At 41.4% G+C, this 288,358-nt stretch overlaps 1 protein-coding gene, 1 non-coding gene and 3 pseudogenes across 3 annotated transcripts; 3 read left to right on the forward strand and 2 right to left on the reverse strand.

Annotated features, from left to right (window-relative positions):
- Positions 1-487: 487 nt before the first annotated feature.
- Positions 488-127,563, reverse strand: TRIM24 (tripartite motif containing 24). 2 transcript variants are annotated; one of them, XM_033195006.1, is made up of 19 exons: positions 126,865-127,563; positions 83,189-83,307; positions 71,532-71,679; positions 67,551-67,683; positions 61,144-61,260; positions 56,979-57,093; positions 54,518-54,664; positions 41,322-41,439; positions 37,641-37,807; positions 21,852-22,025; positions 18,529-18,702; positions 15,678-15,813; positions 12,831-12,903; positions 11,720-11,888; positions 9,871-10,196; positions 8,756-8,888; positions 7,633-7,707; positions 5,803-5,952; positions 488-5,070 (listed from the first exon to the last, which is right to left on the reverse strand). In XM_033195006.1, the coding sequence occupies exons 1-19, from the start codon at positions 127,220-127,222 to the stop codon at positions 4,861-4,863; spliced, it is 3,042 nt and encodes a 1,013-aa protein (XP_033050897.1). In that variant the 5' UTR covers positions 127,223-127,563; the 3' UTR covers positions 488-4,860. The 2 variants fall into 2 exon arrangements, with proteins under 2 accessions (XP_033050897.1, XP_033050896.1); XM_033195005.1 differs by having other exon boundaries at positions 37,539-37,807.
- LOC117073342 lies at positions 93,897-97,399 on the forward strand (annotated as a pseudogene).
- Positions 105,234-105,337, forward strand: LOC117073897. The gene has a single exon (XR_004433444.1). It is a non-coding gene; the product is annotated as a small nucleolar RNA U13 (small nucleolar RNA).
- A 19,846-nt stretch (positions 127,564-147,409) lies between the features above and the next one.
- LOC117072885 lies at positions 147,410-149,249 on the reverse strand (annotated as a pseudogene).
- A 37,989-nt stretch (positions 149,250-187,238) lies between these two features.
- Positions 187,239-188,075, forward strand: LOC117072115 (annotated as a pseudogene).
- The last annotated feature ends 100,283 nt before the right edge of the window (positions 188,076-288,358 follow it).

Here is a 288,358-nt window from a genome sequence, read left to right on the forward strand (position 1 = left end):
TAAATATCCAATAGTAAATTTAAAACATAGTAACTCTCAGAAATTATGAGAATCAAAACCTTTCAAACTTTACAAGTGGAATTAACATGGCTAAATTTTTTAAATGACTTCCAAAAGTCCCCACTCTGTGTCTTTCCCTCCTTCCCCAAATAACTTCCAGACAAGTAGAAGTTTTCATGGCATCTTTCGTTCTAGTTTGGGAGTGGCTGGTATGAGGCAGAATAATCCAAGATATTTACCACCCGCTTTCCTTCCTGTCAATTTTTAAAAAATCTTTTAAGGCCGGTGAAATACACGTGTTAGAATTTTAAAAAACCGTTTTCCTATTACAGCTATTTATGGACTAGTAGCTTGCCCCATGTGTCCGTGTTACAGCTAGGGGAACAACAGGAGTAGTAACGGAGACTCAAAGTTAGAACTCTGCTGAAGTAATATTCAGTAATTTTCCCATTAAAAGATCCTTGTGGTCAAGTATTGACAGTAAAAATCCATCAAAGTTAATTTTTATTAAAACCAAAGCACCAATCTGCCCCCAAAAATTAAAAATGAAGACTACTACCTTAGATGTCCGTCTCAATAAGTAAAACCTTCATGGAGAAAAATCTGTGATCTGATTGGCAAGCATTATTCTCACTCAGAAACATAACACCAGCATGTGAATTACAACAGTAAATTCACATTCAAGATAAATATGCAATAAACATTTATAAAAAGACATCAACTATTAATTTACATAGGGCTATACAATACTTTTAAAAATATATAAATGGTTATTTAAAAGGAGGAGCTCAATTTCAATAAGAAATCAGATGGTTGAACGCGTGGTCACCATAATTTTTTTCTTTTCTTTTTTTTGTTTGAGACAAGAGTTTTGCTTTTGTTGCCCAGGCTGGAGTGCAATGGTGTGATCTCGGCTTACGGCAACCTCCACCTCCTGGGTTCAAGTGATTCTCCTGCCTCCGCCTCCCAAAGTAGCTGAGATTACAGGCACCCACCACCACGCCCAGCTAATTTTCTTGTATATTCGTTGAGGTGGGGTTTCACCACGTTGGCCAGGGTGATCTTCAACTCCTGACTTCAGGTGATCCACCAGCCTCGGCCTCCCAAAGTGCTGGGATTACAGGCATGAGCCACCGCACGCGGCCTTTCCCCATAATTTTTTTTGTGACAGAGTCTTGCTCTGATGCCCATGCTGGAGTTCAATGGTGTGATCTCAGCTCACTGCAACCTCTGCCTCTTGGGTTCAAGCTGATTCTCCTGCCTCAGCCTCCTGAGCAGCTAGGATTACAGGCATGTGCCACCACACCTGGGTGATTTTTGTATTTTTAGTAGAGATGGGGATTCACCATATTGGTAAGGCTGGTCTTGAACTCCTGACCTCTGGTGATCTACCCACCTCGGTCTCCCAAACTGCTGGGATTACAGGCATGAGCCACCGCGCCTGGCCTGTTTACCGTAATTTTAATGGCCAGTCAGATCACTCAATTTCTCTCATTCACAACCAATACATATAAACCTTAAAATGAATATATCTTCAATTTAAACCTAAAACCTTTTATTCATTTGCAGCAATTTACTTTTGGGATTCACATTAATTTGGACCATAGCTCAGCAAGAGGAGGAGTTCCTCTTCTCACTCTCTCTCCTTGGAACTCAAATGTAACCAAGTGTCTAAGCACAGTAACAGCATAGGATATTGAAATGCAGTTTCATAAATGGAACAATCAGCTGTATGCTCACCCTTTTGACTATGGAGATAACCTTTGGGAAAGCATTCCTAACCAAGTTATACTACATCTATACTACTGTGTGGTAGTAAAATATAGTAGTAGTAAAGCCAGTTCTTTAGCTTAGAAAAGAAACTAAAACTACATTTCATTTTTAGTACCTTCTTTTTTTTTTTTTTTTTTTTTTTACTTTCCTACCCTTCCATTCAGAAAAGACAAGCAGGGCATGTTAATTCAAAAGGCAAAATGATTGCAATGCCAGATACTGATCTAAAATGTATTCTGCATTCAATATGGTCTATGTCCATCCAGTTATACTTTTGCCATGGCCATATATGTCACTGGTCAAGTAATTGGGCTTCCTTACGCAGAAAAGTCAGTTGCTTGGCCCCTAGAAAAGCTGTCAGTGAGGTGGAACTGAGTAAATCCTAGCTTCCACGTAGTCTGCTCATCCATAAGCCCTAGCCAAAGGTGTGGTAAACATTCAGCAATGGGGGCCCACTGGGCTCCTGATCCCAAATCCAGAGGGAAATCTTCCAGAGTTTATCAAAGATGTACACTGGACTGTACAAGTTTAGGTCAAGGGTACCTGAATCGCACTGAACTTTTGGGGGAATGCTTGATAAATGAGTGGGTTATAGTTAGGCTCATTTTATAGTTTATTTCTATTTGAATAGAATTTAAGGATGACTTAGCTGAGATCCACCTGGGCACACAGGTACTTATTAATAAAGTCAAAGGATATTAATCTAAAGACTATTACACAAGAGCTATTTACAGAGAGAAACCCAAGACCTTTACTTTTTGTTTTTGAGACTGAGTCTCTGTCACTTAGGTTGGAGTGCAATGGTGAGATCTTGGCTCACTGCAACTTCTGCCTCTTGGGTTCAAATGATTCTCCTGTCTCAGCCTCCTGAGTAGTTTGGATTACAGGTGCATGCCACCATCCCCGGCTGATTTTTGTATTTTTTGTAGAGCGGGGGTTTCACCATGTTGGCCAGGCTGACCTTGAACTCTTTGACTTTGTGATCCGCCCACCTTGGCCTCCCAAAGTGCTGGTGGGATTACAAGCGTGAGCCACTGTGCCCGGCCCCAAGACCTTTACTTTAAATATAATTGTATTTTAATATATTACGTATGACGAAAAGATGGTTCTCAACTGCCTTTCATTCAGCCAAAGATGGTTAGGGTGAAACAAATACTGTTTTGAAAGATAAATATGGCACTGAATGTAATAGTGACAGTTGGCGGTTCATTAGTCACATTTAGGAAATTATAGTTTTACTCTGGTAAGTTCTAACTCCTTTTTGTAATGATTCTCAAAATAATTTAACTGTGTTGCTCTGTTTTAACTCGGGAGACAAGTATGGAAGAATAAACTGTCAGACGAACAGTATTCTAAGATACCAACAATAAAATAATTAGCAAAAGCTCCACAGCTGCTGTGCTAAAAATAAAATGCTGGAGCAAAAAAAGACAAAAGGTGTGTGCACTGTTATCAAAATCTGTTCAAACACTCTTTGGAGAACAAATGTCAAATGCAACTTTAAAACAACAATGACAAACATTACCATGTAACACATATTTGGAAAAGCGATTAGGACTTTTTAACAATACGTAATTGACATATTATGAACAAGACCTATATATATACAACGGGAAGCTATCGCTAACAAGTTATTTTCTCCCTAAATTTTATCTTTAGCAATACCTGAAAACCCAATGAATTAGCCACAGGGTATTTTCCATTTTAAGAAGTAAAGCCATGTAGATAAAACCAAGTCTTCTATGTTAAATTTATGGGAGGTGATATAATGCAAATAATAGCCTTCTTTAAAGTCAGCTCTTTTTATTCTATCATCCTAAGGAGAAAAATTTACTCCAGTTAATGTTTTATAAATAAAGATTAATTTCGGCAAACCATTTAGGTATTGTGTCAAATGCTGGATTAGTGTATGGCACAGCAATTTTCTTCTATCTAGATCAGTTGAACTGGGTAGGTCTGGCACATTAAGAATATGCTTGTCCTCAGAAGATAGGTCTTTTGTATCTCTATCAGGAGAATAAAATCAGAAGTCAGATCAAAGATTAAATGTGATGTTCTGACTCTCAAAAGAAAAACATTAGATGCTTCAGGAAAAAAAATCACTATTAATTCCCCCCAACTGCCTGCTCCCAAAATCCCACAACATATTTTCATTCCAAATTACAGACAGATGAAAACCACAAAAACGAGTCCCTTTCAGAGGAACTTATATTTAATGCCCAGTAGATGAAGAAACCTCACATCAAATACAGTGCACGCTGCTGTATTTATATTTTGGATAGTTCCACTAACAGCTATACTGCAAACAATGAGGCTTGTTGTAAAAGGATCACCTGTACAGTTAAACCTCACATAGACACACAGCAAAACCAAATGTATATACTTCCCTCAGTGGAAGAAGTTGAAAATCTAGATCTAGAAATGTATAAAAAGTGGCCTTGAAAACCTGCTATACCAAACACCTCTACAGACAAGATAAAAACAAAAAACAAAAATCAAACATTTGTTTTCCGGATTTTTCTTTAATACAGTTGCCATCTTACATCATGTACTATTAGGTGCCTTCTTAATAGCATCTAACCTACCCTTCTGTTGCACCGTTTGGCCTCCTGGGATGGAACTCTTGTTACCACCCATGTTTGTGGAGTACTGTTCTTTAGTACAGTACACCTAACTCATATTGTCAGGCCATATAATTCATGGGTAGTGGTATTCATTTCTAAAACTGAATTAACGCACACATCCAAACCACGTATACTTTTCAACTGAAGAGTTCATACAAAGTCTATTTCCTTTCTACAGCAGCTATCGCTCCAGATTGTGGTTTAAAAATCCAAGAAGGGGGAAGAATGTCTTTGTTTTCAATGCTTCTTTCTTCCATCCTTTTTCTTTCTTCCATTCATCTCCTTTCTTAGTGATAAGAGGTTAAGAGAAATGGGCTATTAAGGAAATCAAAGTCTAGTAAACGTCCAAAACAGAGATCAGAGTAGTCACAAACTCTTCTTTGTAGTGATGTTAAATTACTGACAAATGTTTTTTTGAAAACAAAAAAATCTAAAAACCAGCACAAGCTAGTGGTGCTGCATATTATTTAAGCAACTGGCGTTCTTCAATGCTTTTGAGGCGTTTCTTCCGGGGCTGTACAAAGTCATCATCTGAATCATCACTAAATTTATTATCTTCGGATTCATTCCTGAATTCTGGTTTGGGAAACCTTTTTTCTGGATAGAGGTTCTTTAGAAGTTCTTCAAAATAATTTTCAAGTTTTATACCAGCATTGGCTACTTCTGAATCAGGCTGTTGAGTAAAAATAAAAATATGAGTAAAGAAAGGACACACTTTTGACTTGTCAGATTATATATATTAATGAGCTGTTTTGAAAAATGTTCATGCATAGTCATGAAATAATAGTCTAGGACTAGACAAAGTTTCTGTACAGAAGGCCAGCTAAAATAAAAGATTCCTAAGTGTGGAAAAAAGTAAAAGACTGGATTATTCTAAAAGAAGGTGGTAATGGTAGGACTGTATTGCCAAAGATGTATCAGTTAGGATTCCATAACCACAGGATCATGAACCAGGTATTTTTAAAACAAATTAAATGTAGTACTCTTACAATGAGTAACAGAGAACAAACCACCTAGCAGCAAAAGGTCCTGTGTCTGACAGATGTTTAGATGAACTGACAGATGAGAAATTTTTAAATTAGAGCTATTTGGCCCACATCCTTAATATTTCAAGATCAACATAAAAATAAGAAATAAAGGTGGGAATGATAATAATTTTAGGTCAGAGAAAAATATTTTGTCTTTCTGTTACCGGCTGTAATTTACATTTCCATCACCATCTAATAAACCTTTGAATATAAATGTGGATAGAGTTATCTAAATTCTCTCCTGTATTCCCTGATCTGAAAAGCTGGAAATTTATTCTAACTCAGACATCTTGGTCTCCCATGTTGACAAGGTGTTTAGTATAAAATGATTTTCACACTGCTATTCCTTCCTGCCCCCTCCCCTCCCCTAGCCTCACCTCATTGAATTCAGCACAGTTTTGAAAGATCAATCTAAAATCAGCTACAAAATCTTCAGGTTTTGAGTACATGGAATAATCTTCTTGTAGTCTTTTCTTGATGGTTGACAAATCCATTGGATTTTTAATTATTTTGTAATAATCAGGCACCTTTAAAAAGAATGAGATGTTATAATACAAATAGCTAAATTCTACCTTGTCCTAAATATATTCTATGAGATGTGCTCTAAAATTCAGAATGTTCTCATTGCTTTCCTCTGTGCTATTTGTCATTAGTAAAGAAACCCATTTAACAGTGTTTACAAGTGCCCACTGCCTTCCACATACATACTGGTAAAGGTTTGGGTTACTTTTTCCAAGAAGTTTAACCAATTATTGTTTTCTAAGACAGGGTCTTGCTCTGTCACCCAGGGTGGAGTGCAGTGACACAATCTCGGCTCACTGCACTTTGCCTCCTGGGCTTATCTTCTCACCTCAACCTCTCGTGTAGCTGGGGCTACAGGCATGTGCTAACATAGCTGGCTAATTTTTGTATTTTTTATAGAGATGGGTTTTTGCCATGTTGCCCAGGCTTCTCTCAAACTCCTGGGTTCAAGCAATCTGCCTCCCAAAGTGCTGGGATTACAGGCATGAGCCACTGCACCCAGTCCCAATTATTTTTAATGAAAAAACTTGTCTTCACATATTCCCTCTTAAATCATCTAGATTTTCTTTCTTTATTATTAAACAAAAAGCAATTACTAGAAATAATATCATTCTAGTAGAATCTGACATGTTTTTGCTGCATGTATTATATAACAAGTGTTAAAGAGGAAGAAGGAGTTCAAATCTGGGTTTAATCCCCAGCTCTGCTGCTCAGTATCACGGTCCTGGGTAAGTTACTTAACCTCAGTTTCTTCATATTCCAGATAGGGATAATCCTGCCAAACTCACAGCATTTTGTACAGACGAAATGAGATGATATTTATTAAGAAAAAGGGGGCTACTTTGTCAGTGCTGTTGTAATAACGTAACTCTAAGCCAGGATAATAGAAAGCACAATTCAATACCCTGCTTCTTTTGGGTACAAAAGAGCCTTCTCCCTGGGAAGTATTTATTTCCTATATCAGGTTCTCCAAACCTGTTCTTAAGAAAGAAGCTGTTTATCAGCTGAATGTATTTACTAAGCTGATATTCTTCTAACTTTGTACTTATCTGAGATTTATCAAACTGTAGAACAAATTAAATTTTTTTGTTTTGGAGACAGAGTTTTGCTCTTGTTGCCCAAGGCTGGAGTGCAATGGCGTGATCTCAGCTCACTGCAACCTCCGCCTCCTGGGTTCAGACATTAGAATACTTTTTTGGGGTACCAGGCCCTTTCCAGCACCCTAAAATTATGCATTAAAGTCACATCAAACTTTCAATATGAACCTCAACTTTTTTGTATTGGTAAAGTCTACGTATTTACTTGAGGTCTGGACCTATAAATAAGTACGGGAAATTTAGCAGGGTGAGATGTCTTTATTTCAAACAAAGTTTTTTTCCAACAGCTTTGGAAACATGCCTAAAACTCCTGAGATACAGACAATTAACAGAAATCACCCCAAACATCCCAGTACTAAGTAAAATAGATGAGAAAAGAAGAAAGAATACCTGAGAAGTGAACACAAGTTTTGGGCCACTTATTAAAAATGTACCTATGTAGAATCAAAGCATTCAGTATGTATTATTAAGATTTAAGGTTTAGATATTAAAAAATACTAGAAAATGATATATAAGCTAGATTCTCATAAATAATTCCAGAAAAGCATTCCACTGTGTAAACATGCACAAAATGACATTAATACTTACAGTTAGAGGAACAGGGTCTTGAAAAGCCAGGCTCATTTCGTGGCAGTAAAGAAATAAAAGTAGGCGTTCACACTTCTAAGCCAAAATAAATAAAAACAGATAAAATATTATAAAACAATGAATTCACAGCTTATTTTAAATAACAATCTCAGAGGTTCCAAAGTATCAGACTAAAAACTTAAACTCAGATGAATACAAAAAAATTATGCTTGGAGTTTTGTTCTCCTTCCCAATCATTAACTGAACTGTACTACTTGACAATTTAGGGTATATATGGTATTTGGGAGCAGGCCCTGTAATTGAATGAACTAAGACAATCACTAGAACCCCATTTGAAGTTTTCTAACAATAAATTTGCAATTATTGCTCCAGTCTGTGTATTATAAATTAGTAATGCTCCATAAAGGAAGAACGTATGTCTCTCAGGAGAACTGGAGGTGGACCTTCTCAATGTGCATACAGACCTAAAGCACCTCTCTGCATGCAGAAGGTCCAACCATGTGCTCTGCTATTCATACGTCCCTGCTTATGGGCTTATCCCAGTAACCACTGAGTAGTACTGGCAGTGAATGGGCACGTCCCCTCTTGCATGACAACTTTCATATTGATTGATTGTTCTATTTAATAATTTAGCAAAGGTGTTTTTTTGGTAACAAAGTGTTGACTTGGTAGCTGTAAATGTTATTTACAGTTAAATGCATCAGTTGGCTTTGATGCATAAGTCTAGTCCCATTCGGTTAAAAAAAAAAGAATTATTTCCAGGAAGAGTAAAGAAAAAACCCAACTCCTTGGTGGCAATTCTGAGGAAAAAACTTATCTATGGTAGAAATAAAACAAAATAGAAATTTATTTAAGGTAGATTAAATTTAAAAGTCTAGGCTACATACTCCATCTTGTTCAGGTACAATAAGCTTCTATAAAACACACATAATTCCGTGATTTTTTTTTTTTTTAAAGAAAGTTATACCTTTGTAAAAAAAAAAAAAAAATACTCCTAAATAGAAAGGATCAGTATAAAATCTGGATGGATATACATCTCTCTGATGAAAGGCACCACAGTACAATAATGCATCTTACCAAAAAATTGTCTAACATGCTAGGTTGGAAATACTCAAACACTTACCCTTTTATCTATAGGTGTTAATTTAACAAGGCCTTCAGTTTTCTTTTTTTCTGAGTTGTGACTGGGAGCATCACAATCATATTCAACTTCTGGTTTAGATAAGTCTCGGCAGAAAGTACAAATCCACTCTCCACTGTAGGGGGACAATGTACTTTTGAATTTCTAATGCATCATTTCCTCTCTTCACTATTTCCCTTTCCCACCTCCTCCATGACATCTATGATACAGAATTGTTTATTTGGCATGATTTTTATCACTCAGCATTTACCACATACCACTAGGTATACTGCACCATGCTGAGAGGAAACAGCAGAAACATAATGCAAGGGCCTAACATCAAAATCTAGTTAAGAAGGTGTGAGATACATATATGAAAAAGAAAAAAACAAAACACATTAATCTAGGGCTCACATATCTAGGGCATAATTGAATCTTTTCCTCCAAAGGATTCAGAAATCAGAAAAGCTCTTTGTACTGTTCTTGTTACTCTAAGTTTATAAAATTAAAATTTCAAAAGTATAGCCTTCCAAGAACTGAGAGATCAACCCAATGGCTCTTAACCATCTTGGTCAGGATGATGATCATCATCCCCATAGGGTTTGAGAATTTACTTGAAATACTTGTAAATGATACAGTTCAATGCCTGGAAAAAAGACATAATAAACTGGTAGCTGTTATGCCTAAGGACATTGTTCCCTATGGTGACACGTTGTGATAATTTAAAGGGCCTGTTATTTTCTTTTTATAATGACTAGGGAAAAGGTCTTGCTCTGTTGCCCAGTCTGGAGTGCAGTGGTGCAATCACAGCTTACTGTAGCCTTGACCTCTCAGGCTCAACCAATCCTCCCACCTTAGCCACCTGAGTGGCTGGGACTATAGGCATGCACTAGCACACCTGGCTAATTTTTTAATTTGTAGAGACAGGGTCTCCCTGTGTTGCTCAGGCTGAATGATTAATTTCTTGAAAGAAGCACAAGGAATAAGCGGAAAGGTATGGGAAAACCTAGACTATCCACTGGGATTCTGGAGTATACATTTGTGCCAAGTGGAATTTCATTTAAGTAATCTTCAAAAGTTTACAGTAAAAGAATGTGGGAAGGGAAGTACTATCTTACCTTGGAAAATTTGTCAATGTGGGCACATGACAAGAAAGATGGAATACTTTGGGGCACTTTTCACAGCAGAGGAGTTCCCCTCCGTTTTGACAAACTGCACACCAGTCCTCATTGGGGTCATCCTCTTTCCTTGTCTCTCCAACATGAAGGGGTGACTTCTGGGAAGGATCCAGCCACTCAGACTTTCCATTTGAGGAATTCTGGTGAAGTCCAGGCTGATCTCCTGTACTATCAGGGGCATCTGATCTTAGCACAGTCTCCTCAGAAGTAGAGCTCTGACTGCTATTTAAGAGCAGGGAGGTGAGTATGCTTCTTGGATAATTGGCCTGTAGTAGAAAAAATATATATTTAACTGGTGTTTAAAAAATTTTATCACTAATGCAATTCTGAGCTGTAGGACCACTCTTTAGTGAGCACCTGGCTGCTTCAAAAGAATCTTCATGAGTATATGTTTACTGCTAACTGGTATAGAAGACATGGACCTCTACTGAAAAATATCAAAATAGAGAAAAAAAATCTGAGTCTGGGGATGGCTACAGAAATTAGAGAACGGGTTAGGTAGTGTGGAAGTCAGTCACATGACCTATATATATACCTCACTGGAGCTGTTCATTCAAATTATACCTAAGATACACAAATTGTAAGATGAATCTAAATTTTCTGTTGAAGCCCAGAATGGTAAAAATTTCAAATCTATAACAAGAACAGTCTCCTTCAAATGTTTTCAAAAACTTCAAAGTAATAAATGTAGATATAGTTAAAAGCACTCATTCCTTGGAAGTACTATTTTCAAACCTAGCTTTTTCTTCTGCCATCTACCTCCATATTTCTAAATAAAATGACTGTTAAAGATTGCAATACATCTATAATCCTTGCTAGTGAAGATCAGGAGATTAGGTTTTTACATCCTGACTCTCCAACCCTGTCCTTCCATTCAGACACACACAAAACCACCACCACCATTCACCTCATCCCTTTAACTTAGTTTTTATTAAGCATTGCTTTTTTTAGTTGGTAGGTACCGGTGTAACTATTTATTGCCAGTATCTATTCCAACTGATCAGTATTTGTACTGGTTAAGTATTCTGAAAATTACAATTTTTGGTTGAATGCATACATATTTAGGTTATATCCTGATTGCGTCACAGTTTTTCGTTACATTTGTACTCAGGTGTTTGTTTATATCATTATTATGTAAATATTGTTCACTGTAGACCCACAAAATGTACTATGACATTTCTTTTTGTACAACTTTTAGTTTTTACTAAGACTCTGTAATTACCTTATTTTTTCAGGTACCTATTTCTATGTGATTCTCACAATCTCCAGCAGGAGATTCTCAATACTGTTGAAGCATTTTTCTCCCTTTGGAGTCCTATGTCTTCCTGCTAGAGACTACTGCACAAGCTGCTGCTGCTGTACTATGGGTTGACTTTTTCTTCTGTGTCAGATTCCATTTTTGGAATCTTATATCTTCTTTCTTGTTTTACTATATTTTTGATGATACATATTATCAAATATCTTCCTGAGAATAAGTACTTAAGAATTATTTTGAGAACTTGCATAAAAATGTTTAATCTTCATGTCTGATAATTTGCCTGGGTATAAAACTCTGGTTAGAGAATATCTCTTTTTAGCTGCCCAGTCTCCATATTTGAGCCTCTGATTTTTTAAAACTTTCCTGTTTTTCCATCTTTGTCTTTTTGTTTAATTTACTGAGAGATTCCCTCAAATTGTCTTTAAATCCCTTTAAATATAACATTAAAAAAAAACTCCTAAGAGCTATTTAAGAGTTTCTCTCACCCTATCCACCATGCATAGGAATAGTATTGCAAGTATTCATAATTACATTTTGAGGCCTAGATTCTTCATCTGACTCTTGCTTCACTATAACAACAGGGAAATCATAATTTTCTGGTGGTCCACTGTTTTCTTGTTTTATTCGAATTGGCTCCAACATGACCACTGGGACTTTGTGTGTAGAGTCAGCTCCTGCTGGTTTGCTGGAAGAGCCAGAGCTGTAAGTATGAGAGAGAAGAAAAAGCAATCTAAGAATGTTAAGCTGAATACCTCATAAAAAGTATAACAACAACTTTCTAAAATAATACTGTATCTTCACAACAATAAGTATGTTACATCGGCAATTAATGATGCCTAACGAAACTGCTATATGCAAGTTTCATTTATGATAAAAATGTTTTACATATTAACCTATCTAAATATATATCTGGAAAGATGTTTCAATAAACCTAAACTTTTAAAAACCTGAGGCTTTACAATTAGGTAACCAGATTTAGTATCTTAGAACTGGCATCTGATTTTAGGCTTTCTCATTTCCTTCTCTAGTCAGTAGCAAAGTGAATACTTTGGTGAAGACAATGAAAGAATCATTTATTTAAACAATGCTATTTAAAGAAGGTAGTGGGACAAAAACCTTTTACAGATATTTACTATGTTCTCATGGGATTAAAGGCAAACTTTTCTCCCTCAGACAATTCTTCCATATGATTAAGAAAGTAAGAACTGGGTTCACTAGGAGGAATTTTCAGGCATAATGCAGGGAAGAGGAGGGCAGTTGCTTAAAATAGAATTTCAATAACTGTATATTCATTTATTTTAAAGTAGAATCAATATTTAGTCATTAGAGATCAAATTAGCATAAAATTTTATCTTTTCCCTAAGTTTGTGTTTCTATATAGTGTACTGTTATACCTATTCATTTTTATGTTTTCTTTGCTATTATATGAATATCAAACATTTCTTATTTTCAACATATAGACAAATATTCTTCTATCTTCAAAGGTAAATTTGTACTTTTGTTAATCCCTTAACTAATTTATTAAAATTAAAGATAAAGGAAATTGTTCAAAATATATTGAGTATCAAAACATGTTGAACACTGGCAAGAGAAATCTAATTAGAGATTTTATGTACTAGAAAATATGGTTTAGTCAGTTTACCTTCCTCGGCTTCCAACGCTGGAGGCACTAGGTGAACGTATTGGGGGGTGTACACTAGTCATAGTAACAGGTCCTGAGGAGGGGGAAATCATACATTCATAAAACGAATGAATAATTATGCATTGAAGTCCTATTGAATGTGTTCACTTAGCACTACATTGAAACTGGGAACCATGATTAAATTATATGAAACAGTAAGTAGTTGCTGAATTTTTCAGCAGTCTGTTACAGCCTGTTACACTGGCAGGGTTTTTCAACCTCTGCACTATTGACTTTTGGGCCAGATAATTCTCCTTGTTGTGGAGGAATGTCTCTGCATTTTAGGATGTTTAGCAACATCCTTGGTCTCCACCAATTATTAGATACCAGTAGCATCTCTCTATACTTCCCAGCTTGGGGTGTGACAATCGAAAACGTCTCCAAACATTGCCAAGTCTTTCTGTGTTACAGTAACAGGGGTAAGATCTCAGTGAGACCCTAGTGCCAGCGGAAGCTACAGAAGACAATGAAAGGTGGTATGGGCTGATAGAAAAGGAGTTCAAAAAAGAAAACCAAGTAAACAAAATGAGACCAACTAATGGAAGGCACAAAGTCAGATCAATGGGTTCAGACTTGAGGCAATAAGCAAAAGAGGGATTCTGGACTACTGCCCTAAAAAGATTAAGAAGTTATGCTCTGGTGGTAGTGTAGACAGGAACAAGGATGATCTAATTAAAAGCAGCCAAGAAAGAAGGAAAACTGCTGCAAATAATTTTGATTTGAACTGATGAAGGCCCAAACTAAACAGTAACAGTAGGAATACAATCCAAGTGGGAAGCAGAAAAAAATTTTGAAGTGACAAGTTCTAAAAGGTTTGATGAACAACAGGATATGGCTGATAAAGAGAAAAAAATCCATTTCATTGGTTTGTAAACTCTGGAGAATTTCATTTAAAAATAAAACAAAAGGCCTGGGCAAAAAAGACCCATCTCTAACAACAACAACAAAACAAAACAACAACAAAAAAATTAGCCAGACCTGGTGGCACCTACCTGTAGTCCCCACTACTGGGAAGGCTAAAGCAGGAGGATTGCTAGAGCCCAAGCTGAGGCTGCAGTGAGCCATGATTGCTACACCCTGAGCAACAGAGTAACACCCTGCCTCAAAATCAATCAAAACAATGGCTATTTATAATCTTCTGATAATATAAGAATACATGCTTCATTTCAGAATAGTTGAAAACTATAAAAAGATATAACATTTAAGTAGCCCATAACTTCTCCATCCATATATAAACACTGCTAAGGTTGATATATCTCTTTCCAGTTTTAAACATACTTTTACATCTTTTATATGATTCTGTATACTTGTTTTCACTAAACAGTATTCCATGAGCATGCCATTAAAAACTCTATATAAGCCATTGTTTGAATAGCTAAATAATATTCTGCTTACAAGTAAGCACATTCTAATTTATTTTTATTCTCTTATATTTGGGCACTGCTTCAAAATTTTAACTACTGCAAATAATGCTTTAATAAATAGTAATATAAATATTAATACATATGTTCTGCCTATCCAGTTCCTAATTATTTTCTTATAATTGGGGTATTAAAATGGAAATTACTGGGTTCAAGGATACATACATTTCCCAAGCCCCTTGAAGCAAATATCCTACTAGGTAATACATATAAAGGTACTTTGCCCACAGTCTGGCCCACAGTACAATATTAGAAAAATGTAAACTTTAGTAATATTGCTATGATGATTTCCAGGAATGTTTTGCCAATTCATACCCCTTCCACCTATGTATGAGAGTACCTCTCACATTCTCAATGACTATTTTTATTATTTAAATCTTAGCTAATTCAGTAACTTAGAAATTCTATCTTTGTTTTGATTTTTCTTATGACCACTAGTAAGAATGACATTTTTGTCTCCTCTGCATATTGGATAAATGTACTTCCTCTTTAGGGAATTATCTACTTCATCATGTCCTTTGGCAATACCACATATGTTCCTTATTTGTATAAACCTGTCATATGATAAAAGTTTCTCTGCCATATTTTGTCGTAAGTTTGTTTAAGATAGGCATCCCCATTTAAATTGTGTTCATGTGACTGGTGAGTGACTTAATTATCCTCTTTTCATATTTTGGTTTAAGGTACCTATGTCCTCAGAAGTAATATTAGAGTTTTTCTCTCAGAGGAAATGAGTAGGTATGTTAAGATTCACAAACACAATTAAACACCAAACAAATCACCAAAAGAGTGATATTTTTACTTATTGTCACTAATACATTTTGACCCTAGGCAAATTGCATCTTAAAGATCACATCACACGCAACTTATCAATAAGAGAGAAGATAACACCAATTTCCCCCTGGAAGTACTATAATGGTGGGAAGTTCTGTTGAAATTGAAAAGGTAAAGAAGGCCTGGTATGATGGCTCACGCCTGTAATCCCAAAGCTTTGGGAGGCTAAGGCAGAAGGATCGCTTAAGGCCAGAAGTTCAAGACTGCTTCTACCAAAAAACAAAAACCATTAGCCACGCTTGGTAGAGCAGCACACGTACAGTCCCAACTACTCAGGAGGCTGAAGTGGGAGATCGCTAGAGCTCAGGAGTAAGTCTGCAGTGAGCTATGATCGCAACACTGCACTCTAGCCTGGGCAACAGAGTGAGACTGACCCGAAAGAAAGGATAAAGAAATTTAACCTTTGTTTTCTTTGAAAGCATACTAATTTTACATAGTGAAAAACTCAGATTAAGCATTCAACAAAAAAGAAGGGGAAGAGGGGTAATTTTTTATTCCAAGTTAAGTGAAAACTAGAAAAACTTTCACAAAAATCAAAAGAAGCCCACTTTACCTGCAAGGCCTGGAGATGGCACTGATGAATTTGGTGACTGGACCGTTCTGTTTGAGGGTGGTCTTGGCTGGCCATGATCTATATTAGTATCTTTCCTCACAATATTGTCCAGCATAATAGTACTCGAACAGTCAATCTTACAAGAAAAGAAATTATTTCAGGGCATTCTGACTTTGCAAGTTAAAAGCTACTTTTAAATTTATAAGAAAGCTTCAATAACTTAATTATTATCAAATAACAAAACATAGATACCACATTTGAGAAGTTTTAACATATTTTCCCCATAAACAACCTTGAATAAAGGTTTTCACTATCTTAGTGTTTCACCTTAGTAAAATATTGAGGACAGTATTTCAGAAACAAGAGTCAAAAGGAGTATCATGTCATTCACACTCTTAAAAATTGAAAAAAAATTCTTAATGTATAAAGAAACGACAAAAGGTTGTCATATGAAAAACATAAACTTGGTGAGAAGACTACCACAATTTTACATTTCTTGCAAATCTCTTTACTGTCTCCCTAAACAGCATTCAATCTATTGTGGTGTACGGTTTTGCTTGAAAAATATGAAGAAAATCTAGCCTCACATAGATAGGACCTAGTGGACCCTCTGAAAGGGATACTTTAGCAACTGATACTCTGGGTATGTGCTAGATAGATGAAGTCCATGTATCTATAGCACTAACCTCACTGAATACATTACTCTTGTTTTGTAGGAGAAAAGATGAACCCCAAAGATTCTTGCTTTAATGTAACAGGAATACAAATAACCACTGTTTTCCTTATCCACTGCCAGGCAAAAATACTTATAAATCCCTAATGAGTAAGAGTTTACTGCTTTAGGCACAAAAATTCTTTCATGCCTACATATACCAAATTTCCCACCAATGTCTTTGGGCTTAAAATCCAGTTCAATTCTTTTTTTTTTTTGAGGCGGAGTCTCGCTCTGTCACCCGGGCTGGAGTGCAGTGACCGGATCTCAGCTCACTGCAAGCTCCGCCTCCCGGGTTTACGCCATTCTCCTGCCTCAGCCTCCCGAGTAGCTGGGACTACAGGAGCCCGCCACCTCGCCCGGCTAGTTTTTTGTATTTTTTAGTAGAGACGAGGTTTCACCGCCAGTTCAATTCTTTAACATAGTTCTACTCTTGTTCATCCAGGATTCTATAAGATAATTAAGTTCTACAGCCATAGGGCACAGTTTGTATATAATTAATCAATTTCTTGCTTATGCACCTAGAATGGTACTAGTTATGAAGCTCCTTTGGGAGAAATGAGAAAACAGTCACTCATTTTAGTTTATTCTGTAATTCATAAGAGGAATTTCAGGTAAGAAAGGCTGGTAGAAAAAGGTTCACCTGTATGAGATCTGCAGAGGAAAAAGCAGAATTTTACTTCCTGTGGGTTCGGGGGCAGGGGAAATCGGGCTGGGTGGTTAATACACAGGGTCATTTTTGTTTTAATATTCTTTTGGCAATACTTGGCCAATATTTTTCAGAGTACAAAAAGTACTAGAATGACTAAATTCGTGAGAACTTAATACAAAGAAAGTTGTTCATGTTGTGGGATAATCCTAAAAACCAAATAAAACTATGGGGATTAGATATAAGTTTTCCTATGAACCATCCATGCATGAAAAAATATATGTATCCTACTCATTTAAAGTATACAAAACTATTTTAAAAGTGGAATGACTCTGGTAAGATTAACAATGCAACTATTAGGAAATATTAATTGATCTCAACTTGAAAAACAAATTAAATAATGAAAATAAAAAAGTTCTTTTCACAATCTTACAGGTAATTCAATCCAAGTAAAGAGTACAAGATATTTCCTAAAAGCTTCTTAACGTTAGGTTGCATATGTGTATGTGCACGACAGTGGGTTATCTAACCTTAGATTAAAAAAAGGATCAAACACAGAATCAACTTATATATAGAGATACGTCTACAGAATGTAGAATTTCTCCCTTTGGAATAGTCAAACTGGCTGGGTGTGGTGGCTCATGCCTGTAATCCCAGCACTTTAGGAGGCCCAGGCGGGAGGATCCCTTCAGCCCAGGAGTTCAAGACTAGCCTGGGTAACATAGGGAGTCTCCCCCATCTCTATTAAAAATAAAAGTCATTTAAAAATATAATAAATAACAAAAAGTCATACTGACAAAGAGTTTGGAGAGTGAGTTAATTCACATGTAATATAAACCAGAGGTAATTTTGCACTTGTCAGTATGATCTAACAGGATTTCTCTTATTAAACTTGTCTTCATCTCTTCTGATGTCCAGCCATTCAACTTCCCAGCTTATCTTTCCATGTCCTCATTTTTCTCCTTTCCCAGCTTAGATTCCATGATCCATCACCATAATCACTCATTTACAAACACCTTTAACTTTGGTGGCTTGAAAAACATTAGGTTATGTGTTCAATGTTCATAATCTTTTTACTTTTACTACTGCTGTAATATTCTAAAGGATTAAAATTAACTTGTAAAAACGAACAACCTATAATCCAACAAATTCATGCCTTCTACCAGATCCAAATTCACTAACAATTTTCTTTCTTTCTTGAGACAGGGTCTTGCTCTGTTAGGCTGGAGTGCAGTGGCATGATCTCGGCTCACCACAGCCTCCACCTCCCAAGTAGCTGGGATTACAGGCGTGTGCTACCATGCCTGGTTAATTTCTGTATTTTTTGGTAGAGACAGGATTTCACCACGTTGGCCAGGCTGGTCTCGAACTCCTGACCTCAAGTGATCCATCTGCCTCAGCCTCCCAAAGTGCTGGGATTACAGGAGTGAGCCACTGTACCCGGCGGACAATTTTCAACAGACGCTAGTATAAATTTTGTGTCTACTTACATCTGGAAGAGAGGGAAGATTATAAGACCCTCCCACTGGTGAGCTCAAATCGATCATAGGTGAACCAAAAGCCTTTCCATCGTATCCTGCTGCACTAGTAATCGTGGGACTGGAAGGAGTAGAGGATGTGCTGTTGGTAGTTGATGGGGTTCCCTGTCCACTGCTGATCTGCCACTACAGTAACAAGAAGGGAAGAACAAAGGCTATCAACAAGCTTATAAAATACAAAGTCTATCTAATCACTCACACAAAATGAAGTAGAAGAGTTCAACTGTAATTTACATGGAAGGAGAATGGGACAGGGAAAGACTGTACAAGTATATATAATTTTCATTAATCTTGTCAAAAAAAAAAAAAAAAAACAGTAAAAAGCACTGATTTTTACTGGAAGACAACAGTTAATATATACCAGAAAATCACAGTACCCAATCTTGGCAGGTTTATACATACTGGAAAAAAAAAAAAAAAGTAAATATATACATAGCAACTTCAAGTTAAAGATGGAGGGTTGAAAACATACATTTCTTCTATCCCTATCTGAAACATCTGAAAACAATAAGCTACAGACTGGTGCTTTGGGGATTTTATATTCCTCTTTCTCATATATGAAGAGATTAATTAGGCCTCGATAAATATGCGAGGAAAGTACTATCATTCCAGCTGAGATAAACACATTAAGATGATGACAGGCTTGCTGAAGTATATAGAAGTGAAGAATGCTGCTGTCTGCAATTTACTCAAAACCTATTGAAAAATATGATAGGCTGGGCATGGCGGCTCACGCCTGTAATCCCAGCACTTTGGGAGCCCGAGGTGGGTGGATCACTTGAGGTCAGGAGTTCCAAGACCAGCCTGGCCAACATGGTGAAACTCTATCTCTACTAAAAACACAAAAATTAACTGGGCGTGGTGGTGGGCACCTGTAATCCCAGCGACTTGGGAGGCTGTAGCAGGAGAATCACTGGAACCCAGGAGGCAGAGGTTGCAGTAAGCCAAGACCCCACACCAGTGCGCTCCAGCCTGGGCTACAGAGAGCGAGATTCCGCCTCAAAAAAAAAAAAAAAAAAAAAGGATGACTTGATGAATGGACAAAGGAATAAATATGTAATAAAGCAAGCAGAACAAAATGTTCCCTATATAATTCTTTCAATTTGTATTATGTTTGAAAATTTTCATGCTGGGAGAAGAAAAATAACTAAGAATATTGCAAGACGCTGTATTTTCCAAACATGGTCATTCATAAATGAACAGCACTATATAGAGAGACAGTGTCTGAAACATTTTAATTGTGAAAAACCTAATTTATATATTCTATTGTAAAAACTACATACAGAAACATAGTTGGACATGAATGTCCTCTTTACCACCTACTCCTCCCTCATACTCCCTACCCCTATGCCCCCTTTCCTCCTCCTCTACCAAGAACAATCAGTTGGTGGATCGTTTCAGGTTTTTTTCTATGTACATGATGAGGCTGGAGGAAAACACACACACAAATGAGATAACACCTCACAAAAATTATTTAACATGCTTTTCCTCACATACTCAGAAAATCATATCTAGATTATTGCATTTTCTTAATATCTGAAAGTATTCCACTGTATGAGTACATGCTAATTTGTTAAACTCATCTACTACTTAAAACCAATTTCCCACTAGATTTTTTTCCTAGCTTGTTCACTTATTCATTCATGTTTACAATTTTGGTCAACAACCATTTAAAAAAAATATGTTTAGAGTGCCTACTCATTAAAATATAATAAATAGAGAAGAGGTAAACATGTGAGTACTGAGCATGTGCTAGGTGCTTGTGTATACTTTAAACTCTCAACATTAACTCTGCAAGATACTCATTTTATAGCTGAGGCAAGTGAGATGTGAAAAGACTAAGTGCCACAAAATTCTTAGGTAAATAAGCAGAATTTAAGGCCAAACTGAAGCTTTTTACTTTCCTTCAAATAATGAAATACTTGGTATGAATTTTATTTTAAATAATTAAAATATTGTTTAAGAGAATTTGGTGATGATATAGCAAAGCCAAATTGATTATACAAACATATGTGTAGACACAGAATGTGAATACTTTTAGAATGTTAAAATGATTTTATTAAAATGAATGTTACAGAATTATGAAAATTGCATCATCTTTTATCTTGGTCTTGGAGAAAAAAATTAAACCAAAATCAGTCTACAATCGGCTAGACAAGCTGTTGTCACAGGAGCTTTGAGAAGAAAAAACACTGTGATAACTTTCACTTTAGGATAACGTAAAACACAGAAAATATTTTTACCTGAAGACATTAAGAATATAAATAATACAGCCAGGTATGGGGGCCCACACCTGTAATCCCAGCACTTTGGGAGGCTGAGGTGGGCATATCACCTGAGGCCAGAAGTTCGAGATCAGCCTGGCCAACATGGTGAAACCCTGTCTCTACTAAAAATACAAAAATTAACCAAGCACTTGTAATCCCAGCTACTCTGGAGGCTGAGGCAAGAAAATCTCTTGAACCCGGGAAGCAGAGGCTGCAGTGAGCTGAGATCATGCCACTGTACTTCAGCCTGAGTAACAGAGCGAGACTCCATTTAAAAAAAAAAAAAAGGCCAGGCATGGTGGCTCACGAGTTTAGGAGATTGAGACCATCCTGGCTAACACGGTGAAACCCTGCCTCTATTAAAAATACAAAAAAAGTTAGCCGGGCGTGGTGGCAAGTACCTGTAGTCTCAGCTACTGGGGAGGCTGAAGCAGGAGAATGGCGTGAACCCAGGAGGCGGAGCTTGCAGTGAGCCAAGATTGTGCCACTGCACTCCAGCCTGGGCAACAGAGAGACTCTGTCTCAAAAAAAATAAAAAATGAAAATAAAAAAATAAGCTGTATCATATTAAATATGCATTAAATATTAAACTTCATTAGATATATATGTATTCCTTCTTGAAACTGTGCTATAATTTTGTTTCCAAGAAATCTTCTTGAGACACTTCGAATATTGATTTATTGTTCTATTTTGTGGAATGTAACTTGTATTTGTTAGAAAACTTTTATCTTAGGAAATTTAATATACTCACCTAAAAGTTATCCATACCATATTATAAAAATTAATACCTATGGTCATTGATTATATTGGGCCTTCACTTCTATATAAGTGGTTTAATTTCTCTTATTGATAAAAAGCATCAAACTTTGCAATTCACATTATTTACAAAATGAAAAAGAAAGCTTGCTCTTGGCTCTTTATTTGCTGTTGCTTAATCTATAAATTCATTGTGATTTCAAAGTAGAAAGCAGCAGAACAAGCAATTGAGAAAAGAAGGTAGATCTATACCTGTTTTATGGCTTGTTGAGCCAAGAAAGCCATCTGTAGGGGATTGGGCTTTATTGCTTGTCGTGGTATATTCTGGTTTGGTGGATACCTCAGTTGTTGAGGATGAGGAGGAAGAACTGGTCCATTGGGTTTGGGGCTGTGATTCTGAAAGTTTATCAAACGTGGAGGGGGTTGCTAGAAAAAAGAAATTAAATCAATTTAGTAACAATCTTCTTCTGAAAAACAAATTATAAATCTCTATCTTATAAAACTTTTACAGAAAAACAGAACTCTGCCACAGATCAATCAATCAAGATTTACATAAGGGAATGAGGGGTGGGGGATGGGCAGACTTTCAGAATTTGTGTAAACAACTTTTTTAAAAGAACCTTATTAGGAAAGAACCTTGGGAGAGGGCTTGCCACCTAGATTTTGTAAGTAGATTGTACCAGTACTGGACCTAGGCCATGTTGGGAAGTAGGTAAAATGTGTCTTTGGTATCCTTCTAAGTCCTTCCCAATTATCTTTCACAGAGAACTACCCTTTTGAGACCTCCTAAAAATAAAGTGATGGTAGAATAATAATTGCTAACACTTATTGAGCAGTTATTAAATGCCAGATACTGCTTTAAGTGCTTCACATGTATTCACTAATTTATTCTTAACAATATTATAAAGCACAGATTATTTCTATTTTATAGATAAGAAAACTAAAATAAAGCACAGAAAATTTAGTAACTTGCCCAAGATTAAGAAAGACAGTAAAGCATGGAGCTGGGATTTGAACAAGTAGTCTGGCTCAGTGGGTGTACTCAAAATAAACAAATTGTTAATAATGAAAATAGTTGATATTAATAACACTTAATAAGTTTTAGATCTTATTGAGCCCTGCCAGGCATTTTACATATTATTATGTCATTGAGCCTTATGCAGTAGGTATTATTACTTTTGTTTTGTAAATTAGGAAACTAAAAGTTTGAAAACATAGATAATTTGAAAAAAGTCACACAGCTAATATCAAGCGGCACACCAAGACTTTAATCCAAATCTAGTCTGCCATATCATTGCCAAAACATGTTCCGGTGCTTAGCTGGCTGTTAAGATACTGACTAATTACAACTTAGAGGATGAGTCTCCATAGAAGAAAACATATTTTCTGTTTTTTTTTTGAGATGGAGTCTCGTTCCGATCTTGGCTCACTGCAACCTCTGCCTCCTGGGTTCAAGTGATTCTCCTGCCTCAGCCTCCCAAGTAGCTGGAATTACAGGAATGCCCCCACTATACCTGGCTAATTTTTGTATTTTTAGTAGAGATGGGGTTTTGCCCTGTTGGTCAGGCTGGTTTTGAACTCCTGACCTCAAGTGATCAGCCCACCTCAGCCTCCCAAAGTCCTGGGATTAAAGGCTTGACCCACTGTGCCTGGCCAGAAAACATATCATCAAAGCCAAGTCTCCAAGAACAACCCTGGTTGATTATAGGAAGGCTGGGTGAAGGAATCACAAGCGAGGCTGAAGCAGAAATTAAAAAGAGAAAAACAAGTTTTCCTGTACTTAGCTGATTCACTCCAAGGCCAGCAATAGGCAGGGCCCTGGCAAAGCCTTGATAAAACTATCTGGAAAGCCAGAGCCCAAAGGAAAGAGCTCCAGAGACTCTCTCCCAACACCCCCTCAGAGCAAGGTTAAGAAAATCAAATTCCTTTACTATCTCCTCATCCGCCTTACCATTACTCAATTTCCAAGTTTTGTAAGTTCCTGTTTTTCCTTCAAAGCAGCTGCAAGGTCACAAACTATGCTAAGGATTACGTAACCTGTCACTGTTTGATTAACTGCCTTTGTTCTGCTTCTGTAAGCCTGCTTGCCTGTACCACGAGTTTCACGCCATTAGATTCCCACTGTGCCATTTAAACTAGCCAACCCCCTTTCAGAAGTGTGTATAAAAGTCAAGCCCTGTCTTTGTTCGGGGCCTACCCTTTGGATGTGAATCCGTTGGGCCAGTGGCCACTTAAAATCCTCCTGTTCCACCTATTGGTCTCTCCAGTCCTCTGATTCCCAAAACATTTTCTGGGGGCTCGCCCAGGATTGGAGATGACAGGTTTACTGTCTCTCTGCCTGTGGGACTGGAGCCCCGGGCTGGGGGAGACCCATGCCCCCAGGCACCATTGGGAGAACTTCAATCCGGAGGGGTGATCGGCTCTCCCACGACCCTACCTGACAGCACAATGGAACCTAAGGGGGTACAGGATGATTCCAGGAACAGTGCACTACAGGATCGCGGTAAGGTTTGGGCCCGAGGCAGGACCTGTCCCATAAGAACGGAAGGGGAGCTTGATCACCTCCCGGGGAGTAACTAGTGGTCTGACACAGGACATGAGAGTGGCTTGCAAAGACAGGGAAACTCACACCTCAACCGACCCAGGGCACAAAAGTGGCTCGCAGAGTCGGTTGAGAAAGGGGAACTGGGAGCGGGGAAGTGTGTGAGTGTGTGTGAAAGAGGCAGTTCCAGGAGGAACCAACGTGGGGAGTGACGTGTGGGGGCTGCAGGTCTCTTTGCATAGACCGTACACTCTGAGCGAACTGTGGGACCGACCGGGACTAGAGGTGATCCGCATATGGCTTAGGGAGGTGCCCCACAATTTAGTATTTGTCAGGGTCAAAATGGAGCCTTCAATGCTAAGTGGCGTCTGAAATACTCCTGCGAGGGGGACAGTCTAATCGGTCTGAAGCAAAAGAGTGTGTTGCGCTGTAACTGGGAGGAAATGGGAGGGAAGTCGTCAAAACCCACCCCATTACACTGTATGTGAAAAAATTGTAACAAAGGTTATGCAGGGGATTATGGGATGAAGTTGACCCCTCAGAGGCTGAGAACTCTCTGTGAAATAGAATGGCCCTCTTTCAGTGTCAGATGGCCAGCGGAAGGAACTATAGATAGGGAAACAATTGGCCATGTATTTAAGGTGGTGACTGGGGTCGAATGACAGCCAGGGCACCCAGACCAATTCCCTTATATTGACTCATGGCTAAATATAGTTCAAACTCGACCTGCATGGTTGCAGCCCTGCCTGGCAGCTTACTGCAAAATGCTTGTGGCTCAGACCGAGCCTAAAGTGAAAGTAAATTCTCAGCTTCGCTGGCAAATATGGAGACAAAGGAAAAGTCATGGGAAGGGCAAGAGAAACCAGTTTTGCAGGAACTGCCAGAGGAGATAGAAATTCCTCTTCCATATATTCGAATCTACCCCCATTTACAGAGGCCAACGGCCCCCAAAGAGTCAGATTCAGATTGTAACATGCTCCAAGACTCACCCCAGAAGGAAAGATCGGAACCCTAGGAGGTCAGGGAAGAAAGACAAGATGATCAAGCAGGCTGCCTCCGATCTGGTCACGCTTGGGCTATGCAGATGCCTCTCAGGGAGACACAGGGACCCATCTATTATGACGAACCAGGTCAAGTCCAAGGGGGGCAATGGACCTTCATCTACCAGCCTTTTACAACCACTGATCTCCTAAATGGGAAACACCATACCCCCTCCTACATGGAGAAGACTCAGGCCCTCATAGATCTAATGCAGTCCATCTTCCAGACACACAATCTAACTTGGCCAGACCGTAAGCAGCTCCTCTTGACGCTGTGTAACACTGAGGAGCGCTGGAGGGTAACCCAGGCAGTTCTCTGCTGGCTGGAAGCAAGTGCACCTGAAGGCACACTTAACATTCAGGCATGCACTCAGGACCAGTTCCCAGAAGCAGACCCCTACTGGGATTCAAATGATGCAGTCCAATTACAGTACCTACAGAAGTACTGAGAAGCACTCTTGCAAGGGCTAAAGGAAGGCAGGAAAAAGGCAATCAATATAGGAAATATCTCAGAAGTACTTCGAGGAGCTGATGAGAGCCCTAGCCAGTTTTATGAGAGACTCTGTGAGGCATTCCAGCTTTACACTCTGTTTGACCCTGAGGTCACTGAAAATCAGTGCATGGTGAACACGGTATTTGTAGGACAAGCCCAGGGTGACATCAAGTGCGAGATGCAAAAGGTAGAGAGTTTTGCAGGCATGAATGCCACCCAGCTTATAGGAGTGGCCACCAAGGTGGTACGTTAACCATGACCAAGAGGCAAAAAAGGAAGCAGATCAGACCCTTAGGAAAAAGGCCGATATGTTAGCAGTGGCCCTCATGGAAGCTAGCATTGCGAGGGGGCACGGACATGGACACGGGTGCAGATGCAGATGGGGCCAAACTGGACAGAGGCTCGAAAGCTCGCTGAGCTAGATAAGGACCAATGTGCATGATGCAAAAGGGGACACTGGAAAAATCAGTATCCAGATGGCAGTGAAGAAAATGGCCGAGGCTGCGAAACAAAAAATCCACTCGTCAAAGGCTGCTGCACCCTGAAGGAACCAGATACTGACCTGATTGGGCTGGCAGGGACTGAAGAATACAAGGACAAGGACAGACCGGGCTCCTTCTCCTTAGGCCCCCAGGAGCCCATGGTCACATTAGAAGTGGGGGGCCAGCTAAAGGACTTTATGGTGGACACTGGGGCTGAACACTTGGTAGTAACCCTACCCATAGGACCACTATCCAAAAACTATACAACTATTTTCGGGGCCACCAGGGAGGGTCTCAGAGAAGAGGCCATTTTGTCAGCCAAGGAGGTTTGTTATAGGAGGACCAGAGGTCCAACATGAATTCCTATACCTCCCAAATTGCCCAGTTCCCCTCCTGGGGAGAGACCTACTCCGAAAACTGCAAGCACAGATTGCTTTTGGGCCGCAAGAGGATATAACTCTAAACCTGACTCACCCAAAGGCCATGGTGTTAACCCTTACCGTCCAGCAAACCAAGGAATGGAGGCTATACACAAAGCCACCAAAACTGTCTCACGAACCAGGAATACTTGAATTACAGAGGCTACTGAATAAAATTACTGGAGTATGGGCTGAAGATAACCCACCCGGGCTGGCTAAAGATTAGGTGCCAGTGGTAGTAAAGCTAAAACCAGGGGCAACCACAGTTCGGTTTGCCGGTACCTGCTTTTCCCAGAAGCCTTATGAGGTGTTCACAAACAGAGTGAGCGACTCTACAAACACGGAATCATGTTTGTAGTCAAATGCCAGTCACCCTGGAACACTCCACTCCTGCCATTACGGAAGCTGTCTGGAGAATATAGGCTAGTGCAGGACTTGTATGCTGTGAACCAGGCTACAGTAAACATCCACCCAGTGGTACCAAACCCATATACTTTGACGGGACTTATTCCAGCAAGTGCTGCCTGGTTTATTTGCCTAGACCTGAAAGATGCATTCTTCTGTCTTCACCTGGCACCAATTAGCCCATTTTGCATTTCAATGGGGTGAGTTGCAGTTCACCTGGATGAGACTCCCACAAGGATTCAAAAATTCTCCCACGATCTTTGAACCCCAAGGCCTACACCCCGCCAAATGACAACTGCACCTTGCTGCAATATATAGATGACCTTCTTTTGGCAGCCCCAACCCAAGAAGACTGCCTCCAAGGAACCTAAGACCTCCTCCATCTCCTGTGGAAGGCTGGATACAAGGTGTCCAGGAAGAAGGCACAAATCTGCTCCAGGAGAGTCCAATATTTAGGCTTCAAAGTGAGTCAAGGGGAACAATAGCTCAGCAGTGATCAAAAGCAGGCTGTTTGTGCACTCCCCACTCCAACCACCCAGCAACAAATAAGAGAATTTCTAGGGGCAGCAGGGTTTTGCCATATCTGGATCCCAAATTTCTCACTTATGGCCAAGCCATTATATGAAGCCACAAAACGGGGAAGAAAAGGAGCCCCTCCTCTGGGAGGCTGACCAGGAGAAGACAAGCAGATCAAAGAAGCCTTAACTCAGGCCCCAGCCTTAGGACCGCCAGATCTAACTAAGCCTTTCTTTCTCCATGTCCATGAGTGAAAAGGAATGGCTATGGGGTCCTAACTCAGGTCATAGGATCATAGCATGGCCCGGTAGCATAATTATCCAAGCAATTGGATTCTGTGGCACTAGGACGGCCTCTGTGCCTCAAAAATCACTAGCTGTCACGGCTCTATTGGCACAGGAAGCTGACCGACTGACTCTAGGGCAGCAAGTGGCCATCCAGGTACTGTACTCGGTTATAACTTTAATGGATCAGAGAGGGCATCATTGGTTATCAAACCCAAGAATGACTCGATACCAAGGGCCCCTATGCAAAAATCCTCACATAACTTTAGAGACAGTAAATACCCTAAACCTGGCTACTTTGCTTCCAATTGGTTTGGAACCAGAAGGCCCCCTTCAATGCTGTGTAGATGTAGTAGGCAAAGTATTCTCAAGCTGGAAAGATCTTACAGACCAACCCCTCAAGGACCCAGATGTTGAATACTTTACAGATGGAGGCAATTTTGTACTGGAAGGGGTCTGGCAGGCCGGGTATGCAGTAGTAACACTGGACTCAGTGGAGGCTCAGTTTCTGCCCACTAGAACATCAGCCTAAAAAGCAGAGCTAAAAGCCCTGACAAGAGCCCTTTCACTAGCAAAAGACAAAAAAGTCAATGTTTATACTGACTCCAAATATGCCTTTGCCACACTGCATGTTCATGGAGCTATATATAAGGAAAGAGGACTCTTAACTTCTGGGGGCAAAGAAATAAAGTACAAAGAAGAACTCCTACAGTTCTTAGATGCTGTATAGGCCCCAAAGAAAGTGGCTGTTATGCACTGCAAAGGCACCATAAGGTAGGAACACTAGAGGCCAAAGGAAACAGAAAAGCAGACAGGGAGGCAAAACAGATAGGAATGACTACCCCGCATTGTAAAAGGAAGCCCTAGCTTTGCCTCTCCTTCCAGGAGTCCCAAATTACTCTCCAAATGAAAGGGCCTGGTTAGACCAAGAGACTGGAAATTACATTGAAGAAGGATGGTGGAAATTCTCCGATGGGAGGCTAGCCATCCCTGAAATAGTGGCCCCCAAATTTGTAAGACAATTCCATCAAGGAACTCATATAAGGAAAATGGCACTAGAAACACTACTTGGACGCCATTTCTATGTGCCACGGCTCACTGCCATCACCCGAGCCATTTGCAAACAATGTCTAATTTGTGCCCAGAACAACCCATGGCAAGGGCCCACTTGGCCCACAGGAATACAGGAAATAGGAGCCACACCCTGTGAAAACCTACTAATGGACTTCACTGAGCTCCCCAGAGCCAGGGGCTATCTGCACATGTTAGTGCTTGTCTGCACCTTTCAGGATGGGTCAAGACTTTCCCCACCAGAACAGAGAAAGCATGAGAAGTGACTAAAGCATTGTTAAGAGACATTATCACCAGATTTGGACTGCCCCTGACTCCAGGGTCAGACAATGGTCCGGCATTTGTAGCTGAAATAGTTCAAGATCTAACAAGGCTGTTAAAAATATAATGGAAGTTACACACAGCCTACCGGCCACAGAGCTCAGGAAAAGTAGAACACATGAGTTGGACACTTAAACAGCTGCTGAAGAAATAATGCCAAGAAACTTATCTGAGATGGGATCAACTCCTGTCCATGGTCCTCCTCCAAGTCAGGTGCACCCCCACCAAACAAACTGGCTATTTGCCCTATGAGATCTTGTTTGATTGGCCATCCCCAATCATAGGTCAAATTAAAGGTGACCTCCGTGAACTGGGGGAATTAACCTTAAGAAGGCAAATGCAGTCTTTAGGGATAGTTATGCAAAGAATCCATGGCTGGGTACAGGAAAGAATGGCCATAAGCCTAACAGACCCATCACACCCTTTTAGACCTGGGGACTCTGCTTAGGTTAAGAAATGGAACCCAACCACTTTAGGACCCATATAGGATGGGCCCCATAGTGTAATCTTGTCCACTCCCACTGCTGTTAAAGTTGTAGGAACTGTGCCTTGGATCCACCAGAGTCAGCTGAAACGGGCAGCCCAAGACAAGTGGACCAGCCAATAGGACCCAGACCATCTGACCCGGCTGATCCTACAGTGGGACCAGGTTGCCAGTGAAGTCAACAACAGCCCTGCTCTAGTCACCCTGGAAGTTGACCAGTCTATGCACGGCTGAAGCTTGAGGAGACAACAGCCCTGCTCTAGCCACCCTGGAAGCTGACTTCGCACGGCCGAAGCATGAGCATCATCAGGGAAGTAAACGTGGTTAGAAATCTTAGGTCCAATAGCTTTCCTTATAATACTAATTGTTTCACTATTATCCTGTAGCTTTGCCCAACCTCCTCCCTGGGGTAAAGACCTCTTTTGTCCCTGCTGGGTATAAACATGTTATTCTTTACTTTGCTCCTACTCATCCCCATCATGATACTCCCCATACCGGTGTCAGAAAATGGACTCATACAAGGGTGCCCCCACTGCACACATACTATGCGGTCGGGGAGCACCGTAACTAGGACTCTGCTGTACCATACTTATTAGGAGTGCGCAGGGACCCACCTAGGAACTTGTACTCACAACCAGGTAACCTACTCAATCTGTGACCCAGGAAATAGCCTACATATGTTATGACTGTAAGACCCCACCTATTAAGACTTGGTTTGAAGTTCATACTCAGGAAGGGGATCTTCTAAACCAAACCAAACCCTCTTCTCCTTACGGGGGGGGTCGTATCCTTATACTTCAATGTTTGCCAGGAGGCAGCAATACTGTGGTGGTCCATAATCATTGGCCCCACAAGGTACTATGGTACTTGTTCTAAGCAAAAATGTGTGTCCCGTTTGTTCCCCCGGGTCCCCGTTAATAGCCTGCTGGGGCTGCATGACTTGGTCCACTGATCGACAACCACCAAGGCAAGTCATACATATGAAACTACTGGAAAAACCAACTTATAAACCTAGCATTTGCTATCCTGCACATCTCACCATCTTAGAGCCAGGTCTGCCCATATGGACTACAGGCTATCCCATGACATTGGGGTTTAAAGTCAAAGGTCAAAAAGTAAACTCAAAAGTTAGTCTGTATATTATAAAGAAAACCTGGACCCGTTCAACCCAACAGTTCCAAGTTTTTGAGTCATTCTGTGAGCACATCCTCCAGGAGTTGCCTGAACTCTCTCCCTCAGTCAGAAACCTGTTTGTCCAACTGGCTGAAAACACAGTCAGTAGCCTACATGTCTCCTCATGCTACGTATGTGGAGGAACCATCATAGGGGATCAATGGCGGTAGGAAGCAAAGGAGCTAATGCTCCAAGATAACTTTATTCTGACTGTCCCCTCCCCTGAACCAATGCTCACAAGCTTCAGTGTCTGGCTTTTAAAAATCTCTATTATCAGGATATTCTGCATTGCTTATTGGGGAAAGGCCTTTACCAACTAGGTAGGAGAAATAATTCCAAATCACCCCACCCTAGTCCATTCTCCTGTTTTGCCTCTTTAAACCACTCTTGGTACCAGCTTGCAACTCCAAATGCCTGGCCGGCACCCTCTGGCCTCTACTGGATCTGTGGGTCATGGGCATATGGGCAGCTGCCAGCTAAATGGTCAGAAGCCTGTGTGCTAGGGACAATCAGACCATCCTTCTTCCTAATCCCTCAAGGAGAAGCCTTAGGATACCCTGTTTATGATGAAACAAAAAGGAGAAATAAAAGGGGCATAACCACAGGGAATTAGAAAGATGATGAATGGCCCCCTGAGAGAATTATCCAATATTCTGGGCCAGCCACCTGGGCGGAAGATGGAATGTATGGATACTGTACCCCTATTTACATGCGCAACCGCATGATAAAGTTATAGGCGGTACTCGAAATCATGACTAATGACGCTGCAAGGGCCTTAAATCTACTGGCCCAACAAGCTACAAAAATGAGAATTGCTATTTATCAAAATAGACTGGCCTTAGACTACCTCCTAGCCCAGGAAGGTGGGGTATGCGGAAAGTTCAATCTAACTAATTGCTGCCTAGAAATTGATGACAATGGAAACGTCATTGAAGATATAACTGCAAAAATCCCAAAATTAGCTCATGTTCCAGCCAGACTTAGAAAGGATGGTCTCCATATTCCCTCTTTGGGGGCTGGTTTTCATCCCTCGGAGGATTTAAAACCTTAATAGGAATAGTCCTGGCCATACTAGGAGGTTGCTTAACACTCCCTTGTCTCTTACCCCTCCTTGTTAAAAACATCCAATCGGCCATAAAGACTCTTGTAACCAGGCAAACTATCACTCAGTGAATGGCTCTAACTAAATATCAACCTTTGCCAAAGGAAGAAACCTGCCTTTTCATGAAGAATTAAGTAATTGTGATGCTTTCTATTAAACTTCATTTATAGGGAGCATCAAAGGGGGGAATGAGGCTGAAATTTTTTTTTTTTAAAAGAGGAAAACAACTTTTCCTGTACTTAGCTGACTCACTCCAAGGCCAGCAACAGGCAGGGCCCCGGGATAGCCTTGATAACACTATCTGGAAAGCCAGAGCCCAAAGGAAGAGTTCCAGAGACTCTCCCAACACTCCCTTGGAGCAAGGTTAAGAAAAACAAATTCCTTTACTATCTCCTCATCCCCCTTACCATTACTCAATTTCCAAGTTTTGTAAGTTCCTGTTTTTCTTTCAATGCAGCTGCAAAGTCACAAGCCAAGGATTACAAAACCTGTCACTGTTTGATTAACTGCCTTTGTTCTGACTCTGTAAGCCTCCTTGCCTGCACCACGAATTTTGTGCTATTTAAATTAGCCAATCCCCTTTCCGAAGTGTGTATAAAAGTCAAGCCCTGTCTTTGTTCGGGGCCTACCCTTTGGATGTGAATCCGTTGGGCCAGTGGCCACTTAAATAAAATCCTCCTGTTTCATCTGTTGGTCTCTCTGGTCCTCTAATTCCTGCAACAAGGCAAGGGCTAGAAAGTCAAGCCTGCTCTGTGGGCACATAAATACTAGACCTAGAAATTGAGACCAGTCCTAGAAGAAAAAGATAACCTTATATGCCAGTCTCCTCTTGACTGATTCTCTACAGTTGGGAATGTATTGCAAAATAAATATTCCTTTTAGTATATCTTAACTGTATGATCACAGCTTATCAAAGAGGAGCCTATTTCCCCCTACATTCACAGGGGGACAAAGAAATAATCTTTTAAGGTTGAAGCAGCAACACCTGAAACTTTGACACTGTGAAGGCAGACAGCTGTAAAGTAGTCCTATCCTCTTTATTATTTTTATTCTTCCTCCCATTTTTCGAATTTACTATCCTTGCCTGGGTCAACTGCTTCTCTCTTAAAAATTAGGTGGCACTGGGTTTACCTCTCATTAACTTTTAAGAGTGGCTAGCAATTACAGACCCAGTGAAAAATACATTTAGAAGCTGATTCTAAACAAGTGAAATTCGGTAGGTAAAGAGTAGAAAAATAATATTAGAGAAAAATAAGAAAATCTCCAAACTGTAGAAAAGTGTAAACCTAAAAGCTATAGTAATGTTTTTATTTTTCCATGAAAATTTTGTGAATTGAAGGGTTTTATATCATAGAAATACAAGCAGAACATACTTAGGAAATTACATGGAAAAACTTCTAAATGTATCTAAGGGATAATTTTTCATAGCCCAAAATGGTCCTTAAGGGAGAATAAAGGTAGTCATAGAGGTCTTTTGCCACCTTCATCCAGACTAATGTTTACATATTGACAACCAAAAAAATGACACTTAATGCCAGCGTAATGTGCTATGGTATGTAAGATGTCAACCATGCCATCAAGATGCTTATGGTCTGGTAAGATGTAAGGTGATTTTCCCCCCACTCTTCTAAACCATTATGGTTGATTGAGTTAGTGTCTAAGAATCCTGTGACAGAGGAAGCTACTTAAAAAATAAAATTAGGGGCCAGGCGCAGTGGGTCATGCCTGTAAATCCCAGCACTTTGGGAGGCTGAGGTAGGCGGATCACGAGTTCAGGAGATCGAGACCATCCTGGCTAACAAGGTGAAACTCCATCTCTACTAAAAATACAAAAAGTTAGCTTGCTGTGGTGTCGCATGCCTATAGTCCCAGCTACTCCGGAGGCTGAGGCAGGAGAATTGCTTGAACCCAGGAGGCAGAGGTTGCAGTGAGCCAAGATCACGCCACTGCATTCCAGCCTGGGTGTCAGAGCAAGACTCTGTCTCAAAAAATAAAATAAAATAAATAAATAAAATAAAATAAATAAAATTAGGAAACAGTTAAAATCCTAAAAGAATAGCAAAAATATTTAATATATGTGACAGTATTCTGTCCTAAATTTAGATCTATCCATTAGAGTTTAATAGAATATACTGTATAAAGCCAAATAAACAGAGATGTACAACATCTATTAAGTTTGCATCACTAAGTCATATCACTGTTCTACTTTTGTTATCACCAGCTCTTTTAACCATGCAGATGACATGGTTAATCTTCAGAGGAAGAACAGAGAACTGTCATGTAAGTAATTTTTAGAAACAGTTCTTTTCAATTTACCTGTAATATATGGACAGATGTAGAGTATAAATTGCACATACTCATAGCCACACAGACACTTGCTGTGAGGCTATGCCTAGATAGGCATTTTCCCACATGTACTTGCAAACAAGCTGGTAGAAAACTCAGACTGTACCCGGGCAGGACAATATACAAGTTTACAGAAGAGGGATACCAAGGAGTGAAGACACATGAATGGGCATTTAGCAGAGAACAGATAAAAATGAGTGATGAGAATGTGAAAGAAACTGCAGGAATTATTGAAAATTGACAGAAAAACAACAGTATGTGAAGTAAGAACTGCAATATGTGAAGAATACTTCATTTCTAAGTGTGAAAATTAGGTTATATAATAGAGACTATACAGATTACAGCACTACATTGTAGACACTGCAACTAAGATCAAAAGAAAATTTCTGAGAAAAGCAGGTTAACAGCTCAAGTCACTTCTGTTTTGTCACTGCTTATATAACTATTTTCACATAGTATCTACTAACTGCCTCAATTCTTTTTTTGAGACAGTCTCTTGCTCTGTCACCAAGCTGGAGTGCAGGGGAGAGATCATGGTTCATTGCAGCCTTGACGTCCCAGGCTCAAGCAATCCCTCCTACCTTAGCCCCCCAAGAATAGCTGGGACTACAAGCATGTGCCACCTCACCCAGATGACTTTTTATTTTTATTTTTTGTAGAGATTGGGCGGGAGGCGGGGGGGGGGGGGGGTCCTCCCTGTGTTGCCTAGGCTGGTCTTGAACTCTTGGAGTGAAGTGATCCTCCTACCTCAAGTCGCCCAAAGTTCTGGGATTATAGGCATTAGCCACTATGCCCAGCCAGTTCTTGACTTCTTAGTGAAAAGGCAATTAACTCAATTGATGAATTCATTCCTTTTGTTGTTAAACTACTAAATATTTAGAAGATAAATATTAATACATGCAAATGCTTAGCACTCAATATCTCTCGTTTCCATTATCCAGCTTCAGAAAAATTTTAGTAATCTTTGCAGTCTATCTGAAGCATGTCATTCTACCTTCAATTTTTTTTTTTTTTTTTTTTTTGAGGCAGAGTCTCGCTCTGTCGCCCAGGCTGGAGTGCAGTGGCCGGATCTCGGCTCACTGCAAACTCCGCCTCCCGGGTTCATGCCATTCTCCTGCCTCAGCCTCCTGAGTAGCTGGGACTACAGGCGCCCACCACCTCGTCCGGCTAGTTTTTTGTAATTTTTAGTAGAGACGGTGTTTCACTGTGTTAGCCAGGATGGTTTCGATCTCCTGACCTCGTGATCCGCCCGTCTCAGCCTCCCAAAGTGCTGGGATTACAGGCTTGAGCCACCGCGCCTGGCCTACCTTCAATTTTCTTAACAAAATTTCTACTCTGCTAGGTATACTCCTCCTGGTATATAAAGTGTAAAATTATCCTCCCATGGAACACTCAAAAACCTTTTACATTGCTTCCTACTTACTTTTTGTAAGAATCTGGCTTGAAACGAAGTTTTAAACAGCCATGCTAATATTCCCTTGGATTTTACATACCTTCTTAGTCAAATTACTAGAAAGCCATAAACCTCAAATACATTACCTCAGGCCTTCACATACACCACGTAACACATTCTGGATCTACAAATGCCCACAACTTTTATTGAGAATTAAAGTATGAGTTCCATATAAAAACCATTTTTGTTTTTTTAAAATTTCTACCAAAGAAATCGTATTAAGCCATTTAATTGCTTTTTCATAAAGAACCATGTTAAGTATTCCTCTTAGTACTAGTAAAATACTAGTAAAATTTTCTCTCCCTAATTAACCAGTATGTTTTCCTTTTTAGATAGCAATACCCGTATTATTCTGGTTTCCTTTTTTCTTTGGTTGGCAAGAAGTTCTGAGCTAAGTTTTATTCTTAAGTATGAGAATTCTTAGCCTATGTCTGCATACTTTAGCTTTTTATTAAACTCTGCTCAATTTCATTTGTATCCTGTATTGTAAATGACTTCAAATCTTTTGCAGAAAAAAGAGTACAAATAGCTGGGTACAATGGCTCACGCCTGTAATCCCAGCACTTTGGGAGGCTGAGGTGGGAGGATCACCTGAGGTCGGGAGTTCGAGACCAACCTGACCAACATGAAGAAACCCCGTCTCTAGTAAAAATACAAAATTAGCCGGCATGGTGGCACATGCCTGTAATCTCAGCTACTCGGGAGGCTGAGGCAGGAAAATCGCTTGAACCCAGGAGGCAGAGGTTGTGGTGAGCCGAGATGGCACCACTGCACTCCAACCTAGGCAACAAGAGTAAAACTCTGTCTATATATAAAAAAAAAAGTATAAGTAAATGTAACTGAAAACAACAGACAATTTATATAAATTAGACTTTATATTCCTTACTAAACTTTTATTAAATCTAAGTCTGCCCACATCTAACCTGAATAGCAGGGTTAAACTATTTAACAAAAGTATATATATATTTTATCTTCAGAAGTTGGACTGAGGCTGGGCACAGTGGCTCACGCCTGTAATCCCAGCACTTTGGGAGACTGAGGCAGGATCACCTGAGGTCAGGAGTTTGGGATCAACCTGGCCAACATGGTGAAACCCTGTCTCTACTAAAAATACAGAAATTAGCCGGGCGTGGTGGCGCACACCTGTAATCCCAGCTACTCGGGAGGCTGAGGCATGAGAATCGCTTCAACCTGGGAGGCAGAGGTTGCAGTGAGCTGAGATCGTGCCACTGCACTCCAGCCTGAGTTACAGAGTGAGACTCCATCTCTCAACAACAACAACAACAAAAAATTGGATTACAGTAAAAATAAGAATGGTAAACAGTATATTTGCTCAGAAATAAAGTTTGAAAAAGGTATATTACAATGAACCACAGTTCTGCCCTTTTGTATTTCACTCTGCCCTAGTTTCTAAGATGCAGTGTGGTTTACTAAATACCACATCCTCACAGAGGACCGATTCTTAATGTATTCATCATTCTGAAGCACCAGTATAGGAATTAACAGGTACACAACTTTTCCCATCAATCACAGGCCTGGGTTATTTAGGAATACAAACATTTATCCTCTGCTATAATTTAAAGACAATGAAGAGTAGATGAAAATAGATTTATCAGCTAAACAAACCATTAAATCCTTTTTAAGTAGGGATTAAAAACTAGGCATTAAATCAGGGATCCTTAATGTGATAAATTTTTATAAATGCAGTTATTTAGATTATGGAAAATGGATGTCTTTGTTATTTTGAGCTGCTCAACACAATTATACTATAATTATCTAAGTGAGGACAGGCCTGCTTCCAAATTTACCTGATGAGAGATGGAAGGTTGCTGGATGGGCCCCTGCATTCTAGGGTTTGGTAAACCCACAGGTGCTGGCCTCCGTTGCACCTGTTGCCTCTGAGCCATTACCTGTTGCTGCATATGCTGGAGCCGTAATTGAGCTAGGCTGATCTGTGTTGGGAACTTGGATAACTGGTTTGATGATAAACCACTTGGTGGCTGTGAATTCTGTTCCACGACAGGATTCTGCTTAGGCATTTGTGGCTGGCTCTCTTTATCCTCAATTACTAAAGAACCTAATTAAAAAGAAAAGGTTAAGGGAAAAAGTTTTTCAGATAGTTGGTGAAATATCACATTTTCTAAGACTATTTTTGCAGAACTTCAGAATTGCCAAGGAATTCTCTGGTCTCATGAGCCCTTTTACACTCTGAAAGACAGAGGACCCCCAAACAGCTTTTGTTCATCTAAGTTCTAGTCATCAAAATTTATAATATTAGAAATTTAAAATAATTTTTAAAACTTACTAATACATTTAATAATAATAAAACCATAACAACATGTTTTTATAAAACTACATTGTAAAAAACTTGGTAAACATTTTTTGATATTTTAAAATACTGTTTGATGTTTTAAAAAATCTCTTTGAATGTCTGGCTTAATAGCTGAAATCTCATTATCTGTTTCTGCACTATCATAATATATTATTGAGTTAAAATATATGAAAAAAATTTCAGTCTCACTGTATGGCAGACAGCACCTGACAGCAATAACTTAAGTCCACCCTGAGAGTGACCCTGTATAGCCTAAGAAGAATGTGTGTTTGGAGTTCCGCACTAAGGAACCCAGGAGTGGCCAACCCAGAGATCCATTCTTTATCAATGAAGAATATCTGAACTCCCAGGCCAGCCTGTGGAATCCAGGCAACATCGGGGATGGAGGACTTTTGCTTTGTGTTAAATGAAGGTTGCCACATGGAGGTTGCTGGCGGGAGGGTGCTAAGTGCTATATAAACTACTTGCTGGTGGTTCTCTTGTCCAGTCCACTGCCACTGGACTGTCCTGTATGTAAGTTCCCTCAAGCCCTGTGTCTCGTTCACTAGCTCCAGGTCTCTTCTTGGGCCTCTCAAACATGGTCCTATCCCTACTGAAGTCAATAGGGGTCTGGCACAACATTCATCCAGACGTGTAGCTGGAAAAGGGTGACCTTTGTGGTCCCCTGAAAGAGTACCAGACTATACTCTGAGAACCGCTGTCATATATCAAAACAAGCAAACCTGACATTGGCTCTAAAAACAATCCCAAAAAGGATTTCTGAATCTTTACTATTAACAAGTTGTGATCTCTCAAGTTTCCTATACCTTTACAATGCATATTATGTTAACTTTTTGATACAAAATACATTGACCAGCTTAAAAATAGTTTTAAGAGTTTAATGGTGCCTTTGAAAGGTCTGATTCAAGCTTGATTTCAACAGTAGAAACTCAAATGTTTATGATTTACTACTCATATGCATTCTAAAAATATATAGTTAAATGTTTACTGTGTGTAATTCACTATTACAGGTAGGTGTATGCGTATGTTTAAAAGAAATAATAACATTCTCTTTTACACATAAGGGATCTAAGGTTTAGAGAGGTTGTAAAACTTATCCAAAGTCACTCAAGACAGTAACAAATATTCATCTAGACCAATATTTTCCCCCAGTGCTCTTATACGTTTCTCAGAAGCCATGGGTAACAAGTTTAGGAAACTTGTCTCCTTCTTTAGAGATTTACAATGTAAATCTCACTGTATATGAATTTACAGTGCTGTAAGTGACAGCTCTGAGAAATTCTACAGTAAAATATATTGTTTAACTTCCTTATACAGGTTTCACAAACTATTAGACTAGGAGATCCTGTTTTTGTTTTGGCTAAAGTAGATTTATCTGAAATTATATCCATTTATGTGCGTACAGTTTTGAATATAATTCTTAAATGTACTTATGTCTATATGTGGGTGTATTTACCTATTGTGATATAAGTACATAACACATATGACCACTTGTTTGGATTTATATCTTGTGATGGGTTCTGAGTACAGATGAATGTGTAGTGGTAGAGTCAGGTGTGGTAATAAGAGTTACTTATACACATGTTTTGTATTCTAAAGATGCTTCTTTTTGGTAAAATTAGTGTGTATAATTCCAGTTTCCTGCTATGTATCAATATACATATGTTTGTATCTAAACTAGTCTGCAGGAGTCTCATCACCTTTGCTTCCAGGATAAATCCTTTTGTTCTTCCCTTACGGGTAAGATTGCCTATTTCCTCCTTTCCTGGTGAGTATGGGCTCTTTCTCCAGCCATTTTCTTTTCTCACCCAGAATCTAGTGTTGGGGATGAGAAACCATCTTTGATGATTCTGAAACAAACTCAGTGAGCACCCCTCGCCCCCCCACCACCAAAATCAAAAACGATAATACTGTTTGTTGATGAACAGACAATGGGTAGGGAATTCTTAAATTTGTATAGTTTCCCTGTGAGAAATTAAGAAAGAAGGCAAAAAGGTGTTTCTACTCAGCAAATAGTATAATAAAAAAGCTAAAGTAGTAACTTTCTGCTGAACTGCTTGCAAGGATACTTTCATTCCTAATGTTACCAAAATGATGGTCTCTTTTTGTGATAATTCAGTGAGCTCTAATATAGTCATGTGTTGCGAAAGGATGGGGATATGTTCTGAGAAATGTGTCATTTAGGTAATTTTATCTTTAGACAAACATCAGTTTATTTATGTAAACCTATACTGTATAGCCTACTACACACCTAGGTTATATGGCATAGCTTATTGCTAGGTAGAATCTAGGCTACAAACCTGTACAGCATGTAATTGTACTGAATTATCTGGACAATACTGTAGGAAATTGTAACACGATGGTAAGTATCTGTGTATCTAAACATACAAAAGATACAGTAAAAAAACTCACAGTATTTATAAGTCATAGATGCAGTTAGTTGATTGAGACATCATTATGCAGTACCTGACTGCTTAAGATTTGGGTACTTGTCAGTATGTATGTTGTACTTCAGTTAGTAAGATATCTATATAACTATTATCTGATCAGGCAAAATAAGAAAACTAAGTCTTCCCTAAGCAAGATGAAGGACTGAACCATTAGGTTCCTACTGAATAGTTCTAAAGATAAGGCGATAAAAATATAGTAGTTTCAAATAAAACTTTCAGGATATCAAAAATCCTTTATCAATGACAAGTCAAGTTAACACATTCTGATAAATTTAGAGCTAACAGAACAAACCAGATTTGGGGGGTTGAGGGAATAGACAGGACAGGACACCTAAATCCCTAAGTCTAGACACCCTGTCAGTCAATGTTACAGAATATTTTCTTATCATCCGTACATGTACGTGTGTTTATATTCATGTATATTTGTTACCATACACATACATTGAGAAATACTATTAGAAACAACATGTCTTTTTAAAACAAAATATTGAAAACGTTTTAAAAGTGAGAGAACATATTTTCTTCGATCCTCCAGCATCAGCCTTCCGAGTAGCTGGGACTACAAGCATGTGCCACTACCCCTGGCTAACTTAGAAATCTTATGTGGAAATGGGCTCTCCCTATGTTGCCTAGGCTGGTCTCGAACTCCTGGCTCAAGTGATCCTTGAGTGATCCCAAAGTGCTAGGATGACAGATGTGAGCCACCGTGCCCACCCTAAGTGAACATATTTTCAGTCACATGTCATAATCATTGAGAGTTCTACAAACAAATGTCACTTTGAGAAATGTATGTAATGGTAATGGCCTACCTAAGTTGATAATATTTTGAGCCCAGAAACTAGGATCACAGTGAAATTGGATGGTGTTATTGGTCACTGGGGATGCATCACACCTTGCACGAAGGAGGTGCCGTAACCGGTATGTAATCTAGAAGAAAAAGAAGAGACAACTAAATATTAGGCAAATAATTTATTAAATGCCCAGTAAATATACAAAAACAGTCTCTGGTATGTACATCAATACACAATAAACAATCATATATAGGTCACAAAATTGTGTTGTATGTTGGACATACAACACAATTTTCTTTCCAAAACAAGTTAAAAAGTTTTGAGGCATAATTCAGTTAGCTGTACTACTGAACCAATTTTGAAGTGACAGGTTAAAGTTAGTTTTTTGGATTACTAATAAAACTTTGCAGAATCACTAACTCAAATATTTGTAAAATAAAAATTACTAACGTATCTTAATGCTTTCATTTACTTTACTTACTCTCTTAGAAGGATTCAGAATTTAGATTAGGGGCTAATGAGTTACAGGGAATACAAATTTGTCTCTGTTCAGGAAAAGGAACTGGGCCTGTGAGTGAGATGGTTCTCCTTGTTCCTCATTACAGTTCTGTTCCCTCCATCGCCCTGAATACAACCAGCTTTGAATCTCGTATCATCACACCACACCATCCTCTTTCCTCCACGCTGCAATCAATGAGCATCTACTCATTCTCCCTCAGTCCTTGAAGATTTTAGTTCTTGGTTTACCTATCACCATCTCCAATATTAGTCCTGTGGCAATTTTTGATGATTTCAATATCCAACCAAATGATTCACTTCCTCTAGTGCCCAAATACCAACAATTCCCCCTAGGTCCTATAAGACTTTGCTTTTTCCATCCTTTCATTTCACTTTACCCTTGCCCTCTATCCCTCAATTCCTCATTATCTAGCTCCAATTCCAGGGTCAATAATCATCACAATTTCCTTACATATATGTCACATATGTAACACATGTCATATGACACATGTCACATAGCATTTATGTCACATGTCATGTAACATGCATGTCAGTCACATGTCATGTAACATGTCACATATAGTCATATATAACATCATAGATGTCACATATATATGTCAACTCCCCTTTCACTCAATTATATATGCTCACTTCACCCTCCTCAATGTTTCCCCTAGATAAAACAACCTACCCTGGTTAAATCCCACATGTTGCCTGAACATAACTGAACTGATCTCACTTCAAACACATGACCACTTACTTCAGGTAGGCCATTAAGGCTGACTATCATATGACATTTCTCTAATCCATTCACTTCTCTACTTTCCTAAATAACTATTTCCTACTTTCTTTTCTCTTTTTGAATCATCAGTATTTCCTCTCTCGTTCTTAATCTTAGCTAATGTACTTAGCATTTCACTGAAAATCAGCAACAATCAAAGATCTTCCACAAACTTCCACCACTTTTCAGTCAATATCCCCTCCTGTTGCAATGGATGATGAAATGTCCATGTTTCTAGTTAAAGCCAGCCTTCCACTTGTGCAGTGGAGCACACCCCATCTTGCCTGCCCAGTAATTTTCATCCCTCTTCTGTAACACCAATTTTCCCATTTTACTGGATCACACCCATCAACATATAAATATGCTTTTAAGTTTTTTCAGCTAAAAACAAAACTCTTTAACTCCTTTTCTCCTACCATCAACTACCCCATTTCTTTTACAGCAAAACTCTTCCAAAGACTCATCTAGGTTCACTGTCTCCTATTCTTCCCCATCCATTCTTTCCTGAAACCATTATGTTCAGGCTTGTAGCAGCTTTTCACACAGGTGGTCGGTCTGCCTTCATGGAAATGCTTTTTTTCATTTGGTTTCCAGCACACTATAATCCCACTGTTTTTGAACTCCCCAGTAAGGGCAGGGATTCCTCTGCTTCTTGTCAGTGCACAATCTCAGTCTCCATTGTTGGTGATTTCTTCTCTCCCACAACAGTATGTGCTGGAATGCTCAGGGCTGAGTTTTTTTATTTCTCTCTTCCTCTACATTCCTATGTAGTCATGCACCATGTAGCAATGTTTCAGTCAACAATGAACCTCATGTACAACAGTGGTCCCATGAAATTATAATGAAGCTGAATAATTCCCATTGCCTAATGATGTTGGAGCTGTAGTAACATCACAGCACCAGGTATTACTCAAGTGCTTATGGTGATGCTGGTGTAAACAAACCTACAGTGCTGCCAGTTGTATAATGATAATAAATGACTATGTTATTGGTTTATGTATCTACTATATTACACTTTTTTCATTATTTTAGAGTGTACTCCTACTACTTACTAAAAAAAGTGACAGCCTCAGCCAAGTCCTTCAAGAGATAGTCTCAGAAAAAGCATTATTATAATAGGAGATGAGAACTGAATGCATGTTTATGCCCCTGAAGACTTTCCAGGGAGATAAAACGTGGAGGTGTAAGACAGTGATATTGAAGATATGAACCTTGAGTAGGCCTAGGCTAATGTGTGTGTTTGCATCTTGGTTTTTAACAAAAAGTTTTAAAATAAACAAATAAATAAGCTTATGAATTAAAGATATAAGGAAGAATTTGTACAATGTGTTTGTGTTTTAAGCTAACTGTTACTACAAAAGAGTCAAGACATTTAAAAAATTACAGTTTATAAAGTTAAAAAGTTACAGTAAGCTTTCCTTAAGTAAGCTAAATTTATTATTGAAGAAAAAATATTTTCAAATAAATTTAATGTAGCCTAAAAGCATGGTGCTTATAAAGTCCCCAGTAGTGTACAGTAATGTCCTGCGCCTTCACAATCACTCACGTGCTCACCCAGAGCAACTTCCAGTCCTGCAAGCTCCATTCATGGTAAATGCCCTATACCTACACAGGTGCACTTTTTTTTTTTTGACTCTCACTCTGTCACCCAGGCTGGAGTGTAGTGGTATGATCTCAGCTCGGTTAACTGCAACCTCCATGGTGTATCATTTTTTAATCCTTTGTACTGTATTTTGACTGTACTTGTTCTATGTTTAGATATACAAACATTTACCATTATGTACAACTGCCTACAGTATTCAGTACAGTGATATGCTGTACAGATAGGAGCAACAGGGTAAACCATCTAGGTTTGTGTAAGTACATCCTATGATGTCACACGATGCCGAAATCACCATTTCTCAGAATGCATCCCTGTCATCAAGCAACACATGACTGTACTGTTTATCCTCAGATGTACTCTTCCTATAATCCTCTCCATCTCAATTATTGGTAATAATGTTTTTCCCTACAACTTAAAGTCCTCGGCTCCTTTTTCTTACACTCTATATTCAACCTGTCAGCAAATCCCATTGGCTCTACTTTTAAAACACGTATAGACCAGGCATGGTGGCTCACACCTGTAATCCCAACACTTTGGGAGGCCAAGGCGGGCAGACCACGAGGTCAGGAGTTCGAGACCAGCCTGGCCAACATGGTGAAACCCAGTCTCTACTAAAAACACACAAAAAATTAGCTAGGTGTGGTGGCATGCACCTGTAATCACAGCTACTTCGGAGGCTGAGGCAGGAGAATCACTGGAACCTGGGAGGCACTCCAGCCTGGGTGACAGAGGGAGGCTCTGTCTCCAAAAACATAAATAAATAAATAAATAACTTATTTTGGGACTATGTAGAATATGTAGCAAAGTGTTTACCAGGCAGCAGTCAATACAATATATCTTTCCCCAAATTTCCCCCTTTAATTTTTTGCACCCTCTAATAATTCCCACCATAAATCATGCTCATAATGCTAACCATAAGAAGTATTCTAAGAACTATGTTTTATCTGAAATTTAATAATTGTTTTATCTAAAATTTAATAATTTATTTTTAAAAAGCATTATTTTAATTGACCAATAAAAATTGAATATATTTCTGTGTACAGCATGTTTTGAAATAAATATACATTGTGGAATGGTTAAATTGAGTTAATTAACTATGTATTACCTCATATACTTATTTTTTTGTGATGAGAACAGTTAAAATCTACTCTCAGCAATTTTCAAGAATATAAACGCAGTGGTGTTAACTCTAGTTCTCATGTCATATAATAGCTCTGGTGAACTTATTCCTCCCATCTAATTGAAATTTTGCAGCCTTTGACTAACATCCATTCCAATACCCTGAATCCCTTCCAGCCCTTTGTAACCACCATTCTACTCTCTCTGAGTTTAATTTTTTTCCACATATAAGTGAGATCATGACGTAAATATAATGTCCTCAAGGTTCATCTATGTTGTTGCAAATGACAGGATTTCCTTCTTTTATAAACCTAAATCGTATTCCATTGGGTATATGTACCACATTTTCTTTATCCATTTATCTGTTGAACACTTAGGCTGATTCCATTTTTTGGTTATTGTGAGTGTTGCAATGAACCCAGTTACATACATCTATTCAAGATCTTGATTTCATTCCCTTTGAATATATACATACCCAAAAGTGAGACTGCTGGATCATGATACTTCTATGTGTAAATTTTCAAGGAACTTCCATACTGTTTTCGTGATCATGGTATCTCCCCTGCCAGGTAAGTATATTCCATACTGTTTTCTATGGTTGTACTCATTTACATTCTCATCAACGGGATGCAATCATTCCCCTTTCTCCATATCCTTTCCAACACCTGTTACCTTTATCTTTCTGACAATAGCTATTTAATAATTTATTTTAAATAATTTTGAAATCATAGAAACACTGCCAGAAAACTAAAAGAACCCTACATTTGTTTCACCCAAATTCCCTGAGTGTTAAGTTACGACATTTGCTCCAGTGCCCACCCAACTGCTCCTACACACGTTACTAGTCTTTTTCCAAAACTTTTGAGAGCAAGCTACAGGCATGAGGTCCTGTCTTCCCTAAATACTGCAGTATGGATATCCTAAAACAAAGATCTTCTAACATAACCAAATCCCAGATTCCAAATTCATAAACCAACTGTTACAACACAGCCATCCAGTTTAAACACTTCATCCAAATGCCAACAGTTTCAGCAGTCTTTTCCATGATGCTATCAAGGATACAAAGTTGCTTAGCTGCCTCATTATTTAGTTGCTTAGTCTTTCCCTTTCCTTCATGTCCCTGATGTGTTTTGAAGATTTTATGCCTTACATTCTGTAGGATGACCTTGAACCTGGGTGGTATTTCCTCCTGATCAGACTTAGTTACAGTATTCTTGGCAAGAATACCACACAGACGATGATGTGCCAGGAAACGTAGGATGTCAAATTGTCGTACCACTGGTGATATTAATCTTGATCTATAATTCTGCTACTCAATTTCTTAAACTTAAAGTTGAAGAGGTATTCTGAGATTTTACTAATACTCTATTCCCCATCAATCCTCTGCCCAGCATATTTGCAGCCACTGATTACTCCTCTCAAATTACCTCTATGATAGTGACCAAATGTGCTTCTGTATATCCACTGTTTTATAACCATGACTTTTAGTTTTGTTATCAACTTCTCCCCCAAATAATCTACTGTTTACTGATTTATGTTATTATGAACTCATGTATTCTTATTTAATTCAGTGTGTTATAATTTATTATAGTGACTTATTTTGATCCTCAAATTTGTTCTTGGTTTTCCCAGTAGGAGCCCTTTTACACTGAATCCTGTTCCCTTTGACATGTCCCCATTATTCTCTGAGCATTTCAGTAGTTTTCTGGTATAACAACATGTTCTGGGCACACCTTTTACTTTCCTCCCCTTTCTTTGGTATTTTGAAACCAAGATCTGGAAGGAAGTGGCCTCACTGCTATTGGGATGCAGCACACCAACATCGAATATATATATATATGCATACAGATGGACATATACATCTATAACTATTTCTAGATCTCAGTCCAAGAATAAAAATAAAACTCTAAGTTCATACTTGTACTCTTAATTCCAATCCAACACATCTTTGGGCCCTTCCTAGCCTAACTTCTTTCTAAATACCTTCTCTGAAAACTTGGCTGCCATTACTGTCAATATATTTACTTACTTATTCAATCCATTTACTTATTTACTCAATGTAACCAAAATCCAAATGACACTGGCTAATTCTTCTTACCACTTCTGTATTCCTCCCTCACCACTTCACATCCATGGCTGCCAGCTTCATGCCTGTTGTGATTCCCCAACCCTCTCCAATATGCAGTGACCTAAGTCACCATGCTGATGCCTCCATGCCGGGAAGAGAAGGTGAGACAGTAAGATTCTTGATAGTTTTTATGTGAATACACACACACACACACACACACACACACACACACACACAGATTTTATGTATTATGTATATTGATAATGATGATATTTTGGGGATAGGGTCGAAGTCTAAATATGAAATTCATTTATGTTTCATATACTCAATACACATAGCCTGAAAGCAACTGTATACAATATTTCTAATAATTTTGTGCATGAATCCAAGTTGTGTTCAATTCTTATGTGTGTAATTTCCCACTTGTGGTGTCATGATGGTGCTCAAAAAGTTTTGAATTTTGGAGAACTTCAGATTTCAGTCGGGATGCTTAACCTGTATAAGAAACTCACACAACACAATAGCAAAAACCCAAATAACGTGATTAAAAAATGAACAAAGAGTTTGAATTTACATTTTTCCAAAGAAGAAAAAAATGTCCAACAGGCATACGAAAAAATGCTTCATATCACTAATCAATAGGAAAATTCAAATCAAAACCACAATGAGCTATCACCTCATACCTGTTAGGATCCAGCTAATATAAAAAAGACAAGAAAGACAAGTGTTGACCAGGGTGTGGAAAAAAGGGAACCCTTTGTACACTTTAGATGGGAATGAAGATTGGTGCAACCACTATGGATAACAGTATGGAGGTTCTTCAAATAATTAAAAACAGAACTACTATAGATCCAGCAATCCCTCTGCTGGGTATATTATGACAGGAAATGAAATAGGATCTTGTAGAGATATCTGCAGTCCCCCCTCCATGTCACTGCAGCATTATTCACAATGGCCAAGATAGAAAAACAACCTGTATCCAATGATGCACGGATAAATAAATTGTGGTAGATATATATAATAAAATATTATTCAGCCTTAAAAAAGGAAAGAAATCCTGTTATTTGTGATAAGAAGGATGAACCTTGAGGACACTATGATAAGTGAAATAAGCCAGATCCAGAAAGAAAAATACTGTATAATCTCACTTATACATGGAATATTTTTAGAAAGTTGAAGACAAAGTGGTATAGTGATTACTAGGGGCAGGTGGGTAGGAAATGTAGAGAAGTCAAAGGGTACAAATTTCCAGGTAGGTAGAATGAATAAGCATTGAGATTTAATGTACAGAGTAAGAACTACAGTTAGTAACATTGTAATGCCGGCCAGATGTGGTGGCTCACACCTGGAGTTCAAGATCAGTTGGGGTGACAGAGCAAGACCTTGTCTCTCAAAAAAAAAAAAAATCTGGGCTATGGTGGCATGCACCTGTAATCCCAGCTACTTGGGGCACTGAGGCAAAAGGCTCGCTTGAGCCTGCAAGTTTGACGCTGCAATGAGCTATCATCATGTCACTGCACTCCATCCTGGGTGATAGAGAGAGACCTTGCCTCAAAAAAAAAAAAAAAAAACCAAAAGAACAAACCAAAAAAACCTCCTTGGCTGGGCGCGGTGGCTCAAGCCTGTAATCCCAGCACTTTGGGAGGCCGAGACGGGCGGATCACGAGGTCAGGAGATCGAGACCATCCTGGCTAACACGGTGAAACCCCGTCTCTACTAAAAAATACAAAAAAGTAGCCGGGCGAGGTGGCGGGCGCCTGTAGTCCCAGCTGCTCGGGAGGCTGAGGCAGGAGAATGGCGTGAACCCAGGAGGCGGAGCTTGCAGTGAGCTGAGATCCGGCCACTGCACTCCAGCCTGGGCGACGGAGCGAGACTCCGTCTCAAAAAAAAAAAAAAACCTCCTTAATAACACTGTAATGTATATCAAAAATTTGTTATAGATTTTAGGTGTTCTTACCATACACACAGATACAAGGTAACTAGGATAATGAATATTAATCTGTTTGATTTAAACAATAATTTTAATATGCATATATGTCAGAATATCATGTTGTACACATTAAATATATAATAAAATATAAATAAAATTTTAAAAACAGCAAGCCAAGCTTGAGGTTTCAGGGCTGCTAGGCATTTCATTTTCATTTTTTAAGCATATAAAATCCATCATTTAAAGGATAACCTAAGTAAACATGGCTATATTTACAAAGCAGAACTCTGGAGAACAGAGTTATACAATATAATGATTTTCACATTTTCTGAAGTTAGAAAATCTTCTAAATGTTTAAAAATAATCACAAACCTCAGTTCTGCACACATTACAGGCAAATTGTTCTCTATAGCTGCTACTAGAAATGCATCCAATGCTCACTTGGGTTCCACAGTGTTTTAAAATTTAGTTAACCAAGACAATGGTAATACTGGTACTATATGATTCACTATTCCTATTTTCTTCTATGTATCATACAGATGACTATCTCTTTCATTCCTATTTCAACAGATCATTGTGTAAATTAATTTATCCCATCTCCTATTTTTATTTTCTCCATAATACAATAAAAAATCAGAACAGAATGAAAAACACATTTTTAAACTGATAAGGAAATTGAAGGAATGCTTATCTGATTGTGTGAATAACGTATCTTACACATACATACTCACGATGGATTAAGTTGGAAAACACAATTCTCTATTCGCTCTATCCCTTTTCTATTTGACTTTCAGAAAAATATAAGTAACAGAATACAGAAGGTATATAGTGTATAGATGTTTTCCATTAAAACTAATGAAAAAATAAAAATCAGGATAGAAACTAGAGCACTGATAATTATGAAAGGAAAACAAATCCTAACAATTAAATACAATTCATTATTAAGAAAAGTTATAGAACTCTGATGTCACTCAATATTTGAAGTTATTTCATAAAGTTTATCCAGAATCACATTTCCTTATTTTAAAATTGTATAGAAAATTTCTGGACTTCCATTTTTTGGAATAGGTGACAGAAAACTTGATTTGGAGGTAGTAAAACAAGTACACCTCACTTTACTGAGCTTTGCTTTACTGCACTTCGTAAGTACTGTAAATTTTACAAATTTAAGGTTTGCGACACCACATTGAGAAAATCAGCACCATTTTTCCAACAGCACATGCTCACGTGTCTGTCACATTTTGGTAATTCTTAACAATAATCTGTTACAGTGATCTGTGGTCTTTAATGTTAATATTGTAACTGTTTGGGGACATCACAAACTACTTCCAAGTAAGAGCAAACATAAATAGTATATTCTGTTTGTACCACCAATTTAGCCATTCTTTCTTCCTCTCCTCAGGCCTCCTAGTCTCAGATGCAACAATTTAATAACCCTACAATAGTCTCTAAGTGTTCAAGTGAAAGGAAGAGCTGCATGATTCTCACTAATTGAAAGTTAGAAATGAGTAAGCTTACTGAGGAAGGCAGGTACAAAGCTGAGACAGGCTGAAAGCTAGGCCTCTCACACCAGTTAGCCAAGTTGTGAATGTAAAGGAAAAGTTCTTGAAGGAAATCGAAAGTGTTACTCCAGTGAACACATGAATGATGAGAATGCCAAGCAGACTTGTTGCTGACAGGAAGAAAGTTGTGTGGTCTTGATAGAAGATCAAACCAGCTATGACATTCCCTTAACCCAAGATCTAATTCAGAGAAGGTCCTAAAACTCTCTTTAATTCAATGAAGGCTGTGAGAGGTGAGGTAGCTGCAAAAGAAGTTTTAAGGTGGCAGAGGCTGGTCCATGAGATTTATGGAAAGAAACCATCCATTCTGCAGTATCCACAATATAAAAGTACAAGGTGAAGCATCAAGTGCTAATGTAGAAGCTGCAGCAAATTAGTCATAAGATGTAGCTAAGATCATTGACGAAGGTAGCTACTCTAATAACACATTTCAATGTAGATGACACAGACTTCTATTGGAAGATGATGCCATCTAGAAATTTCATACAATGCATGGCTTCAAATCCTCAAAGGACAGACTGACTCTTGTTAGGGACTAACGCAGCTGGTGACTTGAAGTTGAAGCCAATGGTCACTGACCACTCCAAATAACCTAGAGCCCTTAAGAATTATGCTAAATCTACACTGCTTTTGTGTTCTATAAGTGAAAACAAAGGAGGGATGACTGCACACCTACTTACAATATATTTTAGTTATTATTTTAAGCCCACTTTTGAGACCCACTGCTCAGAAAATAAAGATTTTAAAATATTACTGCTCATTGACAAATACAACTGGTCACCTAAGAGCTCTCATGGAAATACATAAGGAGATTAAGGTTGTTTTCATGCCCGCTAACACAACATCCATTCTGCAGCCCATGAATCAAGAAGTAATTCTGATTCTCATGTCTTTTTTTTTTCCATTTGGTAGTGATAGGGTCCCACCGTGTGGCGCAGGGTGGTCTTGAACTCCAAGCCTCAAGTGAACCTCCTGCCTCAGCCTCTCAGTGTTGGTATTATAGGTGCATGGCCTCAAGTATTATTTAAGAAATAATTATTAAGAAATACATTATGGCTGGGTGCGGTGGCTCAAGCCTGTAATCCCAGCACTTTGGGAGGCCGAGATGGGTGGATCACGAGGTCAGGAGATCGAGACCATCCTGGCTAACAAGGTGAAACGCCGTTTCTACTAAAAATACAAAAAAAAAAAAAAAAACAAGCCGGGCGAGGTGGCGGGCGCCTGTAGTCCCAGCTACTCAGGAGGCTGAGGCAGGAGAATGGCGTAAACCCGGGAGGCGGAGCTTGCAGTGAGCTGAGATCTGGCCACTGTACTCCAGCCTGGGCGGCAGAGCGAGACTCCGTCTCAAAAAAAAAAAAAAAGAAATACATTATGTGGCTGGTGCAGTGGTTCATGCTGTAATCCCAGCACTTTGGGAGGCTGAGGCAGGTGGGTCACTTGAGGTCAGGAGTTCGAGACCAGCCTGGAAAACATAGGCAAACCCCGTCTCTTACAAAAAACATAGAAAAATTAGCTGGGCATGGTGGTACATGCCTAGAGTCCCAGCTATTGGGAGGCTGAGGCAGGAGAATTGCTTGAACCTGGGAGCTAGAGGTTGCAGTGAGCTGAGATCATGCCACTGCACTCCAGTCTAGGCGACAGAGTGAGACTCCATCTCAAAAAAAAACAAAAGAAAAGAAAAGAAATACATTACATAAGGCTAGTATAATAGTCACCATACACAGTGATTCCTCTGATGGATCTGGGCAAAGTAAATTAAAAACCTTCTAGAGAAGATTCATTATTCTAGATGCCATTAAGAACCTTAGTGATTCATGTGAGGAGATAAATATGCCAGTATTAACAAGAGTTAGGAATAAGTTGATTCCAACCTTTAGGGATGACCTGGAGGAATTCAAGACTGCAGTGAAGAAGGAACTACAGATGTGATAGAAACAGCAAAAGAACTGGAATTAGAAGTAGAGCCTGAAGATGTGACTGAATTGCTGCAATCCTATGATCAAACTTGAATGGATGAACAGTTGCTTCTTATGGATGAGCACAGAAAAGTGGTTTCTTGAGATAGAAATTACTCCTGGTGAAGATGCTGTGACCATTGTTGAGATGACAACAGAGAATTTAGAATATTCCATAAACTTAGGTGATACTGCAGCTACAAGCTTTGAGAGGACTGACTCCAATTCTGAAAGAAGTTCTATTGTAGGTAAAATGCTATCAAATTATCATTGCATGCTATGGAGAAATCTTTCATTAAAAAAGAGCCAATCGATGTAAACTTCATTGTCATCTTATTTTAAGATATTGCCATAGTTATTCCAACCTTCAGCAACTATAATCCCAGTAGCTATCAAAATCTCTATCAGCAAAAAGACTGATTTTTGAAAGGCTCAGATGATTAACATTTTTAGCAATAAAGTATTCTTTAGGCCGGGTGCAGTGGCTCACGCCTGTAATCCCAGCACTCTGGGAGGCCGAGGCGGGTAGATCATGAGGTCAGGAAATCGAGACCATCCTGGCTAACACGGTGAAACCCCATCTCTACTAAAAATACAAAAAATTAGCCAGGCGTGGTGGCAGGCGACTGTAGTCCCAGCTACTCGGGAGGCTGAGGCAGAAGAATGGTGGCGTGAACCCGGGAGGCGGAGCTTGCAGTGAGCAGAGATGGCGCCACTGTACTCCAGCCTGGGTGACATAGCGAGACTCTGTCACCAAAAAAAAGGATTATTTAATTAAGGTATATACCTTGTTTTTTTTTAAAACATAATACTATTGAACAGTTATATGCACTGGAAAACTTAAAAAAAACTGTATGGCTAGGATTATGATGATATTTGCTTTATTGCAATAGTCTGGAACTGATATAAATCTCTGTTGAATCTTTAATAAGATGAATGTAAAGCAGGAATTTTAAAGAATGTAGTTAAATGTCTTCTACATCTTTGTTACTCAAAGCACAGCCCACAGACCAAGTAGCATCAGCGTCAGTTGCAAGCTTGTTAGAAATTCACAAGCCCCACCCCAGACCTCCTGACCAGAATCCTCAAGTGATGTGGTAGTCACATGTTAAGTAGCAAGGTTCTAGACCAGTGTCAAATAGTTCACCAAATCACAGAGCTATTTTTCTGTGGCAAAAACATTCAACACCACAGATTGCCGTGTAGCACCAACACAGGCTCAGGTCATGTCTGAGATCATATTATAAACCCGGGCTATACCTCTTATTGTGTGATGTTAGACATGTTACATAATCACATGCCTTAGTTTCATCATGTGTACAATGGAGGTGAATAGGTATATCTCATAAGAATGATGTAAAAGTTTAAATATTACATGGAAATTCTTAGAATTAGTACCTGGCACAGTATAGGTAATCAGAAAATGTTCACTATCGTCCTTATTTTTGGTTTCAGGTTCAATTGCTATGAAGACAGTGAATACTTGGAAAGAACAAGGAAGGAATTCATGATAAATTAAAACTGAAATTACACCCAAATTATGCCAGGTAAAAATATTTAAACCAAAATATTTTGATAAATAATTAGAAATAGGTAAAAAGCATTAACGCACAAGCAGAACAAATTTTAAGCATCACAATGGCTCCATTGTTTTACTGTGCATTTATACAGTATATTAAATAGCCTACTTTATCTTACCAGTCGTTTGCTATAAAGTAATGCTGTGCTGCTGCCACTGGAAACTGCCCATTTAGAAAAATGCATGACATGTTCCAATTGTTTAGAAAGTCCAGCCACTTCCTGTTGTTGTTGCATAAGTTTCATGCGATGGTCCTTTGCAAGGCTCTGAAAACAAGAAAATAATTTCAAAATTAGTATCAGCATGTAACATAGACTTTAATGGTCATTTCCAGGTAAACAAATTAGAATAACAGTACTCAATTTACTGAAACTAAAAATACTCTTAGTGTTTTCCCTATTAGTACAAAGGATCATTTTCACTATAGCAAAAAACTGCATCCCAAATGTGGCCCCTCAGCCATCAAGGCCCTGGATCAGGGGCCTTACGTATTCTGGGAGTTAACTCTGTTCGAGCATCTTACAATACATAAAAAAGGATAGATTAGCTATAATACAGTAAATGCCTATGAAATTCAACATTCACAAATAAGACAGATGTTCTATCCAGCAAACCTGTAAAGTAACTCGATCACGTAATTTACTCAATCATATGATTTCACCTTTTAGGGATTCTACTTCACAGTTGCAATTGCAAGTAGTTTGTGCAAAACAGAGTCATGCTGTGTTGTAGATGACATTTATCCTTTGTATGTGGTAATTTTTTTAAAAGGCATCACATTATTTCTGTCTATTGAGAATTAACATGGGAGCCAACAGATGCACAATTGTGCCAATGCACTTTAAGAAAAGCTACATAAAATAATATAGATTTCTCTAAGGGAAGTATGTATGTACTTTCCTTAGAGGAGGCGGATAATCAAAAGTAGAGCACACTGAACTTGGGTATTTTAAAGGTTCCTATCCAAAAACCTCATCCTAGATCTAACAAGGAAAAAGAAGAACAGGACTTTCTACTTTCTCAGACAAATTAGAAAAGTTTAAAAGTAAAATTGCTATACTACAACATGGACTTACATTCTCAATAAAAAGTGAACCCAGATCCTGGCCCTAGTCAGTTCCAGATTTGGAAAATACACTTGAGCTACACTGAGTTAAGGAGGAAATTGCAGTTATCTGTCTGAGGGACTGGTAATAGTCAATGGCTCTGCCATATGTAATTTAAGTTCAGAGAGACAGTAATTTGCCTATTAGGCTATTTTTGACCTCTGTAAAAATTTATTAAGTGTTTCTTTGGAAACATTCTAGTAGGAATAGAAATTGTTTACTTTGAAGAAGGTTGAGAATTAAGGATCAGAAGCCCTGGTTTTTTGGTCTTCTATCCTAAATATCTATTTCAGCCAATTTCTTACGAGTCTTAACAAATAAAAGGGTTATGTTTATTTGCCTTTAAAAGGGACTCCAACCAGCCTGGGCAACATAGCGAGACCACATCTTTACAAAAAAAAAAAAAAAGCCAAGAGTGGCAGTACCCGGCTTATAGTCCCAGCTTCTCAGGAGGCTCAGTCAGGAGGATCGCTTGTAGTCCCAGTTTCCCAGGAGTTTGAGGCTGCAGTGAGCCAAGGCCATACCACTACACTCGAACCTAGATGACAAACTGAGACCTTGTCTCTAAAGAGTAAAATAAGAAAATTCACTACAGTGAGACTTCATCTCTACAAAAATAAAAAATTAGTCAGGTGTGGTTGCACACCTCAGGAGGCTGAGGTGGGAAGATTGCTTGAGCTCGGGAGGTCAAGGCTGCAGTCCAAACACCACTGTATTCAAGCTTGGAGAACAAAGTAAAACACTGACTCAAAAAAAAGGGGGAAGGGGCGAGGTGGGGTAGCTCATACCTGTAATCTCAGTACTTTGGAAGGCTGAGGCAGGCAGACTGCCTGAGCCCAGGAGTTTGAGACCAGCCTGAGCCAACGTGTCAAAACGCCCTCTCTCAAAAAAAAAAAAAATTAGCCAGGCATGGTGGCATACACTTGTAGTTCTAATTACTCGAGAGGCTGTGATGAGAGGATCACCTGAGCCCAGGAGGTGGAGGCTGTGGTGAGCCGTGATTCATGCTATTGCACGTCCATCTGGGCAACAGAGTGAGACCGTGTCTCAAAAAAAAATTTTTTTTTTAAGAATGAACCTGGTCATCAGTAGATATATACTGACCAGGTATATATCTGAAGTGTATCTTTCTAGAAAATTTTGCTCCACTAAACCCCTTTATGATGCAAAGTTTTCACTTCAGTTAATCTCAGAAGTAACTCATCTGTTTCACATTCAGAGATCCTCCTACAAGCAAGGCATTATAATTTGTGCTATAAAGAAAACAATCAGTAGTCAGACATTCATAGTGTATTATAAAGTTTTAAATTGTCAGCTACAATACAAAATCCAGCAAAGGAAAACTTGGGAGTGGGGAAAAAAGTATTAAATCACAAATGAAACAATTATATTAAAAGCACTATGATTTCTACTTCACAGTACTTTAGGAAATACTATGTTGAATCAATATACTATCCCATGGGCAGTCACTTACCTCTAACTGATGCAGTAGAGCTTTTCCTTTTTTATTTATTTCTACCATCAATGTAAATATAGCAACTTTAATATCCTGTTCCACCTGCTTTTGATTTTGATTTACTTCAATAATTCTGAAAATTAAAAGGGGGAAAAACATAAGGCAGATTTTTTTGTATAATATTTAAAATTGATGTTTTAATGTCTACATTAGACCAAAATGTTTTCAGGCCTTAGAAGCTCTGCTATTTCTGAGTCCTTCACTTTAAATTGACTGTCTTGAAGATGAGACAGCAGAAATATAATTCTTCTGAAAGGTATCACCACTTAATCTTAAAATTAAGTCTTGAATCTTAAAAATATATATAGAGTTAGAAAAGAATGAGTACATTTTAAGAAAATACAGTTCGGAAAAATTATGATGACACCCAGGAAAATCAATGCTTTACCTAAAAGGATGGGGGGGTGGGGGTGGACTAAAAAGGATTTATAAACCATGATTCTGAACAAGTTCTACTATATTAATTGCAACCAAAAGCTAGAAAAGTGTACATGTGATACTCTTTTCTTAGTAATCTTAACTGCTACAGTATTTACACACCTAAGTAGAAAGGGACAAAAACAGTAGTTTGCTACTTAACCCATTCTTTGCAAAATTAGCAGCCAAATAACTATGTTTTATCAACTACATACCTCTCTTGAGGTGGGAAATTAAAGAAAAAAAGAAAAATAAAATTAAAAAGAGAAAAGCAAGTTTGAAAAGCAAGCTTTCCTGTATTAGGCTGACTTATCCCAGAGGCAGAAACAGGCACAGCCCAGACCCAGGGAAGTCTTGACAATATTATCTAAGAAGCTAGGGCTCAAAGGAATGTGCTCTGAAGACTCTCCCAGCACTCCCTCAACGTGGGGAGAAGAAAAAAACAAATTTTCTTTATTTTCCTTTCTCCTATGGTATGAGTAAACTTATGAGTTTATTGATTCCTGTTTTCTATAACTAGTAACTTTAAGTATTGTTTTATCTAAGCAGCTCAGCGAAGGTCATGAGACATGCCTGAGCGGGCCTGGATTGTAGCCATCCAGACACCATAGTGAAGGTTATGAGATAAGTCCATGCAAGGCACTAGAGCAACCCTAGATAACAGCCATCTAAGCCGCATAGCACGAATCATATGTAAGTCTGAGTTATGAACCTGTCAAAGTATGATTAACTGCCTTTGTTCTGCTTCTGTACCCGAGCTTTCACGCCACTATGCTTCACGCCACCATAAGCTTGTTTCAAAGTAGCCCACCCCCTTTTAGAATTGTGTATAAAAGCCAAGTCCGGTCTAGGCCCACTCTTTGGCTGTTAATCCGCTGGGTCTGAGTACACTCAATAAAATCCTCCTGTTGTACCTACTGGTCTCTCCAGTCTCCTGATTCCCGCAACATTCTTACAGAAAGAAAAACATACGGTACCACACCAGAACACGTTATAGAAAATAACAGAGCATCTGCCAAACTTTGTGAGATTAAATTAAAAGCTTCATTTCTTCTGTAAGCTTCTCCCATAGTTACCCTCCAAAACTTAAGACCAAACTGGCAGAAACTTTATTTCCTGCTGGAAATTCTTCAAGATAATTGCTTGACATCAACATTACTACAGGATCAAGGGAACCAGATAAGCCTGAGAAGCAACCAATCTCAAAAAACTCATTTAAGTATTCATGATGGTAGAATAGGATGAATAAGGGAAAAACAGTGGCATGGGGGCAAATGCATAAAAATGAATACCAGTTACTCTAATAAATGTACCCTTTTATAATCAGATAGGTTATAAAGATATATAAGCAATTTGCACTTAACAAAGATTCTTTAATTTTTGCCTCAATTCAGAAATCAAAATTGTTACACACAATGTTATAATTTTGTAGAAGAAATAAAGCACAAATCACTTTACAAAAATAAAAGAACAAATTTGAAGAACACTATCTTAAGACTTATTATAAAAAGCTACGATGATCAAGATCATGAAAGTGAAGTACTAGCAGTGCGAAAAACACAATAGAACAGAATAATAATCCCACACATATATATGGTCTATATAGGTGCTGAAAAACAATTCAACAGAGAAATAGTTTTTTCAACAAATGATAGTGGAAGAAATTGACATCCATACATTAAAAAAATGTAAACTTTGACCATAACTCAAACCATATGCTCAGTGAAACAGTAAGAAAAAAGTCAAAGGGATAAATTTCATTAAGGGAAGATCTTTAATTTAAAATTAATTATTTCACAATTGCCACCTTTTGCCACTAGATGGTAGAAATGCCTATAATTATCTCTCTTCATTCATTCAATAAATATTCATTACAAATTTCCAATTACTCAGAATAAAAAAATTTTAAACCCACCAATTATTCTACTTGGCAAAATACACTATTCTGATTAGAATATGGTAAATAAAGGAAATAGTATTTCATTAACTATAGTTGTGTCAAAGAGAAAGGTAAAAACAGGGCCAGGTATGGTGGCTCACACCTGTAATCCCAGCACTTTGGGAGAATGAGGTGCCAGATCACCTGAGGTCAGTAGTTCGAGACCAGGCTGGCCAACATGGTGAAACCCCATCTCTCCTAAAGATACAAAAATTAGCTGGGCACAGTGGTGGACACCTGTAATCCCAGCTACCCGGGAGGCTGAGGCAGGAAGATCGCTTGAACCCAGGAGGCAGAGGTTGCAGTGAGCTGAGATCACACCACTGCACTCCAGCTTGGGTGACAGAGTGAGACTCTGTCTCAAAAAAAAGGGGGGGTGGGGGGGGTAAAAACAAATGAGAGCTGATAATGAGAAAAACTAAAAGACACACAAAATAACGCATAATAATAAATAGATACATTAATGATGCTGGGGCATCAAGAAATAGTAAAATTATGTTTAAAAATCTCTTTTGGCCGGGCGCGGTGGCTCAAGCCTGTAATCCCAGCACTTTGGGAGGCCGAGACGGGCGGATCACGAGGTCAGGAGATCGAGACCATCCTGGCTAACACGGTGAAACCCCGTCTCTACTAAAAAATACAAAAAACTAGCCGGGCGAGGTGGCGGGCGCCTGTAGTCCCAGCTACTGGGGAGGCTGAGGCAGGAGAATGGCGTGAACCCAGGAGGCGGAGCTTGCAGTGAGCTGAGATCCGGCCACTGCATTCCAGCCTGGGCGACAGAACGAGACTCCATCTCAAAAAAAAAAAAAAAAAAAAAAAATCTATTTTAAGGAAATCAGGTAATACAGGGAATTAATTACCTTAAAAATTCCCAAATGCTTCACCCCCAGTTGTGTTCCAAAATGATAATAACAGATTGATGACTGCCTTAAAGGCTGACACAACTGATACATGGGAAAACATTTAAATTCTCTGTGAGGTCTCTTTTACTCTGGCTCATTCTAATGAACATTTCTTGACTTATGTAGGCAGTGACATTTCTTTTGTGTGTAAAACAACAGAAGTAGTCATGGGATTTCATAGGTGTGTAAATTAAATGTTAGTATGTGCACTAAATGGGATTTAAAAACGGGTTAGACAACACCTTCAGCTGCCCCTGCTCCACGGAGGTTAGTGGTTCTCCCCAGTCACTGATGTCTAAGACTTTGGATAGTTGATGATTTTCTTACCAGGACAAAAGGCATAATAAGTAATTGTTTAAGTAAGCATTTTATCAGGCAAGAAGTAAAAAGTGTGTGGAACAGTTTAACAATCCCTGTATCCTAGTATCTTAAAATTTCCACCTGTTTGCAGTTTTAAAAAATCACAGCATAAGGCAGGCATCTCAAATTTCAGCAAACCTTAAAATAACAATTAAGGGTTCATTCAACTGTTAAAATATTTTACAATACTGGCAAAAAATGGTTGGTGTCGCATTTAAATCTTGTTATTTCTTTAAAATTGGAAAATAAGTGATAATAAGTTATCAATACCTATTAGATAAATGAGCTATCAAAATACTAAGTATAGTTTATTATCATATGAGTTTTGAAATTTTACAGCAGAAAAGAATGCTTTCCAAATAAGTTTCTGGGTAAGTCTTATCAACCATGTGTTATTGCTGTCATCTAACAACTTATTACTTAACTATGAGTTAAGGAAAATGTTCTAAAAGTGAATATACTTCACAAATTATACAAAAATGATTATATAATACCATAAAATTACCTGTTTTGGATCTGATTTCCTGTGAATTTTATGTATTTTGTTTTTTCCATCAGTTTGGTGATTAGTGTATCTATGATCACTTTCTGATTCTGAAAAGCTTCTTCTATAAATTGATATCTGAAGAAATAAGCAAATTATTTCATATAAAAATATATAATGAGGAAAAGTCCAAGAATAAAAAGACTGATAAAAACATAAAATAGGATTATAAAGAATTTATATAACAATCTTTTAAAACATCAAATGTATCCTTAATAAAGCAAGTTTTCCCCACCTCTCAAATTATCCCTCAAGAAATATTATGGACATGTAAATATTTTGAAAGTTTGAGAACCATATGCATCCATCATTCAGTTTTATAAGCTTACAGAGTTCACTTTCACTTGGTGGACTTGGCAAAAAATTGTCAATGATATATAATCCGACTTATTAACTATATTGTAATTTCTACATTATGCAAGCCTGCTGAAAATAAACATTTCAAAAGACCACTTTTAAATAATAGGTAGTTATGTTCTAGGGGCTACAAAGAAAAATCAAGATAAATACAGAGAGAGAAGGGCAAAATTCTAGATGTTATGCCTTGTGATAAAACTTTAAGCAACAGTATAATAAGATATAGCACTTTAAAAAGTTTCCAATTTGAAAGTGAAAAAAGATCATTTACTTTGCCAGACTATGTTTGATAACTGAAGAGAAGTTCTAGAGAAGATAGAAAGGCAATGATATAGAAGATACATATCAAGAGTTTTATTTAAGTTTTCCTATAAAATGTACAAAATACAATATTTCTAAATTAACATATTTTATATAATGTGATTTTAAATGTTTACATGTAATTAAATAGGGTTGCCAGTTAGAAAAAGGGGATACCCAGTTAATAATTACATTGGATTTCCTTTGTACATAATCATATATGTGAATAATAACATTTCAAACACTTTCATAGGCAACTCAAGTTTTTTTATCTTAGTAAACTTTTTCTTTACTACATTTATTTAATATAAGGTTACATGAAATGGTCAAAATGGTCACCCTTATGTTGTTCCTCATCTCAATGCAAAGACTTTCAATATTAAGTACGTTTTCTACTTTCCATAAATAATCTTTATCAGGCTTAGGAAATACTTTTTTTATTTCTAGTTTGCTAAGATGTTATATCATGAATGTATATTTAATTTTTACAGAATGTTTCTACTGCTTCTATTGAGATAGGCATATACTTTTTCCTTTATTCTTTTAATATGACATGAAAGGTTTTAGCATCAATGATTTTGGCATGTTAAATGAATTCTGTATCCCCAAAATGAGGCCAAATTGGTTGATTACACTGTCCCAAAATGACAATACTACGAGATTTAAGGCAAGTTTTCCCCTCCTCTCAAATCATCTGTTTTCTACTTATTTTCCATTTCTTGGAATTTTTACATTCATTTCATGGGTGAAACTGGCCTGTAATTTTCCATTTCTATTCTTTGTCAGTTTTGGTGTAAAAGTTATGCTGGCTTCATATAACAAGTTGGAAAGAATTCATTTTTTTTTTTGCCATTCTCCAGACAAGTCTGTATAAGAAAGGGGCTTCTTTTTTTTTTGAGACGGAGTCTCGCTCTGTAGCCCAGGCTGGAGTGCAGTGGCGCAATCTTGGCTCACTGCAAGCTCCGCCTCCTGGGTTCACATCATTTGCCTGCCTCAGCCTCCTGAGTAGCTGGGACAACAGGCGCCTGCCACTGCACCTGGCTAATTTTTTGTATTTTTAGTAGAGACGGGGTTTCACCATGTTAAGCCAGGATGGTTTCCATCTCTTGACCTTGTGACCTGCCTGCCTTGGCCTCCCAAAGTGCTGGGATTACAGGCATGAGCAACCGTGCCAGGCCAAAGGGGCTATTTTTTTTACCTTAACTATGTGGTACATTTATCGGTGTCATTTGCATGTGTAATTTTCTTTGTGGGAAGGTTTTAAATTATGAATGAACATTAAAGGACTATTCTTTCTATTGTATTTAGCATAAGTTTTGGTAAAAACTTCATTTTCTAAGAGTTTTCCAATATCATGTAAAAATTTTCATTATAACATTTGAAATATGGAGTATTGCCACCTTCCTTCTCCTGGTAGTGGTTATTTGGGCCTGCTCTCTCAATCACTCATACAGAGAATTGTTGATTATTTAGTAGTCTTTTGAAAGACTGAATTTTTGGCTTTGACTATTTCTACACTTGTCTTTATTATGTTTCTTTTAAAACACACTTACTTTGGGTTTAATCTGCTACTTTTCCTAAACTGCAATAAATGTTTAGTGAATTGACTTTATCCTTAACATACAACATATGCATTTAATAATATAAACTGTCCTCCAAATATGGCTTCAGTTATTAAAAAGAAAAACCTCAAGGCTTGATTGACTGATATTTTCACTACTGTTCAGATCAAAATGTTTCCTAATATCTACTGGAATTTCTTATTGATGATTTAAATGTATTAAACTGCTTATTTTATAATAATTTCAAAGTTAAATTTCCAAGCATATAGAGATCATATATCTCCTTATACAGATTAATCAATTTTTTAGTTTGCCTCCTCATAGCCCTTTAACCCTTTAATAAATTAAGTGTGCATTTCCTAAAAACAAGGATTTTCTTATGTATTCATAGCACAGTTAAGTTAAAAAAACAAACAAACAAACAAAAAACTGACCTTGTTACAGTACTTTAACCTATAGACCATGTTTCTTAATTTTGTCATTTGATTCAATAATGTCTTCTAAATACTTTTTTCCTTTAAACTAGAATTCCAGGATCGTGTATCAGCAGACTTTAGTTATCACAAGAATTTCATTTCCAAATATATAGTATCTTTCAATCTTTTGAAATTTAAGATTTTAGCATATGGTCAGTTAAAAATATTTTATTGTAAGAACGTGTATTTTGGGGTATAGTGTTCCATAATGTCCATAAGATGTTAATTGTGTTATTCAATCTTATTTATCTTTTTTTTTTTGAGACGGAGTCTCACTCTGTCACCCAGGCTGAAGCGCAGTAGCCGGATCTCAGCTCACTGCAAGCTCTGCCTCCTGGGTTTACGCCATTCTCCTGCCTCAGCCTCCCGAGTAGCTGGGACTACAGGTGTCCGCCACCTCGCCCAGCTAGATTTTTGTATTTTTTAGTAGAGACGGGGTTTCACCGTGTTCACCAGGATGGTCTTGATCTCCTGACCTCATGATCCGCCCGTCTCGGCTTCCCAAAGTGCTGGGATTACAGGCTTGAGCCACCGCGCCCAGCCATCTTTTTTCTTTTTTGAGACAGAGTTTTGCTTTTGTCACCTAGGCCAGGGTGCAATGGTGCCATCTCTGCTCAATGCAACCTCCACCTCCCAGGTTCCAGCGATTCTCCTGCCTAAGCCTTCCGAGTAGCTGGGATTACAGGTGTGAACCACCGTGCCCAGCCCTTATTTCTCTATCTTTACTGATTTTTTAGTCTGCTTGTTTTGTCAGTTATGTATGTATGTATGTATTTATTTGTGTGAGCCACCATGCTTGGCCCTTATTTCTCTATCTTTACCGATTTTTTAGTCTGCTTATTGTGTTATTTATTTACTTATTTATTTTTTAGAGATAGGTCTTGCTATGTTGCCCAGGCTGAACTCAAACTCCTGGACTTCAGCCATTCTCCCACCTCAGTTTCCCGAGTAGCTAGGTAGCTAGCACTTACGGGTACCTGCCACACTACTTGGCTTCAATTATTGCGTAAAGTGGTAAGATTTTCCACTGTGACTATGGAGTTTTCTATTAGTTTGAAGTTCTGTCATTTTTTTGTAAGTTTATAACCTGTATAAATTTATAACTCATATATTTTAGATGAAGAGAGTCTTTCATCCTTACAAAGTGTCCCTCTTTATCTCAAATAATGGATTTTGTCTACTATGCCATTTTGCCTTTGGTTAGTATTTATATGGTGTGTCTTTTCCCATTAAGTCTTTTATATATTGAGTTTTTAGATATTTCTCATAAAAAGAAAATAGCACATTCTTCTATTTTCCTTCTTATCCAGTCCGAAACCTGTCTTATAATTTGGAACATTTTGTCTGTTCACATTTAGTATAATTATAGTATATTTGTAGATCTACCAACTTACCAAGGCCTCATTATATTCCATCTGTTCTTTATTTCTTTTTCTCACTTTTTTGGCCTTTGTTTATACTGATTATTCCACATCCCCACAACTCTCCATACCTTGGTAATTATATGTACTTATTATTCTTTTAGTCACTACTCTAGACATTACAAAAACAGATTTTTACATATCTAATATTTGCACTTTTTACCCTCTTCCTAGACTATGCACGGACCTTAGAACATAAATTCCATACCCTTTTAGTACATTTACTGCTATGTGATATATATATACACATACCACACCAACAAGATACTGTTTCCTAAGTCAACATTCATTTAGATTTACTCATACCTATTATTTTAATTGCTCCATATTCCTTTCTATATCTTCTATTATTTTTCTTCTGCTAAGAGGTACTTTAAGTGAGAGTTTATCAGGGATATGCTCTCCCAGTGTATTTTGCCTGAAACATTTTTCATCCACCTTCATATTTAAAGAATATGCTTACTGGGTACGGAATTTTAGATTTGAAAGTTACTTTACTTTTGCACTTTAAAAATATTACTTTCTTAATTCTCCTGCTAGAGGTTCGTGCAACTTCTTAAATATAGGCTAAATGCCTTTCGTCAGCTTCTGAAAGTTCTCAGCCATTACATTCTGTCTTCGAATATTGCTTCCTTCCCATTCTCTGTATTTTCCATCCTTCCTGGACTGCAATTACATCCATATTAGATCTTCAATCTCTTCTACTTTTCATCCTCCTCTTGTTGATGACGCTTCTTTCTGGATATTTTCTTAATTTTCTTCTAGCTCATTAATTCTCATTTCATGCTATGCCAAATCTGTTCTTAAGCCCTTCTACTGAGTTAATTTCAGATACTGTAATTTTCAGGGTTTTCTTTCTTTCTTTCTTTTTGAAGACAGGGTCTCATCCTTTCACTTAGGCTGGAGTGCAGTGGCACTATCACTGCAGCCTTGAACGCCTGGGCTCAAGCAATCCCAGGAGCTCAGGTGGGAGCGCCTCAGTCTCTTCAGTAGCTAGGAATACAAGCACACACCACTGTGCCCAGCAAATGTTTAGTGGGGTTGGGGTCTCACTATGTTCACATTGTCTAATCTTCTAGCAAACCTGGTTATTTCTAATTCTGTGAATATCGTTTTTCCAAAATTCATCATTGAGTAAGTTGGAGGCCTAGATGTCTTCTTTGTCTTTCTGGCAAGGATTTACATTTGATTCTACCAGGAAACTTGAGGAGCCAGCAATATGACTTCACTTTAATCCAATTTTAAGTGCTGAGCTTTAGTCCCTATGAGGAACTACTTACTAGCTAATTTATCTTTACTGTAATAGTGTAGACTTTCAGGGTACCAACTCAAGACAAGGAGACACATTAACCATGCATGATCCTTGCACTCTAGGCCGTGATTTCTCAGCCCTGTGAGCCTATTAAAATTACTCCTCATCTCTAGGTAAATACCTCAAGGCGAGTAAAAGGCCCCCGCCATCCTTAGCCCCAACTCCAACCCAATCCTGTTCAATAATGCTTTACTATTTTATTAGCTCTAGCATTTCATATAGATAATTTCTGTATTTTGTGCAGGTTTTCTAGTCATTCTCACTGTTGGTCCAAATTATCCAGTCTGCCAGTATCAGGAGCCTAGACCATCATAAGCAATTATATTTTGTATCGATTCAAATTTTACTGTCTAAATCATCTGTTGCTGACCTGAATGACTGTTGAGATGAGATTTAAAAGTAAGCTTTGCTAGGAACTATAATGAACCGGAAAAGGCATGCCTCAAATGTTGACATGAATGTATACAGACCCAGGGCTAGAAGAGCTTCCATTTTCTCAAAAAAGCCAGAAATCTAGATATTTAAAAAATGTAAAATCTCCCCATTTTACAATGCTGGCAACTAGTTCTATATATTTTTAAACAGTGTGTTCGCCAGTGTTCTCAACTCAGGATGATTTTGCTCCATAGGACATTGCCAATGTCTGGAACCACATTTTGTCGTCACAACTGGGGAGGGTTAGAGGGTTGCTACTGGCAACTAGTTGGTAGAGGTCAAGGATGCTAACCACCATATAACACACAGATCAGTCCCTAACAATAAAGAATTACCTGGCCCAAAACGTCAATAGTGTCAAAATTGATAAACCCTGGTATAGGCCAGCATACTGCTGGTTAAACAAAACCTATTTGCGGACTGCCATTTGATGAGGGTTGGCAGCAGTCCTTTAGTCCTCTAAAGCTGCATATGAATCTATATATATAACCAAAGATGCTGGTACCTATGCTCTTTATGCTCTAATAACTGACAGTCTCGACATGTCAGTTTGTCACATGTCTCACAGTACAGCTTCAACTGCTCCTTTTTATGAAAAGGACAAAACACTGGTCGCTGGCTGGTGACACCAACTGCCTCTGCAGAAACAACGGGAAACAAAGAGAAGAAAATGAACATAATTGAATAGTAAATAATTATTCGATTGCCCATTTGAATTCATATCTATTGATATAAACACTACAGCTTCATTTATACCATAACTTTCACTAAGAATTACAGATATTAAGATATCACATATTGTCAGCATTTCAGGAAAAAAAGCAAATCACCTTTTCATTTTCCAGGAAGAAATTAAAATTAATTCAGAAGTAAATGAAAGAACTAAGTGTGTAGTTAAAAATATGTTTTATTGCATTAAAAAAGCCTTAAGAAGACAGCCCTGGTAAATGAGTATGAACCACCTGGATGTCTTCTATCCCAAATATGGGAGGAGAATTTTTGAAAATGCAATTTGGAAAATCCAGCAGGGCACAGTGGCCCACGCCTGTAGTCTCAGCTATTCAGGAAGCTGAGTTGAGAGGATCACTTGCTTGAGCACCAAGAGTTTGAGTCCAGCCTGGGAACATCGTGAGACCTCATAGACAGAGACAGAGGGGCAGAGAAAGAGATGGAAAGAGAGGGAGGGAGAAAGAAAATATAATAAAATGTCTAAAAGGAGTAGTCAAATAACCTACTTTTGTAAAAATCCTAACAGAGGATACCCATTAACACAGAAATAATAATATTTTCATTATTACACTCTAGTTTGCCAGTGTGGGGATAAAACTGGAAAATGTTTATGTCATGTTAAGTGAAAAAAATCAGAATATGAATAAATATGGTTAAATAGTAAACCTCAGTTATCTTACTAATAATTAAAGGCAAAATCCAAACATTTCAGAAATAATCCTACCTCCAGAAATTATTACTGTTAATAACCTGGTGTGCATTCCTCTGGTTGTTTTTCTAAGTATGGAAGTACATATAGTATAGTGCAGTGTTACATTTTGTAAAACAATAAATGGCAGTACATATATTGTCTTTTAAAGATTTTTTTTTCTCACTTAACTCTACCTTAGATGCCTTTCTGTATTAGCATATATATCCACCTCATTTCTTATTTACTAACTGTATAGTAGTTCACAAAATAGATAAACCACTATACCACTTGCTAAGGATATTTATAAGTTATTCATTTTTCAGTACTGCAAATAATGCTGAAATAAACATATGAAAATTATAAATCATTTAAATGTTTCCATAAAGTAAACTCCTAGTGGTAGAATTGTTAAAGGGTAATTCATACAGAGAAAAGCTAAATAATTGTGCCAATTTGTACTCCAACCAGTGTAGAGTGGCTATTAACCATATTAACGGGGGGAACTCTCAAAATTTTTCATCTTTAACAATTTAATAAATGCAAAAGAGACAGAAAGAGAGAGAGAAGACACACACTTCACTATCTTAGAATGCATTTCTTTAATAACTGAAACAATGTTCAGTAATTAGCCATTTGCATTTCTTTTTTTTTTATAATGCACAAATCAGTCCCCAGCAATAAAGAATTATCTAGCTCAAAATGTCAATAGTGTCAAAACTGACAAACTAGTATGCTGGCCTATACCAGGCATGGTGGCTCACATCTGTAATCCCAGCACTCTGGGAGCCCAAGGCGGGTGGATCACTTGAGGTCAAGAGCTCGAGACCAGCCTGGCCAACATGGTGAAACCCTGTCTCTACTAAAAATACAAAAATTAGCCAGGCATGGTGGCAGAGGGATTACATAATCCCAGGCACTTGGGAGGCTGAAGCAGGAGAATTGCTTGAATCCGGGAGGTGGAGCTTGCAGTGAGCCGATATCGTACCACTGCACTCCAGCCTGGGTCATGGAGTGAAATTCTGTCTCAAGAAACAAAACAAAACAAAACAAAACACACACAAAAAAACCCTAAGGTAACCTGAGAGGAATTACAGATAAAATTAACGAACTAAAACATATAAAACTGATAATTAGATAAATAAATTCAAGAAATATTTCTGAAGATACAAATATGTAAACACGTAGAATTCAGAATGAAAATGAAAATAACCAGATAGAGAAAATCGGTAATATATTACAAGAATATTAAAAGCACAACATATCAAGATGAAATATGGAATTAATTCCAGCAATGCAAAGATGGTTCATTCTTTTTTTTTTTTTTTGAGACAGGATCTCATACTGTCGTGTAAGCGGAGAGTAATGGCAATGATCACAGGTCACTGCAGCCTCAAGCTCCTTGGTTCAAGCGGTCCTCCCACCATCTCATCTCCCAGGTTGTTGGGATTACAGGCATGTACTATTACGCCCAGTTAATTTTCTTTTTTTTTGTAGATAGGGTTTCACTATGTTGCCAAGGCTGGTCTAGAACTTCTGGGCTCAGGCAATCATCCCACTTCGGCCTCCCAAAGTGCTGGGATTACACCAAGTCTTTCACTAGTCTCAAACAACAAACACACAAAAAAAGGTTTTGCTACATTTTGATACATGCTATTACATGGATGAATCCTTAAAATATTACACTAAGTAAAATAAGTTAGATAGCAAAGAACAAATACCATGTGATTCCACTTGTGTGAAATATCCAGAATCAGCAAATTTACAGAGACAGAAAATAAAAGGCTGGGTGCAGTGGCTCATGCTTGTAATCCCAGTAGTTTGGGAGGCCAAGGCTGGCGGATCATTTGAGGTCAGGAGCTCGAGACCAGCCTGGCCAACATGGTAAAACCCCGTGTCTACTAAAAATACAAAAATTAGCCACGCATGGTGGCGCACACCTGTAATCCCAGTTACAGGCAGCAGAATAGCATGAACCCAGGTAGCACAGGTTGCAGTGAACTGAGATCGTGCCAGTGCACTACAGCTAGCCTGCGTGACAAAGCAAGACTCAGTCTCACAAAAAAGAAAATAGGTTTGAAGTTACCAGGAGCTAGGGGAAGAAAAATGGAGTTATTATTTTTTTTTTTTTCTTTTGAGACGGAGTCTCACTCTGTCGCCCAGGCTGGAGTGCAGTTGCGCGATCTGACTGCAAGCTCCGCCTCCCAGGTTCACACCATTCTCCAGCCTCAGCCTCCCGAGTAGCTGGGACTACAAGCGCCCACCACCATGGCTGGCTAATTTTTTTGTATGTTTTTAGTAGAGATGGGGTTTCACCGTGTTAGCTAGGATGGTCTCGATCTCCTGATCTCATGATCCACCCGCCTCAGCCTCCCAAAGTGCTGGGATTACAGGCATGAGCCACCGCGTCCAGCCAGAAAATTGGAGTTATTACTTAAAGGGTACAAAGATGCTGATTGGGGTGATAAACAAGTTTTGAAAATAGCAGTGATGGTTGCACAACACGTAAACGTAATAAATGCCACTGAATTGTACATTTAATAGTTAAAATGACAAATTTTATGTTGCATGTATTTTACCAAATAAAAAATATATGAGTGAACTGTACATTAAAAACCAGACAATAAAACCAGAAATAATAATTACATAAAAAAGCCTCTCTGGCCATCCACATATCAGACAAATAATCATGATGCAGGTTTACTACAAGAATATCAAAAGGAAAAGAGTTATAAAATATTTAAGCCCACTCTTTGTTGTTACCTTAGAGATAAAAGAAAAATAAGAAAAAGCAATTTTTTTCTCTATTTGTTCTATATTCACACCAGTTGAAGACATTTATAGAAGCAGGAGGACATGCAGTATGAATGTAAAACAGGGTTCTACATCTATTCACACTTTCCAACATTTTTAAGTATTTAAATTTCAATTACAATATAAACTTCTTTTACTTAAGAGTATATATTTAATACTTATCAAAATAAAAGTGTCAAAACAAGTCAATACAGGAAGGAAGAAAAGACAGGGGGAAAGACAGAAGAAAAAAAAAGAAAATAACTCATGTATTACCTGGAGATACTTCCTCTTTCTGTCTGACAGTATGGTCTTTTGTGAACTTTACCCTCTGATGAGCTCTGATACACGTCTTGCATAGCCATTCAACACACTCTACACAAAACCCATTAGCTTCTGCGTTGTCCTCACAGCTTGTACACACCTGACAATAAAGAACCACGGCACATGAATTTTTGAGAAAATGAAAAGCTGGTCCTATCACAAGCTATATATACATGATACACCAACCATACCGGGCTAAATCAGTTAGCCTCCTAATGGTGTTGGGAAATTTTAAACTGACATTGTGTGTTACATTATATACATATGAAACGAAAATACTGTGCAGAGACAAGAATGTAAGTACATTTTCTCCTTAATTCAGCATCCCAAATATTTCAACCAGGTATTTCCCAAACATTATGCTAGGTGTGGGAACAGAACAGTCAGGAAAAGCAAATGTGGTCCCTGCCCATATGATAACTACAGTCTTGTAAATAGTGCAGGTTCAAATCCCAGTTCCCTCACTTACTAGCTCAGTGGTCTTGCACAGGTTACATAGAATACTCATCTTTAATATGAGGGTAATGATACAGATATTACTGAGTAGTTGTGAAGATTAAATGTGAGGCAGATGCACATTATTAGAATAAGCATATCAATATATAACTACAAACTGAGAATTACCATAAAGGAAATATACGGAAAGTTATAAGAACATATGATGAAGAAATGGATCTCATTTTAGTGGGGTTGGTAGGCTAGGGAAAGCATGAAGAGGGATTACCCAGTGAAGGCTTTTACTTCTAGGAAGGGATAACAGCATGTAGAAAAAGTCCCAGGCAAGAAGAGCAAGCAGGTCCAAAGAACTGAACGAAGGCAAGTATGACTGAAGTGGTGCGACTGAGGCGAAGACTGGCAAGAGAAGCTAGGACAAGAGACAGGGGCCAGATTAAGTGGAGTCACAAGACAATTTTGGTGTTTGTCCAAATAAGTCTATTAAAAGCTTTTAAGAAAGTGACATGACCAGATTTGAATTTTTATGTCACAATGGCTACAATGTAGAGAACAAATTAGAAAAGGAGCAAGCGTTTCTGTGTAATGACAAGCTAGGAGGATTTTTCAGTGGCTCTGGTGAGGGTTGCTGGAAGTGGGATGTGGAGATGAGAACAGGTTTCACAGCAAAAATTTTTTCCACTTCACTCAGTGGTTGACCCTAACCCAATTCCAAATAGCTGATAGATAAACCAAAATCTACCTTTTCTCTGGTCTTATCATCTTCAATCTTTCTAACATCACTTGATACCACTGACTCCTGCTTCCTAGAAATCATGTGAATTCCTTAATATCTGCCAATCCTCCTATCAGATAGTCTGACTGTCACTGTGGATCCCACCCTTCTTCCTTTGATTCTGTAGTTTTTAATTACAGGGATTGATCTCATCTACTTCCTTAGCCTCACATAGCATCTCTAAAAGGATGTAATCTAAAATTTAATCTCCACAGTAAGCTATAAAAAGAAATAAGTAATTTCTATTTACACCACTCAGGAGAGATTACTAGTACATAAAGTAAAATAAAACAGGAAAAGCATGTGTGTGTAATGCTACTGCTTATTCAAGAAAGATGGTAATATGGTTTGGATTTGTGTGCCTGCCCCAATCTCACGCTGAACTGTAATCCCCAATGTTGGAGGTGGGGCCTGCTGGGAGGTGGGTGGATCATGGGAGTGATTTACCCCTTGGTGCTGTTCTCATGATAATGATTGAGTTCTCACGAGATCTAGTTAAGTGTGTGGTGCCTCCCCACTCTCTTTTTTGCTCCTCCTCCATCCATGTGGATGAGCCTGCTCTCTTCACCTTCTGCCATGATTGTAAGCTGAGCAGATGCATCATGCTTCCTGTACAGCTTGCAGAACCATGGGCCAATTAAACCTCTTTTCTTTATAAGTTACCCAGTCTCAGATATTTCTTTATAGCAAAGTGAGACTGAGGAGTGGGGCACTGCTATAAAGATACCTTAAAATGTAGAAGCAGCTTTGGAACTGTGTAATGGGCAGAATTTCAAAGAGTTTGGAGGGCACAGAAAAAGGCAGGAAGGTGACAAAAATTTTGTCCCAGAGATTTGTTAAATTGTTGTGACCAAAATGCTGATAGTAATATGGACAATGAAGTCCAGGCTGAGGAGGTCACAGATGGAAATAAACTTATTGGGAAATGCAGCAAAGGTCACTTTTGTTACACCTTGGCAAAGGCTCGGTTGGACTGTGCCCCTGCTCTAGGGATCTGTGGAACTCTGAATTTGAGAGATGATTTAGAGTATCTGGTGGATGAAATTTCTAAGCAGCAAAGTGTTCAAGATGTGATCTGGCTGCTTCTAACAACCTATGCTCATATGCATGAGCAAAGAAATGACCTGAAGTTGGAACTTATATATATAAAAGGGAAGCAGAGTGTAAAAGTTTAGAAAATTTGCAGCCTGGCCATGTGGTAGAAAAGAAAAGCCCATTTTTGGGGGAGGAATTCAAGCAGGCTGCAGAAACTGGGCGTAGGGGGAAAGCCTTGAAGGCATTTCAGAGACATTCTGAGCAGCCACTCTTGTCACAGGCCCAGAGGCCTAGAAGGCCAGGCCAGGCCAGGCTCAGGGGCTCACTCTCCTGAGAAGCCTCAGGACACTGCTCCCTGTGTCCTAGCCTCTCCAGTTCCAGCCATGGCTCAAAGAGGCCCAGATATAGCTCAGGCCGCTGCTTCACAGGATGCAAGACATAAGCCTTGGCAGCTTCCACATGCTGTTAAGCCTACAGGTACATAGAATCCAACAGGTGAGATTTGGGAACCTCTCTCTGCCTAGATTTCAGAAGATTTTCGGAAAGGCCTGGATGTCCAAGCAGAAGCCTGCTGCAGGGGCAGAGCCTCCACAGAGAACCTCTACTCGGGCAGTGCAGAGGAGAAATGTGGGCCTGGAGCACCCACACAGAGTCCCCACTAGGGTCCTCCCAAGTGGAGCTGTGAGAAGACTGCCACTGTCCTCCAGAACCCAGGATGGTAGATACACCAGCAGCTTGCACCTTCAGTCTGGAAAAGTCACAGATACTCAGTGTCAACCCATGAGAGCAGCCTGTGAGAGCAGCTGTGGGGGCTGAACCCTGCAAAGTCACAGGTGTTAAGTACAGCTGCCCAAGGCTTTGGGAGCCCACCCCTTGTACCAGTGTGTCCTGGATGATAGATATGAAGTCAAAGAAGATTATTTTGGAGCCTTAAGATTTAATGACTGCGCTGCTGGGTTTTGGACTTGCACAAAGCGTGCAGTCCCTTTCTTTTGGCCGATTTCTCCATTTTGGAATGGGAGTATTTACCCAATGCCTATACCCACATTGTATCTTGCAAGTAACATGTTTTTGACTTTACAGGCTCATAGGGAGAAGAGACTTGCCTTGTCTTCTCATCTCAAATATGAGATTTAGGACTTTTTGAGTTAATGCTGAATGGTTAAGACTCTGGGTGACTGTTGGGAGGCATGATTGTGTTTTGAAATGTGAGAAGGAGATTTGGGAGGGGCTGGGGTAGAAGGATATGGTTTGGATCTGTGTCCCTGACCAAATTTCATGTAGAATTGTAATCCCCAATGTTGGAGGTCGGACCTGATGGGAGGTGACTGGATCATGGGGGTGGATATCCCCCTTGGTGCTGTTCTCATGGTAGTGAGTTCACATGGAGATGTGTTCATTTAAAAGTGCGTGGCATGGCTGGGCGTGGTGGTTCACACCTGTAATACCAGCACTTTGGGAGGCTGAGGCAGGCCAATCACCTGAGGTCAGGAGTTCGAGACCAGCTTGGTTAACATGGTGAAACCCCGTTTCTACTAAAAATACAAAAAATTAGCTGGGCATGGTGGCGCACACCTGTAATCCCAGCTACTCAGGAGACTGAGGCAGCAGAATTGCTTGAACCTGGGAGGCAGAGGTTGCAGTGAGCTGAGATTGGCCATGCACTCCTGCTTGGGCAACAAGACCGAAACTCCATCTCAAAAAAAAAAAAAAAAAAAAGAAAAGAAAGAAAAGAAAAGAAAGAAAGAAAGAAAGAAAGAAAAAAGTGTGTGGCACCTCCCACCCTCTTTTGGCTCCTGCTTTGGCCACATGTAAGACAAATGTGCTGCCCCTTCGCCTTCCACCATGATTGTAAGTTTCCTGAGGCCTCCCCAGAAGCTTAGCAGATGCCAGCATCATGCTTCCTGTACAGCCAGTGAAACCATGAGCCAATTAAACCTCTTTTCTTTATAAATTACCCAGTCTCAGGTATTTCTTTATAGCAATGCAAAAACAGACTAACACAGATGGGATGGAATACTTTTAAATTGTACATTAACATAATATTTAAAAAGGAAGGATAATCCATAAAGGAGATTAAATAGTTACCTACGAGGTTAGGAAGAAATAAGGTAGATGGGTAGACAAGACAGGGATAGAAGTTTATAGACTTTCTTTTCAAATGACATGAATGTTTTATATGTAGTTACGCAGCATTTTAAACATTTAAATTCCTAAATGTCAAAAGCAAAATTTAATAAATGAACCTGCCTCATCAAGTGGGTGGCTTAACTGCACAGAGAAGATTTATTTATTTCAGGTAACTTTAAAACATGATTTGGCTGGCTGGGCACAGTGGCTAACACCTGCAATCCGAGCACTTTGGGAGGCCAAGGCAGGTGGAATGCCTGAGCTCAGGAGTTCGAGACCAGCCTGGGCAACATGGTGAAACCCCGTCTCTACTAAAATACAAAAAATTAGCCGGATGTGGCAGTGTGCGCCTGTAGTCCCAGCTACTCTGGAGGCTGATGCAGGAGAATTGCTTGAACCCAGGAGGTGGAGGTTGCAGAGAGTCAAGATCGTGCCACTGCATTCCAGCCTGGGCAACAGAGTGAAACTCCTTCTCTTTAAAAAAAAAAAAAAAAACCACATGATTTGATTGACTATCTCCAGTGCATACATATAACTACTGTCTTTCTTGCTTTCTATTTTGATACAAACACTCTACAACTTCTATTTTCAGCTCCAACTCCACTCTACTATAAACTCTTATTCAGAAAGCAACATTTATGCTTTACAAGCTGGTTTCACATTCGAGTCTAACAATGGGTAATGCTGGAGGGAGAATGCAATGTCAGAAGAAGGCACTTGATTCTCATAGTCAGCTTCCTCTTTTCTTCCTATCTGCATGTAATTTCTGTGAGCATCACACTAGTGATGCAGCTTCATCCCAGCTGCAGCAGTTCCTTCCTACACTGGAGCTAGCTCTAGTTTGCAGACTTTCCAATATTTGTAGGACCAGCTTTACCGTAATCCACTTCAGAGATGCCAGCAACACTGCTTCTGCCCATCAGAAGTCTGAGTCTGAAGTCAAACACCTAGACCCCATCACCAGCCAAGATGCACTTCCTTCTCAGGTGTTTAAGTTCCACGAAGCCTTTCCTCTGAGCTTTTATCTTTTAATAATTCCATCCTTTTGCATTTGTTCCCTCAGCTGCTTCTCAAAGTTGCTACCTCTGTGATACTTTAAGAATTGTATTTGTATCTTTTCAGAAAATCTTGTATCTAGTCTATAATTCTTTATATCTTTTCTTCTCTTTTTTCTTTCTTTCTTTTTTTTTCTTTTTTTTGAGATAGTCTCGCTCTGTCACCCAGGCTGGAGTGCTTTGGTGCAATCTTGACTCACTGCAACTCCCGCCTCTGGGTTCAAGCAATTTTCCTGCCTCAGCCTCCCAAGTAGGTGCCACCACGACTGGCTAATTTTTTTGTATTTTTAGTAGAGACAGGCTTTCACCATGTTGGCCAGGCTGGTCTCAAACTCCTGACCTTGTGATCCACCTCCCTCGGCCTCACAAAGTATTGGGATTACAGGCATAAGCCACCATACCTGGCCTTATTTTAAGAAGTAAAATGATCCCTAATTGTACCAAGACTGTATTACATATTATGCATATAAATTATGCATATATCATATAAACTTTTTTTCCTAGAGAAAACAAATTACATCAATGCAATTAAGAACCAACATTTTGGCTGGGATTACACCTGTAATCCCAGCACTTTGGGAGGCTGAGGAGAGCAGATAACTTGAGGTTAGGAGTTTGAGACCAGCCTGGCCAACATGGTAAAACCCCATCTCTACTAAAAATACAAAAATTAGCAGGGCATGGTGGTGAGCACCTGTAATCCCAGCTACTCAGGAGGCTGAGGCAGGAGAATCACTTGAACCCGGGAGGCGGAGGTTGCAGTGAGCTGAGATCATGCCACTGCACTCCAGCCTGGGTGACAGAGCAAGACTCTATCTCAAAACAAACAAACAAACAAAAAGTCAATATAGGCTGGGCGCGGTGGCTCACGCCTGTAATCTCAGCACTTTAGGAGGCCGAGGCAGGCAGATCACCTGAGGTCGAGAGTCCAAGACCAGCCCGACCAACATGGAGAAACCCCGTCTCTACCAAAAACACAAAATTAGTCGGGAGTGGTGGCACATGCCTGTAATCCCAGCTACTCGAGAGACTGAGGCAGGAGAATCGCTTGAACCTAGAAGGCGGAGGTTGTGGTGAACTTAGATCACGCCATTGTACTCCAGCTTGGACAACAAGAGCAAAACTCCATCTCAAAATACAAAAAAAGAGTCAATATATACTTATACTTTCTTTTATAAATACAGTCTCTGCCAGGCGTGGTGGCTCACACCTGTAATCCCAGCACTTTCAGAGGCCGAGGCGGGTAGATCACAAGGTCAGGAGTTTGAGACCAGCCTGGCCAACATGGTGAAACACTGTCTCTACTAAAAATACAAAAAATTAGTCAGGCGTGGTGGCACGCGCCTGTAGTCCCAGCTACTTGGGAGGCTGAGGCAGGAGAACCGCTTGAACATGGGAGGAGGAGGTTGCACTCCAGTCTGGGCAACAGAGCGAGACTCCGTCTCTAAATAAATAAACAAATAAATAAATAAATAAATAAAGTCTCTGTTAGATAATTCATTCCCTGAAAGGCCTAGATAGGTGACCAACTCAATGATGATGAGCACCCATCGTACCATACTGTGGTCTCCAAATATTATTTCCCACGAAAAGGAATCAAGGCACCTAGGAGAAATGGATGCTTCAAGGTCTAGAACAGAAAATGACAGAAAAAACAGCAAGGGAGACAGCAATGACTACTACAGACTCAAACAGAGGGACACAGACACACACAAACTTATACACACAAACACACACACTCCTCTCATTAGTCACCTCTGAAGAATCCTAAGAAATTAACTCACTGCTCTAAAAATTGTCAACTAAAGGGAAGGAATCAAAATTGAACTGACCTTTCCTGGATGAACTGTAGGTCAGGGTAATCAAAGAATTGATGAAGGAAGCTTTCCCTTTCTATTCCAGTTAAGAAATAAGAAGAATAATAGAATTAAAATGTCACTATTTTTCAAAGCCCTCATGAAATACAGAATCTTGGCAGTGATCATTAATGGCCACTAACATCAGAAAAAAGAAAGACAGCCAGACACCATATGCTTCCTGATGAGCATACACATGGACATATGGATCAAAGTATTCTTACCCTTCTCCCGCAATGGAACCAGAACCTAAACAAGCCACTACGTTTCATTTTTATTCACAGTTTCACAAAACATAGAATCAGCATGTTAAATGACTTTATGGAAATTATCAGCAAAATTCAGAATAAAACTAACTCTTTTGAATATGCAACCCAGTTTATGCAACGAAAATGTTAAACGGGAAGAAAAGGAAAGCAAGAGAAGCAAAGGGGTAACTTGAGATTAATTAAAAGATAGTTTTGAGACAAATCAACCAAATGTACTATGTAGGCCTTACTGGATCCTTATGGAAACAAACCACTGTTTAAAAAAAAACCTGCAATAATTAGATCCATTTGATTACTGCTTAGATATTTGATAATAATAAGAGATCATTAAGCATTTGAAATTTATTTATTTATTTTTTTTTTGAGATAGGGTCTCACTCTGTCACCCAGGCTGGGGTGCAGTGGCATAATTATGGCTCACTGCAGCCTCCATCTTCTTGAGTGCAGGTGATCCTCCAACCTCAGCCTCCCAACTAGCTGGGACTACAGGTGCACACCACCACACCCAGCTTGCTTGCTTTTCTTTCTTGTTCGTTCGTTCGTTCGTCCGTCCGTCCGTCCGTCCATCCATCCATCCATCCATCCATTCATTCGCTCAGACAGGATTTCACCGTGTTGCCCAGTCTGGTCCTTTTATTTTTACATAGATATTCATATGGTAGTTAAGTTTACAGAAAAAATATTTTATTTAAGTACATGCCAAAATATTTACAGATGTGGCCACGTGTGGTGGCTCACCCTTGTAATCCCAGCACTTTGGGAGGCCGAGGTAGGTGAATCACCTGAGGTCAGGAGTTCGCAATCAGTCTGGTCAACATGGTGAAACCTTGTCTCTACTAAAAACACAAAAATTAGCCAGGTGTGGTGGTGGGCGCCTATAATCCCAGCTACTTGGGAGGCTGAGGTTGCAGTGAGCCAAGACCTCGCCATTGCACTCCAGCCTGGGCAACAAGAGCAAAACTCCGTCTCAAAAAATAAAAATAAAAAATTACAGATGACATTATATAATGGCTGGAATTAACATCAATGTAATCTAGTAGTTGGGGGTAATCAAGAGTATGCACAAAACAAGAGTTGATGGCTATTGACCTAGGTGATGGGTCCACGGACGTATGTTATGTCAACTGTTTCTTTGGTAATGCTTGAAATTATCTACAACAAAAAGTTTTTAAAACTTTTCAAAATCTCCAGCTATGAACTCTCTTTAGAGCACCACTCTAACCATGGATGACACCTCTACTTTACAGTCTCACAGGCAATGCAAACTCAATCACATCCAAAATCTACCTACCTCCTACTCTCTTTATCATGATCTCTGTGAAAGGCACCATCCAGGCAGTAAAACATCTCACCTTCCACACCCAGTCAGGCATATCAAGTTCTCTCTGGGTGGTAACTTCCTTTCCTTGTTGCTACCAAGCTAATTCAGCTCCCACTACCTCTTGCTAAGTACTGCCTGGTTTCAATTCATCCCCCATATGACCTCTCCACTCTCCATCCTTACCAAATGCCCCCAGCAGCACCCTACTCTCATACCACATTTCCTACCCCAACCCATGCATGTCCAGTATCAACATTTAGGATGTCTATTGGACTCCATCTCTAGTTTAACTTCTTCCTACTATGTTTCTGTGCCAGAAGCAGACTAAATAAACAAAAACGTACTGAAAACTAATTGATCACATGGAGGTAATAAAGAAGCCTCTTAAACTTGTCCTTTGGATTAGAATCCCTTTAACTCTCATGTCCTATTATCATCATTTCATGTCATACGAATATCCTACCTGGTTGACATTTATTTATGCTACTTTACATTTAAGGATTATTTATGCTACTGTATTTTTTAGTTTTCTGGATTGAGCATGCACATGTACTACTATGAATATGACTAATGAATATCTAGGATATCTAGGATAGCTACATGTGACACGATAGGTGTCACATGTAAAGCAAAGTGACATGACGCAATGGAAGATGGAAACAAAATCATTTGTATTTAGAAGAGAACTTTCAGAGGACTTAAGTGTTCAACACTGTAACCTACATAAATAATTATGTTTCTTTCTTTAAGGGTGGTTTCACAATTAAATAATTAGAAAGTTTATCTCCCGCAGCAAGCCTGTCTGTTTTGGCCTTTGATAAGGTTCATATCAGGAAGAATTGTGGATACTTTCCAAACTACAAAAACAGGTATTTTAGTCAGTAGTGGCTATGTTCATTTCAAGTGAACCTTAAATTCCTGTAGTGCTACCAAGGAACAAAAAACTAAAAATTCAACAGAAAGTACAAAAATTAACCACGTGATTACTAAAGAGTCCTGAAAAACATAGCTAATAATTGCTTTTCCCTAACCAGATTTAGTTCTTTCCCAGATCTTCTGTTCCAAGTTAAGGGAACTGCTTAGAGGAATCATCAATGAATCATGATCCAAAAGTAGACTAATACACTATACTCAGCACAAGCTGTAGAATTAATCTCAACATGGCTAACCCCCAATGCAGTACTATAGATTATGCATGATAGATTTGACATCTAGATTTAAGAAGCCAACAGAGATGTTCTACATGTGGGTTATAGAAATTAGAAAGAAAATAAAAACACCATTGGATCTCTAAATCCAACACCTTGGATAATGGTACCAAATGAGGCTTTAGTTAGCTGGGCATGGTAGCATAAACCTGAAGTCCCAGTGACTCAGGAGGCTACGGTGGGAGAATCATTTGAGCCCAGGAGTTGGAGACTGCAGTGAGCTATGACTACATCACTGAACTCCAGACTGGCTGACAGAGTGAGACCCTGTCACTACTACTACTACTCCTACCACCACCACCACCATTCCCCCCCTTCCCCAAAAAATAAATGAAGCTTTCAAAGTAACACCATGTAGAAAAGAAGGCACCGGCGGCACCACCGGCACCACCACCACCACCACCACCACCATTCCCCCGTCTTCCCCAAAAAATAAATGAAGCTTTCAAAGTAACACCATGTAGAAAAGAAGGCCTTCTTAAAAATGTAAAAACCTTACTGATCAAAGACATGGTGTCTTTCATATGTTTCATTATAGAGCTTATCATTAAAATAGAAAAAAAGTGAAAAACTGAGCTTGAAATAAAAATCTCATTGTCAATACACAGTAAAAGTACAAAGAAATGAAATAATGTCAAATATAGAATAATGGTTTCTCTGGAGGAGATTGGAATGTGGGTATGCAATCAAGAGTTTCTGGATTGTCCCTGTTTCACTGTTTAATTTCTTAAGGTGAATTATTCATTATTCTTTATATTCCTTTTAACATGTTATATAATTTTATAGATCAATTATCTAATGTTTGGCTCCTTTTATTTTAAAGACCTCCAGCATTTTAGGTTGCCTCATCAATAGTTGGCAAAAGAGGCTAGGCATGGTGGCTCACACCTATAATCCCAACACTTTGAGAGGCCGAGGTGAGTGGATTACTCGAGGTCAGGAGTTCGAGACCACTATGGCCAACATAGTGAAATGTCATGTCTACTAAAAATAAAAAAATTTGCCGGGCATGGTGGCGCATGCCTGTAACCCCAGCTACTCATGAGGCTGAGATGAGAGAAGCACTCGAACCCTGGAGGAGGAGGTGGAAGTGAGCCAAGATCGTACCACTGTCCTCTAGCCTGGGGAACAGTGCAAGACTCCATCTCAATTTAAAAAATAAAAAAAAAAGAGGCTGGGCGTGGTGACTCACGCCTGTAATCCCAGCACTTTGGAAGGTCAAGGCAGGCGGATCACGAGGTCAGGAGATCGAGACCATCCTGGCTAAAACAGTGAAACCCCATCTCTACTAAAAACACAAAAAATTAGCCAGGCGTGGTGGCGGGCGCCTGTAGTCCCAGCTACTTGGGAGGCTGAGGCAGAAGAATGGCATGAACCTGGGGGGCGGAGCTTGCAGTGAGCAGCGATTGCACCAACTGTACTCCAGCCTGGGCGACAGAGTTGAGAGTCCGTCTCAAAAAAAAAAAAAAAAAGAGCTGGCAAAAGGTTCAAGATGTAATACACTTACCTGATTTGACTTCTCTACTGTACTGCTGGGAACCTCGGTAGTGTCCTTCACAAAAAAGTTATCTATGATGTGTCTCTCTGCACATTCTTGGCTGCAAACGGGGCATCGAATGACTCCAACTGGGAAAAACAAAATTATATTCTAAGTTTTAATACAAATATACTGAGTACTTAACCAACACATCCCATTCAAACTGTGACTTTGTTCTTTTTCAATGTCCATTCTTTTTAAATTCATACCTGCTGTCACTTAAAAATAACTGTCTATGTAAATATACTGATTTTATCTATACATCCCACATGAAATACTAAACGATGCATAAATTCTTCATAATTTTAAATGAAATGACTCCCTTCCCCCACATCACCATGGGCTAAATGCTTTTACTGTTTAGCAACTTCTCTAGCAGTGGTTTTCCAACAGAAATGTACAGAACCATATGGGAGATTTTCAAAAGAACAAGGAGCTCAGGTTTTCTCTAGATCTACAAAATGAGGATTTCTGGAAGTAGAACAGAGACATGCTCCTTTTGTTTAAGATCTCCACAGAGATTGTGAAACATCATTTCCTTTTAACAAATGCAAATAGTATTCCTTTGAACAAAAAATAATAGTCTTTCATAGTGCTTGGTAAAACAATAAATAATGACAAACAAGTTAAAACTGTAATATAAACTTGATGCCATATAATTCATACTATGGAAGACTGCAGTAAGGTTCCCAGATAGATTTTTTAATGAAATGCATAAGAACAAACACAAAGTAATCCAAAGGCCAATTTCATTTGTATAAACAAATAACAAACAAAAATTTAATTAAAAAAAATTTTTTTACAATAGCAACAAAAATGCATTAAGTACTCAGAAATAAATTTTAAAAGATTGTGAAGGTTATTGTGCAGGAAAATATTAAGCTATATTTAAAAACATTTTAAAATATCTAAATCATGAAGAAAGCACGTTCATGACGGTAAAGATACCAATGCTCCCACAACCGTATCTATAGATTCAATGCAGCTCTAGTAACAATCCCAAAGGAAATTTCCATAGAATTTTGACAAGCTGAGGGGACACGCCTCCCAACTAATAATACCTACTATAAAACTATAACAATTAAAATGGTGTGATATTTTGTAAGGCTTACATAAATGTACACTTTATATATATCAGATGTTCACTAGAAATCACTGGGAAAAGGGATGAACTTTTCATGTTGCTGGAACTATTATTGGGGGTGGGGAATGAAATTAGATCCCTACTTTATCTGATCCAAAAAAAAAAAAAAAAACTATTTTGAGTAGATTAACAACTATAAAACTTTCACAAGAAAATGTAAGAGAATATCTTTGTGACCTTGGAGTACAAATTTATTGGAATAAATTTTTAAGCAAGATACAAAAAGCAAGAGCTATAAGGGAAAGATTAATATAGCCACCTTTGTTACAGTTCTTTGTTACTGAACTACAGCTAGTGAAAATATTACCATGAACAAAATGAGAAGACAAGCCTCAAGCTGGAAGATCTATCCAAACACACAGTATTGGCAAAGAATTAATACTTAAAATCTGGAAAGATGTCACAATGCATTTCAGAGAAATAAAGATGGAGTAAACCTAATTTTCATTATGCCTCCAGCTTCACACAGCTAAGAACTCTAGACATTCTATATAAAACATTAAGTGTTACCCCCATTTTACAGATGAGGAAACTGGGTGCTATGACTGGCCTGTGGTCACACAACCACTAATGACATGTCATGTGCACACTCTACATGGTAAGTATTAAAATGGAGATACAGCATAGACTTTAAAACGGTACAAGATCTAGATCAGCCCTCTTCATTGATTGCTCTGTAACTCCTTTTTTTTTTTTTTTTTTTTTGAGACGGAGTCTCATTCTGTCACCCAGGCTGGAGTACAATGGTGCGATCTTGGCTCACTGCAACCTCTGCCTCCCTGGTTCAAGCGATTCTCCTGCCTCAGCCTCCTGAGTAGCTGGGATTACAGGCACGCGTCACCATCCCTGGCTAATTTTTGTATTTTTAGTAGAGACGGGGTTTCATGATGTTGGTCAGGGTGGTCTCGAACTCCTGACCTCGTGATCTACTGTGCCCAGCCTTGATTGCTCTGTAACTCCTAATCAATCTTTTTGAGCCTCTGTTTCGTCTTCTGTAAAACAGTAATACGTGATAATCATGATGATAGTTATCCTATTGAGAACTTGCTGTGTTCTAGTTATTGTGCTCAATATTCCACTTCCATTAGAACAACTCTGAGGCAGGATTATTGTAAGGATTTCATATGAGTAAATGCACAGAACAAGTCTAGCCTAGGTTGGTACCTGGTAAACCTGGGCAGTAAGCCCTGTACTGTCCAACTAAAATCAGATGACAATAGCTGGCTCTTTCTGAATCAGGTAAATGAGGACCAGCACAATCTCATCTACACTGACTCCCTCAAAGTATGATCTCTAAGGCTACAAATAAATTCTGAGTCATGGATATACCTCTGCCTAATAAGGAACAATTGAAACCAAATGTTAGTAAATCCCAAATTTACATCTCTACCAGAACTTCATTCTCAAGCCCCAGGTGTTATCTTTCTTTTCAGTAATAGAAAAACAAAGCACTACATATTACACAGTAAATACAATCATGAGCTGCATGACATGACGGGTTTGTTGTTGTTGTTGTTGTTGTTTTTTGTTTTTGAGACAGAGTCTTGCTCTGTCATCCAGGCTGGAGTGCAGTGGTGCGATCTTGGCTCACTGCAACCTCTGCCTACCTGGTTCAAGTGATTCTCCTGCCTCAGCCTCCCAAGTAGCTGGGACTACAGGCACCCGCCACCATGCCTGGCTAATTTTTTGTATTTTTAGTAGAGATGGGGCTTCACCATGTTAGTCAGGATGATCTTGATCTTCTGACCTCGTGATCTGTCCATCTCAGCCTCCCAAAGTACTGGGATTACAGGCGTGAGCCACCTCGCTTGGCCACTGCATAACGTTTTTTTAGCCAACAATGGATCACATATATGTCAGTGGTATCATAAAATTATAATGAAGCTGAAGGCCAGGTGTGGTGGCTCATATCTGTAATCCCAGCAATTTGGGAAGCTGAGGTGGGTGGATCACTTGAGGTCAGGAGTTCAAGACCAGCCTGGTCAACATGGGGAAACCCTGTCTCTACTAAAAATACAAAAATTGGCCGAGTTCAGTGGCATGTGCCTGTAGTCCCAGCTACTCGGGAGGCTGAGGCAGGAGAATTGCTTGAACCCAGGAGGCAGAGGTTGCAATGAGCCGAGATCGTACCACTGCACTCCAGCCTGGGCAACAGAGTGAGACTCCATCTCAAAAAATAATAATAATAAATAAATAAATAAAAATAAAATGGAGCTGAAAAATTCCTATCACCTAGTGAAAGCTGTGGTAATATTGATAATATTGTAAGTGCAATGCATTACTCGTGTGGTTAGGGTGATGCTGGTATAAACAAGCCTACTGAGCTGCCAGTCATATAAAAGTACATAATGTTCTAGGCCCCCTTCATATGCACTCATCACTCACTACCTGACTCACCCAGAGCAAATTCCAGTCCTTCAAGCACCACTCATAAGTGCTCTATACAGGCGTATCTTTGTTGTTTATCTTTTACACTGTATTTTTCTAGGTTTTAGATATGTTTAGATGTACAAATACCATTGTGTTACAGATGAACACTACAGTATTCAGTACAGTAACATGCTGTACAGATTTGTAGCCTAGGAATAACAGGCTGTACCATATTCTCCTGGTGTGGAGTAGGCATACCATATAGGTTTGTGTAAGTATACCCTATGATATTTATACAATAAAATTGCCAAAATTGCACCACCACGCCTGGATAATTTTATTTTTTTTATGAACAGACAGGGTCTCACTATATTGCCCAGGCTGCTCTCAAACTCCTGGGCTCAAGGGATCCTCCTGTCTTGGCCTCCCAAAGTGCTGGGATTACAGGCATAAGCCATGGTGCCTGGCCTTATTTCTTTTTTTTCCTTTTTTTTTGGGGGTGCGGGGAGAGAAGGTCTCACTCTGGTTGCCCAAGCTGGAATGCAATGACATGATCTTGGCTCACTGCAGCCTCCACCTCTCAGGCTCAGGTGAATCTCCCACCTCAGCCTCCTGAGTAGCTGGGACTACAGGCCTGTGCCACCACACTCCACTAATTGTTTTGTATTTTTAGTAGAGACAGTTTCACTATGTTGTCCAGGATGGTCTCAAACTCCTGGACTCAAGCAATCCGCCTATCTCAGCCTCCCAGAGTGCTGGGATTACACGCATAACCCACCACACCTGGCCTCTTATTCCTTTTTTCTACAAATGAAATGTTTCAAGCTTTTGGGTTTTGAGATGTGAATATGATTTGTTATCTCCTTTCTGTGAAGTTTTAGTTTCTAAACCTAAGCATAATGCAGGGCTTATGTTTTGACATTATGTGCTAGGAATGGCTCACACTTCTTTGACTGCCCAGCTCCACAAAAGAGATGTACGTGGATTTAAAGTCTCTTATTACACACAGTAGATCACAACACAAGTGAGTTAAATGACAGAATCATGAGATGGATCACCACCAATCCGGCAACTTTATTCCAAAATCCACGGCAGACAAGGGAGAAGATAGATATATAAAGCCGAATAGTGCTGTCCGTGGTCCTGTCAATACCACTAATGGTTTTGACTCCTACATACATAAATAGCAAAAAACCAAAAAACAAGTAAATGCTATCTACAAGACATCTACTTCAAATATACAGAGAGAGGTCAAAGGAAAAGAAAAAAGAAAAACAGCATGCTAACAGATACACATTCAAACAATAAGCATATGTACAGGGCAGTGCTCCAGGTGGCTTTGAATCAAGCCAGTTCCCTGCTCTGCCCCACACCTCTGTGTAACTGTATAACATGCTGGGAATGAAGCATCCTGAGACAAGGAGGAGCTGGTTGGAAGAGCCTCAGTTTCTGTCCCTGTCATTCCCTCCACCCTCAAACAGGATGTCCTCTAATCTTTAGCCCAGTGAATCATGTTGCCCTTGAGATATAAACCTTCTTTCCTGGGTCCCCTAGCTGTGGTCCACAGACCATCCACTCTGGGCAGCTTTCCCAAGCCTTGAGGGACTGATTTGCAATGAATGCTAGGCTTCTCCTGTCCCTTGCTGCCCATCTGTGGGTAATAAAACTGGGCTTCATGTAAGTTGTTCTGCTTATGAATGTTTTGACTCACTGGACTCAGGCAAGTAGTAAAAATGCAGCCCAAGATATAACGAGCTAAAATGGTAACTAGTACACAGTGAACATCCTTCATAATATGAAACCAGGAGGACTTAATAATGCTCTCAGACAAAGCAGACATCAGAACAAGGACCATTTACAAGAGATAAAGTGAGAACATTGAGTAATGATAAAGGGGTTAACTTATGAAGACATAATCCTAAATGCATATGCATCTAATTAACAGAGCTTCTGAAAAAATAATGTAGAAATTGATACAGCTAAAAAAAAAAAAACCGACAAATCCACATTCCATTTGTTGATTTCAACTCTCTCCTCTCAGAAATCAATAGAGCAGTAGACAGAACAAAATAATCAAACCTGATCCAACTGACATTTAAAAACACTTTGGGAGGCCAAGGCAGAAGGATCACCTGAGGTCAGGAGCTGAAGATCAGCCTGGTCAAACCCCATCTCTACTAAAAGTACAAAACTAGCCAGGCATGGTGGCACATGCCTGTAATCCCAGCTACTCGGGAGGAGGAGGGAGAATTGCTTGAAGCCAGGAGGCAGAGGTTGCAGTGAGCTGAGATCATACCACTGCACTCCAGTCTGGGCGAAACTCTATCTCGGAAAAAAAAAAAAGAGAGAGAGAAAGAAAAAGAAAAAACAATGTGAACAGAAGGCACATTTTTAAACATGCACAAGATATTCACCAAGATATAACATATACAGGAAAATAAAACGTGTAAATAAATTTATAACTAAACCCACACAGGGGGCCGGCACAGTGGCCATGCCTATAACCCCAGTACTTTGGGAGGCCAAAGTGGGAGGATCACTTGAGTTCAAGAGTTCAAGACCAGCCTGGCCAACATGGTTAAACCCTGTCGCTACTAAAAATACAAAAATTAGCCTGGCATGATGACGGATGCCTGTAATCCCAGCTACTCAGGAGGCTGAAGCAGGAGGATCGCTTGAACCCAGGAGGGAGAGAAGCTGCAGTAAGCCAAGATCGCACCACTGAACTCCAGCCTGGGCAACAGAGTGAGACTCCATCTCAAAAAAATAAAAAAAAATAACAAAAATTAGCCAGGTGTGGTGGCATGTGGTTGTGGTCCCAATTACTCAAGTGAGTTGAATGACAGGATCAAGAGGCTGAAGTGGGAGGATGGCTTGAGCCCAGGAGATGGAGGCTGCAGTGAGGCGAGATTGCGTCACTGCACCCCAGCCTGGGTGACAGAGGGCAACCTTGTCTCAAAAAATACACGAATAAATAAGTAAAAATAAAAATAAAAAAACCACACAGAGTCAGGCACAAAGGCTCATGCCTATAATCTCAGCACTTTAGACAGCCGAGGCGGGCAGATCACTTGAGCTCAGAAGTTCAAGACCAGCCTGGACAACATGGTAAAACCCCATTTCTACAAAAATAAAAATAAAAAATTAGCCAGGTATGGTGGTGTGTGCCTGTAGTCCCAGCTACTTGGGAAGCTGAGGTGGGAGGACGGCTTAACCCCTGGAGGCAGAGATTGCAGTGAGCTGAGATTGCACCACTGCACTCCAGCCTGGGTGACAGAGCCAGACACTGTCTCAAAAGCCAATCAACAGGCTGGGCGCAGTGGTTCACACAGGTAATCCTAGCACTTTGGGAGGCCGAGGCAGACGGATCACCTGAGGTCAGGAGTTCGAGACCAGCCTGGCCAACATGGTGAAACCCTGTCTCTACTAAAAATACAAAACTTAGCTGGACGTGGTGGTAGGCACCTGAATCCTAGCTACTTGGGAGGCTGAGGCAGGGAGACTGAACCCAGGAGGTGGAGGTTGCAGTGAGCCGAGTTCAAGCCGCTGTCCTCCAGCCTGGGCGACAGAGCAAGACTCTTTCTCAAAAAAAAAAAAAAAAAAATTGAATTTGTGATTGAAAACCAGGCGTGGTGGGAGGATTGCTTGAGCCCAGGATTTCAAGACCAGCCTGTGGAACATGGTGAAACCCCTTCTCTACAAAAAAAATCCAACCAAACCAAACAAACAAAAAACCTTCCCATGAAGAAAAGTCTAGACCCAAAGGGCTCCACTGGTGAATTATATTCAACATTTAAAGAAGATAAGACCATCCCTAAACAAACTCCTTCAGAAAAGAGGTAATTCAACCTTATTTTATGAGGCCAGTATTACCCTGATACTAAACTCGGATAGTCATTACAAGAAAAGAAAATTATAGACCAATCTCTCTCATAATTAACAAAAATATCATTAACAGAACACTAGAAAATCAAACCCAGAAATACATAAAAATACATATACATCATGATTAGGTAGGGTTTATTCCTGAAATACAAGGTTGGATGAGCATTCAAATAATTTATTATGTTAATAAAATAAGGGAGAAAAGCCATATTTGATCATCTCAATATATCTGGGAAAAAAATCTGAAAATTTTGGCTGGGCACGGTGGCTCATGTCTGAAATTCAGTGCTTTGTGAGGCTGAGCCAGGAGGATCACCAGAGGCCTGGAATTCAAGACCAGTCTGGGTAACATAGTGAGATCTCATCTCTAGTAGAGAAAATACAATTTTAAAAGGGGGAAAAAATCTGAAAAATTCACCTATCCACAACAAACTTTCAAGAACCTAAGAACAGATGGAAACTTCTTCAACCTGATCAAGACCATCTCTGAAAAACCTACAGCTAATATATATTTAATGATGAAATACAGAATCCTTTCTGCTGTCACTGGGAAGAAAGTAAGGATGTGCACTCTTAGCACTTCTATTCAGAACTGTTTTAGTGAGCGCAAAAAGACACAATTAAAAAAAAAAAATCCAGATTGGAAAGAAAGAACTATATTCACAGGTGATGTGATTGTATAAGCAAAAAGTCCTAAAGCATTCCCCAAAAAAAGCTACATAAAATAGGGGTAATATTAACAAAAGATATGCAGGACATGTAGAGTAAAAACCACAAAACGAAGATTAAAGAAGACCTAAAAAGAGACATTAAAAACATTATTAGATTGGTAGACTCAATACGGTTGAGATTTTCCATGTCTCCAAACTGATGTCAAGATTCAATGCAATCCCAATTAAAATCCCAGCAGGGAATCTTTTTGTAGTAACTGACAAACTGACACTAAAATTTAATGAAAATGCAAAAGGCAGAGAATAGCAATAACAATTCAAAAAATACCCAATTTGGAGGACTTATGCTCCTTGATTTCAAGATTTACTATGGATAGAGCTACAGTAATTCAAACAGAGTGGTATTCGAGAAAGGAGAGAAATACCAACAATGAAACAGAATAGAGTCCAAAAACAGACATATACATATAGATTACATAACAAGCATTTAATCAGAGTCTCAAAAGGATGGACTGAGAGAAAACAAAATGGGCAAGAATTTTGTAGAAGCGAAGTAACAGAGCCTACAAGTTTCCCAAGTCCAATGACTTCCAAGAAGAATAAAAAGAAACTAACATCTAAATATATCACACTAGACTGGACATGGTGGCTCATACCTGTAATCGCAACATTTTGGGAGGCTGAAGTAGGAGGATTGCTTGAGGCTAGGAGTTTGAGACTAGCCTGGGCAACACAATAAGACCCCATTACTGTAAAAAAAAAAATAAAGAAAGAAAATAAATATGCCATCCTAAAACTGCAGAAATCAAAGACAAAGAGAAGTCTTAAATACAAAGAAAAAAGGATGAATTATCACGAAAAAAGACAAAAGTAGGACTGTTAGCCTACTTCTGGTCAGCTACAATGTAAGTCAGAAGACAGTAGAAGGCTGTCTTCCAAGTGCAAAAATTGCCTAACTAGAATCCTAAATCCAGCAGAAATATTGTTAAAGACTAAGATGCATTAGTTGAAACAGACTGTCAGAATCAATAATAAAATCCCACAATATGCTGCTATGTTGTCAATTTGATACATTTTGTAGGTTCACTACTTTTAGAGTTTACTTTTTGTTTAGATATAAACTTATTTTTGAATATGTAAAACATTTACATGGGTTCAAAAGTAAAAAACTATATTAAGTAAGTATAGCAAATTTCTCTTCCATCTTTATCACTCAAATCCATTTGCCCTACTTCACCTTCTCTATAAATAATCATTTTTATTAAGCCGTGTTTTCTGGTATCGGGGTGTTTTTTCTCCTTTTTCCTAGAAGTTCTTCTTGCAAAAAACACTGTACTGCAGCTTTTTGTTGTTGTTGTTGTTGTTTTCACTTAACAATACATCCTGGTGATCACTCCAAAACAGTAAATACAGATCTACCTGCATTCCTCCCCCCCCCACATTGTATGTACCTCAGTCTTTTTTACAGCTTATTTTCCATCTTCTGCTATTACAATGATGACTCAATGAATAACTCTGTCTACATGTCACTTTACTCGTGGCAGATGTACCCTTAAAATAAATTCTTAGAAGTGGGTTTGTGGGTCAAAGGATAAAAGAACCTGCAATTTTGTTAGAAACAACCAAATGCACTTATTGGAAATGTATAACAATATCCAGTTTCTCAAAGTCTCAAATAGAGTATGTTAACAAACATTTGGATTTTTGCCTGATAGGTGAAAAACAGCTATATTGGTATAGTTGTAGTTGACACACTCCTTATTGTAAGGTTTAAGATCTTTCTTTTTGTTGTTGTTTCTTTTTTTCTTTTTTAAAATACAGATGGGGTCTTGCTATGTTGCCCAGGCTGGTTTTGAACTCTTGCCATCAAGTGGTCCTCCTGCCTCAACCTCCCAAAGAGCTGGGATTACAGGCATGAGTCACCACTCATATTAATCATGGAAGTAATTCCAGATTAAGAGAAACATGGCCAGGTGTGGTGGCTCACGCCGGTAATCCTAATACTTTGGGAGGCCAAGGTGGGAGGGTCACACTAGAGGACAGCTGTTCAAGAGCAGCCTAGGCAACATAGTGAGATCCTGTCTCTATTTAAAAAATAGTAACACCAGGCTTGGTGGCTCACACCTGTAATCCCAGCACTTTGGGAGGTGGAGGCGGGCAGATCACCTGAGGTCAGGAGTTTGAGACCAGACTGGCCAACATGGTGAAGCCTCATCTCTACTAAAAATACAAAAATTAGCTGGCTGTGGTGGCAGGTGCCTGTTATTCCAGCTACTTGGGAGGCTGAGGCAAGATAATCACTTGAACCCAGGAGGCGGAGGTTCCAGTGAGCTGAGATCATGCCATTGCACTCCAGCCTGGGCAACAACAGCGAAACTCCATCTCCAAAATAATAATAATAATAACAATAATAAACAGATATAAAGGGTATTTTTGGGAAAGGGGGAAAAATGGAAGATGGACTTGTATTAGACTATTGGGAAATAATGCCTATTTTAGACAGCTGTGATAAGGTTATTGTTATTATCAAGGTGACTGTCTTATCTTTGGTAAGAGACTGGCATGCATAAACCAGCTACCATGACCCATTCCATAGTCCTGCTGCAACATGGGGACAGCATTCCTAAAATGGCTCACTGTTGCTATAGTGAACAGTAAAGACTTTGTGCTCTAAAATTTTGAGGTGTGATTTAATTGGTATGGCAGTTCCCTGAGGATCAGCAGAGATGGCTGGCTACATTTGACCCCCTTAGGCTTGGGGCGGCCTCTCTGGTGACATTTATCAGAACATTTAAAAAGGAATGCACACTAATTTTTAAAAATCTAGACATTTTAAAATATCTGAGAGGCTGCAAGCAGATACAGAGATAATGGGACAGAAACTTCAGTAACACATATAACAAGGAACAAAGACTTCACAAAAATCGCTTGGAAAAGTCACTATACTAATAGACAACTTTAGACCTCAACAAACAACAAAATAAATCCCTGAGTAGAAGGAGAATCTGTTTTCCAGAGTTACCACCACATTATAATACTTAAATTGTTTGGTTCTCGGCCGGGCGCGGTGGCTCAAGCCTGTAATCCCAGCACTTTGGGAGGCCGAGACGGGCGGATCACGAGGTCAGGAGATCGAGACCATCCTGGCTAACACGGTGAAACCCCGTCTCTACTAAAAATACAAAAAACTAGCCGGGCGAGGTGGCGGGCGCCTGTAGTCCCAGCTACTCCGGAGGCTGAGGCAGGAGAATGGCGTAAAAACCCGGGAGGCGGAGCTTGCAGTGAGCTGAGATCCGGCCACTGCACTCCAGCCCGGGCGAAAGAGCGAGACTCCGTCTCAAAAAAAAAAAAAAAAAAAAAAAAAAAAAAAAAAAAATTGTTTGGTTCTCAACAAACAAATTATAAATTATAGAAAGCACATAGCTGGTTTATAAGAAAAAAATAATGTGACAGAGAACTATCCCTGGGACAGCCCAGACAGTAAAACTACTAGTCAAAGATGTTAAATCAACTGTCTCAAATATGCTCAATGATGTAAAAGAAACTATGCACAAAGAGCTAAAGCATATCAGAAGAGTGTATGAACAAACAGGGAATGTCAGTAAAGAGACACACATAACAAAAAAGAACCAAAAATAAATTCTGAAGCTGAAAAGCCTAAGAGCTAAATGAAAAATTCATACAGCAGTGCAATGGTAGATTTGAGCAGGCAGAAGAATCAGCAAACTTGAAGATAAAAAAATTGAACTTATCCAGTCTGAAGATTAAAATGAAAGAAATAAAGAAAAAACTAACAGAACCTAAGGCACCTATGGAAAACCATTGAAACAAGTCCTAGAAGAGAAAGAGGCAAACGACATATGGAATAATTAATACCCAAAAACTTCCTAAATTTGATGAAGAACATGAATCTATGCATGCAAGATGCTCAATAAGCTCCAAGCAGGATAAACTCAGATATTGTTACTGTGGTAACTTTAGAACTGTAATTTTCCAACTTGTAAGGGATGACTTATTTTTGCTTCTTGATGGTTGGCACAGTCCATTTGAGACTTTCCCCAAACTATTCTGCAAGAGCAGTAGCCTCTCCCTTCATCAAGCATTCCCCTGGCTCCACAGACTGAAAGTTGATTCTGGTCATTTTTTCCAGCTTGCTGGTTGTTTCAATGTTAAAGATTAACTCCTAGAGATTCCTACTCTGCTACTTTGCAGGATGTCTCTGTCACCAAAATTAAAACTACAGTACATCAAAGGACATTATCAAGAGGGTAAAAAGACAACCCAAAGAATAGGAGAAAATATTTGCAAATCATGTATCTTGTAAGTGCTTAGTATCCAGAATATATAAACTTTTACAACAAAAATTCAAAAATAGGTAAAGAACTTGAATAGACATTTCTTTTCTTTGAGACGGAGTCTTATCCTGTTGCCCAGGCTGGAGAACAGTGATACAATCACAGCTCACTGCAGCCTCTACCTCCTGGGCTCAAGTGCTCCTCCTGCCTCAGCTTCCTGAGTAGCTGGGACTACAGGCATGTACCACCATGCCTGGCTAAATTTTTTTACTTTTATTTTTGTAGAGATAGGGTCTCCCTATGTTGCTCAGTCTGGTCTTGAACTGCTGGGCTCAAGTGATCCTTCCACCTCAGACTCCCAAATAGCTGGGATTATAAGTGTTGAGCCACTGTGCCTATCCGACATTTCTCCAAAGAAGATAAAAAAAAACAGCAACCAACAAGCACATGAAATGATTTTCAACATCATTTGGGAAATGCAAATCAAAACCACAATGAGATTTATCACTTCACACCCACTGGGGATGGCTTTCATCCAAAAAATTAAAGGAAAAATAAATGTTATCCAGGATGTGGAGAAATTAGAACTCTTGGGCATTGCTGACACGATGCAAAATGGTGGAGCTGCTATGGTAAACAGTTTGGTAGTGCACCAAAAAGCTGACAGCCATTCTACTCCCACACACCCAAAAAGAACTGAAAACAGGGACTAACAGATACTTGGACATCGACGTTCATAGCAGTATTATTCATAAGAGCTAAAGAGTGGACAGCCTAAATATCCACTAAAAGACCAATGTGTAAATCAAATGTGCTATACCCTTACAATGGAGTATTATCTGCCCATAAGAAGTGAAATCTGATATACGTGCTACACTATAGATAAAACTTGAAAACGTTATGCTAAAGGAAATTGGTCAGACCAGAAAAGGACAAATATTGTATAATTCTATTTGTATGAGGTTCTAGAACAGGCAAACTCACAAGGACAGAAGGAAAGAGGAGCAGCACGATAGCGATTGTCAAGAACAAGCGCCTTACGAAAGGCAGCAAAGGCAGCCAAGAAGGTATTTGATCCATTTTCTTAGAAAGATTGTTATGATGTGAAAACTCCTGCTATGTCCAAGAAATATCGGAAAGACACTAGTCATCAGAACTCAAGGAACAAAAAGTGCATCTGATGGTCTCAAGGGTTATGTGTTTGAAGTAAGTCTTGTTGACTTGCAGAATGATGAAGTTGCATTTAGAAAATTCAAGTTGATTACCAAAGATGTTCAGGCCAAAAGCTGCCTGATTTAACTTCCACGGCATGGGTCTTACTCCGTGACAAAATGTGTTCCATGGTCAAAAAATGGCAGACCATGATTGAAGCTCGTGTTGACATCAAGACGACTACTGATGATTATTTGTTTCATCTGTTCAGTGTTGGTTTTATGAAAAAACCAACAATCAGATACAGAAGATCTCTTATGCTCTGCACCAACAGGTCTGCCAAATCCAGAAGAAGATACTGGAAATCATGACCTAAGAGGTACAGACAAATGACGTGAAAGACGTGGTCAATACACTGATTCCGGATAGCACTGGAAAAGACGCAGAAAAGGCTTGCCAATCTATTTATCCTCTCCAAGATGTCTTCAGTAGAAAAGTAAAAATGCTGAAGAACCCCAGGTTTGAATTGTAAAAACTCATGGAGCTTCATAGTGAAGGTAGCAGTTCTGGAAAAGCCACTGGGGATGAGACACATGCTAAAGTTGAATGAGCTGATGGATATGAACCACAGTCTAATAATCTGTTTTCTAATTGTGGCAAATAAAAAGTTCTATTTGTGAAAGTAGAAAAGAGGTTACGAGGGGCTAGGAGGAAGGGGCAATAGGGAGGAGTTCTTGCTTAATGGGTAAAGACGTTCTGCTCAGAAAAGCTGAAAATTCTAAGAATCAGAGCGCCTCTTCTCCTCCAAAAGATCGCAGCTCCTCACCAGCAACAGAACAAAGCTGGACGGAGAATGACTTTGACGAGCTGACAGAAGTAGGTTTCAGAAGGTCGGTAATAACAAACTTCTCTGAGCTAAAGGAGGATATTCGAACCCATCGCAAGGAAGCTAAAAACCTTGAAAAAAGATTAGACAAATGGCTAACTAGAATAAACAGTGTAGAGAAGACCTTAAATGACCTGATGGAGCTGAAAACCACGGCACGAGAACTACGTGATGCATGCACAAGCTTCAGATTCACCAAGGTTGAAATGAAGGAAAAAATGTTAAGGGCAGCCAGAGAAAAAGGTCAGGTTACCCACAAAGGGAACCCCATCAGACTAACAGCAGATCTCTCGGAAGAAACTCTATAAGCCAGAAGAGAGTGGGGGCCAATATTCAATACTCTTAAAGAAAAGAATTTTCAACCCAGAATTTCATATCCAGTCAAACTAAGCTTCATAGGTGAAGGAGAAATAAAATCCCTTACAAACAAGCAAATGCTGAGAGATTCTGTCACCACCAGGCCTGCCTTACAAGAGCTCCTAAAGGAAGCACTAAACATGGAAACAACAACCAGTACTAGCCACAGCAAAAACATGCCAAATTGTAATGACCATCGAGGCTAGGAAGAAACTGCATCAACTAACGGGCAAAATAACCAGCTAACATCATAATGACAGGATCAAATTCACACATAACAATATTAACCTTAAATGTAAATGGGCTAACTGCCCCAATTAAAAGACACAGACTGGCAAATTGGATAGAGTCAAGACCCATCAGTGTGCTATAATCAGAAGACCCATCTCACGAGCAGAGACACACATAGGCTCAAAATAAAGGGATGGAGGAAGATCTACCAAGCAAATAGAAAGCAAAAAAAAGCAGGGGTTGCAATCCTAGTCTCTGATAAAACAGACTTTAAACCAACAAAGACCAAAAGAGAAGAAGGTCATTACATAATGACAAAGGGATCAATTCAACAAGAAGAGCTAACTATCCTAAATATATATGCACCCAATACAGGAGCACCCAGATTCACAAAGCAAGTCCTTAGAGACCTACAAAGAAACTTAAACTCCCACACAATAATAAAGGGAGAATTTAACACTCCACTGTCAATATTAGACAGATCAATGAGACAGAAGGTTAATAAGCATATCCAAGACCTCAGCTCTGCACCAAGCAGACCTAATAGACATCTACAGAACTCTCCACCCCAAATCAACAGAATATACTTTCTTCTAGCACCACATCACACTTATTCCAAAATTGACCACATAGTTGGAAGTAAAGCACTCCTCAGCAAATGTAAAAGAACAGAAATCGCAACAAACTGTCTCTCAGACCACAGTGCAATCAAACTAGAACTCAGGATTAAGAAACTCACTCAAAACCACACAACTACATGGGAACTGAACAACCTGCTCCTGAATGACTACTGGGTACATAACGAAATGAAGGCAGAAATAAAGATGTTCTTTGAAACCAATGAGAACAAAGACACAACGTACCAGAATCTCTGGGACACATTTAAAACAGTGTGTACAGGGAAATTTATAGCACTAAATGCCCACAAGAGAAAGCAGGAAAGACCTAAAATCAACACCCTAACATCACAATTAAAGGAACTAGAGAAGCAAGAGCAAACAAATTCAAAAGCTAGCAGAAGGCAAGAAATAACTGAGGAGAACTGAAGGAGACAGAGACACAAAAAACCCTTCAAAAAAAAAAAAATCAATGAATCCAGGAGCTGGTTTTTTGAAAAGATCAACAAAATAGACCGCTAGCAAGACTAACAAACAAGAAAAGAGAGAAGAATCAAATAGATGCAATAAAAAAACGATAAAGGGGATATCACCACTGATCCCACAGAAATACAAACTACCATCAGAGAATACTATAAACACTTCTATGCAAATAAGCTAGAAAATCTAGAAGAAATGAATAAATTCCTGGACACACCCTCCCGAGACTAAACCAGGAAGAAGTTGAATCCCTTAATAGACCAATAACAGGCTCTGAAATTGAGGCAATAATGAATAGCCTACCAACCAAAAAAAGTCCAGGACCAGATGGATTCACAGCCAAATTTTACCTGAGGTACAAAGAGGAGCTAGTACCATTCCTTCTGAAACTATTTCAATCAATAGAAAAAGAGGGAATCCTCCCTAACTCATTTCATGAGGCCAGCATCATACTGATACCAAAGCCTGGCAGAGACATAGCAAAAAAAGAGAATTTTAGACCAATATCCCTGATGAACATCAATGTGAAAATCCTCAATAAAATATTGGCAAACCGAATCCAGCAGCACATCAAAAAGCTTATCCACCAAGATCAAGTCGGCTTCATCCCTCGGATGCAAGGCTGGTTCAACATACGCATATCGATAAACGTAATCCATCACATAAACAGAATCAAAGACAAAAACCACATGATTATCTTAATATATGCAGAAAAGGCCTTTAACAAAATTCAACAGTCCTTCATGCTAAAATCTCTCAATAAACTACGTATTGATGGAATGTATCTCAAAATAATAAATGATGGAATGTATCTATTTATGACAAACCCACAGCCAATATCATACTGAATGGGCAAAAACTGGAAGCATTCCCTTTGAAAACTGGCACAAGACAGGGATGCCCCCTCTCACCACTCCTATTCAACATAGTGTTGGAAGTTCTGGCCAGGGCAATCAGGGAAGAGAAAGAAATAAAGGGTATTCAATTAGGAAAAGAGGAAGTCAAATTGTCCCTGTTTGCAGATGACATGATTGTATACTTAGAAAACTCCATCGTCTCAGCCCCAAATCTCTTTAAACTGATAAGCAACTTCAGCAAAGTCTCAGGATACAAAATCAGTGTGCAAAAATCACAAGCATTCCTATACACCAATAACAGAGCGCCAAATCATGAGCGAACTCCCATTCACAACTGCTTCAAAGAGAATAAAATACCTAGGAATCCAACTTACAAGGGATATGAAGGACCTCTTCAAGGAGAACTACAAACCAGTGCTCAATGAAACAAAAGAGGACACAAACAAATGGAAGAACATTCCATGCTCATGGATAGGAAGAATCAATATTGTGAAAATGGCCATACTGCCCAAGGTAATTTATAGATTCAGTGCCATCCCCATCAAGTTACCAATGACTTTCTTCATAGAACTGGAAAAAACTACTTTAAAGTTCATATGGAACCAAAAAAGAGCCTGCATTGACAAGACAATCCTAAGCAAAAAGAACAGAGCTGGAGACATCACACTACCTGATTTCAAACTATACTACTACAAGGCTACGGTAACCAAAACAGCATGGTACTGGTACCAAAACAGAGATATAGACCAGTGGAACAGAACAGAGGCCTCAGAAATAACATTACACATCTACAACCATCTGATCTTTGACAAACCTGACAAAAACAAGAAATGGGGAAAGGATCCCCTATTCAATAAACAGTGCTGGGAAAACTGGCTGGCCATATATAGAAAGCTGAAACTGGATCCCTTCCTTATACCTTACATAAAAATTAATTCAAGATGGATTACATACTTAAATGTTAGACCTAAAACTGTAAAAACCCTAGAAGAAAACCTAGGCAATACCATTCAGGACATAGACATGTGCAAGGACTTCATGACTAAAACACCAAAAGCAACGGCAACAAAAGCCAAAATAGACAAATGGGATCTAATTAAATTAAAGAACTTCTGCTCAGCAAAAGAAACTGCCATCAGAGTGAACAGGCAACCTACAGAATGGGAGAAAATTTTTGCAATCTACCCATCTGACAAAGGGCTAATATCCAGAATCTACAAAGAACGTAAATTTACAAGAAAAAAAATCAAACTCCATCAAAAAGTGGGCAAAGGATATGAACAGACACTTTTCAAAAGAAAACATTTATGCAGCCAATAGACACATGAAAAATGTTCATTGTCACTGGTCATCAAAGAAATACAAATCAAAACCACAATGAGATACCATCTCACACCAGTTAGAATGACGATCATTAAAAAGTCAGGAAACAACAGGTGCTGGAGAGGATGTAGAGAAACAGGAACACTTTTACACTGTGGGTGGGAGTGTAAACTAGTTCAACCATTGTGGAAGACAGTGTGGAGATTCCTCAAGGATCTAGAACTAGAAATACCATTTGACCCAGTCATCTCATTACTGGGTATATACCCAAAGGAGTATAAATCATGCTACCATAAAGACACACGCACACGTATGTTTATTGTGGCACTATTCACAATAGCAAAGACTTGGAACCAACCCAAATGTCCATCAATGATAGACTGGATTAAGAAAATGTGCCATATATACACCATGGAATACTTTGCAGCCATAAAAAAAAGGATGAGTTCATGTCCTTTGTAGGGACATGGATGAGGCTGGAAACCTTAATTCTGAGTAAAAAACCACAAGGACAGAAAACCAAACACTGCATGTTCTCATTCATAGGTGGGAACTGAACAATGAGAACACTTGGATACAGGGCGGGGAACATCACACACCGGGGCCTGTCGTGGGATGAGGGGATGGGGGAGGGATAGCATTAAGAGAAATACCTAATATAAATGACAAGTTAATGGGTGCAGCAAACCAACATGACGCATGTATACATATGTAACAAACCTGCACATTGTAAAGTATAATTTAAAAAAAAAAAAAAAAAGAAGTTCTGCTCAGGATGATGAAAAAGTTCTGGAAACAGTAGTGTTACAGAACACTATGAATGTACTTAATACCACAGAATTATATATTTCAATATGATTAAAGTAGTACATTTTATGTTATATTTTACTATTTAAAAAAAAGTACTCAAAACTTTGACAAGGCATAGTAAAATATATATACCCAAATAGAAGAAAATTAATAAAATGAAATAGAACTATTAATGTATTTTTTCAAAGAAATCAGTAAAATGAAAATCCATATTGAGGAAAAAGAAAGAAATAGGGAAGGCTTATAAAATCAGCACCAGAAATGAAAAAGAAAATTTCATAACTTTAGATGATACAAAGAATTACCAAGAGGTTAGTATCAACTACCTGTATCAATAAAATTGAAAATTTATATAAAATGTACAAATTCCTAGAAAAAAAGAAACTGTCTGCCATAGTCTCTCAAGTAGAAGAGTCCTATAGATAAACCTTTAAGAAAACTGAATCCAGAGTTAAAATCTTCCCACAAAGAAAGGCCCAGTCCCTGACTGCTACCATATATTCAAGAAATACTTTAATTTCAGTCTTACACAAATTCCTTCAGAGAAATGAAGTAGCACACTGTAATCCATTTTATGAATTTCGCCTAACTCTACAAGAAAACTCATAAGGGAAATATTACGAAGAAAAACCACAGGCCAAGGTAATTCATAAACATAAAAGCAATAAACAAAGTATTAGCAAACCAAATCCCACAGCACTAAGTAGACTCCTGCCTAGGAAATTTCTATTAGAAAATCAATTCTTAGAACTCACCATTTAACAGATTAAAGGAAAAATTACGCTTTCACTAGATACATAAGAAAAAGTATATTTAAAATAAAAATCTAAGGCCGGGTGTGGTGGCTCATGCCTATAATCCCAGCACTCTGAGGGTAGGAGTTCCAGACCAGTCTGACCAACATGGTGAAACCCCATCTCTACTAAAAACACAAAATTAGCCAGGCGTGGTGGCACATGCCTGCAATCCCAGCACTCAGGAGGCTGAGGCAGGAGAATCACTTGAACCCGGGAGGCAGAGGCTGCAGCGAGATGAGATCACGCCACTACACTCCAGCCTGGGCAACAAGAGCGAAACTCCATCTCCAAGAAAAAAAAAAACCAATCTATGATAAAAAAGACACACACACACACACACACACACACACACGCCTCTTTGAATATTAGGAAATAAATGGGGAGGTATATGGCCGAGAATTGAGGTTCAGTATTAGGTACTACCTTGATTCTGGCAAAAGTGGGAGGACCTTGAACAGCCTAACCACAAGTTCTCCTTCCCACTTTCACAGATAGGGTCCCTTAACCAAATACTCTTTATCAAAGCAATCAGGCACAATTTCTGCTTATGCTTAAATATTGAGTTTCAGTTCCTTGCCAGCGTAGAGTTATTCAAACAAGCCAATCCCATCGTCCTGTGAGAACCAGGGGCACCCCCGATTTCATGATAATACATAAAAAGGCTACCTCCCAAAGTACCTGTTTGTTTACCCCATCCCAAATGCAACCATCATGTGGCCCCGCCTGGCAATGTAGTGTCCTCCCCAGGGCTATATAAGTCTATGTGACTAATAAACTGTTGTCAATTTCATCTGTCCAGTGTCAGATATTATGTACTGGGCCAACCTCATAACCCTAGGGCAGGAATCCCTCCCTCACCAATGGGAGTATCTACACACTTATAAAGGATCTACATAATATCCTACAGCAAACTTCCTATTTAATGGTGTAATGTTGAAGCTTCCTTTCTGAGATCAGGAATAAGATAAAGATATCCACTGGCTTGATTTTTATTCACCAATGGAGAGTTCAGGCAGCATGATAAGGCAAGAAAAAGAAAAGGCATAAAGATTGGAAATAATAAACATTGTCATTATTCACAGATGATAGATACAAAAGACGCCAAACAAAGCTACAGAGAAGTTACTAGAATTAGAAAGATTTAACAAAGTTATTGAAAAAAAAACTTTTTAAACACATGTGGGGCCGGGCACAGAAGCTAATGCCTAGGATCCCAGCACTTTGGGAGACCAAGAGAAGTGTAGGGATTTGAGGCCAGAGGAGTGTAGGGATTTGAGACCAGCCTGGGCAACAAAGTGAGACACCCCCACCTCTACAAAAATGTGCAAAAATTAGCTGAGCATGGTGGTACATGCCTGTAGTCCCAGCTACTCGAGAGGATGAGGTGGGAAGATGACTTGAGCCCAGGAGGTTGAGGCTGCAGTGAGCCATGACTGTGTCACTGCACTCCAGCCTGTATGACAGAGTGAGACCATGGCTCAAAAAAACAAAAACAAATTAAGATATAAAGGATATTCAGGCCAGGCATGGTGGCCAAAAGCTCTCAGCATTTTGGGAGGCGAAAGTGAAAGGATCGCTTGAGTCCAGGAGTTTAAGACCCATCTGAGCAACATAGTGAGACACCATTGCTACAAAAAATAATAAAAAGGAAAAAACCCCCACACATTTGTATTTATATTTACCAGGAGCAAAAAGGTAGAATGAAGTTAAAATGGAGTATTATTTACAGTAGCATCATAACCTTTAAGAGAAGACATACAAAATCCCAATGGGAATAATTATACTTAACAAGTCGCTGGGCCGGGCGCGGTGGCTCAAGCCTGTAATCCCAGCACTTTGGGAGGCCGAGACGGGCGGATCACGAGGTCAGGAGATCGAGACCATCCTGGCTAACACGGTGAAACCCCGTCTCTACTAAAAAATGCAAAAAAATTAGCCGGGCATGGTGGCGGGCGCCTGTAGTCCCAGCTGCTCGGGAGGCTGAGGCAGGAGAATGGCGTGAACCTGGGAGGCGGAGCTTGCAGTGAGCTGAGATCCGGCCATTGCACTCCAGCCTGGGTGACAGAGCAAACTCCGTCTCAAAAAAAAAAAAAAAGTTTAAAAAAAAAAACAAAAAACAAGTCTCTGAAGAAAGCATAAGATCCTTTGGTGGTTCATAAGAATGATGATCAGGTTTTCACGCACATGTGTGCAATGTGCCTCCTTCAAACTTTGTTAGGATGCTAGCACGCTACCCATCTGACTTAAAGGAAAAAAATTAAGAAGCATAATAATATTCTCCCCAAACTGATTTATCAATTTCTCATAATCCCAATTAATAGCCTATCAAGTTTTTTGTGAAACCTGATACATGGATTCTTATGGGATAATTCAACTAGCTAAAAAATAATTAGAAGATGCCTCCAAAAAATAATTACAGGTATTGGTGAGGGGTTACATAAGGACTTGCTTTGCCAGCTATCAAAAACTATTGTAAAGAGAATGTGGGCCAGGCAGAGGTTTATGCCTGTAATCCCAAGACCAACCAAGACAGGAAGACAGCTTGAGATCAGGAGTACAAGACCAAATTGGGCAACATAGCAAGACCCTTTCTCTAAAAGGAAAAAAAAAGTGTGGCCCTAGTGCAGGTAGTAACAAATAGATCAACAGATCAAAACTGCCTGAGAAAATCAGACTACTAAGAAAGAAAGAGACTCACGCATACATAATTTATAAGCACATAAGCATGGCGGTGTAGAGCACTGGGAAAAGAATGGTACTGTTTTCCACTAATGGGGCCTGGACAGCAGGTAAAAAGTGAAACTGGACTGCAACCTCACCATACATACAAATCAACTGCAGATGAAACGAAAACCCAAATGTGAAGGAAAAACTATAGAGCTTGTAAAAGAATTTTTTTTTTTTTTTTTTTGGAGACAGGGTCTTGCTCTGTTACTCAGGCTGGAGTGCTGTGGTACGATCAAGGCTCATTGCAGCCCTGGGTCCTCTTGGGTCCAAGCAATCCTCCCATATTAGCCTCTCAAGTAGTTGGGATCACAGGCTTGTGCCACCATGCCTAGCTCGTTTATTTTTTGTTGTTGTTTGTTTGTTTATTTTTTTGAGACAAGGTCTCCCTATGTTGCCCACACTAGTCTCAAACTCCTGGGCTCAAGTGATCCTCCCACAGTACTGGGATTACAGGTGTGAGCTACCTACCGTGCCTGGCTCAGAAAGGTTCTTAAAACAAGAGTACTTACCACAGAGATTCATACAATTCAAAAATTCAAATTCAAAAACTAAAGGACCCAATAAAAAAGGCAAATAGAATGGAAGAAGATAGCGAGAATATAAAATAAGTCCTATTAAAATTAAAACAGCCAGACATGGTGGCACATACTTGTCATCCCAGATATTTCGGAGGCTGAGGCAGAAGGATTGCTTGAGCCCAGGAGCTTGAGACCAGCCTGGACAACACAGCAAGATCAAGTCTCATAAAACAATAATAATAACTTGGGAGGCCAAGGCAGGTGGATCACCTGAGGTTGGGAGTTTGAGACCAGCCTGACCAACATGGAGAAACCCCATCTCTACTAAAAATACAAAATTAGCCGGGCGTGGAGGCTGAGGCAGGAGAATCGCTTGAACCTGGGAGTCAGAGGTTGCAGTGAGCCGAGATCGCGCCATTGCACTCCAGCCTGGGCAACAAGAGCGAAACTCTGTCTTAAAAATAATAACATTTTAAAAAATGGAAAAAAAAAAGTTTAAATAACCCAACGAAAAGAAAAAATAGGAGAGATTCAAACAAGTGCTTCACAATAGCTGAAATCCAAATGATGGATATGAAAAGTGCTCAACCTAAGTGGTACTTACGAAAAGCTTCTCAGATCCCAATAAGTTAACAGGAAACACCCACAAAATTGCCAAAAAATAAAAAGACTGATAATGCAAAATGTTAGTGAATATCTACATCTCAGCCAGCAGGAACATACATGAACTGCTGGTGGGTATATGAGAGTCGGTAAAAGTTAACTTGAGCGTTCATCTTCTCTATGATCAGGAATTCTGCTTTATGGTGTATTAAAAAAAACAAAAAAAACCCACCAAAACCTCAGGACTCACATATATAAACAGCAGGAAATACTAACAAGAATGTTAATAGCTTCATTGCTCTAAAAAGAGCAAAAAACAAGCAACATTTCCAATACACAGCAACAACAGAATGGGAAAATTAATTGTGGCATATTTGTGCAAAGTATTACATAGCATTAAAAGTGAATAAACTATAGCTATATGCTACATAGCATTAAAAGTGAATAATCTATAGCTATATGCAACAACATGGATGACGCCTTCAATGTTAAATGAAGATAGGAAGAAATAAAATACACCAGCACCATTCCTTTCACACAAAGTCCCAAAACAGACAAAGCTAGGTTACAGCATTTACTATAAAGTAAATGAAGGAATTGTTAACATAAAAGTGGGGCAGGCCAAGTGCAGTGCCTCATGCCTGTAATCCCAGCACTTTGGGAGACTGAGGTGGTAGGATTGCTTGAACTCAGGAGTTCAAGACCAGCCTGGGTAACACGATGAGACCTCATCACTACAAAAAAAAATTTAAGAACTTATTCATGCCCCAGGCAGGGTGGCTCACTCCTGTAATCCCAGCACTTTGGAAGGCCAAAGCAGGTGGATCACCTGAGGTCAGGAGTTCAAGACCAGCCTGGCCAACATGGCAAAACCCTGTCTCTACTAAAAATACAAAAATTAGCCGGACGTGTTGACGCGTGCCTGTAATCCCAGCTACTTGGAAGACTGAGGTTGGAGAATCGCTCAAAGTCGGGGGGTGGAAGTTGCAGTAAGCTGAGATTGCACCATTGTACTCCAGCCTGGGCAACAAGAGCAAAACTCTCTGTCTCAAAAACAATAAATAAAATAAAATAAATCAAAATAAAATAAAAAATGCCAGGCGTGGTGGCACGCCTGTAATCCCAGCACTTTGTGAGGCCGAGGCAGGCAGATCACCTGAGATCGGGAGTTCGAGACCAGCCTGACCAACATGGAGAAACCCGGTCTCTACTGAAAAATACAAAATTAGCCAGGCGTGGTGACACATGACTTTTATCCCAACTATTTGGGAGGCTGAGGCAGGAGAATCACTTGAACCCGGGAGGTGGAGACTGCAGTGAGCCGAGATCGCGACATTGCACTTCAGCCTGGGTAACAAGAGCAAAACTCCGTCTCATTCAGGCATGGTGGCACACACCCATAGTCCTAGCTACTCAGGAGGCTACAGCTGGAGGATCATTTGAACCCAGGAGATAAAGGCTGCAGTGAGCCATGACTGCACCACTACACTCTGGCCTAGGCAACAAAGCAAGACCCTGTCAAAAAGAAGAAAAGGGTGGACAACCGGTTACCTTCTAAGGGAGAGGGAAGGAGTGATAAAAATGTAGCAGACAAGGAACTTTTGGGATTACTGGCAATGTGTGTTTCTTGATCTAAGTGGTGGTTACATAATTATTCACTTAATGTGTTAACCGTACATGTATTTCCCTCACACTTTTTGAAAAGCTTAAGCATCCTAAAGTTTTCAGTTCATGGTGGGGAGACCTCTTCAACAAAAATGAGAAGGCACCCTAAGAGGTAGGAAGGACAATTAGGAAGCAGCTGAAATGGTCTTAGGAAATAAAGACGGCCTGAACTAAGGAAGAAAAAAAGAAGGCAACAGATTTCTGTGATGTAGAAAGGAGAATTGATAGAATTTGTTAAGGGAAGGTTTGATTTTTTAAAAAGTCAAGGATGGAGCCTTAACTTTTAGTCTTTTTAATCCCTATGAAAATAATGAATTGGGAGGCCACTATGCTGAGATGGCCACAGCACTCAGGTTCCTACTTAAGCAAAAAGAAACCAAACTCAAGGTGAACTTAAGCTTAACTAATCAGAAACCAACTAACCTCCAGTGACTTTATGAATCAGAAACTGTCAACTAGTCTCTAACTAGGTACTTTCTACTATCTTGATGTTAAGAACAACTTATCAAAGTTTCCCTCTCCTATCCCTTCTGTGGAGCACTGAGCCACTTGCTCAACTGATACTGCTCATTCATGAATCCCTGACTTCTAAAATAAACAAAAACTAGACGAGTGTGGTGGCATGCACCTGTAGTCCCAGCTACTCAAGAGGCTGAGGTAGGAGGATCACTTCAGCCCAGGGGATAAAGTCTGAAGTAAGCTGTGTTTGCACTACTGCACTCTAGCCTGGGCCACAGAGTAAGACGGTGCCTCAAAATAAATAAATAAATAAATAAATAAATAAATAAATAAATAAATAAATAAGACAGGGATTTTGCTATGCTGCTCAGGCTGTCTTGAACTCCTAGCCTCAAGCGATCCTCCTGCCTCAGCCTCCCGGAGTGCTGGGATTACAGGCATGAACCATCATGCCCAGACCAAAATAACTTACCTTGACCTATAATATTAATCAATATACTTCTCAGTTTCCTGTAATTATGCTAGTACATAAACCAACTTCTTTTTAAATTACAACATTCCAAGATTTATAAACCACAAGAATTACCTGTCCCGCCTTACAGTGGAAAGTGTAGATAAGCCCCCATCCAAAAATCTTTCCCTCCTTATCCTCCTGATATTTATTTCTATTAGTTTTCCAACAAATTTATAATTTTAGTTGAAAATCTGATAAATGAAACAAACATATATTTAGATATTATGAACATTTAATAATATTCACAACTGAGCTGCAGAGTATAGTACATTTCCTTTCTCAAGCAATTTCATTCTCGAATTATCAATTGTCTGCATTTTAAAAATCTGTTTAGTTTTTAAGGATTTATCACTAAATCAGGAGCAAACTTTCCAACAGAATTGCAAACCCTTTTCAGTATGTTCAAATATATCAGCTAATCAAAGAGTTTTACATTTGTGCCCTGAAATGTATCCTTCTCCGAAATATGAAGTCCTTCTTCCAGCTCCAAACCTTTGCAAACTTGCTGCAAGATGCCATCCTGGAGCTTTCCTTCATCATTATCCCGGGAATTCCTATGCCTAATGATATTACCACAAGTATCTGTTTGCTTTATGTCACATGAAATCTGAATAGTTTCAAAATACCAACAAAACCACTAAAAACACAACACTGAATGCAGTGTAAGTTTTTTTTGTGCTTACAATATAGCATACTAGGAATGCACAATCAATATTGTGCTTTTAAAATCAGTTTCAAAAATCCTTTACTATGTAGGTAAAACTATCTGGTTGATACAGAACAATGTTCATTTGTCTTGTTTGCTGGGGAAGCCGGGAGAGTTACTTATATTTGTTTAGTTACACAAAACATTTACATAGTTCCAAAGTCAATACTGTTACATTTACAGAGGTCTAATTTTCTTCTCTAATTCCTTCCCAATTTTTTTGGCCCCACTAGCAGTCATTTTTAGTTATTTATTCTTCTGTTGTTTGTTTTTTTGAGATGGAGTCTCTGTTTGTCTCCCAGGCTGGAGTGCAGTGGCCTGATCTCTGCTCACTGCAACCTCTGCCTCTTGGATTCAAGGGATTCTGCTCACTGCAACCTCTGTCTCTGCCTCCCAAAGTGTAGGATTACAGCTGTGAGCCACCATGCCTGGCCTCCGTTGTTTATTTGTAAATATAAGCACATATTTTCTCTTTCTCTTTCTTATTGTCATGGAGATGCTGCTGCTTTAGATCCTTTTAGTGGATAGAGCTAAGAAACACACACACACACAGACACACAAAGGGTAGCACATAATATGCATTCTTCTGCACCTTGATTTCTACTTAATACATCATGGAATTCACTCCACAGCAGTACACATATCTTTTTCATTCCTTTTTTATATCTGCGCAGTGATATACCATAGTTTATTCCACCAGTCATTTATTGGTGGTCATATCAATCTTTCATTATTATCAACAGTACTACAAACAAATAACCATGTGCACGCCTCACTTTATTCTTTTGCATTTGTCTCTGAGATACATTCCTAGAAGTGGAAATTGCCAGGTCAATGAGGAAATGCATTTGCATTTTACTAGATATTGCCAAATTCCCTTCCAGTTTTAGCATTCTGCATTCCCACCGGCAATATAATGGATTATCTTCCTTTCCTCAGTTTCACCCAAAAAGTATAATGCCAAAGTATAATGCTATACCTATTTGGGGGGGAATTTTTTTTTTTTTTTGAGGCAGAGTCTTGCTCTGTCGCCCAGGCTGGAATGCAGTGGCGCAATCTCAGCTCACTGCAACCTCTGCCTCCCAGGTTCAAGCAATTCTCCTGCCTCAGCCCCCTGAGTAGCTGGGATTACAGGCACGCATCACCACACCCCGGCTAATTTTTGTATTTTTAGTAGAGACAGAGTTTCACCATGTTGGTCAGGCTGGTCTCGAACTCCTGACCTCATGATCCACCCGCCTTGGCCTCCCAAAGTGCTGGGATTACAGGCGTGAGACACTGCACCTGGCCTGGGAGAAATTTTTAAGAGTTTTCTTTGTACCTCAATAATCATCTTTCATGAGCATCCTATCTGCATTAACAAAAATGTATATTCTCTTATATGCAATAGATGACCCTAAGATCTACCTTTCAGTTGTGTTATTTAGGTCCTCAATAGCCTTACTGAAGTTTTTGTCCAGTTGATCTATCTTGAACTGAGATGGATTTTAGGTCTTCTATTATTAATATGTTCCTAAGTCCTAATGACTCTCCTGAAGCATTTTTTTTTTTAAATGAAAGTTGTCACGAATATCCATGTACCCAATAACGTATCTTCATTACAGACTGCACCTTGTAGCATTATAATGTGTCCTACCTCTTTAATGATTTCTGGCCTGAATTTTACCTTGTGCAAAATAACTATAATAACCCCTTTTTATTATATTTGTCTGGCCTATCTTTGCCCAACCTCTTAATCTCTGAGTTTTTTGATTTTGCAGATGTATCTTTTATATAAAACACAGAGTTGGGCTAGGTGCAGTGGCTCATACCTGTAATTCCAACACTTTGGGATGCTGAGGCGGGTGGATCACTTGAGGCTAGGTATTTGAGACCAGCCTGGCCAACATGGCAAAACGTCATCTCTACCAAGAATACCAAAATTAGCTGGGTATGGTGCATCTCTCCTGTAGTACCAGCTGCTTGGGAGGCTGAGGCAGGAGAATCGCCTGCACCCTGGAGGTTGCAGTGAGATCACACCAGTGCACTCTAGCCAGAGCAAGAGAGTAAGACTCAGTCTCAAAACAGCAACAAAAGAAAACAAAACCACAGAGTTGGATTTTGCTATGTTAACCTAAAAATATTTTTTCTCTTAATAGGTCAGTTAAGCCCATTTACTAATATCACTTTATGGTCTCAAATCTGTCACAGTGAGAATATATAATTTCACTGTATTTGTTTATTTTGCTCTCCTTTCTGCACCCTTCCCATCACCTCCCTCGCCCTGCCAATACTTCTTGTGTTATCTAGAAAGGTTTGGGCTTTTGTCCTAATGGTTATCTTTATATAATATCCTTAAGTCCTCTCTTTGTTAGATACTGTCTTTTGATTCCCTAGTATGAGCAACATAGAAAATTAGCTCCCTTCTTCCCCTTCACCATTCCTACACCACAACACACAGCATCTATTTAAAGTAATAATATCCCTTGATGCCCTGGTTAAGTTTTATAAGGCAATCAATCAATGAGCCTATTAAACCATTTCTTGGCTGTCTGAAACTTAATTCTCTAACAGCTTCCTCAGGAAGTATTCACATAAATAATTAACCCGTATACTCTTGAATAACTGTATTATATCTACATTGTTGGGGCATATAACAAGTACATACTACTTTCTCACCCCTTTTCTCTGTCATTAAATTTAGTTCTACAGTTAGACACAAGGATTCCCTGCAGAACATCTTCCCTATTGTTTTCCTGACATAAGATCTCTTGACTTTAATACAGACTCAACAGCATGACATTAGTGTAAAGATAAACAAAAAGACCAATGAAACAGAAGAGAGTCCAGAAATAAATACAAACATGCATGGACAACTGATTTTTGACAAAGACAATGCAGTGGAGAAAGGACAGTCCTCTTAACAACAATGCTAGAAAAACTGCATATCCATATATAAAATGAACTTAGATTCATATCTCATACCACATACCAACATTAACTCAAAATGGATCATAGATCTAAATGTAAACCTCAAAACTATGGGACTTTCAAGAAGAAAACAGGATAAAATACCTGTGTTAGACAAAGATTTCTTAAATATGGCACAAAAGAATAATCCATAAAAGATAAACTGGATTTCACCAAAATAAGGAACTGGGGCTCCTTGGAGAGCCGGCATAGAAAAAGTACAAAGATAAATCTAGAAATTCTTTTTCATCAGGAAATAAGAAAGTGCTCAACTGGGTGCCGTGGCTCATGCCTATAATCCTAGCACTTTGGGAGGCCAAGGCAGGAGGATCACTTGAGCTCAAAAGTTCGAGACCAGACTGAACAATGTAGGGAGACCCTGTCTCTACAATAATAATAAAAATTCGCCAGGTATGGTGGTAGATTCCTGTGGTGCCAGCTACTTGGGAGGCTGAGGTGGGAGGACAGCTCAGGCCTGGAAGGTTAAGGCTGTAGTGAGCCGTGATTGTCAACTTTAAGAGGTTTCTATTGTCCAAATTAGGGCAATTTGATTGTCAAAAGAAATAAAGGATATAACATACTGACTAAAATATTTCATAAGCCCATGATAGATAAATGGAAAAGAAAATGGTTATCCATACAGTAGACTATCAACTAGTAAGCATAGAGTGACAGAAAAACCATTTTGTACTATCACAGTAATAGCTGATAAAGGCAAGAATCAGTGGATGCCAATCTAAGTTTTCTCGGAACAGAATATTCACACAGACTCCAAAGTATCTCCTAAAAGGTTATTTGTTAATTACAAAAGGAGAGGAGGAGATATCTTTAGAGTGGAGAAATCTGGCAGTCACCACCTTAAACAAGTGATCAAGGCTAACACTAACAACAGGACAGAATGACAATCATGTGTTTCTCAATGTAAGGCACTGAAAAAGACAAATCACTGTTGCCCAAAATGACGCATCAGTCTGCATACAGTAAGTAGAGAGAAACCACACATTAATTTGAAATGAAGTTTAACATAAGGAATTATTATTATCATGTTTTTGAGACAGAGTCTCGCTCGGTTGCCCAGGCTGGAGTACAGTGGCATGATCTAGGCTAACTGCAGCCTCCGCCTCCTGGGTTCAAGCAATTCTCCTGCCTCAGCCTCCCAAGTAGCCGGGACTATAGGCACATGCCACCACGCCTAGTTAATTTTTGTAATTTTAGTAGAGATGGGGTTTTACCACCTTGGCCAGGCTGGTCTCAAACTCCTGACCTCAGGTGACCCGCCCGCCTCAGCCTCCCAAAGTGTTGGGATTATAGGTGTGAGCCAATGCACCCAGCCAACATAAGCAATTATTAACCATTGTAAGGGACTGAATGGGAGAGGCTGAGGCAGGAGGACTGCTTGAGTCCAGGAGTTCAACCTAACAAAATGAGACCCTGTTTCTACTTAAAAAAAAAAAAAAAAAAAAAAAAAATTTTAAGAGCTTGTGTCAGAATGTAAACCAACCAAGATCATTTAGTTCAGCTGACATTTAGTTCAGCTGGAGGAAGGAAGCAGTACACTGGTTAACATTCTGTGGCAAGCTCCTTATCTTGTTTCAGACCCTAATAGGTTGTGGATCATGCCTTGAGTAGCACTGCCCTAAAACACCCTGCTTCAAAGAGGCACTAGATAGCACTATAAGAAGACAGACAGGTATCGCTGTTAATTCATGGTCTCTAGCAGCAAACAAGCCTCAACACAACCTGCACTAACACTACATTTTATTGGTCAACGTTAAAACTCCCTTCTCAACCTTATTCCACTCCTGTTACCCTCTCATTCTCAGCAGATGACCTCACTTTCTATTTAAGGGAGAAATCAGTGGGGGGCTCAGAATACAGAAATTCCATCCATTTTGAGGACACACACACCTGTATTTAACACCTATTCTTACCTTCTCTTCTGTTCACAAGATAAAGTGTGTCTCCTATCCAGAGTCACCCATCTCTACCCATGCCTTACATCAATGCGTTTCTGCTTTCTCAGAAGCCGCAGCAAATTTTTTTTTTTGTATATTCCATAGTTCTCGTGGATCCTTTCCATGTCCATTTAAATGTGTTTAAGCCTCTCCGATTTATATAAAAAAAAAGAAAGAAATCTTCCTCAACTTATTTTTTTTTTCTCCCCTTAAGTATTACCTTATCCCTTTCCTCCCCACGTCAGAGTTGTCTAAACTTTCCAACTATGTCTCTTCATCTCCCTCTCATTGTTCAACCTATCTGGCTTCCACTATCTATCTCTCCACCTATATGCTTTTCCATGGCTGGTTTTTTTTCTTTTTTTAGTCTTCTCTTACTTGACCTTGCAGGAGGAGCATGACCCTGTAAAACACTGCTGCCTTTGGTAAGAGATACCAGGGAGACTCTTCACCCATAATCAAAACAAAATAAAGATCTGGTAGTCAGGATTCCTAATTCCTATAGAAGACATTTTTCTTTTTTTTTTTGAGGCGGAGTCTCGCTCTGTCACCCGGACTGGAGTGCAGTGGCCAGATCTCAGCTCACTGCAAGCTCCGCCTCCCGGGTTTACGCCATTCTCCTGCCTCAGCCTCCCGAGTAGCTGGGACTACAGGCGCCCGCCACCTCGCCCGGCTAGTTTTTGTATTTTTAGTAGAGACGGGGTTTCACCGTGTTAGCCAGGATGGTCTCGATCTCCTGACCTCGTGATCCGCCCGTCTCGGCCTCCCAAAGTGCTGGGATTACAGGCTTGAGCCACCGCGCCCGGCCGACATTTTTCTTTTAAATGTACTATACCAGGCCGGGCGTGGTGGCTCATGCCTGTAATCCCAGCACTTTGAGAGGCTGAGGCAGGAGGATCACCTGAGGTGAGGAGTTTGAGACCAGCCTGGCCATCATGGTGAAACCCCATCTCTACTAAAAATACAAAAATTATCCAAGTGTAGTGGCGCACATCTGTAATCCCAGCTGTTGGGGAGGCTGAGGCATGAGAATCACTTGAACCCAGGAGGCAGAGGTTGCAGTGAGCCAAGACTGCACCATTGCACTCCAGGCTTGACGACAGAGTGAGACTCTGTCTCAAAACATATAAATAAATAAAGTAAAAATAAATAAATGTATTACACTATGAGATGAGAACCTATAGATTATTTATATTAGAAAAAAATCAGAAGTTTTTAAGAAGTAAGGTGGTTTCATAATGTCAAAGAAGATATGGCATTTGAAAAGGTTTTGAAAGACCACATGAAAAGCAAAAATATTGAGGCAATTCAGATAAGTTATGTTTATGTTATTTTAGACACAAATATTTGAACATGTATTGTACATATACTATAGTGCTAGTACATCCTATACATATATAAGCATAAAACATGAGGAATGAAATCAAGATGAAATAAATATTTTTAAATGTTTTGCTAATCAAGATAGCTTCACATTATTGTCAACTAATGCTTTCAGATGCAGTATACACTTAATGCATGGTCCATCATTTGTAATGGAGGATGTCAGTCAATTTCAAAGAGTAATCTTATTAATTTTGAATTTTTAGGCCCACTTCTTGTTAGATCTGGTTAGATAATCAGTTGTTAATCTCACAATAAAACTGATAAGAGCCTATAAAGTGCTAGCTCTGCCATTTTAATGCTGTTGTACCTGCAAAGCAATACTATCTTTATCATAACTGAAAATAACACTTCAAAGATTCAAATAATTTAAAGCTGGTGAAAAATTAAAGTTCCATCAACTCCACACACTGATAAAATGAAACACAAAATGAGACAATAACAGCTACAGCTTTCTATAGGACAGGGATCTCCTTGCCAGCTAATCCCCTTGTCAGCTAATTGCATATTCACGTCCCAAGAATGACAAGTATACATCCATCTATACAACACTGGTGAAGTTACAGACTTAAATGGAATTGTCTCTGTTGTTAACTGAAACAGGGGATCACTTTTCATGGTTATTGTACACGTGCCCTATATCCTACAACTTAGGGACTTCCCAAACTGCTGAAATTAAGGGGCTTTTGTGAGCAGCCTCCATTTGGGACTTCCCTAGGAAATCAGATTAAGGGTTTTATGCCAGAGGCCTGGTAACGGCCTACCGTAATCTTCTATTTTTTGACAGACATTTAGTTAAAAACAGATATTAAAACCCATAAACCTACTTATACAAGTACATACAAAATTATGTTACAAAGGCTGGGTGCGACGGCTCATGTCTGTAATCTCAGCACTTTGGGAGGCTGAGGTGGGCAGATCACAAGATCAAGAGATTGAGACCATCCAGACCAAAATATGGAAACCCCATCTCTACTAAAAACATAAAAACTAGCTGGGCGTGGTGGCATGCACCTATGCTCCCAGCTACTTGGGAGGCTGAGGCAGGAGAACTGCTTGAACCCAGGAGGCAGAGGTTGCAGTGAGCCAAGATCATGCCACTGCACTCCAGCCTGGCAACAGAGTGAGACTCCATCTCAAAAAAAAAAAAAAAAAAAATGCTAACTTGTAGGAGAGAAAAAGAAACAACAGTCTGCAGTATCAAAATCCCATTACCTCTAGGGCAGCTGTGTACAGTTAGATAGCTTATACAGTACAAGGGACTGCCTGACTTGAGGGGAAATGGGGACTTACAGGCAAATGGGTCCACATTCCACTTCCTAAGGCACACATCCTTTGGTCCTATATATGTCAAGAGGACTCTTTTTTTCTAACTCACACAAATACCATTTGGGCTTGAGGCAGCCTCAATCCCTTTTCTCAGGATACTCCATCCAGTATATGTGAAATGTAGCCACTTGACATGCTTATTCATGTGACTGTGACAAACTATATATCAAGTACTTCAAAGTTCAATTTCTGAAAAGAAGTTCTAATATCTTCCCTCACCTGAATGGATATTGTATTGCATAATGTGGTGTGCCACACTACATTATAGAATAAAATATAATTTTATTCAGTCATGCCATTTTGGAGAATACTGGTCTAAGTGTACATTCAAAATGCGGGAGTAAAATTACAGGTGTGGCAGCTCACACCTGTAATCCCAGCACTTTGGGAGGCTAAGGAGGGTGGATCACCTGAGGTCAGCAGTTCAAGGCCAACAGGGTAAAACCCTGTTTCTACTAAAAATACAAAAAAATTAACAAGGTATAGTGGTGTGTGCTTGTAATCCCAGCTACTTGGGAGGCTGAGGCAGGAGAATGATTGGGCTGAGGAGGTGAAGGTTGCAGTGGCCACTGCATGAGACGCTGTCTCAAAAAAAAAAAAAAATTTTGAGAAAGGGGTCAAGGTTACATTGCAGAAAGAAATTTGAGAAACTTGTGCATCTAGGTGACAGTTTAACTTTTAGAAGAAAAATTAAAAAGATAAATGTAGAGACCTAAAAATGAAAGTTTACAAATTACCCACATTTGGGTATATTTAAAAAGGTACAATGAAATTAAAAAGCATTCTTCTGACGTCAACTTTCCACCAGGATAGAGTAACTAGTACTGAGACAGGCTTTCCTGTCATTAATTACTGTGTATTACCAGGACAAATACCTGAGGCAACTTTTCAGACAATGGACAAAAGGCAATGTAGTACTGTGATCCATGAGGAAAGAGAAGCTCAGGCGAGTAAGTCCCCTAAATCTTGATTCTCTAACTGAGGACTATCTTGTGATCATGGTTCATGGAGCTACAGCCAACAAAGAACATAGCAAAGGAGCCAGAGAAATTTGGGGATTGTGAACCAGATGGAATATATAGGGCAAAGCACTTGGGAGAAGGGAGCTGAACAGAGAAAGGGTGCCAGTAGTCTATGTGAGGGTTTTGCCAAGTCCTTGGCTGAAGGCTACTACGCATGTGCAGAGCAAGTCCATGGGAAGTTTACCAGGGAGCAGCTGCTAAGGGATTGAGAGAAGCAAAGATACTGGAGGCCAAGCAGGAACAAAGAGAAAATAAATAAAAAGATGTCAGTCTTAAACCTTGCCATACCAACAATTACATAAAACATAAATGGATTAAGCAAAAGCAAAAATTAAAAGCTGGGATAAAAAAGTAAGACAACTATATGCTATCTACAAGAGGCACTTTAAAAAGCTAGAAGTAAAAGCATGGGAAAAATATACCATTCAAACAAATAGATTTTTAAAAATGGCATTAATATCAAAGTAGACCATAACACAGCATTATAGGAAACAAAGAACATTTCACCTTAAAAAAGGGCAGGCAATTCATCAAAGCTTCAAAATACCTGTAGCAAAACCAAGTGAGGTATATCTCAAGAATGCAAGATTGATTTAACATCTAAAAATCAATGCAATTCATACATTAACAAAAAAAGGAGACAAATTGCATGACCATTTCAATAGACACAGGAAAAGTACATGGCAAAATTCATCACCCATTCATAATAAAAATTCTCAGCATATTAAAAGTAGAAGAGAAATTCTTCATTTTGATAATGGGCATCTATAGAAAACAGCTAACATATTAATGGTGAACAATTGAGTGTTTTCCTCCTAAGATGAGGAATAAGGCAAGGAAATCCTCTCTCATTTAATACTGAAATTCAACTTCTGGTCAATATTGTATTGGAGTCCTTGCTGGTGCAATAAGAAGACATAAATTATTAAGAATAGAGAGAAAGAAGTAAAGCTATCTCCCTGTAGACTACATAGAAAATCCTAAGGAGTCCTCGAAACAAAAAAAAACTATATTTAATAATCGAATTTAGCAAGATAATGGGATACAACCAATAATCGTATTTCAATATACTACCAACAGTTTGAAATGAAAATTTTAAAAATATATACAGTATCATTTAACATTATAAAATATTTAATATTTATACTATGTAAACAAAAACTGTACAAGAATGCTACAATGAAAACCGTAAAACAGTGCTCAGAATTTAAGAGATAAAACATATTCACAGATTGGAAGAATCAATATTGTTAAGAACATTTTGGCCGGGTGCGGTGGCTCACGCCTGTCAATACCAGCATTTTGGGAGGCCGAGGCGGATGGATCACGAAGTCAAGAGATTGAGACCATCCTGGCCAACATGGTGAAACCCTATCTCCACTAAAAAACACAAAAATTAGCTGGGCGTAGTGGCGCGCGCCTGTAGTCCCAACTACTCAGGAGGCTAAGGCAGGAGAATCACTTGAACATGGGAGGCAGAGACTGCAGTGAGCAGAGATCGCGCCACTGCACTCCAGCCTGGTAAGAGAGCAAGACTCCGTCTCAAAAAAAAAACAACAACAACAAAACAAAACACATTTCCCCCTTACCCAAATTGATATCTAGATTCAATGTTATCCCAATCAAAACCATGACAGACTTTTGTGTAGAAACTGAAAGATTCTAAAATGTATAAAGAAATGCAAATGACTTCAAAAAATCAAAACAATTTTGAAAAAGAACAAATTGTCAAATTTCAAAATTTCTGAGAAGAGTAATATAATCAAAAAACATTATGTATTAGCTGAATGGACAAATCAATAAAGAATAGACCACACACAGATGGTTGATTTTTGTATAAAAATGCCAAAATAATATAATGAAAAAGCACTCTCCTTAATAGTGTTTTAACATACAGTTTAAAAAAAAATGAACCTCAACCTCACATAAAAAATAACTCACAAAATGGATTACAGGTTTGTATTTTAAAGCTAAAACTATAAAAATTCTGGGTTTAAAAAAATGGAGAAAATCTTAGTAAACTTGGGGTAGGCAAAAAATTGTTAGATAGGACACAAAAGTCACTAACCATAAAATGAATTGATAAAGCAGATTTAATCAAAAATTAAACCTTTAGCTCTTCAAAAGACACCAAGAAAATGAACATGCAAGCCAGAGTCAATACCTGCAATACATGTACCTGACAAAGGATCAGGATACAGAATATATAAAGAACTTTCCTTTTTGATAAAAAGGCAAACTCCCAGCCAGGCGTGGTGGCTCACACCTATAATCACGGCACTTTGGGAGACAAGAGGAATGGATGACTTGAGTTCAGGAGTTGAGAGACCAGCCTGAGCAACATGGTGGAGGTTGCAGCGGGCTGAGATGGCGCCACTGCACTCCAGTCTGGGCAACACAGCAAGATGGTGTCTCAAAAAAAAAAAAAAAAAAAAAAAAAAAAAAAGGCAAACGACCTAATTTTTGAAATTTGCAAAAGACAAGCCAAAATCTCACCAAAAAAGAATGACTACTAAGCACAAGAAAAGATGCTCATCATTATTCATCAGAAAAATGAAAACCAAAACCATGAGACAGCTTTTCTCACCTACTAGAATAGTTAAAATTTAAAATTTAACAGAATAACAGGCTGGGCACAGTGACTCACGCCTGTAATCCCAGCACTTTGGGAGGCCAAAGCAGGTGGATCACCTGAGGTCAGGTGGATCACCTGAGGTCAAGAGTTCAAGACCAGCCTGGCCAACATGGTGAAACCCTGTGTCTACTAAAAATACAAAAAGAATTAGCCAGGTGTAGTGGCGGGTGCCTGTAATCCCAGCTACTTGGGAGGCTGAGGCAGGAGAATTGCCTGAACCTAGGAGGCGGAGGTTACAGTGAGCTGAGATCGCACCACTGTACTCCAGCCTGGGCGACAGTGTGAGACTCCGTCTAAAAAAAAAAAAAAAAAAAAAATTTTTTAAGACTGACAATACCCAAATTGGGGAGAGTGAACAAACTCTGGAGGGAACTGCTGGAGGGACTATAAAGTAGTACAAGCAGTGTAAACATACATTTATCATAAAAACAAGAAACTCCAATTCTAAGTTATTTACTCAGGGAAATGACAAATACCTTTAAGTTTTATTCATAATAGCCCCAAATTAAAAAAATACTGATTTCTACCAACAGGTGAATAAACCATGTATAGGACTGACAGGTAACACAGATCATTCTTAAATATTAATCCTTTGCAATTAAAGCTTGCACTCATGAGATGATTTATACTTTTTGCCAAGAAATCAGTCCCAGAATAGTTACATATCTTGTATACTGCCAGTTAGTAAAGAAATCTTGGAAAAGGGATTTAGTCTTATATTTTACCCTCTCTAGACAAATAATGTGATACCTTTCAAAAGTTATGTTCTCAGTATTTGTTAAAAATAGCTCTTCAGGCCGGGCGCGGTGGCTCAAGCCTGTAATCCCAGCACTTTGGGAGGCCGAGACGGGCGGATCACGAGGTCAGGAGATCGAGACCATCCTGGCTCACACGGTGAAACCCCGTCTCTACTAAAAAATACAAAAAACTAGCCGGGCGAGGTGGCGGGCGCCTGTAGTCCCAGCTACTCCGGAGGCTGAGGCAGGAGAATGGCGTAAACCCGGGAGGCGGAGCTTGCAGTGAGCTGAGATCCGGCCACTGCACTCCAGCCCGGGCGACAGAGCGAGACTCCGTCTCAAAAAAAAAAAAAAAAATAGCTCTTCAATATTGTCTTTTAGGTACAGAGGAAAAAACTGCTCTCAAACCCTCAGTTCGCTACTCGTTAGCTGAACAGTATGTTAACAACACAAAATAGTACACAATGTCATAACATTTCTCTAAGATCAGTTTGTTTTCTTAATGTACATAAAAGAAAATCCATTTTCTCAAGTTTTGCCTCTTTCCTAGATATAACTGCATACTAACAAAATGACAGTTAAGACTGAAGGAGTCATCCAATTTTAGCTTGTGGTCATTCACCCTCATTCCTTCCAACATGTAGCCTGAGAAAAAAAGACAGTTAAACCAAAGTTTTAAAACAAATGTTCTCAATGGGAGCTTGGTGGCCAGTGTAATTGTATCTAAGCATTTATAAATTATACTTTTCTGTTGTTATTTGTTTCATTTTATTTCTCCTTTAAAACAGTTCAAACATTATGTTTACTTTTGTAAGAAAAATGTGTTAGGAAGGATTTTTTTCCCCACGAAATTCATTTAGGATGACAAAGAGAGCATCAAAAAGTATTTTATAGAAAGGGAAACTAGATCTGAAACAGTTTTAGAATACTGCTTGTGTTAAAGAAACAATTCTAGAGTATAACTGTATTATACTCTAGAATTCTGTAACTATGCCAGACTAGGTAGAATCGGACTTTCAGGAGGGAGGGGCCTAAAAATAAAATTTTTTTTAGGTGATTCTAGTGGTGTTAAAGTTTGCAAATCTCCAGTTTTTGAAATCTAAAAAGTGTATGAACTGTAACATATTTGGCCTCAACACACCTATTGTTTGGCCTATAGCATGGGCCCATAAATTAATTGTCTGTGTGTATATATATTTATGTGTATAAATATTCACATTTTTAATTACTTGACAATACCTAATACTAGAAAAATTATGTTCAAAAATCCAGATTCAGAATTTGCATTAAACAAATAAAAGATCCTTCAATACTTGCCCTGCACTCACATGACAAAGTGCTATAGCTAAGAGTCTGCCCCCCTGCTTGTACTCCCCATCATTTCCTATCATTTTACTCCAAGGCTCACACAGTTCTCCATCCCAACTACCTACTTAACCCTTTTGTAATAGATATTACTTGACTTGTGATGCCCGTACTCACAAATTCATTAGGAAAATGAAGAACTGGTTTGATCAAATGAACCCATTATTTAGTTAAGAAATGTCTAAACTTTTGCTTCAGCTAGTATTAAAATAAGTATGCAAGGAGAGATAAAGGAAGAAAATACCCAAGTTACTAAGACTCAGGATAGCATTTTTAACTTATTAAAGATAACTTTAATCCTTTTTAGAGGTTTTTTTTTGTTTTTTTGTTTTGTTTTTTTTTTTTTTTGAGACGGAGTCTCGCTCTGTCGCCCGGGCTGGAGTGCAGTGGCCGGATCTCCGCTCACTGCAAGCTCCGCCTCCCGGGTTCCCGCCATTCTCCTGCCTCAGCCTCCCGAGTAGCTGGGACTACAGGCGCCCGCCACCTCACCCAGCTAGTCTTTTGTATTTTTTAGTAGAGACGGGGTTTCACCGTGTGAGCCAGGATGGTCTCGATCTCCTGACCTCGTGATCTGCCCGCCTGGGCCTCCCAAAGTGCTGGGATTACAGGCTTGAGCCACCGCGCCCGGCCTAGAGGTTATTTTAAAGTATAATTTGTTAAAACCTTTTTCTTAGTATAAAAACAAAAACATCTCCCAATTTAAATGCTTTCTTTGAACTCTTGCTTACAATACAGCATAAAGATAAAAAATATTCAGATTGTAATTCCGTAGAACATTTTGAGAAGTATGGAATCCCAAACCTGTCTTAGAATTGAGGATGATAACTTTATGACCCATGTTCTCATTAATTCAAGTCCATATGTCATGGCCAGGCAAACAATATATCATAATTCTATAATAATGCACAATTCAGACCTTAATTGGCTACTAGCTTGTTTAACCATTTAAAATATAAACGGAAGAGGCCGGGCGGGGTGGCTCATGCTTGTAATCCCAGCATTTAGCGAGGCCAAGGCAGGTGGATCACCTGAGGTCAGGAGTACAAGACCAGCCTGGCCAAAATGGCAACTCTATCGCTACTAAAAAAAAAAAACCACACAAATTAGCCGGGTGTGGCGCCCGGCTGAGGCACAAGAATCGCTTGAACCCGGGAGCCGGAGGTTGCTGAGATCGTGCTGCATTCCAGCCTGAAGGACAAAGCGAGGTAGGAAGATAGGAAGGTAGGCAGGGAGGAAGGAAAAACCAACCTTAAAATGCGTCTAAGTAATAAGAACAGGCGGGGTACGGTGGCTCACACTTGTAATCCCAGCACTTTGGGAAGCCAAGGTGGGCGGATCACCTCAAGTCGGGAGTTCCAGACCAGCCTGACCAACATGGAGTAACTCCATCTCTACCAAAAAAAAAAAATACGAAATTAGCCGGGCGTGGTGGCGCATGCCTGTAATCCCAGCTACTCGGGAGGCTGAGGCAGGGCAATCCCTTGAACCCGGGAGGCAGAGGGTTGCAGTGAGCCAAGATCGCACCATTGCACTCGAGCCTGGGCAACAAGCGACACTCCGTCTCAAAACAAACAAACAAACAAGAACTAAGGTTTAAGCTTTCACCTGTTGGAACTTTCCAGTAGTGGGCCTCTTCAGAGCAAACTAGTGTGAAGGATCTGAGAGTTTGTTCAACTTGCAAGCTAACAACCTTACCAGTTTCACGGATGGTGATAGAAGACACTCAAGGGTCAGAGACACAGGGCAGTTTGTTTTTTACTCACAGGAACAGCATAAGCCAAAGCATCCAGATTTGTGCACTAGTTCTCGGAACTCCACATTCCCACCGGTCAACGGGAAGAGAGCCAGCTGACATATACACAGGCAGCTCCTTCTCTACAGGAGAGGAACTCTAAGCTTAGGGAACCCTAATCTTTTAAGATGGGCAGTAAGCATGCCTACCCTTTCGCTCCAGAGGGAGACATTATTCTTATTATACTGGATAATACGTATCCCTGCCTTTTGCTCTGGTGGAAGACACTATCGAAGGCTGCTCTTTAGATAATATCCGTGAAAAACAGAAACAAAGGGCAGTCAGTATCTTCCTGGCAGGGGTGCTGGCAAGAGTGAAGAAACGGAGACCTATGGAAAACTGTCTCCTACAAGTGGATACTGGGCCTAACATGCAGTTAAATAAATGAGTCTCGGACCACAATCTAAAGTATCCATTTCATACTTCCCTTAACGTAGCGTAAAATTAGCATTTTATTTCAAACTAAATCAACTATTCCCTCTAAAAAGTATTAAAAATGCTTTTTCAGTTACACTGTATTTTTTTAAAAGGAGATGCTCAAATATTTGCAATAATAAAATTTAAAAACTGCCAAGTGTTCTACCCGAAACTGTATTCACTTAAACTTACTTTAAATGTTTCAAATCTGTTAAAGTTAGCAATGGGAACACCTGTCAAAAGTCTAATTCTACACTAATAAACACCACAAAGAGAACAGTAACTTCCAGCTTTATCTATAAAATACCAGGAAACCCTGCACCCCAAATCACTCTGCATTATTTCTCTTCACCGTCTCAAAATTAAAACCCTTGAAAGAGACACACAACAAAACAACGTCTCTTGGTTCCTTTGTCCCCAGCAGAGGAGAGGGAAGAGAATTGGGAACTCATTAAGGTAAAGAGCCCCAAACATGCAAGATAAGAAATAAATGACATCCGATCTGCAATCAGTCATGAAAGAAAGTCACCATCACTTCATCTTCATCCCTCCCTTCTCCCCTCCAGCTCAAATAACGTGGGTATAGACGAGATGATCAGGATCATATGGACCTGGACAAAGCTTTGTGGAAGCAGCGGGCGGGTAGCAGTTTAACTGGATGCAGCCGGCAAAGAACCCGAGATTCCGGCTGCAGGAGACTCCGCAGAGGTCTGCAAAAGTGCGGGTGGCAGGGGCCGCCCGGCTGTAGAGAACGCGGAGCAGCGGCGGCGGCGCGGTCAAGTCCACAGCGCCCGGGGAAGTTGCTGGCCGAGCGCAGCACGCCGCAGAGCGCGGGCCCTCCATGTCACCGTCGCCAGCACAGACCCTCCTGCTCGCCCCTCCCCCGCCGCGCACCCCGGGCGGCGGCGACATGACAGCGGGTCGCGCAGAACAAGGGCGCCCGCCCCCTCCCGGCCCTCTCCCCGGGCTCCCCCGCGGCCGCAGCCGGTCCTCACCTTGGGTGGCGAACGGCGACGATCCGCTGACCGGCGAGCCGGGGGCAGGGACGGGCGGCGGGGTCTCGGCGGAGCCCAGCATGGGCGCGGGCAGCATGAGGTAGCGCTGGGGCGCGGGTAGGCAGCGCTGGCAGAAGGAGTGCAGGCAGGGCAGCAGCTTGGGCGCCCGGCTCTGGATGTTCTGGTGGCACACGGCGCAAGTGTCCAACAGGTTGAGCCGGGCCGCCTCGCCGCCGCGCTCCGAGTCCGGGCCCTGCCGACTCTCGGCCTCGTTCTCCCCGCTCGGCGCCGCCGAGGGCCCCCCGGAGGCCGCCGCCGAGGCCGCTGCCGCCGCCGCCTTCTCCACCGCCACCTCCATTGTCCTGCCCCCGCCGCCGCCCGGGAAGCGAGAGCGCGGTCTTCGCCCGCCGCCCCCGACGACCTCCTCCTCCTCCTGCGGCTGCTCCTCAGAGGCAGCTCGGTGGACTCGCGGCAGCGCCAGCGAGGGAGGGAAAGCAAGCCGGGCGGGGGAAGCCTCCTCAGGCCCAGGGGATCCGCCTCCCGAGTGGCGCGGCCGGAAGAAGGGGATCTGTCAGCGGAGACCGTTCCTCGCACCGGGGAGGCTGCACCCCGTCCGCTACGCCAACCGCCGCGGCGCTCGTCGAATACGCCCAGCCCGCCCTTGCCTCCCCGCCTTTCTCTTCATCGCTCCCCCGGCCCACCTCAGGCCCCGCCCCCGCCCTCCCTCTCCCAGCAACGGAGGCTTCGGCGAGGAGCCCGCCGCCCAATAGCGGCCGCGCCTGGCTAGGGGGCGGGACCTGTCGGAGCCCGCGAGGCTCAGTCGGCCGCGGCGGGAGGTTGGGAAGCGGGTGGTGCTTGTCCAGCCCCGCCCCCTCTGGACTCTTGGAGCCGCGGTCTCTGATTGGGCCTTTGTGTGTGTTTCCTCCTCTGAAAAGATTGAGGGTTCATTTGTTATCGACCATCCGCCTGATTCGGTCCGCGGTGTTAGCTCCTCCTAGGGGGCGGGACCTCACTTGTCTACTCAATGCCGTTAATTAAGTAACTGCTTGGAAAACTCTCGTTTCATTACTGGAGATCTGGTCTTGTAGGAGGGGTAAATATGGTGGGAGGGTCACAGGAGGAAGGAGTGGAGGTACTGAAGAGCAAACAAGAAAATAATTTTCTAAAAATACTGTGTGAAAGAGGTACTCTGGAGGCCGCATGGATATTGCAACCTAATTTTACTCATCTCTAGAATGAATGACTGAGTATGAAGAATAAGGGAGGGAAGTTCTCGTGCAAGTTGGAAATTTTTAAAGGGTTTCCCCAATGAAAAAGGTGAAGTTAATTTTCAAAGTCAGTGATGTGCTTTTTAAAGTGACTAAAGGTTCGTTTTCCCAGGAATTAATAGATTGGCAAATGTTTTTATTGCATAAATATAGCATCATCAAGTAAAAATAAACCTCAATACTGATGCCCAAATAATTCATAACTTCAAGATTCTTTTTTATTTCTTCCCTCCCTCTTATTTTATTCCCTCCCTCCCTCAGCTCTCTACGCTGATATCAGAAATTACGCACATTTTTCACTCAAAAAATGGCGCAGCTTTTAAGGAACTTGAAGAATAGAAACGGAGTAGAGGAAACAAGCTTTTGTAAACACGTAACTTTAAGAAGTGTATATAAGTTTTTTTTGTTTTTTTTTTTTTTCAGTACGAATGAAGCGGTACTGGACTTTAGAGAAAGATGGAGTGGGTCATGAAAGGCTTTGCTAAAATCACAATTTTCCTGGAGGACTACATAGGATGGCAATGGGGGAGGGCTAGGCAACGTAGCCGTCCTTCAAGACCTTGCCCTTAAACACAATCTCCGTAGGCCTCAAGTGAGAAATTCTTTTACTTAATCACATGAAATTCAACGGCTCTTCCCGCCACCCCTCCGACCTCCATTGGTTCCTGTTTAAGCTTGGGGGTTTTTTGTTTTGTTTTGTTTTTTGCTTGGAAGTAGCTCTTAAACCTTAATTTGCATGCGAATCACTTGAGAGGCTTAATGAAAAGCAGGTGCTTGGGCCACCTCCGTATTCAGTTATTCAATTTTGACAGCATCTCAAGTTGATTCTGACCTGGGTGGGTCCAGAAACAGAAGTCTGTCCCACGTGTCTTCACCCAGTTACAAATCCCTCCATGATTCCGCATGAAGCTGAGAGTCGCCGCCACTCTCAGCTTCATGCTGCCGCAATTCTAAGGCCACCCTGCTTTGTACACGCTGTTCCCTTTGTTTTAGTTCCTTCAAAATTCAGACTTATCTGTTATCCCCTAAAGCCACCCCAAAGTTGAACACTCCTTCCCCAGAATTCAAACCGTATTGTATATTTTTGAAGCTGCACCTTGAAAACATTCACATACTAGGAATGGAAATTTTGTGTTCAAAAATCAGCTCCCTTAATTTGCTAAAAATTCATTACAGAGGTGGTGTACAGGATTCAAGCCTACTAAAGACAAGTCCCTCTTATTCCCCAGATGACGGTGGTAGAGAAGGAAAACTGAGAGGTAAAATTGAGCAGACTGGTTTTGAAAGAATCCCATGTAATTTGATCAAACCCACTAGCTTAAAGTTTTTCAAATCAGCGTGGTTTGCAGAAAATTATCTTCCATCGTTTTAGCCTTCCTAATTTCACATGAGTAAAACAATCGTACTTCGTACTTTGTTCACATATATGGGACTTCAAGTTCAGAAAACGAATTTATTGTTTGTTTTTCTTAATCATATGATTTCTTTATTTAGATATTGTTGCCCTACAAAGTGTGTTCAAATATATTTCACAAAGATCCACACTACCAATAGATTACTCTTCCTTAATTACAGCTCTCATCCTATGTCCCTCCCTTGTCCCATAATTTTCTGTGGCTCTCTACTGCATCCAAAGCTCTCCACAATTTTATTCCCATCTGATCTTCCTGCCTGATGTTACTGCTTTCCCATATCCATCCTATGGGTCTGCCTAATTGGATGATGTGCCGTTTCTTAACTGCACCACTACCACCACCTACAAGAGAGGAGATCAAAGCCATCTGAACTGGAAGAGAAGGGCATCAGCAAGGAGAATAAGAGCATTAGATGCTGGCCAGGGACGGTGACTCATGCCTGTAATCCCAGCACTTTGGGAGGCCAAGGCAGGCGGATCACCTGAGGTCGGGAGTTCAAGAACAGCTTGACCAACATGGAGAAACCCGTCTCTACTAAAAACGCTAAATTAGCCTGGCATAGTGTTGCATGCCTGTAATCCCAGCTGCCTGGGAGGCTGAGGCAGGAGAATTGCTTCAGAGTTTGAGAATGGAGTCAGAGTTTGCAGTGAGCCAAAATCACGCCATTGCACTCCAGCCTGGGCAACAAGAGCTAAACTCCATCTCAAAAAAAAAAAAGAAAAGAAAAGAAAAGAAAAAAGCATTAGATACTAGTGAGATTTCTCATCCCACCCCTCAAAAGGTGCTGGTGGGTGGAAATTCTAGAACTTCCAGGACACTTAAGAAAATCATTTTTCGGCCGGGCCCGGTGACTCGCGCCTGTAATCCTAACACTTTGGGAGGCCAAGGTAGGTGGATCACAAGGTCAGGAGATCAAGACCATATTGGCTAACAGGGTGAAATCCCGTCTCTACTAAAAATACAAAAAATAGCTGGGTGTGGTGGCGGGCACCTGTAGTCAGTCCCAGCTACTTGTGAGACTGAGGCAAGAGAATGGCGTGAACCTGGGAGGCGGAGCTTGCGGTGAGCCGGTATCGCGCCACTGCACTCCAGCCTGGGCAACAGAGCGAGATTCTGTCTCAAAATAAAAAGAAAAAGAAAATCATTTTTCAGGACTGAGTGCCGTGGCTCACGCCTGTAATCCCAGCACTTTGGGGTGCTGAGGTGGCAGATCACCTGAGGTCAGGAGTTTGAGACCAACCTGACCAACATGGAGAAACCCCATCTCTACTAAAAATGCAAAATAAGCCAGGCTTGGTGGCTCATGCCTGCAATCCCAGCTACTCAGGAGACTGAGGCAAGAGAATCACATGAACCCGGGAGGCAGAGGTTGCGGTGAGCTGAGATCGCGCCATTGCACTCCAGCCTGGGCAACAAGAGTGAAACTCCATCTCAAAAAAAAACAAAAAACAAAGAAAGAAATAAGAAAATCAATTTTCAGTGGAACTCTGATTGTGAGGCGTGTTTAGGCATACAGGATCTGAAGTAACTCTTTCACCCAATTTCTTATAGCTTTAGAGGAAGAAAGAAAAGATTCCCAGGCTTTCAGAAGTAGAGAGGCCTGGATGACTTGAGTCAGGATAAGGAGAATGTAATAAGTAGGCACCAAAGGCCATCTCAGACTATCTCAGTGGGGTCCATGGCGGGGCCCACAGTCAAAATCCAATGGAAGTCAAGCACAGGTGTGCACTGCTGTAGTCCTCACTTCTCAGGAAGCTGAGGTGAGAGGATCACTTGAAACCAGGAGTCTCAGGCCACAGTGCACTATAACCATGCCTGTGAATAGTCACTGCACTCCAGCCTGGGCAACAGCGAGATTCAGTCTCTAAAGAAACCAAAACAAAACCTATATTGTTAGCCAGCTAGGGTGACCTGTGCCTGCAATACCCCCTACTCAGAAGTCTGAGGAGGGATGATCACTTGATCCCAGGAGTTTGAGGTCTGCCTTGGCCACATAGCAAGACCCAGTTTCACAACAAAAAGAAATATTTGCAGATGTTTTATTGTGGGAGGGGGGGAAATGGAGGCAATGCACACTCTACATATGCCACGGTAAACCAAGAATGCCTCCCAAAATCTAATGTCTTTCCCCACATATGCCATGGCCATCTTAAACCCTTGGACCTTCAAATCAGTGATAGATAAAAGGGAGAATGAATATGGTATTGATTGAGTTTAAAATTTAAATGACTAAAAACAAAATAAACAAAAGCAAATTAACTCAAATATGACTACATCAAGTTTTCTGCCATCAGGAAGATGAAAAACTTAGATAATTTTTTTAAAATGTTGTAGTCAACATAACATACTTCTTGGGTGTGCAATAAGGGGTTAACTTAGCAAGCTTAGGTTACTCAAATTGTGCACATTCCAAAGAAAGGATTGACCCTTGAGTAGCTCCTGGGAGGTTACCTCTGCCCCTTTGGAATATCCTGTCTGATAAGAGGAGAGCTTGAGAGTTTGGGCCATACTGTATCAATTTAACCAGAGAGTTTATGCCCGGGATGTGACCTATAGCTCACACCCATTTTATATACCTGAGGCCCTTGGCCACTATATGTCAGTTTGATCTCTGGGAAGCTGGAAAGTGAGTAGCCAAGACCAGTCACATAGGTGCTGCATGCCTGCAGGACCTCCAATAAAAAACCTGGAATCCAAGGCTTGGGTGCATTTCCCTGGTTGGCAAGACTTCATATGTCTTCATATGTCTTGTTATACATAATTGCTGGGAGAATGAAACACTATCTGTGGGACTGTGCTGGAGGGAGCAACTGGAAGCTCATTCCTGGCTTCTCCTGGACTTGGTCTATGCACCTTTTCCCTTTGCTAATTCTAACCTGTATCCTTTTTTTTTTTTTTTTTTTTTTTTGAGACGGAGTCTTGCTCTGCTGCCCAGGCTTTAGTGCAGTGGCACGATCTTGGCTTGCTGCAACCTCCACCTCCCGAGTTCAAGCAGTACTCTGCCTTAGGCTTTGAAATAGCTGGGACTACAGGCATGCACCACCACACCCGGCTAATTTTTATATTTTTAATGGAGATGGGGTTTCTGCCATGTTGGCCAGGCTGGTCCTGAACTCCTGGCCTCAAGTGATTCACCTGTCTTGGCCTCCCAAAGTGCTGGGATTATAGGCATGAGCCACCACGCCTGGCTTCAGGTACAGTTTATTACAGCAAAAGGATACAGATTAGGCTGGGCGCAGTGGTTCACGCCTGTAATCCCAGCACTTTGGGAGCCTGAAGAGGGTGAATTACCTGAAGTCAGGAGTTCAAGACCAGCTTGGCCAATATGGCAGAAACCTCATTTCTACTAAAAATACAAAAATTAGCCAGGTGTGGTGGCAGGTGCTTGTAATTGCAGCTACTCAGGAGGCTGAGGCAGGAGTATCGCTTGAACCCAGGAGGTGGGGGTTGCAGTAAGCTGAGACCTCGCCATTGCATTCCAGCCTGGGCAACAAGCAAAACTCCATCTCAAAAAACAAAACAAAACAAACAACAACAACAACAAAAAAAATGTACCTGAGAGTATAGCAACTTTTCCTGAATTTTTTGAGTCCTTTTAGCAAATTGTGGAAACTAAGGATGATCCTGGGAACCCCTACATAAAGGACATGTAGTTTCTCCTACTAGATTGTAATTCATTTAGACTAAGAACCATTTGTCCTCCTCTGTATTTCTTTAATATCTCAGAAATATCATGGAAACCAAACATCTATAACTTTCTTCCTCATGCTTTGGTCTTCTCACCCTCTGTGGTATTCTCAGTATTTGCCTCAATTATATCTTCTTTCCTCAAGTATTTAGCTCTTTTGAACCTTCTACTGAGATGGAAGAGTCGGGTGTGGTGGCTCACACCTGTAATCCCAGCACTTTGGGAGGTTGAGGCAGGCAGATCACTTGAGGTCAGGAATTCAAGACCAGCCTGGCCAACATGGTGAAACCCGATCTCTACTAAAAATACAAAAATTAGTTGGGCGTGGTGGTGGGCGCCTGTAATCCCAGCTATTCAGGAGGCTGAGGCACAAGAATCGCTTGAACCTGGGAGGCGGAGGTTGCAATGAGCTGAGATTGTGCCATTGCACTCCAGTTTGGGCAACAGAGTGAGACTCTGTCTCAAAAAAAAAAAAGAGATGGAAGGCTCAGGACAGATGATTACAGGAGATACTTCTTTCCTTCACTGCCTCCCCTCCCCAGTCTTCCCCCTCCCCAGGTAAATAATGTCTTCTGAACATTTAGTGTGGAGGAAAGTAAGTCACAAAGAGCCAGGGAGTGACAGTGGAGCGTGGGGGTGGGAGTGGAGGTAGGGCAAGAGAAGGGCATAGCTATTCCCCCATCTGAAGAATAGAAGTAATGGAGTGGGCTGTAACTGAATATTGACTAATGGGATTCTGGTCAACTTACCAACTCTATGGATGGGTGGTCACCAGAAGGGCTAGGACTAGACCAAGCAGAACTGTTCTGGGAATATTGGGGCAGAGTGAATCCCTACATGTTAATGTTCTGCCTTTTCTGTGGAAGCACTTTTTACTGGGTTTTATTATGAGAGTAGGGCTTGCAGAGAGGAAAAAGAGGAAAAACACAATGGAAAACTCAATAAAGAGTAAGCCAATAAGAGGATAAAGAGAAGGAAAAGAGGGTTAGTATGAGGAAGGCAATGAGAACAAATGAAAGAAAACAAATGGAGTAAAATAATGGTTGCAGATAACATAAGAAGAAAAGAAAAAGAAAAACAGAGCAACTAGGAGCTAGATGGAAAATAAGGATATGCATCACACCCTATGAGGGGCAAATAGTGAAGAGAGCCAGGAAGTGAGATGGATGAGTGGACCAAAGTGGGAAATTGAAAGGACTCAATGAAATGATGATATGGTTTATTCACAAGAAATAATTTCTAAGCCAAGTATCCTAGCACAACTCAACATAAAGTGTAGCAATAGCAGAAGCAATTTCTTCTTTTAAAGAAATATTTTCCTTGGAGGTAGAATTCATTGTATGCATTTGTACTTTTGAAAGTGGCATTCTTGGCCGGGCGTGGTGTCTCACGCTTGTAATCCAGCACTTGGGAGGTTGAGGCAGGCAGATCACTTGAGGTCAGGAATTCAAGACCAGCCTGGCCAACATGGTGAAACCCGATCTCTACTAAAAATACAAAAATTAGTTGGGCGTGGTGGTGGGCGCCTGTAATCCCAGCTATTCAGGAGGCTGAGGCACAAGAATCGCTTGAACCTGGGAGGCGGAGGTTGCAATGAGCTGAGATTGTGCCATTGCACTCCAGTTTGGGCAACAGAGTGAGACTCTGTCTCAAAAAAAAAAAAGAGATGGAAGGCTCAGGACAGATGATTACAGGAGATACTTCTTTCCTTCACTGCCTCCCCTCCCCAGTCTTCCCCTCCCCAGGTAAATAATGTCTTCTGAACATTTAGTGTGGAGGAAAGTAAGTCACAAAGAGCCAGGGAGTGACAGTGGAGCGTGGGGGTGGGAGTGGAGGTAGGGCAAGAGAAGGGCATAGCTATTCCCCCATCTGAAGAATAGAAGTAATGGAGTGGGCTGTAACTGAATATTGACTAATGGGATTCTGGTCAACTTACCAACTCTATGGATGGGTGGTCACCAGAAGGGCTAGGACTAGACCCAAGCAGAACTGTTCTGGGAATATTGGGGCAGAGTGAATCCCTACATGTTAATGTTCTGCCTTTTCTGTGGAAGCACTTTTTACTGGGTTTTGTTATGAGAGTAGGGCTTGCAGAGAGGAAAAAGAGGAAAAACACAATGGAAAACTCAATAAAGAGTAAGCCAATAAGAGGATAAAGAGAAGGAAAAGAGGGTTAGTATGAGGAAGGCAATGAGAACAAATGAAAGAAAACAAATGGAGTAAAATAATGGTTGCAGATAACATAAGAAGAAAAGAAAAAGAAAAACAGAGCAACTAGGAGCTAGATGGAAAATAAGGATATGCATCACACCCTATGAGGGGCAAATAGTGAAGAGAGCCAGGAAGTGAGATGGATGAGTGGACCAAAGTGGGAAATTGAAAGGACTCAATGAAATGATGATATGGTTTATTCACAAGAAATAATTTCTAAGCCAAGTATCCTAGCACAACTCAACATAAAGTGTAGCAATAGCAGAAGCAATTTCTTCTTTTAAAGAAATATTTTCCTTGGAGGTAGAATTCATTGTATGCATTTGTACTTTTGAAAGTGGCATTCTTGGCCGGGCGTGGTGTCTCACGCTTGTAATCCAGCACTTTGGGAGGTCAAGGCGAGTGGATCATCTGAGGTCAGGAGTTCGAGACGAGCCTGGCCAACATGATGAAACCCCGTCTCTACTAAAAATTCAAAAAAATTAGCTGGGCTTAGTGGTGGGTGCCTGTAATCCCGGCTGCTCAGGAGGCTGAGGCAGGAGAATTGCTTGAGCCCAGAAGAGGGTGGCAGTGGGGGTGCAGCAGAGGTTGCAGTAAGCTGAGATCACATCACTGCACTCCAGCCTGGGTGACAGAGCAAGATTCTATCTCAAAAAAAAAAAAAAGGAAATGACATTCTTTTGGATTTTTTAAACATTTAAGTTTACTTACATGAAACAAATCTTCGTTTGTTATGTAACTTTTGTTTGTTTTCATGGTGGTGATATACATCAACTTTTATTTTTGTTTGTATTTATTTATTTATTTATTTATTGAGACAGAGTCTCGCTCTGTCGCCCAGGCTGGAGTGCAGTGGCACGATCTCAGCTCATTGCAACCTCCACATCCCAGGTTCAAGCAATTCTGCTGCCTCAGCCTCCCAAGTAGCTGGGATTACAGGTGCCCGCCACCATGTCTGGCTAATTTTTTTGTATTTTTAGTAGAGACGGGGTTTCACCATGTTAGCGAAGGTGGTCTCGATCTCCTGACCTCATGATCCACCCACCTCGGCCTCCCAAAGTGTTGGGATTACAGGCGTGAGCCACCGCACCTAGCTTACTTATTTTTTTAGAAGGAGTCTTGCTGTGTCACCCAGGCTGGAGTGTAGTGGGCACGATCTTCGCTCACTGCAACCTCCGACTCCTGAGTTCAAGCGATTCTCGTGCCTCACCTCCTGAGTAGCTAGGATTACAGGCGTCTGCCACCATGCCCGGCTAATTTTTGTATTTTTAGTAGAGATAGGGTTTCACCATGTTGACCAGGCTGGTCTTGAACTCCTGAGCTCAAGCAATTCGCCCAAACTCTGCCTCCCAAAGTGCTGGGATTACAGGCATGAGCCACCATGCCTGGACTATTAATTTTTATTTATGCCTACTTTTCTGCTTCTCTGTTCTATAATTTGTTCTTTTCTATTTTGAGACATGGTCTTGCTCTGTTGCCCAGGATAGAGTGTAGTGACACAATCATGCTCACTGTAGCCTTGACTTCCCCGGTTAAGTGATCCTATTACCTCAGCCTCCCAAGTAGCTGGGACTACATGAATTTGCCACCACATATAGCTATTTTTACTTTTTGAAGAGACAGGGTTTTGCTATGTTGCCCAGACTTGTCTTGAGCTCCTGGCCTCAAGCGATCCTCCCACCTCAGCCTCCAACAGTGGTGGGATTACAGGTGTGAGCCACCTCACTGGCCTATAACTTATTCTTAATGTAAACAACCAAGAGTCCCAAAGATGCCTGTCACTGCATCCCTAAATCTTACTACCACAGTTCATTGTTACTTGGGGAGCATCTTTTTAGAATCTATGTAAATATACTCTATATATATATACCTGCAAGACATCATTGGAATTACAATACATATAATTTTAGTAAGCTTTTAACCCAAAGGTTTGGACCAAATTGTGCCCATTCCCCCTCCCACCCATCACCACCACATTTATATATAGGAGTCCTAATCCCCAATGCAATTGTATTTAGGTCTTCAGGGGTAAAGTTAAATGAGGTAGTCAGAGTGGGGCTGTAAAAGGAAACCACTTTTCTTCTATATTCACAACACTTCTGGGCACCAGATGTGTGGGTTTTCCACACCAAGGAATTCTCCAATTTTCTGCAAACACCAACTGGGTGTCTAAAGATTCAATTAAATTCTGGCATTAACCATCCAGAGTTAACGTCAGAACCCACAGGCTAAAGGTTCGGTATAAAAAGACTGCCCTGGCCGGGCGCGGTGGCTCAAGCCTGTAATCCCAGCACTTTGGGAGGCCGAGACGGGCAGATCACGAGGTCAGGAGATCGAGACCATCCTGGCTAACACGGTGAAACCCCGTCTCTACTAAAAAAAATACAAAAAACTAGCCGGGCGAGGTGGCGGGCGCCTGTAGTCCCAGCTACTCGGGAGGCTGAGGCAGGAGAATGGCGTAAACCCGGGAGGCGGAGCTTGCAGTGAGCTGAGATCCGGCCACTGCACTCCAGCCCCGGTGACAGAGCAAGACTCCATCTCAAAAAAAAAAAAAAAAAAAGACTGCCCCTCACTTTTTTCTCTTCCTTTCTTCCTTCCTTCCTTCCTTCCTTCCTTTCTTTCTTTCTCTCTGTCTCTCTCTCTCTCTCTTTCAATAGAGATAGGCTCTCACTGTTTCCTAGGCTGCTCTTGAACTCCTGGCCTCAAGCCATCTTCCTGCTTCAGCCTCCCAAAGAACTGGGATTACAGGCCACTGCACCCAGCCTGCCTCCCACTTTAGATGCCAAATGCAAGTCCCTGGCCTCTAGCACTTCCAATCAACTTGGTTACAAATTGAGGGCTCTCACAGCCCCTTACTCAGGTTTGATAATTTGCTAGAACAGCTCACGGAACTCAGGAATGTACTTTACTTATGTTTATTGGTTTATTATAAAGGATAAAATGCAGGAACAGGCAAGTGGGAGAGATGTACCATGTAGGGCAAGGGATGGGGGTGGGGAGGAGATGCAGAGAGTTTCCATGCCCTTCTGGGGGCACCACATTCCCAGGACCTCTGTGTGTTCATAAGCCTAGAAGCCCTCCAAACCCCATCATTTAGGATTTTTATGGAGGCTTCATTACACAGGCATAATCGATTAAATCATTGGTTAGTGGTGATTAGGTCAATCTCCATCCCTTCTCCCTTTCTCAGAGGTCAGGGGGTGGGGCTGAAAGTTCCAACCATCAAGCCAAGTTGTTAAATATGAGTTATAAATTTCTCTTCAAAGAATTAATATGTCAGTATGTTCAATTCTTTGCCTTCTACTTTTGAACTTAACTTCCTTGTAAAGCAATCTTTCCAATTACCTACTGCACCCTGACTCATTCTGATTACCTGCTCTGTCATAACCATTTTTCCCACCAAACCTCTCACCCTGTCACTCTCTTTAAATTAGCCAGGCAGGGCCAGGTGCAGTGGCTCACACCTGTAATCTCAGCACTTTGGGAGGCCGAGGCAGGTGGAATCACCAGGTCAGAAGATCAAGACCATCCTGGCTAACATGGTGAAATCCTGTCTTTACTAAAAATATAAAACATTAACTGGGCGTGGTGGTGGGTGCCTATAGTCCCAGCTACTCAGGAGACTGAGGCAGGAGAATGGCATGAACCTGGGAGGTAGAGCTTGTAGTGAGCAGAGATTGTGCCATTGTACTCCAGCCTGGGCGAGAGTGAGACTCTGTCTCAAAAAAAAAAATTAGCCAATCGAAATTATTTTAGCCTGTGCAGTCTAACCCTAGCCAATAGAGGAATGACACCGCAGCAGGGCCCATGTGCATCAGGGATAAAAACCCCTTCCCCTCCTTTGTCCAAGTGTGCGCCCACCATCACTCCATCTGTAAGGGTGAACCCTTCTATAGAAGTAAGTTGTCTTGTTGAGAATTAAAAAGAAAATTTTATATTTGAGTTATATTTCTTTTGCAGTACCGAAACTTTATTTATAACAATTTGGGGGCTCGCTCATGATTACGTTCCCCTCTGGGGGTGGTCTCTGGTTCTCTCTCACGAGGGGGCATGCCCTGCCCCCTTGTGGCAGCCTCAGGGGTGAGAAATCAAGACCCACCCAGTCTGAGGAATAACCCGAGCTCTCAGCAACACGGAAAGAAACTGGCCAGCAACCTAGCTTTAAGGATCCTCCATAATGGCCATGCAAGTCTTAGCATGGACCAAGGAAAAGACACGAAGGGAGCTGGTAAAGTATTTCCTTAGTGGTCAGGACCAAGGTAAGAAAGCCGCAAGGGGGCGGTGAAGTACTCCTTGGTCAGGGTGGCTTAGAGGTTAAAAAGAGGCAAGATGTCACCAGTTGGGGGGACTGAACCTCACACAAACCTCCAGTAGTAGAAAAGGCAAGAAATTTCCAGTGGGGAAATTGAGCCTCACACGAAAAGGCAAGAAATTTCCAGTGGGGGAAATTGAGCCTCACTCCAAAAGGCAAGAAATTTCCAGTGGGGGAAATTGAGCCTCACCCCAAAAGGCAAGAAATTTCCAGTGTGGAAAATTGAGCCTCACCCCAAAAGGTGAGACATTTCCAGTAAGGGAAATTCATCTCGAACCTTACCCCTAAACCATCAAGATGGGAAATACCCCAAGCAAGACAGGGAGCAAGGGGGATAAAGATGGTAACAAAGATATCCCCACTGGATAGCCCTCTAGGTCTCATGCTAAAATACTGGAAGGATAATGAAAGGACTAAACATAGGAAAAAGCAACAAATGATAAAATATTACTGTTTTATTTGGACTCTGGGACCCATTCTCAAACCCTCAGTCTTCTGGCCAAAGTTTGGGTTGAATGAGGATGTAATGTGTCAGCTGTTAATCCAATATGTTAATGATAAAAGCCCAGTGTCTCAAGAAGAACTAGGCTATGCCCTTTGTTGGAGGCAAGGACCTGTCCTCCTTTTTCCCTTAAAAACAAATAGGGAAGAACCCAACTGGCACCTCGAAATGAAAAGTCAGAGGAGCCAGCTCTCATGCCTAAAGACTCCAGTGCATGGGCCCTAGACTATCTTCCCTTGTTCAGTGTCTCCAGTCTTTCCCCTCAGACAGCCACTGCTGCCTCAGATCCCATCCCAAATCCCCCCTCTACTCATGTTATCCCTCCTCCTTATAACCCTGACTCTTGGGAATTAATGTTCCACCAGCCTGTTCCCTCCGAACTTAAATACCCCTCTCTAAAAGGACTTCAGCATGAGGTAGAACAATGTGAAAAAGATATGCAGAATTTCCCGTTTCCCTCTCTACCTAAGAGGTTGGTCCCAACCCTCTTCCCTTTGAAAGAGGTACCATAAGGAGTAGGGGGCCATTGGCTTTGTAAATGCTCCCTTAACCAGTTCAGAAAGCTGGAATTTTAAAGAGGAACTTAAACCGCCATTAGATGACCCTTATGGAGTGGCAGACCAAATTGACCAATCCTTAGGACCTCAGTTATACACTTGGGTTGAGTTAATGTCCATCATGGGCATCCTCTTTTCAGGGAAAGAAAGGATTATGATTTGTAGGGCTGCTATGGTAGTTTAGGAACGTGAGCACCCTCCCGGTGAAAACGTTCCTACCACAGACCAGAAATTCCCTGCCCGAGACCCGCTGTGGGACGATAACAATGCAGATCACCAGGAAAATATGCAGGACCTAAGAGAGATGATAATAAAAGGAATTTGGGAATCAGTACCCCAAACCCAAAATCTTTCTAAAGCATTTGATATACAACAGGAAAAGGATGAAAGGCTTATGAGATTCCTAGACAGACTGAGAGAGCAAATGAGGCAATATGCAGGCCTCAATTTGGATGATCCCCTTGGGCAAGGATTGCTGAAACTCCAATTTGTCACTAAAATTTGGCCAGACATTTCAAAACAGTTACAAAAGATAGGCAATCGGGAAGACCATCCCCTAAGTGAGCTTCTCAGGGAAGCTCAGAAAGTATACATGAAACGGGACAAAGAAAAACAGAAACAAAAGACAAAAGTTATGTTTTCCACCTTCCAACAGATGGCTGCAAACCCAGGTACTTCTAGCAGAGTTTCCAGGGAGTCAGAAACTATAAAGGATCTGAACTTTCTTTTAAAGGACTCCAGTCTCCATCTGGAGGACCAAGGTCCTCGTCTATCACATCCTCTAAAGAGTATGGGGGAGCAGGGTTAAAGAATCCCAGAACTAAGAAGGAGGAAGAACAAGATAGGTGCTATAGATGTGGAAGAACAGGCCACTTCGAGAGAGGATGTCCTGAATTAAGAAAGGAGGCCGGGCGCGGTGGCTCAAGCCTGTAATCCCAGCACTTTGGGAGGCCGAGACGGGCGGATCACGAGGTCAGGAGATCGAGACCATCCTGGCTAATACGGTGAAACCCCGTCTCTACTAAAAAATACAAAAAACTAGCCGGGCGATGAGGCGGGCGCCTGTAGTCCCAGCTACTGGGGAGGCTGAGGCAGGAGAATGGCGTGAACCCGGGAGGCGGAGCTTGCAGTGAGCTGAGAGCCGGCCACTGCACTCCAGCCTGGGCAGCAGAGCAAGACTCCGTCTCAAAAAAAAAAAAAAAAAAAAAAGAAAGGAGAAAGAAGCTCTTCCACTCATGACTTTCGAGAAAGAATAGGGGGGTCAGGCGCTCTGTCTCTTCTATCTTGAGTCTCACCAGGAGTCCTTGATAAATTTGGAGGTGAGGCCTAAACATGAGCTTATCGCCTTTTAAGTCGATTCAGGGGCTGCTCACTTCTCTGTTTCCCCCATCTAATGTTGTCTCCTCCTCAGAGGAAGTTTTAGCCTCTGGGGTAAAAGGGGAAGGATCTAGAGCAACAAATTCAGAAAGCACAGAAGTTAGATACCAGGATTGCTCAGCTCATATTCAGTTCTTATTAATCCCTGAAGCAGGAACTAATTTACTGGGGAGGGATTTAATGTTAAAGTTGGCCATAGGTCTACAAGTCAGCCCAAGAGGATTCCTCACCTTATTAAACCTACTCACCACTGCAGATGAAAAATATATTACTCCTAATGTCTGGTCCAAAGGAAACTGAGGGAAACTCCAAGTCCCTCCAATCCACATCAAGCAAAAAACCCCGGTAGAAGTAGTAAGAAGGAAGCAATACCCTATTCCCCTAGAAGGTAGGATAGGGTTGAAAGCTATAATCGAAGACCTTATTAAGGATGGGCTTCTCGAGCCCTGTATGTCCACTTATAACACCCCAATAATGCCAGTCAAGAAATCAGATGGGTCATACTGGCTAGTACAGGACCTTAGAGCTATCAACCAAATAGTCCAGACTATCCACCCTATTGTACCCAATCCTTACACCATTCTTAGCAAGATTCCATACAATCATCAATGATTTACTGTAATAGATTTGAAGGTTGCTTTCTGGGCATGTCCCCTGGCTGAAGATAGCTGAGATATATTTGATATATTTGAGTACGAGGATCCCTACTTAGGGCAGAAACAACAATATCAATGGACAGTCTTGCCCCAAGGGTTTACAGACTCCCCTAATCGTTTTGGTCAAATTTTAGAACAAGTACTAGAAAGAGTTGTCATCCCAGAACAAATATGCCTTCTTCAGTACGTGGACGACATTCTTATATCTGGTGAAGATATAGAGAAGGTAACTGACTTCTCTACACATATTCCTAAACATCTGCAGTTTGGGGGGCTACAGTCTCAAAAAGAAAGTTTCAGTATGTAGATCCCAAAGTTAAATATTTAGGCCACTTAATAAGTGCAGGCAAGTGAAGAATAGGGCCTGAACGAATCAAGGGAGTAGTGTCCCTACCCTTGCCTCAAACTAAACGAGAACTCAGGAAATGTTTAGGGTTAGTCGGATACTGCCACTTATGGATTGACTCATATGCACTACACAGTAAACTGTTATATCAAAAACTTGCCCAGGAGAAGCCCAACCATCTCCTGTGAATTTCTGGGGAAGTTGATCAAGTAGAGAAGCTGAAGGAAAGGCTCATAACTGCCCCTGTTTTATCCCTACCCTCCCTAGAGAAGTCATTCCACCTTTTTGTTAATGTGGACAGTGGGGTAGCTTTAGGAGTGCTGACTCAAGAACACGGAGGCCGCTGGCAGCCTGTAGCCTATCAAAGGTCTTAGACCCAGTAACTTGTGGATGGCCCCAATGCATCCAGTCCATTGCGGCTACAGCAATACTAGTTGAGGAAAGCAGAAAGCTAAGTTTTGGAGGAAAATTGACAGTGAGCATGCCTCACCAAGTTAGAACTATCTTAAATCAGAGAGCAGGAAGATGGCTTACTGACTCAAGAATCTTAAAGTATGAGACCATTCTGTTAGAAAGGGATGATTTAACATTGACCACTGATAATTCACTCAACCCAGCAGGTTTCCTAATAGGGAGTCCAAATCTAAGGAGAGAACACATTTGTTTAGATTTAATTGATTACCATACAAAGGTTCAACCAGACCTAAGAGAAACCCCCTTCTGGACTGGATGGCACTTATTCATAGATGGTTCCTCCCAGGTGATTGAAGGAAAAAGACAAAATACGTATTCACTGATTGATGGAGAAACTCTTGTAGAAATAGAGTCAGGAAAATTGCCCAACAGTTGATCTGCTCAAACGTGTGAGCTGTTTGCACTCAGCCAAGCCTTAAAGTACTTACAGAACCAGGAAGGAACCATCCATACTGATTCCAGGTATGCCTTTGGAGTGGCCCATATGTTTGGGAAAATTTGGACTGAACGAGGTCTCATTAATAGTAAAGGTCAAGACCTTGTTCACAAAGAGCTGATTACCCAAGTATTGAGTAATCTTCAGTTGCCAGAAGAAACAGCTATTGTCCATGTTCCGGACACCACAAAAGCCTTTCTTTTGAAAGTCGAGGAAATAACCTAGCAGATCAGGTAGCCAAGCAGGCTGCTGTATCTTCTGAAATGTGTATTTTTCACTTAACTCCCTGCCTCCCTCCTCCTACCGTAATCCCCATTTTCTCTTCCACCAAAAAAGAAAAACTAATAAAAATAGGAGCCAAAGAGAATTCAGAAGGAAAATGCATACTGCCAGACCAGAGAGCAGTTCTCAGAGTTTATGATTGTATAGGAATTTATACCCTGGCCAAACAGGTTACAGATAGTTGCTTAGTATTCAAGAAAACTAATAAACATACTATAAAAAGATTACCTCTTGGGGGAAGCAATCCGGGCTTAAGGCCATTCCAAAGTATCCAAGTTGTTTACACAGAAATGCCTCCATTAGATTGTCCAAAATATTTACTAGTGATAGTAGACCACCTCACTCACTGGGTCGAAGCTATCCCCTTTTCTAATGCAGCAGCCAATAATGTAGTTAAGGCCCTAATCGAAAATATAGTGCCCAGGTTTGGACTAATAGAAAAATTGACTCAGACAATGGAACTCATTTCACCACGCACATTATTAAAAAGCTATCCCAAACATTAGACATCAGATGGGAACACCATACTCTCCTCATCAGGGAGAGTAGAAGGGATGAATCAGACTCTTCTGCTGATTCACTCAACCCAGTTGGTTAAGTGGTCTTAGACTTAACCAAATTAGTTAATTTCAAGACTTGATTGTCATGGACCAAGTGTCTTCCTATTGCCCTGCTGACAATTTAAACTGCACCACGGAAAGATATTGGCCTTTCTCCTTATGAGATGCTCTATGGATTACCTTATTTGCACTCCACTGCTGATATTCCTACCTTTGAAACAAAAGATCAGTTCCTTAAAAATTATATACTTGGTCTACTTCTATTTTCTCTTATCTTAAAACTAAAGGTCTATTAGCATAGGCGCCACCCTTGGAGTTCCTGGTGCATCAACGTCAGCCTGGGGAGCATGACCTCATTAAGAGCTGGAAAATGTAGAAGCTTGAGCCAGCCTGGGAAGGTCCTTACTTAGTGCTCCTAACTACTGAAACCACCGTCCGCACAACAGAGAGGGTGGACTCACCACACCCGAGTCAAGAAAGCGCCGCCCCCTCCAGAGTTGTGGGCCATAGTCCCAGGGGAAAACCCTACCAAACTAAAGCTAAGAAAAATTTAACTCTTTTCTTTCTATTCTAATACTCTTTCTTCTTTTCTCGCTCTATTGCTGACCGTCTAGTTACTAACATAACCAAGTCGATTTTGCCTTGAACTATTGCATTTGGTGCTTGCATTTTGCTGCTTGCCAAGTCCCTGTGGGGACTTGTTAAGTCAAAGACAGCCCTCTACTTTAAAAGAGTACCTCTGTGCCTCCTGGCTCTCCTCAGACTGGGCATTAGTGAATTGGGACCATTTAATCTGGGGAGATTTCGATAAAGACCCTAGTGGCAACCAGGAGTCTTGCCCCCTTGATGCACAGTTTTTGTGCCATAGTTGGTCCAACATTCTGTGGACCACCAAAGAGCAAAGATGGACTGCCCCAACCAGTTTTTGTAGTTTCCTAAAACCATACATTCATTTTACTAAAGGGACAGCCCCCCCAACTGTCAACTAAACCAGTGCAATCTATACAGGTTATTATCTTGAGCCCCCAAAGTTCTTCCACTTTTCTAAACGGGTTCTCTTCTTTAAACCAGTTTTATGGTATGGAGGCTGAGGTTTCAGGGACAGACCCTATTGGATTCTTTGAAATGCATTTCTTTGATCCCCCACCACCTGCACCTTCCTCTAAGCCTTTTTCCAAAACCTGTCACAACGGAACCATTGCTCCTCTTCCATCTAATGACAAGGCCAAGATAGCGATGGTAGAAGTTAAAGACTTAAAACAAACTTTGGCAGTTGAGACAGGATACCAAGATGTACATGCCTGGTTGGAATGGATCAAATATTCCATCTGCACGTTAAACAAAAGCAATTGTTATGCTTGTGTGCATGGCAGGCCAGAGGCCCATATTGTTCCCTTTCCACTAGGTTTGTCCTCCAGTCGACCAGGCATGGGTTGCATGGTAGCTCTTTTCCAGGATTCTACAGCCTGGGGTAACAAGTCGTGCCAAGCTCTCTCTCTGCTATATCTCAAAGTCTGATACTCTGCAGGTCAGCCCCTGAGGGCCATCCAGCTTCTGTTTCCCAACACTAAGTTCACTTCATGTCTCTCATGACAGGGAGGAAACTTAGCGTTCCTTGGAGACCTGAAGGGACTCAGTGAGCTTAAGAATTTTCTTTCTTTCTTTTTTTCTTTTCTTTTCTTTTCTTTCCCCTTCCTTCCTTCCTTCCTTCCTTTTCTTTTCTTTTCCTTTCTTTCTCTTTCTTTCTTTATACCTGCTTGATTTATTCCAATTATTTAATAGTCAGTGATGCAACTGTGATCCCAAAGTGTGCAAAGTTAAAGTCTTCAACTGCAGCTGAGGAGAGGGCAGGAACAGTACACCTGGGGATGGTGGTGAGTCAGGAATGACAGGCAGGTGGTCATGACCAGGGCAGCCTCCTCCCCGGGGACAAGGACAGGGAAGTGGCCTGAGGAGCAGGACCTGAGGGTAGCCCAGGGCCGGGGAAGGGGACAGAGACCTCCCCTTGGCCTAGGTCAGGAGCTCAGAAGTGCCACAGGAGGGGGCAGCGGCCCAGGAAGGGCCAGAGGCAGGGCCAGGAAAGCACCATTTCCTGGTGGGCTGGGGGCAGGGAGGTGCCCTACAGGAGAAGCCAGGAGGGGCTGCCTGCCCCTGGGGTGGGGGCCAGGCTGAAGCAGGCTACAGCAAGAAAGACCTGAGGCAGGCGCAGGGCCTAAGAGCCCAGCTGACTGGGCTTGGTGGGTCTCCCAGGGCAGCCTGGACCAGAGAGCAGTCCTGACTCTGCAGGGGATGCCCAGCGAGGGGCCACAGACCCTTCTGGACCTCCCCTCCTCTCTCCCTGGAAAGGAGCTGGGGAGCCCAGAGTGCAAATCTGTGGACCACTCAGTTATAGAGGGAGGCTGTGCCCAAAGGTGGACACTGGGGTGCGCCCCCTCCACCACCTCGGCCTCCACCACTCTCCTCAGTACAGCCGCTTCTCCTAAGAGTATAGGCCTTGCACGCCACCCTCAATCTGGGCCAACATGGTCCGCTTCTCAAACTTGAGCTCTCCTGAGTACATCATGGACCAAAGGACAAACAGCTGTGGGCCCCAGCATCCTGGCAGCCATGTTGGATGCCTGCTATGAGGTAGGGCACAAACTTCTGAATGGACCCTTTGTCCTGGATGGAGCTGGAGATACCCTGCGCAATCTTCACCTTATCTCCCTCAATGAAGTATTGTTTCTGGCTGCTGCTGCTCTTCTCCATGGCATCCAGTGAGTCCATGCCCTGGTACTTCTTGAGCCACACCCCATCTGAGAAGAAGTACTCACTGGGGACCTCCGTGGTGGCAGCCAGCAGGGAGCCCATCATCACTGTGGAGGCTTCATGGGCCAGGGCCTTGACCATGTGCCCCACGGTCTGGATGCTGCCATCGGCTATTATACTCAGTCATACTCAGTCTACTTGTACACAGCAGTGCCCTGGGGCTGACCGCAGGCCATCACACCCTGGGTGATGCAGATGGAGCTGCAGCCCATGCCCACGCCAAGCCCTTCCATACCAGCGTCAATCAGGTTCTTGGCCTGGGCTGCTGTCACCATGTTTCCCCCAGTCACCTGGAAGTGGGGGTACTTCTGTTGGATGTAATGCACCATGGTGATCTGATACACTGAGCTCCCTTGAGAAGAGTCCAAGACTGTGACGTTGACGCCCACCTGGGTGAGCAGGTCCAGGCGGTATTTGTCATCCTCATGGGTGCCCACAGCTGCCCCGCGTCGCGGCTGCTCATGGGACTCCTTGGAGGCCACAGGGTAGTCTCAGTTCTTCTTCAGGTTTTTGTGGGCAATGATGGCCACCAGCTCATCGCAATCACTGACGGCAGGCAGCCTCCCTTTCTTGCTACACTGCAGGATCTCATTTGCCTCTTTCATTTTTTTTTTTTTTTGAGACGGAGTCTCGCTCTGTCGTCCAGGCTGGAGTGGATCTCAGCTCACTGCAAGCTCCGCCTCCCGGGTTTACGCCATTCTCCTGCCTCAGCCTCCGGAGTAGCTGGGACTACAGGTGCCCGCCACCTCGCCCGGCTAGTTTTTTGTATTTTTTAGTAGAGACGAGGTTTCACCGTGTTCGCCAGGATGGTCTCAATCTCCTGACCTCATGATCCGCCCGTCTCGGCCTCCCAAAGTGCTGGGATTACAGGCTTGAGCCACCGCGCCCGGCCTCATTTGCCTCTTTCAACATCACACCTGCTGGAGCCACCACCAGCTCAGTCCTTGGTGTCATCACCTCACTGAGGAGTGTGGTGTGGTCCTTCTCTGCAAGAACGTCCATGTCTCGGAAGGTGACAATGCCCACCAGCTTGCTGCCCATGGTGCCCATCTCAGCGATGGGGATGCCAGAGAAGCCATGCCACACCTTGGCCTCCATCCAGCACATCACCCACAGCATCCGAGGGGCTCAGCACCACGGGGTCCACGATGAAGCCCTGTTCAAACTTTTTGACCTTTCGCACCTCCTTGGCCTGGAACTGCGGGGTACAGTTGTGGTGAATGAAACCAATACCTCCCATCAGAGCCATTGGGATGGCCATGTCAGCCTCTGTCACAGGGTCCATGGGGGAGGAGATGAGTGGCATCTTCAGCATGATCTTCCAGGTCAGGGCTGGAGCTCAGGTCCACCTTATCAGTTATGAAGTCTATGAATCCTGGGAGAATCAGGAAGTCATTGTAGGTGAGGCTGTGGGCGCTGGCAAAGAGCTGCTGCACGGTGAGCCGGTCCTCGGGCACATAGCGGGTGCCACCGCTGATCAGGTAGTCCGCCATGTCGCCCGGAGACCCCACCACCTGACATAAACACCTGGGTGGTTGCCAGCTGCTGCTGCTGTTGCTGCTGACGCCGCACTGTGGCCACGGTGTTGCCGCACGACCGGCAGGCTCGTGCTTAAGCATTTTCTTTTTATTTTTTTTTTGAGACGAGTCTCACACTGTCGCCCAGGCTGGAGTGCAGTGGCGCTATCTGGGCTCACTGCAAGCTCCGCCTCCCCGGTTCACGCCATTCTCCTGCCTCAGCCTCCCAAGTAGTGGGACTACAGGCGCCCGCCACCACGCCCGGCTTTTTTTTTTTTTTTTTAAATTTTAGTAGAGACAGGGTTTCACCGTGTTAGCCAGGATGGTCTCGATTTCCTGACCTCATGATCCGCCCGCCTCGGCCTCCCAAAGTGCTGGGATTACAGGCGTGAGCCACCACGCGGCCAAGAATTTTCAAGAGCTTATCAATCAGTCAGCCCTTGTTAATCCCCGAGAGGATGTGTGATGGTATATTGTGGTGGACCTTTACTGGACACTGCCGAATAACTGGAGTGGCACTTGTGCTTTAGTCCAGTTGGCTATCCCTTTCACCCTGGTATTTCATCAACCAGAGGGTGGAAAAATAAGACATCATGAAGCAAGAGAAACCCCTTATGGGTCTTTTTTTTTTTTTTTTTTTTTTTTTTGAGACGGAGTCTCACTCTGTCGCCCAGGCTGGAGTGCAGTGGCCGGATCTCAGCTCACTGCAAGCTCCGCCTCCCGGGTTTAGGCCATTCTCCTGCCTCAGCCTCCGGAGTAGCTGGGACTACAGGCACCCGCCACCTCGCCCGGCTAGTTTTTTGTATTTTTTAGTAGAGACGGGGTTTCACCGGGTTAGCCAGGAATGGTCTCGATCTCCTGACCTCATGATCCGCCCATCTCGGCCTCCCAAAGTTCTGGGATTACAGGCTTGAGCCACCGCGCCCGGCCGCTTATGGGTCTTTCGACTCTCATGTCTATTTAGACACAATCGGAGTCCCACGGGGAATACGAGATCAATTTAAAGCCCAAAATCAAATAGCTGCAGGATTTGAGTCAATATTTTGGTAGGTGACAGTTAATAAAAATGTAGATTGGATAAACTACATTATTACAACCAACAGCAATTTATTAGCTACACTAGAGATGCTATTAAAGGAATAGCTGAGCAATTAGAGGCTACTAGCCAGATGGCTTGGGAAAATAGAATAGCCTTAGACATGATATTAGCAGAAAGAGGAAGAGTTTGCATCATGATTAAAACTCAATGTTGCACCTTCATCCCAAACAACACGGCCCCTAATGGAAGTAAAACAAAGGCATTGCAAGGTCTGACTGCTCTATCCAATGAGTTAGCCAGCGACTCAGGGGTAAATGACCACTTTACAGGATGGCTAGAAAAGTGGTTCGGTAAATGGAAAGGAAGAATAGCCTCCATTCTTACCTCCCTCGTAGCCATAATAGGTGTACTTATTCTTGTTGGGTGCTGTGTCATATCATGCATCCGTGGGTTGGTGCATAGGCTCATAGAAACAGCACTTACTAAGACCTCCCTTAACTATTCTCCACCTTAACCAGGGAAGCTCCTTCTTTTAGAAAATCAAGCAGGGCAACTAAGCAAAGACATGTTAAAAGAGTTTGAAGAGAAAGCTGTAAGGAAAAATGCAAGAGGAGGAAGTTGTTAAATACGAGTTATAAATTTCTCTTCAAAGAATTAATGTCAGTATGTTCAATTCTCTGCCTTCTACTTTTAAACTTTACTTCCACATAAAGCAATCTTTTCCATTTACCTACTCCACCCTAACTCGTTCCAGTTACCTACTCCACCCTGATTCATTTTCCACCCTGACTCATTCCGATTTCCTACTCCACCCTGACTCATTCCGATGACCTGTTCTGTCATAACCATTTTTCCTGCCAAATCACTCACCCCATCACTCTTTTTAAATTAGCCAATCAGAATTAGTTTAGCCTGTGAGGTCTAATCCCAGCCAATAGGGGAAGGACACAACTGCAGGGGCCACGTGCGTCAGGGATAAGAACCCCTTTCCCTCCCTTGTCCAAGTGTGCACTCACCATTGCTCCATCTGTCAGGGCGCACCCTTCTATCGAAGTAACTTGCCTTGCTGAGAAGTAAAAAGGAAATTTTATATTCGAGTGCTATTTCTTTTGCAGCACCGAAACTTTATTTACAACAAAGTGTTGGTTTTTGTTTTGTTGTTGTTGTTTTGAGATGGAGTCTCGCTCTGTCACCTGGGCTGGAGTGCAGTGACACGATGTCGGCGCACTGCAACCTCTGCCTCCCAAGTTCAAGCAATTCTATGCCTCAGGCTCCCGAGTAGATGGGATTACAGGTGCCCACCATCACACCCGGCTCATTTTTGTATTTTTAGTAGAGACAGGGTTTCACCATCTTGGTCAGGCTGGTCTTGAACTTCTGACCTCATGATCCACCCACATTGACCTCCTATAGTGCTGGGTTTACAGGCATGAGCCACTGTGCCTGGCCAAGTGTTGGTCTTTCTGGTTACCAGATTCCACCTTGCAAGAGTCACATCATCACCACAAATCTTTTATGGTTAAGAGGTGCTTATTATGAATAACAAAAGGCACTGCCCATCCCCATTCCCCATCCCTGAGGAAATTCCAAGAGTTTTAGAAGTTCTTGTGTCTGCAACCAGGGTCAAAGACCAAATATTAGAACGAAAGGTACTCCTAGCACCCTTATCACTCAGGAAATTACAAGAACTTTAGGGGTTCTGTGTCAGAAACCGGGACAAAGATCAAACATATTTTTAGTTTATCTCAAGCCCTAATCCAGTAGAACTGGTATCCTCATAAGAAGAGAAAGAGAGCTATGGTCTGTCTTTCACAGGCACACACCAAATAAATAAATAAATAAACAAACAAATAAATAAATAAATAAATAAATAAGGCCATGTAAGAGCCTAGGGAGAAGACAGCTGTCTGCAAGCCAGGAACAATGTCTTCCCCAGGAATGGAATTGGCTAGAACCAGACTTCAGAAGTCTGAAGACTTCTCAGCCTTCAGAACAGTGAGAAATTTCAGTTGTTTAAGCCACCCAGTCTATGGTACTTTGTTATAGCACCTCAGGTAGATAAAGGCGCCCAGTAATACATGCGGACATCTATATTTTGAATGCTTGTTTATTATTCTGTAATATATTCTTGGTTGGAGAGGAGCTGCATTAAGAGACATTTGACTGGTGCAGTGGCTCATGCCTCCAATCCCACACTTTGGGAGGCCAAGGCAAGTGGAGTGGATCACCTGAGGCCAGAAGTTCGAGACCAGCCTGGCCAACATGGTGAAACATTTTCTCTACTAAAACTACAAAAATTAGCCAGGTGTGGTGGCACACACCTGTAGTCCCAGCTGTTTTGGAGACTGAGGCATGAGAATCACTTGAACCCAGGAGCTGGAAGTTGAAATGAGCTGAGATTGCACCACTGTACTCCAACATGGGCCACAGAGTGAGACTCTCTCTCAAAAAAAAAAAAGAAGAAGAAGAAGAAGAAGAAGAAGAAGAGACATTTAAGCCTCTATTAGTTTAGTTATGAGTTAGGCTGATGTGACAATTTCAGTGGCTCAAATAGTATGAAGTTTATTTCTCTGTCATACAACATAGATCTGGGTGGGGCCACAGTTCCACTTCTCCATCATTCGAGGCAACCAGAACACCTCACATACCCAGAGATTATGCAAGTATTCATCTTTAAGATTTTCTAATGTACATATTTTAATAGGTAACACATTCTTATGATTTAAAGATTAAACTACAATAAGAAGTCTTGCTACTTCCCCTAGTCCCATCTATCTCATTAACTTCATGACCCTCTTTCTCTCCTGGAAAATCTACTGTAAACTCATTAAAGAATGGGAGGAAAATACAGATAACATATCAGTATTATTTTAAAAATAGTTTTGACCTCACAGACCCCCTGCAATCGCATCAGGGACCGTTAGGGTTTCTTACACCACATTTTGAGAACCACTGACCCAGCCCAAGACTAGCAGGCAGAAAACTTTTTCAGAAAGCTAGTTGAGAGCCAGACAGGGTGACAGGTACCTGCTTGTTGATGTGGGAGGATCCCTTGAGCCCAGTAGTCCTTGACCAGTCTAGGCAACATAGCAAAACCTGCATCTTTAAGAAAAAACATTTTTTACCCTGCAAAGCTAAGACTTCCAGAAAATAAAAAGAAAAAAAAAAAGGAAAAACATTTTTTAATTTAAAAAAGCCAATTGAACAGTTTGATTTCTTAAATAACCACATATTTATTTAGAGATTTACAATTTTTTTTTTTTTTGAGACGGAACTTCGCTCTGTCACCCAGGCTAGAGCACAGTGGCACAATCTCAGCTCACTGCAAGCTCCGCCTCTCATGTTCATGCCATTCTTCTGCCTCAGCCCCCCGAGTAGCTGGGACTACAGGTACCCACCACCACGCCCAGCTAATTTTTTGTATTTTTAGTAGAGACAGGGTTTCACCGTGTTAGCCAGGATGGTCTCGATCTCCTGACCTTGGGATCCGAAGATTTACAATTTTTATAATACTTTCAATGTGATTGTTTCACAGTATTATTTATTTTTAAATTTAACCACTATGGAAGCTTGGAATAAAGAATAATGGCTCCCAGGCGGGTGCAGTGGCTCATGCCTGTACTTCCAGCACTTTGGGAGGCGGAGATGGGTGGATCTTCTGAAATCAGGAGTTCAAGACCAGCCTGGCTAACATGGTGAAACCCGTTTCTACTAAAAATACAAAACATTAGCTGGGCATGGTGGCGTATGCCTGCAATCCCAGCTACTCGAGAGTCTGAAGCAGAATGGCTTAAACAAGGGAGGCGGAGGCTGCAGTGAGCCAAGATCATGCCATTGTACTCCAGCCTGGGCAACAAGAGCAAAACTCCTAAAAAAAAAAAAAAAAACTCTACAAAAATAATAATAATAATAACGGCTCCCACAGCTCTACCCCGCTCTTACTCGCCGCCTCATGGTAACCATGGTAACAGTTGTTGTACATACTTCCAGGGTGTTTTTCTCTGCATATGTATTAATATACACGTGTACTTGGGGCTTGGGGTTTGTCTTCCCCAATCCAACACACACACACACACAGATAGAATTGTGCTATATATATTTTTTCTGTGACTTACCCCTTTTACTTTACAGTCTGAAGATCTCTTCATATTTTTACACATAAATATACCTTATTCTTTTGCACAATCATGTAATATAGTAACAACTCTGTGCCATGAATATTTTATTATTTCTGAAGGTAGGAAAGGGAAGGAAAACCGAATTCATTCTTACTTTCATACAGATGACCAGTGGTACCAACCACACTCATTAAATGGCTCATCTGTTTCTCTCTAATTTGAAATGCCACCTGTAGCTTTTATCAGATTTCCATATATGCATGGGTCTCCCTTTATTTATTGTTTTGTCTATTCTTAAATACACTTCTAATTTATGCATCTTTATTATATAGTATTTCAGTCTAAGAGGGTACATCTACTCTGTTTTATTTCTCTTCTCAGATTATTTAGACTATTCTTGAATGTTTACTATTCCAAATACACTTTGCTATTAGTTTATCAAGTTCTATAAAAGAAACCTAATCGTAATTTTTAAAAATGCAATTATGTATTTTTGAATAGAAATACATGGACTTAATGCAAAATTCCAAGTGTATACAGGCATACCATTGTTAGATATGAGTTCTAAATTTCTCTTCAAAGAATCAATATGTCAGTATGTTCGATTCTTTGCCTTCTACTTTTAAACTTCCTCACAAAACAACCTTTTTCAATCACCTGCTCTACCCTGACTGATTCCAATTACCTGCTCCACCCTGACTCATTCCGATTACCTGCTCACCCTCCACCCCAACTAATTTCTATTTCCTGTTCTGCCATAACCATTTTTCCTGTCAAACCACTCACCCTGTCACCCACTTTAAATTAGCCAATGGGAATTAGTTTAGCCTGTGCAGTCTAACCCTAGCCAACAGGGGAACAACACAGCAGTAGGGGCCATGCGTGTCAGGAATAAGACCCCCTTCCCCTCCCTTGTCCAGGTGTGCACTCACCATTGCTCCATCTGTGAGGGCACACCCTTCTATAGAAGTAAATTGCCTTGCTGAGAAGAAAAATTTTATATTTGAGTGCTATTTCTTTTGCAGCACAGAAATTTTATTTATAACACCTGTTCACTGAATAGGTGCATACTATTGAGAAAGCAGTCATGGCAGGTGGCATGCAGATGCTAATGGTTGCTAAAAAAATGAACTCATGATCTTTATGTCACTAGTCTCGGTCATGACCATTAATTCTACCTTTGAGGACCTATAGAATTAGGTTGTAACTGTATTTTGACTCATTCTTATTTTTATTACAGTTAATTGTATATACAATTGTATCTGTCTCCCCAACACAATAATGGGCTTCCCAGGGACAGCATTTGTGTTGATTTCTCTTTGCATTCTAGTGCCAAGGATGTAGACCAGAGCCTTGGGATGGTGGGATGGTATTAAAGAGATAAAAAGAGTTGGTTTTGATGTGTGAGAGGGTGACCTATATTAAGACTGGACTCCATCAAGGGTAGACACTGAAAACAGAAAACAATTATCATTTAAAATATGCAAACAATTCTTGGCCTCCTAGAGGGAAAGCCTTGATTTACATGGAGGTCAACCATTTCTGAGTTCTAAGAAAACCTTTCTCTTTTTGCTTTAGTTGTGCAAATGCGAGTGAAGGCATTTTCTAAAGTGAAGGTGTGGTCTAAGGGCTACAGTGCTCTTCAGGGTTCATTAACATTTGTCTTAATGCAGACAGAATTGTATATCTAAATATTCTTCCCTGAGACTCTCATTTAGAGAAATGCTTGTTTCCTAGACTCTGACTGCCCCATGCAATTGCTTCTGCTTACTCTTGGGCATTGTCTGTAGTTAAATCCTTTATTGTGTTGGTTATTCACAGAAAATCAGTGACACTGAACATTGCTGAAATGATGTTCAGGCCTGGCCATCCCTTCATGCTGGAGGAAAAACTGCCCAAAGCACTACACTTGTCACCGGTGGAGGGTGTCCAGGCTCTTGGTGTCTTGAACAAAGAATTGGACAACACGCACAAACGAAGCAAGGAAGGAATGAAGGGATTGAATTAATATGAAAATGTTAGGCAGGAATCTAGATCCAACATGGCGTCGTTACCCAGTGTAGCAGGACTTTTGTTAAAGACTTCCTTCACCCTTGTACACACCCGCAGACTTACATGCGTCAGAGTTCTGGCTAGGCAACCACACGCCCCCAGGACCTGCAGCTCACCTGCATTCCACAAGTTCATAAACAGCAGTTTCGGTTGACAGTTTCCAAAGACCCCTTCCTCATGACCTTTACTCGACTCCTGCCCTAGTAGTTTCAAGACCCCCTGTTTGTACAACCATCTTCCCTACCTCTCGGGCTATAAAAAAGCTCCTACCCTCCTCCCTCAGCGCGACTTCCTAGGCCTGCACCTTTGGACTGAGGAATCTCGCCCGCAAGTCCTAATAAAGGCTATTCTCACTGCCATTTGCCTTGTGTCTTCGTTCCCAGTTCGGCTCCAGCCTCAGTTTACCTTTACATTTTGGTGCCCCATGTCACTGCCATATTAGGTCTAGATTCCTGCCTAACAGAAAGTACACTCCACAGTGTGGGAGTGAGCCAAGCATAGGGGCTCAAGGGTCTTGTTACAGAATTTTTGGAGTTTAAATACCCTGTACTTGGAGTATGCCTTATGTAAATGAAGAGAATGGCAAAGTTATTTACTCAGCATACACCCTATGGAGAGGATATTTCCTGTCATAGCTGAAGTGGGAATTGGCCTTATATTTCCTGCCTCCAGATGCTATTTTCCTGCCTCATACTGATCATCCTACATGACATAGGCTGGATTGTTGACAGCACATCATTTAATTCAAGACTGAATACCCCATACTTTGATAACAACAACAACGAAAACATTAGAGTCAAGTGAACTTGGTAATAATTTCTTCTTTCTTTAGATTGAAACTAGAGGAAGCTCTTTTTGGGGATATGACCAATTTCCCACAATATATAACCAATTCAGAATCAATCCTTCCGTCCCTCACTCCCTCCCCCCTTTCCTTCTTCCCTCCCTTCCTCCCTCCTTCCTTTCTTCCCTCCCTCCCTCCTTCCCTTCTTTCTTCCTTCCCTCCCTCTTTCCCTTCCTCCCTTCCTTCCTTCTTTCCTCCTCCCTCCGTTCCTCCCTTCCTTCCTTCCTTTCCTTTTTTGAGATAGTGTCTCACTCTGTTACCCAGGCTGGGGTGCAGTGGTTGAATAACGATTCATTGTAGCTTTGACTTCCGCTGCACCAGTCGATCCTCCTACTTGAGTAGCTGGACCCACAGGCACGTGCCACCATGCCCAGCAAATTTTTGATGTTTTTTTGTTTTGTTTGTTTTGTTTTTGGGGTGTTTTTTTTTTTTTTTTTTTGCTTTGTTTTGTTTTTTTTTGTAGAGATGGGGTGTCACCATGTTGCCCAGGCTGTTCTACAGCTTTTGAGATTAGGCAATCCTTTCACCTTGGCCTCCCAAAATGCTGGGATTACACCCTCATTGTGAGCCACTGTGCTGGTCCCAGAATTTTTCTTTCTCTTCTTGTAATTATCAAAAACTATCATACACAATACAGTGAGCTCTCCCTTAAAAACAGGCAATATACTCTATTCTTATTCCCTTTTCCTTTTCTTTATCTCATCCATCTTAGTTCATGGTTAATTTTCTTCTTTCTGGACCTGTTTTTTTTTTTTTTTTTTTCCACCAATACTTCTACCTTTTGGAGGTTCATAGTTATTTTGCATTTGAACTGCTTTTTAAATAAAACTATAACACAAAAAAACACTTTAGGACAAATGAAGGCTAAACACAAGAAGACCTTAAAACAGCTTGAAGAATCTCTGTTACTTAATGCACATAGAAACATAGACAAAACAAAACTCAAACATAGCATACAATTCAAATGTCCTGCATGCAATATTCTCTAACTAGAAACTGTCACGACAAGGTCATCAGTGAGTGGGTCTTTGAAACCATAAGGTCAAAATATTCTCGTAGGATATTTAGTTAGTATATTTTTGAGTGAAAAGTCATTTTTTTAAGTAGTTAGAAAAGGAGCATTTTGTCCATTATGGTATTAGTTGAATAGTTGCTGTGGGTTAAGAATGATAAAAACCAAAAAAATTAAGTCTGATGTCTTTCTTTATCCGGAAATCATTAAGTATTTATTAAAGTCTCATTAAATGTTTCAATGAGGCTTAGTGCCGTGGCTCACACCTGTAATCCCAGCACTTTGGGAGGCTAAGGAAGGAGGGTCACTTGAACCCGGGAGGTGGAAGCCACAGTGACCTGTGATCCTGCTACTTCAGTCCAGTCTGGGGGACAGAGGAGAACCTGTCTCTAAAAAAGAAGAAAAGAAAGAAAGAAAAAGAAAAAATGTTTCCACCAAGTCTTAGCTCTCATCATTGGGAAAGGAAGGAATGTGCACACCTGCAGGTGGGACTAGGCAGCAAGAGAGAAGGGGAAGCTGTAAGAACCCATGGAATAAGGAGGTATCCTAAAAACTTCTTCTTCTTGTTCTTCTTCTTCTTTTTTTTTTTTTTTTTTGATACAGGGTCTCACTCTGTTGCCTAAGGGTGTAATCTCAGCAGCGATCAGCTCACTGCAACCTCCACTTCCTGGACTCAAGCCATCCCACCTCAGCCTCTCAAGTGGTGGGACCACAGAAGCATGACACCATACCTGTTTTGTTGTTGTTGTTGTTGTTTTGTTTTGTTTTGTTTCTAGAGACAGGATAGACAGGATCTTGCTCTGTCACCCAGGCTGGAGTGCAGTGGCACGATCATAGCTCACTGCAGCCTCAAACTCTGGGGCTCAAGCACTCCTCCTCTCTCCGCCTCCCAAAGTACCAAGATTACAGGCACAAGTCACCATGCTGGGCCAATTCTAAAAGCTCCTAAAGGAAGGAAAAACAAACAAACAAACAAACCAGGTCACGGATGTAGAACTAAGAATCAGAATGAAATCAAACTTCTCAACGGTCACACAGAAAACTAGAGACAATGAGGAAAAGCCTTCAGAATTATGAGAAAAAATCATTACCAACACTGAACATTTTTCTGTATTATTCAAATTATTTTTAAAGAGATAATACCAGTGCATAGCTCTATGATTACATTGAGAGAGGAGAAAGGAATAAACCAGTCAGGCAGGCAGTTAGAGTGGGCCCTCAGTTGAATTCTTTCAAACAAAAGAACAGCCTGAAAAATCAGGCAGCAGACACAGATAAGGGAACTTGCACAGGGAGGCTTGCCTAAGACATGTCCACAGTCACACAAATAAGAAAAACTACGTAGCCAACTTGCCCAGACGTGTCTGCACTGGAAAATTCTGTCTGCTGACACATGCGCAGTAAGGGGAACAAAGCAATATGGAGTAACTCAAGCTAAGGGACCACATGTGCATTAGGAGGATGGGGTGGAGCTACCAGAAATTTGCATCTTATGCAAATAACATGCCCTGCCTTCATCAGTTTCTGATAAAAGCCTTTGCATTCAACTGTAAAAATGGCAACCCTCTTTTGGGCTCCCTCTCCACTGCAGAGAGGATTCTTTTGCTTATTAAACTTTTGCTCCAACCTCATCCTTTGTGTTCAAGCTCCTTAATTCTCTTGCTTGTGAGACAAAGAACTCCACAAGGAGAGACAAAGAACCTCGCAAGGAGAGACTGCTACATTGTGGTGCATTGGCAAGACTGTAACAATATGTATTTCTACTCCTTTTTGCTACATTGTGGTGCATTGGCAAGACTGTAACAATATGAATTTCTACTCCTTTTTGCTACATTGTGGTGCATTGGCAAGACTGTAAAAATATGTATTTCTACTCCTCTTTAGCCTGAAAAGTAATCTCGTGAGAATAGTGTCTCTTTGCTATATAAATGTATATATATATGAGGGGGAGGAGTCTCACTATGTTGCCCAGACTGGTCTCAACCTCCTGGATCAAGCGATCCTCTTGTTTCAGTCTTCCAAGTAGCCAAGATTACAGTTGCACACCACTGCACCCTGTTTCTCTGCTAACACTCTCTCTGTGTCTTTCCATATACATATATATATATTTGTTTGTTTTTGAGACAGCATGTCATTCTGTTGCCTGGGCTGGAGTACAATGGTGATACCACAGCTCACTACAGCAAGGACCTTTCAGGCTCAAGCAATCCTCCCACCTCAGCTTTCTGAGGAGCTGAGACTACAAGCATAGGCCATCACATCGGGCTAATTTTGTTTATTTTTTGTAGAGATGTAGAGACTGAGGTCTCACTATGTTTCCCAGTCTGGTCTTGAGCTCCTAGGTTCAAGTGAGCCTCTTGTGTCAGCCTCCCAAAATATTGGTATTACAGGCATGAGCCACTGTGCCCAACTGCCATATTTTTAACATTGTAATCATAGTAAAGCATTACCTGTTATAGACTTTAATGACTGGATGTACTAGAAGTTTGTATTAGTCCATTCTCACACTGCTAATAAAGATATACCTGAGACTGGGTAATTTATAAATGAAAGAGGTTTATTTGACTCACAGTGCAGCCTGACTGAGAGGCCTCAGGAAACTTACAATCATGGTGGAAGGGGAAGCAATCATGTCTTTCTTCACATGGCATCAGGGAGAAGAAGAATGAGTGCCCAGTGAAGGAGAAAGTCCTTTATAAAAACATCAGATCTTGTGTGAACTCACTATCACGAGAACAGGATGGGGGAAACTGCCCCCTTGGTTCAATTATCTACACCTGGTGCCTCCCACAATATGTGGGGATTATAGGAACTACAATTCAAGATGAGATTTGGGTGAGGACACAGTCAAACCATATCAAAGTCATAGGGTGTTGCTGAAGTAGCCCCACCACCTCTCCTAACTTGACTTCCCAAAAGAATTGGAATTCTCCTTATTGGGTACAGTGAGTTCCTCTTCAAAGAATCAGCTTGTTCAGCTTCCTTGTTCTTTGTTCTCTATTTTCAGAGCCTAACTTCCTCATTCTTTGTGCCTCCTTGTCCCTAGTTATGGTAAAAACATTCCTGCCAGTCCTAATCTGATTCACACCTGTTCCCTTGGTTACCCACTCTGTAACTGTCCTCCCTGCCAAAAGTATTCTTCCCACCAAAACTGCTCGCCCCACCGCTGTAACCCACACCCCTGCTCCATTTAAAATAGCCAGCTAGGATTAATTGAGATTGATTGTGCTGTCCAGTCCCAGCCAATGAGAGCAGGACACAGCAACAGGGACTAACTGTGTTACAGATAACAACCCCTTCTCTTCTTCGTTTGGTGTGCTCTTGGGCTTGTAACTGATGCAGGCAGCACCCTTCTGCAGAAGTAAATTTGCCTTGCTGAGAAATCCTTGGTCTGCATGCTCATTCTCTCCATGGCTCCAAGCTCTTATTTCCAACATCCTTTTCAGAACTCCAATGTAACTTACATTGTATTATGATCATTGGTCTCCTCATTAGACTGTTAGGGTGATCATCTCAGTCTCCTCGGCTTACTACACCCACTAGCCTCTCACGGGGCCTTGAATATGATAGGAGCTCAATGGCCACATGTTGATAGTTGCTATACTTTGCATAATCTCCTGTCTTTGGAAATCTTTTCAAAAATGTTTTCATAGAGCAGGCACAGTGACTCAGGCATATAATCCTAGCACTTTGGGAGGCTGAGGTGGGAGGATGACTTGAGCCCAGGAGTTCAAGACCAACCTGGGCAACATGGCAAGACTCTAGTTTTTTTGTTTGTTTGTTTGTTTTGGAGATGGAGTCTCACTCTGTCGGCCAGGCTGGAGTGCAGTGTTGCAGTCTCGGCTCACTGCAACCTCCACCCCCAACCCAGGTTCAAGCAATTCTCCTGCCTCAGCCTCCCAAGTAGCTGGGATTATAGGCACCTGCCACCGTGCCTGGCTAATTTTTGTATTTTTAGTAGAGGCACGGTTTCACCATCTTGGCCAGGCTGGTCTTGAACTCCTGACCTCATGATCTACCTGACTGAGCCTCCCAAATTGCTGGGATTACAGGCGTTGGCCACCATGCCCAGTCAAGACTCTGTTTTTTTAAAATAAAATAAAATAAAATAAAATAAAATAAGTGTTTTTATTACTTCAGACTCCTTCCCCAACAACAGTTCTACCTCAAAGTAAAAAGATAAGTTATTTTATTTAATATCTATATGTATATATATATATATATTTAACTTTCAGGTTCAGGGGTGCATGTGCAGGTCTGTTATATAGGTAAACTCGTGTCAGGGGTTTGGTGTACAGGTTATATCATCACCCAGGTACTAAACGTAGTACCTGATAAGTATGTTTTCTGATCTTCTCTCTCTCCTTCCACCTTGAGGTTATTTTAAAACCATGATTTTTCACAACTTATTCCATAAGGGTCAAAATTCATATTGAGATCATGAGGTCCAATCACACTTTACCTCTTGAACATATTTTTCTTCTTTCATATAAGTATCAATCATTGAGAGAAATAACTAGTTATTACACTCAATTCATTATTCATTGCTCATAAATATTTGAGTTGAATCACTTCAGATGAGATTTGACAGTAAAATATGCAATTTGAAGCCTTGCTTTCTACTGGAATAGTGGATTTCAGAACTTTTTAGAGATTCAAGTATATATATATATTTTTCTAAATTATACAATGAATGAATCCAGTTTGTCCCTTACACTGGTGAGCACCCATTTCTTGGAAATGGAAAGTGATATCCACTTAGCCTCTCTAGAAGCCATTAGCTGTATGAATGGTAGTTACTGCCTCCTATTACTTTTTTTTTTTTTTAGAGAGAGAGAGTCTTGCTCTGTTGCTCAGGCTGGAGTGCAGTGGTACAGTCTAGGCTCCTTGAAACCTCTGCCTTCTGGGTTCAAGAGATTCTCCTGCCTCAGCCTCCCTAGCACCTGGGATTACAGGTGCGCACCACCATGCCTGGCTAATTTTTGTATTTTTGTAGAGACAGGCTCTCATCATGTTGACTAGGCTAGTTTTGAACTCCTGACCTCAAGTGATCTGCCCACCTTGGCCTCCCAAAGTGCTGGGATTACAGGTGTGAGCCACCATGCCTGGCCCTCCTGTTACTTTTTATAAAAGCATAGGTATTACATATTAGTGCAGAAGTAGGAGTATAAGTCAGTTCAGTTTGAATTATCCAAATTACTTTCATGTATTTGACCTAAAATTCTACTGTAAGGATTTTGTTTTTGGGAAAAAATATGCACCAATGCAAACAATGGCACATATAGAAGGGTTTTTTGTTTGTTTTTTGAGATGGAGTCTTGCTCTGTGGCCAGGCTGGAGTGCGATGGTACAATCTTTGCTCACTGCAACCTCCGCCTCCTGGGTTCAAACGATTCTCCTGCCTCAGCCTCCTAAGTAGCTGGGACTACAGGCATGCACCACCATGCCCAGCTAATTTTTGCATTTTAGTAGAGACAGGGTTTCACCACATTGGCCAGGATATTCTCGATCTCTTGACCTTGTGATCCATCCATCTTGGCCTCCCAAAGTGCTGGAATTACAGGTGTGAGCCACTGTGCTCGGCCAGCATGTATAGAGGGTTTTAAAAAAATTACAGCAATAGTCTTAATAGCCAAAAAGCTAGAAACAATCTATAAACCAGTACTGAGAGTTTGCTTAAATAAATAGTTAAATCTCTGTATTGAAATGCTACATAACCTTTAAGAACTCTCCTGTTGGAACACAATATAGGATATATAGGACACAATATAGGACAATATGTCCCAGATAAATAGGTGAAGAACCAACTTATGAAAAAAAAAAAAAAAAGAAGCAGCAGCAGCAGCAGCAAGGAGGGAAGCAAGGAAGGAAGCAAGGATGGCAAGGATGGAAAGAAAGATCTAGAAGTGTATATATGAAAATGTTTCCATGGTTTTCCCTGAGTGAGATACAGGTGATTTTGTTTTCTTCTATGTGTTTTTCTGCTTTTCCAATAAACAGCTCTTTTTTAAAAATCAAGCAAAATATTTTAATAAATAAAAAGTCAAAGCAACCAAGAATTAACCATAACATAAACTATGAACTTTGGGTGATAATAACATGTCAGTGTAAGTTCATCAAATGTACCATCATGGTGTGGGATGTTGATATGGGGGAAGCTATACATGTGTAGAGGTAAGGAGTATATGGGAAATATCTGAAACTTTCACCAATTTTGCTGTGAATCTAAAACTGCTCTTAAAAACTGAAGTATTTTTTAAATCAATCAATAAAAAAGAAGGAAGTGCGGAGCCAAAGCATTAGTCCAAATGCTGTGCAAAAATATGGATTCTGTATCTAATCCCCAAAATGTGTTAATAAGCTCTATCCTGCTTCTCACTCCTTACTTTAGGACTATTCCTAATTATAATAAGTATAAATTTTGTACAGCTCTTTAATTAATTTGTAAATTAGCTTACTCCATGAGAAGTAACATTGTCTCAAGTTTGAGCAAAAAGGGTTTAGAGCGGAACTGTTACTTATGTGTTCATTTATTTTTATAGAGATGATGTCTTGCCACATTGCCCAGGCTAGTCTCAAACTCCTGGGCTCAAGTGATTCTCCTGCTTTGGCCTCCAAAGTGCTTGGGTTACAGGTGTGAGCTTTCCTTTTCTTTCTTTCTTTTTTTTTTTGGAGATGGAGTCTCACTCTGTCATCTGGCTGTAGTGCTATGGCACGATCTTGGCTCACTACAATCTTCGCCTTCCAGGTTCAAGTGATTCTCCTGTCTCAGCCTCCTGAGTAGCTGGGACAACAGGCACGTGCCACCATGGCCGACTAATTTTTTTATTTTTCTAGTAGAGACGGGGTTTCACCATGTTGGCCAGGCTGGTCTTGAACTCCTGACCTCAGGTGATCTACCCATCTTGCCCTCCCAAAGGGCTGAGATTACAGGTGTGAGCCACCATGCCAGGACTTGAGATTTCCTTTACTTTTTTTTTTTCTCTTTTTTCGAGATTGAGTCTCACTCTGTCACCCAGGCTGGAGTGCAGTGGCTCAATCTCGGCTCACTGCAAGCTCCGCCTCTCGGGTTCATACCATTCTCCTGCCTCAGCCTCCTGAGTAGCTAGGACTACAGGTGCCCGCTACCACGCCCGGCTAATTTTTTGTATTTTTAGTGGAGACGGGGTTTCACCGTGTTAGCCAGGATGGTCTCAATTTCCTGACCTCGTGATCCGCCCATCTTGGCCTCCCAAAGTGCTGGGATTACAAGCATAAGCCACCGCACCCAGCCCCAAGCTTTCCTTATATGATGTAATTAAACCTTCTTCTGTGAAGTATCCAGCATTTCTAAGAAAATGTTTCGAGCAATTTTCAAATAGACTTTAATTCTGACATAGGAAAAACCAGTGGTTTTCCTATTCTTTTGTTAGAGTAGACAGCTAGGCAGACAAGAGCAGGGCAGAGAGGGCCCCCCCACCCCCCAGGAATGTTGGGCAACCATCAGGTGATGGTCAGGCAGTTGTTAAACTGGCCAGCTAAAAGAATAATTGGTTACAGCTGGCACCAGAGTCGCCCACTAGATAGAAAACACCTGAAGCTGGTGACCAGCAGCTTCCCGATAAGATCTCAAGAGCTGGATAAGCAGGCTCAAGCATGAGCACTAAGAGGCAAAATGGCGGAGTTTTACCAGTATGTGACCTTCCTGAAGAAATGCTCGACCGACAAGGGAAAAAAACGCCCCAAGTGAGCACGCACACATCTTCAGTAAACATACTGAGCATGCGACCCTTCCCAAGTGCTGGCAGGCCACCACACATGCAGACAGCCCACCCTAAGGGAAGCATCAAGGGAAAGGAAATGCAAACCCCAGAACCCAGGCCAATGTATAAAACCTGAAGTCGAAAGCCAAACAGGGCACTTGGGTCTTTCAAGTCACCAGCTTGGCCCTCTTGCAAGTGTACTTTGCTTCCTTTCGTTCCTGCTCTGAAACTTTTAAATAAACTTTCACTTCTGCTCTAAAATTTGTCTCAGTCTCTCACTTTGCCTTCCGCCCTTGGCTGAATTCTTTCCTCCAAGGAGGCAACAACTGAGTTTGCTGAGGACCTGTAAGACTTGTTGCTGGTAACACTTTCACTCAATAATCAACAAAGAATGCTTCTGTGACCCCAGACATGTGTGGGGTTTTACTCCCCATGCAACAAGCAAGCAATCAATTCTCCTGATTCTGCCATGGATACAAACTGGGTTTCCCCTAATTCAACTCAACCCTGACACTGTCTTTTTGTTTTTTCTTTTGTACAATTCATAGACCTTATTCAGATTTCAGAGTCTGATACTATCTATCTGCAGATAGCTTCAGGTTCCAAAGGTTGAGGGCTCAGCCCTACAAGGCTGTTCCCACTTCAGATGCCAGTAGCAAGCACAGTTTGTGGCCTGAGTTTCTGACTGACTAGCTATAAATTGGGGTTCCTACAATCGTCTCCTTGGGTTTAATTAATTTGCTAGATGAAGCCAGGCATGGTGGCTCATCCCTGTAATCCCAGCACTTGGGGAGGCCAAGACAGGCAGATCACTTGAGGCCAGGAGTTTGAGATCAACCTGGCAAACATGGTAAACCCCATCTCTACTAAAAATACAAAAACTAGCTGGGTATGGTGGTGTGCACCTGTAATCTCAGCTACCCAGGAGGCTGAAGTATGAGAATTGCTTGAACCTGGGAGGTGGAGGTTTCAGTAAGCCAAGATCGCACCACTGCACTCTAGCCTGGGCAAGAGAGTGAAACTCCATCTCAAATAATAATAATAATGCCAGGTGTGGTGGCTCACACCTGTAATCCCAGCACTTTGGGAGGCCAAGGTGGGTGGATCACCTGAGGTCAGGAGTTTGAGACCAGTCTGACCAACATGGTGGAACTCTGTCTCTACTAAAAAATACAAAAATTAGTCAGGCATGGTGGCGGGCACATGTAGTCCCAGCTACTTGGGAGGCTGAGGCAGGAGAATCTCTTGAGCCTGGGAGGTGGAGGTTGCAGTGAGCCGAGATCACGCCATTGCACTCCAGCCTGGGCAACAGAGCAAGACTCTGTCATCATCATCATCATCATCATCATCATCAATTTGCTAGAGCAGTTCACAGAACTCAGGGAAACACTTCATTCACTCTTACCTTTTTATGCTAGAAGATACTACAAAGAATACAGATGAACAGTGAGATGGGAGAGATGCATAGGGCCAAGTATGTGGGAAGGGGTATGGAGCTCCCATGCCCTCTCTGGGAGCACCACTTTCCAGAAATCTTCATGTGTTCAGTTATTTGAAGGCCCCAGAACTCAGTCTTTTTAGGTTTTTATGGATGCTTCATTACTTAGGCATGCTTGATTCAATCATTAACCATTCATGAGCAATTCAATCTTCAGCCCCACTCTTTTCCCTGGAGGTTGGGAGGTGGGACTGAAAGTTTCAACCCTCTGATCATGCCTTGGTTTTTCTGGTGACCAGCTCCCATCCTGAAGCTCTGTGGGGGTTACATGAGCATACAAAAGATAATTCTTTGTTTTGTTTGTTTGTTTGTTTGTTTTACACTTTTCAACAGTGTAGCTTCTCAAACAAAAGACTCTTATCACCCCGGAGACTCCAAGGGTTTTAGGAGATGTATGCCAAGAAACAGGATGAACACCGAATATGTATTTCACAATATCACAGTTTTGATGAGATTGAGATTTTTTAAGCCAGAATGCCTTAGAGAAATGACTGATCTCAGATTTGGGGCAGAAAATGTATAAAATGATTCTGGAACATCTTTTCTTTACGAGAGAGCAAGGAAACTATCAAAGACCACTATGGTCATGTCAAAAGTATATCAAAATCAACTTGAAGACTGGCACAGTGGCTCATGTCCTTAATCCCAACATTTTGGGAGGCCAAGGGAGGTGGATCATCTGAAGTTAGGAGTTTGAGACCAGCCTGGTCAATGTAGTGAAACCCTGTCTCTATGAAAAATACAAAAATCAGCCAGATGTGGGTGACAGAGTGAGACTCCATCTAAAAAAAAAACCAACTTGAAGAGACAAGAAACTCCTATTGACTGAAGGGATAATTCAAATATCAAAAAGAAGAATGGACTGTGGTGGCTTACGTCTGTAACCTCAGCACGTTGGGAGGCCAGGGTGGACAGATCACATGAGGCCAAGAGTTGGAGACCAGCCTGCCCAACATGACGATACCCCATCTCTACTAAAAATACAAAAATTAGCCAGATGTGTCAAAAGGTGTGGCAGTGCATGCCTATAATCTCAGCTACATGGGCTGAGACATGAGAATCGCTTGAGCCCAGGAGACCAAGGTTGCAGTAAGCCAAGATCGTGCCATGGCACTCCAATCTGGGTGACAGAGCAAGACTTCGTCTCAAAAAAAAAAAAAAAGAAAAAAAAAGAAGAAGAAGAACAAGAATGGATTAAAGCATATCACGTGGAAATTCAAGAGTTGATAGTCAACAGAAAACCATATCATTGGTCAGGAGCAGTGGCTCATGCCTGTAATCCCAACATTGTGGGAGACTGAGACAAGTGGATCACTTGAGGTCAAGAGTTTGAGACCAGTCTGGCTACCATGATAAAACCCCATCTCTATTAAAAATACACACAAAAAAATGAGCCAGGCATGGTGATGTGGGCCTGTAATTCCAGCTACTTGGGAGGCTGAGGCAGGAGAATCACTTGAATCAGGGGGACAGAGGTTGCAGTGAGCCAAGACAGCACCAGTACACTCCAGCCTGAGTGATAGCATGAGATTCTGTCTAAAAAAAAATGGCTCAGGCTGATAGCACCGGAAACCAAAGGTTCATCTTGCATCACAGAAACAGCATTAGTTATTACATGCCTCTGGATGTAAAGCAATAGGGGGTGCACATTATCACTGACAAACTATTTTTGCAAAAAAAAAAAAAAAAATCGAACTTGAAGCTGAAGCTGATCATACCACTGGATCTAACTACGGTACCAGTTTACAGGTAGGTTACACTGGGAGCCGAAGAATATGTGTGTGCTTGAGTGAGAAAATGACAGAGATGCAATTGGCAAAATCCAGATCATGGGAATTTCTATATAGAATTGTTTTGTATTTATACAAACACAAACAACTTGGGTTCTTCAACATCAACGACGACAAAATGGCTAGAAAAAAAAGAGAGAGAAAAGGAAGCCATAGGTTAAAGGAGACATAAGAAATATATCAACCAAATGCAGTTGGGTGCAGTGGCTCACACCTGTAATCCCAGCACTTCTGGAGGCTGAGGCAGGCAGATCACAAGGTCAACAGATCGAGACCATCCTGACCAACACAGGGAAACCCCGTCTTTACTACAAATACAAAAATTAGCTGGGTGTAGTGGCATGTGCCTGTAGTCCCAGCTACTCAGGAGACTGAGGCAAGAGAATCACTTGAACCCAGGAGGCAGAGGTTGCAGTGAGTTGAGATGGTGCCACTGCACTCCAGTCTGGTGACAGAGTGAGACTCTGTCTCAGAAAAAAAAAAAAAAAACGAAAGAAATATATCAACCAAATGCAATGAGAAGATCTTGTTTGGGTGCTGATTAGAACAAAACATTTGTAAAAATGAAACATTTATGAAACGGTAAAGGAACCTTGAACACTATCTGGATATTTAACGATATTAAGGAAGTATTATTAATCTTTTATATGTATGCATGTGTGTGTCCATATATATATATACAGTAAAGATATGGTCTCAGTATATTGCCCAGGCTAGTTTTGAACTTCTGGGCTCAAGAGATCCTCCCACCTTGGCCTCCCAAAGTGCTGGGATTGTAGATGTGAACCATCATGCTAGTCTGTTAGTATTTTTTGTTATGTTAAAGAGAGAGGGAGAGAACATCTCAGAAGCAAAAACTCAAGTATCTGTGAGGAAAGAAAATTTTCCTCTAACTTCTTAGGTCTCTGGCTTAATTTTCAAAATAAACTTACAAGAGAAAGATCAACAGGAGAAAAGTTACGCAAATGGATTTGATGGTCATGGTGGTCAGATGTGGTGGCTCATGCCTGTAATCCCAGCACTTTGGGTGGCTGAGGCAGGCACATCACAAGGTCAGGAGTTCAAGACCAGCCTGGGCAGCATGGGGAAACCCTGTCTCTACTAAAGATACAAAAAACTAGCCAGGTGTGGCAAGTGCCTGTAATCCCAGCTAATCAGGAGGCTGAGGAAGGAGAATCACTTGAACCCAGGAGGCAGAAGTTGCAGTGAGCTGAGATTGCGCCATTGCACTCCACCTGAGTACAACTGAGCCACCACACCTGGCCCGGGCCAGTTTAAATTACACTACCTTTCTAATTTTGTATAAAATCGAACCACAGGCCAGGTGCAGTGGCTTACATCTGTAATCCCAGCATTTTGGGAGGCCAAGGCGGGTGGATCACGAGGTCAGGAGTTCAAGACTAGCCTGGCCAAAATGGTGAAACCCCATCTCTAGTAAAAATACAAAAATTAGTCAGGTGTGGTTGCAGGTGCCTGTAATCCAAGCTACTCGGGAGGCTGAGGTAGGAGAATCGCTTAAACCGGGGAGGCAGAGGTTGCAGTGAGCCAAGATCACACCACTGCATTCCAGCCTGGGTGATGGAGTGAGACTCCATCTCAAAAAAAAAAAAAAAAAAAAATTGAACCACAATACAATGTCTTATAATAATGTTCTCCATGGGTTGTTAGATATCCACACACAGTTTTGTAAAGAGTAACTTGCTGGAATACTTTGCAGCCATAAAAAAGGATGAGTTCATGTCCTTTGTAGGGACATGGATGAAGCTGGAAACCATCATTCTGAGCAAATTGTTGCAAGGACAGAAAACCAAACACTGCATGTTCTCACTCATAGGTGGGAACTGAACTATGAGAACACTTGGACACAGCTTGGGGAACATCACACACTGGGGCCTGTTGTGGGGTCGGGGCAAGGGGGAGGGGGAGGGATAGCATTAGGAAGAATACCTAATGTAAATAACGGGTTAATGGATGCAGCACAGCAACATAGCTCATGTATACATATGTAACAAACCTGCACGTTGTGCACATGTATCCTAGAACTTAAAGTATAATAAAAAAGAGTAACTTGCACATGAGGAGCCCAGTAAGCTGTACCCAGATAGTTTTCCTTGTACTTCGTCTAAAAATGTTATCTAGCTACCCATGAGTATGAGACAGTGTCCATGAAAGAAATCTATGAACTTTCTTCAAGTTCCCTCAAGCAAGATAGGAGTAAACTTTGACTCAGCTCACAATAAATTGTTACCTTAACAATTATCTGAACAACACTGAGAGATAAGTAGTGTAAATGTTGGTATGCTTACTCTTTAGATAAGGAAACTGAGATTCAGAAAAGTTCATTTTTCCAAGGACAAAGAACTCTAGTTGAATATTTGGAAGAACGATGAGTAGAATCTAGATCATATAATGCTAAGCTATGTTCTGTTTCCTCTGCACCAGCTGCTTCTCCACAACCTTTGTTTCCTTACTAGGTGATAAAAATGTCAGCGATTTCAACCCCACAGAAACCAAGGTCTCTGTGCATTGTGTAGTAGACACTGTCTTACCTTGATGTTGTTCTTTTGACTTGAGATGTGCACAGTGAAAGAAAAACCCTTTGTTCCTCCCTCTTACCCTTTGTGGGTCATTCCAGTATATGATTATTGTATTAGAATATCACACCACTGGAGGTTTACTATGGGCAAACTCAGTTCGTGTATGAGAGGCTATTTTAAGACCACTTAATGCTATTCACTTGGGGGAAGGAAATTTCCCAGGCTGCATATAAAAGGCATATGAAACGCTGGCTTGCAAGATATGATATCTCTTCTTTGTGAGCCAGACCACTGATATGTCTTGTATTCTATGTGCATTTCTATTTTTATCATTCAATAAAGTATTTTTTAAATTTTTGGTCTGTTTCAATTCCATCTGAGGGAAGCCAGAAAAGGGCTTTTGTGCAATCTTGCTCTAGAGAGTTAACTTGGAAGCAGGTTAACCTTGTAGAAAGGATGATGATAGGTATAATGAAAGTCAAAGAGCCCGCATTGCCAAGACAATCCTAAGTCAAAAGGACAAAGCTGGAGGCATCACACTACCTGACTTCAAACTATACTACAAGGCTACTTACAGTAACCAAAAAAGCATGGTACTGGTACCAAAACAGATATATAGACCAATGGAACAGAACAGAGTCCTCAGAAATAATACCACACATCTACAGCCATCTGATCTTTGACAAACCTGACAAAAACAAGAAATGGGGAAAGGATTCCCTGTTTAATCAATGGTGCTGGGAAAATTGGCTAGCCATAAGTAGAAAGCTGAAACTGGATCCTTTCCTTACTCCTTATATGAAGATTAATTCAAGATGGATTAGAGACTTAAATGTTAGACCTAATACCATAAAAACCCTAGAAGAAAATCTAGGTAGTACCATTCAGGACATAGGCATGGGCAAGGACTTCATGTCTAAAACACCAAAAGCAACAGCAGCAAAAGCCAAAATTGACAAATGGGATCTAATTAAACTAAAGAGCTTCTGCACAGCAAAAGAAACTACCATCAGAGTGAACAGGCAACCTACAGAATGGGAGAAAATTTTTGCAATCTACTCATCTGACAAAGGCTAATATCCAGAATCTACAAAGAACTCAAACAAATATACAAGAAAAAAACAAACAACCCCATCAAAAAGTGGGCAAAGGATATGAACAGACATTTCTCAAAAGAAGACATTCATACAGCCAACAGACACATGAAAAAATGCTCATCATCACTGGCCATCAGAGAAATGCAAATCAAAACCACAATGAGATACCATCTCACACCAGTTAGAATGGCAATCATTAAAAAGTCAGGAAACAACAGGTGTTGGAGAGGATGTGGAGAAATAGGAACACTTTTACACTGTTGGTGGGATTGTAAACTAGTTCCACCATTATGGAAAACAGTATGGCAATTCCTCAAGGATCTAGAACTAGATGTACCATATGACCCAGCCATCCCACTACTGGGTATATACTCAAAGGATTATAAATTATTCTACTACAAAGACACATGCACACGTATGTTTATTGCAGCACTATTCACAATAGCAAAGACTTGGAATCAACCCAAATGTCCATCTGTGACAGACTGGATTAAGAAAATGTGGCACATATACACCATGGAATACTATGCAGCCATAAAAAAGGATGAGTTTGCGTCCTTTGTGGGGACATGGATGCAGCTGGAAACCATCATTCTTAGCAAACTATCACTAGAAGAGAAAACCAAACACCACATGTTCTCACTCATAGGTGGGAACTGAACAATGAGATCACTTGGACTCAGGAAGGGGAACATCACACACTGGGGCCTATCATGGGGAGGGGGGAGGGGGGAGGGATTGCATTGGGGAGTTATACATGATATAAATGATGAATTGATGGGTGCTGACGAGTTGATGGGTGCAGCACACCAACATGGCACAAGTATACATATGTAACAAACCTGCACGTTATGCACATGTACCCTAGAACTTAAAGTATAATAAAAATAAAATAATAAAATAAAATAAAATAAAATAAAAAAAAGAAAGTCACAAGCAGAGCGTAACCCAAAGGGAAGTTGACATTCCAGTTAATTTGGTGAAATCAAGTTCATTAACTAGCACATGAGATGACATGTGGGTTGTGAGCTGGCTTTCTCAGTGAGCTCTAACTTGGTAAGACTAACACCATTAAACAACAGTAAAAGAGCTTTTGATTCATTAAGAAAAATTTGGGTCAGGTGCAGTGGCTCATACCTCTAATCCCAGCAGTTTGGGAGGCCGAGACAGGTGGATCACTTGAGGCTGAGAGTTTGAGACCAGCATGGCCAACATGGCAAAACCTTGTTTCTCCTAAAAATACAAAAATTAGCCAGGCATAGTGGTGCACGTCTGTAATTCCAGCTACTCAGGAGGCTGAGGGAGGCTGAGGCATGAGAATTACTTGAATCCAGGAGACAGCAATTGTAGTGAGCAGAGATGGCCCCACTGTACTCCAGCCTGGGTGAAAAAGTGAGACTCTGTCTCTAATAAATAAATAAATAAGTTTATTGAAAGAGTGACAGTATTAGTTAGGTCAGCACTCTGAAATTGGACCTCTAGAAGCTGGAGGGAAGCATATTAGACGAGAAGCACAGTAATATGCCAGATTGCAATGGGCTGATTGACAAAAGGAAAGGCCAAGAAAGATAATCAAGGAAGGGACCACTTTCAACAAGAAATTAAAAATCACTTCTCCATGATCAATACAACCAGATTTTCTTCCAAATTTCAGTGCAGTATTTCTGACAAGATTCATTTGGTTAGATACTGGTGAGTTTGAAGCTGAAACAATGGGAGAATTAGAATAACTCAGGAGACCTCCAAATGAGTTAATGAGTAGTTGAAAAGACTAATGAATTGAGAAGGTGAGAGAGAGGAGGGAGTGGTATCAGAGCCCCAAATCCTCAGTTATCACTGCTGAAATCAATAGGTAGTTGACTAAAATTGATAGATGACAAAATAATAATACAATGAAAATAGTAATAACCAATCTATATGAAGTATCAATGTGTCACGAGCAGTTCTAAGTTCTTGACATTTTTTTTTTTTTTTTTTTTTTTTTGAGACGGAGTCTCGCTCTGTCACCCAGGCTGGAGTGCAGTGGCCGGATCTCAGCTCACTGCAAGCTCTGCCTCCCGGGTTCCCGCCATTCTCCTGCCTCAGCCTCCGGAGTAGCTGGGACTACAGGCGCCCGCCACCTCGCCCGGCTAGTTTTTGTATTTTTTTAGTAGAGACGGGGTTTCACCGTGTTAGCCAGGATGGTCTCAATCTCCTGACCTCGTGATCTGCCCGTCTCGGCCTCCCAAAGTGCTGGGATTACAGGCTTGAGCCACCGCGCCTGGCAGTTCTTGACATTTATTAGTTCATTCTCTTTTTTTTGTTGTTGTTGTTGTTTTTGTTTTTTTTGAGACAAAGTCTCACTCTGTTGCCCAGGCTGGAGTGCAGTGGTGTGATCTCGGCTTACTGCAACCTCTGCCTCCCAGGTTCAAGCGATTCTCCTGCCTCAGCCTCCCAAATAGCTGGGATCATAGTCATGTGTCACCATGCCCTGCTAATTTTTGTATTTTTAGAAGAGACAGGGTTTTGCCATGTTGCCTAGGCTGGTCTTGAACTCCTGGCCTCAAGTGATCCACCTGCCTCAGACTCCCAAATTGCTGGGATTACAGGCTTGAGCCATTGTGCTTGGCTTAGTTCATTCACTTCTCTCAATAAGTCCCAGGAGTTGGGTATTATTGTTATCTCCTTAGGTATGTTATTTAGATCGATGGAGATAACTACTGAGCATTAGAAAGTGGCTCCCAGTTGGACGTAGTGGCAGCACCTGTTGTCCCAGCTACTTGGGGGAGGTTGAAGTGGGAGGATCCCTTGAGCTTAGCAGTTGGAATCTAGACTGGGTAACATAGTGAGACTTCTTCTATAAAAACTTTTTTTTTTTTGAAAGTGATTTCCTTAATGGAACTGAGAGATCAAGAAGTGTAGGGAAGTATTCTATTGTTTTTAATTAACATCGTTCTGGCTTGTATGATTTTTATTTTTATTTTTATTTATTTAGCCAGTCAAATTTAGCAGGGGGGATTGTCTACCAACTTTAGTGACACTAATGTTAGTAAGTTCTGATAACCCACTATCATTGGACCAGCCATGATTTTTGAAAAATTACTCTGGTAATTCATTATCTTACAAAAATGTGAACATTGCCAACAAACCTAAAGGCTAAAATACGAAAATCCACCAGTATGATCTTCTACCACCAGCAATAGTAACTATTTTATCAGTTAGGCGTATTTTTGTTGTTGTCGTTTGTTTTTGGAGACAGGGTCTTGCTCTGTCACCACACGGGAGTGCAGTGGCACAATCATAGCTCACTATAGCCTCTAACTCCTGGGCTCAAGTGGTGCTCCCACTGTGAGCCGCTGAGGCTGGTTAGTTGTGTATTTTTCTAAATATTTCCATCTGTCTTTATATACGTACATGTGAACTCTTGAAAATATATGAGGCCGGGCATGGTGGCTCATGCCCATAATCCCAGTACTTTGGGAGACCAAGGCAGGCGGATTGCTTGAGGCCAGGAGTTTGAGACCAGCCTGGGCAACATAGTGAAACCCCATACACACACACACATACAAATACAAAAGAATTTAGCTAGACAAAGTAGCACACACCTGTAGTCCCACCTACTTGGGAGAATGAGGTGGCCAAATTGCTTGAGCCTAGAGGTAAAGGTTGCAGCAGGCCAAGATCGAGCCACTGTACTCCAGCCTGGGTGACAGAGACCCTGCCTCAGAAAGAAAGAAAAAATATGTATGTATTTTTTCCACATATGGTATACCATTTGTTGCGGGATGAATTGTGTCTCTCTCAAAAAAGATACGTTGAAGTCCTAACACCCAGTTCATCAAAATGTGACCTTATTTGGAAACAGGGTCTCTACAGATAATCAAGATTGTTAGGGTGGGCCCTAATCCAGTATGACTGGTGTCCTTTTTTTTTTTTTTTTTTTGAGACAGGTCTCACTCTGTCACCCAGGTTGGTGTACAGTGGCGCAATCTTGGCTCACGGCAACCTCCACCTACCAGGTTCAAGAAATTCTCTGCCTCAGCCTCCCAAGTAGCTGAAATTATAGGCACCTGCCACCACGTTGGGCTAATTTTTGTATTTTTAGTAGAGATGAGGTTTTGCCATTGTTGGCCAGGCTGGTCTCGAACTCCTGACCTCAAGTAATCTGTCCGCCTCAGCCTCCCAAAGTGCTGGGATTACAGGCATGAGCCACGGTGCCCAGCCAGTGGTGTCCTTTTAGAAAGGAGGAATCTGGACACAGAAACAGACATGCACAGAGGAAAGGTGATGAGAAGACAGAGGGAGAATGCCACATGAAAATGGAACATTGGAGTTGGGCTGCCACAAGCCAAGGAACACCCAGGGCCACCAAAAGCCAGGAAGATTCAGCAGGTGCATGGTGCTGCCAGCACCTTGAGCTCCAACTTTTAGCCTCTAGAACAGTGAGATGATATATAAGTTTATGTTAGCCAGCCGTGTCCAACCCTTTGCGAAGACTTTTTTGCTTATCTATAGTGGCAGATATCACGAAAATTATGCACGGACCTTTATGATTTTCTTTAGCTCATTAGCTAAAGTTAGTGTATTAGTTAGTGTTAGTGTATTTTTTGTGTGGCCCAAGACAATTCTTCCAAAGTGGCCCAGGGAAGCCAAAAGTTAGACACCTATGTCTAGTTTGTTGTGCCTTGTTAAGGAAACCATAGGAAACTGATACCCTATTCTATGTATCTTTAGGTTTCCTGCTTTATTTTTCTTTCCTTTTTTTTTTTTTTTGAGACAGAGTCTCACTCTGCAACCCAGGCTGGAGCACAGTAGCACAATCTCGGCTCACTGCAACCTCTGCCTCCTGGGTTCAAGCGATTCTCCTGCATCAGCCTCCTGAGTAACTGGGATTACAGGCACCTGCCACCACACCTGGATAATTTTTGTATTTTTAGTAGACACAGGGTTTACCATCTTGGCCAGGCTGATCTTGAACTCCTGACCTCAGGTAATCTACCTGCCTCGGCCTCCCAAAGTGCTGGGATTACAGGCATGAACCACCATACCCAGCACTACCTCCTTTATTTATTTATTTATTTATTTATTTATGACAGAGTTTCACTTTTGTTGCCCAGGCTAGAGTGCAACAGCGTGATCTTGGCTAACTGCAAACTCTGCCTCCTGGTTTCAAGTGATTCTCTTGCCTTAGCCTCACAAGTAGCTGGGATTACAGGCATGTGCCACCAAGCCTGGCTAATTTTGTATTTTTAATAGAGATGGGGTTTCACCATGTTGGCAAGGCTGGTCTTGAACTCCTGACCTCAGGCGATCTGCCTGCCTTGGCCTCCCAAAGTGCTGAGATTACAGGCATGAACCACAATACCTAGCACTACCTCCTTTTTAAGTGTTGCATAATATTGCATAATATAGCTACAGTTTATGTAGCCATTCCTCTTCTTTGGATGCTAGTTGTTTCCAATGTTTCATGATAAAAATGCCACAATGAGCCTTTGCATGGGTTTTCTTGCATGTATGTGTTAGCACTTCTTTAGCATGGATACAAAGATGGGGAATTGCTGGTTCATAAGGCATATGCATTTTGAAAAGTACTAGATATTACCAAATTGCCCTCAAAGTGGTTTTACTATTTATACTCTTACCAGCAATGTAAGAGACCATCCATTTTCTTATAACCTCACCAATATAGATATTAGCAAATTTTTAAATCTTTAGCAATATATTGGTGGAAAAGTAGTATTTCATTCTTGTTTCAGCATTCATTTCCCTGATTACCAATGAGGGTTGTTATCTTCTCATGTGTTTATTGACTATTTATATTTTTCCTCCTATAAATTACTCATTCATACAATTTATGATTTGCTTTTCTATTGAGTTGTCTTTTTCTTATTGATCTAAAGGAGGCTTAAATATAGGTTATCTACAAATAAAAGTACATAAATATTCTGGCTTATAACCCTTTGCCTGTTGTATGTATTGCAAATATTTACTATCAGTCTATGCATTTTCTTTAATTTTGTTCATAGCATAGTTGTGTCATACAGAAATTTTAAATTTTTCATATAGTCAAATTTATCAATATTGTAACCTTTTTGTCCTTTGCCTTCAGTATCTTGTCAAAGAAGATCTTCCTGGCAGGTGCAGCAGCTCACACCAGTAATCCTAGCACTTTGGGAGGCCAAGGAGGGAGGATTGCTTGAAGTCAGGAGTTGGAGACCAGCCTAGGCAACATAGCAAGACTCTGCCTCTACAAAAAATTAGCCAGGCATGATGACACACACGTAGTTCCAGCTACTCGGGAGGCTGAGGCAGGAGGACCGCTTGAGCCCAGGAGATTGAGGCTGCAGTGAACCATTATCATGCTACTGCACTCTGTCCTGGATCACAGAGTGAGACCCTGTCTCAAAAAACAAATAAAAACAAATAAATAAGAATGAAAAAAATAAAAAACAAAAAGAGAAAGTTGCATGATTTAAAAAGAAACAATGAGATAAAAAATCTTAGATTTTGAAACACTATGATAAAAAAGGAATATTTGGAATAAGAAAGGGAGGGAAAATGTATAAATATTTAATATAAATTAATTTTTAATTTTCAGTCACTGTGTTGCCCAGACTGGTCTTGAACTCCTGGGCTCAAGTGAGCCTCCCACCTCAGCCTCCCAATGTGCTAGGATTATAGGCATGAGCCACCGTGCCCAACCAGTATAAACTGATGGACACAAAATTTCAACTGGTATAAAAGTCCTATAGTTAGTAAATATATTTGGAGGAAAAGATAGTTTATAAATAATATAAATATAAAATTATAAAATTCTACAGCTTATTTTAAGGCCATTATAACAAGTTTGTCCATTTTAACCATGGATAAAATTCTAATGGAAGAGAGTTGGACCCTTATCTTACACTATACACAAAAGTCAGCTCAAAATGGGTTAATCGGTCCAGGAGCGGTGGCTCGCACTTGCAATCTCAGCACTTTAAGAGGCTGAAACAGGTGGATCATCTAAGGTCAGGAGTTCCAGACCAGCCTGGCTGACATGGTAAAACACTGTCTCTATTACAAATACAAAAATTAGCCAGACCTGGCAGCGCATGCCTGTAATCCCAGCTACTCGGGAGGCTGAGGCAGAAAAATCGCTTGAACCCAGGAGGTGGAGGTTGCAGTGAGCTAAGATCGTGCCACTGCACTCCAGCCTGGGCGACAGAGGGAGACTCCATCTCAAGAAAAAAAAAAAAAAAAAAAAAAAAAGGGGTTAATGAGTTAAACATAAGAACAGGAAACATAAAATTCCTTAGAAGAAAATGCAGGAAACAGAATCTTGACATTGACTTTGGTGATGATTTTTGACATGACACCAAAAACACAGGTTAAAAGAAAGCGAAAATAGACTAGTGGGAAGTGGGAATACAACAAACTAAAAACTTTCTGCACGGCAAAGGAAACAACACAATGAAATGTACAGAATGGGTGAAAATGTTTGCAAACCATAGATCTGATAGGGATTAATATCCAAAATACATAAGAAGCTCCTACAACTCAATAGCAAGCAAATTAACAAAGAAGAAACCCCAAAGAAATAACCTGATTTGCAAACGGGCAAACAGAATGGACACTTCTCCAAAAAAGACATACAAATGGCCAGCAGGTATATGAGAAGGTGCTCAACATTACTTACCATCAGGGAAATGCCAATCAAAACCGCTGAGATATCACTTCATATCTGTTAGGATGGCTATTATCAAAAAAAGACAAAAGATAACAGATATTGGTGAGGACATGGAGAAAAGGGAACTCTTGTACACTGTTGTTGGGAAAATATATTGGTGCACCTATTCATATGGTAATTCCTCCCCCCAAAAAATGCTAATGGAAAACAGACACAGTTGTGCCTTATGTATGCATGTACGTATGTATGTATGTATTTATTTATTTTTGAGACAGAGTCTCACTCTGTCATCCAGGCTGGAGTGCAGTGGCACGATCTCGGCTCACTGCAACCTCTGCAAACTCATCTACAAGGAATTGCATTTTTATTCACATAGACATGCAACTGATTTGAGAGTGGATTTTTTTAAATTGTATGTGTTTGAAGGAATTTAGTTGCCCCCTGGATTCAAGGGATTCTCCTGCCTCAGTTTCCCGAGTAGCTGGGACTACAGGTGTGTGTCACCACGCCTGGCTAATTTTTGTGTTTTTAATAGAAACAGGGTTTCACCATGTTGGCCAGGCTGGTCTCGAACCCCTGACCTCAAGTGATCTGCCTGCCTTGGTCTCCCAAAATGCTGGGATTACAGGCGTGAGCCACCGTGCCTGGCCAGTTGTGCCTTATGATGCCAGTGTGAATGGAAGAGAGCCATAACATAAGCCTTTTGGGAAAAGCCTATGCATTGAACACGGCAAGAAATCCTTGTAGCCACCGACACTGAGGAGCACAGAGACTTTACACCATAAGCGTTCCTTCTACAGAAAGCAGGAATTTTATTTGCTAAGGATTCCACGAAAGAATCTGTGATCCTAAAAACAATTAAGGTATCCAGAGGACCTAATTGAACAAGAATAATGAAGAGATGAAAATAAGGTAAAATAGGCTGGGTGTGGTGGCTCACACCTGTAATCCCAGCACTTTGGGAGGCTAAGGTGGGTGGATCACCTGAGGTCAGGAGTTTGAGACCCGTCTGACCAACATGGAGAAATCCTGTCTCTACTAAAAACACAATGTGGCCGGGCGCGGTGGCTCAAGCCTGTAATCCCAGCACTTTGGGAGGCCGAGACGGGCGGATCACGAGGTCAGGAGATCGAGACCATCCTGGCTAACACGGTGAAACCCCGTCTCTACTAAAAAATACAAAAAACCAGCCGGGCGAGGTGGCGGGCGCCTGTAGTCCCAGCTACTCCGGAGGCTGAGGCAGGAGAATGGCATCAACCCGGGAGGCGGAGCTTGCAGTGAGCTGAGATCCGGCCACTGCACTCCAGCCTGGGCGACAGAGCGATACTCCGTCTCAAAAAAAAAAAAAAAAAAAAATACAAAATTAGCCAGGCGTGGTGCCACATGCCTGTAATCCCAGGTACTTGGGAGGCTGAAGCAGGAGAATCGCTTGAGCCTGAGATGCAGAGGTTGCAGTGAGCCGAGATTGTGCCACTACACTCCACTCTGGGCAAAAGAGTGAAACTCCATCTCAAAAAACAAAAAACAAAAAAACAAAAAAAGAAAGAAAAGAAAAAAAAAAGAAAAAGAAAAAGAAAATAAGGTAAAATGTAGCCAGGAGAACATTTCTAAATATTTCAGTCTCACAAACATTACAGAAGCACCCTAGGTAGCGACATTATAGTCAGAAGTAATAAAATTCATTTACTGTGAAGTTTTTCTACCAGCCTTTGTGAAGATTTCGAAAACCATCAGCGGTTCATTGGTATCACAACATGGTTAAATTTAAATTTTAATTTATGTTCGGTTTGGAGCTCCAGCTTTCCATAGTTTAGCTTGAGAAATGGACTTGCCCCCAAAGAAAAGCCTATCTTTTATTACAAGAATAAATTAAGGATTTAAAATATTCATCTGGAATAGTAATACAGAATAAAATCCTAGATAACTAAAGAATAAAAAAAAGCAATGCCCACTGGTCATGTTATAAGAGATATACAAACATCTGTCTGAGCATTACTAAATTGAATAAATTTAGAGTCAATTCCCTATGAGAATCATGAAGAGAAAAATCTGCATGTTATAGAAAGAGCACGAACCCTTAAGGGTCTGAAAAAGTGGTTTTAATGCACTTCTAGCTGGGCAGATCTTGTGGGAATATGATTCTTAGGCAACCACTGAGACTCAGTTTTCTTATTTACCTTGAGAAAATGAAATATTTTTCAGCTCTCAAAATCAGTGATTCTAGTTGTTTTGAAAAGATTGCGTTTGAAGTTTAATTTAGAGTATGAAAAAAAGAGGTACTCTATTAAAGCAGTTAGATGAATAAACTATTAAAATGAGGGTTAGTTTATGTGCACAAATGCTTCAAAATATTGAACAATTATAAAGTCTTTATAGCTGATGAATAATTAGTGAGGGCTTTACTTCAATAAGAAATAAAAAAAATGCCTAAATCTTTTCATTTGTAGCTGCAAAGGAATGCAGAGTACAGAGTATACAATTTATGATACATAATAATCTCATAGGAAGCTGAGAAACATAAAACTCATCTACAAGGGATTGCATTTTTATTCACATAGACATACACTTTACTTGAGTGTGGATTATTTTTTAATTGTATGTTTGAAGGAATTCAGTTGTATCAAAAGAGATGAAACAATAACATACGCCTTACTCTGCAAGCTTTTAAAAAATACAGCAGACAATAAGATGCTGGATCGTAGGCTTAACAGTTCTCTTTTTTAATGCCCCATAACCATCTGTCCTATATTTTCTGGGATAGACCTCGTTTCAATATCCTTTTCAATCATCTCCATAAACTTTCACAGTTCTCTAGAAATGCAAATATTTAGGAAATGAATTAATCAAGTTAGTATCCATTCAAATAAAAACATACATATATTTTTCAAAAGACAGGAAGTTACAAGTGACAGAGAATTATAGGTTTAAGAAATAGCTTGATCATTACAGGAGCTTATGCATGTGCCAGTTCAGTATCCACATATAGCATCATTATAGATCCAGGAGCTGTGGGGAATAAGCACAGATTCTGTTCAACCCCCAAATCTCAGAATATACTTTCTCAAATAAACATGGCTCCACCTCTGTTAGTTGCTCAGTTTCCGCCCATCTGTTCTGAGAATTGCTTTTCCTTCCTCATTATAGTTTCCTGTGTCTGGGCAGGCTTATCCTGTTTCCTCTGGATGATGTTTTTGTTTGGACTGAGTTCCTGATTCCTCTTCCTTTTCCGTTTTATCCACTCCCGTTTAGTCTCTCATTTGCACAATAGACTCCTTACATGGTACATTCTAAACATGATTCCAGTAATAATCTCTAACATTTATGTATGATGGCTGGAATACTCTGGCACTTGAGTTTAATATCATATTTTTTGCAGCATTATACACACACAGCTTTAAGAATTTGGGAAGAACACGGTGAATGGTTGGGGGGAAGAAATGGCTAAGTGCTTTAAACATATTGTGATACCTAAGTTGTATGGCTATATAGAGACAAAAAAATTGATAAAATTTTACTTGAAAAGTCACAAAACATGAGAGACTATTTATTTGTATGTTGGTTTGGGGGCAATACGATGGGTAGGGTATATTTCTCTAAAGTGCCCAGTATAAATCTGCAAACCAGAAAAGAAGGAATCAAACCTGGGAGAAGATCACTAGCAAAAATCCAGCTTGCTCACAGAAAAAAAGGGGCTCGTTTATAGCTATAGGAGTGAGAGGGAAGAGTCACCATAAAGGACCAAGTCCATATGGAGGCTGTTCAGAGACAATTCTCCAAGAATTTCTTGCATTTCTGCACATGTTGCAACCAGGGCACTGACTGCCTTTTATTCTAATCTATCTTTAGAGGACATTTATATAGCAAACTGTCTCGAAGGATAGAGATACTGTCTCCCTTACATAGCAAAAGAGCAAGTTTGCTTACTATCCAGTGTTGTAAAATCATCTTTCCTTCTAGGGCTAGGGGGGAAGTGTGCCACATCCCATTATAATAGGATTCTTTTTCCAAGCTCAGGGTGCTTTTCCTGTAACAGAACTCACTGCCTGTGCAGACATCAACTATCCCTTGTGTCACCCTGTGGAAACTGGGGCTTGGGGAACTGATGCCAAAATACTGTTACTTTGGCTATTGCTATTGTTGTGAGTAATAAACAATCCTTTATTTCTGACCCAGATGTCTCATGTCTTCTACTAGCATCCATGAAACTATAGCAGGCTGACTAGATAGCCAGCCTTCAGGGTAAGCTATTAGATCCTTAAAGTTCTAATAGGACCTAGCCCAGGTATTAAGGTTACATAGTCTTTTGTGCTGTGATAACAGAATATCTGAGACTAGGCAACTTATAATACACAGAAATTTATCAGCTCCCAGTTTTGGAGGCTGGAAAGTTCAACATCAAGGGGCAGGCATCTGGTGAGGGCCTTCTTGCTTCATCATCATAAGGTAGAAGGAAAGAGGGGAAGACGGGAAAGAAAGTGGACTGAACTTTCCCTTTTATAATGAGCACACTCCTGCCATAACAAGCCCACTCTTGAGATAATGGCATTAATTCATTCAGGAAGGCAGAACCTTCATGGCCTAATCACTTCTTAAAGGTCCTACTTCTTCAACAGGTTGAGGCAGGAGGATCTCTTGAGCTTATGTTGAGGCTGCAGTCAACCATGATTGTGCTACTGCACTCTAGCCAGGATGACTTAGTGAGACCCTGTGTCTAAAAAAAATTAAAATTAAAATTAAAAAACTAAAAATAAGATCCCATCTCTTGATATTGTTGCAATGGTAATTAAATTTCAACATGAGTTTTGGAGGGGACAGACATTCAGACTATAGCACATGGGCACCTGGTCCAGGGGAATTTAGGTGGGAGGCAGATATGCCAGACATGGTGCTAGAGGATTTTAGAGATTTTATTAATAGCCAGTCAAGAAGAGCAATTCTTGAGCCCTATCCTTTATGAGGGGGACGTAAGACTCCAGGCAAGTTGCTGGCTGGGAGTTGGCAGCTGTATATTGTTTTGTGGTAGCGTGGTGAGAAACCTCAGGTACACAAGAGATTCGGGTATAAGAGATCATATAGCTTTTCAGGCTTCCCCTGGAGAATTCATAGTTACTGCTGTCCTTACACTGCCACAGAAATTCTTGGCATTTCAGTCTGTGAGCAGGTCAGCAGTGTCCAAATTCTTCTGATTTGTAGCTATAGACTCCAGGTGGACTCTACATGGTTTCCAAGGAGAAGAGGGAAACACATTGCAGATGGCTGAGTGCTCATTTAGAATAGCAAGTATGGGGCAAGAACTGACAGATTACACCCTATAGCAGGAGGCAACAAACTTTTATAAAGGGCCAGATAGTAAATATTTTAGCCTTTGTGGGCCTTACAATCTCTGTTGCCTGTACGGAAACCTCTCCTCCTGTAGAACAAAAACAGCCACAGATGAAACCAATGAGCATGGCTGCACTCCAATAAAACTTCATTTACAGAAACAGAGGGCAAGCTGGGTTTAGAGGGTAGGTGGTAGTTTGCACTAGAGGATTGTTTTATATTTAGGCTGGCTTTATGAATGTGTGGCCAGTCACACAGGGCCATGAGCTCAGAAGGTCCCTGCACTTGTTTTGATGTTCTTCTGTCAATGTCAAAATTCTTAAGAATTTTCAAACAAAGGCTGGGCAGGGTGGTTCACACCTGAAATCCCAGCACTTTGGGAGGCTGAGGCAGGAGAATTGTTTGAGCTCAGGTGTTTGAGACCAGCCTGGGCAACACGGCAAACCTCGTCTCCACAAAAAATACAAAAATTAGCTGGGCATAGCAGTGTGTGACTGTAGTTCCAGCACCCTGGGAGGCTGAAGTGGGAGGATGGCTTGAGCCTGGGAGGTGGAGGCTACAGTGAGCTGTGATTGCGCCACTGTACTCTTGCCTGGGTGACAAAGTGAAATCCTGTCTCAAACATTTTTTTTCAAAAAAGGATATTTTGGACACTGTTTAAAGACTCAACATGCAGCATAAATCTGTTGCTGAAATACCAAGCCTAATGCCATCATGCACTTAAAACACATTGCTTCTTGCCCTGATTCTAAGCACACATAATTTCAGTTATAATCCAGCTTTTCACACATTTCTAAGGATTCAGAATTGGACTGGGCGCTGTGGGTCACCCCTGTAATCCCAGCACTTTGGGAGGCCAAGGCTGGCGGATCACCTGACGTCAGGAGTTTGAGACCAGCCTGGCCAACATGGAGAAACCCCATCTCTGCTAAAAATACAAAAATTAGCTGGGAGTGGTAGTGGGCACCTGTCATCCCAGCTACTTGGAAAGTTGAGGTAGGAGAATCACTTGAACCCAGGAGATGGAGGTTGCAGTGAGCTGAGCTGGTGCCACTGCACTCCAGCCTGGGTGACAGAGTGAGACTCTGTATCAAAAAAAAAAAAAAAGAATTCAGAATTGAGGTGATCAGAATAGCTAGTTCTTTTGCCAGTTAAATTCCTTCCTTTCCCCACTGGCTGCTCTGAAAAGCCGTCTTTGCATTGTTCCTTGTCCGGCTGGGCAGCTTTATCGCCTGAGTCCCTGAACCATCGCTTTTTTCTTAATCCCCTGCATCGGATCACCCTCGTCCCGCGACCCCCGTGTCAGAGGCAGCCGTAGACACCGGCTCCGAAATCACCACCACGGACTTACAGGAGAAGGAAGTTGTGGAACAGGCGGAAAATGGAAGAGACGCCGCTGCTATCGGGAATGCTAACGAGGAAAACGGGGAGCAGGAGACTGACAATGAGGTAGATGAACAGGAGGAATAAGGTGGGGAGGAAGAGGAGGAGGAGGAAGAAGGTGACGCTGAGGAAGAGGATGGAGATGAAGACGGGGAAACTGAGTCGGCTACGGGCAAGCGGGCAGCTGAGGACGATGAGGATGACGACGTCGATATCAAGAAGCAGAAGACCCAGGGGGATGACCAGACAGCAGAAAAGGAAAAGTTAAACTGCAAAAAAAAAAAAGCCGCCGTGACCTATTCACCCTCCACTTCCCGTCTCAGAATCTAAACGTGGTCACCTTCGAGTAGAGAGGCCCCCCCCGACCGCCCGCCACCCACCGCCCACCGCGGGCAGTGCCACCCGCAGACGACACACGCTCTCCACCACCCAACCCAAACCATGAGAATTTGCAACAGAGGAGGAAAAACCCAAAACTTCCGAGGCCCTGCTTTTTTTCTTAAATGTACTTTAAAAAGGAAATTTGTTCGTATTTTTTATTTACATTTTATATTTCTGTACAGATGGTTAGGGTCAGCCATTTTTAATGATCTCGAATGACCAAACCAGCCTTCAGAGCGTTCTCTGTCCTATTCCTGACTTTACTTGTGGTGTGACCATGTTCATTATAATCTCAAAGGAGAGAGGAAAAAAAAAAACTTGTAAAAAAAAAAGCAAAAACGACAACAGAAAAACAATCTCATTCCAAGTGTTATATATAAAGTTTCGGTGCCACAAAAGGAATAGCACTCAAATACAAAATTTTCTTTTTAATTCTCAGCAAGGCAAGTTATTTCCATACAGAAGGGTGCGCCCTTACAGAAAGGAAAAATGATGCGCGCACACTTGGACAAGGGAGGGGAAGGGGTTCTTACCGATGACGCACGTGGCCCCTGTTGCTGTGTTGTTCCCCTATTGGCTGGGGTTAGACTGCACAGGCTAAACTGATTCCCACTGGCTAATTTAAAGAGAATGATGGGGTGAGTGCTTTGGCGGGAGTCAGGGCAGAGCAGGTAGCAGGTAATTGGAATGAGTGAGGGTGGAGCAGGTGATTGGAATGTAGGGTGGAGCAGGTGATCAGAATGAGTCAGGGTGGAGTAGGTAATTGGAATGAGTTAGAGTGGAGTAAATAATCGAAAAAGGTTGCTTTACGAGGAAGTAGAAGGCAAAGAATTGAACATCCTGACATAGTAATTATTTGAAAAGAAATTTAGAACTCATATCTAACACGAGCATTCCAGTAACTTTTTTGTGTATGTACTTAGCTGTATCACAAGTGGTTGGTTTGTATGAGATGGTTAAAAAGGCCAAAGATAAAAGGTTTCTTTTTTTTCCCTTTTTGTCTATGAAGTTGCTGTTTGTTATTATTATTATTATTATTGGCCTGTTTGATGTATGTATAAAACAATGTTGTCCAACGAGAAACAGGAATTTTATTTTGCTGAGTTGTTCTAACAACAACAAAAATTCTTCCTTTCCCCTCCCAATCCCTTCCCCATCCCCTCCCCTTCCCCTCCCCTTCCCCTCCCCTTCCCCCTTCCCCTCCCCTTCCCCTCCCCTTCCCCTCCCCTTCCCCTCCCCTTCCCCTCCCCTTCCCCCTTCCCCTCCCCTTCCCCTCCCCTTCCCCCTCCCCATCCCCTCCCCTTCCCCTCCCTTCCCCCTTCCCCTCCCCTTCCCCTCCCCTTCCCCTCCCCTTCCCCCTCCCCTCCCCTTCCCCTCCCTTCCCCTCCCCTCCTCTCCTACCCTCCTCTCCTCCCTTCCCCTCCTCCCCTCCTCTCCTCCCCTCCCCTCCTCTCTCTCTCCTTCCCTTTCCTTTGACAGGGTCTTGCCGTGTTACCCAGGCTGGCCTCCTCAAACTGGGCTCAAGCGGTCATCCCACCTTTGCCTCTCAAAGCGCTGGTATTTCAGGCATGAGCCACTGTGCCTGGCCAACATACACTGGTGTTTGTCTTAGTCTGTTCAGGCTGGTATAACAAAATGCCTTAAAACTGGGTGGCTTATAAACGATGAAATTTATTTCTCACAGTTCTAGAGCCTGGGAAGTCTGAGATCAAGGCAGTGGCAGGCTCTGTGTGTGATGAAGGCCAGTTTTCTCATGGATGGTATCTTTATGCTGCATCCTCACATGGTAGAAGGGACTGAATTTCCTGAGGCCCTTTTTTACATAAGGGCATTAATTCCATCCATGAGGGCTCTGCCCTCCTGACTTAGTCACTCCTCTTAATAACATCACCTTGAGGGTTAGGTTTCAACACAAGAATTTTGACAGACACAACTATTCAGACCATAGCAATACTGTTGTTTATATGTCAGTCTTCTGTTACTTTAATGAGAGCCTGTGCTCTTAGCAAATTGACAAACATAATTCAAATGAAGACCTACCACAAAAATGATGACTTCAACAAGGGAAATGTCACCTTGACAAACCAGACAGTAGTCAATACTCTATTCTTCACCATGCGTCTCCTTTTAGTATCGACATTAGGCTTTATTCAGGCAATGGATGAACCATTAAAACCTTGTATGCAGGAAAGCTATATGATTGACTCTTGATCTGAAGATAGTTTGAAAGAAGAGATGACTGGGGATAGACTGGTGGGGGTGGGGAAAGGAAGGAAAGTAAGGAAAGAAACGACAAAGGAGGTGATAAAAAAATTCCATCTTATTTGGTTCTGATATTTACAAGAAACATGAAAGAGTCTTTCAACTCAGTATAGTGATAGAGAATGTAGGACTACTTCACATGTATGTACCCTTCAACTAATCCAATTATCCAGGAGTGTGAAGACACAACAAAAGGTAACCTTTTTCATATGTGGTGAGATTGCCCAAGAACAGATAAGATTTAGAATGGCATACTTTAATTATGAGGAACATTTGCTTACAGATATTTGATTACTATTAAATACATTCCATAAGATCAATGTTTAATTTCAAACTGAAAATTTGCTTTTTAATTTTAATAACTGCAAAATTCTGCTAAAAAAGAAATCATAAGAACTACTCAAATTCAAGCTTGAGTAAATATGATATGGAAATATAAGATGCAAGAAAGACTTTTCATACATTGAAACACATTTGTAACTCAAACATAAGTCATTTTGGTTTTTAGAATATAGGATGACTTTTATAAAAGGCCAAAATTTTAAAGGCAACTATAAAATGGGCTATAAAAACCAAAGGATGATTTGTAAACATGGCGATATGGCAGAGAATAAAATGAGCTATAAATATGCGGATTAGTAGCTAAGCACAAAGAAGTTGTTAGAGACATTTATGTAAAGCAACCAACAATGCATGTTTTTTTGTTGCTAAAAAATGTTTTATAACAGAGAAATCTAAAACCTGCTTATTGATTACCTTCACTATCTGAAGGACTATTTTATTTTATTTTATTTTATTTTTCCCCTTTCCTCAAAAGGTCTATTTTAGGGGAATTTGAACACTCATTATATTAGGACATAGCCTTTCCCTCAAACTTGGATTCTAGTTGAGGGAGAAAAGGAATACATAAAAACTTAGTAAATTTTACACAATACTTGACAAATAAAAGCAATAAAAACAATACTAACAAATTTTTAGTTCTTAAAACATTTTTACGTAAAGAAGATTATTTAATAATTTTTAAAAATCAAGAAATGTCAGGGAGAAAAAACTTTGCCTCTATCTTCTTAATTTCTGTAACTGGAGGTATGTGAATTAAATCGACAAAAGACAGATTAACAGGAGAAAATACCCAATTTGCATTAGTATTTATGTGTACACCAGTTCAGAGAAAAGAGGTGAAACTCAAAGAAGAGATTAGACTCAGGGACTCATATACCCTTTTAACAATGGAAAGAGGGTTTGGGTTTAAAGGATGATCATTTGTGGGGAAAAGACTAGGAAACATCTGGAGGAATTAATGGAAGATAAGGGCTACTTGAGTAAGACCTGTTTATGCAAACTCATCTTGGTGTCAACTCCTGGTCTTGAGGATAAGAGTGGCTCTTCTCTCCCTGGTCTGGTTGAGGGGTTAGGGGGAATTTGTGTGTGTGTGTGTGTGTGTGTGTGTGTGTCTGTGACACTTTCTTTACAGAAAAATTTATGGCCTGCTTTTAGGCAGAAGGCGAGAACAAAACTCTTCCTGAATTTGTTGATTTTCAATTGCCTTTAGCACAAAACAATCCTTATGCCAGAGTGACACGTGGCATATTCTGCATTGCTTCAGCCCAGTATAGTCTACCCTGATGGCCATGTTCAGTAGTTGTGATAGCAATGTTGAGAAAGAAGATTGCTCTGTGGTTTGGGTGTGATGGCCCATGCCTATAATCCCAGTGCTTTGGGAGGCTGAGGCAGGAAGACTGCTTTAGGCCAAGAGCTCTAGAGCAGCCTGGGCAACATGGTGAGACCCTGTCTCCACAAAAAACTTTTAAAAAAATTAGCTAGGCATGGTGGTGTGTGCCTGTAGTCCTAGCTACTCAGGAGGCTGAGGTGGGAGGATCACCTGAACCCAGGAGTCCAAGGCTGCAGTGAGCTATGATCATGCCACTGCACTCCAGCCTTGGTGACAGAGTGAGACTCTGTCTGAAAGAGAAAAAAAAAGATTGCTCTGTGGACTTCACAGATACCTAACACTGTTCCTCAGAAAGTGATGACAAATTCTGCTATCTCCTGTTATAAAATTTTGAAATTGTACTTATTTTAGGCCCCCAGGACCCAAGGGATAACACATTATGATTATTGGTTAATCACTACTACCACACTGCTCCCCAGTAAGACAGGAATATGCCTTTCTATTTTAAAGATAATTTTTTTTACTGATTATAAACGAATATATGCTGCTCAAAGTTAGGAAAGTTCAGGATAAAAGTCCCACCATCCAGAGCGATTATTGCTGTGAACATTTTTCCATATTACTTTCTAATCACTTTTTATTTTTTGGTATATTTAAGAACATGTAGCTGGAATGGCAAAACAATATATCTTGAATGCCAAGTCTGATTAGTATGTAGTGCAGCATGGAATAGAGAAGGCTCCTAAAGCTCCATCGAGTTTGTGCTTTTCGATATCGAAAAATGCATAAAATTTGTCAATTTGCCAAGTCCCTGTTGGCCATAGTTTGAAGGTGTCCTGCAAAATTCATGTGGGCTGGGAGCAGTGGCTCACACCTGTAATCCCAAACTTTGGGAGGCCAAGGCAGGAGGATCACTTGAAGCCAAGTGTTCAAGAGAAGCCTGGGCAACACGGAGAGACATCATCTCTACAAAAAAAAAAAAAAAATCAAAAATTAGCCAGGTGTGGTTTCATGGGCCCGTATCAGCTACTTGAGAGGCTGAAACAGGAGGATCACTTGAACTCAGGGGTTGGAGTCTACAATGAGCTATAATCATGCCATTGTACTCTAACCTCATCAAGAGAGTGAGACCCTGTCTCAAAAAACAAAACAAAACAAATCACATATTGAAACTTAATCTCCAACGCGATAACATTAAGAGATAATGCCTTTTTGGAGGTGATGAAGTCCTGGAGATTAAGTCATCCAGGCTGGAGTGCAGTGGCATGATCATAGCTCACTGCAGCCTTGGACTCCTGGGTTCAAACAATCCTCCCACTTCAGCCTCCTGAGTAGTTAGGACTAGAGACACATGCCTGGCTTATTTTTTTTTTTTTTTAAATTTTTGTAGAGATGGGGTTTCACTATGTTTCCCAGTCTGTTCTTGAGCCCTCATAAGTGGGATTAACAACCTTTAAAAGGACTGGAGGGAACAACATAGGCCTTTGCCTCACCCTTCTTTATGCCATATGAAGACACAGCATTTGAGGTGCCATCTTGGAAACTGAGACAGAGCCATCACCAGACCCCGAACCTGCCAGTGCCCTGATCTTGGACTTCTCAGCGTCTGGAACTGTAAGGAATAAATTTATGTTCTTTCTGAATTACCCAGCCTCAGGTATTTTGTTATTGCGGCACAAATGGACTAAGACAGTGTTTTAGATGATTGCTGAGGACAGAGCGGCAATTGACTTTCACTTTTTATTAGAAATACCTTGATTATATTTTAACAACTTTATTCAGATGAAATTGACATACCATACAATTTACCCATTTAAAATATACAATTTAAAATTTTTAGTGTATTTACAGAGTTGTACAACCAACAGTACAATTTTAGAACCCCCCAAACCCTTCCACCGGCATTCCATTTGTCTCCAGTCCCACCAACCCTAGACTGTCACTAATCTATTTTTTGTCCCTATAGATTCACTTATACTAAACATTTCACGTATGTGGAATCTTACAATATGTAATCTTATGTGACTGGTTTCTTTTACTTAGCATTTGATGTTTTCAAGTTTCAGTGTAGCACATATCAGTAGTATTTAATTTATTTTTATTGTCAAATAGTTTTTTTATTATATAGATAGATCACATTTTACTACTCTGTTCACCAACTAATGCACATTTAGGTTGCTTCATTTTCTGCTATCATTCATATTGCTGCTGCAAACATTTGTATACAAGTTTCGTGTGGATATACACTCTTAGTTCTCTCAGGTCTCTACTAACAGTAAAATTGTGTGATCCTATGGTAAGTTTATGTTTATGGTTTTGAGGAATTGCCAGACTACTGTCCAAAACACATCCCACCAGCAATGTATTAGGGTTCCAGTTTCTTACACCCTCTCCAACACTTGCTACTATTTGTCTTTTATATTATAGGCCATCTTTCCTAGTGGGTGTGAAGTAGCATCTCCTTGTGGTTTTGATTTGCATTTTCCTGATGGCTAATGATGTTGAACAGCCTTTCATGTGCTTATTGGCCATTTCTTTAGAAAAATGTCTTTTAGGTCCTTTGACCATTTTAAAATTTGATTGTCTTTTTATTATTGAATCATAAAATTTCTTTTATATAGTCTGTATATGAGGTCCTTATCAGATATGTGATTTACAAATATATTCTCCCAATCTGTGGATTAACTTTTTCTTTCTTTCTTTTCTTTTTCTCTTTCTTTTTTTTTTTTTTTAGATGGAGTCTCGCTCTGTCACCCAGACTGGAGTACAGTGGCATAATCTTGGCTCACTGCAACCTCCGTGTACTGGGTTCAAGTGATTCTCCTGCCTCAGCCTCCCGAGTAACTGGGATTACAGGCGCCTGCCACTATGCCTGGCTAATTTTTGTATTTTTAGTAGAGACAGGGTGTCTCCATGTTGGCAGGCTGGTCTCGAACTCCTGATCTCAAGTGATCCACTCACCTTGGCCTCCCAAAGTACTGGGATTACAGGTATAAGTCACCACACCCCGCTGATAGGGTCTCACTCTTACCCAGGCTGGAATGCAGTGGCATGATCACAGCTTACTGCAGCCTCAAACTCGTAGGCTCAAATAACCTTCCTGCCTTAACCTCCTGAGTAGCTGGAACTATAGCCATGCACCAGCTAAGTGTTTTTTTTTTTTTTTAAATAATTTTTTTGTAGACATGGGGTTCACTGTGTTGCCCAGGCTGATCTCTAGCTCCTGGCATCAATCAATCCTCCTTCCTCAGCCTCCCCAGTAGCTTGGACTACAGACGCATTCCACTGCACCTGGCTCCAATGAATATTTTTCATTATGGTACATTTCACTTTGGACCAGTCACATTTGAAAGGCTTGATGGCCATGTGTGGCCATGGCTATTACCTTGGAGACTGCAGGTTAGAGGATTAGATGGCACTAGATTGAAACTATGGAGGTCAGAGACTGGATTTCACTCTTATATTTGTAGAACCCATCAAAGTGCCCAGGATATAGGAAAGGTTCAAGAAATATTAATTGCTTGATTAGTTATTAATAATTACACTAGCAGGTTGGGCTGTAATCACATGAAGCCTTGTGCCTGTGCTGTGCCTGTGGCTCAAGAAAATGCCCCAGGTGTTTCTGGGGTGATCAAAATCTGCTAGGCCAGTTAATAGGTAATCTTTAGTATTCTATTCAGAATCACTTCAAAGGCTGGGAAGGAGGAGGGGCTCACTTCAAAGGCTTTAGGAGAGAGAAATAGAGCAAGTTAGTAAAGCCGGTTGCCACGACAACCTTCTCAGCATTGAAAGCGGACAATCATAGGTTGTAGACCTAGGCTGGGTATAGCTGTGATCTTTGCTTTTGTAATATACTCTCCTTTTGCTCTAAGGAAGAGCGGTTTTTAAATGGCAATTTAAGAGTGTAATTTGGATCCAGGAAGCTATAGGGTGCTAAAAGTGTTTAAGTGCAAAGGGAAGGAAAATGGGCAGAACATGGATTGGAAGGGAACCACCTGAGGTGAAGCATGATCACTTGTAAGGTTCTAGTTAAGAGGAACTTTTAACCTTGTCTTGCAGATAGACCTCACTTAATGGGAATCCAAGAATCAGGAGCAAAATCAGTTTTTTCGTTGGCCTTAGACTGTCATTAGATTAGGCAGTTTAAGTGTTAAGAAAGTAATTATTTGATACTTAGTTGATTTTTTCTTAAGTTTTATTCTCCATTTGTTATTTAAATTTTATGCAGATGGTAGTCAGTAATTACTTTTTTTTTGAGACAAGGTCTTGCTCTGTTGCTCAGGCTGGAGTGCAGTGGTGCGATCACGGCTCACTGCAGCTTCAACCTCCTGAGTTCAAGCGATTCTCCTACTTCAGCCTCCCAGGTAGCTAGGACCACAGGAATGTGCCTCCATGCCCGGCTAATTATTTTTATTTTTTGTAGAAAGGGGTCTAAATTTTTAAATAAATAAAATTAAATAAACTTTTGTGGGGACTATTACTGTATGTCTGGCACTTTACTAAATGCTTTTTATGTATTTATTTCTCAGAAAAAAAAATTTGCCTACATTTTATAGATTCTTGTTTGTTTGATTTTTTAGCGACTCTTCTAGGACTTGAGCCAGAATTTTTAAAAATTGAAGTTTTGGCCAGGCGCGGTGGCCCATGCCTGTAAGTAACCCCAGCATTTTGGCAGGCTGTGGTGGGAGGATCATTGGAGCTTCAGAGCAGTCTAGGCAACATACGAAGACCATGTCTCTAAAGAAATAAGAAATTTAACTTTTTTTTAAAAAATTTAAGTTTTGAGAGATTAAGTGCCTTGTTCGAGAATTGTTACGGCGGGGCATGGTGGCTCACACCTGAAATCCCAGCACTCCAGGCGGCTGAGGTGGGTGGATTGCTTGAGCTCAGGAGTTGAAACCCTAACTAGGAAAAAAAAAAGAACCCAAAAACAGCCAGGTGTGGTGGTGGGCACCTGTGGTCCCCAGCTACTTGAGAGACTGAGGTGGGAGGATCATTTGAGCCTGGGAAGTCCAGGCATTGAGCTATGATTGTACCAGTGCACTCCATTCTGGGAGAGAGAGACCCTGTCTCAAAAAAAAAAAAAAAAAGAAAAGAAAAGGAGGAAGAAGAAGAAGAAAAATAATTGTTTCTATAGAAATAATATAACTGTGGATAACTTTTATATTTCCATTATTTTTTATTTAAAAACTTTTTAATTTACATATAATAACTGTATATATCTGTTTAGTACAATGTGATGTTTTATATATACACATGCATACATTGTATGATGATCACATCAAAGTAATTAAGCATATCTCTCCACTCAGATATTATAATTTCTTTGTAGTGAGAACATTCAAAATTTTCTCTTCCAGCTATTTTGAAATATGCAATACATTTATCGGTAACTATAGGCACTCTATGTGCAGGACACCACAACTTTTTCTTCCTAATTACAACTTCCTACTTGTTGACCATTCTCTCGCTGTTACTGAACTGAACTGGGGTCTGCTTGCTGGGTGTGCTAAGGCCAAGCATCCACACTGAGGTTTTGCAGTGGGAGAAAGGAGGGTGTTTATTAGCAGGGCACCAAACAAAGAGAATCAGGCAGCTCAGGCTTAAGGGCTGACCTCTCCAAAGGCTTACAAACAAGGGTTTTGTTTGTTCAAAACAGAGTCTCACTCTGTCATCCAGGCTGGAGTGCAGTGGTGCCATCTCGGCTCACTGCAACCTTCGCCTCTGATTCTCCTGCCTCAGCCTCCCAAGTAGCTGGGATTAGAAGTATGCGCCACCATGCCTGGCTAATTTTTGTATTTTTAGTAGAGACGGGGTTTCACCATGTTGGCCAGGCTGGTCTTGAACTCCCAACCTCAGGTGATCCACCTGCCTCAAAGTGCTAGGATTACAGGGATGAGCCACTGTGCTGTATGCACATGCAAGGATTTTTAATGGTGGGATACAGTTCAGGAAAGCAGACATTACAGGCAAAATTGTAAATCAATGCATGGAGGTAATACTTTGGTTTGGCCTAAAGTGGTGGGATATCTTAAAAGCAGGTGTATTAGTTCGTTGTCGCACTGCTATAAAGAAGTACCTGGGACTGGGTAATTTATAAAGAAAAGAGGTTTAAATGGCTCACAGTCAGCAGGCTGTATAGGAAGCATGACTGGGGAGGCCTCAGGAAACTTAGAATCATGGCAAAGGCAAAGGGGAAGCAGGCAGCACGTCTTCACATGGCCAGAGCTGGGGGAAGTGGGTGGAGGAGGTGCTGCACACTTTGAAACAACCAGACCTCATGATAACTCACTCACTATCATAAGAACAGCACCAAAAGGGAAATCTGCCCCCATGATCCAATCACCTCCCATCAGGCCCCATCTCCAACACTGGGATTACAATTTGACATGAGATTTGGTTGGGGACACAGACTCAAACCATATGGCAGGGGTGGCGTGGGGGGCTACTTACAGGTCATATGTAGATTCAAAGATTGTTCGATTTGCAACTGGTTAAGGAAGGAAGGAAGGAAGGGAAGCTTTATCTAAAGTCTTCGGGTCCACAGAAAAGAATCTTAGATGCAGCCTGTGGGTTTGACTTCCTCCAGGTCTCTCAGAAAGAAGTTCAAATGAAGAATGGCTGTCAGAGTTCAGTCCTCCATTCCCCCTTATCTGAGGTCTATGTGCCAGCAGAGAGCATTTTTTATTTGGTGGGGGTCTGGGTTTCTGAAAAACAACTCAATGATAAATGTTAAGATGTTGTCTTTAAATTTTATATGGAATCAAACATTTTGTGACTTGAACTTTCTTGGCTATTGCTTTAAGCTACTATTACCATCTTGCTTATCCAGTTCATTTACTTCTCAAGAATAGCTGGGTGCCTGGAGTTTCCCTTGAAGGAACTCAAGATTTTCCTTTATTTCCATGCTTGGGGGGTGTCCAACAGGCCCCTAAGAGGGGTCCTTGCTTCATCTCATTCTTACTCTCCCCAGACCCTCCCTTCCCCAGTCTTTGGGAAACACTGGTGTATTCTCTACTTCTATGCAAACAAATTTTTAGATTTCACATATGAGTGAGTGAGATCGTACGGTATTTATCTTTCTGTGCCTGGCTTATTTCACTTAACATAAGCTCTCCAGGTTCATCCATGTCATCTAAGATGACAGGATTTCATTTCTTTTTATAGCTGAATTGTACTCCATCATGCATAGATACCACATTTTCTTCATTCGTCTGTTGATGGAAACTTAGGTTGATTCCTTATCTTGGCTATTGTGAATTGTGCTGCAACCAACATGAGAGTCAGATATCTCTTCGACATACTGATTTCATTTCCTTTGGATATATACCCAATAGTGGGATTGGTAGATCATATGGTAGTTTTATTTCTAATTTTTGGAAGAGCCTCCATACTGATTTCCATAATGGCTGTGCTAATTTACATTCCCACCAACAGTGTGTAAAGGTTCCTTTTTCTCCACATCCTCTTCAACACTTGTTATCTTTTTTTTTTGATGATAGTCATTATTCCCCCCACCCCCACCATTTAAAACAATTGGCAATAATTGTACGTATTCATGGGCTACCTAGTGATGTTTTGATACATATAATGTATAGTGACCAGATCAGGGTAACTAGCATATTCATCATCTCAAACATGTATCATTTCTGAGTTGGGAACATTCAATAGCCTCCTTATAGCTATTTGAAATGATATGATACAAATGTATCAATAGTTATTGTTAACTATACATACTGATACATATTGTTAACGATACATATTGATACATATTGTTAACTATATGGATGTTTCCAACACAGAAATGATACATATTGTTAAGAAATAGCTATAAGGAGGCTATTGAATATTCCCAACACAGAAATGATACATATTGTTTTGTTGTTGTTTTTGAAACAGTGCAGGCTATCACACCCAGCTAATTTGTGTATTTTTAGTAGAGATGGGATTTCACCATGTTGGCCAGGATTGTCTCGATCGCTTGACCTTGTGATCCACCCTTCTTGGCCTCCCAAAGTGCTGGGATTATAGACCGGAGCCACCGTGCCTGGCCACGTATTGTTAACTATATATCATTTCTGTGTTATGAACATTCAATAGCCTCCTTATAGCTATTTGAAACTATATGATACATTATTGTTAACTACAGTCATTCTACAGTGATTTAGAACACTATCTATTTACACTTTTTTGTTGTTTTTTTTAACGACAGCTTCTCACTTTGCTATCCAGGCTGGAGTGTGGTGGTGCAATCATACTCACTGTCACCTCAACCTCCTGGACTCAAGCAATCGTCCCACCTCTGCCCACTGTATAGCTAGGACTACAGGAGTGTGCTACCATGCCTGGCTAAGTTTTTAAAAAAAAAAATTTGTAGAAACGAGGTCTCACTATGTTCCCTGGGCTGGTCTAGAACTCCTGGGCTCAAGCAATACTCCTGCCTTAGCCTCCCAAAGTGCTGGGAGTGAGCCATGGTGCTCAGCCTGGCTAATTGAAAAAATTTTTCAGGTGGTAGCTTGCTGCAGTGGCTCACACCTGTAATTCAGCACTTTGGGAGGCTGAGGCAGGTGGGTCACCTGAGGTCAGGAGTTCGAGACCAGCCTGGCCAACATGGTGAAACTCCATCTCTATTAAAAATACAGAACATTAGCCAGGCATGGTTGTGCATGCCTATAATCCCAGCTACTAAGGAGGCTGAGGCAGGAGAATGGCTGGAACCTGGGAGGCAGAGGTTGCAGTGAGCTGAGATCATACCACTGCACTCCAACCTGGGAAACAGAGTGAGACTCCGTCTCAAAACAACAACAAAAAAAGTTTTATTTTTATTTTTATTTTATTTTATTTTATTTTTTAGAAACAGAATCCTGCTCTGCTGCCCAGGGTGGTCTTTTTTTTTTTAAACATAGTCTTGCTTTGTTGCCTAGGCTGGAGTGTGGTGGTATGATCTCGGCTCACTGCAACCTCTGCCTCCCAAGTTCACGCTATTCTTGTGCCTCAGCCTCCCCAGTAGCTGAGATTACAGGCATGCGCCACCACACCTAGGTAATTTTTGTGTTTTTAGTAGAGATGGTGTTTCGCCATGTTGGCCAGGCTGATCTCGAACTCTTGACCTCAAGTGATCCACCCGCTTCAGCCTCCCAAAGTGCTGGGAATACAGGCGTGAGCCACTGCACCTGGTGCTATGCTGCCCAGGCTGGTCTTGAACTCACGGCCTCAATCGATCCTTCCGCCTTTTCCTCTCAAAATGCTGGGGTTAAAGACATGACCCACTGTATCCAGCCTATTTCTACTTTCAGAAAATACTTGTAAATATTATCCCTCATAGTAGCCTTAACTAACTTGTAAAATTCCAAGTAAATGATAATATGATGCTAAACAGATAGTGCCTTCAAGGGACTGAAGGCATGAACATAGATTACAATTGCAGATTCATATAATGAAAGTGACACTGAAGGAACACATTGCCCTAATAATTAGAAAACATTTAAAGAAGCAGATTGGAGGCAAATGCAATGTCTAGAAATATTTTGTGATAATCCCAGGAGGAGGTGAAAGGGGCCTATAATAAAATGTTATACACAAGAAAGGAAGGCACTGGTGATGCTCTTTGGTGGCTGATCTCAATCAATCTAACTTTCTCTTGCCTTTATTTCCTACAGGGTCTTCTATTCTAACCAGCACAGTATGAGTATTAGTTCTATTTCATCCATTGACTCATGGATTTATTTTTTACTATTATTACTTTTTGAGACAGAGTCTTCTTGCTCTTTTCTCCAGGCTGGAGTGCAGTGGCGCAATCTCAGCTCAGCAACCTCTGGCTCCTGGGTTCAAGTGATTCTCCTGCCTCGGCCTCCCGAGTAGCTAGGACTACAGGTGCCTACCACTATGCCCAGCTAATTTTTGTATTTCTAGTGCAGACAAGGTTTCACCATGTTGGTCAGGCTGATTTTGAACTCCTGACCTCAAGTGATCCACCCACCTTGGCCTCCCAAAGTGCTGGGGTTATGGGTAAATGAGCCACCATGCCCAGACTAACCCACTGATATTAAATAAGCTTTTCTGTGCCTGATATGCCTTCCTTGCACTCTTTGTTGAGAAGGAATTCTTGACCAAGGAACAGATTGATACTTTTTTTTTTTTTTGAGATGGGGTTTCACTCTTGTTGCCAAGGCTGGAGTGCAATGGCACGATCTCAGCTCACCACAACCTCCGCCTTCTGGGTTTGAGCGATTCTTCTGTCTCTGAGCAATTCTCCTGCCTCAGCCTTCTGAGTAGCTGGGATTACAGGCATGCACCACCACACCCAGCTGATTTTTTTGGTATTTTTAGTAGAGATGGGGTTTCTCCGTGTTGGTCAGGCTAGTCTCAAATTCCTGACCTCAGAGGATCCGCCTGCCTCAGCCTCCCAAAGTGCTGGGATTGCAGGCGTGAGCCACCGTGCCTGGCCCAGATTGATTCTACTCCATTGCCAAGCACTACATTAATTGGTTCATTTGAGAAAATAGTGCAAAAGACATTTAGAATTTATGGAAGTATAAAGTGTCACAAAGATTTCTCAATAGTTTTAAACTTAATATTAAGCCATTATCCCAAGTTGACTGCACTTGTTCCTCAGCTCTCCTTGAGATTGAAGTCTATTCTTTTTATTCAAAAATTCTAATAGCAAAGTCAATCATTACTACCTTTCCTCCCTGGACCCCAGCCCCATATGAGGAGAAGCAGATAGATAAGACTACACATTTAAGACAATGAATTCTCTAACTCCCTTTTCTAGCCTAAATGATTGGCAGTGATGCTGAAACTGCCTTTGCAAAATTACAACAGCAAGACATCTGACCCAGTTGACTCCATTTTGCTTCTGACCTCCAAGCTGTTTTGACCATTTTTGGGTATAGGCCAAGCTAACTTTGGGAGGAATTTAGTTTATAGTTTAACCTTAAAGCAAACATCTTTGCTTTAACAGCTCTTCCCCAAATCAAACTGCCTTTGTGAAACTAATGAAAGCCCACAAGATTAGGATTATGAGAGGGGCCTGAATTCTGATAAGATAAGCATAGTTTCTATAATCTTTTACTAGCTCAGGAGTCATGGGGCTGGAGGTCACAAGATTTGTGACTTGCCCAATTGCTCCTGTAGATAACATCAGGATTGGAGAACCTAAGATTGGTCTTTTGAAATGTTTTTCGGACTTTTGTTTTCTGGTCACTGACTAACCCCACCTAGACCCATGACTCATGATGGACTCAGCTCGCAAGGACTTTTTCCACACCTGTATAATTTCTTTTTTTTTTTTTTTGAGATGGAGTCTAGCTCTGTCGCCCAGGCGGGAGTGCAGTGGCTCGATCTTGGCTCACTGCAACCTCTGCCTCCTGGGCTCAAGCGATTCTCCTGCCTCAGCCTCCCAAGTAGCTGGGATTACAGGCACCCATTGCCACGCCCAGCTAATTTTTGTATTTTTAGTAGAGACGGGGTTTCAGTGTGTTGGCCAGGCTGGTCTTGAACTCCTGACCTCATGATCAGCCTGCCTTGGCCTCTCAAAGTGCTGAGATTACAAGCGTGAGCCACTGCGCCTGGCCTCACACCTGTATAATTTCATCTCCAACCTATCAGCAGCACCCATTCCCTAGCTCTCTGCCTGCCAAATTATCCATAAAATCCCTAGCCTCTGAGTTCTCCAGGAGGCTGATGTGAGTAATAATAATAAAACTCCCATCCTACTGTTTGGCTGACCTTGCATTAATTACATTCTTTCTTTACTGCAATACCGTAGTTGTATCAGTGAATTGGTTTTGTCTGTGCAGCAGGCAGGAAGAACCCATCAGACAATGATAGGTATCCTGTGGTAGTCACTACTGCCATTCAGGATATGTTTTGTTGACCCCTTTCAGGCATATAAAATTGTGCTTGCTGGCCTCTTGTGTTTGTGTGGGGTCTAGCTACTAGTTCTGACAAATGAGTTGTGAGCAGAAGTGACCTGTAATTGCTAATGTGAGAACCTCCAGGGCTTTGTTTCATTTTTGCACAGTGATTGGCATTATTCCAGGTAATGACTGCTCTAGCATTGTGGGTTCTGAGCGACACAGCAGAGCCCTATAAACTCTCAGTAGAAGTGCAGCATTAGTGGCTGGGTGTGGTGGCTCACGCCCATAATCCCAGCACTTTGGGAGGCTGAGGCAGTCAGATCCCCTGAGGTCAGGAGTTCGAGACCAGCTTGGCCAACATGGTGAAACCCCATCTCTGCTGAAAATACAAAAATTAGCCGGGTGTGGTGGTACATGTCTGTAGTCCCAGCTACTTGGGAGTCTGAGGCAGGAGAATCACTTGAACCCCGGAAGGCGGAGGTTGCAGTGAACCGAGATCCTGCCACTGCACTCCAGCCTGGGTGACAGAATGAGACTCTGTCTCAAAAAAATAAAATAAAATTGGAAAAAAAAAGAGTAGCATTAATGAGGAATAACTTTTTGTTGTGTTAAGCTCACTACCATTCTGTAGTGGGTGGTGAGGTCTTCTTATCGATTTGTGGATTTGATGTCTGCTTGTGCAATAGCTAGGTTGGTAATTTTTCTGGTGTGTGTTAGTATATTAAAACTGGTTTTGTTAGAGCCGATTCACATTCTGCTTGTTCAACGCCTATGCACTGCTGCTTATTGAAATATGTTGAATATCATCCCTCTGGCTGGCCAAAAATACTAGAAAGTATACAGTGCAATATTGTAATAAATATTTTGAATATGGAGAATATTTCTTTATTCATTTGAAAAAATTTAATTCATGGATTACATCATTGGCATGTGCCACCCACATCCATGTGAAGAGACCACCAAACAGGCTTTAGTGTGAGCAATAAAGCTTTTTAATCACCTGGGTGCAAGTGAGCTGAGTCTGAAAAGAGAGTCAGCGAAGGGTGGTGGGATTATCATTACTTCTTACAGGTTTTGGGATAGGCGGTGGAGTTAGAGCAATGTTTTGCGGGCAGGGGGTGGATCTCACCAAGTACATTTTCAAGGGTGGGGAGAATTACAAAGCACCTTCTTAAGGGTGGGGAGATTACAAAGAACCTTCTTAAGGGTGGGGGAGATTACAAAGTACATTGATCGGTTAGGGTGGGGCAGAAACAAATCACAATGGTGGAATGTCATCAGTTAAGGCTATTTTCACTTCTTTTGTAGATCTTTAGTTACTTCAGGCCATCTGGATGTATACGTGCAGGTCACAGGGGATAGGATGGCTTAGCTTGGGCTCAGCGGCCTGACAGTATGAAATCCCAAAAGAGGTACATTATTTCACATTACCACAATTAAGTGATTTAGATAAAACCTGAGCTGAGAGTATGTAAACTTTATCCCAGAACTCTGTAATATGAGGGATATTTAAAGATGTTTTGTTATTTTTATAATTACTTTTTCTTTTTTTTCTCCGTAGAAATAAATGACAAAAACATACTCTTTTTTCTTTTTTTTTTTTGAAAGGAACGTTTGAGGCTTTTGATGTTAGAATCGCAATCCAAGTTTTTCCCCATTCCTTTATTAAACAGTACTGGGAGCAGGCATATTTTCTTTTCCCCAAGTTAAACAATTCTGGGACCAAACATTCTTCCTGTCCCAGAACTAAATAATTCTAGGGTGAAGCATACACCCTTCTCTCTGCTAAACAATATTGAGACCAATATTGGGGCCAAGCATGGTGGCTCACGCCTGTAATCCCAGCACTTTGGGAGGCTGAGGCGAGCAGGTCATTTGAGGTCAGGAGTTTGAGACCAGTCTGGCCAACATGGTGAAACTGAAAACACAAAATTAGCCAGGCGTGGTAGCAGGTGCCTATAATCCCAGCTACTTTGGAGGTTGAGGCAGGAGAATCACTTGAACCTGGGAGATAGAGGTTACAGAGAGCCGAGATCATGCCACTGCACTCCAGGCTGGGCGACAGAGCAAAACTCTGTCTCAAAATGAATGAATAAATACATAAATAAATAATAAAGTGAGAACAGTAGGCCAGGGGCTATGGCTCATACCTGTAATCCCAGGAGGATCACTTGAGCCCAGGAGTTTGAGACCAGCCTCAGCAACATAGTGAGACCTCATTTCTTTTTCTTTTTCCTTTTTTCTTTCTTTTTCTTTTTTCTTTTTGGAGATGGAGTTTCGCTCTTGTTGTCCAGCCTGGAGTGCAATGGTGCCATCTCAGCTCACTGCAGCCTTTGCCTCCCGGGTTCAAGTGATTCTCCTGCTGCAGCCTTCTGAGTAGCTGGGATTACAGGCATGCACCACCATGCCTGGCTAATTTTGTATTTTTAGTAGAGACGGGGTTTCACCATGTTGGCCAGGCTGGTTTCAAACTCTTGACCTCAGGGTAGACACCCACCTTGACCTCCCAAAGTGCTGAGATTACAGGCCAGAGCCACCGCAGCCAGCCGAGACCTCATTTCTTAAAGGAAAAAAAAAAAAAAAGCGGGGCATGGTGGTGCACATCTGTGGTGCCGGATACTCAGGAGGCTGAGGTCGGGGGATTGCTTGAGCTTAGGCAGTTGAGGCTGTAGTGAGCCCGGATCCCACCACTGCACTTCAGCCTCAGCGGCAGAGCAAGACCCTGTGTCAAACAAAACAAAACAAAAAACAAAAACAACTGAGAGCAAGTAAAAGCAAGTCAGCTGCTCGCTGCAGGAAATATCCTATGAATCAACAAATTAATTTACTTATTAAGACTCACACCTACAAATCAAGACTCAGTTTCCACACTGTACCCACCAATTCAAAGTTATGCCATAAACTATACTCAAACCCCAACAGTCCCCCATTTTGTAAGGCCTTCTTTAAACATCACCCAACCCAGGGAATGAAACCCTAAAAATATTCTGTATTAATTTCCCATTCTGAGAAACTACTGGATTCTGGCAAGATCATGTTCTTCCTAACTGCAATACATCTAATAAACTTGCCTTTCCTTGATCAACAGGCTTTTCTAATTCATTTTAAAGGGAATCAATTCTCCAAATTGCTTTTTTTGTTGTTTTTCTTTTTGAGACAGAATCTCGCTCTGTCACCCAGGCTGGAGTGCAATGGTGTGATCTCTGCTCACTACAACATCCACCTCCTGGGTTCAAGCGATTCTCCTGCCTCAGCCTCCCAAGTAGCTGGGATTATAGGCAGGTGCCACCACGCCCAGCTAATTTTTTTGTATTTTTAGTAGAGACAGGGTTTCACCGTGTTGGCCAGGCTGGTCTTGAACTCCTGACCTCAGGTGATCCACCCACCTTGGCCTCCCAAAGTGCTGGGATTACAGGCGTGAGCCACTGCACCTGGCACCAAATTGCTTTCTTAAATGTGAAATTTTCACCAGCATCCATGAGGGTGATGGTATCCCTTTATCTATGCTAGCATTAAATGTGATTGTGTTAGGAAACCTTTGCTTATTTGAGAGAAAAAAAAGTAGTATTTTATTGTGTTATTTTTATCTTAGATTATTCTTTTCCCCGCTTTTCAAATAGAGACAGAGTCTTTCCTGCCTTGCTGCCCATGCTGGAGTACAGTGGCTATTCATAGGTGCATTTATCACACACTACAGCTTTGAACTCCTGGGCTCAAGTGATCCTCCTGCCTTAACTTCCCAAGTAGCTGAGCCTATAGGCCTGTGTCGCTGTGCTAGCTTAGACGTTTTAATTTTGGGGGGGTTTTTTGTTTGTTTGTTTTTGAGACAAGATCTGGCTCTGTCACCCAGATTGGAGTGCAGTGGCACAATCTCGGCTCCCTGCAACCTCCACCTTCCAGGCTCCCAGACTCAAGCCATCCTCCAGCCTCAGCCGCCTGAGTATCTGGGACTACAGGCGAGTGCCATCATGCCCAGCTAATTTTTATATTTTGGTAGAAACAGGGTTTTGCCATGTTGCCCAGGCTGATCTCCAACTCCTGAGATCAAGCAATGTACCTCCATGGCTTCACAAAGTGCTGGGATTACAGACGTGAACCACCATGCCTGGCAACATATTAATTATATTAAATTAAATTAATTAATTAATTTTTTGTGACAGGGTCTCTGTTGCCCAAGCCAAAGTGCAGTGGTATGATTATAGCTCGCTGTAACATCGATCTCCTGGGTTCAAGTGATCTTTCCATCTTAGCCTCCTGAGTAGCTGAAACTATCAGTGCACACCACCATGCCCAGTATTAACAAAAAAAATTTTTTTGTAGAGATGTACTCTCCCTATGTTGCCCAGGCTGGTCTTGAATTCACTCCTAGGTTCAAGCGATCCTCCTGCCTTGGCCTCCCAAAGTGTCGGGATTACAGGTGTGAGCCACCACACCTGGCTTAGGTGTTTTAATTTTATGTTGTCAAATTGATAACATCTTTTCCCTCCTGATTGTTTCTGTTGCCTTTACTCGTAATTCTTCCCCTTTAGAAATTTGGTAAGTATTAAGTTATTTTTGTATATACATTATTTTTTGTTTGAACAGAAATACATGCGCATATGTGAGATGCTTCTGAAAAACGTCAAATGGTACTTCCTTCCAGCCCAGATCTCCAGACATACTAATAGGTCTGTTCTTTCATCAATTCATACCCCCACGTACAGCCTTTAAGCAATGATAACCTGTTTCAAACTCTCTTCTGCTCTTTTTCTCTTACTGGTATACCTGTGATATCTTTCTAGATTAGTATGTGTACATGTAGCCCATTAAAAAAAACAGCTGCATGATTTTCTACTGAATAACTCAGGATGATAAAGAGTGATGCCTCTAGTCTACTATGCTTCATACAATGCTGCAATGAACAGTTTTGTAAATATGTCTGTGTACCTAGGCAGAAATATCAATGGTTAAATTTTCAAAACTGGAATTGCTGAGTCAAAGCAATTATTTATTAAGAATGTCCGTATTTCAAGAAAATTAGTACTCTGCCTATATGTTTTATTTTTTACCCTATTTCGTTATTTAAGTTTGTTTGTGGTACTTTTGGCCATAAAGAAAATATTTAAATATTTATGTAGTCCATTTACGAATCTTTTCCTTCATAGCTTCCGGGATTTGTATCTTATTTAGACACATACCACAATTAATTTATGTTTTTGTCTACTACTTTTAAGATTTCAGTTTTACATTTAAAATTTTGAGTCATGTGAAGTTTATTTTGGCAAAAGGAATGAGGAAAAGAGCCAAGTTCATTTCTTTCCAGATGGCTTCCCAGCATCCCACCACCATTGATCAGAAATCTGCTTTTTCCCTACATAGAGGATATGTTGCCTTTATCCTCTACTAACTTTCTGTGTACATTTGGAGCTCTTTCTATAGTTTATATTTTGTTCCACTGATCTGTTTATTCATGCATCAGAACCAAGGCTTTCAAATTATTATTTTTTTCTTTCTTTTTGTTTTTTTTGAGACAGGGTCTCACTCTCTCACCCAGGCTGGAGGGCAGTGGTGTGATCTTGGCTCCCTGCAACCTCTGCCTCCCAGGCTCAAGCAATCCTCCCACCTCAGCCTCCCAAGTAGCTGGGATTACAGGCACACACCACCATGCCCAGCTAAATTTTAGTTATTTTTGGTAGAGATGGGGTATCACCATGTTGCTCAGGCTGTCTCAAACTCCTGAGCTCAAGCGATCTGCCGTCCTCGGCCTCCCAGAATGTTGGGATTACAGGTGTGAGCCACCACACCTGGCCTAAATTACTATTCTTTTTAACACATTCTATACATTAATTTTTATTTTACCTGGAATTGATTTTGTTATGCAATGTCATGTGAGAATCTAAATGCCAAATAAAGTCACACTGTAGACAAAAACAAGACAGTTAAAGAAAATGGAAGTGGTGGACATTGAGCTCTCAGTGCTTGTTTGCATAATTAGTTCGTGAAAGGTGGGAAGAGATAAAGAATATCTTACGGTGATGGTGTTTTTGTTATGTTATTACTAAAAATAGACTATGGTATTCATTATTATTAAAAATATAATAAATGAATATTGGTCTTAAATACATGACCACCTTGATCACTGATTCCCATCTCTATAGTTCTTTAAAATTATTATTAACAAATTTTACAATCTGAATTAATTATGGGAAGCTGTATCTTTTTTTTTTTTTTGAGATGGCGCCTCACTCTGTCGCACATGCTGAAGTGAGGTGGCGCGATCTCAGCTCACTGCAAGTTCCGCCTCCCGGGTTCATGCCACTCTCCTGGCTCAGCCTCCGGAGAAGCTGGGACTACAGGCGCCCGCCACCACACCTGGCTAATTTTTTGTATTTTTTAGTAGAGACGGGGTTTCACCATGTTAGCCGGGATGGTCTTGATCTCTTGACCTTGTGGTCCGCCCGCCTCGGCCTCCCAAAGTGCTGGGATTACAGGCGTGAGCCACCGTGCCCGGCCTGTATCTTGTTATTACACTATCCTAACCTTCTATCTTTATAGTTTAGTCTTCTTGTTTTTATAATTTTTATTTAAGAAAATATGAGTTACAAAACATAATTTAATTTTGCCACAGGGTTCCAAAGAGGAGCAGTTCCATGATGTGACACAAATATGTGGCGCTGAACCCAGAATCCTTGTCCAACAGATTAAACTTGCCTATAAGTGTATTAGCTTCCTTCTAGTAAAATTTATTTTAGTATTATTATTTTTTGAGAAGGAGCCTCACTCTGTCACCCAGGCTGAAGTGCAGTGGCACGATCTTGGCTCACTGCAACCTCCACCTCCCAGGTTTAAGTGATTCTCCTGCCTCAGCCTCCTGAGTAGCTGGGATTAGAGGCACCTTCCACCATGCCTGGCTAATTTTTGTAATTTTAGTAGAGACGGGTTTCACCATGTTGGCCAGGCTGACTTGAAGTGGTCCACCTGCCTTTGCCTCCCAAAGTGCTGGGATTACAGGTGTGAGTCACTGCGTCTGACCTCCTTCTAGTAAAACTTAAAGTGAACTACATCTCTAAAGAAATCAGGCCAGGTAAGGTGGCTAGCACCTGTAATTCCAGCAGTTTGGGAGGCCAAGGCAGGAGGATCGCTTAAGGTCAGGAGTTTGAGACCACCTTGGGCAACATAGTGAGACCCCATCTCTCAAAAAAAAAAAAAAAAAAAGTAGGCCGGGTGAAGTGGCTCATAACTGTAATCCAACCACTTTGGGAGGCTGAGGCAGGAATATTGCTTAAGCTCAGGAGTTCAAGACCAGCTTGCTGGTCAACATACTGAGATCTCATCACTACAAAAAATAAACAAAAATTAGCTGGGTATGGTGGTACATGCCTGTAATCCTAGCTACTTGCAGGGGGCTTAAGTGGGAGGATCTCTTGAGCCCAGGAGGTCAAGGCTGCAGTGAACTGAGATCTTGCCATGGTACTCCAGCTTGGGCAACTGAATGAAGCTTTGTTTCAAAAACAAAAAACAAAACAAAATACAAAGGCAAAAAAAGTGTACAAATAAAAAGCGAACAGATGCTTTAAGCACTAGTAGAGTTGAAGCATAAGATTACAAAAGAAAATGATGCCAGATTGCTTCCTCCTATATGTGTGTCCCAGAAAGACCTTAATTCTCCAAGGAACACAATGGTTTAGGGTTGATTACACCTGCAATTTTGTGGTAGACACAGTTCATGGTGGTCTCTACCACAGAGGCTGGGAAAGCCTAAAATACTGACCCTTTCTTTTTTGAGATGGAGTCTCGCTCTGTCTCCCAGGCTGGAGTGTAGTAGCGAGATCTCGGCTCACTGAAACCTCTGCCTCCTGGGTTCCAGTGATTCTCCTGCCTCAGCCTCCAGAGTAGCTGGGATTATAGGCATGTGCCACCACTCCTGTCTAATTTTTGTATTTTTAGTAGAGATGGCGTTTCATCATGTTGGCCATGCTGGTCTCAAACTTTTGACCTCAAATGAACCGGCACCTCAGCCTCCCAAATACTGACCTTCTTAATCTTCTTTGTAGGCAATTCTGGCTGCTGGTACATAAACAGAAGACTGTTGGTGCATAGTGGGAAAGACTTTTATTTCCTCATGAAAGAGACAGATATGGCCAACACCACCTCTTCTGTTTTTTCTTTTTCCTCTCTTGAAAGCAGACTTAATGTCCAGAGCTCTGGCAGCTATTTTTAGTCATGAAGTATATGCAAAGAGCATCTCAGAACATTGGCCTGGACCTTGATGCCAGTATTCGCTATCTACAAACTCCTTATATGAAAAAAAAAAACAACTTCATTTGTCTGAGTCACTACTAGTTTTCTATAATGTGCAGACAAGAGTTGTGGACAGTATAGTAATATATATGCGCCAATTATAAAAATACAGATCAAATAATTAACGAGTTTCTTGCCTATATAATATTTATTTATTTATTTATTCATTTATTTATTTATTTATTTTTGAGATGGAGTCTTCCTCTGATGCCCAGGCTGGAGTGCAGTGGGGCAATCGGCTCACTGCAATCTCCATCTCCCAGGTTCACGCAATTCTCCTGCCTCAGTCTCCCGAATAGCTGGGATTACAGGCACCTGCCACCACACCCAGTTAATTTTGTACTTCTAGTAGAGACAGGGTTTATTCATGTTGACCAGACTTGTCTTGAACTACTGACCTCAGGTGATCCACCTGCTGTGGCCTCTCAGCGTGCTGGGATTACAGGTGTAAGTCATTGCATTCGGCCAGAGATGGGGCTTTTAAGAGGTGATTAGGCCATAAAGCCATTCCTCCCTCACGAATGGAATTAAGACCCTTATAAGAGCAGCTTCAGGAAGCTTTCTGCTCTTTAGCCCTTCTGTGTTCTGCCTTGTGAGGGGACACAGCACTTCTTCCCTCCTCTGGATGGAACAACATGGCACCATGTTGGAAGCAGAGAGCAGCTCTCACCAGACAGTAAACTTGCTGGTGCCTTGACCTTCAACGTCCCTGCCTCCAGAACTGTGAGTCAATAAATTTCTATTCTTTATAAATTACGCAGTCTCAGGTATTTTGTTGTAGCAGCACAAAATGGACTAAAATTTGCAGATTAGGATTATAGGTGAGGGGCAGTAACTGGAGCAATTTTCTCTATTGCTTTGCTCTCTGCAGATGAGCCCGCATATAAAAGTCGCTGTGAAAAATGGGAAGAAGATCTGAATAGAGAACTTCCTAGTATATTTTCTGAGCCCGCTTGAGGTTAGAGACCATAAATCCAGAAAGTGAACATTCAGCAGTTTTGGTATTGAGAAGGCGGCTAGTCTGGTTGATCCAGTGGTTGGGGTTTTGCCAGGTGGATGGGACGGAAGAACAATGTTGCAAAGGAGTTGCTGATAGCCTACATGAGTGATTGATGCACTCAATATTATCTGGATTGAGAGGAAAGTGACAACAGCTGAGATGTATGAGGAGAAAGTAGTGGTTGAAGAATGGATAAGATTAGTGAGGTAAAAATATAGTTGGTGTGGAAGTGCGTGAGCCAGCATAGTGGACTGATAAAAGATTGGGTCAGAACATTTTAGATTTAAAGAGAAAATTCAACTTTATATTTTTTCCGCAAATATTTTAATTAAAGAATCATCTGACGGGCCGGGTACAGTGGCTCACACCTGTAATCCCAGCACTTGAGGAGGCTGAGGCTGGTGATGCACCTGAGGTCAAGAGTTTGAGACCAGCCTGGCCAACATGACAAAACATCGTCTCTATTAAAAATACAAATATTAGCCATGCGTGGTGGTGCATGCCTGTAATCCCAGCTGCTCAGGAGGCTGAGGCTGGAGAATTGCTTGAACCCAGGAGGCAGAGATTGCAGTGAACTGGGATCACGCCACTGTACTCTGGCCTGGGCAACAGAGCGACTCTTATCTCAAAAAAAAAAAAAAAAATCATCTGACTAATTCAGGCACACAAAAATTAAAGAAGTAGCTCATTCCCAATCTTACCACATAGAGATAACTTGTAAATATGCTGCTGAATTTTTTCCAATTATTTATATATTTAATAAAACTTCTTATTACAGAAATCTTAAGTATATTTTGAAGTGCAGGGAATAACATAGCACAGAACTATGCAGCCATCATCTATTTGCAAAAATTATCAATTTTTAGAAATCTTTTTTTGATGTATACTCCTTGATATGGTTTGACTGTGTCCCCACCCAAATATCTTGTAGTGTAATTCCTGCAATTCCCACATGTCATGGGAGGAACCTGGTGGAATGCAATTGAATTTTGGGGGCGGGTCTTTCCTGTGCTGTTCTTCTGATAGTGAATAAGTCTCACCAGATTTGATGGTTTTAAAAAACAGAGCTTCCCTGCACAAGCTCTCTTCTCTTGTCTGCTGCCATGTGAGACGTGCCTTTCACCTTCTGTCATGATGGTGACGCCTCTTCAGCCACACAGAACTGTAAATCCAATAAACCTTTCTCATTTGTAAATTGCCCAGTCTCAGGTATGTCTTTAGCAGCAGCATGAAAATGGACTAATACACTGCTCTACTTTATTTGCTTATTCTTTTATATTGAATTGCAGCATTTCCCCTATAAATACTTCTGTATGTATCCCCAATGGATAAGGACATTAAAAAATATATATATTTTATCACACCTGACCAAAAAAAAAGTGTTCATTTCTTAACATCCTCTAATACCCAGCTTGTGTTCCAACATTTTTTTTGTTGTTGTTGTTGTTGTTGTTTGTTTGGTTGTTTGGTTTTGAGATGGAGTTTCACTCTTGTTCCCCAGGCTGGAGTGCAATGGCATGATCTCAACTCACTGCAACCTCTGCCTTCAGGGTTCAAGCAATTCGCCTGACTCAGCCTTCCAAGTAGCTAGAACTACAGGCATGCACCACCACACCCAGCTAATTTTGTATTTTTATTAGAGATGGGGTTTCACCATGTTGGTCAGGCTGGTCTCAAACTCCTGACCTCAGGTGATTCACCAGCCTCTGCCTCCCAAAGTGTTGGGATTACAGGCGTGAGCCACTGCACCAGACCTGTGTTCCAATGTTTGAATCACAATCCAAACAGGTCTGCACATTGCATTTATTTGATTTATCTCTCACATTTCTTTTTAATAAAAAACAGATCTTTCCTCCTTTTTGTAACGATTCTATTTAGTTGTTGAATTTTCTACACTCTGAATTTAGATGGTATCATTTATCATGCTCCTCTTGTCCTTAAATTTCTGGTAAACTGGAAGTTAGAGCTAGTGGTTTGATTGGGTTCAGGTTTAATTTTTTTTTGCTAGAATATTTTATAGATTTAATCTAGATTGTCATATTTTTCTAGCTATAGGATATATAAGTACATATATAAAAATGCTTATTTGTATATTATATAGTAGAGTGATATATTGTATCCTGCATTTTATCCTAACAATACAACATAGAGCTCTGTTCATATCAATAGTACAGGTATGTATCCTCACTTTAAAAATGGTTGGTCAAGTATTTAGTTTTAGAATGAACAATAGTTCTACTGATTTCCTATTGACGGACAATTGGGCTTTAAAAATGATCTAAAATTATAATTAGCACTATGATAATCTTTCTTATAAATAAATCTTTACATCTTGTTTGCTTTCTTCTTTTTCTTCTTCTACTTCTTTTTTTTTTTTTTTTTTGAGACAAAGTTTTGCTCTTGTTGCCCAGGCTGGAGTGCAGTGGTGTGATCTCGGCTCACTCCAATCTTCACCTCCCGGGTTCAAGCGATTCTCCTGCCTCAGCCCCCGGAGTAGCTGGTATTACAGGCATGTGCCACTATGCCTGGCTAATTTTGTATTTTTAGTAGAGATGGGGTTTCTCCATGTTGGTCAGGCTGTTCTTGAACTCCCAACCTCAGGTGATCTGCCCGCCTCAGCCTCCCAAAGTGCTGGGATGATAGGCGTGAGCCATCATACCTGGCTCTTTTTTTTTTGGAGACAGGATCATGCTCTGTTGCTCCGTCTGAAGTGTAGTGGTGCAGGCTTGCCTTACTGAGGCCTTGACCTCCCCGGCTCAAGTGATCCTCCCATCTCAGCCTCCCAATTAGCTGGAACTACAGGTGTATGCCACCACGCCCAGCTAATATTTTTATTTTTTGTAGAGACGGGTCTGGCTATGTTGCCCAGGCTAGTCTTAAACTTGTGGCTCAAGTGATCTTCCTGCCTCAGCCTCCCAAAGTGCTAGGGATTATAGGCATGAGCCACCATGCCCAACCAATTTTTTTGTTAGAAAAAATTTATAGGAGTGAAATTGCTGGTTCAAAGAATATGCATTTTCAACTTTTTGATTAACATTGGGAATGACAGTAAAATAAAAAAAAATTATTTTATTTATTTTTTATTAAGATGGAGTCTTGCTCTATCACCCAGACTGGAGTGTAGTGGCGCGATACCAGCTCACTACAACTTCCGCCCCTCAGGTTCAAGTGATTCTCTCTTCTCAGCCTCATGAGTAGCTGGGATTATAGGCGTGTGTCACCAGGCCTGGCTAATTTTTGTATTTTTAGTAGAGATGGGGTTTCACCATGTTGGCCAGGCTGTTTTCAAACTCCTGGCCTCAGATGATCCAACTGCCTTGGCTTCCCGAAGTTCTGAGATTGCAGTCGTGAGCCACCGTGCTTGGCAGAAAAAATTTTTTTAAATAAAATTGCTAAACTGTTTCATTCCTGAAACTTTATTTGAAATCACATCAGTGCTTCTTTGTATGCCTGTTTTCTATAGCCTCATCAAATATTTGTCAAATACTTTAAATCTCATCCAAACTCACTGATGAGAAATGTTTTGAAAATACTTTATATTTGCTCAAATGTGTGTTTGAGAGAGTAAACATTTTTGAACATTTTGGCTATTTTCATTATTAAAAATTGCCAGTTTAAGTCCTTTTGTAACCAAACTCAGGTCTGGCTGCTCGCCACTTGGAAGCCGAAAAACAAAGTGCTGTGTGGTAAAAGGAAAGCAATTTTATTCAAATGCTAGCAGTTGAAGAGAATGGCTGGACTCAGGTCTTAAAGAACCATCTCAAAATTTTAGGCAGAGTGAAGGGGGTTAAGAAGGGAGACCTGGGCCAGGTGTGGTGGCTCACGCCTGTAATCCCAGCACTTTGGGAGGCCAAGGTGGGTGAATCACCTGAGGTCAGGAGTTCAAGACCAGCCTGACCAATATGGTGAAATACAAAAATACAAAAATACAAAAATTAGCTAAACATACAAAAATTAGCCAGGCGTGGTGCCACGCACCTGTAGTCTCAGCTACTTGGGAAGCTGAGACAGGAGAATCATTTGAGCCCGGGAGGCGGAAGTTGCAATGAGTTGCAATGAGATTGCACTATTGCACTCCAGCCTGGGCAACAGACTGAGACTCTGTCTCAAAAAATAAGTAAATAAATAAATAAAATAAATAAAAAAAATAAAAATAAAAAAAGAAGAAGGGAGCCCTGGTCTGGGAGACACATGGGAGTGGTGTAGGGTGCAGGGTCTGTGTGTCTTGTTGCAATGGCTGTCTTGAGTTATTGTTCATCTGGAGTGTGGGCTGGTGCCATCTTATCTTGACAATGCCCAGGTTGTAGATTAACTTCCTGAGGTAATCTCTAGATGGGGGGAGAACTGCAAAACTGGGTCTCCATGCCTGCTTTCAAGATTAGCCTCTGGAAATTCTAAGGAAACACATAATTAGATAAGTGAACACAGGCAAGGAAGTGCCTGGTGGGAAAGAGGAAAACAAAGGATTTTAAAGTACATTTCAAGGCTACATTCTGAGATTAGAAAAAAAAAATCTAACATGCATTTTAAAGCTAAGGTACTCGGTTACATTTTGTTCATTTTTTAATTTGATTTTCTTTTTTATTAATTATTTAAATGATTTTGTATCATAAAAGTCATACATACTGGCCAGGTGCAGTGGCTCATGCCAGTAATCCTAACACTTTGGCCAGGGTGGACGGATCACAAGGTCAGGAGCTGGAGACCAGACTAGCCAGCAAGGTGAAGCCCCGTCTCTACTAAAAACAAAAAATTAGTCAGGCATGGTGGTGCGGGCCTGTAATCCCAGCTACTTGGGAGGCTGAGGCAGGAGAATTACTTGAACCTGGCAGGCGGAGGTTGCAGTGAGCTGAGGTCACACCACTGCATTCCAGCCTGAGCGACAGAGCCAGACTCTGTCTCAAAAAAAAAAAAGTCATAGATACTGAAAAATTCATGTAGTACAGGAGGTTATAATAAAAAAATAGATTTTAGTTCCCTTCCTCGAGTGCCATTCTGTAGCTTTCCAGAGAGAATGATCTTAATAGCTTCCTGTGTGTCCTTTAAGAGACTGATGAACTTTTAAACTATAATTATTTGCTTCGTTTACTAAAAAGGGGTCATACTATAGAATTCTCTGTAAGTTTGCTTTTTTTTTTTTCTTTTCAATAATATAGCATAGATATCTTTTCATTCAGCACACATAGCTACACCTCATTCTTTACTTTGGTTCTATTAAATGCAATTGTTTGGATGAACCATGATTTATTCTACCACTCACCTGTGAATGGGTAATACAGATTTCTATTATTAAAATGTTCTAATAAATTTTCCATTCTTTTTGGGTGCGGTAGCTCACACCTGTAATCCTAGCACTTTGGGAGGCTGAAGCGGGTGGATTATCTGAGATCAGGAGTTCGAGACTAGCCTTGCCAACATGATGAAACCCCATCTCTACTAAAAAAAAACCAAAAATTAGCGGAGCATGGTGGCAGGCACCTGTAGTCTCAACTGCTCGGGAGGCTGAGGCAGGAGAATCACTTGAACCTGGGAGGTGGAGGATGCACTGAGGTGAGATAGCACCCCTGTGCTCCAGCCTGGGTGACAAGAGCGATAATTCTATCTGAAAATAAACAAATAAATAAATAAATAAATAAATTCTCTATTCTTAGTGTCTATAGTGCTGTATATGATAATAGCCATAGGATAAATTCCTAGAAAATAGAATTGCTGGCCGGGCGCGGTGGCTCAAGCCTGTAATCCCAGCACTTTGGGAGGCCGAGGCGGGCGGATCACGAGGTCAGGAGATCGAGACCATCCTGGCTAACACGGTGAAACCCCGTCTATACTAAAAAAAAAATACAAAAAACTAGCCGGGCGAGGTGGCGGGCACCTGTAGTCCCAGCTACTCGGGGGGCTGAGGCAGGAGAATGGCGTGAACCCGGGAGGCGGAGCTTGCAGTGAGTTGAGATCCGGCCACTGCACTCCAGCACGGGACACAGAGCAAGACTCTTGTCTCAAAAAAAAAAAAAAAAAAAATAGAATTGCTGGGTCAAAGGTAATGTATCAATACATTAAAAAACCTGAGGCCGGGCGCAGGCGGCTCACGCCTGTAATCCCAGCACTTTGGGAGGCCCAGGCGGGCAGATCACGAGGTCAGGAGATTGAGACCATCCTGGCTAACACAGTGAGACCCCCGTCTCTACTAAAAATACAAAGAATTAGCCGGGCGTGGTGGCGGGCGCCTGTAGTCCCAGCTACTGGGGAGGCTGAGGCAGGAGAATGGCGTGAACCCGGGAGGTGGAGCTTGCAGTGAGCCGAGATGGTGCCACTGCACTCCAGCCTGGGCGACTGAGTGAGATTCCGTCTCAAAAAAAAAAAAAAAATTTGATAGGCATCCCCATAACCCCCTCTGAAGAGACTTAACACTCCCACTAATATTGTCATGGGAACCTACTTCCCCGACACTTTGCAAACTGATCTGAGGACAATGATATTTTATATTTTTAATATATGGTTATTTATATAAGGTTATCTATTCATATCGTTAGTGGTCATTCTTGTAAAATGTCTGTTCATGTCCCCTGTGCATTTTTTCGTCAGGTTGTTTGACTGTTTTTTTCTTTATGATTTGTATGTTCTTGTTGATTTTGTATTTTAAGGATTTTAGGATTTTTATATATTTTTATATTTAAGGATTTTATATATTTTTATTTTCTTGATTTTATAGTTCAAGGATATTGACACACTGCTTGTCACGTATGTTGCAAATATTTTTCCTTTCTGTAATTTGTCTACCTTGTTTTGTGATTGATGTCTAGACATTTTAATTTTTATATAAGTAACAGATAATTTTCTTCATTGTTTTGAACTGGTTTCAAGTTTTAAAAGTTCTTCATTGGAAGTGCATTTCTTAAATGATATTGGTTTAAAATCCCTGTCAGATAATTCCAACATCTGATTCATCTCACTACTGTGGCTGTTGATGGTCTTTTCTCATTTCAATTTGTGATGTTCTTGGTTCTTGGTATAACAAATGATTCTCTGTTGCATCCTAGACATTTCTGATATTATGTGAGGAGGCTGAACTCTATTTAAATCTTCTGTTTTAGCAGGTAATTAACTGTATAGGTTTCATGTGTGGGTCTTGGCTTACCTTTTTGGGCTGTGGGCCCCAGGGCAATTTAGTTTTCAGAGCTCTCGTAGTGCTATTCTGGTCTGCGTGGTTCACCTGGGGCTTCAGGGACACCTGCTTAGGCAGAAGCTACTTCTCAGGTCCAGGTGTTGCTAGGTGGGCATGGGAGACATCAGTGCTACAGGGAGGATAGCAAAATCAAAAGTTTGCCCAGTGCTGGCAGGGCCCCCTCAATCCCTGCTGGTGCCAGCTGTGGTGGTGAAAACACTTGCTGGGCCTACTGGTGCTGCTAGGTGGGAGTGGGAGATGCTGGGGACCAAAGGACCAAGACTGTTTCTTAGTTCTTCCCAGTGTCAGTGGCTTCCCATCTCTGTTGGGAGCCTCTGGTGTGGGAGGAAAGGAGATTGGGAAATGTCAGGCCTGGGCTGCCTTTTGCTGCTGTATGGAGGGCAATGCCCATATATTTAGGTGTGACCTCTCAAAATGTCTGTAACTGACTTTCAAGCAAGCAAACTCCATAAATCGATATCATTCATGAATATGAAGCTTTAACATATTAGAACATTGGATCCAGCAGAAAGAAAGTTGAAAATGTGAAGTTTATATAAGGAATGCAGGATTGGTTCAGTATTTGAAAATCAATCAGCATAATCCATGGTATCGACAGACTAAAGAGAAATTACATGAGGCCAGGCATAGTGGCTCATGCCCTTAATCCCAGCACTTTGGGAGGCCAAGGTGGGTGGATTGCTTGAGCCCAGGAATTCGAGACCAGGTTAGGCAACATGGCAAAACCCCATCTGTACAAAATATACAAAAATTAGCCAAGCATGGTGATGAATGCCAGTGGTCCCATCTTTTCAGGAGGATGAAGTGGGAGGATGACCTCACTGAGCTGGGGAGGTGGAGGCTGCAGTGAGCTGTGTTTATGCCACTGCACTCCAGCATTGGCACCAGAGTGAGTGAGATCCTGTCTCGAAAAAGAAAAAGAAGGTTGGGCGTGGTGGCTCACGCCTGTAATCCCAGCACTTTAGGAGGCAAAAGGGGTGGATCACCTGAGGTCAGGAGTTCAAGACCAGCCTGGCCAACAGGGTAAAACCTCCACTTCTACAAAAATACAAAAATTAGCTGGGCCTGATGGTGGGTGCCTGTAATCCCAGCTACTCAGGAGGCTGAGGTGGGAGAATTGCTTGAACCTGAGAAGCAGAGATTGCAGTGAGCTGCACCCAGCCTGGGTGACAGGACAAGACTCTGTCTCAAAAAAAAAAAAAAAAAAAAAAAAGAAAAAGAAAAAAGAAAAAGAAAAACCATATGACCATTACAATAGATGCAGAAAAAACATTTGATAAAATTCAACATCCATTCTCAGCAAACTAAGAATAGTGGAGAATTTCCCCAACTTTATAAAGGACATCTGTGAAACACCTAGGATAATATCTGACTTGAAAAATGAAAGACTAAATACTTTCCTGTTAAGATCAGGGAAAATGATGTTAACTCTCATCACTTCTATTCAACATTGTACTGAAGATCTTAGCCAGTGCAGTCAACCAATAAAAACATATATTTTGCAAAAGAAAACTGTCATTATTTGTACACAACGTAATTGTCTATTTAGAAAAACTTAGAGTCTATTAAAAAAGCTATGAGAGGCTGGGCCTGGTGGCTTACACCTGTTATCCCAGCACTTTAAGAGGCAAAGGCAGGCAGATCGCTTGAGGTCAGGAGTTTGAGACTAGCCTGGCCAACATGGCAAAACCCTGTCTCTGCTAAAAATACAAAAATTTGCCAGGCATGGAGGTACACACCTATAATCCCAGCTACTCAGGAGGCTGAGTCATGAGAATTGCTTGAACCTCAGAGGTGGAGGTTGCAGTGAGCCAAGATGGTGCCACTGCACTCCAGCCTCTGGATGACAGAGTGAGATTTCATCTCAAAAAAAAAAAAAAAAAAAAGGAAAAAAGCTATGAGAACTAATAAGTGAGATTAGCATGGTTGCATGACATAAGATATAAGGTCAGTAGAGAAAAATCAATTGTATTTCTCTATACTAGCAATGACAATTGGAAATAAAAATAAAACAAAAGAGGCTGGGCACAGTGGCTCACACCTGTAATCCCAGCACTTTTGGAGGCCGAGGTGGACTGATCACTTGAGGTCAAGAGTTTGAGACCAGCCTGGTCACCATGATGAAACGTTTTCTTTACTAAAAATACAAAAATTAGCCAGGCACAGTGGCCTGTAGTTCCTCCTACTTGGGAGGCTGAGGCAAGAGAATTCCTTGAACCCAGGAGGCAGAGGTTGCAGTGAGCTAAGATTGCAACATTGTACTCCAGCCTGGGCGACTACAGCAAAACTCTATCTGGAAAAAAAAAGTTTTTAACACTTCTATTTAATAAATCAAGTACAGATCTAAAATGGAGGGAGGGGCAGTGAAAAAAGAAAGGAGATCTATGCTGTATTCATGGATTAAAATACTGAGTCTTAAGATGTCAGTTTCTGCAGTGTGTGGTGGCTCATGCCTGTAATCCCAGCACTTTGGGAAGCCAAGGCGGGCAGATCACCTGAGGTTGGGAGTTTGAGACCACCCTGATCAACATGGAGAAACCCTATCTCTACAAAAAATGCAAAATTAGCCAGGTGTGGTGGTACATGCCTGTAATCCCAGCTACTTGGGAGGCTGAGGCAGAAAAATTGCTTGAATCTGGGAGGCAGAGGTTGTGGTGAGCCAAGATCATGCCATGGCACTCCAGTCTAGGCAACAAGAGCAAAACTCCATTTCAAAAAATCAAAAATGTCAATTTCTCCCAAATTTGTTATGAACAAATCCTCATCAAAATCTCAAAAAGGCTTTTGATAAAACCTCACAAACTGATTCTAAAATGTATATGAAGGTGTAACCACCTCCCGAGTTCTCCTTGTCTGCTGCCCAGATAAAGCTAATTCATAGAGACAGAGGGATTGCAATAGAGAAAGAGTTTAATATATTCAGAGCTGGTTAAAAGGGAGACCAGAGTTTTATTATTCAAATCAGTCTTCCTAGAAATTTGGAGATTGGGGATTTAAAGAAACTTAGTGGGCAACGTGGCCAGGGAATGGGGAGTGCTGATTGGTTGGATTTGAGATGAAATCATAGGGAGTTGAAGTGGGTTCTTCTTGCTGTCTTCTGTTCCTGGGTGGGATCACAGAATAGGTTGCACCCAATTACTGGTCTGGGTGGCATCAGCTGGTCCATCATAAGACAGAGTCTAAAAATATTTCAGGCCAGGTACAGTGGCTCATGCCTGTAATCCCAGCTCTTTGGGAGGCTTAGACAGGAGAATCGCTTGAGGTTAGTAGTTCAAGGTCCACCATTGTACTTCAGCCTAGGTGACAGTGTAAGACCCAGTCTCCAAGAAAAAAGAAAAGAAAAATATCTTGAACACCAGTCTTAACTTTTACAATAGTGATGTTATCCATAGGAGCAATTGAAGAGGTTAGGAATCTTGTGGCCTCTGGGTGCATGACTTGTAAACCATAATTTCTGATCATGTGGCTAATTTGTCTTTCAAAGGTGGTCTGGTCCCCAGGTAAGAAAGGAGTTTATTTATTTATTTATTTTTTGAGACGGAGTCTCGCTCTGTCGCCCAGGCTGGAGTGCAGTGGCCGGATCTCAGCTCACTGCAAGCTCCGCCTCCGGGTTTACGCCATTCTCCTGCCTCAGCCTCCCGAGTAGCTGGGACTACAGGCACCCGCCACCTCGCCCGGCTAGTTTTTTGTATTTTTTGGTAGAGACGGGGTTTCACCGTGTTAGCCAGGATGGTCTCGATCTCCTGACCTCGTGATCCGCCCGTCTCGGCCTCCAAAAGTGCTGGGATTACAGGCTTGAGCCACCGCGCCCGGCCAAGAAAGGAGTTTATTTTGTGAAAGAGCTGTTATCAACTTTATTTCAAGGTAAACTGTAAACAAATTTCTTGTACCGTTAGCTTGGCCTATGCCTAGGAATGAACGAGAACAGTTTGGAGGATAACGGCAAGAGGGCAATCAGATCTCTTTCACTGTCATAATTTTCTCACTGTTACAAGTTTTGCAAAGGCAATTTCAAAAAAGCAAATTGGACTAGAATAGCCAAAACAGTTTTGTAAAGAAAGACAAAGTTGGTGGACTCATACTACTTGATTTTAAGACTTACTGTAAATGTCCTGCAATCAGGACAGTGTGGTATCAGCAAAAGAGACCAATGGAACAGAATAAATAATCCATAAATAAGGCAATTAATGGAGGAAGAGTAGTCTTTTCAACAAATAGTGTTGAAGCAATTGGCCACCCACATACAAAAGCAAGAACTCAACCCATAATTTCTTTTTTTGTTGTTTTGAGATGTGTCTCACTCTGTTGCCCAGGCTGGAGTGCAGTGGTGCCATCTCAGCTCTCTGCAACCTCCGTCTCCTAGGTTCAAGTGATTCTCCTGCCTCAGCCTCCTGAGTAGCTAGTATTATAGGCACATGCCACCATACCTGGCTAATATTTGTATTTTTAGTAGAGATGGAATTTTGCCATGTTGGCCAGGCTGGTGTTGAACTCCTGACCTCAAGTGATCCACCTGTCTTGGCCTCCCAAAGTGCTGGGATTATAGGCGTGAGCCACCGTGCCCAGCCTCAACCCATAATTTCTAAGAAAAACAAAACAAAACAGGAGAAAAACTGCATGACCTTGGATTAGGCAAAGACTTCTTAGAACACAAAAGCAGAACTTTAAAAGAAAAAAAATTAATAAATTGAACTTTTTTATTCTTTTTTGAGATGGAGTTTCACTCTGTCATCCAGGCTAGAGTGCAGTGGCACCATCTCAGTTGACTGCAACCTCTGCCTCCTGGGCTCAAGTGATTCTTCTGCCTCAACCTCCTGAGTAGCTGGGATTAAAGGCACTTGCTGCTACACCCTGCTAAGTTTTGTATTTTTAGTAGAGATGGGATTTCACCATATTGGCCAGGTGGTCTCGAATTCCTGACTGTCCCACGTGTCCATATGAAGAAACCACCAAACAGGTTTGTGTTAGCAACAAGGCTGTTTACTTCACCTGGGTGCAGGCGGGCTGAATCCAAAAAGAGAATCAGCAAAGTAAGTGGTTCTTATTGGTTTTGGGATAGGCGGTGGAGTTAGGAGCAATGTTTTGTGGGCAGGGGCTGGATCTCACAAAGTACATTCTCAAGGGTGGGGAGAATTACAAATAACCTTAAGGGCTGGGGAGATTACAAAGTACATTGATCAGTTAGGGTGGGGCAGAAACAAATCACAATGGTGGAATGTCATCAGTTAAGGCTATTTTCACTTCTTCTGTGGATCTTCAGTTGCTTCAGGCCATCTGGATGTAAACGTGCAGGTCACAGGGGATCTGATGGCTTAGCTTGAGATCAGAGGCCTGACATTCCGTCTTCTTATATTAATAAGAAAAATAAAACAAAATAGTGTTGAAGTGTTGGGGTGGCGAAAATTTTGGGGGTGGTATGGAGAGATAATGGGCGATGTTTCTCAGGGCTGCTTTGAGCAGGATTAGGGGTGGTGTGGGACCCTACAGTGGGAGAGATTAAGCTGAAGGAAGATTTTGTGGTAAGGGGTGATATTGCGGGGTTGTTAGAAGAAACATTTGTCATAAAGAATGATTGGTGATGGCCTGGAAATGGTTTTGGATGAATTGAGAAACTAAATGGAAGACACAAGGTCTGAATAAGAGAAGGAGAAAAACAGATATTAAAGGATTAGGAGGAACCAGGACATAAAATTAGAGAGTGCCCAAGGCGGGTCAGCTTGGTTGGTGAGTTTTTGGGCTCTATCCTTGACAGAGTCCTCCTTTTTAAGTTGGAGGCTGAGCTTGGTGAGGTGTGTTTTTAAAAGACCATTAGTCTGTTCTACCTTTCCTGAAGATTGAGGATGGTAAGGAGTATGAAGGTTTCACTTCTTCAGAAGAGCCTGAGAAACTGCTTGGCTGATTTGACTAGTAAAGGTCGGTCCCTTATCAGACTGTATAGAGGTGGGAAGGCCAAACTGAGAAATTATGTCTGACAGAAGGGAGGAAATGACTGCAGTGGCCTTCTTAGACCCTGTGGGAAAGGCTTCTATCTCCAGTGAAAGTGTCTACCCAGACCAAGAGGTATTTAGTTTCCTGACTCGAGGCATGTGAGTAAAGTCAATTTGCCAGTCCTGGGAGGGGGCAAATCCCCGACTTTGATGTATAGGGAAGGGAGGGGGCCTGAACACTCCCTGAGGAGTAGTAGAATAGCAGATGGAACATTGAGAAGTGATTTCCTTGAGGATAGACTTCCACGATGGAAAGGAAATGAGAGGTTCTAAGAGGCAGGCTAGCGGCTCATAACCTGCATGGAAAAGGTTATGAAATGACAACAGAATAGAATGGGCCTGTGAGGTTGGAAGGAGATATTTTCCTTGGTCCAAGAACCATTTGTCTTGTGTGGGAAGAGACTGATAGGTAGAAACTTCAGTAGGAGAGTAAATAGTAGTGACCAATGAGAAGGAGTAAAACTGGCCATGAGGGACAGAAGTTGGAACGCTATCTGCTGCTTTAGCTACCTTATAAGCATAAGCGTTGCCCTGAGTGATGGGATATGATGCCTTTTGATGGCCCGTTCAGTGAACGACTCTAGCTTCCTTTGGAAGTAAAGTGGCCTTGAGAAGAGTTTTTATTAAAGATACATTAATGATGGAGGACCCTTGTGTAGTGAGGAAATTTTTTTCTGCTCATATAACAGCATGGTGGTGCAGGATGTGGAAGGCATATTTAAAGTCAGTATACATATTGATGTGTAATCCTTGCAAGAGTGAGGGCTGAGTTAAGGCAATGAGTTTGGCTTGCCTTAGGTAGTGGAGGGGGGCAGAGCGGTAGCCTCAGTGATAGATGTAGAAGATACTATAGCATAGCCTGCCTTTGCTGGTGTGTGGTGATTAGGCCTGGCGGAACTGCCATCAATAAACCAAATGTGATCAGGGTGAGGAACAGGAAAGAAGGAACTATGAGGAAATGGAGTGAATGTCAGGTGGATCAGAGAGCTACAGTCATGGGGGCCAGGTATGGTATCAGGAATAATATGGGAGGTCGGATTGAAGTCCAGACCAGGAACAATGGTAATTGTGGGAGACTCAACAAAGAGTGAGTATAGCTGAAGGATCCAGGGTGCAGAAATTATATGTGTCAGGTATGAGGAAGAAAATAGATTTTGGAAGTTATGAGAACTGTAGAGAGTGAGTTGAGCATAGTTTGTGATTTTGAGGGCCTCTAAAAGTATTAAAGCAGCAGCAGCCATCACACCTAGAGATGAGGGCTAGACTGAAAGAGTAAGATCAAGTTGTTTGGACAGAAAGGCTACAGGTTGCGGTCCCAGCTCTAGTGTAAGAATTCCAACTACACAGCCCTGCACTTCGGCCATGTGTAATGAAAGAGATTGGGATGAGTTAGGGAGAGCTAGTGTGGGAGCAGATCTATGGCTGTTTTTTAAGGAATGGAAAAGCAAGTGGGGAAAGGATTAAGGATCTATGGGGTCAGCTAGGTTTCCCTTTGTGAGTTTATATAATGGTTTTGTGAGGATGGCAAAACGAGGTATCCAAAGGTGAAAGTATCCAACCATTCTGAGGAAGGAAAGGAGTTGTTTTGTAGAAGGGGTTAGGGTTTGAGAGATCAGTCGGACATGATCGGCAGGGAGAACACATGTGTTTTCATGAAGACTTATGCCGAGATAGGTAATGGATGAGGAAGAAATTTGGTCTTGACTGAAACAATGGGAGCTGTCTGTGATGCCTTTGGCAGTACAGCCCAGGTAATTTGCTGAGCCTAATGGGTGTCAGGGTCAGTCCAAGTGAAAGCAAAGAGAGGCTGTGATGAAGGGTGCTAAAGAATAGTAAAGAAAGAATGTGTGAAATCCAGAACAGAATAATGGGTTGTGGAGGGAGGTATTGAGGATAGGAGAGTATATAGCTTTGGCACCATGGGTTGGATAGCAAGACAATTTGGTTTATAAGGCACAGATCCTGAACTAACCTGTAAGGCTTGTCCAGTTTTTGGACAGGTAAAATGGGGGAATTGTAAGGAGAGTTTATAGGCTTTAAAAGGCCGTGCTATAACAGGTGAGTGAAAATGGGCTTTAATCCTTTTAAAGTGTGGCAAGGTAAGGGTGATTAGATTTTAATGGAATGGCAAGGGGTGCACGATTGGTCTCCAAGGAGGGAGTAGAGGTGTCCTATACTTGTGGATTAAGATGCGGAGATACAAGGGGAGGATGTGAAGGGGCTTTGAACTGGGGAAAAGGGCAGTAATGAGGTGTGGCTGTAGCTTAGGAATAGTCAGGGAAGCATATAATTTAGTTAAAATGTCTCGACTTAATAAGGGAGCTGGGCAGGTGGGGATAACTAAAAAGGAGTGCATAAAAGAATGTTGTCCAAGCTAGCACCAGAGTTGGGGATTTTAAAGAGGTTTAAGAGTTGGGGAGTTTAAAGAGGTTTAGAAGCCTGGCTGTCAATACCCACAACAGTTATGGAGGCAAGGGAAACAGGCCCTTGAAAAGAAGGTAATGTGGAGTGGGTAGCCTTTGTGTTGATTAAGAAGGGGACGGACTTACCCTCCACTGTAAGAGTTACCCAAAGCATCTGTGATGGTACAGGAGGCTTCCAAGGCAATCGGACAGTGTCTGTCTTCAGCTGTTAAGCCAAGAAGAACCGGGAGGGAGTCATTCAGAGAGTTTTGGGCCAGAGTTCCAGGGGCTCTGGGAGTGGCTGCCGGGTGAGTTGGACAGTCTGATTTCCACTGGGGTCCCGCACAGATGGGACATGGCTTAGGAGGAATCACAGGCTGTGGGCATTCCTTGCCCCAGTGACCAGATTTCTGGCACTTGAAGCAAGATCCTGGGGTAGGCGGTCCTGGAGGAACGCCTCGCCACTGCAGTTCAGACGTTTTGAAGTTCTTGTCTGCTGGAGATGTGACTGGGGTTAGTCTCACAGTGGAGGCAAGTAATTTGCAACTCAGAAATACGTTGCTACTTGGCTGCCTCTACTCTATTATTGTACACCTTGAAGGCGAGGTTAATTAGGTCCTGTTGTGGGGTTTGAGGACCAGAATCTAATTTTTGGAGCTTTTTCTAATGTTGGGAGTGGATTGGGTAATAAAATGCATATTGAGAATAAGATGGCATTCCTCTGGAGCCTAGGACAGTAAAGCCTCTAAGGGTTGCTGCCAAATGGGCCATGAACCGAGCTGGGTTTTTATATTTAATGAAAAAGAGCCTCAATGCTAACTGATTTGGGAGAGGTCGGTTAAAGGAAAAGGAGCATTAACCTTGACTATGCCTTCAGCTCCAGCCACCTCCTTAAGAGGAAATTGTTGGGCAGGTGGGGGAGGACTAGTCACAGAAAGAAACTGTAAGCCAGACTGGGTGTGAGGAGCGAAGATGACAGAAAGATTATAGGGTGGGGGAGCAGAGGCTGAGGAAGAATTGGGACCTGGCTCAGTCTGGCAAGGAGCAGCCTGGGGAGAAGGGGAGAGGTCAGATGAGTCTGTAGAAAAGGATTCAAAGGACTCAGAACTTGGGGTGGAGACTGAAGGAACAGACAGGAGAGAAAGAAGAAAGATTTGGGATGAGTTGCATTGGGAGCAGAGACTAGGAAGGGACCAATGTGTAAAAGAATGCCTGGACATCAGGCACCTCCAACCATTTGCCCATTTTTCGACAAAAATTATCTAGATCTTGTAGGATAAACAAATCGAAAATGCCATTCTCTGGCCACTTGGAACTACTGTCGAGTTTGTATTGGGGCCAAGCAGTATTGCAGAAGAATAGAAGGCATTTAAGTTTTAGGTCAGGTGTGAGTTGAAGAGGTTTTAAGTTCTACAGAACACAGGCTAAGGGAGAAGAAAGGGGAATGGAGGGCAGAAGGTTGCCCATAGTGAAGGAGGCAAGTTTAAAGAAAAGGGTAGAGACATGGAGAAGGGGGTGGGGAGGAGCCCTGTGCTGCAGTGTGGGTGAGCAGCCAAAGCAGGCATCCCCGCAGTTGACTTTCCACCAGGCAATGTGGGTGAATGACCAAGGTAGGCGTCCCTGTGGTCATCAGACACCAATGGAGTGTGGTGAATAATCAGGCAGGCGTCCCCACAGTGATTAAACACCAAGGGAAGGCTGTCTTCCTGAGTCCGTGACCGGTGCCGGAGTTTTGGGTCCATGGATAAAATGTGTCTCCTTTGTCTCTACTAGAAAGGAAAAAGAACTGGAATTGGAAGGACAGAGAGATTGAAGGGTAGTGAGAGAGGCTGGAGAAGAGAATGACAAGACTGCTTATCAGATTTGAAATTGGTGAGATGTTCCTTGGGCTGGTTGGTCTGAGGACCTGAGGTCATAGGTGGATCTCTTCACGGAGTGAGGGTGAGGACAGGGGACTGGTCTCCCAAGGAGTCCCTCTGACCCAGGTATTCGGCACCAAATGTCTCATGCGTCCATGTGACGAGACCACCAAACAGGCTTTGTGTGAGCAACAAGGCTGTTTATTTCACTTGTGTGCAGGCGGGCTGAGTCTGAAAAGAGAGTCAGCAAAGGGTGGTGGGATTACATTATTTCTTACAGGTTTTGGGATAGGCGGTAGAGTTAGGACCAATGTTTTGCGGGCAGGGGGTGGATCTCACAAAGTACATTCTCAAGGGTGGGGAGAATTACAAAGAACCTTCTTAAGGGTGGGGAGAATTACAAGAACCTTCTTAAGGGTGGGGGAGATTACAAAGTACATTGATCAGTTAGGGTGGGGCAGAAACAAAGCACAATAGTGGAATGTCATCAGTTAAGGCTATTTAAACTTCTTTTGTGAATCTTCAGTTGATTGAGGGCTTCTGGATGTACACGTGCAGGTCACAGGGGATGTGATGGCTTAGCCTGGGCTCAGAGGCCTGACACTGACCTCGTGATCCACCTGCTTCAGCCTCCGAAAGTGCTGGGATTGTAGTTGTGAGCCACTGCACCCGACCAATAAATTGAACTTTATTAAAAACAAACAAACTCTTTTCAGCTCTTTGAAGGTCATTGTTAAAAAAGATGAAAGGATGAGTCACTGGCTGGGATAAAACACATTCCTGATAAAAGAGTTATATGTAGGCTATAAAAACAATGTTCACAACTAATAATAAAACAATCCAATTACAAAGGAAGCAGCCTGGGCGCGGTGGCTCACACCTGTAATACCAGCATTTTGGGAGACTGAGGCAGGAGGATGGCTTAAGTCCAGGAGTTCAAGAGCAGCCTAAGCAACATAGTGAGACTCCATCTCTACAAAATTAGGAAAGTTAGCTGGGCATGGTGGCATATGCCTGTAGTCTCAACTACTTGGGAGGCTGAGCCAGGAGAGTTGATTGAGCCTGGGAGGGGAGACTGCAGTGAGTTGTGATCACGCCACTGCACTCCAGCCTGGGAGACCGAATGAGACTCTGTCTCAAAAAACAACAAAAAAGTGAACAAAGATTTAAATACTTTACCAAAGAATAAATACAAATGGCAAAAAAGCACAAAAAATGCTCAACACTGGGCCGGCACAGTGGCTCATGCATGTAAACCCAGCACTTTGGGAGGCCAAAGCAGGCAGATCACTTGAGGTCAGGAATTTGAGATCAACTTGGCCAACATGCCAAAACCCAGTCTCTATTAAAAATATAAAAATTAGCTGGGCATGGTGGTGTACGCCTGTAATCCCAGCTAGTTGGGAGGCTGAGGCACGAGAATTGCTCAAACCCACGAGTCAGGAGCTGCACTGAGCTGAGACCACACCACTGCACTCCAGCCTGGGTTACAGAGCAAGATTCTGTCTCAAAAACAAAAACAAAAACACTCAACATTATTAGTCATTAGGGAGATACAAGTTAAAACTGCAATGAGATAGCCCTATATACCTATTGGAATGAATAAAACTCTAACTTTGACAATACCAAGTACTGCCAAAGACAGGATGCAACTGGGACTCCTTTACGTTGCTAGTAGTGTCGACTGAAAGATTAAATAGCAGACCCTATAACTTAAAGATTATTTTTTGAGAGAGAGACTCTGTCTCGATAATAATAATAATAGAATTGTTAAACATAAAAAGTGTCAGGGCAGTGGCTGGCACTTATGGCCTATGAAGAAAACATCAAGTATTATACAGATTCAGTTATGGGGATTAGTGCAAAGACTTCTTAGTTAAGCGAGTTGACTCTTTGCCTACCTCATTCTTTGATCTATTTGATTTTAGGTGGTTTGGTTTACGGGAACACTGGGTAAGGCGCATACTCCAAACTGTTGGTATTATCCTCCTGATAGTCATAATAGTAGTCTGGTGTGTACTGTATTCTCTGAAAGGTTTTAAGTGTTTGCATGCAGCTGTCTCTAGAATGTCAAATGGTTTTTCTCCAATTGGAAGGATAAGAGCTGAAAGAAATGTGTGACCCTGAGGACACCTTAACTTACGGACGATATGCTGAGACCAGAAACTCAAAATGATGGTAACTGAGAGTTACCTAAGGCCCTAAGTTTTGGGCACGCTCACCTAAATGAGAACCTGATAAAAAATTTTAAACGAAATTATGGGAGGCCATTGTTTTGGACTGAGCTCACCCACTAGGCCCCAATAGACCAAACCAAACCAAACCAAAATGGAGTCGGTTGTGCTAAATGTGACATAATCAAACTAAGACTTTAAGGAAACACAGATCCTAGGACAGACTGGATTTTGTTTTTCTCCTGTGAACAGGATGTTCCAGCATAAGGAGGTACCCTCTGCTTTACCCCTTGTTCCTACCTTGCAAAACCCACTGTTTTACTGTTTCTCCATAGGTTTCAAGACCCAATAAGTGCGTTTATGATGGTGACTAAAGTTTTGGTTAATCTCTCAAAATTGAGAAAACGGTCAAAAGGAGGGAATTATTAAAGCGAATAAAATATGGCCCAAGAAGGACTCCGTACTTCTATATTTGAGTCCGCATGGATGAACTGCAACCTAACTTAATAGGTAGACAAGATTGAAAACCTAACCTAGGAGTATGTGCCTGTAACAATCACTGAGTCCTGGCCAAACCCAGCAGCCTTACTTCAACCACTCATACACTGCTGAGTGTTCAAATAAGGCAAATGCCAACCTGTATCCAATCTAGCTGTTTTTGTACCTCACTTACAATTTCTGTACGTCATTTTACTTTTTTGTCTATAAATTTACTCTGACCATGAGGCCCCCCTGGAGTCTGTCTGAGTTTGCTGTGATTCTGGGGGCTGCCCAATTCGTGAATTGTTCATTGCTCAATTATAGTCCTTTACCTTTAATTCAGCGGATGTTTTTCTTTTAACAACATGCATACAAAGATCCAACTTCCCAGTGAGTTACAGAAATGTATGTACCATTTAGAGGCTACAGAAAGAATGAGGGCTTGGATTCCAGTAAAACAGTTTGTGGGAAGGGGGAAAAAATGGCTTGGCTAGCAAAGGTGGTCTTCTTGTTATATAGATGAAGCCTCCCTCAGAGAGAACAGATGGTAAATGTTTCCTTTTAGACTTTTAAAGGTGTCAGATGCTCAATCTCTGCTGGATCCAGGAAAGAGATAGAAATGGAGAGGTCATGGCTGCATTAGTGGAGATTTTTTATAGATCCAAATTTTCCCCACTTAAGACACTTTAGCAAGGCCACTTCTGTTTGCTAGCCAAGCAGCAGCCATTTCAAAATATGTTGAATAAATATATTTTGGGTTAAAATATTTTAATTTTTGTTTTCATTTTTGTTTTTAGAGACAGAGTTTTGATCTGTCACCCAGGCTGGAGTGCAGTGGCAAGATCCCAGTTCATTGCAACCTCTGCCTCCCAGGTTCAAGTGATTCTCATTCCTCAGCCTCCCAAGTAACTTGAATTACAGATGCCTGCCACCATGACATGCTAGTTTTTGTATTTTTTTTTTTTTTTTTTTAGACAGTCTTACTCTGTCACCAGACTAGAGTACAGCAGTGTGATCTCAGGTCGCTGCAACTTCTGCCTACCAGGTTCAAGCAATTCCTCTGCCTCAACCTCCCGAGTAGCTGGGACTACAGGCACCCGCCACCACACCCAGCTAACTTTTTGTACTTGAGTAGAGGTGGGGTTTCACCATGTTGGTCAAGATGGTCTTGATCTCCCGACCCTGTAATACGCCCGCCTCAGCCTCCCAAAGTTGTAGGATTACAGGCGTGAACCACTGTGCCCAGCCTAATTTTTGTACTTTAAGTAGAGATGGGGTTTCACCATGTTGCCTAGGCTAGTCTTGAACTTCTGACCTCAGGTTATCTACCCGCCTCAGCCTCCCATAGTACTGGGATTACAGGTGTGATCCACTGTGCCCGGCCAAAATATTTTAATTTTCTTGTCTGTCAAATAAAAAACAACTCCTGAATTTAGATAAGGAAATACAGTAGTCCCCACCCCTTCCATCTGCATATGTCCCAGGACCCCTAGTGGGTGCCTGAAACTGCAGATGTTCACAATCCTATGTATAATGTTTTCTCAATCTGATAACGCAGACAGCTACTAAGTGATTTCTGAGTGGGCAGTGTAGACAACATGAATCCACTGGACAAATGGCTGATCCACTTCCCAGGTTGAATGGTGTGGGATTTCATCATGCTGCTCAGAACAGTGTGCAATTTAAAACTCGTGAATTTTTTATTTATGGTATTTTCCATTTATTAAGATACTACTTTCAGATCGAGATTGACCCCAGGTAACTGGAACCTCGGAAAGCAAAACAGTGTATAAGCCAGGGTGGGGCAACAGTACTTTGAAAGGATAATTGGTAGAGGAGGGAGGAAAAGAGACTATTTCCAACAGGAGGAACGCTCTTGCCCTAAGATCTCCAAGTGTCCCCAAGGTTGGGCAGAAAGAGCTTTTCTATTGTAGGGAAAAGTAAACGAGGCTAGAAAGGTGTGGGGAAGTGGGGTGAAAGGATGGAGGTGGTCTGATGGAAAGAAAATGTTTTAGACTGAGGTCAGCTTATTCTTGGGTGGGTTCTGTAAGGAAGGGTTATACTGGCTCAGGCTGAAGATGGATCAAAGTTCAAGAGCCTGGAAAGTAGGAGAGAAACTCGAAGTCTGGTTAAAAGCCCTTGCTTTGGCCAGGTGCAATGGCCAAACTTTGGGAGGCCGAGGCAGCAAGACTTCTTGATTCGAGGAGTTCAAGCCTAGGTAAAACGATGAGACCCCATTTCTACCAAAAAAACAAAAAACAAAAAACAGAAGTTTAGAGTTAGCCAGGTATGGTGAGGCACGCCTATAGTCACCTTTTTGAGAGGCTGAGGTGAAATGATGGCTTAAGCCCAGGAATTCAAGGCTGCAATGAGCTGTGATGGTGCCGCTGCACTCAAGTCTGGGTAATACTTAGGACCCAGCAAACTTCTTAGGCAAAAAGGAAGCTTAATCAGAGGCTGAGTCCTTGAACACCCTCTTCCAAATGAATAGCTGTTACTACCATTACCCATCAACCAGATCCCCAGGGAAAGGTAAATGGCCTCACGCGTCTTCCAAGGGCTGCCACCACAGGTCATTCATGAGAAATTATTTGCTGGCCTTCCATAAACCTGGACACGCCAATCACAAATCAGGTCAACAATCTAAGTCTAGCTCCTAAAACTGATCATGTCTATTAACAAGCTTATTAAAGCCAGGAATCATTTCCTCCACCTACCCAGCAATATCTTCATAATTGACTTCTTTGCTTCCTTTTCCTGTTGAAACTTTCACCTTATCTTATGTAAAATGTAGACTTGGCACTAACTAAAGTCTTATAGGAATGTGGTTGTTTGTCTTACTGTCTACCCTATATGTCTCCCCAGCCCTTAAGGAAATATATAAATACGAAACCTCCTCAAAATCTCTTCCAAAAAACAGCCACAAGTGTATCTATGGCTTGTGTTTTTTCCTGGATACACCTTAAAACTGGCTTGATAAACCTTGATGATTGAGACCTATGCCTCAGTCGTTCATTTCAGTTGTTCAACTAATCCTTCAGGAGGCAACACATGGGAATTTGGAGGGAGTGTGTCTGGTTTTGTTATGGGTAAACAAGGAAGATATCTGAGTCTCTTGGGGAAGGGTCCTTCTTTGCAATAAGTTGTTTCCTGGAACATAAGAGGTTGGAAGATTTCTTCATCATCACTGTTATGAGATCACAGGGCTTAGGCAAAACTCAACATTGTTATTGCACAACTTTCTTGCTTGTCCAAATTCAGATCTATGCACCTTAAAAGAATGTATTTTACTCTACCATGATGAGAAAGAAAAGAAACTTTTTTCTGAGAAATGTGAGCCCCACTTAATGATCAGACCCAGAGAGGCACTGAAATGCAACAGCAGTTACGTCTCACTACCCGCTTAGGCCAAGTAATTACCTCTTGAAGCCACTTGGTATGTGGGTTCCAGACTGACAGACGCCAAGTAGCCATAAAATGCCACATGCTGGACACCATAACTCACACTCTGTAGTTCAACAACGTATAGCCAATCACAAACCAATGCTATTTCTATAAACCAGTAAGAATTCCTGTGAGACAACTTTGGACCAGCCCATTCCTGGTCCCCATTGTCTTTAAAATCCTGCTGTAACAAAGGCTGAACAGTAGACTTTTCAGAGAAACTTCCAAGTGTGTCCTGGGCTGCAGTCCTCAACACTGGTGCATAGATCTGAATTTGGACAAGCAAAAAAGTTGTGCAATAACAATGTTGAGTTTTGCCTAAGCCCTGTGATCTCAGATAACAGTGATGATGAAGAAATCTCCCAACCTCTTATGTTCCAGGAAACAACTTATTGCAAAGAAGGACCCTTCCCCAAGAGACTCAGATATCTTCCTTGTTTACCCATAACAAAACCAGACACACAAACTCCCTTCATTTATTTTGCCTCAGATTCTTATTGAGGTTGATAATAACTATACCTCAATAAATCTGATTCATTTTACAATTTTTTTTTCTTTTTTTCTTTTTTTTTGGTAGAGACAGAGTCTCGTTCTGTTGCCCAGGCTGGAGTACAGCGGTGCCATCATAGTGTTACTGGAAAGAGGTCCTGATCCAGACCCCAAGAAACGGTTCTTGGGTCACACGCAAGAAAGCATTTGAGGCAAATCCACTGAGCAAAAATTAAAACAAAAATCAAAACGGAAGCGAAATAAAGCAAATCCAGAGCAAGAAGAAAGCAAGTTTATTAAGAAAGTAAACGAATGAAAGAATGGCTACTCCATAGGCAGAGCAGCAGCACGGGCTGCTGGTTTTTTCTTTGTTTTTTGTTTTGAGATGGAGTCTTGCTCTGTCACCCAGGCTGAAGTGCAGTGGCGCGATCTCAGCTCACTACAAACTCTGCCTCCTGGGTTCAAGCATTTCTCCTGTCTCAGCCTCCCAAGTAGCTGGGATTATAGGCGTGAGCCAACACAGCTGGCCTGGTTGGCTATTTTTATGGTTGGTTTTTGAGCATATGCTAACCAAGGAGGGAATTATTCATGATTTTTCCAGGAAAGGGGTAGGGATTTCCCAGAACTGAGGGTTTCTTCCCTTTTTAGACTATGTAGGGTTACTTCTGTACATTGCCATGGTATTCATACACTGTCATGTCGCTGGTGTGAGTGTCTTTTAGCATGCGAATGCATTGTCATTAGCAGATAATGAGCAGTGAGGACTACCAGAGGTCACTCTCACTGCCATCTTGGTTTTGGTGGGTTTTGGCAGGCTTCTTTACCCCATCCTGTTTCATCAGCAGGGTCTTTATGAACTGTATCTGGTCCTGCCGACCTCCTATCTCATCCCATGACTAAGAATACCTAACCTCTTGGGAATGTGGCCCAGCAGGTCTCAGCCTCATTTTATAGCCCCTATTTAAGATGGGGTCCTTTTGGACTCTAACAATAGCTCACAGAAGCCTTGAATTTCTGAACTCAAGTGATCCTCCCACCTCAGCCTCCCAAGTAGCTGTAACTACCAGCACCTGCCACCATGCCTGGCCAATTTTAAAATTTTTTTGTAGAGACAGTGTCTTGCTATATTCCCCAGGCTGGTCTTGAACTCCTGGGCTCAAGTGATTCTCTAACCTTGGCTTCTCCAAGTGCTGGGATTACAGGGATGAGCCACCACACCTGACCTTATAAAATTAAATTAAATTAAAACTTTTTCTCAAGGCAGGTTAGTTTAATTTTATAGAAGGATACCTTCAAACAATACAAATGACACAATTAGAACAGTTATGAAACAAGGAGACGAATACTGATTATAACTTTTTCTCACAACAGGGGGTTACTTCTGCGATTATTGACCCAAGCTTGACAATTCAGAGATTAGATAAAATGAAAGCTAAATTATCTTTGACATTTAGTACTGTCTCAAAAGAACTCTGGTGGGAGAATTCTGATCATTTTGAGACAGAACTGCAGCTAAAACTTGGCAGAATTTTCTTTATCACAAGGCCCAGTAGATGAATGAATTTAAACATCAGGTAAAGACACCCAGCCAGGCGTGGTGGCTCACACCTGTAATCCCAGCACTTTGGGAGGCTGAGGCAGATGGATCACCTGAAGGCAGGAGTTCGAGACCAATCTGGCCAACATGGTGAAACCCTCTCTCTACTAAAAATACAAAAATTAGCCAGGTGTAGTGGCAGATGCCTATAGTCCCAGCTACTTGGGAGGCTGAGGCAGGAGAATTGCTTGAACACAGGAGATGGATGTTGCAGTGAACTGGGACTGTGCCACTATACTCCAGTGTACCATTATGTTAAGACTATTTTCTCTTTTCACTGTAGCTTCTCATGGTGGTAGCATTGGAGTGGTTATAAGCATTTTTGAAATTGGGCAAGAGGGAAGATGAATTGGGGCTACATTTAGGCCCAATTTAATGGACTATATTTACATGTTTTGTAGTTAGTTTGATAAATAATAATGATCTGTGATCCCAATGTCTCAAAATGGAGTTACTCATGTTAGGTGGCATTAACACCACAGTAAAATTGCTTTTTTTGACTTTTTTTTTTCTTTGAGATGGGGTCTCACTCTGTTGCTCAGCTAGGGTGCAGTAGTGCAATCATGGCTCCGCTCAGTGTAGCCTCGAACTGCTGGGCTCAAGCCATCCTCCTGCCTCAGCCTCCCCAGTAGCTGGGACTACAGGTGCATGCCTCTGCACCCAGCTATTATTTTGATTTTGTTGTTGCTGTTGCTGCTTTGAGATGGAGTTTTGCTCTTGTTGCCTGGGCTGGAAGGCAACGGTGCGATCTCGGCTCACTGCAACCTCTGCTTCCCAGGTTCTAACGATTCTCCTGCCTCAGCCTCCTGAGTAGCTGGGATTTTTTTTTTTTTTTAACTGCTGTTTATACAGTAGTTGTATTGTGGGCTTGGCATGGTGGCTCATGCCTGTAATTTCAACACTCTGGAGGCTGAGGAGGGAGGATTGCTTGACTAGCCTGGGAAACATGGTAAGACCTCATCTCTACAAAAAGTTAGTTGGACATGGTGGCACACCTGTAGTCCCAGTTATTCAGGAGGCTGAGGAGGATCGCTTGAGCTTCAGATACCAAGGCTGCAGTGACCTGTATTCACACCACTTAATCTAGCCTGGGCAACAGAGGGAGACCTTGTCTTTTTTTTCTTTTTTTTAAGACAGAGTTTTGCTCTGTCGTCCAGGCTGGAGTGCAGTAGCCCACGGTCTCTGCTCACTGCAAGCTCCACCTCCTTCACGCCATTCTCCTGCCTCAGCCAACTGAGTAGCTGGGACTACAGGAGCCTGCCACCACGTCCAGCTAACTTTTTGTATTATTTTTAGTAGGCACAGGGTTTCACTGTGTGAGCCAGGATGGTCTGGATCTCCTGACTTCGTGGTCCGCCAGTCTCGGCCTCCCAAGGTGCTGGGATTACAGGTGTGAGCCACTGCGCCCAGCCGGTGGCTTAAACAAAAACAAAAACAAACTGGCCAGGTGCGGTGGCTCATGCCTGTAATTACAGCACTTTGAGAGGCCGAGGTGGGTGGGTTACTTGAGGTCAGGAGTTTGAGACCAGCCTGGCCAATATGGTGAAACTCTGTCTCTACTAAAAATACAAAAATTAGCCGGGCATGGTGGCGCATGCCTGTAATCCCAGCTACTTGGGAGGCTGAGGCACGAGAATCCCTTGAACCTGGGAGGCAGAGGTTGCAGTGTGCTGAGATCACGCTATTGTACTCCAGCCTGGGCCACAAAAGTGAAACTCCGTCTCAGAAAAACATAAAACAAAACAAAACAAAAAACAGACATAAGAGTGCGGTGAATGTGTGCTTGGCTCTGTGTGTGTGTGTATGTGCGTGTGTGACTCTCTCAAGAAACTGGGAATTTGAGAATTGCTCCTTGCCTTATAGGTCGTCATGAAATCTTTCTTAAACCCCAAAGAATCTGGTTAACATAACAATTAAAGTTAACACAACATAGCTCCATAGTTATTGTTCACCACCTTACGTTATATTAGAAATGAATTCCAGTAATTCTAGCCACTGTGATAACTCATCTGGCTTTCTTCGTGCACGTGCACAAGACCAGAGCTTGTATCCCAACAGGAATGTGTGCTATGGGGTGCAGGGCTGGGAGTCACTGGGGTAGTTGAGGATCCACATTTGCAACATGTGGATCCTGATGCGAGTATGTAGAAATTGTTCCAAATATCCATCATATAACTTTTTTCTATCTGCTACAAACAGTCTGACACCATATAAAATTATAGATAGATAATTTGCTATGATATGAGCTAGATATGAGCTATGATCTTGCCCCTGTACTCCAGCCTGGGTGACCCTCTCTCAAAGAAAAAATAAAAAGCTAATGCTACCTGTTTTAGGTTTTGGATACAGCAGCACTGCATTTTTAGGTAACAAAGTATGTTCTTGGTTATTTTTTGTGTGTAACAATTGAGGACTGCAAAAACTGGCTCACACCTATAATCTTAGCACTTAGCACCATCTCTACTAAAAATAAAATAAAAAATAAAAATTAGCCAGGCATAGTGGTGCATACCTGCAGTCCTAGCTACTTGGGAGGCTGAGATAAGAGGATCGCTTGAGCCTAGATGGAGGCTACGGTGAGCCAAGGTCATGCCACTGCAATCCAACATGAGTGACAGAGCGAGATGCTGTCTCATAAAATAAAATAAAACAAAATAGAGCTGTGAAAAAGTCTCCATAAGAAGAAACACTCAATTCAACCTCCACACTGAGACTTAACTAATCTCCAGCAGGGCTTCTAGGGCCAAAGGCCATGCCCCTGGGATGGCTCAGTCCCCCGTACATTTTTGCCTGTAAAAACATAAGGTTGCCAAAAGAACTTACTATTTGTTGCAGCCAAAACCTGATGATATACCCCTGACCTCCTTTGTCTTGGAGCATTTGCCTTTGAAATCTTGCAATTGTAAATACTTTCTCTGTCTTTTTGAGGTGCATATCTATTTTCTTCAACTGTGGAATACCTTTTTCAAGAACCTGGGAGCCATCCCTTTGAAATATCCTAAAGAAGGAAAAGGCCCCTGTCTCCCGGTCTCTGTGGAAGCGTAGGAGCCTGACTTTGATAAACACCAGTTGGTGGACAGAGATGGCCTGATCATGTCCCTTAAGGCCCCTCAGTACTTTTCCTTTAGGACACATATGGTTTGTGTGGGTGAGGAGCAGGGCTTTGCTGCAAGAGGGCTTGCCTGGGTGGGTCTGGCTTGGGGTCCTTTCTGAGGTTGCTGTCAGAGAGTGACTGGGGCTGTAACAGCATCATGGCTAGAGCAGCTGGGGCTGGCCCTCAACTCTTTCACTGTCTGGCCTCTCCAGGTCTCACCATGCAACTGGGTTGGGCTAGTCTCAGGCCTCAGGGTAGTTGCACTACTTATCTGGCAGTTGCGGATTTCAACAGTGAGTATTCTAGTGAGCAGGGTGGAAGCTGCAATGCCTTGTCTGATCTAGCCTTGAAAGGCAGTGAGTCACAAGTTAGCCTGGAGTAAAGGGGAGGAAAGTAGACCCCATTTCATCATAGGAAGACTGTGAAGGCCACATTCTACATTGCAGATGAGTACAAAGGGTGGGAGATAACGCTGTGACCATCTTTGGGGAATGCAGCTGGTCCGATCATCTACTTGGCCAGCATTCAGCTTTAATATGTTATATATAGTCTTTTATAGCCATAAATAGAAACACTTCTTTGCCCCTCCATTTTCTGTTGGACTGTTAGGCTCTCTCCCTTATTTGTGGGAGTTTACAATATTTTAGGCATTTGTCCAGGGCCTATAAAGCTGAGAGAAATAGGCTGGGCGTGGTGGCTCACGCCTGTAATCCCAGCACTTTGGGAGGCCAAGGTGGGTGGATTACCTGAGGTTAGGAGTTCAAGACCAGCCTGGCCAATATTGTGAAACCCCATCTCTACTAAAAATACAAAAATTAGCTGGGCATGGTGGCATATATGGCATATACCTGTAGTCTCAGCTACTTGGGAGGCTGAGGCAAGAGAATCACTTGAACCCGGGAGGCAGAGGTTGCAGTGAGCCGAGATCAAGCCACTACACTCCAGCCTGGGCGACAGAGCGAGATTCCATCTCAAAAAAAAAAAAGTTGGGAGAAATAGAGAAATAGGCTATCTATATAGACCGATAGAAATCTGTGCCTTTGAGACTTATCTTACTGCATTCATGCTCTGGACCACTATGACTGCCAAATTATCTTCATTATTAGATCTAGCATTTAAGCCCAGGGACTTCATATGACTCCTAGCAGTGAATAAAACAAAACAAACAACAGCAATAACAACAACAACAACAACAACAACAAAAGCCCAGGGACACCAGTCACTTGAGATTTTTGTATTTGCCATTAAAAAATAAATTGTTAATAAGATATGCAAATTATGAACATTACTTTTTCTCTTTGAAAATAATTACATAGAGATTAAATTAACAAAGAGAAGATGGCCGGGTGCAGTGGCTCACACCTGTAATCTTAGCACTCTGGGAGCCTGAGGCAGGTGGATCACTTGAGGCCAGGAGTTCGAGACCAGCCTGGCCATCTTGGTGAAACCCCATCTCTACTAAAAATAGAAAAACTCGCTGGGTGTTGTGGTGTACACCCATAGCCCCAGCTACTTGGGAGGCTGAGGCAGAAGAATCACTTGAACCTGGGAGGCAGAGGTCACAGTGAACCAAGATCGTGCCAATGTACTCCAGCCTGGGCAACAGAGTGAGACTCTGTTTCAAAAAAAATAAAAATTAAAAAATTAAAAAATAACATAAAAGGGAGAAGATGAAATTAGTAGTGTCAAGTTTGAATTTTGAAAACTCTAAGAATCTCAATAATTTCTTGACCACAGACAATATTCACCCCATAAGTCTATTTAGAGAAACACAATCACGCAAAGGTAGGGTTGTTTTCAAAGATTTTTAAATTCACACCCTTTCCCACTTTTAATTATTCAGAGAATATCAATAAGAGAGATAAAGAGATCCATCTCCACCCAGGTAAAATCCCAAATCTGAGTCTAAGAGACTTTTGGAGATTTCTAAGTCTTATAGGATTGGCAGATTTGTTTGCCTGTGTATAGCAATAGACCAATACACTGAGACAGTGGGGTTTGCAATAGAGAAGGAGTTTAATAATCCCAAGGCCACTGAGTGAGGAGAAAAATGGAATCTTCAAGTCTCAAATCCACCTCTCCAATGAGTTCTGGGGAAAGGTTTTTAAGTGGATCATGGATGACAAGGGGCTGGAAAATTGGGATCATTGATTGGTCAGGGTAAGGAGGATGAGATCATTAGGTAGAACCTGTAATCTTCCATGAGTCTCCTCCTTGCTGGGTCCTTCAGAACAGCTGGCGTCAGTTTTTTCAGCAAGCAGAACCTAAAAGAGAAATTCAAATGGAAAGTTTGCTTCACAATGCCTTAGATTTTATCTATAGAACAGAAACGGAACAGAGTCTTGTGACAAGGGCTATGTTATCCTGGGGTAGTAAGCAGCCACAAGTTACAAGGAAGTGGGCCAAAGGGCAAGGTGGCTGAATGATTACTGCTGATTGTGCTGCAAGCCTAGTTGGATTTTATTTTTTTTCCCTTAATCAGTTTTATAAAATTTCCTTGGGGATGGTTTCATAGCAGATGAGTATAGCTGGAAGAGTGTCACCCAGGCTGGAGTGCAGTGGCACGATCTCAGCTCACTGCAATCTCCACCCCTCAGGTTCAAGTCATTCTCCTGCCTCCACCTCCCGAGTAGCTTGGATTACAGGTGTGAACCACCATGCCCAGCTAATTTTTGTATTTTTAGTCAAGATGGAGTTTTGCCATGTTGGCCAGGCTGGTCTTGAACTCCTGACCTCAGGTGATCCACCTGCCACGGCCTCCCTAAGTGCTGGGATTACAAGCCTGAGCCTCTGCTCCTGGCGTTGGAAGAGTGTTCTTATGGAATCCTCAGAAAAATCAGTCGGTGAAGCAGTTCCATTTGATCAGAATCATAATGTGGGATGCTTGAGGGTTTTTTTTTTTTTTTTTAATCTCCTTTAGTGTGATTTATGTGTACTGCAATGAATGAAAGCCTAGACTATCCATTGCAGCTACTGGATGCTCACATCGATGGAGGTCCTGTCTTGTCGTTCCCCATCTCCAATCCATCTGCGCAATTCTCTGGACAGAGAGGGTACACTTGACAGAGGGTTTTCACTTGGCACGATACTCATGTTCTCTTTTGGCACATTTTCAGTCCTAGACTCAGGCTTACATTTTTTGGCAAGTGTGTTTTTCTCTAATCGTTTTAGTGTTGTCTGTCACAGAGCTGAATTTGTACCATATATAATCTCTATATTTTCACTGACACAGTTTTCTACTCTAATTTTTACACGTAACTATCCATATGCATAAACAGTCTCTGTTCAGTATTTCTAAGAGTATTTCTCAGGGGCAGAGTCACTGTTGAATATTGAGGTAAAAACTTTGAGGCGTTCAGAGAATGAATAAAGTTCCTGAAATAAAATACTCTTAATTCCATCTACAAATATAACTATCGTCAACACTTGGCTCCGTATTTTTCCAGTCATTTATTTCTCAGAAATTATAGACAACTTCCTTTTTAGATAATTGAAGTTATATTGAATATACTACTTTGTAAGTATCTCTTTCCTATGTTATTACACGTTTTATTTTTCTCTTAAGAAACTCAGTTACATTCTTCTTTTGTCAATAGCTTATTATGTCATTTGTCTACGTAAAAATTTTAAAAATGAATTACTGTAGAGTTGCTTTTGCTATTTTTCATTTGACATACTGTTTTCCTAATCTAGAGGAGTTTCACTCTTGTTGCCCAGGCTGGAGTGCAATGGCATGATCTCAGCTCACTGCAACCTCCGTCTCCCAGGTTCCAGTGATTCTCCTGTCTCAGCCTCCTGAGTAGCTGGGATTACAGGCATGCACTACCACACCTGGCTAATTCTGTATTTTTAGTAGAAACAGGGTTTTGCCATGTTGGCCAGGCTGGTCTTGAACTCCTGATCTCAGGTGATCCACCTGCCTTGACCTCCCAAAGTACTGGGATTACAGGTGCCAGCCACCATGCCCGGTGCTGTTTTCCTAATCTGTTTAGATTTTTTGTATCCATTAGCTTTTGCTGCATAACAAATCATCCAAAAACTTAGTGGCTTAAAATAAGGAATATTTGTTATTTCTCAGGACTTTGTGGGTTTGGCTGGGAGGTTTTCTGGTCTGGACTGGCCTGGCAGATCTTTCTCTAAGGTCAGCTGGCAGCTCAGCTGGGGCCACGGTCTAGGGTTGGCTGCACACAAAAGTGAAGGCAGGGACCAGGCGCAGTGGCTCACACCTGTAAACCCAGCACTTTGGGAGGCCGAAGCGGGTGGATCACCTGAGGTCAGGAGTTGGAGGCCAGGCTGGCCAACATGGTGAAACCCTGTGTCTACTAAAAATAAAATAAAATTAAAATAAAAAATCAGCTGCATGTGGTGGCACATGCCTGTAATCCCAGCTACTTGAAAGGCTGAGGCATAATTGCTTGAACCTGGGAGGCAGAGGTTGCAGTGAGCCGAGGTTGCGCCACTGCACTCCAGCCTGGGTGACAGAGCAAGACTCCCTCTCAAAAAACTAAAAATAAATAAATAAATAAGTGAAGTCATGTATCTGAGGACTCATTATGGCTATTTTGCAAAACATTTTGGAAATGTTGGCATTTTGCAAACAATCTTCTATGCTTCCATGCTTTTTTCCTCCCTCTCTGTCTTCTTCCTCCCTCCTTTTTTTTTTTTTTTTTTTAAAATGGAGATGGAGTTTCACCATGTTGCCCAGGCTGGTCTTGAATTCCTGAGCTCAAGCATTCCACCCACCTTGGCCTTCCAAAGTGCTGGGATTACAGGCATGAGCCACCAAGACTCATCTTCCTCACCCTCTTCATTCATTGCTTCTGGATATTTCTTACTAAAACTAGAGCTGGAAGATTGACATTGTATTTGCCTTAACATGAAATAGTCAGGAGTGGCCTGGCGATACTCTGCTAGTAGGAGGTACAGGGAAAAATTCTTGTCAGAGTTGGCTGAAACAAAGCATCTGAAGTTCTTTAGGGACCAAAAAGTTATTTATAAATTTAGACAGCCACTTTTGCCATCTCAGTCTGTTTTGTGGCTTAAATTAAGCTTAGAGTAAGGATGAAGCTCATGTGGTCATTTTTTGTGTGTGTGTGTGAAGACCTCAGGTATTCATTTAAATTAGGAGAGTAGGAAAAGAATAGCCTTCAGGTAATCTACACATTAATCTCTAGTTAGAAAATATGACGTTTTCTGTACATTTGTTCTAAGGGAATCACTTGAAGCATTAGTAAGTTCTGGTGGGTTATGTTTATAGATATGTTTGGCTAGAGATTTTTCCATTTTGATGGATTCAGCTATTTCTTGTTTGTTTGTTTTTGAAATAGAATCTCACTCTGTTGCCCAGACTGGAGTGCAGTGGCACAGTCTCGGCTTACAGCAACCTCTGCCTCCTGGTTCAAGTGATTCTCTTGCCTCAGCCTCCTGAGTAGCTGGGACTACAGGAGTGCACCAACACGTCCAGCTAATTTTTGTATTTTTAGTAGAGAGGGGGTTTCACCATGTTGGCCAGGCTGGTCTCAAACTCCTGACCTCAGGTGATCCACCCACCTCAGCCTCCCAAAGTGCTGGGATTATAGGCATGAGCCACCACACCGGGTGGATTCAGCTTTTTCTAACTTAGCATTTCTCAACATGTATTCAGAACAATATTAAGTACATAACAATTTATGCTGCTTGTAATAAAAGTCAACACATTTTGGAAAGTTGTATGAAACACTCCCCATTTGAAGATTCATGGATCTTCTTTAATATCCCATATCAAAGTTTTGAGAAGTCTTGATGTAAACATACCTGCTTAACTCTGCTTTATTTAGTGTTTCACAAACTTGTTTTTCAAGTCACACTTAACAGTGTTCTTCAGAATACAATTTAGCACAAATGTCCCTAGAAGAATGGCCCTTGGACAAGCAGTATTTCTTCTACAATTAAGAATCAAGACCAGCCTGGCCAACATGGTGAAGCTTCGTTTCTACTAAAAATACAAAAATTAGCCGGGCGTGGTGGTGGGTGCCTGTAATCCCAGCTACTTGGGAGGCTGAGGAAGGGGATTCATTTGAGCCTGGGAGGTGGAGGCTGCAGTGAGCCAAGATCACACCATTGCACTCCCACCTGGGCAACAGAGCAAGGCTCCATCTCAAAAAAAAAAAAAAAAAAAAAGAATAGAGACTTAGTAATATCATTGCTCATGTAAGGATTGAGATCTCCAGAAACATTAGTCATCAGAGTTTGGAACACTTAAAAATGAAGTAAAAATGTCTTAATAATCAGTGCACAGTTTGGCAAGAAGTAATTTATTTAACAAGACATACCATATCCCTTACAAACAAACCAAATAAGAATGGAGAGAAATTAGGTCTTGTTGATTAAGCAAGGAAAAATTTTTTAGGTTTTCCCTCAATTGAGTTAAACATGTCTGGTTCTTGCTTTCTTCTAACATTTTTTTTCTCTATGCAGTTGGCAAATAAAAGAATAAAAGTTTTAGAAATGGGCCAGGCTGAACCTAGGAGGCAGAGGTTTGCGGTGAGCTGAGATCGTGCCATTGCACTCCAGTCTGGGCAACAAGAGTGAAACTCCATCTCAAAAAAAAAAAAAAAAGAAAAGAAAAGAAATGGGCCAGGCATGGTGGCTCATGCCTGGCCTCCCAGCACTTTGGGAGGCTAAGGTGTTAGGATTACTTGAGCCCAGGAATTTGAAACCAGCCTGGGCAATGTAGAAAGGTTCTGTCTCTACAAAAAATAACAATAATTAGCTGGCCATGGTGGCGTTCACCTCAAGTTCCAGCTACTTGGCGGGGCTGAGGTAGAAAGATTGCTTAAGCCCAGGGGGCTGAGACTGCAGTGAACTTTGATCACGCCACTGCACTCCAGTCTGGGTGGCAAAACAAGACCCTGTCACACACACACAAAGCTTTAGAAGTGAGTGAATTAATGTTCTAAAAATCTAGCTCCCTGAAGGCAGAAATGTTTATGTCTTAGGAGGTTGAGTTCTTTTCATTTAGAAGCTCCCCTCCCCATGCTATATTTCTTTTTTTTTTTTTTTTGAGACAGAGTCTCGCTCTGTCACCCAGGCTGGAGTGCAGTGGCGCGATCTCGGCTCACTGCAAGCTCCGCCTCCTGGGTTCACGCCATTCTCCTGCCTCAGCCTCTGAGTAGCTGGGACTACAGGTGCCCGCCACCTCGCCCGGCTAGTTTTTTTTTTTTTTTTTTTTGTAATTTTTAGTAGAGACAGGGTTTCACCGCGTTAGCCAGGATGGTCTCGATCTCCTGACCTCGTGATCCACCCGCCTCGGCCTCCCAAAGTGCTGGGATTACAGGCTTGAGCTACTGCGCCTGGCCACCCCTGCTATATTTCTGAAAAATATTATAATCTGGAAAAATATAATGTCACATTTTGTAGTTCACTGTCATATGCGGCTTGGCGGTTTCAACATGGTTGAACAGGTATCAGAAGAGAACAGTCTGCGGGGCATCAGCAGCTTCTGAAGTGTTCTTTGGGGATGAAATTGAGAGAAGAAGATGAGACAATCATGGAAGAATGTAGTTCATCTAAGGTAGTTTTCTCTGAGGGAGAAGGGGCGGAAGGGACGGGGTAGTAGGCAATAGATAGTTCTCAGGGATAGGATGTTGATGAAGAAAAGAACAATTTCTATCCAGTGAGGAAGACATTTAAAGATTTATTTTGTAGTAGTGGTGGTAATGAATTCTTATTGGCCTTGTGTGCTTGTGGTCTGTGTATATTTATTGTTTTCTGATTTTTTCCTTTGGCTCACTCTATTATGGTATTGAGATACAAGGCTGCAGTTGCTATATTTGGAGCTATTTATTGCATTAGGAACAGTTATTGACATATTCCTTCTCCAGCCCATGAATGATGTTAAAATATACATCATTTTTTAAAATTTCACTGCTCTATTTAATATCCATTGACTGCAAAGTGTGGAACCCATCAATTTTTGATGATATGTTCCTCATGGAGGGACGAAATGGTTCATGATGGGAACATCATTCTCTGGGAAAGCTATGTAGTCACTGCAGAAGTCTTTATATATACATACACACACACATACACACACACACACACACACACACACACACACACACACATATTATTGAGACCGGATCTCTCTCTCTTGCCCAAACTGGAGTGCAGTGCCATAATCTTGGCTCACTGCAGCCTCAACCTCCTGGGCTCAAATAATCCTCCCACTTCAGTCTCTCGAGTAGCTGGTATTACAGGCACACACCATCATGCCTGGCTAAGTTTTGTATTTTTTGTAGCAACAAGGTTTCACCATGTTGCCTGGGCTTAAAAGTGTTATTGTTACAATAGGTGATTCCTTTGGCCATACCTCTGTGTGTGTGTGTGTGTGTGTGGTGTGTGTGTGTGTCTGTGTGAAATGACATCACATTACACTAAGTCTCTTCTTATTTGCTGATGATTTCCAAATTCTCTCCCACTGTTCAGGAGGTCTCTAGGGTATGCCCAGTGTGTATCCGGGAACGCAGTTCTCCCAGTTTCTATTTCCTCTAGCATGTCCTCAGAGGCACATCCTCTCAGTTCTAATGTGGTAGTCTCCATTTGTTGTCTCCTTGCTCTGGCTGCTGCTGTGACATTCTCTGCTGATGCTTCTCAAGTCAAAACATACTCTCTTCTGGCTCATTGTTCAGATAGAAGTTACGTTCTACATTTCTTTTTTTTTGAGACGGAGTCTCGCTCTGTCGCCCGGGCTGGAGTGCAGTGGCCGGTTCTCAGCTCACTGCAAGCTCCGCCTCCCGGGTTTATGCCATTCTCCTGCCTCAGCCTCCGAGTAGCTGGGACTACAGGTGCCCGCCACTTCGCCCGGCTAGTTTTTTGCATTTTTTAGTAGAGACGGGGTTTCACCGTGTTAGCCAGGATGGTCTCGATCTCCTGACCTCGTGATCCGCCCGTCTCGGCCTCCCAAAGTGCTGGGATTACAGGCTTGAGCCACCGCGCCCGGCCATTACGTTCTACATTTCAATATGTTCACAGTGCTGAATGGGAGCATCATCAATTAAAGATGGTCATAATTCCTTGTTTCTCCTCTCATTGAGAGGTAGAGTCTAAGTCCCCCACTCCTTGAATCTGGCTGGCTCTAGTGGCTTACTTGACCAATAAAATGTGGCAGAAATGACATTCTAGGACTTATTAGTCTAGGTCATAAGTTTGCACCTTTCAAGTGGGCATCTTGAAATGCTTGCTTTGGGGTAAGCCAGCTGCTGCAGAAGTCCATCTTACCTGTGACTGCCATGTTGTGAGGAAGCCCAAGCCAGTCACGTAAGAGGCTGCAAGGAGACAGAGTTCTTTCCATGCCCTTACTGTTCTATCCACACCAGCATGCTCACCAGACATGAGTGAAGGAGACATCCTGGTCATTCAGTGTTGGGGAGATCAGACCCAACACAAGGTTGTGGGGGCGACAAAGACCAGCGGAATCAAAGGAATGAGAAAAAGACAGTTTGAGAGAGAAAGTGGGACCAGGGGGCCATCGCGAGTGTGAAGGCGGCAAAGGCTCTGAGCTCTGGGAGCTCATGCTATTTATTGGTGCTCAAACAAAGAAACAGGTGGTGAGGATGTGGGGGTTGAAAGGGAACAGTGTACCAAGTGAATGAGAAACATATGGCTACTTGAGATAATGTGAGTGCTAGAAGCAAGGAGCCAGCAAGTCTATCAGACACGCAAGCCCTGTCTCAGCTTCTCTCCCAACACTTAGCTTTTCTCCCAACATGCAACCCTTCTTTTTTTGTAAAAACCACCACAGCCATCATTATTACTAGCATAAGGTGCCCTCTTTTTAAAATTAATTGAGCAAGGCAATTGCAGGCTGTGAAGCCCTTAATTGCCAGTTGGTGATCCAGCTTCAATTTTTTCTTAGCCCTTATTCAAAATGGAGTCACTCTGGTTTGAATGATTCCTACACATCTCCCCTTTCCCTTTTACAAGATGACCCTTAATCTTAGGAGTTGTGGAAGGATGAAGGTCCATCTTCTATAACTTCTTCATGCTGAAAAGGGGCGATCATACTCCTGCCTACCTATTGGGGTCTCTTGTATTCAGGGTAGAGAGGTGTTCAGTCAGAAAGCATTGGTCTGCTAAGCATCTGCAGGTAAACCCTGGTGCTCCAGCAGTTTCTCAGCATGGCTTCTACTGGGGGAACCTGGTCCATGGTTGGGATCCATGGGCCCTTCTAGTCTCCTGTTCCATGGTCATACACATCTTAAGGGCACCTACACGATTTGTTTATTTCCTGCAAAACACAAGCATACCCTCACACCTATGTTAGTAAATCTACTGAAACAGAAGCAAAAACTTTTGTGGCTATAGCTGGGAGGCATGCCATTGCTGAAGCATTTCTAACTCAGCTTCTGCCTCTTTGGTTAATTACCATGGGGCAAAACTTACCGTTGATAATGAGAAGCAGGCCCCTTCTAACAGAAGGCACAGAGAAAGCAAATCGAGGCTTAAAAGCAATCCTTAAACCTTCCATTTGCACTACAGGTGGGTCTATTAGATGCTGTGGCTCATATCTTCAGATGTTTGGTGGTCACTCACACAGGCACCTGATTGTCACCTGGAGAGACACAAGCAAATCCTCTTCCCCCAAAAATTATCTTACCTTTTTCTCAGCTCTTTGTATGTGCATCCCTCCACCATATATCTTGTCCAGCCTTTTTATTTTCCTTTTGTCCTCTCAGGTGTTGTTCAGCTGCAGTCATGGGTTGATCTTTTTGTAAATTAAAAAAATTTAATGTTAATAAAGCTAAATGCAATAGTATATGTGGTGTCTTATATTCCTGGTCCCCTCCCTTTTGCTTTTGTATTTGAGTTTTTAAAGTATGATTATCTCTTTCCACTACTGCTTGTCCTTGTGAGTTATATGGAATACCCATAGTGTGGGTAATATTCCATTGTTGAAAAAATGTGGCCATGGCTTTACTACAATATCCTGGGCTGTTACCAGTTTTGATTTTTCCTGGGATTCCCATGACTGAAAAGCAAGATAAAAGGTGTCTTTTAACATGAGCTGTAGCTTCCCCTGTTTGACATGTGACCCAGATAAAATGTGGGTAGGTATCTACTGAAACATGAACGAAGGACAATTTTCCAAAAGCAGGAATAGGTGTTACATCCATCTGCCAGATGGAATTTGGAGATAAACATCTAGGGTTAACTCGTGTTCCTTAATGTGGTAGATGCAGGACTTGACAGGCAGAACAGTGTTGCACAATTTCTTTAGCTTGTTTCCATGATAGACCATAGCTTTTTCTAAGGCCTGTGGCATGAAGATGGGTTAAAGAATGAAATGTGGCCAGGTGTGGTGGCTCACGCCTGTAATCCCAGCACTTTGGGAGGCTGAGGTGGGCGGATCACGAGGTCAGGAGATTGAGACCATCCTAGCTAACATGATGAAATCCCATCTCTACTAAACACACACACACACACACACACACACACACACACACATTAGCCGCGTGTGGTGGCAGGCGCCTGTAGTCCTGGCTACTCAAGAGGCTTAGGCAGGAGAATGGCATGAACCCAGGAGGTGGAGCTTGCAGTGAGCCAAGATTGTGCCACTGCACTCCAGCCTGGGTGACAGAGCAAGACTCTGTCTCAAAAATAAAATAAAATAAAAAATAAATAATGAAATGTTTGTGCATCAGCAAAGACTGCAGACACCAAAGAGTCCATCTTCTGATTAAGTTTAGTTAAAGTGCCAGGGAGGTTAGTATCTGCTCTCATTTGAGTAATGTAGAAAGGTGAATGCCTTTGTTGTACTGCTTGCTGTAAAGAATGAAATAAAAAATAAATAATGAAATGTTTGTGCATCAGCAAAGACTGCAGACACCAAAGAGTCCATCTTCTGATTAAGTTTAGTTAAAGTGCCAGGGAGGTTAGTATCTGCTCTCATTTGAGTAATGTAGAAAGGTGAATGCCTTTGTTGTACTGCTTGCTGTAAAGAATGAAATAAAAAATTAAATTGTTCGTCAGTCACATTTCAAATTAAGGCACATTCAGTATTTTGCATGGCTTGATTTTAGACTTAGGATAATGATTATCAAGAATGCCAACAAAACTGGCCAAATTAACTTGCCGTTCTTGGGAATTAATATAGTCCTGTTGAATTTGTTGTTTTGTCATGGAACTATAATCTGATTTGGATCATATCCCATTAACTTTGTTGTGCGCAGCCTTGCTTGTCCTACTAACACAGCAATTTGATCTAAGTACAGAGTGAGCATTTTGGTTGTATTGTGAGGTAGAAAAAGCCACTCAACCAGATCATCTTGTTAAACTATAACTCCTGTAGGCAAATGCTTAGTAGGAAAAACTAAAAACTGTAATGGCTCTATTGGATTAATCCATTCTACTTGTGCTTGCTGAATTTTCTCCTCAATTAGTTGAAGTTCTTAAAATGCTTCTTTGGGCAGGGAGCATTTGCTGTTAAGGTTAGAATCACCTCGTAAAGTAGAAAAGAGGTGAGACATAGCATTGGTAGGAATGCCTAAAGTTGGACGAATCCAATTGTCTCCTAATAATTTTTGGAAATCATTTAAGGTTTCTAAATTATCTCTTTGAATTTGAATATTTTGAGGCTTAAGAGCACTTTGCTCTACCTTCATTCCTAGATATTGAAAGGGAGTAGAAGTTTGGATTTTATTGGGGGCTATAATTAACCATGCCGCATTTACAGCCTTTTCTAACTGTTTGTAGTACACCATCAATTCTTCCCTAGTTTCAGCTGCACACAGAATATCATCCATGTAATGGATAATATAACATTTTTTGAACTGTTCTTTAACTGACTTAATAGTTTTCCCGACATAAGTTTGACAAACAGTTGGGCTATTTAGCATGCCTTGTGGTAGTACTTTCCAATGGTATCTGTCTGCTGGTTCTTTATTATTTATGGTGGGAACAGTAAAAGCAAATTTTTCATAATCTTGAGCAGCTAAAGGAATGGTAAAAAAGCAATCCTTTAGATCTATCACTATGAGACGCCAGTATTTTGGGACCATTGTTGGGGAGGGCAGCCCTGGTTGTAGAGTGCCCATGGGTTGAATCACAATATTAACAGCTCTTAAATCTGTTAATGGCCGGGCGCAGTGGCTCAAGCCTGTAATCCCAGCACTTTGGGAGGCTGAGACAGGCGGATCACGAGGTCAGGAGATCAAGACCATCCTGGCTAACACGGTGAAACCCTGTCTCTACTAAAAACTACAAAAAACTAGCCGGGCAAGGTGGCAGCCGCCTGTAGTCCCACCTACTCGGGAGGCTGAGGCAGGAGAATGGCGTGAGCCCGGGAGGCGGAGCTTGCAGTGAGCTGAGATCCGGCCACTGTACTCCAGCCTGGGTGACAGAGCGACTCCGTCTCAAAAAAAAAAAAAAAAAAAAAAAAAAAATCTGTTAACATTCTCCATTTCCCTGATTTTTTCTTAATGACAAATACAGGAGAATTCCAAGGGGAGAAAGGAGGCTCTATATGTCCCTTTTGCAATTGTTCCTGCACCAGTTCTTTTAAAGCCTCCAGTTTTTCCTGTTTCAGTGGCCATTGCGCCACCCAAACCAGTTTGGCAGTTAGCCAAACAAGAGGAATGGGAGCCAGAGGCTCAACAATGGCCACTCCTAAAAATGACACCCCAATCCGGTCCGATCTGTTTGCTCTTTTAATTCTAAACGTTCTGATTGACTATTTTTATCTTTTCCTAGTCCTTTTCCCGGGTGATATCCCATATTTTTCATCATTTGTCTATTATACTATATTGATCCATAGGAATAGATATTTCAGCATCCCATTGTTGCAATAAATCTCTATTCAATAAATTGTCAGGAATAGGTGTAATGATAGACTGAATTGTCTCTTCCTGACCATCCGGCCCTTGACATGGTAAAATCAAATAACTCTGAAAAACTTGCGATGCAGCTCCTACTCCAATAATACCAATGGATGCCTTTTGCTTAGGCTGGTGCCGGGGCCATTGATTTATAGCAATAATAGAGACATCAGCTCCACTAGGTACTAGTCTTTCAAAATCTTTTCCCTGAATAGTTACTGTGCAAATAAGTTTTCTGTCAGACACTTGATTAACCCAATACACAGCCTTTCCTGCTGGATTAGTGTTACCAAAGTCTCCTGTTCTTTTCACTGTGTTGCTTCCTAGTTTTCTGTACAATAATAGCAACAACTGAGCAATTCTTTCTCCTGGGGAGGCAGACCACGGAGTCGAGGAACTAATAACTAATTGAATTTCTCTGGTATAACCAGAGTCAATTATTCCCGTATGTACAGTAACAGACTAGACCTTCCAGGTAATAAACCAACGGTTCCTGAGGGTAAAGGTCCCCTAACTCCCATGGACACCTTTTTTGGTGGCTCCCCAGGAAGTAAGGAGATGGGAATTGTGCTGTAGAGGTCTACAGCAGCACTGCCTGCTGAGGTGGAGGACAATTGTACATTTGTAAGGGCACTGGCTGTGCCGGGTATGTCTCGGTTTGTTGAGTGGCCCAAGGTGGGCCCCTCTTCCTGTTTCCCAAAAGAGGTTGTCCATCTTTGCTAAATTTAGAATGACACTGACTTGCTCAGTGATTGCCTTGCTTACACCAGGGACATACACTGGGACTTTTCTGTTGATTGATGGTAGTAGTTTTTGCCTTTTGATTTCCTTTTCTACATTCCTTTCTTGTGTGTCCAAATTGCCCACAGTTAAAGCAAGAGCCTGAGAAATGGGGGGCATATTCTTTCCTACTCTTAATCCAGCCATAGCCTGAGCTAAAAGAGTAGCCTTATGTAAGTTACCGCCAATGACATCACAAGCCTTAATATATTCAGCCAAGTGAGCCTTCCCTCTCAGGGGCCTATGAGCAGTTTGACACTCTGCATTAGCATTATCGTATGCAAGAAGCTGTATTACAACATCCTGAGCCGTTTTATCAGTTATGGCTTTATACCCAGCCTCTTGGAGCAGAGCAATAACATCAGTATATGGTTCTTTAGGTCCTTGTCAGACAGAACTGAAAGAATATTTTTCCCCTGCAACATTTATCCTTTCCCATGCCTGTAAACACACAAAGTGCAGCTGAACAATGGCAACATCCTTCATTATTGCTTGATTCTCTAATCGACCACAGTTAGGGCCAAAGCCCATTAACTGTTCAAAGGAAGCAGGCACAGGTGGCTATGCTTGCGTTTTCCTTTGCCTGAGTTTGAGCTTCATCAGCCCACCAGGTTTTAAACTGCAAGTACTGAGATGGAGTGAGAACAGATTTTGTCAAAATATCCCAATCATATGGTATTAATCTATTATCAAGAGCCATATTTTTTATTTTTTAATTATTATTATTATTATTTTTTTGAGACGGAGTCTCGCTCTGTTGCCCAGGCTGGAGTGCAATGGCCGGATCCCAGCTCACTGCAAGCTCTGCCTCCTGGGTTTATGCCATTCTCCTGCCTCAGCCTCCTAAGTAGCTGGGACTACAGGTGCCCGCCACCTCACCCGGCTAATTTTTTGTATATTTTTCTTTTTTTAGTAGAGATGGGGTTTCACCGTGTTAGCCAGGATGGTCTCGATCTCCTGACCTTGTGATCTGCCCGTGTCGGCCTCCCAAAGTGCTGGGAGTACAGATTTGAGCCACCGCGCCCGGCCTAGCCATATTTTCTAAATAACATTTGCACAAAAGGAGAGTTCAGTCCATATTGACTAATGGCTTGCTTAAATTCCTTTAGTAACTTAAAAGGAAAAGAGGCCTAATTAGCTATACTCTGTCCTCCCTGTTGGATTATAGAAATGGGAAATTGCCATACTTCAAGGTCTCCCTTGGCTCTAGCTTTTTGAATAGAATTTTGTATAGCACCACCAATTGCTCCAGGTTTTAATGTTGCAACTATAGGAACAGTAAGTTTTTCAGCTAATTTATTTTCTCACCCACTAATGGGAGAGAGAGGAGGTGGCCATTCACTTAATTCAGCAGCTGGAGCCAATGGGCTAGTAAAATACATTTTTTAAAGTTTTCCTTTCTTTTCTTTAATCTCCTCTGGTAGTTGTTACTCACACTCAGAATCTGAAGTTAGTTTTTTGCACTCATCTTCCTCTTCCTCATCTGAATCTGCCTCATCATCTGTTTGAAATGGCTCAAGAGTTGTCTTTATTAGCGCCTACATTGACCAAATGGAAACTGGAATTTTTTTCTCCATCTTTATACATCTTTTTAAAATCTCTGCCAATTCTCTTGCATTTGTCCAACTCCATAGTCCCTTGTTCCAGAAATCATGGGCAAAACTGCTGTACTGTACTAAAGAGTGATAACAAATTCTGAGTACTAACTTTCACTCCCCCTCTTTGTAATAAATGCCTTAAGAAATGTAAATAAGCAGAATGTCTGCTTTCACTTTGTCCTATTGTTACCCTGGTTCTTCCGAGTGCTCAGCTTTCCTGCTGAGCTTTTTTTAGACGTCCTTGGGTGTCCTTTGATGATGTGTACTCTGCTTTCACACACTCTAGTGTTCCTTCACCAGGGCCTTTGTTGTCCCACGTTGGGCAGCCAGGAATGTTGGGGTGATCAGACCCAACACCAGGTCGTGGGGGGCAGCAAAGTCCAGCAGAGTCAAAGGAATGAGAAAAGTTTGAGAGAGAAAGTGGGACCAGGGGCCATGGTGAGTGTGGAGGCTGCAAAGGCTTAGAGCTCTGGGAGCCCACACTATTTATTGGTGCTCAAAGAAACAGGTGGTGAGGATGTGGGAGTTGAAAGGAAACAGTGTATCAAGTGAATGAGAACATATGGCTACTTGAGATAATGGGAGCGCTAGAAACAAGGAGATAGCAAGTCTGGCAGACATGCAAGCCCTGCATCAGCTTCTCTCCCAACAGTTCAGCTTTAGCCAACATTGCATGAAGAATTGAGAAACCAATTGACAGTCAAAACTGGAGCCCTTGGCTGGGGATGCTGGCTTATGCCTGTAATCCTAGCACTTTGGAAGGCCAAGGCTGGCAGATCACCAGAGGTCATGAGTTTGAGACCAGCTTTGCCAACATGGCGAAACCCCATATCTACAAAAAATTAGCCAGATGTGGTGGCCTGCACCTGTAGTCCTAGCTTCTCGGGAGGCTGAGGCAGGAAAATCACTTGAATCTGGGAGGTAGCGGTTGCAGTGAACTGAGACCACACCATTGCACTTCAGTCTGGGTGACAGAGCGAGACTCAGTCTCAAAAACAAAAAACAACAACAACAACAACAACAACGAACTGGAGCCCTAGACATATGACCCCACTCTAGCTCTTCCTGGTCACTTGAGCCACCTGTGTTCCCAGTCATATGGAACAGAGGTCAGCTATTCCCACTTGATCTGCTTGCATTACTGATCTGCAAAGTCATGAACATAATAAAAATATGTTTCCTTATGCCACTAAGTTCTGGGTGGCTTGTTACACAGCAATAGATGACTGAAACAGGGAGAGCATTGGCTTGTTTCAACTTATGCCATCCAGTGTTACAGAGGCTAATGGGTGTTCCCTGCACTCTATTGTTGTACAGAGATTTTAGGATAACAGCTTTCCTCAGACCTCTGGCATGAGTCCCTGGGCTGGAGGCCAAGAAAAATTGGCTAGAGAAGATACAATCAGCACACATCCTGCTTTATTCAAAATTGTTCATCTAGACAATTACCCCAAGCAATGGGGAATAAGAAACAATCTCTGGAGAGAATAAACAAGTCAGTTACAAAGAAATGGGAATTAGAATGTCCTCAGTCTTTTCAACAATACTAATGGAAGCTTGAAGATAATGGAATGCTTGAAAAATTTTGAGTGAAGATTATTTTCAACCTAGAATTCTATATACCCTCCAGACTATTAGTGAAGTGTGAAGATAGAATAAAAACATTTTCAAAATAGATCAGGGAAAAAAGGTATCTGTCATGAAAGTGTTTTAAAGAAAATGCTGAAAGGTGCTCCAAAAGACAAACAATGAAAAAGATATAGGCTATAAGAAACAAGAGATTCCTTGGAGAAAAGACACATGGAAGGTTTTTTTAAGACAGAATCTCAATCTGTTGCTGGAGTGCAGTGGTGTGATCTCAGCTCACTGCAACTTCTGCCTCCAGGGTTCAAGCGATTCTCCTGCCTCAGCCTCCTGAGTAGCTGGGATTACAGGTGCTACCACCACGCCCAGCTAATTTTTGTATTTTAACTAGAGACGGGGGGTCGTGCCATGTTGGCCAGGCTGGTCTCAAACTCCTGACCTCAGGTGATCTGCCTGCCTTGGCCTCCCAAAGTGCTGGGATTACAGGCATGAGCCACTGTAACTGGCCTTTTTTTTCTTTTCTGAAAGTATACTTGAGAAAGGAAAATCTTAAGATGGTGGCTGTGCAGCATATCTAGAGTACACTTGAAAGGACACAAACACATCACAGCCTTGAGCACATCACATCCCCCCATATGCCTCCACTTCCTGGGCCGGACACAAACACATCAGGGCCTTGAGCAATGCCTCCACTTCCTGGGCCGGACACAAACACATCACAGCCTTGAGCAATGCTTCCACTTCCTGGGCCCGACACAAACACATTCCTCCATATATTTCAAAGAAAAACAACACCTGGAGAACCTCAGATAAGGTTACAACTGTTTGTAAAAGTGCAGGAACCAATAAGAAAGCTGCTAAAAGCATAATTTAAAATGTAAACCAATTGTAATGCCTTGTTCCTCTGTAACCTGACAAGTCCTGTTTACCTCAAGCTATAAAAAGCAAGCACACACATTGTTCTGGGCCCTCTTGTATGTTGTAGAATGGAGGGACCAAGTTCGAACTTGTATTAAAGATCCTTGCCGCTTGGCTTTGACTCTGGACTCTGGTGGTCTTCTTCGGGGAATAAACGGTCTGGGCATAACACACTCTCGATTTGAGGTACACCTTTCAAAAAAAAGAATGGATAAACTTTCTGACATGTTTAATCATGGGGGGAATATATTTAAAGTATGTCATCGAACTATTGGAAATTATAGAAAAACTTAAATATTCACAAAAAATGTAGCAGATTAACTGCAGATAAAGTAGTAAATTATATGAGAAAGAAAATATAATCTTAATACATCCCTAACTCACAGGGAACAATATTTACATAGTCACAGTCACAATAGGGAAAAAATGAAATGAGGGTCAAAATTATAAAAGGTTAACTTGGGAGAGGCAAAAATAATTAGAAGTGAGCAACATCTTTATTTACCATAATATGAAGTTATTGATATTGTTAAAAATAGATGACTCAAGAGGTTATATGTACTTTAGAAATGTGAATATAAGTATTTGAAGAAAAATCAGTTGAGTTGAGAGTGGCTTGTTCTGGGGAATGGGATGAGATGAGGAAGGCAGCGGGGGAAAAAGGAAATGCCTGTTTGTGATGGAAGCATTTTAGTGCTGTACGAATTTTTTAACTACTTACATGTAATAATTTAAAAAATACAAAAAATATTTGGAGGCCAGGTGCAGTGGCTCACCCCTGTAATCACAGCACTTTGGAAGGTGGATTACCTGAAGTCAGGAGTTTGAGACCAGCCTGGCCAACATGGCGAAACCCTCTCTCGACTGAAAATACAAAAATTAGCCAGGCATGGTGGCACACACCTGTAGTACCAGCTCCTCGGAGGCTGAGGCAGGAGAATCACTTGAACCCAGGAGGTAAAGGTTGCAGTGAGCCGAGATGGCACCACTGCATGGCAGCCTGGGCCACAGAGCCAGCAAGTGTATAGATACTAAAAGTAAAATTAGAGAATCTTAAAAATAACAAAGTACATTTTGTGTCTGATTACAGAAGAAGTATGTTGCTGAACAAAATACAAAATACAAAATACAAAAATACCTGATGAAGAAAATAATCTGTATACATGACCCTTTAGCAACATGGGTGTTACACGTACCAACCCCCTATGCAGTAAAAAAAAAAAAAAAAGCCATATATAACTTTTGATTCCTCCCCAAATTTAACTATTAACAGCCTACTGTTGACTAGAAGCCTGACTGATTACATAAATAGTTGATTAACACATATTTTATTTGTTATATGTACTAAATACTGTATTCTTACAATCAAGTAAACTAGAGAAAATAAAATGTTGATAAGAAATTCATAAGGAAGAGAAAATATATTTACCATTAAGTGAAAGTGAGTTATCATAAAGATCTGCATCCTTGGTGTGTGCACATTGAAGCGGAGGAAGAGGAGAGGGATTGGTCCTGCTGTCTCAGGGTGACAGAGGAGGAAGAGGTGGAGGACATAGAAGGAGAGGCAGGGGAGAAGGCACACTTTGTGCAACTTACAGAAATGCATAGTAATTTCTGTCTGACTTTTCTGTTTTTTAATTTCTATAAAAATATTTATATATGGTACCAATCCACTCCTTCTTCCACCATTTGCTTTAGTTTTAGTGTCTGTATCATTGAAAAGTCTATGTTGTCTGCAGCTGGCTTAGAAGCACTCACCTCCATCAAGTTGTTGTCTGTTCATTCCTCTGGTGTGGTGTCTATTAGCTCTTACATTTCTTCAAGATCCATGTCTTGAAACTCTTCACCCTTCAATCATTTTTTGTGCTGCATCCATGATCTTCGTCATAATTTCCCTGATTGGCTCTGTCATAACTCCTATGAACTCCAGCCTGGGTGAGAGTGAGACCTTGTCTCAAAAAAACAAAACAAAGTCCAGTTTTGGTGACTCATGCCTGTAATCCCAGGACTTTGGGAGGCCAAGGCAGGCAGCTCACTCAAGGCCAGCAGTTCAAGACCAGCCTGGCCAACATGGTGAAACTTCATCTCTACAAAAATACAAAAACTCTGTCCTTACAAAATACAAAAATTAACCGGGCGTGGTGGCACATGCCTGTAGTCCACTACTCAGGAGGCTGAGGCATAAGAATTGTGTGAATCAAGGAGGCAGAGGTTGCAGCAGTGAGCCTGGATCATGCCACTGCACTCCAGCCTGGGTGACAGAGTAAGAGTCTTTTTCATAAAAAAAAAAAAAAAAAAATCTGTTCAGGATTGGGCAGAATGGCTCATACCTGCGATTCCAGCACTTTGGGAAGCTGAGGAGGAAGGATTGTTTGAGCCAAGAGTTCAAGATCAGCCTGGGCTATAGAGTAAGACTCTGTCGCTACCAAAAAAAAAATTTAGTTGGGCATGGTGGTGTGCATGTGTGGTCCTGCTATTCAGACGGTTGCAGTGGGAGGAATGCTTGAGCCCAGGAATTTGAGGTTTCAGTAAGCTATGATCACACCATTGCACTCCAGCCTGGGTAATAGAAAGAGATCTTGTCTCAAAAACAAAAAACCTGTTCAAGCAGATATCCTTTCTCCTCAATAATTTTCTTAAAGGTATCTGAGAACTTGTCTGCTGCTTCTTGGTTAGCAGAATCTGCTTCTCCTGTTATCTTGACATTTTTAAGCCAAAATTATCAAACCATCCTTTGCTGGCATTAAATTCTCCAGCTTTAGATCCTTTACCTTTCTTTTGCTTTAATTTGTTTTATAATGACCTTGCTTTTTCTCAAATCATATTAAAGTCCATAATTATGCCTGCCTTACAGCAATCTGTCACCCACATAAAAGCTGCATTTTCAATATGAAACAAAAAGGTATTTCAAAAAAGTGCAAGGTTTTTTGCACCTGCTGGCTTAGCTGCAGCAATGGCTTGATGAATTTCTTTTTCCTTTTTTACAATGGTCCTGATTGTCTCATACATCTGTGTGAAGAGACCACCAGACAGGCTTTGTGTGAGCAACAAGGCTGTTTATTTCACCTTGCAGGTGGGCTGAGTCCAAAAAGAGAGTCAGCAAAGGGTGGTGGGATTATCATTAGTTCTTGCAGGTTTTGGGATAGGCCATGGAGTTAGGAGCAATGTTTTGCGGGCAGGGGGTGGATCTCACAAAATACATTCTCAAGGGTGGGGAGAATTACAAAGAACCTTCTTAAGGGTCGGGGAGATTACAAAGAATCTTCTTAAGGGTGGGGGAGATTATGAAGTACACTGATCAGTTAGGGTGGGGAAGAAACAAATCACAATGGTGGAATGTCATCAGTTAAGGCTATTTTCACTTCTTTTGTGGATCTTCAGTTGCTTCAGACCATCTGGATGTATACGTGCAGGTCACAGGGGATACGATGGCTTAGCTTGAGATCAGAGGCCTGACATTCCTGCCTTCTTATATTAATAAGAAAAATAAAATAAAATAGTATTTAAGTGTTGGGGCAGCAAAAATTTTTGGGGGGTGGCATGGAGAGAGAGTGGGCGATGTTTCTCAGGGCTGCTTCAAGGGGGATTAGGAGTGGTGTGGGAACCTAGAGTGGGAGACATTAAGTTGAAGGAAGATTTTGTGGTAAGGGGTGATATTGTGGGGTTGTTAGAAGGATCATTTATCATATAGAATGATTGGTGATGGCCTGGACATGGTTTTGGATGAATTGAGAAACTAAACGAAAGACACAAGGTCTGAATAAGAGAAGAAGAAAAACAGGTATTAAAGGACTAAGAATTGGGAGGATCCAGGAAATCCAATTAAAGAGTGCCCAAGGGAGTTCAGCATAATTACTTGCTTCGTTGGCAAGTTTTTGGGCTCTATCCTTGAGTTTTTTTATGTTGTCATATACCAGGCCAGATTTATTAAGGTAAACACAACACTCTTCATTTAAAAATATACAGAGTCCTCCTTTTTCAGCAGTGAGTATGTCAAGGCCTCAGCGGTTTTGAAGGATAACTGTAGCTAGAGAGTCCGCTTGGGCCTGAAGAACTGATAAAGTTTGTGATCGGTAGGTGATGCTAGCAGAAAAGTTCCTGCATGGAAGAGGTTATGAAATGACAATAGAATAGGATGAACCTGTGAAGCTGGAAGGAGATATTTTCCTTGGTTCAAGAACCATTTGCCTTGTGTGGGAAGAGATTGATAGGTGGAAGGTTTAGTGGGAGAGCAGGTGGGAGTGATCAATGAGAAGGAGAGAAACTGGCCATGAGGGACAGAAATTGGAATGCTAGGTGCTTCTTTAGCTACCTTATCAGCATAAGCCTTGCCTGAGTGATGGGATCTGATGTCTTTTGGTGGTCCTTGCAGTGTATGACTCCAGCTTCCTTTGGAGGTAAAGCGGCCTTGAGAAGAGTTTTTATTAAGGAGGCATTGATGATGGAGGACCCTTGTGTAGTGAGGAAACCTCTTTCTGCCCATATAACAGGATGGTAGTGCAGGATATGGGAGGCATATTTAGAGTCCGTATAAATATTGATGCGTAATTCCTTTGCAAGAGTGAGGGCTTGAGTTAAAGCAATGAGTTCGGCTTGCTGAGAGGTAGTGGAGCGGGGCAGAGCAGTAGCCTCAGTGATTGACGTGGAAGATACTATAGCATAGCCTGCCTTTGTTGGTGAGTGGTGATTAAGCCTGGTGGAACTGCCATCCATAAACCAAGTGTGATCAGGGTGAGGAACAGGAAAGAAGGAAATACGGGCAAATGGAGTGAATGTCAGGTGTATCAGAGAGAGATAGTTATGGGGGTCAGGTGTGGTATCAGGAATAATGTGGGAGGCCAGATTGAAGTTTGGGCCAGGAACAGTGGTAAGTGCGGGAGACTCAACAAAGAGTGAATATAGCCAAAGTAGCCACAGGGCAGAAAGTATATGCATCAAGTATGAGGAAGAAAATAGATTTTGGAAGTTATGAGAACTGTAGAGAGTGAGTTGAGCATAGTTTGTGATTTTGAGGGCCTCTAAAAATATTAAAGCAGTGGCAGCTGCGACATGCAGACATGAGGGCTAGACTAAAAGAGTAAGGTCAAGTTGTTTGGACAGAAAGGCCCTATATGGCGAGGTCCCAGCTTTTGGGTAAGAATTCTAACCACACAGTCCTGCACTTTGGCAACGTGTAATGAAAAAGGTTGGGATGAGGTAGGGAGAGCTAGTGTGGGAGCAGCTTAAAAGCTTCTAGAGAATAATGGGTTGTGGAGGGAGATATTGAGGATAGGAGAGTATATGGGTTTGGCACCACAGGGTGGAGAAGTAAAATAATATTACATAACCTCTTCCATGTAGGTACTTTTCTGGTTGATAAGGTGCAGATCCTGAACTAACTTGTAAGACTTATCTGGTTTTTGGACAGGTAAAATGGGGGAATTGTAAGGAGAGTTTGTAGGCTTTAAAAGGCCATGCTGTAACAGGCAAGTAATAACAGGCTTTAATCCTTTTAAAGTGTACTGTGGGATGGGATATTGGCGTTGAGTAGGGTAAAGGTGATTAGGTTTCAATGGGATGGTAAGGGGTACATGATCGGTCTCCAAGGAGGGAGTAGAGGTGTCCTATACTTGTGGATTAAGGTGGGGAGATACAAGGGGAGGATGTGAAGGAGGCTTTGAATTGAGGAAAGGGCATCAATAAAGTATGGCTGTAGCCCAGGAATAATCAGGGAAGCAGATAATTTAGTTAAAATGTCTCAACCTAATAAAGGAGCTGGGCAGGTGGGGATAACTAAAAAGGAGTGCTTAAAAGAATGTTGTCCAAGTTGGCATCAGAGTTGGGGAGTTTTAAGAGGTTTAGAAGCCTGGCCGTCAATACCCACAACAGTTGTGGAGGCAAGGGAAACAGGCTCTTGGGACGGACTTACCCTCCACTGTAAGAGTTACCCAAAGCATCTGTGATGGTCCTGTAGGCTTCTGAGGCGATCGGGCAGAGTCAGTCTTCAGCCGCTAAGCCAAGAAGATCTGGGAAGGAGTCAGTCAGAGAGCCTTGGGCCAGAATTCCAGGGGCTCTGGGAGTGGTTGCTGGGTTGGATAGTCTGATTTCCAGTGGGGTCCCACACAGATGGGACATGGCTTAGGAGGGATCCCTGGCTGTGGGCATTCCTTGGCCCAGTGGCCAGGATTTCTGGCACTTGAATCAAGATCCTGGGGTAGGCAGTCCTGGAGGAATGCCTGGCCACTGTGGTTCAGGTGTTTGGAAGATTTTGTGTGCTGGAGATGTGGCTGGGGTTTGTCTCACAGTGGAGGCAAGGAATTGCAATTCAGAAATATGTTTCTACTTGGCTGCCTCTACTCTATTATTGTACACCTTGGAGGCGAGGTTAATTAAGTCCTGTTGTGGGGTTTGAGGGCTGGAATCTAATTTTTGGAGCTTTATTTAATGGTGGGAGTGGATTGGGTAATAAAATGCATATTGAAAATAAGACGGCCTTCTGGCCTTTCTGGGTCTAGGGTGGTAAACGTCTAAGGGTTGTGGCCAAATGGGCCATGAACTGGCTTGAGTTTTTCTATTTGATGAAAAAGAGCCTAAACGCTAACTGATTTGGGAGAGGTCAGATAAAGAAAAAGGAGCATTAACCTTGGCTATGACTTCAGCTCCAGCCACCTTTTTAAGAGGAAATTGTTGGGCAGGTGTGGGAAGGTAGTTGCAGAAAGAAACTGTAAGCCAGACTGGGTGTGAGACAGGGTGATAAAAGGATTATAGGGTGGGTGAGTGGAGTCTGAGGAAGAGTTGGGACCTGGCTCTGCCTGGCGAGGAGCAGTCTGGGGAGAAGGGGAGAGGTCAGATGAGTCCGTAGAAAAGGATTCAAAGGACTCAGAGCTTGGGGTGGAGACTGAAGGAACAGACAGGAGAGAAAGGAGAAAGATTTGGGATGAGTCTCATTGGGAGCAGAGACTAGGGAGGGACCATTGTGTAAAAGAATGCCTGGACATCAGGCAACTCAGACCATTTGCCCATCTTTCGACAAAAATTATCTAGATCTTGTAGGATAGACAAATCGAAAGTGCCATTCTCTGGCCACTTGGAACTACTGTTGAGTTTGTATTGGGGCCAATTGGTACTGCAGAAGAATATAAGATGCTTAGATTTTAGGTTAGGGGGGAGTTGAAGAGGTTTTAAGTTGTTGAGAACACAGGCTAAGGGACAAGAAGGAGGAATGGAGGGCAGAAGGTTGCCCATAGTGAAGGAGGCAAGTTTAGAGAGAAGGGGGTGGGGAGTAGCCCTGGGCTGCAATGTGGGTGAGCAGCCAAAGCAGGCATTCCTGAGTTGACTTGCCACCAAGGGAATGTGGGTGAATGACCAAGGAAGGTGTCCCCGCAGTGATCAGACACCAATGGAGTGTGGTGAATAATCAGGCAGGCGTCCCTGCAGTGATTAAACACCAAGGGAAGGCTGTCTTCCCGAGTCCGTGACTGGCGCCGGAGTTTTGGGTCCATGGATAAAATGTGTCTCCTTTGTCTCTAGTAGAGAGGAAAAAGAACTGGAATTGGAAGGACAGAGAGATTGAAGGGTAGCGAGAGAGGCTGGAGGAGAGAGTGAAAAGACCGCTTATCCAATTTGAAATTGGTGAGATGTTCCTTGGGTTGGTTGGTCTGAGGACCTGAGGTCATAGGTGGATCTCTTCATGGAGTGAGGGTGAGGACAGGGGAATGGTCTCCCAAGGAGTCCCTCTGACCTGCGTATTCGGCACTAAATGTCTCACGCATCTGTGTGAAGAGACCACCAAACAGGCTTTGTGTGAGCAACAAGGCTGTTTATTTCACCTGGGTGCAGACGGGCTGAGTCCAAAAAGAGTCAGCAAAGGGTGGCGGGGTTATCACTATTTCTTACAGGTTTTGGGATAGGTGGTGGAGTTAGGACCAATGTTTTGCGGGCAGGGGGTGGATCTCACAAAGTGCATTCTCAAGGGTGGGGAGAATAACAACCTTCTTGCGGGTGGAGGAGGTTACGAAGTACATTGATCAGTTAGGGTGGGGCAGAAACAAATCACAATGGTGGAATGTCATCAGTTAAGGCTATTTTTTCACTTCTTTTGTGGATCTTCAGTTGCTTCAGGCCATCTGGCTGTATACGTGCAGGTCACAGGGGATACAATGGCTTAGCTTGGGCTCGGAGGCCTGATACTTAGGTTGGATTCATTTATCTTGAAATGGTTGCAACCACAGTTGCAGACCTCAATCTATGGTACATATCAAGCAATTTAGCTTTTTATTATAATGTCATGACTTTCCTCTCCTTCTTGGGAGCACTTTCAGCATCACTAGTGGCACTTTGTATGGGTCCAATTGTGCTGTTCAAGGTTTATGACATTGCACTAAACAAGATGAAAATACACAAGAACTTTAAGAGACTTTTTTTTTTTTTTTTTTTTGAGACTGAGTTTCACTGTTGTTGCCCAGGCTTGAGTGCCTGGCGTGATCTTGGCTCACCGCAACGTCTACCTCCTAGGTTCAAGCAATTCTCCTGCCTCAGCCTCCCGAGTAGCTGGGATTACAGGCATGTGCCACCACGCCTGGCTACTTTTTTGAATTAAAAATTCAAAAAAAAAAAAAAGTAAGAAACATGCTTACTGTGTTTCCCTTAATTACTAAGTTTACTATTTTTTTTTTTTTTTTTTTTTGAGATGGAGTCTCACTCTGTCGCCTAGGCTGGAGTGCAGTGGTGTGATCTTGGCTCACTGCAACCTCCATCTCCTGGGTTCAGGTGATTCTCCTGCCTCAGTTTACTGAGTAGCTGGGACTATAGGCATGTGCCACCATGCCCAGCTAATTTTTGTATTTTTAGTTGAGACGGGGTTTCACTATGTTGGCCAGGCTGGTCTCAAACTCGTGACCTCATGATCCGCCTGCTTCAGCCTCCCAAAGTGCTGGAATTACAGGCATGAGCCATCATGCCCAGCCTACTAATTTTTTATATTAAAGAGTTAATGTCATTGTCATCTCCAGTGGTGCCAAAGGTTTTAATGTGTTTGTTTTGTTTTGATTTGATCTGTTTTGGTTTAATCGGCACTTTGGCTCTGTCTTTTTTGAGTATGTTAATCAACTCACAGATTTTTCACATGCTCTATACATTTCCATCAATTAGAGTGCAAAAGCACAGCTGCTCAGAGCAGCCTGAGGAATGTGAGGTATGCCGAACTTATCAGCCCCAGAGCGATATGAGCATGAGACTGCAGTCACATTCCCAGCACCCATCCCCCAGGCAATTGTTTACAGGTATTTTGTTTCCTCTTTCTTTCCCTGTAGTTTCCGGATAACTGATAAACTACCTGAAATGTTACTACAAGTTGCACAATGTGACCCTCACCCATTATTCTGGGATTTGTGATACAAGGACGAGGCACAGCCAGTCAGTAGCTTATGTTATTGTAATGAACCAATGTAAATTCTTGGTAAACTTAGAAATTTCCTCCTAAGTTCTTTTTAATTCTTTAAAAACCCACTTGAAGGGCAACAGTTCTAGGACTCCTGGGCTCTAGCTCTCAACCTTGACCCAAATAAACCCTCTACTTAATTTTGCCTCAGTTTCTTCTTAGGTCAACAAGAGTCACGTAAAAATTGTTTCAGCTTTGCTTTGACCGGAGACAGTTCTGTTTTTGTTTGTTTGTTTGCTTGTTTTTTTGAGACAGAGTCTTGCTCTGTCACCCAGGCTGGAGTGCAATGGTGCGATCTCAGCTCACTGCAACCTCTGCCTCCCAGGTTCAAGTGATTCTCCTGCCTCAGCCTCCCGGATAGCTGCAATTACAGGCGTGTGCCACCACACCCAGCTAATTTTTGTATTTGTAGTGGAGATGGGGTTTCACCTTGTTGGCCAGGTTGGTCTTGATCTCCTGACCTTGTGATCCGCCTGACTTGGCCTCCCAAAGTGCTGGGATTACAGACATGAGTCACTGCACCCAGCTGCCACAAGTGTTTTTCTAAAACACAAACCTTGCTACTCCTTGTTTAAAAGCCTCGAACAGCCTTTGTCTGCCTTCAGTAGAGTCAACTCCTTGTACATATTCCAAGGCCTTTCACATCCAGGACGTCTTTTTTTAGAGATGAGTGTCCACCTAACACCCAAACCACTGCCTTCCAGAATTCTGGATTTCATGGAAGAATCCATTTTCAAAATGTATTTGGGGAATGGCACCCGATATATTTAGTATACCCAACCCTCCTGGTCTTTAGGCAACAGATCCCCTTTCTGTCCATCCTTATTTTTTCTCAGCCCTGAGACTCATTTTATGCATGACTCTAAATTATATGTAGAAGACAGACCTAGCTCAGAATCTGACTTGTGCATGAAAAGTTTGTCCCCAGATTTAGATCTATTATTGCACTTCTTACTAAACCTGGAGATGCTTAGTTTTCTTGCAGTTAATCTTTTACTGTGTCTCTATCCAGTAAGAAAGGAAGTGATGGAAGTGTATGGGACAGGTAAGCACAGCTAGCAGGTTTGCTGTTTGTGAGTACATCAGTATTTAAAGTTTACAAATTTGGGGCCCATACTCTTGAATGTAAGTCTTTGACTTCTCATGGAGCCTGTGTATTTGCTCATGCAGTATTAAATTCCAGGAAAATCACCTCCCCTGCTCTCCTGGGGAAATCCTGACAGCTTTTTCAAATCCTATTCAATTATAACCTCTTGCATAATCATTCCTGCATACTGGTCATCTCCTCCTATTTGCAATTAATAGAACCTCTTCTGTTTTCTCACAGTACTCGGATCATACCTCCACCATAACTTATCACCTTATATGAGTCGTTCATCTCAGCTCTCACCCACTGCATTAGACAAGAGCTTCTTGAAGGCAGGGACTATATATTTTTCATCTCTTTTCCTCTTTCCCTGAGAATTGTTTTCAAGGGTAGCCTAGTAGGAAGCAACGCAGATTGTGAAGTGTTGAAAGTATTTCTAGAGGCTATAGAAGGCAACCACCCTTGTAGCTCATCTTACACTGCCTGTTACCTATTAAGAATATGTCAACCCAAAAGACACTGGCACATTCTTAGAATCCCATTCAGTCATTAATAGTCCAACCAGGTGCAGTGGCTCATGCCTATAATCCCAGCACTTTGGGACACCAGTGTGGGAGGATCACTTGAGACCAGGAGTTCAAGACCAGCCTGGGCAACGTAACAAGTCCTCACATTTACTAAAAATTTAAAAATTAGCCAGGTGTAGGACAGGCGCAGTGGCTCACGCCTGTAATCCTAGCACTTTGGGAAGCCGAGGCAGTTGGATCATGAGGTCAAGAGATTGAGACCATCTTGGCCAGCATGGTGAAACCCCATCTCTACTAAAAATACAAAAATTAGCCAGGCATAGTGGTGGGCACCTATAGTCCCAGCTACTCGGGAGGCTGAGGTAGTAGAATCACTTGAACCCAGGAGGCAGAGGTTGCAGTGAGCCGAGATCATGCCATTGCACTCTAGCCTGGTGACAGAGCGAGACTCCATCTAAAAAAAAAAAAAAAAAAAAAAAAAAGAAAGAAAAAATTAGCCTGCTGTGGTGGTGCGTGCGTATAGTCCTAGCTACCTGGGAGGCTGAAGTGGGAGGATTGCTTGAGACTGGGAGTTTGAAGTTGCAGTTAGTTATGATCCCACCACTGTGCTCCAGCCTGAGTGACAGAGTAAGACCTTGTCTCAAAAACAAAAAATAATAATAATCCAGTTTGCCATCCTATTGTATGAATATGTCTCCTAAGCAAGGCCTAGTGTGAGGTTACTGAGGTTTGCAGGTTTCAACTAATTTTGTTAAGTCCCAAAAGCAGGAGTGGTCTCAGCAAACATATAGCTTCCCCCTTTCATGCATCTAGTATAACTGAGCTAAGAGACAGTCTTACCTCTTGCTCTGAGTCTCTTTCAAGGTATTAATGTGATACTGGATCTCCCTCAATTCTTAATCCATTTATTCATTTATTTACCCTCAGTTCCTATTGTTTCTTCTTTTCATGAATACCCAAACATTTTCACCTTTGGAAGCTGACATTACAATCTAGACCAGCTGCTGTGCTGGACCAGATTACAGGCAGCAACACTAGTCCCAAAAGGACCTCCCCCTCAGTCCACTTCCATTCATACAGGGTAAGGTGCAGAACTAGCGGGCTATTGTTATCACCAGGCAATACAGCTGCATTAACTATACGAAAATAATAATCCCAATCTAAGCCACTGGAACTCTTTTTTTTTTTTTTTGAGACGGAGTCTCGCTCTGTTGCCCAGGCTGGAGTGCGGTGGCCGGATCTCGGCTCACTGCAAGCTCCACCTCCCGGGTTCACGCCATTCTCCTGCCTCAGCCTCCCGAGTAGCTGGGACTACAGGCGCCAGCCACCTCGCCGGGCTAGTTTTTTTGTATTTTTTAGTAGAGACGGGGTTTCACCATGTGAGCCAGGATGGTCTCGATCTCCTGACCTCGTGATCCACCCGCCTCGGCCTGGAACTCTTAAATTATTTTGAGACTGAAAGGAATGTGAATTATGGGGTCTGGGTCATGTGACAGGCAAAGCTGTAACCTAGGAAGCTATAAGCCTTTGTTTCTGTACTTACATATTAAGCTTTTTCCCTTACCTGTGTTGTTTTGTTTTAGCCAGCATTGGTGGGTACCTGTGTTTGTTTCTATTTTAGCCAGGCGTGGTGGCAGGCACCTGTAATCCTAGCTATTTGAGAGGCTGAGGCAGGAGAATCGCTTGAACCTAGGAGGTGGAGGTTGCAATGAGCTGAGACCATGCCACTGCACTCCAACCTGGGCAACAAGAACAAAACTCTGTCTCAAAAAATAAAGAAATAGTAAAGTGGAAAGGAAATGAAAACTGGCTATAAATAAAAGTAAACCAGTCACTCAGAAAAGAAATCAAACTGTAGCTAATTTGTTGTAACTTGTAAACCAGCCTTGTAGAGAAAATGTTGTAATTCTGTTAAATTTCTTTGTATTCTTATAAAAACAAGAGCTTAGCTTTTAACTTCAGAGCACTGACCGCACTTCTCTGGAGTGTGTGTTCTGGAATTGTTATTCCCAGCTTTTCACTTGAATAAACCTTTCAAACAGGATTCTGACCCTTTTGATTACCTCAGGTTGACAACTGTTAAACCCTAATTTTGCTAGGGGAGGGGGAGCATGGCAGAGAGGGCACAACCCACTCCCATTAGGCCCTTAGGAATTATAACATAAAATCTTAAAACATAGTTACAGTTTCTTGCTTAGAACTTATACCTGGCTGGGTGTGGTGGCTCCCACCTGCAATCCTAGAATTTTCAGAGGCTGAGGTGGGTGCATTGCTTGAGCCCAGGATTTGAAGATCAGCTTGGGCATCATGGCAAAACCCAACACACAAAAATTAGATGGGCATGGTGGTGAAGCTACTCAGGAGGCTGAGGTGGGAGGATCACTTGAGCCTGGGAGGTTGAGGCTACAGTGAGCCAAGATTGCAATACTGCACTCAAGCCTGGGTGACAGAGCGAGACTCTGTCTCAGAAGGTTGTAGTTGCAACCCTGGTCCTAGGCCCACTGTGTCAGGTACAAAAAGAAAAGAAAATTGAAGTGATATGGAGAAGGAAAAGAAAGTGACAGTTGTTATACCAACGTACTCCTCCCTTGGCAAGAATTGTATAGTCATACCAGCATCCTACTGACCCCTTTCCCCAGATCCACACACATACGCGCACACAGACACACACACACACAAACAAAAAACAGGAAAATCTATTGGGGACACAGCTTTAGTCCCACCCATCGTGCATGTGAGCACAGACTCGTGAAGGTGCACATGCCATCCCTCAGGCTTCTATCACTCCTCACCCTTGTTTTAGAGAACCAATGTTTTCTTTTCTTTTTTTTTTTTTTTTCTAACCACTAGACCACCAGGGAGACAACCAACGTTTGTTATTGTTGTTTTAATAAGGAAAAGGAATTGATTTCTTACAGTTTGGGAGGCTGAGAAGTCCAAGGTCTAGGAGCTGCATCTGATCAGGGCCTTCCTGCTGGTGGAGATTCTCTGCACAGTTCTGAGGTGCTGCAGGGCATCATATAGCAGGGGTGTTGAGTGTGATAATGTGTTCATATCTCTCTTCCTTTTTTTTTTTTCTTTTTTTTTAAGCTGGAGTCTCACTCTGTCATCCACATTGGGAGTGCAGTGGTGCAATCATACTGCAACCTCTGCCTCTTGGACTCAAGCTATCCTCCTATCTCAGCCTCCTAAGTAACTAGGACTACAGGTACACACCACCAAGCCTAGCTAATTTTTTGTATTTGTTTGTAGAGATGAGTTTTGCCATGTTGTCCAGGTTGGTCTTAAACTCCTGGGCTCAAGCAATCTGCCCATCTTAGCCTCCTCAAATGCTGAGATTCCAGGGGTGAGCCATGGTATCCACACTCTTTTTTTTTTTTTTTTTAATTTAACTTTTAAGTTCAGAGGTACATGTGCCGGTTTGTTATACAGGTAAACTTGTGTCATAGGGGTTTGTTGTACAGATTATTTCAAAACCCAGGTATTAAGCCTAGTGCCCATTATTTTTCTTGATCCTCTTCCTCTTCCCACAGTCCACCCTCCAATAGGATCAGGTGTGTGTTGACAACCAATGCGTTCTTTGCCTATTTCACTTCTCTATCAAACCACTACTCTGAGGAGGATATCTCTGCCCGTTCTTGGGCATTATGTACAGTATGTTCTTTAGTCTGAAGAAATGATTTTTAGTTATCCAAATCCATGCAATATCTTCTGTTCTGTTTTTATTATCATTATTATTATTATAAAACATATTTACTCATTTCATGAACTCAAGTGTCCACCCCAAGGGAGCCCACAGGCATGTATGCTGTCAATTCTAGTCACCTTCTAAACCTGGAACCATTAGCTCTTTCTAATGGTCATTAATGGGTCCTGCTTAAATGCACTCCTCAAATTTCCATAGGACCATGACCCACATGGGCATTCTTTTAATATACCAGGGTTCCATTGCTCTCCTGCCTATGTGGCCCAGCCATTAGCCAATGCCCATGAGCCAACAAACACAAGAGCTTTTACCACTGTTCCATTCTTCAGCATGCAATTCAGCCCATCAAGCTAGTCTGTTTTTACTTTCTTCAATCAGAATAGCATCCTTCCAAACAGGATGTTGTCTATTCACCTTGAAACTGCCATCTATAGGTCAAGCAGCTCTTCCTCAGTCAGTGAAGAGCTGTTTATAAGGCACTGTAGAATCCAGCAGCTCCTCACCCAGTCCCACAGTTTCAGACTTAGTCCTCAGTCAGTTAAGAGCTGTTTATAAGGCACTGTAGAATCCAGCAGCTCCTCACCCAGTCCCACAGTTTCAGACTTAGTCCTAGGAGAAAGAGGCTCCCTGATCATGAGTGTTTCTTACTTGCACTCACTAGAAAACATGATCTTATATAAAACACTCATTTTTATTATGGAGGCCTTCTGGGCAGTTTCATCCCATTAGAGTGTTTCTCTGATATCTTAGACATTATAGGTATTTCAGGTTTCAAGATCATTTTATGTCCTTCAGTGGCAGGGGTAGCTCCAATTAATGTCACATAACAAGGAAGTAAGGGTACACCAGTGGAAATTCTCTAGTCCAAAGCCCCAGCAGTTATTATTGGAAGGCACTCATAGACTTTTTCTGTAAGACCCAGTAAGTGTTCCACACAGGATACCAAATGAAGAATCTGCCCAACCAGCACTCCAGCTTCTACTCTGGAGATTGCAGTGAGCCGAGATCGCACCACTGCACTCCAGCCTGGGTGACAGAGCAAGACTTCGTCTCAAAAAGAAGAGAAGAATAAAAAAAAAAAGAAAAAAGAACCAATGAGGGAATTATGAGAAACACTTCCCAGTTAGATACCGTGTCCATCCCCATAAAACAATCAGGTAAGAGAGATGCACTCACTTCACATGAAGCGTGTTCAAATATAACAACTCCCCTATGAACTTTTATCTTAAAGCCATCAACCCTTACTTTCCTAACTGTAGTCCCCAGTGGATGTTATCAACAGGTTTTGGCTTTATGATACTAGTTAAAGGAATGTTCCCCTAGACAAATTAAAGAAAAATCCTATCCACATTCTCATTTTATGTTCTGATCTCAGGACCTTCTCTGTCCCTGGACCACTTTACCCTCTCTCATGCAAAAGACTTGGTGACTCCTTGAGCCCTTGTATCAGTCTTGATCTTAATTAATTTCCCTAACTATTGTCCTAGGTAGTATCAGATCAGATTTCTCATTGTAATTTCTGCCTTCAGACTCTAAATTTCTCCAAATGGAGGTAAATACAACAAACCTATTTGGAACCCCTTAATACTACGAGGGGTTCTCTTTGGTCCACCCAGCCTTTTATAGTGTTGTATTAAAACCTGTATTTTGACCCAATCTGATAAGTACCCAAGGAGAGAGAGAGAGAAATGAGAGAGTCATGGCCAACATGTATTTTTGTACTAAAAATACAAAAATTAGCCAGGCATCATGGCACATGCCTGTAATCCCAGCTACTCGGGAGGCTGAGGCAGGAGAATCACTTGTACCCAGGATATGGAGGTTGCAGAGAGCCAAGATCATGCCACTGCACTCTAGCCTGAGGGATGGAGCAAGACTCCGTCTCAAATACATATGGCGAAGAAACATGTTTTAGGGTAAAATAGCTTGATTTTCTTCTTTGTCACGTAATGTTATGCCAGAGTCATTGGAAAGTAAGTCATGATATATAGGGTTAAATAAAACTCATCTGATGAGAATTTGATTTGTAGGGCATGACTTCCCAGATAAATTTGGGAATTTGGGCAAGATAAGAAAAAAATTAGAGCTCAGTCCTCACTAGCATGCAATGGCTCAGTCACAGCTTTCTGCAACCTCAACTTTCCAGGTTCAAGCACTCCTTCCACCTCAGCCTACCAAGTAGCTGGGACTACAGGCATGTACCACCACACTTGGCTAATTTTTTATTTTTTGTAGAGACCAGGTCTCATTCCTGTAACCGCCCAGTAGGTTCACCTTGCCCAGTACCTAGATAGAGCTGATTTATCAAGACAAAGGACTAGCAATATAGAAACAGTAATTCACGCAGAGCTGGCTGTGCGGGAGACCACAGTTTTATTATTACTCAAATCAGTCTTCCAGAGTATTCAGGGATCAGAGTTTTTTATTATTTTTTATTATTTTATTTTATTTTTTGAGATGGAGTCTCGCTTTGTCGCCCAGGCTGGAGTGCAGTGGTGTGATCTTGGCTCACTGCAAGCTCCGCATCCCAGGTTCACGCCATTCTCCTGCCTCAGCCTCCCAAGTAGCTGGGACTACAGGCGCCCGCCACCACACCTAGCTAATTTTTTTTTGTATTTTTAGTAGAGACGGGGTTTCACCGTGTTAGCCAGGATGGTCTCGACTTCCTGGCCTTGTGATCCGCCTGCCTCGGCCTCCCAAAGTGCTAGGATTACAGGCATGAGCCACTGCGCCCGGCCTCAGGGATCAGAGCTTTTAAGGACAAGTTGGTGAGTTGCGGGGAAGGCTATGAGCCAGGGAGTGCTGATTGGTTGGGTCACAGATGAAATCATAGGGAATTGAAGGTGTTCTCTTGTGCTGAGTCAGTTCCTGGGTGGGGACCACAAGATCAGATGAGCCAGTTTATTGATCTGGGTGGTGCCAGCTGATCCATCAAGTGCTGGGTCTGCAAAATATCTCAAGCACTGATCTTAGGAGCAGTTTAGGGAGAGTTAGAACCTTGTAGCCCCCAGCTGCATGACCCCTAAACGATAATTTCTAATCTTGTGGCTAATTTGTTAGTCCTACAAAGGCAGTCTAGTCCGCAGGCAAGAAGGAGGTTTGTTTGGGAAAAGGACTGTTATCAACTTTGTTTTAAACTATAAACTATAGACTTGGCATGGTGGCTCATGCTTGTAATCCCAGCACTTTGGGAGGCGGAGGCTGGTGGATCACCTGAGGTCAGGAGTTCGAGGCCAGCCTGGCTAACATGGTGAAACCCCACCTCTACTAAAAATACAAAAATTAGCCAGGCGTGGTGGCGCACGCCTGTGATCCCAGCTACTTGGGAGGCTGAGGCAAGAGAATCACTTGAACCTGGGAGGCAGAGGTTGCAGTGACCCGAGATCATACCACTGCATTCCAGCCTTGGCAACAGAGTGAGACTCCATCTCAAAAATAAAAATAAACTATAAACTAAGTTCCTCCTGAAGTTAGTTCAGCCTATGCCCAGGAAGGAACAAGGACAGCTTAAAGATTAGAAGCAGGATAGAGTCAGTTATAGATCTCTTTCACTGTCTCAGTCATAATTTTGCAAAGGCAGTTTCATTACATTGCCCGGACTGGTCTCAAGCTTCCAGGTTCGAGTGCTCTTCTTGCCTCAGCCTCCTAAAGCGCTGGGATTCCAGGCATGAGCCACCGCACCCAGCTCTCTCTCCACATTGAATACCTTCTTGTGAACAGAAATCTTAGAGATAACTTCTGTTGCCGTGGCAGAATTTTCCCCTTTGAGAGTGGCTTTTGAGGCTAAGTTGCCTGAGATCAGACAGATGACCTCTGACCTTTGGTCTAGTCTCAAGGCCCAACGCAGTATTTTCTTTTACTTTCGTTTTAGCTAGTACAGATAACAACCAAGGGATTGTGTGTTCATCATTCTTCTTCTTATTTTGCATTTCCATACATATCCAATGGGCCAACTCCTGAGGAGTTAGGTTTACCATAATCTCTAAATTCCATTGGTAAATTTGACCTTTAGTTACTGAACCCAGTGCAGCTGCAGTTTCACACAGTGGGTGACTAGGGAGCTCTCCAGAGATCAAATATTCCTCTCCCCCACCCTTTTACCCTTTCTCTTTCCAACCCACAAGTTTCCATGAGCCAGGTCTGTTCCAGCAAATGCCACTTTACTGATACCAATTCTGAGTAGAAAAAAAAAACGAGTTGAGGCCAGGGATGGTGGCTCACACCTATAATCCCAGAACTTTGGGAGGCCAAGGTGGGAGGATTGCTTGAGTCCAGAAGTTCCAAGACCAGCCTGGACAACATAGCAAGACCTCTCCTTTACTAAAAATTAAAGAAAATTAGCCAGACATGGTGGCGCATGCTTGTAGTTCCAGCTACTCGGAAGGCTGAGGCAGGAGGATCACTTGAGCCCCAGAGACTGCACTGAGCTGTGATCATGGCACTGCAGTCCAGCCTGAGCAAAAGAATGAAATCGTCTCAAAAACTAAAAAAACACACACTGTATTTTCACCATTCTCGCACCCCAACAACCGGCACAGACTTCTATAACCAAATATGTGGATTTTCCCCCATACTAGCAAGCAATCAGTTCTGCAGTAGACACCAGCTGGGTGCCCTTCAATTCAGTTAGACTCTGACACTATCTACCGGGAGATGGAGTGAAGGCTCAGTCCCACAAGACCGCCCTCCTACTTCCAATGCCAGTTGCAAGCACAAATAGTGGCCTGTGCTTCTCACTCACTGGCTATAAATTGGGATTCCCATGCTCCCCTCCTGGGGCTCCATTAATTTTCTAGAGTGGCTCACAGAACTCAAGGAAATATTTATCTACATTTGCAAGTTTATTATAAAGGATATTGACACGGAAACAGATGAAGAAGTGCACAGAGCAGAGTAGAAGAGGCTGCAAGCTTCCATACCATCCCCAGGTGCACCACCCTCCAAAAACCTCCAGGTGTGCAGCTGTCTGGAAGCTTCCAGAAATTGAAATTTTTTTTGAGACCGAATCTCACTCTGTCACACAGGTTAGAGTGCAGTGGCATGATGTAGGCTCACTACAATCTCTGCTTCCCGGGTTCAAGCAATTCTCCTGCCTCAGCCTCCCCAGTAGCTAGAACTACAAGTGTGCTTCACCACACCCGGCTAATTTCTGTAGGTTTTAGTAGAGACGGGGTATCACCATGTTGGCCAGGCTGGTCTCAAACTCCTGATCTCAAGTGATCTGCCCACCTCGGCCTCTCAAAGTGCTGCGATCACAGGTGTGAGCCACTGCACCCAGCCAGAAATTGAAATTTTTGATGGAAACTAAAGGTCAGGCTTCCAGATAAAGGAATAAAATAAAAGGATCTTAATCTTCACGTGTCTAACAACATGTTAGATAAACTGACACGAAGTTCTATAGGAAGATAAGATAATATCTTCAATAAAAAGTCAATTGTAAGCTTTTGGTGCCCTTGAAGGTAACTTTTATGCAAAAAAAGATGATTTCAGGGGTCATTTTTATTTTACAATTCAGTATTTATTTTAGCAAGGTTAAAAATTCGAAAACTTTGTTCTTTGACATAAATTTGTAAATCTTATGCTATTTATAAATTCAAAAATTTAACAATTACTTAAGAATTTTTTATGCAATTAATTTTGTAATAACTATCATCATAAAGTCAATATACTACAATTTCTTTTTTAATTATTTCAATTGTCTAATAAAAACAAGCTTTCCCAGGCATTTCTATAATTTATAAATCTAATGTGTTAAATTTTTACATGTGTGGAATGTGAATCTTAAATTACATTAAATATAATAAGCAGAAGTTTCACAATTACACTCAAAAAAAGTAGAGATAGGCAGGTCTCAAAACTCCTGGGTTCACTATGTTTCCCAAGCTGGTCCTGAACTCCTGGGCTTAAGGATTTCTCCCACCTCAGCCTCCCAAAGTGCTAGGATACAGGCATGAGCCACCCTGTCTGGCCTCAGTTACATATTTTAAACTATAATCCCAAGGCTGTGTGGAAATAAACAAAGCACAAAAGTTGTTGGAACTCAAAATGCTTTAAGTCTTGAAAGAGATGGGACTATGATCTGAGTCGGGTAGCATGTAGTTGCAATTTCTGTTTCTCAGATTATATATTAACTCTATTTCTTATTGTTCTTGTTCTGTAAATGACTAGGAAAGACAAGAGACCAGACCTAGTGTCCTAATCACTGACCTTTGTTACAGATTAACCTCCTTTTTTTGTTGAGTTTTGTTAACTCAGACCAGATGGCGCAAAAGACCCCATGACTATTACATCTTCAGTATGAAACGTTAAGTATACTTTTCCTGAAAGAAAAATACCATCTCAACCAATGAGATCATTGTAACTATGCATTAAACCTTACATAGAAAGATGTTGAAATTCCGTTAAACTTCCCTTGTCTATATAAACAACCCCAGACATCTACGCTTCCGAACACAAACTTCCATGGAATCTGTACTTCCAGGGTGGCTATCCCACAAGCTTTGTGCTTGAATAAACTCTACAATTAATCATATTTTCTGAACCTTGTTATTTAACATGGACAGCTGATATGTCCAATTACCTTCTAAAATGCCAAATAAACATGCACAGGTTATTTCTAAATTTGATGCCAAAATATTAATTGTATTGGTTCGACTTACTTGTTTCTCTCTGTATTTAATTCTAAGTCTTCATAGTATTAAGTCAGCACACACTAATAAGACACATTTGGTGTTACCTTCTTGGTTGGCGAAAAATGTATATCAATCATAGATTTAATTGAACATGAGATGTAGAGCTGCAAACACCAGGGCAAATTTTTGCACAATATAGAATGCAGTATTGAGTCTTTTTCTATTGCCTCTGAGTTAGTAGTCTTAAATGCATGTCATTTAGATGGGGTAATGTCACAGTCCAGTGTTGTGGGACTTTTTCCTTAGTTCAGCTAAGAGCCAGGTCCTTATCACATGGCCATGAAAAATTAGGCTTGCAGACAATTTAAGGGTGAGAATAATGGGATTTATTGGGAAAAAACCCTCTCTCACTACTCCTATTCAACATAGTTTTGGAAGTTCTGGCCAGGACAATCAGACAAGAGAGAGAAATAAAGCGCATTCAAGTAGGAAGAGAGGAAGTCAAATTGCCTCTTTTTGCAGATGACATAATTCTATATTTAGAAAACCCCATCGTCTCATCCCAAAAACTCCTTAAGCTGATAAGCAACTTCAGCAAAGTCTCAGGATATAAAATCAATGTGCAAAAATCAAAAGCATTCCTATACAGTAATAGTAGACAAGCAGAGAGCCAAATCATCAATGAACTCCCATTCACAATTGCTACAAAGAGAATAAAATACCTAGGAATACAGATTATAAGGAACGTGAAGGACCTCTCCAAGGAGAACTACAAACCACTGCTCAAGGAAATAAGAGAGGACACAAACGGAAAAACATTCCAGCCTTATGGATAGGAAGAATCAATATCTTGAAAATGGCCATACTGCCCAAAGTAATTTAGATATTCAATGCTATTCTTATTAAACTACCATTGACATTCTTCACAGAATTCGAAAAAACTACTTTAAATTTCATATGGAACCAAAAAAAGAGCCCATATAGCTAAGACAGTCCTAAGCAGAAAGAACAAAGCTGGAGACATCATCCTATCTGACTTCAAACTATACTACAAGGCTGCAGTAACCAAAACAGCATGGTACTGGTACCAAAACAGACATATAGACCAATGAACAAAACAGAGACCTCAGAAATAAGACCACACATCTACAACCATCTGATCTTCAACAAACCTGACAAAAACAAGCAATGGGGAAAGGATTCCCTATTTAATAAATGGTGCTGGGAAAACTGGCTAGCCATATGCAGAAAACTGAAACTGGACCCCTTCCTTACACATTATACAAAGATTAGCTCAAGATGGATTAAAGAGTTAAATGTAGGCTGGGCATGGTGGCTCATGCCTGTAATCCCAGCACTTTGGGAGGCCAAGGCAGGCTGATCACGAGGCCAGGTGATTGAGACCATCCTGGATAACACAGTGAAACCCCGTCTCTACTAAAAATACAAAAAAAAAAAAAAAAATTAGCTGGGCGTGGTGGCGGGCACCTGTAGTCCCAGCTACTTGGGAGGCTGAGGCAGGAGAATGTTGTGGACCCAGGAGATGGAGCTTGGAGTGAGCCGAGATTGCGCCACTACGCTCCAGCCTGGGCAACAGAGTGAGACTCCATCTCAAAAAAAAAAAAAAAAAAAAAAAAAAAAAAAAAAGTTAAATGTAAAACCCAAAACCATAAAAACCCTAGAAGAAAACCTAGGTAATACCATTCAGCACATAGGCATAGACAAAGACTTCATGATGAAAATGACAAAAGCAATTGCAACAAAAGCCAAAATTGACAAATGGGATCTAATTAAACTAACGAGCTTCTGCACAGCAAAAGAAACTATCATCAGAGTGAATAGACAACCCACATAATGGGAGAACATTTTTGCAACCTACCCATCTGACAAAGGTCTAATATCCAGAATCTACAAGGAACTTAAACAAATTTACAAGAAACAAACAACCCCATCAAAAAGTGGGCAAAGGATATGAACAGACACTTTCAAAAGAAGACATTTATGCGGCCAACAAACATGAAACAAAGCTCAACATCACGAGTCATTAGAGAAATGCAAATCAAAACCACAATTAGATACCACCTCACCCCAGTCAGAATGGCGATTATTAAAAAGTCAAGAAACAATAGATGCTGGCAAGGCTGTGGAGAAATAGGAATACTTTTATACTGTTGTTAGGAATACAAATTAGTTCAACCATTATGGAAGACAGTGTGGTGATTCCTGATGGAACCAGAAATACATTTGACCCAGCAATCCTATTACTGATATATATCCAAAGGAATATAAATCATTCTACTATAAAGACACATGCATACATACATTTATTGCAGCACTGTTCACAATAGCAAAGACATGGAACCAACCCAAATGCCCATCAATGATAGACTGGATAAAGAAAATGTGGTACATATACATTATGGAATACTGTGCAGCCATAAAAAAGAATGAGATCATGTCCTTTGCAGGGATATGGATGAAGCTGCAAGCCATCATTCTCAGCAAATTAACACAGGAACATAAAACCAAACACCGCCTGTTCTCACTCATAAGTGGGAGTTGAACAATGAGAACATATGGATGCAGGGAGGGGAAGGACACACACCGGGGCCTGTCGGGGTGGGGGTCAAGGGGATGAAGAGAATTAGGACAAATACCAAAACCTAGCTGATAGGTTGATAGGTGCAGCAAACCACCATGGCACACGTATGCCTATGTAACAAACCTACACGTTCTGCACTTGTATCCCGGAACTTAAAGTTAACAAACAAACAAACAAAGGCGGGGAAGGGTTGGGAACAGGGACTCTCCGAAAGGCCAGAGTTCCTGCTAGTGTAGGCTTCTCACCTCACAGATTGAATTCCAGCTTCCACCCAGGAGGGTCCAGGCTCCTCCCCGCTGCAAACATGTCGCAGACTTCTGTGACTCCACCCCAGTGTATATTCCTCTCAGTGCACACTCCTCCCAGTGCACAGGTCAGTTGAAGGCTCTGCCAGGGAGCCCTTCTCATCTGGCTCTCTCACCAGGATCCAGCTTCACTTACTTATATTACTTAAAGACCAGCTCAGGCTGGGTGTGATGGTTCACTCCTGTAATCCCAGCACTTTGGGAGGCCGAGGCAGGTGCATCACTTGAGGCCAGGAGTTCAAGACCAGCCTGGGCCAACATGGTGACAAACACCATCTCTACTAAAAATACAAAAACTAGCCGGACATGGTGGCGCATGATTGTAGTCCCAGTTACTTGGGAGGCTGAGGCAGGAGGATCACTTGAACCTGGGAGGCAGAGGTTGCAGCGAGCTGAGATGGTGCCACTGCACTCCAGCCTGGACAACAGAGTGAAACTTTGTTTTAAAAAACAAACAAACAAACAACAAACAAAAAACAGCTCAGGTTTGTCTGCAGCTCCACCAAGGTTGCTAATTAGTTGTTTGGATTCAACTAATCTGTTGTATTTGTTATGCTATTCTAAATTATTTCCATGTTCTATCAATAAGACAACATTATATTTTTAGCAGAGATGGGGTCTCACCATATTGGCTAGGCTGGTCTCAAACTCCTGACCTCAAGTGATCCACCTGCCTGGGATTACAGGCGTGAGCCACTGTGCTTGACCAGAGAAGAACTTTCAGCTAATATTTGACAAGGGTGCCAGTAATGCACCATGGAGAAAGGATAGCTTCTTCAAAAAACGGTGGTGGGAAAACTGAATACCCACATTCAAAAGCATGAAATTGGACCCCTATCGTACATCACTCACAAAAATCCACTCAAAACTGAGGAAAAACTTAAATATCAGTCTGAAAGGCATACAATTTCTAGAAGAAAACATAGGAGAAAAATTCCTTGACATTGGTCTTGGAAATTTTTTTTTTTTGAGATGGAGTCTTGCTGTGTTGCCCAGGCTGGAGTGCAGTGGCACAATCTCAGCTCACTGCAACCTCCGCCTCCCAGGTTCAAGTAATTCTTTGCCTCAGCCTCCCAAGTAGCTGGGATTACAGGCACCCGCCACCAGGCCCAGCTAATTTTTGTATTTTTAGTAGAGATGGGGTTTCACCATGTTGGCCAGGCTGGTCTTGAACTCCTGACCTCGTAATCCACCCACCTCAGTCTCCCCAAGTGCTGAGATTACAGGCGTGAGCCACCAAGTCCGGCTGGAACAATTTTTTTATATGACACCAAAAGCACAGGCATCTAAAGCAAAAATAAACATATCAAACTGAAAACCTACTGTACAGCAAAAGAAACAATCAACATAATGAAAAGGCAGCCTATGGAATGTGAGAAAATATTTGCAAACCATATGTATGACAAGGAGTGAATATCTAAAATATATAAGGAACTCATACAACTCAATAGCAAAAAAACCCACAAATAATCCAATGGGCAAAGAAAAGACATTTTCCCAAAAAAGACATACAAATGGCCAACAGGTACATGAAAAGGTGCTCAACATTACGAGCCAACAGGAAATGCAACCAAAACCACAATAAGATAGCACCTCACACTTGTTAAGATGGTGCTTATCAAGAAAAACAAAACACAACTAGAGATAACAAGTATTCTTTAGGATGTGGATAAAGGGGAACCCTTGCACATTGTTAGTGAAAATGTAAATTGGTACAGCTATTATAGAAAATGGAGATGCCTCAAAAAAAAAAAAGTAGAGCTATCATGTGATCTAGCAATCCCACTTCCAGGTATATATCTGAAGGATATAAAATCAGTGTCTCAAAGGGAAGATCTGAACTCCTGTTTGTTGTGGCATCATTTACGATAGCCAAGAAATGGAAACAACGTAAGTGTCTATCAATAGATGAACAGATACACACACACACACACAATTAACTATTATTCAGTCATAATAAAGAAGAAAATCAGGCCAGGTGCGGTGATTCATGCCTGTAATCCCAGCACTTTGGGAGGCTGAGGCAGGCAGATCACAAGGTCAAGAGTTCAAGACCAGCCTGGCCGATATGGTGAAAGCCTATCTCTACTAAAAATACAAAAATTAGCCGGGCGTGGTGGCGTGCATCTGTAGTCCCAGCTACTCAGGAGGCTGAGGCAGGAGAATCGCTCGAACCTGGCGGCAGACATTGTAGTGAGCCAAGATCACGCCATTGCACCCCAGCCTGGGCAACAAAGTGACATTCCGTCTCAAAAAAATAATAGAGAGAAAATCCTGTCATTTGTGAGAACCTGGATGAGCTTTAAGGGCATTATGCTAAATGAAATAAATGAGACAGAGAAAGACAAACACTGTATGATCTCACTTAAATATGGAATCTAAAAAACTCAAACTCACAGAAACAGAGAAGAATGGTAGTTATCGGGGTTGTGGGAAAGCAGAAAAGGAGAGATGTTGGTTAATGGGTACAAAGTTTCGGTTGTAAGTTATGGGGATCTAACGTAGCGCATGCTGACTGTAGTTAACGATACTGCATCGCATACTTGAACTTTCCTAAGAGTAGATCTTAAACGTTTTTACCACACACACAGCTGTGTCAGGTGATGGATGTGCTAACTAACCTGATTATGCTAATTATTTTGCATTATACACATATATCAAATCATCACATTGTATACCTTAAATTTATACAATTTTACTTGTCAATCATACCTCAATGAAGCTGCAAAATAAATACAGGGACATCCATCATTAACTGTCCTTTCTAGGGAAGTATTATTTGAATATATCAACACAAGATTAACAAAATACCTGTCTTTTTCTTCATAAAATTAAACAGTGTTTTAAATTTCTTTACAAAACCCTCTCATTCTAAATTTTCCTCTTGGTAATCATAGCAGAGGCATTCATTGCTACAGATTTTACAAACACAGTAATATTAGTTTAAGGGGTGTTTCAATCAAATAAAAGTAAATATAAAACATTCACATTTATTCCTAATTGATTTCAAATCCTTCATGAACTATTTTTGCCATTAATGGCATACTGAATTTTCTTTTAAATTTTTGTCATTGTTATAAAATAATCAATTAGTTCGTTACCAAGTGGTAGATTGAATCTCCTCTCATGTTTCATCAAAGATCTCCCCCTTTTGACCGTGTGTGGTGGCTCACGCCTGTAATCCCAGCACTTTGGGAGGCTGAAGCGGGCACATCACTTGAGGTCGGGAGTTCGAGACCAGCCTGGCCAACATGGCAAAACACCATCTGTACTAAAAATATAAAAATGAGCCGGGTGTGATGACATGTGCCTGTAATCCCAGCTACTCAGGGAGGCTGAGGCACAAGAATCACTTGAACCCAGGAGGCGGAGGTTGGAGTGAGCTGAGATCACACCACTGTACTCCAGCCTGGGTGACAGAGCAAGACTCCATATCAAAAAAAAAAAAAAAAAACTTCCCACTTTTAAATTGATATATATTTCTACTTTGCTTGATAATATCTATTACAAGTTTTAATTCTTCAATCCACAAACATATTTTAAGTAATTATCACCTACCAATTAGAAAAGTAGCAAGAACAAGAATTGAAATGCAATGGCAGTTTAAAATACAACAAGCTCTGTGCCAAGAAATTTTTATTTAATCCCAGTTTCATAGATAAACACTTTAAAAGATAAGTAATAGAGCGACAGAGAGAAAACTTATAAGCAGGTGAACTTATAAGTGACAGAGAGAGAACTATCAAGCACGTGTATCCGGTGCTAACTAATGCCTGGGAATTAGCCATTGTTACTCTGCCAAGCCCTGCAGAGAACTATGCCATCTTC

This window comes from Trachypithecus francoisi, unplaced genomic scaffold, assembly GCF_009764315.1.
Source record: "Trachypithecus francoisi isolate TF-2019V2 unplaced genomic scaffold, Tfra_2.0 Lachesis_group4, whole genome shotgun sequence".
In the NCBI taxonomy this organism is placed as follows: Eukaryota; Metazoa; Chordata; class Mammalia; order Primates; family Cercopithecidae; genus Trachypithecus; species Trachypithecus francoisi.

Coding starts and splice junctions, on each gene's coding strand:
- TRIM24 (XM_033195005.1), bottom strand. CDS start 127,222: ATGGAGGTGGCGGTGGAGAAGGCGGCGGCGGCAGCGGCCTCGGCGGCG. Junction 22,026..37,538: donor AACCTTCCATCTCTCATCAG/GTAAATTTGGAA, acceptor TCTTTTTTCTAG/CAACCCCCTCCACGTTTGAT. Junction 12,904..15,677: donor GCCATCTCCAGGCCTTGCAG/GTAAAGTGGGCT, acceptor CCCCCTCCTCAG/GACCTGTTACTATGACTAGT.